Genomic DNA, 258,218 nt, shown 5'->3' on the forward strand with positions numbered 1-258,218 from the left:
CTTGGCCAAGCAGGGCTCCCCCCGCGGCCCGGCCCGGGCTGCGCCCCCTTGCGCTCTCCCCAACTTGCCTTTGTTATTCCAGCTCCCTTCCTCGTCTCGCCTCCGACACCGCGGCGGGCTGCAAAACGCGGAGAGCGGAGTCGCCGCCACACCTGGAACCCGCCCCGAGAGCGGGGCTGAAGCCTCCCCGGCTGGTGTGGGGAGGGAAGCGTGTGCGGGCGCTCGAGTGTCTGTGTCTGTGTCCAACCCGTGCTGCTCGAGCGGCGGTTATGATGTGGGACGGAGGCACCATGGGTGGTGGGCTTGAGGAAGGGGTGTGGAAGAGGAAGGGAGGAGGAGGTGTGTTTGTATGTGTACGTGAACGTGAGGATTTAGTGCACAGGGCGATGTTTTGTTTTTTGAGTGTATGTGTGGTTGCACACCGATGTGTGTGTGTGTGTGTGTGCATGTGAAATCGCGTGCGTCTGTGAGTGTGCTTGCTATGGCCGTGTACACGCATATTTGTGAGGGTATGTGTGCGTGTTTGCGTGTGTATGCGCGAGGAAGCGTGTTTGCAATACTGAGTGTGGGCGCCAATGCGTGTGCCATTTGTGTAGGAGTTTCCGTGCGAGTGGCAGTGGACGTGAGCCAAGGTGGGCGCCCACTTAGATGCTCTCAGGGGTGGGTCTGCGAGGGCAATGCCGCGAGTGGGAGCACCAAACTGCGCCGTGTGAGTGCCCACGCTCTCCGCAGACCCCGAAGCGGTGTCCCGCTCGAGACGCGGGGCTGGGCCCGGGTCCGGACGCCTCCACCCCGCCCGCGAGTGTTGGGCCCCAGGCACTCCCTGGGGCCTTCAGGGAATCTACACGCCTCCGGATGCGATGGGTGCCCGAGACAGACCACGCGCACCTCTCCTTCCCAGCCGTCGGAGTGCTGCGCTCCAGCCTCCCCAACATCGCCCTTGGAGGTGGTGGTGATGTGTCTTCTGCTCGCCCCACCCACCTGTCCCCGGGCTTTGGGAAGAATCCCCCCTGCAGAGGAAGGCGTTGACGACCTTGTTAGCAACTCGCTCACTCCCAATTCGGGGAACTGACTGCGTTTGCAGCCGGGTGTGCATTCCAGTCGGGGGCGTGCGGCCGAAGGGGGTCACTCCAGTGAACCCGGTGATTTTAGCCCCCTTCCCAGTGTGGTCCCTTCCAAGCTCAGCATTTCTCTCCGACTCCAAAGTTGCTGGGGTAGGAGTGGGGCGGTCAGGGAGTAGTGGTGGGAGGAGGAGAGAAAAGGGAGGTGGGTGGCTGGGGTGGGGGGTGTTACCCGAAGTCCATCAGAGCCAGAGAGGGGGGAAGCTTGAAGAGGGCTCAGGCCGAGGAGCGGGTAAGAAAGAAAGCAAAAGAAGGGAAAGGAAAGGAGGGAAAGAAAGAGGAGAAAAGGAAAGGGAAAGAGAGCGGAGAGGAGAGAGCGCGCGAGCGGAGGAGAGCCGAGCGCCGGCGGCAGCGGCGACTCGGCGCTCCGCTCCGTCTAAGACTCCGCGCCGGCTTTTGCGGGCGGCCGGCGGCGCGGGGCCCTTTGGAAATAGAATAGCCAATGTAATCTGACACTTCAACTTGCTCGGCTCCGGGCGAGTTGATTCACTTACTCACCCCCTAACGCCGAGTTCCTTTTCACTGTCTGTGGACATTAAACTGCGAGCGGCGGCGGCGACCGGGAGCGAGCGGCCGGGCGGCGGGCGGGCGAGCGGCGGATCAGGCAGCCGAGCTAGTGAGCAGCGCCGGCGCAGCGCGGCGACCCCAGCCCCGGTCCGCGCGGAACAGGAGCCGGAGCGGAGCCGATCTCGGCGCCCTCGCAGCGCGCCTCCCGGCCCGAGCCGGCCCTGCACGGCGGCGGCGGCGGCGCGTCCTCCGGAGGCGGCAGCGGCGCTCGCAGTGCCTGGTAAGTTTGAAGCCAGACCAGGGCGCCCGCTGGCCCCGGGCCTTCCTCCCGCTCGCCGTGGACTCTTGGGGTGCGAGCGTGGGGCGCCTGATGCTTGGAGCTTTTCCGTCGAAGGGTCCACTGGGGCTCGGAGAGCGAGGCGGGCGAGCGGCCGGCCACCGGGCTCCGCTGCGCTCCCTGTGGCGGCCGGGGGCCGAGGCCCAGGCGGCCGGCGAATGCCTGGCTGTGCGGAGCCGGCTCGGGCTGCTCGCGGGGGCCGGGCTCCTCGGCTGTGCGGGACTGGTACGGCTGTGAGCGCGCGGACCAGGTGCCCGCCTCCTGCCGGTGCGCCTCCACCTTCGTCCTACACCCCCGGGGCCGGGCAGGACCGGGATTTGGGGCAGGAGGGAGGGAGCGAAGGATGGGGCTGGGAACACCTCCGTCTCCCTCGCCTCCTTTGCGAGGACGCGAAGTTGTGAGCCTGTGTGTTCGAGAACCGCCAGGGACCGCGGCGGATTTCGGGGTGGTAGGGGTGGCGGTGTTAAGTTGTGCATCTGAATTTCCAGGGAAAACGCACACTTTTGTAAATGGGAGGTGGGGGCGCGGTGAAGTTGTTTGTGTGTGAATCGCCCGGGGAGACGCGGTGCGCAGCGCCGGCGTTCCCCGCCGAGGGGGGTGTGCAGGGGCTTCCTGTGGGTCTTCACCCTCCGGAGGGGCATTCAAGGCAGCGCGGGGATGGGGCTGCCCCGGCCGGGAGGGGAGCCCCGCGGGGAGATCGGCGTGTGTGTGCGCGCGCGTCGCCAATACGAAAGTAATTTCCCCGGGTTCTTTCTTCCTCTTCGTCTCCGGCGGCGGCGGCGGCGGCCCCTGGGGAGTGGGAGGCCAGCCGGGGCGGAGGTTGGGGGGCCGGGCCAGGGCTGGAGCTGGGGTGGGGGGCGGGCTCTGGGAGCTTGTTTCACATTCCTGGCGTCTCGGCTGGGGAGAAAACAGTGGGGAGCGCGGCCTCGGCGTCTGGGGCGCGGGCAGTGGGCGCGCGTCGCCCCCTCGCCGGGGACATCTGTCCAGGAAGCCAGCCGGGCGGGGAGAGGGCCCGGTGCGGAGGGCAGGCTCCCCGCCCCGGAGCAGCGGGGGCGCGGGCGAGGGGCGGCCGCCTTCCCGGCCATTGTGCGCCAGCAGATTTTCACGGGAGACTGCCCCGAGCCTCCGGAGCAGGCCGGGAGCCGGCCTGGGCCCCGGGTTTAAAAGACACTCCAGGAATGTAAACAACCCGGGCGGGAGCGCGCCGGGGCCGCCAGCCCGCGCCCCCCAATCCTCCCCTAGGGGCTGCCCCAAGGTGGGGCCGCCCGACCCTCCCCCTCTACCTGCCCCAAACTTTTCTGCCTCTGCTTCCCTTAGCACCTCTACGCTCCCGTGGGGCACAGAGCGAGGGCCACTCCCCAGGCGCGGGCCTGGGGCCTCTGGCACCTGGTGGCCAGGCCCCTGCTTGGGTGTCCAGAGTTGCGGCCGCGCCTCCCTAGGAGCCGCCAGCTTCCAGAGCCGGCAGTGCCTGAGTAACTGGGGCTCCGAGAGCTTTCTCGCCTGCCTGCTTCCCTCCCTTCCTCCCTCCCTCCCGCTGCTCCTTCCCCCGCGCCCCCCCCCCCCTTCTCCTCTCCCCTGACTGCTTTTCCAATGCCCTGACATGAGGGAGGAAGATTTAACTTGGCAGCCCAAACAAATGTTCTCTCAGAGGTCCTCCAAGAAGCTGGCGGCTGGGCTGGCAGGGCGAGGGCACTGCTCCGCCAGCCTTCTCCTCCTCCCTGTTCTGCCATGGCCAGTCGGAGACCCCTGGGTAGATGCCCAGGGCATGGGAGAGGGAGACCCACCACCACAGATTTACTAGCAAAAGGGTAGTGGGAAGCCTCCTACGGAAGCCGCTGGCTTGGTGCTGGGTAGGAGCCACCGGAGCTGCCTGGTGCTGCCAAGGGTTTTCTGGAGGACTTTCTTGAGCAACAGTTTGTCTCTGCTGCAACCCGGGGACAGGGCCTGGTGGACCAGAGGGCTAACCAGGGCTGTCTCCTCCTCCCTGTGGGTGTGAGCACAGGCTGGTTGCACAGGTCAGGGCAGGAGGCCAGAGGCTGTTCCCAGAGGAGCCTGGCTTTGCTTATTTTTGTTTTTTTGAAGGTGGAGATAAAGAGGCAGGCGCTCTGGCTGCAGAATGGGCAGCTTGGCTGGTGATGAACTCCAACTTGCCTTGCCTGGTGTTTGTATGGTTCTGGGAGTTTAAAAGTGGCTTGTAAGCTATCTGGGAAGTTTAGAAGAGGGATCAAGCCCCTAATTTTGTCCTGGCTGCTTTTGGGGGTGGGGGTCCAGCGTGGGGGGAATTCCTGGCCCTGGCCTGCTCACTTGCCTGGCCCTGGCAGTGTGGTTTGTGAATGCCCCAAGCCTCTGCTGACCTTTCTTTCTTCAAGTTGAGGATGTTGAAACACCAGCATCAAACAAAAGACACATTGAAAACTGTATCTGCCACAGAGCACGTGTGACTTCGGGGCCAAGGGAATGATTTGGAGGGAGATGGTGTTTTCTTCTGAGTTTTATGATTTCGGTTGGGTTTTGTTTTTCCCAAAAGGACAGAACCATCTCCTTGTCCCAAGTCACGAGGTTATGAAATGCTGTTTTCACATGCAAATCTCCAAACTTTCGACTTCTGAGAGTTGGTGGCAGTGACCTGGGGCAGGAGACTAGGGCAATTTCAAAAGTTTTAAATGGTTTTGGATTGAGTTTTGAGGCACTCAGCGTATGGCTCACAGAGAAGAGTTGGGAATAAGAAATTACTGGACTTATGGGAAATTTTGATAACTAGCCCTGTCTATGCAGAAAAGGATTGCTGGCTTCTTTGTGGGGACAAAATGTCCCCTTTTCCTCCTAAGGAAAGAGGGAAGGCCCTTCCTCCTCTTCACAGCCAGGAGCAAAGTCAGGAAAGGCTCAGAGACGGTGGGGTTTGGCCACAGAGCCATGGTGTGTCGGTCTCTCTCCCTCTCCCTCTCTCTCTCTCTCTCTCTCTCTCACACACACACACACTCACTTCCCTAGCGAAAGTCACACAACATTATCTCCATTCCTGGTCCCCAGAGATGGGCCTCCACTGGACAGGTGTCCATTGTCAACTGACCCTGGAAAATTGCAGAGGGAAGGATGCAACTCAGAAGAGCTGCAGACTTCACTTTTTCCCTGATTGACAGAGATGGGAGGTGGAAAGGAAGGCAGACACTCTGAGGCCTGCTGTGTCCTAAGAGTTTTGTCCCAAGAGTACCCGTGTGTGAAGCCACTGATGCTAGGTTCTCTGGCCTTGGCAGGAGTCCAGTAGACGCTGTGACCCCAGGCCCAGGGAGAGACGTTGCTGTAAGAAATTCAGGAACCAACAAGTTAATTTCCGGAAGCTTCTTTGGGCACTCTGTCACGGAACCAGGAAGCAGGGCCTGCCAGGCCATGACTGGGTCCCATACGTTTTCATTCATAACTTTGCTCCCGAGGGCTCTTGCCTGGCTTCTATCACTGCCTCATCTTTATGAGGTTCCTTAGGTTTTGTATGGACAACAAAGGCCGGGCTGCTGTAATTACCCTGGACACCGCTGTAGTCTTGCCTAGTGACAACTCTGGCCTCTCAGCAGGACCCTGTGGCCTCAGCCCACGCCTTTGGGAAGTGGGGGGGGGGGGGGGGGGGCGCTCTTTGTCCCTAGAGCCCCCGAGGATGAAGGGAGGCAGAGCCTGGTCAGGGCTGTAAGCTCCAGGGAGGATTCTAAGGTATGAGGTTGGGCCCTGCCCTCAGGGAGGATAAAGGGAGGCTGAAAAAAACAGGCACAGGTTTTGGGAAAAGAGTCCAGAAATCCATGTGATTATGTGGGTCTTCCCGTTACCTGAGGAGATGGGGGAGAAGTGTCAGGAGGCTGTAGCTGGCTGGCTCCTTTGGGCCAGTAGCATCACTCTGCCAGGACCTCAGTTTCCTCATCTGTAAAATGGATCCAAAGGCAGAACCCTTCTCACCCACTTGGTTGCTGTGAGGATGAGACAGATGTCACACAAGAGTCCTGGGAGTGTATCCCCCAAAGTCCTGGCAGGCTCTGGGCACAGAATGGATGGAGCACAAAGGGGTAGGATTGGGGTGCTAGAAGCATTTTCAGGTGCTGTTCTCCCACCCAAGCCTACCTCCCTGACAGCTTATTGTCTAGCCTTGGCTTGCATGCCCCCCATGACAAGGCACTCACCACCTATAGGCAGCTTCTGCCTTCAATGGACAGCTCTGGCTGTTAGCATGCTCTACTGCATGGCATACCTTCTGGAAATCAACACCTCCTGACCTCACTCTGCTCCTGCAGATCCCAGCTTTGTTCTTTCCTGAATGACCAGAGTCGAGCCCCTGAGGATGAGCAGGCAGAGGCTGACCGGGCTGTAAGCTCCAGGTATAGTCTGAGGTTGGACCCTGCCCAAGCAAGCCACACAGCTGCGGGATGGGGGACATCCTTCAAGTGGCTGCTTCCAGCCTTATGGAGTGTGACCTGGGGGGAGTGGGGAAGGGTCTGCCCAGGGGCTCACCGGCCTCTGTCTTTGTGTGCTGGGTTTGCCTCTTGGCACTTTCTCTCATTGGATCCGGGATGAGGAGAAGGAAGGGGATACATAAAGGGGTGGGGTTTGGTCAGGGCCCCGGCATTGTTGCCATAGATATTTCCTGAGAGTCCACCGTGTGAGGACTGGCCAGTGAGACCCAGAAATGTGTAAGTCGGTTCCTGTTGCTTCGGAGTTTACAGCCCAGTCAGGGCAGGAAGATCAGTCTAAATAAATAATTAACCACTACCAGCTGGCGGCCTGCCACGGGCGCGCGATGCAGCAATAACCGCGGCCCTTGCCTTTGTGTGGCACTGGGCGGATTTGGAAGCACTCTCCAACTTTGATTAACCCCGAGGATAACAGTGCAGCCAGCTACTATTTGGAATTACCCCCATTTAACAGAAGAAAACCAAGATTCACAGTTTCCATACAAAACCTGACACAGCTGTGACTAAGCCAGGACTCAACGTCAGGCCTTACAGATGCCACCGCTCTTGTGCTGCCACCTTCCCAGCCCACCGACCAGACAGGATCTGGATGCAGAGGCTGGCGGGGACCCCGAGAATAGGGGTGGGGCCTTAGGTAAGCAGGAGGAGCTGTGCCCAGGAAGGGTCACAGGTGGGCTCACTGGTCCCTGCTCCCACTTTTGGCAGCACACAGCCCACCCCACCCCACCTGCAGCTGTGCCCCTGAGCTTGCTCTGCACCCCAAATCCTTCCATGACTTCCTGGGTGCACATGTTTGTGCATGGGCCTTCACCACCATCCCTGGCCCTGGATCAGGAAGCAGAAATGTTTTTAGGCCCCAGGTTCCTGTGCAGCCCAAGGCTCTTCCCTGGGCTGCGATGGTTTCTATAGATACAGACGTTGACTCAGCCTGCCCCTCCTCTGGCTGAGTCAGTGCCCAGGCCCTGTGGGGTAGCGGCCCTGTGGGAGCTCTTGGGTTCCTTCTGCATTGCCTGCCTGCTGCCCAGGACCTGTGCCTGGTTTTCTGAAGCTCATCTGAGTGCCACCCCAGGACAGGGCTGCATCGGGTGGGGTCCAGAGCAGGGAGCAGCTGGGCAGGCTGGGCTGGCACCTCCCCGGGAAGCCTGGCCCGGTTTGGCACACCTGCACAGGTAATGATTGTAGCCTGGGAGGGCCCCGGGCCCCACCTGTCAGGCCCAGCTGCTGGGGTTACTGCAGGATCATGCTGGGGGAGGCCGGGGTGTCTGAGCTAATTAGATTTCTTAGATTTCAATGCGCCCCTAATCCTGTTAGCCCGGCTGTAATTGTAACCACTTGAAGGTTTCAGCTGTGGCAGGCTGTTGAGGACAGACGGTGTGGGGACTCCACTCTGCCCCAGCCCCAGCTTAGACAGCCGGCTGGGGACTGGGGACTCCTTCCCAGGTCTCTGGGGTGGGGCCTGAGTGGTGGTAGGTGGTGTCGAGTCTTAGCATCACCCACTGTCAGAGCAGGCATGGCCGCTACACATCGCCGACTTCAACCCTTCACTGGACACCTGGGGACACTGAGCCAGGCTGGCTCAGGGCCTTGATGGCCGGAAGTGGCAGCGTATCAGGGACTTGGCGTTGGTCTGACCTTGTGATCTTTGTCCCTGGAAAATTCAGGGCAGGTCTGGAATGGCCCAGGGGCTAGCGGACCCTCCAGATGTGTTTTCCCCAGCAATAGGGGCTGGGGGCTTCATTGGCATGACTGATCCTCTTTCCGCTCCCCGTTGGCATTACCTATTCCCCTCCTGCCCAACACACACACACACACACACACACACACACACGTGAATTCTGGGCCCACAGGATTGCAGCCTCTGCTGGCCCCGGTGTCTGCAGAGAACCACTGCCTGCCTCTCCCAGGCTCCCAGACATGGGGACTCCCCCGCTCCCCCCCCCCCCCTCAAGTCTTTCCCAGATTTTTGGTCTCTTGGAGGGTCCAATTCAATGCAGATAATTGCTTTGCCAAAAAAATGGCAAAGCTATTCTGATGGGGGCGGGGGGGCGCCGTGAGGGGTGGTTGTTAAAATATAATCTCTTCCAAACTTGTTTTTTTTGGTGTCTGGCTTTAATGGGAACTGCACCCATTCCCATCTTTTTTCCTGCCCTACCCCGGTTCTCATTTCCCAACAACTCCAGCCATCCACCCACAGAGGTTGGCACTTGTGGTGGTGGTGGTGGTGGAGGCTTTGCCACCTCAGAACCCCTGCCCTGGAGGGTCCCCCCAGAAGTTGCATCATGTCCTCCTCTTCGCCTTGGAGCACTGGGGAGAGAAGTGCGAAACCTCCGTCCACTCCGGAACCTCCCTGGCTCTGGGACTTCCCCCAGTTACCTAGTCTGACCTTTACTTTTCTAGCCCAGGACACCCAACTATGGAAACAACTGGCCATATCCAAGGACAGCAGCGAATTAGTGGCAGGGCCAGGCCTGGAACCCCGTCTCTTCAGCCCATTAGTTCAGTAAGCATTTAGTGAGCATGTACTGGCGGCCTGGCGCAGCCCTGTTAGCCCCCCTCCAGAGCTCAGACTCACTGCTGCTCCTCTTTTTTTTAAAAAAAATATATATATATTTTTATTGATTTCAGAGAGGAAGGGAGAGGGAGAGAGAGATAGAAACATCATTGATGAGAGAGAATCATTGATCGGTGCCTCCCTGCATGCGCCTCACTGGGGATCGAGCCCACAACCTGGGCATCTGCCCTGACTGGGCATCGAACCATGATCTCCTGGTTCATAGGTCGACGCTCAACCACTGAGCCACGCCAGCCGGGCTGCTCCTCTTTGACTTGGGAAGGACCAGCCGAACCTGGGAGGACAGGGCTCATCTCTGAACTCAGGGTAAGAAATAAGGGACGTCTTCAGCAGTAGTCCAGTCCTACACAGCACCTCAGTATATATTTGAAAGGTAGTAGTCGGTTGGTTGCATTGCAGATTTGAAGGAAGTAAGACTTAAACCCTCTAGGGAGGGTACAGGGTGTCTCATCGGCCCAGGCCTGTTTTTTCCAAGAAGATGGGTGGCTTCCACCTGCCCCCTCCATGTGCTGTCTTTGTCCTTTGCAGGGCTAATGGCCCTGCTGCCTGGTTCCTGCTCTCACTTCCTCCCTGGGAGTCACCCTCCTCAGGCCCAGGTGACAGGATGTGAGGAAGGAAGAGCCAGTGGGCTCAGGACGAGGGAGGGGATGCTGGTACCTGGCCTTTCGCAGTCTTCTGGCTCTCCCCAAACTCCCACCCAACCTGGGGTGAGGTGGACCGAAGCTGGTGAGTTGGACTGAAGCTGGGGAACAGGGCAGACATCTCGGACCAGCCAGCACCCTGGCTGAGGGACAAAGGGGGCACAGAGACCTGGGGCTGGGGGGAAAGATCCTGAAACCCTTACTTGGCATTTGCGAGTGGGGAGGGCCCTTGGAGGATCTATGTCCAACCTCTTGTTTTGCAGGTGGGGAAACCCAAAGCCCAGAGAGATGAAGGGACTGGCGCAGGTCCCACAGTGAGGTAGCTCCCTGCACCCCGGTGTCTCACCAGGGAGGGGCTGCGAGGTCTGGGTGGGGAGGGGTAGAAGTTTCTAATGATGTGCTTTGGGGCTCCGGCTGTTGTTTCCATCTTCAAAACAACTTGCCACAGTCTCCCATCCGTATCACAATAGCCAGCATTTCTTGGGCAACTATTTTGTTTTTGGCTCTTCTTAGATGGCCTGGGTTCCGCTCTCAGCTTCGTCCCTGGTGATCTCTGTGACTATGGGCAAGTTAGGGTTACCTTCTCCAACTTTGGGCTTCACATCTGCAAAACAGGCTTGTTCATAGCATAAACAGACAGTGCCTGGCACACAGTAGGTACTCAAGAAATGGTAGCCTCAGTCATTGTCATGACCATTGCTCCCACCACACCTGGTGCAGCCGTTAGCATTGCATTACCTCCAACTTACAGATGAGGAGACTCAGTCAGGTGGATCGCCCAAGGCCACCAGGTATCTCAGAACCAACCGAAGCTGGCCTGGGATCCAGGCTTCCCCCAGCCCTGCCATTATCCATAGTTTCCCTTTTAGCAGAAAGGGCTGCTGGCAGGTTATCTCCGAGAGCTTGGAGATCTGCAGACCTGCGTGCCTGCCTCAGCACCTTGCTTTCCCCCCTGTAAGTTAAGGCCGGTGATGGTACCTCCCTCTCAGTCCGTTCCTTTGTGGGGCAGAGCAGAGCACGGAGGGACTGAGACTTGTCAACCAGAATGGCTGTGAACTGGAACTAACAAGGGGACCTTCGGCCTGTCACGGATCCCTCCTGAGCCTGTTTCCTCATCTGAAAATCGTGAGCTGAGACCACATGAAGGTTTCCCAGAGTGGGTTCTCAGGAACCCTAGCCCACAAAAGGGAGGAAAGCGGGTCACACTCTCCCTCTCCTGGGAAATTGTGAACCCGTTGGCTCACCCAGTGTTTCCCAAACTACAGGACACTCCTCCCACCTCCCTTTTTAATAGATATATATATATTATTGATGTCAGAGAGGAAGGGAGAGGGAAAGACAGATAGAAACGTCAACGATGAGAGAGAATCATCGATCGGCTGCCTCCTGCATGCTGCACACTGGGGATCGAGCCCACAACCCGGGCATGTGCCCTGACTGGAAATGAAACCTCGATCCTGGTTCATAGGTCGACGTTCAACCACTGAGCCATGCCGGCCGGGCCCGCCTCCCTTGTTTATATAGTGGTACATCTTGGGAAATGCCAAGCCAGATGGTCCCTTCCAACTCTGGCATGGGTGGTGTCCAGAAGATGGTTTCCCTATACCTTCCCCCCTCAATGCTGCAAGTTCTCTGTCACTTTCTCTAGCCCCCGTTTCTTTTACTGTTAGCGGACCACGAGTCTGTTTGTGATTGGGCAGTCCCAAAAGCAAGGCCCCCTTGGCAGAGGGGTGGCAGCTCTGCCGTGTCCCTAGAGATGGGCCTCAAAGATTTGCCAGCTGTCAGCAGGAAGAGCCTTGAACCCAGCCTGCAGGGCCCTGAACCCCTAAACCCGCGGGCACATCTTTGAGAACGTGTATTTTTCTGCTGAGATGGTCCACGGCTTATGCAGATCCCTCAATCAATTTGGATGCCTGAGAACAGTGCACGAACATGGGCCTTCATCCGAGGGGCTAGAATTACCCTGGCCCTTGGGTGGAACTGTTGTGTTGTCTCTCCCCTCCTCCTGCCCACAAACCCTTTCATTCCAAGTCATTTGTGTCACCTCCCTAGCCACGGAGGTGTTGTGTGTATGACTGCTGCTTCCCATCCAGCTGGGCGTGTACTAGTGAGGAAACTGAGGCCGAGGGAGGGGAAGGGGCCTAACCGAGGTCACTAACGGGCACACAGACCTGGCAATGGAGCAGATGGCCCAGTGCTGGCTGGCCTCACTGCTGAAACTGTCCAGTCTTGTCCACCATGAGATGTGCCAGTGTCAGGCGAAAACACCCCCTAAGGGGTAGGTGGGGATCAGGGTGAGGGGAGGAAGGCCGCCCCTCCCTCTAGGAAGGCTAGGCAGCCAGTTTACTAGTAGGGCTGACCTCCTGTGTCAGGAGGCTAATTTCAACCCTGCTGGCTGCTCTGCCTGTTTATCCCGCTCCGGTTAATGTTTCCTCCTCATGGGCCGTGGGCCCACTGACATTTACACAGAGAAGCACTCGGCAGGGTGTACCAGCCACTTGTGAGCCCTCAGTGGGGGGGTGTGGTGCTGCTGTTAGTAGGAGAGGCAGCTGGGCCCTGGGGAGAGCTCTGGCCCCAGCTGGGTCCCTGAGCCGGCAGGAACACTGTGTGACCAGGATGAGTCCATCCCCCCTCGCCCCCCCCCCCCACCCCCGACTCCCAGTCCTCGGGTCCCTGACTTTCTGGGACCCTGAGGAGGGGGCTTTGTGGCTGGCAGGGAGCGGGTCAGGGGCTGCTTGGCCATCAGCCTCCCTGCTTTGCGCAGACCCCTGCGCTCCAGGGCCTCCTTGTGCATCTGATCCTGGAAAAAGGGAGGAAACCTCCGGTGCTGTTTCTTGTCTGGTGTTGGGGACGGGCTGTGATTGTGAAAGGAGTTTCCTGGAGGCTGTGAGTGCAGACTTGACTTACCTTCTGCGGAAGTGCCGGTTCCTCCCTCCCCAGCCTGTGACACCTCCAGTTTCCCTTGTGCTCTGTCTGAGGGTCGCTCCCTGGCAGGAGTGCAGCTGCTTGGGAGGGTGGAATCTGTGGGCCCCGGAGTTCTCAGGGCTTTCTGCCTTGTGGGTGGCTGCCCTCCTAGGCCGCTCCTAGAGGTGTCTGGGCCAGCATGAGACCAACTCCTCCTGCCCTTCCCTCCCCACAAGAGTTCCAGATACTTCTTTCCCCGGTATTCACAGGACCTATGATTTGCAAGACCACAGGGGAGCTTGGTGGCCACCTCATCTGATGCCTGTTACACAGCATCCCGACAGAGCACCTTCGGTGTGGGTTTGCACACCACCAGGGACAGGCTGCTCCCTGCCTCCCAGCGGCCCCTCCGCCTAGGAAATTCCACCTGTTACGGGGCCGGGAAGGATGCCTTCTCTACTTCTCATCTCAGGACCATGCAAACTGTGGTGAACTTGGGTCTCAGGAACTCCCTTCCATACTCAGCATCAGAGATATATTCCCAGAGGCTTCTCCTCTCTACGCTGAGTGCAAGGCTGGAATCAGCAGAGCGGGCTACCTGGAGGAGGTGGCCTTCCTCTATCCCCTTATTATCTCTGCCTCTGGTGAGAGCCCAGGCAGCTTGGAGACCTTGGGCCCGACCTGGAAACAATCTAACCCAGGTCGTGAAACGTGGAAGTAGGCTCGGGAGGTCCCAGCAGTGGCTCATTGGGGTCCCAGGGAACGAATGTGGCCCGGCATCTGCTCCTCCAGCAGAGCCAGACATGCTAAATGGTTCCAGAGGCTGGCATCTTCCTGGCTCCTTCCAGCATACTCACCTGCCCCCTGGCACTGGGGCCCCTTGCTGGGAGGCGACCAAGGAGCTGTGAGTAGGGCTTCCCCTGTGCCTGCCTCCACTCTCCTCCTCACCGAGCCCCTCTCTGCCCGGCTCTGCTCCCTGCCACTCTGTCAGGGAGCACCCTACCTAAGTGTCCTGAGGCCCCAGAGACCTGGGGTGTCTGCACAGAGCACTGGATTTGGAGTCTGAACGGCCTCCTACTGACATCTCCCGGGGGCTGTTGTGGAGTCGGGGAGGACTAGCACTTTGCATGCTGTGCCGTGTCCGAGCAGCGGCGGGGATGTAATGTTTTATTACCTTGTGCAGTGATGATAATGTCAGCACAGAAAGGCGTTGGAGATCATCCAGGCCAACCCTCTCATTTAGCTGCTGAGTCTGACCCCAGAGAGGACAGAGGCCATCCCAAGGTCACCGCAAGTCCGCGGCAGAGCTGGAGCTAAACCCCAGGCATCCTGACCATCAGCCATGCCCAGCCCCTGCCTTGTCATTTGACAGAAACCTTTTGCTGGACCGAGACATAGGGAAGTGCCCCCATGGGTGTGGCACTGGCGCCTGGCTGGCCTGGGACTTACTACCCACATCTCGCAAAGCTTCCGGACCTTACCCCTATGGCTGGGCTAACCAGAAGTGCTGAGCCTGGGGGCAGGCAGGTATTCCCTGGGGTCCACATGAGACAGCCAGCTCCCCCAGCCTGGGGCCCCTGCCCTGTGACAGGGCACTCCCCTTCACCTCCTGGTTCAGACTGGGTTGCCTTGCACTCTGCCACCTGTCACCTAAAATGGAAACAGGATTTCCAGGAGCCCACCTGAGACCCCTCGCCCAAGTGTCTGGCCCAGCTGGCTGCAGGGTGTTTGTTACCCTGGCCTGGGACCATGGCCCTAGTTTCAATTGGTGTGATCCCTCCCAGGGCTCTGAAGACCAGCTTTTCTCAGCTCATCCCCATTTCCCAGATTAGGAAACTGAGGTCCAGAGAGAGAAGGAAGCTGGCTGTAAAGCCAGCAGGATACCAGCTCCTCCAACCCTAGCCAGCCTGGCCTCCTTCTGACTCCTGCTCCCTGAAGTTGATTCTTGGGCTGCCCAGGCCTAGTGAATAAGGAATCGGGGACACGGGGCAGGGGAGGCCTTGCTTCCCTTTTCAGTCTGGGGCCAGTGCCCTGGGAGGTCAGCACATATTTCCTGTGGATGGGTCCTCATGCCACCCTGAGAACAAGGTTTCCTGTCTGCACCTACTGTGTGCCAGGCACTGTTCCAGGCCCTGGAGATACAGTGGTGAACTTGTGTGGGGGATACCGAGGCTCTGCTTATATTCTCATAAGTGAGACAGATAGTCAATAAGTCTACGACTTAATGTATATTTTAAAGAAAAATAAATTAGGATAAGGTGCTATAGGGAGGTGGGTGGCAGATTGAGCTTCTTAAATGGAGATTAGGGAGGCTTCTCTGAAGATGCTGCATTTGAGCAGGCACGAGCCTCAGGGAGGTAAGGGGGTACACCCATGAATCTTTGGGAGAAGAACACTCCAGGCAGCGGGCACAGCATATGCAAAGGCCCAGTGGCAGGGTCATGCCTGACATGCTCTAAGAAAGGCCGGGAGGCTGGAGTGGCTGGGTGGAGGGGGAAAGAGAAGAAGATTGAGAGGAAGTGAGGAAGGTGATCAGGGACCAGGTCACAGAGGGCCTTATGCAGCACTGACTTCATGCTCAGTGATTTGGAAGCCACTGGAGGATTTTTATTAAAGGACCGAGACTGTCTGATGTGCCCTCTATGAAGGTCCCTCTGGCTAGTGAGCTGAGAATAGATTGTAGGGACAAGGGTGGAAGCAATGAACCAACCCGGCAGCTTTTGCAATAATCCAGATGGGGATGTTGGTGGTCAGATCCTGGATGTATTTTGAAGGTTGACCAAGGTTATGCCCATAAGCCCACTGGAAGTGCCTGTCTACCTCCACAACGCAGGGTGAGCAGTTAGGGTGGGAGAGCTGGCCCAGGTCTCCACGTCCTGTGGGTCCAAGCACTTTTCCTTGTATGCCTGTCACCTCCCAGGTAGCCATAAGCTACTCTGTCATAAGATGCCCATTTAACAGTTGGGAAAACAGAGGCATGGTGAAGTGTTCCTTGTACACTTGTAATTCTGCCATGCTGCATGCGGCCTCCGTCATGAGCCTTCCATTCATCTCCAACACTTTCATTTCCCCTTCTTCATGCGCTGGTGTTTTCCCACATGCTGGCACTCTCAAGCCCTGGGGCCTTCGCCTGTGTCAGCTTCTTCACCCCACAGTTTTATCTGGTTAACTCCGATGCACCCCCTAAGGGCCCAGCTCAAAAGCTGCCAGCTCTGAACTCTCCCCTGCCTCTTTCAGACACTGGGGATTGCTTCCTCCAGGACAGTTCCTGGGTTTCTCTCCCTCTTGCCCTCCACTGCCTGGGATCCACCGGAACTGAGGCTTGGTCTGTGCCTCCCTGCACACCCCCTCCTTCTTTCCTCTCTGTGTCCCCACAGCCTGGCCCAGGGCCAGCACAGAGGAGGGAGCAAAAACATTTAGTGTATTCCTGGAGCAGTCGCTGGTTACTATGGAAACAAGGAAGTGTTGCAATTTCCCTAACTTTGGAGATTGGGGTCACAGAGGGCAGCTCTATGTTGGCCCCATAGGATCAACCAGGATGACCATCCTAGGGTTCTTACTGATTCAGAGTTATCTTAAGCAGGTCAATGGGCCTCAGTTTACCCGTTAGTAACATGGCAGGGGGGCACTGGGACTGCTTGGTCATTTCCAGCTGTAACATCCCCTATCCCTGTGTCTCTAACCCTCCCACAGGCAGGCCCCCTGACCTCTCTGTGCCTCCATTTCCCCATTTTGTTCATCTCTCCCTTCCAAGAAGACACCTGCCTGATCAGGCAACTCCAGAATCGCCGTGTCCACAGCCAGGCGGCCCTCGATAACTAAGCTGGCATTCTGTGACTTGCAGAGGCACACAGAGCGAGCCCTGCTTCCCAGGGTGGCAGCAGGGGAGCAGGAAGGTGGGCTGGGGGAGAAGCCAGGCCAGCTCGCTCTGGTCTGAACCTGCACAGGCTCTCCTTCCCTCACCTTGATGGTGGCAGAGTCAGTGCTCGTAAGGTGAGCCCTGTCTCAGCTGGACGCTGCCTGCTCAGCCCCGAAGGCCGCCTGAGGCAGGCAGTGGCGCTGAGTGGGTAGGCAGTGATGCTGAGTGGGTGGGCAGTGCGCTGAGTGGGTGGGCAGTGATGCTGAGTGGGTGGGCAGTGTGCTGAGTGGGTGGGCAGTGGCACTGAGTGGGTGGGCAGTGTGCTGAGTGGGTGGGCAGTGGCACTGAGTGGGTGGGCAGTGATGCTGAGTGGGTGAGCAGTGTGCTGAGTGGGTGGGCAGTGGCACTGAGTGGGCGGGCAGTGATGCTGAGTGGGTGGGCAGTGGCGCTGAGTGGGTGAGCAGTGGCGCTGAGTGGGTGGGCAGTGATGCTGAGTGGGTGGGCAGTGGCGCTGAGTGGGTGGGCAGTGGCGCTGAGTGGGTGGGCAGTGATGCTGAGTGGGTGAGCAGTGGCGCTGAGTGGGTGGGCAGTGGCACTGAGTGGGCGGGCAGTGATGCTGAGTGGGTGGGCAGTGGCGCTGAGTGGGTGGGCAGTGATGCTGAGTGGGTGGGCAGTGGCGCTGAGTGGGTGGGCAGTGATGCTGAGTGGGCGGGCAGTGTGCTGAGTGGGTGGGCAGTGTGCTGAGTGGGTGGGCAGTGGCGCTGAGTGGGTGGGCAGTGGCGCTGAGTGGGTGGGCAGTGATGCTGAGTGGGTGGGCAGTGGCGCTGAGTGGGTGGGCAGTGATGCTGAGTGGGTGGGCAGTGATGCTGAGTGGGTGGGCAGTGGCGCTGAGTGGGTGGGCAGTGATGCTGAGTGGGCGGGCAGTGGCGCTGAGTGGGTGGGCAGTGGCGCTGAGTGGGCGGGCAGTGGCGCTGAGTGGGCGGGCAGTGATGCTGAGTGGGTGGGCAGTGGCGCTGAGTGGGCGGGCAGTGGCGCTGAGTGGGCGGGCAGTGGCGCTGAGTGGGCGGGCAGTGTGCTGAGTGGGTGGGCAGTGTGCTGAGTGGGTGGGCAGTGTGCTGAGTGGGTGGGCAGTGATGCTGAGTGGGTGGGCAGTGATGCTGAGTGGGCGGGCAGTGTGCTGAGTGGGTGGGCAGTGTGCTGAGTGGGTGGGCAGTGATGCTGAGTGGGTGGGCAGTGATGCTGAGTGGGCGGGCAGTGGCGCTGAGTGGGCGGGCAGTGTGCTGAGTGGGTGGGCAGTGTGCTGAGTGGGCGGGCAGTGTGCTGAGTGGGTGGGCAGTGTGCTGAGTGGATGGGCAGTGGCGCTGAGTGGGTGGGCAGTGATGCTGAGTGGGCGGGCAGTGTGCTGAGTGGGTGGGCAGTGTGCTGAGTGGGTGGGCAGTGCCTCCTGCCATGTCTCTTCTCTCTCCACTTCGGTGCTCAGAAGCCAAGAGTTAGCCGAGCGCAAAACCGCAGCCTGGCTGCCAGCACCCTCCAGAGCCCTGCAGCGCGGCAGGGCAGTTCTGGGGACTCCACACCAGCCTGCAGGGTTCAGACTGGGGAGCCCAAGGGTCCCAGGTGCCCAGCATGGGGCCAGGCCCTGAGCCAGGTTCCCACCTGCCGTTTGTACCTGCCATTGAGCTCAGTGGGCAGAGGCCTCAGCCTGGTGCAACCCCACCTGAGTGCTGCTCAGGAGTGACTGGCCTCCTCCATCGGGCCGGAAAGAGAGTGACTTGGGATGAGAGCCTGTGGGGCTCTCAGGGGCCTGCTTGCTCATCTGTAAAATGGGTGAAGAGTGCCCCCTTCCCCGGGCTGCTGGGAGTGGAGGCCGAGGAAGGCAGTGTGTGCCTAACACAAACGCCGGTTAGGGCTGCCAGAGGGCGGCAAGCAAGACCTCGGCCAGAGATCCCTGTGAGCATCTTTTTCGAGAAACGAAAGCCTGAAACTGCAAGAATGAGAATCAGGCTGTGTGGGAAGTACCGCCCCTCTGTTTGTAAGCAGTTCCCAGGGACCTGGCCGGCCATCGGCCATCGGGTGTGCCTCCCCTTCCTGTCCCCGCTCCCTGGGCGGCCCTGGGCACTTGTACAACACGGATCAGCTTCCTGACCTCGTCAAGCCCCTGGTGCTCTCTGCCCTCAGTTTCCCCATCTGTGCACTGAGGCCCCTTCTAGCTAGGATTCTCATGGAAGCCTGTTTGAGCAATTTCACCTCCAGGCTAGGCGAGGCTTCTACTCCTGCCTCCCCCGAAACCGAATGTTGTCTACTTCATCTTTGCTCACAAAGGTCTCACTTTTGTTACAAAAGGGCCTGCCAGCTGTCACCAGGGCCTTAGCCTTCAGGTGGACGGTGGCCTGAGTCCCCCGGCTCCTCTTGATTGGCGTGCCTCAGTTCTGTCATTGCCTCCTCCTGGGAGCTCTCAGGTGGCCCCCTCTGTACTCCCCAGGCCTCCATGTGCTCCCCGCTGGGCTGTCTCCTCTATAAAGGTCCCAGCTCCATCTCATGCCTGTGTCAGACCCGGAGCAGAGAAGGTATTCGTTAAACTCCGGGAGCTGGATGATGGGGCGGAAACCCTCAGCTGGCCAGACAGTTCAATTTTCTCAGCACATGGGCTCCACTCCGCTGTGTTCACTTGCTGGGGTTTTGCTCAGTATATAGGATTTTTTTAAAATCAATTTTTTCGTGAGCTCTAAAGCCAGAACTGGTTTTCTATACTTTTGATCAATCCCCCTCTTGCCAAGCAGATGCTTTCTGACTTGCGTTTTTGCATTTCCTTTGTTTACCTAGTGTGAGCAGCAACTTTTTTTCCGTTTTGGATTCCATATAGTAAATAATGCCACCTCTCGTTTGATTCAGATTTCACATACCCAAGAGGCAGCGAGGTTAGTAAACATTCTGCGCTGCTGCTTCTCTGCTTTGTTGTGTTTTTAGTTTGTGTATTAGATTTTATCTGCCTTTTCTTCCTGCCTGAACCCCGGTGCTCCATCTTCCCAGGGCTTGCTCAGAGGCACTGTGTCTGCTGGAACTGCCAAGTGGGATAGTGTAGGTTGCAACTTGGGGGCACTGACATGGTAGTCCCCATACTTTGTACGTACAGGTTTCTAGTGGATGGTGGCAAAGTGTTTTGAGGAAGGCGAGCCTTGTTCTAATTCTTACAGAGCCACTGTAAGGACTAGGAGCAGGACTGCCATGGGCTCACTGCCCCAACTGAAACTTGAGAGTCACCCTTGACTTCTCCCCAGAACTGCAGGCTGTGACATTGGGTGTCCATGTCCCCACTGTCCTGCCCAGAGCCTGGCCTGTGGGAGCATGTCATCAGGGAACTGATGCTTTTGGACTCCACCTTCCGAATGTTTTCGGAGCCACCCCTTCTCTCCACCCCTTGCTCTGGCCTCCCCTCTCCTGTCCTCCCTCTACTTGGCCACCAGTGTGACCTTAATGAAAAGCAGCTCTGATCCTGTTACCGCCTCTCTCTACTTACAACGCCTTCGTGGCTTCCTACCACCTACAGCCTGGCGCTCGGGGCCCTTCGTTCTCTGGCCCCAGCTGAACTTTCACTTTGAGCTTTGCACATTCTGTACTCTGCCCTGTCTGCCTGGAGAACTCCTAGGCATCCTGCAAAGCCCTGCTCAAGCCTTGGCTTACCCTTATGCACCAGTCAGATCAAGCGGAGCTTCCTGCCTTTGCCCCTGCATCACCAGCACTGTTTTCTGACCACTGTCAAAGCCCTCATCTGGCAGGATCGCAGCTACCTTCAGGGCACCCCAGCCACCACATTTGGCATCTAGCAAACATTCCGAAATGCTTGCTCAATAGGTGGGTGAATAAAAGACAGCTACACTTTACATAGAGCTGATAAGTTTTGTGATTTGGGAATCTATCTATCTATCTATCATCTATCTATCTATCTATCTATCTATCTATCTATCTATCTATCAATCTATCATCTTTGCACTCTCGGTGGGTGCCTTGGAAGTGACTGGCACCCTTTGTTTGAGAAAGAATTGAATAACTCGGCCCTAGACTCACAGCTGCTTGTGTACACGATCTGAGCCCTTGGCCCCTTCGTTTGCCCTCCCCCTTCCAATTAGAGCCAGAGGGGTGTTTGGGCCAGGCCTGGTTCCCAGGAGCACCTCCTAGCCTGGGTTGTTTGCCCAAAGCTGCCAAAGTCTGAGGCCACCTGGGCGTCCCCTGTGCCCATGTTGCTGCCCTCCTCAGGTTGGCTTCCTGGGAGAATTGGCTCAGCAGCAAGAGCCTAGCCAGGGTGCAGCACCTCTTGGGCAAGACTCCCTGGGCAGGGCCGGGGCTGGATCCTCTGTACGCACGGCCTACGCACCAGGCGAGTCTGCGGGCAAATGGGCTCCAGCTTGCCATGATACTGGGGGCGGGGGGTGGGGAGGGAGGGCCACCCGGAGGGAGGGCCACCCTCTGTTGGGTAAACATGGGTGTTCAGACCTGCCTAGGCACATCCCTCTGCAGTGTCGGTTAGAGGAGCAGGGTGGCATTTCACTGAGCTGGAGTTGCCAGGTGTCAGCCAGAGGGTGACAAGGAGGAACGCTTGAGCATCCATAGACCTTGCCTGGGGCTCGGCCCCTCCAGTCTTTGCTAGAAATAGAGCAGAACAGAGATGAACGAAGTGGGGAAATGGAGGCACAGAGAGGGCAGAGGGCCTGACTGCTGTCCCACCCACCCCTGATGATCTTGTCTCCACCTCAACATTGGCAGCTGCCTAGGACCTGGGGAGAGTGGGCGGCCAGGGGGAGGTGACTGTGCTAAGCCATGACTGAGGTCAGAGCTTCTGGCCTGGCTGTCCTCACTGCACATGCCTTTCAGTCCTCGTCATCGAGGCAGAGCTGCCATCCTTGGGAACACCCAGTGTGCACCAGGCAGGGCTCTCTGGTGTGTCGGTGGGGGGAGGGGGGGGGTGGGGGGGGAGGGGTCACAAAGCCCTCAGAAGCAGGTGTGTTACCCACTTTAACCCGGAGGAAGCTGGAGCTGAGGAGTGACGTGCTTCAGGCCCCACAGCTGCCCTGGGGAATCTGGCCTCTTTCTCCATGTGACCCCCTTCTCGATTTTTCTTTTTAAATGCATGCCCGTTGGTACAAATGAGTAACCCTATGGGCATCGTTATCAGCCCTGCTTCTGACTGGAAAGCTGGGGCAGGTGCCCAGGCCAGTGCTGCCCTGGAGGTGGTGACAGCGGCCGTGGCGTTTACTGCGCTGAGGAGAGCCTCTCTGGTCCAGGCTAGGATATGGGCGTGTTGCATCGTTTCCCCACACCGCTGGAGCCCAGGGGCCTGCTTCAGTGGAGGGCAGTGTCCCTGGGCACAGTGTAAGCAGAATGAAGGGCACCACAGACTGAGGACTGGAGATGCCACCCGGGATTCCCGCATCGAGGGCAGGAGCATCGCTCACTTTCTTTCCCTGCGATGAACTTGCCCGAGGGTTTCTTTCTTCTGGGAGTTCCTCTCGGCTGGCCTCGGCCCAGTGCTGTTGGAGGCCCTGCCTCACTCAAGGGGAAGCAGTGCACCCCTCTCCCTGGGCCCTGAAAACCTGTGTCTGCGGTGTTGGATCAGACGGGAGTCAAGTAGAAATGGGGGTGCTAAGCCCCATAAGCACTTGGGGTGCCTGCTGTGTGCTTCCCTAAGGTGACATCCCATGCAGGGCATGTCAGCCAGATGTGTTCTTCGTTTGTAAATGGGATTAACCCCTGGCTCGGGGCAGCTGGAGCATCACTTCCACAGGCTGCACCTGGAATGGGAACCAACTGGTCATTCCCAGCACAGGGCCCAGCTCTCCCTTTTCTCCACGTTTGTCCCTCTCCCACTCCCCTAACCCCACCCCGGCCACCTGCTCCCTTGTGCCGACGTGAACATGTCCATATGTGCACATGTGGGTTCCTGGTTTTTGGAAGGGAGTGGGGACAGGTTGTAGAGAGACAGAGCCCAGGTGTAATTTTATTTCTGTGGTTCTCCTTTCAAGCTGCCACAGTGAATCTATTTTACGTGTCACTTTGTAAATCATTATGCAGGATTAAGCCTTTTACCAGCTTTTAAGCCTCGTGCAGCCATCGACAGCCCCCCTGCTTTCCCCATCTGCCTTCCGCGCGCCCCCGCTGCTCTGCACACTGGCCTCAGGGCTGTTCCTTCGGGCCGGGTCGGTTAGCATGAGAGTGGGGACCTGGGAGACAACTCACCCATCACGCACCCATTTCCCATTTTTCTGATGGAGAAAGGAGCTCAGGAGGGCAGGGACTCCCTGGCCTCATGTGCAAGATGCTCGATTGTTTTCTGAGGCCCCTGACGCAGTGGGGAGGGAGGCTGCTGGCAGTAACCTGGGCACTGCAGTTGGAGGGTTTTCCTTGCCACCCCTTGGAGCCTGGACACCTCTCCCCACTCCGTGGCTGTGGCCAGATCACTCAAGAACCAAAGAGAATTCCAGCTCAGGAGAGATTTTTGAGGGTCAGGGTCAGGGTGGGCAGCCCAGATGTGTTTGTAGCCAGTGAAGGGCCTTCTGCCCCCTCCCGGGGTGCAGGGCCAAGGACACAAGCTGGGGTGCAGGGAGCTGGAGGTGGGGGTATGGTCAGAGGCTGCGCTGGCATGTGGGATCTCATTATTTATTTCTTAGAAACCCTTGCCCTTCTCCAGAGAAGGATTGAGGATACAGAACAATGACACCATTCGCTGAGATGTTCGGAGTTTGAGACGGCGGCCCCTCCTGCCAGGCCAAGAGCCAGCGGGGTGCACTGTGCATTTCCCAGCACCAGCCCGCAGGGCTCCAGGGGCACCTGAATGGCCAGGCTTGGATGCCCTCCCCTCCCTCAGCCCTATTTCTCACTGCCTTTTCCATCAGGGTGGACCGGCCTCCTCCCAGGCCGGAGGATTCCAGCACTTGCTCCTGCCTTCGACTTGCTGGTAAAGGCCCTGGCCTTAGCTTTGGAGGCTGACACTTGCCCAGGCTGCCTCCACCACTGCCGCTCTCAGACCTCCTTTGTCTTGAGACCTGACAGATTGATCACTTGCCTGCCGATTCAGTCCACCAGGAGACCGACTGGGGTGGCTCCTTGGGGCGGGGCCCTGTACTTGGCACTCGAGGGCTCCCGATGGAGAACAAGAACCTGACTGGGCAACATTCCCGTAGCTCCTGCTTTCTCTGTTGCAGCCCTTACCGTGCCGGATGGCAACTACCTGTTTATTTTCCCATTTCTAGACTTGAGCTTCTTCTAGAAGGCCAGACCTTGCCTCGCGTATCCCCTAGCATGTTGGTGAGGGCATGGGGGCACAGGCTAAGCCAGAATTTCTTGGTGGAAGGATGGCTAAACAAATATCCTGAGACCTTGGCTTCAAGGAGTTTCACAGCATATTTGGAAATTAAGCCTTGGCTACTTGGCAAATCAGGAGCTACATATACTGAAGGCGCCAGATAAATCAGCTAAAGAGTTCCAAGGAGAGCTTGGAACAAGTGAGAGATGAGAATGGACTAGAGTGGTCAGGGAGGGCCTCCTGGAGGAAGAGGCTTTAGCAAGGAGGAGGTGGAGGAAAGGCACTTCTGGGAAAGGCCTGAACAAAGAAAAGGAAGTGTGCCCACCTGAGGGTCTGGGGGAGCTCATATCTTCAAGAAGTAATCTGGACCCAGTTTCTGGGGATAGCTGGGACCCCAGAGGAAAGGCACAGTTAGGAGGGGACCCTATACTAGACACAGGAAGGACAGTGTAGTAGGAGATTAATCAGGTATCAGGGGGCTACCTGAGTGGAGCCCCGCAGGTGTACTTCAGCACCCACCAACCTGTGCTGGGTGGGAGGACCGGTGAGGGTGGTGCTAGGGGGCTGACTGCTCCTGCAACCTGGCCCCGCCCTCCATGCTGAGAGGGTGAGGAGGAGGAGGTGCAAGCAGCAGCAGGTTCTGAAGGCCTGGGTGCAGGCTTGGCCTGGCTACTCCCTTACAGGGCGATGTGGCCCTGAGCCTCTGCTCTTAACCTGCAAACCCTCACCAAGCCTTCTGCCGGCTGCTATGAGGAGTAAGCTATGCTCAGGGAAGGGAAGGGCTCTGTGAGCTACCGTGGTCAGGTCCCTCATCCAGTTCCTGGGAAATTGGGGGCCACAGTAGCATGGCCATTTCACGGCCGCTGGCCTCCCCAGTTCTCCAGGTGGAGGGAGCCTGGGGACCTGAGTGTCATTACCAACAAATCCTCTGCCAGTCACTTCCCTCCTTCAGGCCTCAGCTTCCTGTAACGGGGTCCATGCTGGTCACCCCTGCCTCCGTGGGTGCTGCGTTGTGGCGACAGTGTGCCGTGTGCACCGTCGCCAGTGTCCCTGCTAGGAGACCGAGGCTGGGCCGTGCTTCTGTGGGCAAGTCCGGTTGTCACGACAGCACCTCGATCCTCCTGTAAGCCTTGGTCCCTCCACCCACAGCTTCCATGCACGTCTCTTGGTCTCTGGCGACTCCTAGGTCCATTTTGCATTTCCTTGCCCTCCTGCCCACTCTCCAGACTCCCCGTATTAGCCAAGTGGGCAATGAACTTTTATTGGATGCCTCCACCCCCACCCCTCGAGCCCCGCACAGGGCTCGTGGCTGTTAACAAACCCCAACACCCACAGGCAGAGGGGCGGTCAGGTAGCTCGCTTTCCTACAAGACAGGTGGCTTTTTTTTTTTTCAGAGCAGATCTTGTTCTTCTGATAAAAGAGCCCTTGAGAGAATGAAGAGACAGGGTGTAGGAAACAGCACCCCCAAAGCTGTTTGAATAAGATGCAGGCAGTTGAGGGACTGATCTACCAGCCAGTAGGACAAAGGCTCCTGGGAGCTTTACAGCGGGGGAGGGTGAGGCTCAGAGAGTGAAAGGGACCATGCTAAAGCCACTGAGCGAGGGCGACTTTCTAGGGTTTCAGCGCTGTGCCATGATCTCATTTAATTATCCATGTGCATTATCTCATTTAATTCTCCAAAGAAGCCTCCGGAGGAAGAGATGACTTTTATCCTCATTTAACATACGTGCACGAGTGGAGGGGGGCTCCGAGAGATTAAGGCCACAAAGCTAGACCATGTCGGAACAGGATTTGAACGCAAGTCTCAGATTCTAGACCATTCCCCCGCATAGGGATGCCTCGAGGAGGGCCTCTCCCTGGGCCAGCAAACCGCCCCCCACCCCACCCCGGTGATGTGCTGTGAGGACGGCTTCCTCTTTCTAGGATGTGTGGGTGCAGAGGGCTTTCTGTATTGGGGAGATAAAAGAGCCCGTTTGGGATGATTTTATCAGCTTAGCAAGCCGGTTTGACTTACAGGAAGAAGCCAATTTGCATTTTGGGAAAGAGTTGAGTGTAAAGGCCGCGGTGAGCGCTGGGTGGATTTATAAATAAACAGTTGGCCAAGGGCATTGTGTGTCCCCAGTTGTACAATGCTGGGCTCATATTGACACCACAGACCCGTTCCGCACGTCACAGCTGCCCTTTGGACAGAAAGGGCCCAATTGAGTAAGAGCACGCCGCCAGAAATGCCAGGGAGCCGTCCTCTGAGCTGGCTCCCGGGCACAGGCAGGCCGGGTGAGTCCGGCTGCGACCGGGTCTGTGTACTGTGGCTGCTGGCACCGGGGGCAGGTGAGAACCCACCGGTGATGCCACGTGAGGACAAAGAAGGCTGTGAGCGCTGGGGCCGGGCAGCCTCCGCTCTTCCCACAGCTGAAACAGAGGCACCTGAGCCAGGCTCCAGAAGTCTGGGCTGCCTGCACACTGGTCACCACACAGCCTCCAGGACGGGGTCCAACCCCCGCTCTGCCACCAGCAGTCCTCGTGTCTTCTGTAGGACTTACTTCCAGGTTATTTTGAATATTAAGTGAGGTGGAGTCAACAGGAGACTTACCAGTCGTCCTTGCCCTGCCCTGCGGTAATGGGGTGAAGTGGGGCACGTCGAATGCCTCCCTGGGCCTCACGTTACTCTTGGAAAAGCAATGGGGCTGCACGCTGGCGGGGGGCCTGGGACCCTCAGGCCAGAGGGCGCTGCTCTGGCTCCAGTTCCTACCTGGATCAGCTGGAGTCAAAGCCTGCATCTTCCACCTGCGGCACCTCCAGCGTTCCACTTCCCTTCCCCTCGCCTCGGTCTTCCTGGGTGTAAAGTGAGGATAATGGAGCATATTAGGAGGACGGGATAGAACAATGTATGGTCGGTGCTTAGCATCGAGCCAGGCACTTGCTAAATGCTCATTAATAAATTGTAGATGAAATACCTATTTCAGGGGGGAAAATCCGTTTTCAAATCAGAACACTAGCAAGTCAAATATTCTGATTTGATTCCAGATGATAAAAATAACAGCCATAATACTGTAGTTAGAAGACTGCCCCCACAAGGCCCATCTCTTCACCTGCCTGCTTCCAGAACTTCCGAGGGAACCCTTGTGCACTGCCGCTCCCACTCGCCGAACGTCACTGGTTCTCCTGTGGTGTTTTAGCTTTTCTGGGGTCCAGCTCACCTCTTCGCTCAAATAAGGATCATCGCACCTTTCTTAGCTGACTGCTATGAGGGCAGATGTGTGGCTCCCCCAGCCTCCCCTTGCACCTGTCTGTTTCCTTGGTAATGGAATGCACCTAACAAATTGCACGGCATGAACCAGGGCCCTTGGGACCTGTCCACCCAGAGACACCCCCAGCACCCCTAGGCGCCCAGTTATTCTACAGGGTGTTGTGGGTCTCTTCTCCTTAAAGCCCAGTCTTTCACATTCTGAATCTTTTGGAGATCCACGTCTCCTGGCCATTTGAGATTCTGCACTTCAGTCCTCATGGTCAGTTTATTTTTTAATTTTTTTAAAAACATATTTTTATTGATTTCAGAGAGGAAGGAAGAGGGAGAGAGAGATAGAAACATCAATGATGAGAGAGAATCATTGACTGGCTGTCTCCTGCATGCTCCCCACTGGGGATTGAGCCCCCAACCTGGGCATGTGCCCTTGACCGGAATCGAACCTGGGACCCTTTAGTCCGCAGGTTGACGCTCTATCCATTGAGCCAAACCGGCTAGGGCCTCATGGTCAGATTAAACGCCGCAGACGGCAGCGCTAAAGGCACCGGAGGCTTGTGCTGTGTGTGGCCGCTTAGGGAGACAACTACTTTGGTTGCTGAAACTGCCATCTCCTGAGATCCCTTTGAGATGGGAGGCTTCTCGTCCATTTCAGAGGGAGGTAATTGGGCGGAACTTGGTGCAGTGAATTACATCTCTGCTTCAATGGCAAGGTGGGGATTTGAATCCAGCTCCTGACCTGACCTCAAGCCCTCCACTTCCCACTGGCCCTGCTGCAGAGAGTTCCTGGAAGAAGCTGAGGGTGAAGGTGGGAAAAGGAGAGGAAGGAAATGAGTCCTGTTGGACAAATGTTTGTACAAGGAGCTAGAAGGAAAAGGGCTTCACTGAACCTCTTGTGTGGAGGTCAGAGGTGGGAAGAGGAAAACCGCCCTGAGACAACAGGCCATGTTCGGCGAGAACTTGACCTAAGTGAGCAACACACGCTGCCTTCAGGCCTTGACAGAAACTGGCTCCTCAGTCCCTGCCTACTGTCAGGCCCATGCACTCATCCACAGGGGGTGTGGGGCTGCAGGGGCAGCACCCTGAGAGGCTCTGGGGCCATGGGGCGACCAGAACCAATAAGCTCCCTGTCTGCAGGGGCCCAAAGGGGGGAAATGGGTCAACAGGGCGACCAGTGCCCCCTTGTATAAATTATGATAAGTGTTAAGAAAAACACAAGTAGGGTACTGGATGGGGAATACCAGGGGTGGACGTGGGGCCTTTAGGCAGGAAGGCTTTCTGAGGAGGGCCATGAGGTGATGGGTAGAGGGGAGAGAAGCTGCAGCAGAAGTAACCTGTGCAGAGGCAGGCCCTGGCCCTGGAGACAGCTTGAGCCTGACATGTCCTGGAAATGGAAAGGAATCTCATGTGGCTGGAAGATAGTGGGTAAGAGGCCCAGTGGCCTGAGACGAGGTGGGCACCATTCATATCTTCCAGTTGCCCCCGATAGCAAGCTGGGCTGCCAGGCTTGTGTGAGCACGGGCTCATATCTGCTTTCCTCTGACCCTTGACCCTCCGGTAGAAATGACCCCTTGACTACTCCCCATGCCCTAGGCTTCCATCAAAGCCCCTAGAACTGATGAGGGCAGGGCCCAGTGGCGTCCTGGACCCAGCATAGACTCAATAAATGCTCGTGGAGTAGCTGAGTGACCCATGGGGTCAGCTCCCTGCCCCAGCCAAGGGGCAGGTGACAGATGACATCAATGGCTATTTCTGCCTCTTGCCAGCCACCTCCATCTTTGCAGCATGAATGGGAGGCCTGGCCTGAGCTCCTGTTTGTCCCCGGCTCGTCTCTCCACGGGGATTCCATGGTTGGCACTCACCCAGGGGCCCAGGACAAACCCCGGTCTCCCACCTGAGGTCAGCCCTGGCCCCACAACCTTTATTTACTTTGGTCCTTGCTCAAAAACTCCGGTAGCAAGCTGCCTGGAATGAAACGTGGAGAACTCAAGATAATAATAAAATCAATTGGACTGTTTCCTCAGTAATTCTAGAGACTGATGCATCATTAATGTTGGTAATACAGTGCCTGTCAGATCACAAACTTCTCAATAAATGTGCAGCTGGCAAGCCCTGATAGAAATTGGAGGCAAGCAGAGAATGAGATTTGGGGCCTTTGATATATGGGGTGTCAGCAGTGCGGTGAAGTTTTTATCAATTTCTGTCACTTTGGGCTTTTGTGCTCACTACATATGTGGTCTTCATGGCACCTCTCTGCAGGCTCCCTGGTTGCTAACTGCACCCCAGGAGTGTGGGGAAGACATGCTGCTGGAGGGACCTCCATACTCGGCCTGGGACCTTGTGTGGGGCCTCGCTACTGAGAACTGCCCAGGCAACATGGTTGGGAGGACGGGCAAAGCCAGAGGCTTTTTGGACCTGACCCCATGGGTCACTCAGCTACTCCGCGAGCACTTATTGAGTCTATGCTGGGTCCAGGATGCCCCAGGCCCTGCCCTTGTCAGTTCTAGGGGCTTTGATGGAAGCCTAGGGCGTGGGGAGTAGTCAAAAGGTCATTTCTACCTGAGGGTCAAGGGTCAGAGGAAGGTAGGAGTTCCGGAGCTAATGTAGCGGTCAGTGTCTGCCAGGTAGACCAGGGAGGAGCGCCTGTTAGTCAGGGGCACTCAGGCCCAGAAGCATGGGGCCCTGGGGTTTAGGGGGAGTGCGGCTTGTCAGGGTTAGGCCCCAATGGCATTGGAGAGAAGGTAGAAGCCCCTGGAGGCAGCAGGGCATGTGGTCAGTGCGTGGGCTCTGGAGCCAGACCGCTGGGGTCAAATCCAAGCTCCCATGCTCACCAGCTGGGCAACCTCAGAGAAGTAACTCAGCTACTCTGTGCCTCAGTTTCTCCATCTGTGAAATGGGGATTTAGTAGCAGAAACACCTACCTGCGGGGGATCTTAGGAGCATGAGTGAATGAATGCTGGTACTGGGCTTAGAACAGGATCTGGTCCACTGCGAGCACCTGGCCAATACTGGCACTACTTTTGCACAGTTATTTCAGTTAGCCCTCCAGTGACCTGAGAGCCAGCCATACAGATGGGGTTCAGAGGGGTGAAGGGGGCGTCCAAACTTATGCAGCCTGTAGGAAGCAGAGCTGGGATTTGAGCCCAACTGCTGCTGGGCCGGGGCTCTGTGCAGTGGGCCTCAGGTGCCGGGGAGAGGAGGTGGCATGTGGACGGGCCTACTCCGACACCCTGCAGAGGACTGGAACTGTGCGGTCAAGTCGTTAGCAGGGAGGTTAATTAGCAGGGTGGGCGGTAGGTGGGCTTAAGTTTTGTTGGTAACTTCTGGGGGCTGGAGACATCTGAGACTTGGCAGGAGAAGGTGGGCACCATGTGGCAGATGAGCCAGATAGGAACCACTCTGTTAGCAAGTCCCAGCAGCCGGCTGGGGTTCAAATGTTCCCCCTGCCCCCTGCCAGGGAGCAGGCCCTGAGAGCCAGCGAGGCCTGCAGCCTGCTTGACACCCACCCCAGAGCCATGGCCTTGGGAACACAGTGAGTGAGAGGACCCCTGGGCCGTTTGGAGGACGGGTGGGGGTGCATTCTGATGCAGCCGTGGCTGCGTGGACTTGCTGGGGCCCATCCCGAGGGCCTGGGAGTTGGGTGTCCCCATGCTGGGAGGCCAGTGCTCCTTGGGGTCTCCTGGGCACAGGGTCCCCCACCCCACTGGACAGGGGTTCTCCCCCATCTGCCTTTAATGTGTTCCTCCCTTGTCTTCATGGGAACCCCAGGATTTACTGCTGGCTCTTTATCTGTGTTTGCTTTGAAAGGAAGGCAGGGTTGCCAGGTCCCCTGGGGCTTCAGGAAAGAGGAAGCAACCTTGTTAGACTGAGGTGTGGAAAAGACAGAGGGACTGTGCTTGGAGCCAGGAGAAGTGGTGTCTGGGTCCAGGTCTGCCCCAGGCTCTCTCTGCACCCCTTCAGGCCTCCGTGATCCCTCCCTTCGAGATCCAGGTGCTGAGCTTGGGACGCTGTTACTTGTTCTAGGTTGGGGAGGGCCTGCATTTCACAGGTGACTTCCCCCAGAGGCATCTCTTTCCATAACCCTTCCGCCCACCGTGGGTGGGGCTTGGAGGAAGTGTCCCCTCCCACCCAGTAACTCGCCCCCGTGGCAGTGGGCGCTGGGGTCTTTCCACTAGCTGGAGGCAGGAGGCAGGTAGGAACACGGGTGCCGTGCCGGCTGATTCCATCCTGAGTGGGTCCCACCACCTCTGTATAGGACCTGAACAGATCCTCAGCCCCTCTGAACATCACTTTCCGTGTCACCACAGTGGGGGTACCCACCTGATTCAGGTCTTGTAGGCCGTGCCTGGTGAGGCTCAGAACATGGGCTGTTGAGTGCCAGCCGGGGACCAGGCTCTGAGTGAGTGATCCTGGTTTGCCCCAAGAGCTCAAAGCCTTGCTAGGGAATAAGACAGGCCAGCAACTTCCTACAGCAGGAAGCTTAGTGGCCATGGTGAGAACTGTGCCCTGTGGAGCAGCACAGGCCAGCCTGCTGGGAGGGCATTCAGGGAGCACTTCCCAGAGAGGTGACCTTCAAGCTCCCCCCCAAAGGATGAGTCAGGGAAGGCTCAGCACAAAGGGGACAGCAGACGGCATGGGCCGGATAGGTAGGAGGCAAGGCCAGGGAACTCAGCGTGGGCCTGATCATGTCTTAAAGGGCTTTAAATGCCATCATGCCTTAAAGTGTATCCTTGACACGGGTTCCACAAAAAAGATCTGGGGGTGAGGAGTGACGTAGCCGGATCAGATCTGTGGAATGATCACTGTGGTGGCCACTTGGCGGTGGTTCTCACAGAGGCCCTGAGGAATCCTGCCACTGTCCAGGAGAAAGGGCATGAGCTGCCCTCCCAGTAGGGCCTGGGCACGGGAGCCAGGGGTGCAGCAGGGGTGGGGTGGTCTGCAGGGCCATGGGGTACTGTGATTTCCTAGGGAAGTAGGTTCCAAGTGCGTTGGGGTGCCCTGGACCCTTGGGGCTTCTGCACACAGAACCCCCCGAGCTCCTGTTTAGCCGAGCAGATGCCGGGCCTCTCCCCACATACCTGAGCAGGTGTATTTAGGAACCTGGGCTCGCGGTGCAGGCCTGATGAGACATAGAGGCCGGGGCGCAGAGGCTCCCGAGCGGACAGACGCCTCTGGAGGGAAATGGTGGAGCTGATTACAGGTTGCAGAATCGCAGAATTGTGGGGCGATGCCCGGGGGCACTGTAGAGGGTGGACTTCATCACACGGAGGAGAGAAGACCGAGTGAAGTCAGCAGACAGTTCCCGAGCCCCTTCCTTTTCGGGCTCTACCGGGGATCAGGGGGAGCTACTGGCTGTCTAATGACAGGGCACAGGGCACGGTCAGCGCTGAGCTCACTCCGCTGGGAGGAGTGGGAAATCCCCAGGCCAAGGAGTGAGGGAAAGGCATCTGAGGCAGAGGGAACAGCACCTACGAAGGCTCATAGTACCAGAGGACTGCTGTCAGAGGGCACAGCCCTAAGTCAGGCCATAGGCATGGACTTTGTTCCCATCTGGCCTCTCCAGTGGGAGAAGAAAAGCCAGGGGTTGCTGGATCCTGGGGAGCCGGAGCTCCTCACCATGGTGGCCATGTGGGGTGAGGGGGCCGGCGGTGCTTGCCAGGCGCTGCCTGCCCAAGGAGGGTGGCTGACCGACATGCCGCCCTCTGGCAGCCTGCGTGTTTCTTGGCATGGCCACATTGACGGGAGCCATGGGGTGGAGAAGGGCCTGTTTGCCCAGGAGGAGGGGCTGTCGCTAGCCGGCGACTGGCACCTGCCCCTCTGGTGTCAAAGTCCATCTGGGTGAACCAGGGCAGGCGGGAGGAGGGTGGCCAGGTGACGGCCATCCTGGCAGGTGTGCCTGTCTCCCAAAGACGAGCCACAGGTCCCAGGGGCCTGCTCTGTCTCTGGCACTGCCTGCCCCCCCCCCCCCCCCCCCCCAAATACACACACACACTGAGAATGGACCGTCAGCCCTCCACACTCAGGGGACATGATGTCAGGAACAAGGTGTCAGTTATTTACCACCAGTTGCCACAACACAGAGAGGTAAGTGAGGACCAGAGAGGGGAAGTGGCCTGCCCCGGGTTACATACACAGGGAGGACCCGCGGCCGCTCCCAGGCTTCCCATGGCACAGTGGCCCCCAAGACTTTGGGATGAGCTGGCTGGGCCCCTCGTGGCGCAGGATCTGGCCACCTCCGCTGTTGCTTCTGCCCCTGCCGTCCTGCATCTCTGATCTCCGGGAGGAGGAGCTGTCTGCCAGCAGTGAGCAGTCTCCTGGAATCGCAGCGTGGGCAGCTTTCCTCACCTCCCTCCACCTACAACCGCCCAAGGAAACAAACCCCAAAGCCTGGTCCCCACCGGCCCAGTAGAAGGTGTGCGGTGGGGACGTGGGCATAGTGAAGTCTCAAGCCCTCCTGACAGGGCGGCAGAAACCCAGCTCTGGAAGTGTGTAAACAGGGTTATTTTTAGCCCTCGGAGGGCTGTGGGCGCAGCAGCGTGACCCGCATTTGGCTCAGCCCTTTCCTTCTACCCCACCCTGAGAGGAGGCCTCCTTTGCCCCCCCGCCAACCCCCACCCCGGCCGCCCCCATCATCTTGAGGCTGGGCCAGTGAACTCCAGGACCCTCTCAGAGGGGAGGCCTCGGCGAAGCTGCCCGTAGCTGGGAGCTGAGGCCAAGACTGGCTCAAAGGGGCAGGATGTGGTTTTCAGAGAAGCGACATTTCAAGCTGCAAGAGAAATATTGGAGCCACACAATTTCATGCGTTTTCCATTGGGCTTTTATCCTCTTAATCCTCGTGCCTTCCCTGGTCTAGGCGTTAGGAGGCCTGGTCCCGAACCAGGGTGCTGCCACTTTCACCATCGTGGCTCCCAGGTGTGTAGGGTGCCTCATGCAAGCCCTCACCCGTGAAGTGGGATAATTCCCACCCTGGCTGGTGGGGGCAGGGGGGCTAATGAGATCCTGGATGTTCACTCACTTGCTCATTCAACAAACACTTATGACCATCGATTTTGTGCCAGACGCTGTTCTAACCACTGGATATAACCCAGGGAGCCAGCCTGACAAGGAGCTGGGCCTCACATCGTCAGGGTGGGGGCGAGAGACACATAATAAGTCAGTACCTACAGAAGCAATCATCATCTTGCAGTACCTGCCATCCAGGGACAATGTGGAGTGGTGTGTTATGGAGTGACTGCATTTTAGACAAGGACAAGCTGAAAGGGCCCATTGAGAGACTTAAATAAAATAGAGCCGCCATGGTGGGGGGAGGAGACGGTAAGATGCAAAGGCCCTGGGGCAGGGAAACCAATGGGGCAGGCGGGCAGCGATGGTGGTGGTCAAGCACTTACTGGGTGAGGTGAGCAGGGCCCAGATGGGCCGTGGGGGAATGCCTTGGGGAAGCCATAAACAGGAAAAGATGTACTTGACAGCTATGAAGAAGAGCAAGGGGGAAGTGAGAGTGGGAGGCCAGTGAGCGGCTGTTGCCTTTGCCCAGGCAAAGGGGCTGACAAGAGGTGGGCAGATGAGAACACAGGAAGGGTGAACACATCCAGTATACAGGTGATGTAGTATGAATTGCACACCTAAAATCTATATAATTTTATTAACCAATGTCACCCCAACAAATAAAATAAAAAAAGAAAAGAGAGAGCACAGGAAGGGTGAGCCAACCGTGGAAAGGGCAGATGGCTTGGCTAAGAGGCAGCATCAGAATCAAGGAGGCTCCTTGACTTTTGGATTTGATGCCTGGGTTGGGGGATGCGGAGAGCAATTGATTCCAAAGAGGCCGGGCACTGGAAGGGTGGGGGGAGACCAGGATCTGGGGGGACAGAGCTAACTGGACACATGCGTTTGCAAAGTCTGTCAAAATGCGAGTGGAGAGGACTGCTCGGGGGAGTGGTGACATGGGGAGCGCCTCCGCGGGGGGCTCTCTGCCAGCCTCAAGCCAGGCTGTGTAGGTGGGTGCTCCCTCTGGGTCTGGCCTGGGGTTTGTCCCAATGCATCTGGTTCCCTAGCTGGTGGGAGGGTGTGGTGGGCTTTGCCTGCAGCCTCAGTGGGAGGGAGTGGGAGGCTCTGTCTGAAAGGCTGGGCTGGCTGGACTCGAGACGTCCAGCTGGGAACACGAGCACCATGAGCTTGAGCCGTTGGTGGGCCCGAGCCCTAGATCTCGCTACCAAGCCTCCTTCTGAGCTGCATTGACTTCTTATTATGAAGCAGCAAGGATGGCTCCGCGTGTGGCTGGAACACAGCGCCAAGGACAGAGGGAGTAGCAACATGTTTGGGATTTTTAACAACAAACCGGATTACCTTTATTTTGTCAACAGCCAGCTTTGTGACCCCGAACATATCCCCTCCTCTCCGCTCCCTGGGCCTTGGGGTTCCCCCCTGAGTCACCAGGATGGAGCAAAAGGCCCTCAGAGTCCTACAGTGACTCTGCCTCCCTCTTCAGACTCTGCATTCTGGGGGCCAAGGTTTGGTGTTGAGGGTCAGGGTGTGAGAAAAGGCTTGGAGCCCAGAATGTGGAGGTGCCTGGCAGGGTCCTGGGGAGCAGATGGCATAGGGGCCACTCAAAGGATGGTCACGGGAAATGAGGTAGGAATTCCCGGCTGCCTGGGGGAGTCAAAGGGACCAGCTTACCATATAAGCAGTTGTGCCCTGGGGAAAATCTCTTGGCTTGTTAAAGCCTCAGTTTTGCCATCTGCAAAATGGGAGTAATGAACGTCACTGGCCTCAGAAGGATGAATAACTGCTGAGGTAGCATGAGGAGAGCAACTGGCTCAGCTCCAGCTCGTAGACCGTCTTCAATTTCTGGAGGCTGCCCTCTCCCTGTCCCTCTCCAGGGCTCTTCTGCCATTGGGGCTTCTGGTGAGAGCCATAATCCCGGGCCTGGGAGTCCGGCCAAACCCGACTCAGGCAGTGAACCGCACCATGGCCTTGGGGGCTGGCCCATTGCTGTGGCTTTCTGAGCACGAGCACAGGTACGGCTAGAGGAGGCAGTGATGCGCTCTCTGAAATCACACCGGTTTTGTGCTTTATTTCCCCAGAAGAGCCGGCTTTGCCTTCCTATCAGCATTGATGTGGTTGCTGTTGTTGTGTTGTTGTTGTTGTTGTGTGTTTTAACTGCTCTGGGCTTTAGAGCTGTGGTGGAAAGTGAGGAAAATAGCAGATGCTGTATCCATTTGCCACCAAACTGTCTGGAAATGCTATAAATATTTTCTATAAAGACAAGCTTCCCTAGCCGATGTGTTAGTTACCTCCTCCCTGAGAAAGTGATTTCCGAAAATTAAGACAAATAACCTCTTAAATCACAGTTGTTAACCTCAGGTGTAAAAACCGTTCGCACGCCAGCCGTGGGCCAGAGAGACTCCGCGCTAAGTGACTGCGTGTGGCATTGAGAGGCGGCGGCAGCCACAAGGAAAGAACCTTGTGCGTCATCAGAAGGCCTGAGCCAGAGGCTGGCTGCTGTGCGACCTGGGGCTGGTGGCTCACCTCTCCGAGCTGTGCTTGTTCCTCAAAGCACACAAAGGTGACTCTGAGGTCTGTGCCTGCATTAATCACGGCTGAGCACAGCCCTCTGCCCAGGCCCCTTCGCCCTCTGGCTGTGTCGAGGACAGCGCCCAGTGCCTGGGCCCGGGATGCTTGCTGGTCTCCTTTTCAACAGAGGGACCTTGGAGCCTCCAGCAGGCAGGCAGCAGAGAAACGCGTTTACTTTCCAGCACTTGTTTTCACATTTAACTTCTGTTCGTGGTGAGCGAGGCTAATTTTATATTTAAGGTAACAGGACAAAGTTTTTTGTAAATAAGTACATTTTGGCAAAAACTATAAATTGATTTCAAGAAAAAATATTAAATAAATGGCAGCCTAGATGGCAGGAGGAAATGACAAAACCAAGAAATTGGTTAGGGGATGTGAGGGGCTCAGCAAACTGTCCGATCACCCTTTTCTCTCCCATTCACCTCCGTGGGTTTTTATCTCCTTCACCTTTTATCTCCTTGTAGAGGAGTGGACAGGAAGGGGCTACTGGTAGGACATTTTGATCAGTTGTCTTCCAACAACACAATACTCAGAGGTGACCACTACCCCCCATAACATGGGACTGAGGGACTCCCTCTGTCAGGGTCCAGACTCCACCCCTGCCCAGCATGGTTGACCCCTGCTGGAGTGTAGTAGTTGCTCCACTAATAGGGATGTCAAATGCTACAGGTTTTGGAGTGACAGCCTAGAGTGCTATTCAGAAAAGTCATTCCAAGGTCACGTTGGAACTCTGCAAGAGTGTATGGGGATCGATTGGTAATGTCTGCCACAGGTATGGGAAGGGCACTGCGTGACATCTCTGCCTTTCTGTCGCTTGGGTGCCACCCAAGCCTGCGGCTGAATGCTGTCTGCTTTGCACCCCCAGTGCCAGGCATGGTGGTCAGCCAATGACGGAGGTGGTGCTCCTGGAGCAGCTCTGGCCCATTATGCAGGGGGCATCCCCCAACCAAGTCACAGGCCCCAGAGGGCCGCACCTGGCCCTGTGCTCATGAAGCCCATGCACTTCCTGTGTCCCCTCCCCACCATGGCCAGCCCAGGCTGCACACGGGGCAGCTGCCCAGGAAGGGTGCTGATCAGACCCCGAACAATGGATGTGCTGCCAAGGTTTCCGACCCCTCGTCCGTTGTTCCGGGGATCCCCGCTGGAGCGGGCGTACAGGCGCTTGGTTTGGAAGTCCTGGCTGCCACATGTACACACATCATGATCACGCTCTGTTCTGCCGTCGTCCTCAGAGTGCTCACTCTACACTGTCTTCATAGCTGACCTGCAGACCAGGCAGCCGGACTTGCCCCTATTTTACAGGTGAAGAAACTGAGTCCCACGGTTGACCAGTGACTTGCTTGAGGTCACACAGTCAGTTAATGCAAAGACCCTGCCTGAACCCATGACATTCATCTCTTGGCCACTTTTCCTTCCACTTACGAAAATAGCTCAAAGGACTTTATGCATCCTGGTGTTTAAACTTCATTCATTCGTTCATTCGGAATCTTTGTAGCCTCGTGGGGAAGAGCTCTGGAGCCAATGGCCTGCTTTGCATTTCAGCCACTTCCTGGCCACATGACTGTTGGCAAGTTCTCCTCTCTCTTTGAGCCTCAGTTTCCCCATCTATGAAATGGGCATAAATACCACATGGGGCTGTTGTGACGAGTAACATGTGCCTGGCTCAGGGTGAGCGTTGAATTCAGCCGGGGCCCCTCCCGTGTAGGCACTGAGGAATTGTGGAAGTGAGCTGGCAAGAGCAGCTCATGGTCTGGTGACTGGGAGATGAGAGTGGATGTGCACACCAAGAGGGCATTTTAGGCAGACAGGCGAGGTCAACAGCGTGCTGGCCACCATGGGGCGGTGGGAGGAGGGATGGGGCCTTGAGAAAGGCTTACCCCTCAGAGGGAGGCCATCAGAACAGGGCTTGCGGAGGGCAGGCAGGCCTGCCAGGCAGAGGAACCTGAGTGCACAAGGACACAGGGGCAGGAATGGGGGTGGCCTGGGTTCCAGTCCTAGGGTGCTGTTGTGTGTTGGGGGGGGGGGCCTGGCCTGGCCATGGCAGGTAACAGTATCTAGGACTTCTGGACAGAGGATAGCTCCCATCCCTACTCCCTTTCACCCCTGGAGCCGAGGCCTCTAGGGTGGGGTGAGGGCTGAGGAGAAGCAGAAAGGCCAGGTACTGGTGTGTCCCAGTGGGAGGCAGTGAGAATCTTGCCCGAGCGCTTTGGCACTGGTAATTGTCTATTGTTCATCGGGTGATGAGCCAGCTCCCTGCCATCTGTCTGTCTGCCTGCCTGCCTGTCTGTCTCTCCTCTCCTGCGTCTGTCTGTGCAGTGCAGTACAAACAGCCCCTCCTTAACACACAGCCCCCACAGATCTGCTTGCAGGCCCGGAGCTAACCCCCAGCACACCCGAGACCCACTTATTCTGCGGGGGCCTGGGCCCACTTGAAACCCTCCTCGCTCCACCACAGGATACAGATGGCTGTATTATTAATAGTCATGATTAATCGGCACCCGTGTAGGAGCTTTCCCCTGGGCAGCACAGCCCCAGGACCAGCAGCTCCGGGAGGTCCCTCTCTAGTCCCCACTTGTAGGGGGCGGGGAGGCCAGACCAGAGGTGACTCACAGGAGATGCAGCTGGGAGTGGCCCAGGCCTGGATCCCAGTCTGGTGGCAGCACCCCATTGTTCTGCCCAGAAGTGGAATCTTCCCCACACCCATCTTCAGCCCCAGCACAGCTCAGTCCTGGGGTGCTGGTTGCTAGGAGAAGCCCTCAGCACTGGGGGTAGGAGGGCAGCGCTCAGCTTGTGGGTGAACCCAGGCATCTCGGGTGAGAGCAGAGGACAGAGGTAGAATGGGAAGGTCGGGGGGAAGCAGGGCCTCGTGAGGGAGCAGGAGAGGGAGCTCACAGGGGCTGCGGACAGGGAGGTAGCCTGGGGTGGAGCGGGTGCTAACTAACAGGGCCCCTCCACCCCCACCCAGACGGTGGACCTAGACCAGATGCCGGCTCCTTCTCTGTTCTAAGCACTGCATCCTAGGGACGATTTAATGCCTGCAGCAGGCGGCTTCCTGATTGATGGGCTGTGCTTGACAGGCCTGACTCCATGAGCACAGCGGCAGCGCGGGGCCCGAGCACAGTTCCGCAGATGGCTGCTTGCCCACCTGCTGCCCTCACCCCTCTCCTGGGCCCTGTGTGTGTGCATCAGAGCTGTCCACATCCCTGCTCGGTGGTCCCCCGGTGCCTGAATGCAGGTGTGTGCTGTTCTGGGTGTGAGCATGTGTGCAGACAAGCACATGTGTGCCCGACAAACACGTGTGCCTGCATACATGAGTGAGGGGAGTGCATACCTGCGTGTGTCTGTGTCATGGTGACAGGTACACACAGGCGGTCACCAGCTCATCTTTTTTTCCTCAGATGGGCGCGGTCCACATTCACACACCCACACACTCATACACACCTGGTGACCTGTGTGGCTGGCCGAGACATCGCAGCCTGATCAGTAAGCTCATCAGTAAGAGTTTGCCATGATAACTGAGCGCCGGGTGCCCTGGCCTGGGAGTCCTGCAGGGAGGTGAGGAGGTGGGTTCATCCTCAGAGCATCTCTGGCCCATCCCCATGGGTGGGGCGCGGGTGCTGGTGGGGAGGGATGCAGCCCCTGGCCCGGCCCTGTGCTGGGCTCCTGAGCCACCTCTCCCCACCACGCCCACAGCCTGCACTTACTGTGCCGGCCTTGGGGACAGCCTGTGCCTGGAGAAGCCCCACCGGGAGTCCAGCAGATCAGGCACAAGCCCAGGCTCTGTCACCAGGGTGGCAGCTCCCTCTGCCTCTCGCATTCTCAGCCTTTTCCATCTGCACCATGCTGTTACCAGCAGCCACCTGTGGGGTTGTGGTGAGGAATAAACAGGTATATAAGCTGCCACATAGTCAAGGCTCGTTCCCAGCAGGCCTGTTTCCCCATCTGTAAAATGGTAATAATGACGCTCCCTGGCCATCTTACGGGGCTATTTTGGGGATCAGATGAGAAAGGGGCTCTGTGAAGGCTGTGGGGCGGTGCCCACCATACTTGTTTGAGCTCTAAGAACACGAGACAAGGACTCTGGGCACGTGGGGGTGGGTGGCGTGTGGGACCCAGGTCAGACCCCTTCATCTGAATCCCCGGCTGCCACACTCCAGCCTGGGACATGGGTGGGTCACCCCTCTGCATCTCTGGAACCGTGGGTTCCTCATTTCCAGGGCATGTTAATAGTATGTCCCTCGTGGTGTGGTGGAAGGGCACATGGGTCGTGTGCTTTGCGTTTAGCACAGCACTGACACGGACAGCCAGCCGAGTCAGCAGTGTTCGTTTGTGTTTTGCCCACCTGATTGCCATACAGGTGGACACTATGTTTGGAGCCCAGGTGGACGCACAGTGCGCGCTGTATTACCATCATGTTACTATCGTACCTGCTTCCAGCCCTCGGTTCCATCAGTCCCCACCGAGAAGAACCTTCAGCGCAGCTCCGAGGGGCTGTGGTGAAGTCGCACTCCTGCCTGCAGGATGGCGCCCTGGGGAGGGAGGGGGTCCGTGCTGACCTCTCCTCCCTCCTGGGAACCAGGGTGCCATGCCCCACCACAGCCACCTGGCTCTCCAGTAGGAAGCTGGCAGTCACCTCTGCCCCTACCTCAACTGCATCCCCGCTGACCTGAGGCCTGAAAGGAGGCCCAGAGGGGAATGTGACGTGTCACCTGAGAAGGTGGGACTGCAGACCCCACGCCGAGGTGCTTCCTCCTGCTGGCTGCAGACTGACCCCAGGAACAACCTCATCACGTTGGGCTCTTTGGTCAGTGCCCCACTTTGTGCCAGCTGCTGGGGTCCAGGAGGCGTGCCAAGTCTCCCTCGCGGCAGGTGCTTCACTGAAGAAATGAGCCCCTGGTACCCAGGCCAGGGCAGGCAGATGCAGCCAGAGGTGTGGGGGCCACTGTGGGCCCAGATGGGCAGGGAAGAGAGGCCGCCAGGCTGCAAGGACAGGGGATTTAGCTTGCTGGAAGGGACAGCATTCCAGAAGGACAGAAGTGTGTGGGCAACGGTTTGGAGTCGTTCCTGGGAAAAGGCATGCCCTCTCCCGTAAGACATCTGGGCTGTTCTGGCCCAGGCAGCCTCAGCTCTCCATGCCCAGTGGCCATGGGGTGCAGCAGATGGCTGGCGGGGGGCGGGGCCACCTCCGCCCGAGCCAAGTGAGGCCAAGTGGCCCACACAGGCCAGAGCCGGAGACCTTGGCACCAGCCACTCGGAGCTCTCGACTCGAGAGTTAATGATTCATTTGTGGCCAATTTCTGCTGGCCTTTGCCTGGCAATTTCCAAGCCTGCCCCTTCCCTCGGCTCCAGGAGTCCAAGAGCACGGCTCACTTTCACTTGGCCGAGAACATCGCACCCACTCTCCAGGGAATGGTTTTTAAAATTATAGCAGGAGCGATGCAGGTCAGCCATTAAGAAGAACTAACTCTGGGCTGCAGGCCGGGGCTGGGGTGGTTGGTTTGACTGTACCAAGTGCTGAAGGAAGGAGCCCTGTTGCTGTTCGAGGTGCCCCCCTTCCCCCCATTTAGTTCAGAGCAGATGCGAACAGAATCCAGTTTATTATAATGCGAAAAGTGTTGCAACAGTTACAAAGGGGTAAGTAGAGCTTGATGCAGAGCAGGACTTGGCTGGTTAGAGAAAGTGGTAACACATGCAAAGGCCCTGGGGCAGGAAAGTCCAGAGGAGGTTGTTCAGGAAGGTTGAGGAGTTGTGCTACGGCTGGAGTCTAGAGGGTGTGAGAGACTTCTAGAAGTACAGGCACAACTGACAGATGGTTTGACAGTGGAAGATGCTGGCAGCGAGGAGTCAGGGCTGGTACCTCAGCAGGGACAGGTGTGTTTGATTTGGGTTTTGGGGTCACTTGTGTCTTGTTTCTGTGGGTCAGCACACCTTCCCTGGCAGCCTGCTCTGTGCCAGCTCAGGCCCTAGCCCTGCACAGGTCCCTGTGCCTGTGTGGAGGGAGCCTGGAGGGAAGGGGTCCTGTGCAGCAACCAAGGTGACAGGTAACAGGGACTCAGCGGAGCCCAGTGCCCTTGGTGTGAGCGCGGGGCTGTACAGCCTAGGGCGGCTGATGACTTTCAGGCTCACCCAGGCCGGTCACCCCAAGCCCCTGAGTGACTGGCAGGGGTGTTGGGCAGCCTTAGGCACCATGATCCCCATAGACTGTGGGCAGACCCTGGGAGGTTACCCCTGTCCTGTAAGATCAGCCTGGTCTTACTGAGTCCATATGATGTGAAGACGTGGGCCCCCATCTCCCAGGCCTGGCTGGGGGCACACATATCCCCCTACCCCCTGCACATTTGAGAACATTTCCTCCAACCAGGCAAAATAGAACAGCCTGATTCTCTAGGTCACAATGTCCAGGGGCTTGGGGCGGGGCTTCCATGCTATCTTTTCCACTTTGCAAATTTAATTCCTTCTGATTATTTCTTGACAGTCCCAAGCGTTGGTGGTAAACAACCGCTCTCCCCAGAATGTTTCCCTGTGACAGCAGCTTTCTCTGGCGAGGGTGCTATCAACACTTGGCAGGGCCTCTTCCCAGCTCCCTGCTCCTGCGAAGCTAGGGCTTCTGAAAGACGTTCAAGAATGTGGCGCTATCCCTGTATGTGGGGGAAGGGGCTGGGGCAGGCATAGGCTTAGCCTCTTTGTTCCCCTCAGCAGCCAGCAGCTCAGCCTGGCCTCAGCCTGGCCTGGGAGCCTCAGATGGCCCCTGGTGGTAGATGGTCCCCAAGCAGAGGGCAGAGTGGGATCGGGTGTCCTCTGGCTCCCACAGCCCTGGGTTTTGGGTCCTTGGCACGGCTCAGGGCAGGAGGGAGCCCGACTCCCCAGGGCAGCTCTGCCAGGCCTGTCTGTGGCCAGGAGACCAGTGGTGTCCCAGCCCTGCAGCCTCCACGCTCTGCGTCACGCTGGCTTAGGTGTCCTGAGTCAGAGCCAGGAAATGGATCTGCTGTGCGGGGGTGGAGGTGCGGCTGCCCTGGCAGCTGGGGTGAACCCCAACCTCTTGCTTGTCCCCATTGCGGGGGCAGGAGGGGGGGGCTGGCTTTGTGTATCCCTCCCCTGGCCTGGCCTGGCCTGGATTGGACTGGTGCTTGGAGGAGAGGCTGAGGTGACAGCTCCCTGCTCCATTTACTGTGCCCAAGCCCCTCACCCCACAGTCAGTGACTGACATTGGCAGGAGGGAGGCTGGGACACAGGCACAGCTAGGCTACTGTGCCTTTGCTGGGGCTGGACCTGCACCCCTTTCCTGGAATGCCTTCCAGGTGTGGCCTCTGGGCAAGAATTTACCCACGAATTGCCTCTTTGGTGAAACCTTCCTGGGCAGCCCCTCCTCCAGCGCAGCTGTCCCTTTTCCTCCAGCCACCCCCTGTGGACTCCCATCAGGGCTCCTGTCACAATGTTCCTGTTACAATGCGTGTAATCACCTTTTCCTGCAGGGCCCCAGGGTTACCTGTGTGAGTGCTTAGGGTATGGTGTCTCTGTGTATCCCGCATGCCTGATACATAGTAGACACTCAGTAAAAGGCGGCTGGATTTAATTACGGGGGTTCCCTGAAGGCAGTGTTGGAGTATCATTTGCTAGTGTTCTGGTGAAGAGGGGAGGCCCACCTCCCTGCGCCACAGCCCCGCCAGAGCCCCTCCGCAGCCTTAGCGGCCTGGGTAGTCCTGGGGGCTGCAGCGGCCCCCCCTTTCCATCCAGCCAGTGCCTTCCTTGCCGCGGGATCCAGCTCCCCGGGTTGCCCGTGTGATCACTCTCCAGAAAACACCCCAGTGGAAACTGCATGAATGATTGATAAGAGCTGAGAGCTGTTTAATTTTTTCCCCCTGTTTAATGGCTATCAATAATTTAATACGCTCTCTGTATGTTTTTAAGAAATAGCACCCATTTTGCCGTCTCCGGTTTAGCGGGCTAAATGATTTAAGTGTTGGAAATGTGCTTGAGGATGGAAGTTGAGTGAGTCAGAGGAATCTGGAGGCCGGGTGGGGGAGGCGGGTGCAGAGCCAGCCAGTATCTTGGCCTGGATGGGCGTGTGTGTGTGTGTGTGTGTGTGTGTGTGTGTGAAGGTGGGCGGGAGGGAGGTGGGAGGGGGTGGGTAAAAGCCAGTGCCTTTCTGCTAAGAGCAAGATAATTGCTTTTCCGGGTCTCACTGAGCAGCAGCTGAACAGCTGTCAGCTCACTCCCCCCACCCCCAATGCTGAGCTTTTCTGGATGATTCTGGGGGGCCAGGGTGAGGGCTAAGAAGGAGCTGCTGCTGGTACCACCATGGGCTGGGAACCCTCCTCCCCCTGACATCTTTGCCCTGTCTAAAGCGTTCAAATCATTTTTAATGATGCAGTTCGTTTGCTGCCTGTGTGTCTTCCAGATGGGGTGGGGGTAGTGTGGAGTGGGGTCTCAGAATCACTAATCTTGGGCCCCAGAGGGGCTCGGAAGGTCATCTGCCAGTGCCCCCCCCCCAAACTTTCCAGATGCAAAGGATCACCTGGGAGGACTTATTAAAAATTTAAATTTCTGGGCTGTATTCCAGACCCACAGACTTCCATTCTCAGGGGAGAGGCCTGGGAAGCTGTAGGTTTAACAGGCAGCCCAGGTGATTCTTATCATCAGAGGACTTGGGGAAATACAGAGGCCAGCTCCAGTTCTGGTGCCTGTAGCACCCACAGCGCCACATGGCTGATCCCCTTGGCTTGCATGCCTCTGGGGATGGGGAGCTCATTACCTGAGACAGCATACCCACCTGTGGAAGGCTGGACCCAGCCAGCTGCCCTCCTGTGCATGGAGTTACCTCCTCTACAGGGGAGACGGCCTCTCCTGGGTTATCTGTGCCTCCTTGTTGGGCAAGGAGGTTTCTTTCTTAGCAAAGGCTTGGAGTACCAGGGAAAATGCCCCAGGGTGAGCCCAGGCCTGGGGGTGGGAGGCACTCCCCTTCCTCTCCAGGCTGGCTGCTGTGGCCTCCCCTAGCGGACGGCAGTGGGCACACGAGCTTCCTGCTGGCAGGCAGCACAGCGGCAGTGAGGACCCCGAGGGAGGCAGAAAGGCTGCTGGGCCTCAGAGCTGTCTTGGACCATGGGGCAGTCCTCCCACAGGATAGAGAGCCGTGTCTCATCTGAGACTGTTGATGAGGCAACATCTCTCAGATGGAGTGGGAGAACTGAGGCCACAGGGGGTTCCCCCAAGGTCACACATCCATCGAGGACCGAGCTGGAACTGAGCAGGTGGGACAGGGGCCCTGAGAGGGGCATCCAGGACCGAGGCCCTGGTGCTGGGGGTCAGTTGAGATCCCACCCCAGTCGTATGAGAGCTGCCGGGGTGGGGTGGGGGGAGGCCTCTCACCTTCTGGATGGGCGCTGATGGAGACGGAAGGGCTTCAGACAGCGATGCCCATCTGCCTGCCTGGCATCTCAGCTCTCCTTTGCTTGGCCTGGCCGCTTGCTTTGTGTCGGCAGCACTGACTGCACGTCAAGCTTGCTGTTTGATTTGAGTAGACAATGACGAGGAAAGGAGTGGTCCGAATCTCACAGGTGTCGTTGTCCACTGTACAACAGAGGCCCCCGAAGTCCGCCCCCACTCTGGAGGTCCTCTTTGGAACCCCAAATTCATTCCCGCCCCCTATCTATTTGGGAGAAGCCCAGGTCCAGGAAAGTGCTGGCCTACAAATGAGACTTGTAATGGCCAGACCCCTCCCCCTCACAGTACCCCAAGTCTGCTCTGATCATCACAGCATCACTGGAGGGGGTTTCAACCCCAGGGGAAGAAGAAGCGGGGTGCCTATCCCTGACAGGACCCCTGTTTGGAGAGCTGCAAGAGCTGGGGAGACAGAAGGGAAAGACTTAACTCCATGCTAGGGAAGACTCAGGCCAGGAAGAGAGAGAGCCGTGTGAGTATGGACACCTGGGCAAGGCCTGAGGAGCTCAGGGAAGGCTGCCAGGAGGAGGTGCCACCTGCCCTCAGGCTTTGAAGCACATGGGAAGGGGAAGGGCACCCCAGTGCAGAGGTGTGAGGCAGCGCTGTGAGTGTGCAGAGAGGAGAGGTGGCAGGCAGGCCAGGGCGGGCTGGATCTGGTACACTGGGCGGGCAGAGAGCCCCAGAGGTTGGTTGGTTTTTAGCTTCTATTGAATTATTCCATCCGTTCAGAAAAGTGTGCATGTCCTAAAGGTAGCTTGACAAATTGTCATGAAATGAGCACACTCGTGTCTGCCACACTTCGAGAAATAGCATTCCAGACCCCCGCGGCCCCCTTATGTGCTCCCCTCCAGTCACTGCTGTCCCCCCAAGGATGAGGACTGTCCTCTCCTCACTCCCACCACTGCTGTCCGTTATCTGCTGCTGCCCACACCACCCGGAGCTCGGTGAAATGGAGAACTACCACTGACCAGGTCTCAGGAGCTGTGGTTTGCCTGGGCGTCCTCTGCTGCTTTCCCTTGTGCTCGTGTCACTCCCGTCACCTGAAGGGCTGGCTGGACCGGAAGGTGGAAGGAGGCCTTAGTCACGTCTGGCAGTTGGTGCCGGCTGTTGGCTGGGCGGCCTCAGTTCTCCTTGGCCCCCACAGTAAGGCGGACTGGACTGGCTTCCTGCCAGGGCCAGGCCGGGTTCCCAGAGGGTCGAGGCCAGAAACAGCAGGATCTCATGAGGCCTAGTTTCCCTGAGCCACAAAATGCCACTTTCATCAAATCCTACTGGTCAAAACGCGTCTGGAGGCCAGCCCCGATTCAGGGCGACAAACATACTCCACCTCCGGGTAAGAGGCACTGCAAAGGGTCCGGGGCCGCACTGGGTCCACCTCACGCACAGGGGAGTCCTTGTGCCTCTCTGTGGCCTTTTTCTAAATGGACCCCTTAAACGTGTTCTCCACTCTGCCTGGGTTTTCCGGTCAACATTGGGTTCATAAGATTGATCACTCTTGTTGGATGGAGTTGTAGGTCGCTCATTGCTGTGTGGTGTTCCGTCCCCTGCATCGTCAGTGTATCTGTTCCATAGCTGACAGTTATCTGGGAAGTTCTCATTTTGGGGCCATTATGAAGACTCTGCTCTGAACATACCAGCACACGTGTTTTGGTGACCACGTGCCCACGTTTCTGTGGAAGTGGGAATGCTGAGCCACTGATAGACCACAGGCTAGGAGATAGGCTCCAACTGCTATCTGCGGTGGTGAGCTGTGTGTGCCCCACCAGCAGCATTTGGAAGGTCTGCGAGGGCCTTGTGGAGGGGAGTGAGGAGGCTGGGGGAGGGGTTAGAAAAGCCCCCAAGCTGAGGATGGGTGGAGGGATATCTCTGACCCTGGTGCTCCCTGTCAGGTCTGCTCTCGGCCCTCCCCTAGCCTCGGGCCTCCACGCTGGGGGCAGTAGGGCCCTCAGACCAGATGGCACTTTTCTGGGTGTGGCCTCACCTACTGTACTTTTTCCCACCCCAGGGTGCTCCCAGGCCCTCTCTCTTTTACTCAGAAGCCGCCTTCCATGGCTGGCTTCGAGAAATAGCACAACCAACCAGTAGGGGGCAGTAGGGCCCTCAGACCAGATGGCACTGGTTCAGGAGATGGGCCTTCATTGGGGTGTTGGGGAGCAGCATCCAGTTTCTAGGGTGGCTGCACTTCTGTGGCCAGCTCAGCCTTCCAGGAGATGTCCAGAGGGGTCTGGGCAGGCGAGACCTAGAGGTCGCTGAAGTGGGGAGAGGGGGTGTGAGCCGCCCCCATGGTAAGACTTGGAGCTCACTGTGCCCTCTTCTGCCTCCGCAGGATTCAGCTGTGCTCGGCCAGGTTGGACTGCTGGACCCCTGCCTCCTTACCCCCACCTCCTTTTCCTGACATTCTCAGCAGCCTCAAGTGCTGATCGTGAGCAGAGGCCTTAGCAGGTAAGCAGCATGGGCTGGCCCTTCATACTGTGTCTGCTGGTGGGGCCTTGCTGAGAAGCTGGTGCTATTCAGGAAATCCAGGAGCGAGGCTGTCACCACTGAGGAAATAGGGAAGGGACTTACTTCTGAGTATGGGAATATGGAATCCAGGAAGGCTTCTTGGAGGAGGTGGAGCAGGTTGTGGTCCAGAATGTCTCTGAGAGGGCTGAGATTTTCATGAGGAAGAAGGTGATTTGGGTGGCCTCGTTACACATGGGCCTGATGCTGTCATCTAGAAGTACAGATACACATACAAGTCCCAAGGATACTTATGCACTCAGACACATGTGTACTTGTAAAGCTGTCCATGCATGCTAAGGGTAGACAGGTGTGCATGCGCACACATACAAGAATGGTTGTGTGTGCACAAAGACGTACTCCCTCATGTGCATATATACACAGACATCATCCAGACATGCTACAGACATTTTCATGTGCACACAGACGGACTCACATGCACATACATGCTCACAGACACATGGTCATAAACTTCTGTGTTGACGCTCCACACAGGCACAGGTTCTCACAACACATGGCATTTCCCACACAGGGACATGCTCACAGCCACTCACAGGCAGAGATGTGTTCCAAGGAGAAGGGGCTGTTCAGGGTTTGCTGGCTTCTCGCCTGCAAAAGCTTCCAGCAGCCCCTGCAGTCGCTGGACAGCTCTGGGCCCAGGCTGAGCCGTGGCCTCTGTAGGTATGTCAGGGAGGGTGCCTGAGGGACAGCGTGTGACCATGGACAAGCTCTTGCCCTCTGTGGCCTCGGCTTCCTCATCTGGAACCAGGAGCAGTCACTGTCTTCCCCCACCTCCTGGACAGGGTGTGGGTGAGGATTAGGGACCACCAGTGCCCAGTGCCGAGACAGTCCCTGGACTCCAGGCAGGGCTCCAGCAGGTTGGAACTGTTACTTTTATGAGAAGGAAGCGGGTGGGGAATTTGTGTGTGTTGCCAGGGGATGTTCATGGGTCCCTGTGCCTCATCCCCTGGGGACTCCATCCTAGCTCCCTGGAGCCTGGGTGCCCTCTGAGTCTGGGGCACAGCCAGCTGGCAGGTCTGTGTCATCCATGTGCACGTGCCCTGTGGTTCCTGAGGAGTTGGGGTCTGTGGCACCAGTTTCATTATCTCAACTGCCCTAGAGTCCCTGTGGGGAGCCCAGCACATTACCTGCATGAGCTCCCTAAATCTCCCCAAGAATCCTGAGAGGGAGGCCTCACCAGCTTCCAGATGAGGAAACTGAGGCACAGGGCAGGTTGGTGAGGTCCTCAGGGTCACCTGCTCACTCGTGTGGGAGCTGAGCTCCTGTCCCAGTCACTGGAGGCCAGGATTTGTGCTCTTTTCTCCACGGTGCTCCCTTCAGGGGTAGGTCATTTCATGATGAGGAAACAGATGAGGAAACTGAGGCTCTAGTGGTTGGGCCTTAAAGCCAGGAAGTGGCAGCTACACCCCAGATTCAAGATTTCCTTTTCCCTTCCTTCTCTTGTCCCAGTAGGCCCTTCCAAGTTACCTGGCTTTTAGCCTGTCCCAGAATGCCACAGGCAAAAGTGTCAATTTTTTTGCAAAAAAATGATGGGTTGTTCTCTGGGATCCACTATCTGGGCAAAATCTTGTAACTTCCTCTTTGAAACCCCTTTGCAAATGTCCTTAGTGTGGTCCTCAGAAACCTGGCCAGCAGGAACCTCTAGGGTGCCCAGTGTTGATTAGAGCTCTGTGGGCGGGACCTAAGGTGGCCTCCAGCCCCTGGTTTGTGGCTTCAAGCTGCCAGCATGTGCCATCAGCTGTCAGTCAGCAGACTTTCAGGGTTACAGGGGTGCAGGGCAGGTTCGGGCTGGCTGCAAAGCCCTTGAATGTCAAACCCAGCTCACAGCAGGCCTGGCTATGCAGAGCTGAGTTCCCAGGGTCCCCATGTGGCATGCCTGTCAGTCTTTGGCACCAGCTGAGAATGCATCCCTCCCCCACCCCCGCCTGGAATCTGTTGCCTAAAGTCCAGGCCCCTCCACCCCCAGCCTCTGCAGCCTGCCCTGACCCTGCAACCCCTCTCCCAGCCTGGGGCTGAATATAGTCTACAGCCCACTGGTCATTCCTGCTTGAGGTAGAACACTCCCTGGGTGAGCAGGATGGGGCTGCTGTCCTGGCAGACCGTCTGAGCACGTCTTTCAGGCCTCAGTCCTGCTGCAGGCCTGTCTTGTGATCTTGGACAAGTCACTGCCTCTCTCTGAGCAGTTGTTCATTGAACTGTAAAACCAGAGGGCTGGGACCGGGTAGGGGTCACAAACTACAGTGATCTCAACAACTCAGTGAAGCTTGGGAGCCTCCCACCATGCAGATGAGGAAGCTCAAAGCACAGAGAGGTTAAGAAACGTATACAGGATCACAGAGCTGTTGGTGCAGCTGGGATTCAGCCCAACTTCACCTGACACCATTATACAGTTTTCCCCCCACTACATCAAACTGGTACCTACCCAAGTTTGCTGGGTGATCCATTCACTTCATCAGCCAGAGCAGTGGTTCTCAACCTGTGGGTCGCGAACAATGAAAATACATCCTGCATATCAGATATTTACATTACAGTTCATACCAGTAGCAAAATTACAGTTATGAAGTAGCAACGAAAATAATTTTATGGTTAGGGGGTCACCACAACATGAGGAACTGTATTAAAGGGTTGCAGCATTAAGAAGGTTGAGAACCACTGAGCCAGAGTGTGTTATGCTAGACACTGGCATCCAAAAGTAAACCTGCATTTGAGGAACTGGGGGAACACAGCCCCAGGCTCAGGCAAAGGTCAGAGTCTCCAGGGTAGAGCCTGTTAGGTGGATGCCATCAGTGGATGAAGGCAGTAGGAGCTGAGAGGATCAGCTCTTCCCTGATGCTGGAGGAGGCAAGCAGGGGAGACTGCCTGGAGGAGGGGGCTGGATCCCTACACAGTAGAGTGGAGGTGAAGGGTCTTCCTGAGGTCTCTGCACAAAAGGAGGCTATAGAGCAACGGAAGCTCCTCTGTGAAGGCTGGGAGGAGAGAGCTGGACTCTGCCCAAGATCTGGGGCTCATAGCTCACCCAGAGACTGTGGAGGAGCAGGGCTGGGGGCTTGTCTACTCTAGCTGGCCGAGGCCATTTCCAGCACCCTGCCTCTTCTGGGGTCTCTCCGGGACCAGAGGCTGGAGCTTTTTATCAGAGGAAAAGCCAGTCTTCTAAAATGCTGAAATATGAAGCTGCCAGGGTAGAGCCCAGGTGCCACCCTCTATTGCCACTGTCTGTGCCCCTGTCTGATATCGGCCTGACCTCAGACTAGGGCTGTGGTTGGAAGGGAGACATGGATGAATCTGTTCAGTGACATAATGGGGACAGAGAGGCCCAGAAACCAGCTCAGGATCATACAGCATCATCACGGCAGGTGCAGGAGGCGAGCAGGCCAAGCAGGAGGCATCCTTCCCAGGGCTGAGAATCCCTCCCCTGGCTCCCACAGAGTCCAAGGGGCTCCTTGTGGATTGTATGTGTTCACCTGTGTAGGTGTGCGTGGCTGCATGTGCATTCAAGGGACCCCTTACCTTGGCCGCCCAAGGGGCTTTACAAGGACAAGTTGGATTGGGAGGGTTGGCAAACTACACCTTGAAGGGTTCCTTTGGTGTTACTCACGGCGGCCGATGCTTCCCTCCCACTGGTGTTTGCTCACCAGACTCAACTGAGCTCTGGAGTTTGAGGACAGCCACGCCCCTGCCCTGGGTCCCAGGTCCAAAGCCTCTGTGACCTTGCAGGGAGGGATCAGACACTGGGTGGGGCTGCAAGGGCGGCATCTTTATTTGAATCATCGCATCCTGGCCGCCTTCGGGAGTCTCTAGAAATTATCTGGCCCAACCCCTCTGAGCCTCAGATGGGGAAACTGAGGTTCAGAGATAGGAGGGTGCACCCCAGTGCCTCCCAGCATGGTGCTCCCAGGCTTTCAGCTGACCTCACTGCTCCAATGCAGGGGATGCATGGCCACTGCAGTGGAAGTGACCTAGCCTTGGGGCACCCGTTTGCAGAAAGGCAGGACTGACCCCAAAGGGACAGGGACCTGGGAGAGCAGGCCTGAGAGCCAAGCAAGGCCCTCAGGCCTGGCTCTGTTTGTCCTGGTTTGTATTCCACCTCCTGTAATCACCACCTCCTGCTGAGCCTGCCACCATTAGGGCTTCTCCTCCCATCTGTTTACCCTGGGAGCCCAAGAGACCTGGAGGTTGCCAGCCTGAGGCCACAGCAGAGAGAATGCTCTGGAGTCAGGGTCCATTTGAAAGCTGACAAGATGCAAGGGGGTGAGGAAGAAAAGTGGACTTGGGGAAGAGGGCCATCCGCATTCCTGGTCAGTCCCTTCACCGTGCCCAGCGGCTGCCCCGCGGCCTGAGCCTGGGAGGCTGCTGATCTTTGGTAGCAGGGACTAGTGTCCAGGTGCTTTGAGTGACTAGAGGGCAGGGAGGGCTTTCTGGAGTAGGTGGGCCTTCAGCTGGGCCCTGAAGAATGAATGTGACTGTAAACTGAAAACATTCCACACAAAGGGACCATCTGGGCATACTTGGGGCAAATCAGTGGGGCAGAGACTGGGCCGTGGAGGAATGAGGCTGGAGATGCCCCCTAGAGGCCAGATGGCAGAAGGAGGAGGAAGTATTTTGTACTTTGCTTCTGACTTGCTAAATGTCCCTGAGCTGATCACTGACCCACTTCTGTGCCTCAGTTTCCCTTGGATCTCCCTGGGGCTTCAGGCACCTGGGAGCCACAGTGAGGCAGTGCTTCGGTGGAAGGTCAGCCTTCGGGGAGGGCTTGAGCGGGCACCAGGATCCTGGGCTTTTGTCCTCCCGCCAGAGCTGGACAGCTGGCCCAGGACACTGCTGCTAGACCCAGGGCATCTCTGGCTGTGAGAGTTGACCTCAAACTTGGGAGGTCTGCCAGGAGTCTCCCCAGTAAAGATACAGGGAATATCAGCCCCCTGGGGCAGACCCACCTATGGGCTAAGAAACTTAGCGCTGAGAGGTAGGCTTCCCCTCTCCTTCCTGCTTCTGGGGAAGAGAGGGAGTAGGTGGCCCTCCCCAAGGCCGATCTGCTGTGGGCCTAAGGTGCCTGGCGCCCCTCTGGGTGCGGGCCCTCCCATGGCTCTGGGCTCAGCCCAGGTTGTATTTGCAGCAGCCTCTCTGTCACCCTCTCCTGTCAGGAGAGTGGCAGCCACAGGCTCTTGGATTCCCAGTGCCCGGGATTGCGCAAATCCTCCCAGCAGTCAGCTCAGGCCCATCCCTTGGGGACCGGCCCGGGTCCCACTTGGGAAGCCCGGACCTCTTTTCTGGAATAACACTGCAACCTCACCACAGCAGGGAGGGCAAGCCGCCCTCAGGCTGAGCCTCTTCGTGACCCCAGCTCCTGTCATGACCCTCGTAATATCCGGTGGGCTTAGCAGGGGCCCATTTTCCAGAGGAGGAAAGTAGAGTCCAAGAAGACACATGGGACTTGCCCAGAGACACACATCAAGCTAGGACTCATGCCCAGGACTCCAGGCCGTGGGTCCAGCTCCTTCTGAGACCGAGCCAGTATGTCTTGCTCAGGCCCCCAGACCGGGGGGTCGGGGGGGGGGGCAGCTGGCAAGAGGAGGTGGAGGAAGAGCTTTAGGGGGTTGAGGAGCTGGAGGCAGAGGGCCAAGTCACTGTCTCTGCCCCTCGGCTCCAGCCACTTTAATTAGCTGGGTCTGCCAGTGGCACTGACATTTACCTGGGGGGGGGGGGGGGGGGGGAGGGCCTCCTCCCTCTTGACTCTAGATGCTAAAAATAACTGGGCCCAGCTTCCTGGGGCCCCTGCCCAGCCAGCTCCTGCTGGCCCCGGCCACCTTTTTCCTGGGTGCTGGAAGCAGGTTGCTTTTGAGCATGTCGTTCCTGTGCTGGGGACTTCCTAGGAGTTGGGACAACAATGGCATTGCATGCTCAACTCCTAAGACTGAAGAGGGGTCCGTGCAAGGCCCACCTGCTCCCCGGGGCTCCTGCCTGAACGCTGGCACCCATCCTCTTTTCTCCCTGGGTGGCAGTACCCTGCCAGGCTGTTCACCCCACCCCAGGGTGCTTGACACCCCCTTCCTTGAGCTGCTGGAATTTTTCCTGGGTTACGGAGACTCTAAGGGGAGGGGAGACTGTGGCTCGCCCCCTCAGCGTTATCTAGCACTCACCTTGAGTCCTGTACGTGCCCCACACAGGTGTATAGTTGTGGCCCCTGTCCTCGCGCTGGGTGTCATCCTGTCACACAAGCTGTGCGGAGGAGCCCGGGTTTGGGGGCTGGATACATTTAAATCCCGCTGTTCGACCTTAGCCTCCGTATTCTCATCTCTGAGGAGAGCAGCTTGACCTTGGAGTGTTATTGCAGGAGTGAAATGAGGTCATGTGCAGAAACGGCCAGATCCAAGCGCTGGGCCCACGGGGCAGTAGGAGGCCCAGCACCTCTGGGGCTTGCCTTTCTTTTGCTGGGTGAATAGGCCTGAAAACCTAATGCATTTGATTGATGTGTTTGAACCAGGAGGGGAAGGCCTGCCCATTCCCTGCACCTCCAGAGTGGCCTGCGATCCCCACCGCCTGTGTTTGTCCAGTTCTTGCCCTGGGTCAGTGTGACCTGAACTTTGTTGACATTGGCCTACCTGCCCTTGGCTGTGGGGTTAGCCCAGAAGAAATGGAGATAGTTTTCTGAACTCGCCCACTCTGAGAACTGGGGCCAGCAGGTCAGCCCCTCCACACCCTTCCACACCCCGTCTGAAAGTTTCCCATCTGAAAGTGGGGTAATTAGTGGCCCCTACCCCATAAGCATTGTGAGAGTAAATTAGGAACGTACATACTGTGCTTGGAAGGAGGTCTCCCACGGGGTGAGCACTTGGGGTGAGTTAGCTGGTCCTGCAGCAGCAGCAGTAGTAGACGGTGGCAGGAACAGTGGCCACCTACCATTTGTTGACTGTGTTAGTGTCAGATGCTAAGCCCTTTACATACATTATTTAATCTTCATGGCAACCGTATGAAAGGCCCTCCTATAAGCTCTGTGTTCCAGATGAGGGAACTGAGGCACAGAGAAGGCACCCAGTCTGAAAGTGGTACAACTGAAAACCTATCTCAGAGCCCCGCCAGGTGACCAGCCGTCTGGGTTTGCCTGGGACCATCCGGTCTTAGAGCTGAAAGTTCCACATCCTGGAGACCTCTCTGTTCCAGGCCCACCAGAGGGCCTAAGCCCGCTGAACCTGGCCCCATCCTTGGCTACAGGGCTGGCTGCTGCATTCTGGGCTGGGCCCCCTCCCACACCTCCTAGATTCCTCCTCCAGCTCCATCATCCTCGCCAGCTGGAGGGCATGGGTCATGCCCAGTGCGTCCTGGGCTGCGCTCACCAGTCCTCAGTCTTGCCATGTGCACCGAGAGCTTTGGCACCTCTGCTCACTGCCTTCTAGAGATGCTGGACAGCCCTTAAAGGAGAGAAGGCAGACTGAGCCCCGCCCCCAGCCCGGCTGGGCAGCCTGAAGAGGTTGCACTGGCCCTTCCGGTGCATTGATGGAGAGCGCTGCTGACTAAGGAGAAAGGTCAGCAGGGGGACAGAGCGGACTTGGTGGCGGCCTGCTAGCCAGCAGTGCCCTCCCCCACCCAGGGGTAGGGCTTCCTGGGGGAGGGGCCCAGTGCTCCTTGAGGCCCTGGCCAATCCATATTGACTCACACAGGTTCGGGGTCAGGGAAGAGTCTGGGGAGATGCCTGGGTCGCCCTTGACACCTCTGTCTCCCTCACCCCCGCACCTGACAGTTGGTTTGACACCTTAACCATCTCTGGCTCTGTGTGCCACTTAGCGCCCGTATCCTCTCCTGGCATTCAGGTCTCACCATCTTCTTGCCTCTCAATGACAACCCTTCCCAGCCCTCCACTGCCCCCCATGACTTTCCTCTCATCAGGAATAAAGTACAGACTCGGAGGCTGGCATTAAGGCCCTCTTAGCTCAGTGAGGCACCCCAAAGCTGCCAGTCCTTCCTCAGGCTGCAGTCTGCCGCCGCCGCCCTCAGACGAGGTCTGAGCCTTCCTGGCCCTCTCTCTGTGCCTGGGCGCCTTCTCTCCAGACCTGCCTTTCCAGGGCCTAGCCCATAGCTTTTCTCCCCAGGGGCAGAGGGGGCAGATGGAAGAGGTCACGTGTGAGGTTGCAGTGTATGTACCCTGGGTGCCCACCCAGCTTGTCCCGTGTGCCAGCCTCACCTAGGCTGCAGCGCTGAGCCCACTGTGACCAGGAGATCAGCCTGATGCATGGACCACTCCATGCTGTTCCTCAGACTTCGCCTTGAACTGTCCGGTGCATCTCATGCCCCAGCTCCTGGAGGGGAGGGCAGGAGCCATCTGTCTCCCCAACTCACAGGAGGCCAAGTCCCCATCAGGGCAGGATATGCAGTGGTTAGTGCACAGGCGCCGGGGTCTCATCTCAGCTTCATCCCTTACTAGCTGTGTGACCGCAGGCAGTCACTGAACTTCTCTGAGCCTCAGTGGTGACTTGTGAAATGTGGGTAACAATAGTCCGTCCGCCACAGGATGCTGAGATTCCATGAAATGACACCTGTTAAGTGTTCCCAGGGTCCTGGGACATTTGAGGATTAATAAAGTCAGCTCTCATCATCATCATCATCATCATCATTATCAGCGCAGGCAGGTCCCATATCCAAGAAGTGAGGGCCCTCCTGCAAGTGGGTGTCTCCTGGATATTGGGACCCTCCACTTCTGTCCCCCACTGTCCCTCTTTGTCCTTCGTCCTGTCCCAGCACTTGTTCCCCACATTTCCTAAAACCCCAGGAAGACCAGCCCTCCTGGCCTCCTGTTGTCACCCGCCTTATCCCTCGGCCCCACGGAATGCCTTTGGGTCTGGGGCCAGGATTCGCTATCTGTTTCTCCGGCCTCTCACAAATGCCTAGAGAACAGTCGAACAGCAGGTGCCTAAGGAGAGTTGGGTTGAATCGATGTTCACCGAGCCCAAGTCACTTCCGAGAACAACACAGCAGTGACTAGCCGGGCCTGCGGGCTCATCTGAAGGCCGTTGGGGGGCATTTCTGAAGCCAGGCCTGAGCCACCTTGCACCAGGTCACAGCACGTGTCCACTCTGGCCTCCTGGATTCAGGGGTTTGGGGTGGGGGGCGGGGGCAGCGCTGGGGTTGGGCCTCTCTGGAGGAAGGTGTTTCAAGGCTGCTTCCTCTCAGGGCCTCTGAGCTGTCGCTCCTCGTTTTGTTTGACCCGGCCCTTTCCCCACCCCCACAGTTCTCTGTTAAATTGTGTTATTATATTTAAACAAATCAATTCCATTGCAGAGTTTTTCCTGTCCTAATGATGAGTTTGCAGCACAAATGCCATTGATTTCTCACAGCCCTGAAAACCAGTTGATGAATAGCACCGGGCTTGTCTTTGGAGAGGCACTTAGAGCGGTTCTGCAGGGCCCCTCACCCACCCACCCGTGCACTGTCCCTGTCACCACCCACCCCCACCCCACCCCACGGCACCACTGCTTGCAGGGGGCGAGGCTGTGTGACAGAGGGGGGCTGCAGCGGTGGAATGTCATCGCAAGGGCCTGCCCTTGTGCTGGTGAAACAGTCACAGTGGAGATTTTTATTGATTTTGGCCGAAGGCAGGAGCACAACTTACAGGGCAGAGAAGTGGTGCCGTGTGATCTTTGTCCTCCTTACAAGTTCAGAGCTGGTCCTGAGAGTGACAGCAGCTCTCATTCCAGACCTTGACAGGCTGCCCGTCACTGCTCTTTAAAGGGGCGGTTCCGGAGGTGAGAGAACTGTCTGTACTGGGGAGCGGGAACTTCCCTCTGTGAAATCCTTGGGAACCTCTGCCATCAAAGTCAAGGCGAAACCGCTAGGCAGGGCTTTGCCTCTCAGATCACTGCCAGGAGTCAGGACCTGTTTGAGCTTTTTAATGACCCCAGAGCTTGGGTGGGCAGGTGTTTTGGTTCCCAATTTAGAGGCAGGCAGCCTGAGTCAAGGGCAGCCACTGGATTGGGAAAGGGCTGCTGGTGCTGAGACCAGCGCTGGGGGCTGGGGGCCTGAGTGCTGCCTTTGTGCTCCCATCTGTCCCACAGGGAAGCTCCTCTTACTACCAGACTTTCTCCCACCCCTTCCCCACCCCTGAGCTTTCTGTCTGCTGAGCCCAGATTGCCATGTGGGTCCTTGTGCAGGGGTCTCAGCTCCGTGCCTGCAGCCTGCCACGCAGCCTGTGAGCTGGGCTGGGCAAGGCAGGAGGGCTTGGCAGGGACTGGCACACTGGAGAGTGCCCGCCTCACCTAAACCCGTAAAAGTCACAGGGTGTTAAGAAACTGTACGGCAGTGGTTCTCAACCTTCCTAATGCTGCGACCCTTTAATACAGTTCCTCATGTTGAGGTGACCCCCAATTTCATTGTTACAAATTGAACATAATTAAAGCATAATGATTAATCACAACAACAATATGTAATTATATATGTTTTCCGATGGTCTTAGGCGACCCCTATGAAAGGGTCATTCGACCCCCAAAGGGGTCGCGACCCACAGGTTGAGAACCGCTGCTGTATGGGCTAGGACTGTGGGTTGAATTTGCCACTGCCTCTCAGAAATTCTAATTCAGGCCTTTGTTTTAGAGACAGGAATGTGTGGCCTGGAGTTGGGAGTGGCTCTTCAAGGTCACACCACTTGGCAATGGTGGAGCAGGGGTTTAAGCCACAAGGGGGCTGGCGGATCTCAGGGAATGCTGCTCCCCTCCCCCAGCAGTCAGGGTTGGGGGCAGGGCAGGGCTGGGGCTCTGCTCAAGGGGAGATAGGCCCCTCACTCAGGAGACCCAGTGGGCAAGCATACCTCCCTTTCCTTTGCCCCCCCCCCCCCCCCCGCAGTTACCCTCCCCCACAGACAAACTCCTGTCCCTCCTAATCAGGTTAGCCTCCTGCTCCATGCCTGCTCTGCTGAGTTGTACCAGCTGCCTCTAATGGCCTGCGACCTGGCCCCTGCGCGTGGGGGAGGGAAAGCTAGGAAAGAGCTGTGTGCGGGAAGGCTGCTCCATTCCCTCCGTTCAGACTTTTCCACGCCTTCTAGGATCCAGTCCAAATCCTTAGCTTGGCATCCAGGACCCCTCACAATGAGACCCTGCTTATTCAGCCTCCACACCCCTGGTGCTCTTTGCTACAGTCTCAGGATGCTAGTTGCTACCTCCCCGCCTTTGGCTACCTCCCACCTCAGAAAACTTCTACACATCCTTCCAAACCCAACTCTTGGGCTGCCTCCTCTCAGGACTCCTGCCCATATACTCCCAGTGGGTGCTCCACTGGTCTGGAACTTAACCATCAATAGCACTGTTGGGTGCATTGCTCCTAGACCTGGGTCCCCTTGAGTTCCTGGAGGAAAGGGAGAACATTCTAGAAGAATATGCATCAGAGTACAGCAAAGAGAAGTGCTCAGTGAAGAAATAGGGCCAGCAAAGAAGAGAGGAATGGGGACCAGGGGGAGGGAAAGAGAAAGACAGGAGTGCATGGAACAGCTGCTCCCAGCTCCTCCACACCACTCCAGCCGACTTCCTGCCAGGGAGGTCATTCTCAGTGACACGTGTGGGGCCTGAAATAGACACACGTGGGGGCCTTGGTGGGCACAGTCTCAGGCCAACGTTAAGCAGCCCAGCCCCCCATTCCTTGGGCACTGACGCTCCCTCTCCTCCCAGGGCCCTGCCCCCAGCAGTGCCCAGGCCTCTTCCCTCCGTTCCTGCTAACTTTGTTTTATAAATAAACTATATAAATAGGCTCCTCTGATTCCTCAGGAGCATGCAGCCGCAACGTGTAAGGACTGGGGCACTGCTGTAGGCATAATTGTACTACCGCATCCATCAGCTGCCTAATTACCATTCATTTTGCATTTATTTCTGCTAATTAAAAAGAGAGAAACTCCTAACAACTTTTACGTAAATACTGTATTTGTTCTATGTTAAGACGGGATGCTAATTTGCTGGTAATTAGCTGATTATCTAATCTTATAGCTATCACACAGGACGGCCCTGTCTCCCCTTCTCACCCCAGACAACCCTCGAGGCCTCCGATCAGGTGTTAGAGGAGAGGGTCAGGGAGGTCCCCCAGGGTTGTTAGAGGGCCTGTCTGAGACTCGGGGATCACCAGAACCAGGCGTGTTGGCCGGGTTCGGGGGGGCACGGTCTGACTGATAGAGTGGGAGGGACCTTCAGTTCACGCACTGTTTCTGTACAGATGGAGACACTGAGGCTCAGGCAGGCCCAGCACCCCCCAGAAAGGCAGTGGTGGAGACAGACCCCTGGCCACGTGTTTGGGCCACCCGTCCAGCGCTCACCCCACTGTATGGGGCGCTGTCAGGAGGAATTTGCAGGGCGGTGGCTGTATCTGCAGCTAGAGACATATCTGGGCCAAACTCCAGCCCAAGTGAGGAGAAGAGGCAGCCTGGTCAAAGCCCATGGCGCACACCAAACCTCTCTGAAGGAAAGGGAGAACATTCATACCCTTCTGGAAACCTCCGCTTCCTCCCACTTTCCCGTCCAGCTGAGGGCTCTGCTTCCACAGCTCCCTTTCCAAGCCTCACTCCCCCAGCCGCACCAGCCCAGGCCTGGGCACGGTGGACATCAGCACGTATGCAAGGCTCTGGATTTCAGATCTTAACACTATGTATTTTCATGTGAATTAGAAAAAAAAACATAATTAATACATCAAACCCATAATTGTACAGACTATATTGCATTGGTCTGCCATTGGTCTAAAAAGAAAGTGGTTGGTTCGCCATGATTTAAATAATAGTATGTAAATAATTGAGGTGGAACACAGGATGTGGCTGACAGGATCTAGTAACTGAAGTTGGAGGGTCTGAGAGCATCAGGAGAAGAGCACTCAGTGCAGCTGGTGGTGAGACCGATGACCCGCCCAGGGCCCCCCTCGGCCACCCACCCGCCCGCCGCCACTGTGTCTGTGCGAGGTGACCCCACTGCCGCCAGAGATCTCCCGCTCATCTGCCCTTTTATCGCCCTGCACACAATCAGGGGAAGCTGGGAAGGCCACGGGGGCTGGGCAGATGGAAAACAAAGAGAGAAAACAAAGGCACTGCTCCGAGGAGGCCAAAAGGCAGGCTGCCTCCTCCCTCTGCTGCCTGGCCAGCCTGGCCCACCAGTGCCTGGCCTTGGCCACCCCCAGGCTGCCGGCGACCTGCCCCACCCCCGTGGAGACTAGCCTCAGACCTCACATGGTGCCACCACTCGCTGGGTGACCCCTTGACCAGTCACTTCTCCAAGCCACCCTTTTCTTATTGGTAAAATAAGAGAGGTGGACCGCATGCTGCAGGGCCTTCAGCAAACCCGCACCCTGCCCCCGGGCGGCGGTCCTGTTGAGGCTGTTCAACCCATCTCTAGGACACCCCCCAGCCTCAGAACGTCGAGGTGGTGCCCACTTCTGCCCCTAGAGAGGACCCCAGCATGCCCTTTGCGGAGCAAGGCCAGCAGGAGGCCTTATACTATCAAGATCTCGGCACAGGGTCTGTAAGCATTTGTGTGGACGGAGGAAAGGTTTAATCAGAGGGGGCTTAACCCACTTAGGCCCTTGGTGGCTGCTGCTGGTGGAGCCTTGAGAGACAGACACTCTCCCGGGATCTCCAGAGCAGCAGTGAGCAGTGGTCAGGGGTTCCTAACAGCACGGAGGCCAGGCTATCTGGGCCATATCCTAGCTGTGTGACCTTGGGCTGCTTTCTTAACCTTTCTGTGTCTGTATTCTCATCTGTTAAAATGGGTATAGTACCTACCTCTTAGGTTGTGGTTAGATTAAGTGAGTTAATTCACATAAGTATGTCAAACACTACCAGATAAAGGTCTATGATGTTAGGTGCCGCGCTTGTCATCAGTTTCAGCACTCTCACTGGTTAGGGGTGGACATACCCGGTCACCATGGAGTCTCAGCCTCCAAGCCCCTCCCCTGCACTGTGTGACCAGGGTGGGCGTTTTCCTGGCAGCTGCGGAGGGTCCTGGTGGGAGGGCAGGTTGCTGGGAGGTGTTTCTGGGTAAGCATTTCTGGTAGCGGTTGAAAGGGGCCAGGATTCCCAAGGCTCTGGGAATTTGCTGTCATTTACTTTCTCATTCTAAATATTTAGTTGTGATTTTATGTATATTTCTAAAGAGGGCCTCCGGAATAGTACAGGCTTCAGGTCCTGCCCACCTGGACCTGCTTATTTCTGCTACCATTATTGTATTTTCAGGGCTGGCGCTGGTCTGCCCGCTTTCGGCCCCGGCAGGAGGAGGGCCTGGGCCTCGGAGCTGGAGGGACCCAGCCTCTCTCCCTGTAGACAGCCTGTCTCCGAGCACCCCAGATGCAGCCCGCAGCCCAGGCTGAGGAAGCCTGAGGAGGGCAGGCGAAGAGAATGGGACCTCAGGGAAGGTCTCCTGGAGGAGACCCCAGATGTGCAGGGGTCCCTGCCCTTGCGCTGTAGGCGGGGGGCCTTGTCCTCTCCCTCCTCCCTGCTACCCATCTTGTGTGTGCCCCGTGGGCAGGCGCAGGGGCCGTTGGGGCCATTGGGAGCAGGTTGCTGAGTTGCCCCTGAGGCTGCCACCAGGGTGGCTGGCTGTGTGCTGAGCCCCTGGTTTAGTGCCTGGTGGAGGCCCAGGATGGCCCCTGCCCTCAGAGCTCTTACTGTAGCTGGAGGGGCGAGGAGTGGGCAGGGGGGTGCGGTATTAGGCCCCTTCGCCTTGCATCTCAGAGAGAGGAACCAAGAGAGCCCAGAGTCCGAGGGCTGGGCCCTTGGGGAGGGCCTCCAGGAGGGTGGGCCCTTGGCTGGGAGGCCCCCGGAGGAGTGGTGCCGTGGGCCCTGGCGCCTCCACTGGCAGCAGGGCCTCTTGTCCCCGGGCTCTGACAGGGACATTTATAACTCACAGCTGTGCCGTCCTGGGCCCAACTGACTGTGGTAAACCGATCTGGCTTCAGGAAGTCTCGTCCCGAGGCCACTCCCCACCCCGACCCCACACTCTCTTTCACCTCCTGATACCACATCCTGTTCTCCGCAGAGGGGCCCAGCCGGGGTCTTCAGCCGTGGGCAGAGCCGGAGGAGTCAGAGAAGTTCAGCGAGGCCTGAGACTCCCGAGTGGGGCCTCTGGGGTCACTAGGATCTACCCCTGCAGGCCCACCCAGGGGGCCCAGGCACATAGGGAGCCAGAGATCACCCCAGGGGCTGAGGGCAGGACTGCGTTCTGTGCTTCCAAATCGAACCAGAGAGGGGATTAGACTTCCAGCCCTGCTGACCAACTCTGGCCGGCGGGGGGGGGGAGGGCGGGGGGAGTTGGAAGGAAAGGGGCGAGGGGAGCCAGAGGCCTCGGAGGACCTGGGAGAGACGCACCTCGGACCCTCGGCAGCCCTGCATGGCCTGGCGTCCTGCGCTGGGTCGTCCCCTCCTGGGTCCAAATTACTCACAAGGCCTGGTGCCCAATCGCCTAGGTTCTCACGTTGGGTAAATGGTCTCGCCCAGCAGTGGGAAGAAAGGACAGTGTTAAACACTGCATGCTCGCTGGCTCGGCCCCCTCCCCTCCCGTGGCCTTATTTGCTCACTAATTCTGGGGTCCTGTCAACCAAGCACCCCTCCCATTCCTCTCTCCTTCCGCACAGAAGAGGGTCGATAAACAATAGTGAGTCTGCCCGAGCTTGGCCTTCGGAATTCCGGTAACCTGTGAAAAGTTTCTAGAATTAATGCCCGAAAGAGTGTATATTTTTTGTTTCCTTACTTAACTATTTATTAACGTGTATTAGAAATATATACCTAGCCTATCAAACCAGCTATTTCACAGATATGATTGCTTTGGACAAGACCAGATTGGAGCTTAAAAAAAAAAAGTGAGTTGAAGTAAAGATAAATATTAAGTCATCGTTCAGATAGGACTCAGCGAGGACCTGAAGTTCGGGGAACGCAAAATGAATAATGGCCAGGGCTCTTCTCTGTTTTAAACTCTGGTTCTGAGCTTCCTGTCAGCTGTAAGCAGACCGCCTGGCCCTGCACGCGGGGGAGACGGACCGCGAGCCGGTTCTGCGGGGAGGTGCGCGCACATAAATGGCTCCGAGTGTTGGTCAGAGGTCTGGTGAGCAATTCATAATGAGGAAGGAATTCAGGCAGGGGTCACAGAGCGGCTTTGGAAGTGGCTGCCGGCCGTGTGAGATAATTCCCCGGAGCCAGGCAGGCCCAGCGAGGGGAACACTGCAGGGCTCTTAGGCCGCTAAAAATACCCGCCACTTCTGTCCCCCCGCCCAGGCGCACAGGGGGGCCGCAGCTCTCTGCTTTTCTCACCAGGAAGAAAGAGACAGCACAAAGCCCCTGAGCCCCAGAAGAAGCAAAACAGATACATTTAACATATTTTTAAGACGCCTACTAGGAGGCGTTGGCTTGTTGGCGTGTGCAGGCTGGGGAGCGACCTGAGTGGCCCAAGAGGCACCCAGAGTAGCCCAGTGGTGGGAGCAGAGGTGGGAGGCCGTGGACGGCTGTCTTTGTCCCTGGCCGCTCACACGTGTCCGTCTCTCTTGTGTCCCCAGGACGAGGAGGAGGCCGTTGGCGTCAGACCAATGCTGCGAGGGGTGTGAAAAGAGCCGAGGTCCGTCAATCCGCTGCCAGACCTAGAAAGGTAACACCAGATCCCCGGTGCCCTGGTGCCCAGGCCACTGCCACCTTCTCCTGAGATCTGGCCAGGGGCGGGGGTGGCCAGTCCTTCCCCCCAGCCTTTCCTGACCCAGGCTGCAGGCTTCTTGCAACTCCTTGTGTGTCCAGAACAAAATGGGCTTCAGTTTGTCCATCTCTAGAATGGGTCCCCTAATTCTTGAGAACTCTGAATCAGGGGTCCTGGCTCTGTGGGGGTAGCATTGAGGCCATGAGGTCAGCAGGCCACTCAGGGCTTGAGAAGAGGGTTCCCAATGCAGACTTGGCTGAGAGGCGTCTCACTGGAGCTGTGGCTGTGGTAGTATTTAAGCTCCAAAGGGATTTCTCTACGTAAGAATTGTTATCTATATTTTTAGACCACAAGACCAAGGCACAGGGAAGTTAATGTGCTTGCCAAGGGTCCGCAGCCAGCTCTGGCCACATCGGAGCAGCTCTGCTGTATCCCATTTGCCATATCAGCTTCTACACTTTCCCTGCACTCCACTGGTCTGGCCTGTCCTCCCCAGAGAAGTCCAGCTATCGATCCCACGCAACCGCCAGTCTTACCGGTGTGCCTGTGGTGGACCTGTCCATCCACCCATCGCTTATCCACTCACCTAGCCATCTAGCTATCTCTCCATCCTCCCATCCAACCATCCTTCCATGTACTCCTTCATCTGTCCATCTGCTCATCTACCCATCCACCCACTCTTCTGACCATCCGTTTACTCATTCACTCACTCACTGCTCTCACACCAGGCCTGGCCCATGCTAAGGGCCGGCTTTTGAAGATGATCAGACCCAGCCCTGCCCTGAAAAAGTGAATCAGCGATGGAGGGGGACACCTGATCCCAGAGCCGGACCCACCGCCATAAGCTCCGTGCGCAAGGCCTGCGTAGGGTCTGCCCGCACGGGAGGGGCCCTGTGCCGGCTCTGCAGGCAGGCAGTCGGGGAAGGCTTACCAGGGGAAGTGGGCTGTTCACTTATTTATGCCCCAAATGTTTCCTGGGAAAGTCTCATGCTGAGAACTGCTTGATGTTTTGGAGACAGCAGGGAATAAAACGGACAAAATTCCCTTTCCTCATGGCGCTTCCATTCTCATGAGCAGAAATGGACCATAAATACTCCGAACGTGATACATAACATGTCCGGTGATGCTAAGTTTTAAGGGAAGTTAACTGAGTAAAGTAACCGAGTTTGCAGGTGGAGTAAAGTGATCTTTGACAAAGGATGGTCAAGGGAGACCTCTGACCGGGTGCATTGGAACAGAGACCTGAACCCAAGGAGGTAGGGACTGGGGTGCATTTGGGGTGTTCAAGGAAGTGGCGGAGAAGTCACGAGGCTGGAGTGAAGTGGGGGTAGAAGAAGAAGGCAGAGAGATCCTGGGGGACCCACTCATGTAGACGGGCAAGAGGGGGATGATGGCTGGGGGGCTGCAGGCCACATCCAGGCAGGGGTGGCGGCGGTAGGGGGAGAGGTGGGTGGGAAGCCATTGAAGTCTGAATATACTTTAAGATCTTGCGGCGGTGGATTCGAGGTAGAGGATGAGAGAAGAGGGGGAGAGCGGAGGAAGGCTCTTGGGTGTGAGACTGGAGCCCTGGCAGAGCAGAGACGGTCGGTTACTCAGCCAGGGCTGCCGGCAGGGAAGGCTGAAGGAAGCGAGGAGCTGTGTTTAGACAAGTTGCGTGTGCGATGGCTTTGAGACTTCCAAGTGGAAAGGTTGAGCAGGCAGTTGGATGGATGAGTCTGGGAGACAGCGTGCGTCCCGACTGGAGATACATATGTGGTAGCTGTCGTGTATGCGTGCTGTTGCGGGAGGGAGTGGAGCTAGAGCAGACCACAGCCTGAGTCTGTGTCACTGTCACCGGGCACCCAGCCCCTAGAGCATCGGTTCTCAACCTGTGGGTCGCCACCCCTTTGGCGGTCGAACGACCCTTTCAGAGGGGTCACCTAAGACCATCCTGCATATCAGATATTTACATTATGATTCATAACAGTAGCAACATTACAGTTATGAAGTAGCAACGAAAATAATTTTATGGTTGGGTCACAACATGAGGAACTGTATTTAAAGAGCCAGAAGGTTGAGAACCACTGCCCTAGAGGGAGGGAAGGGCGTGCGGGGCAGTAAGCAGATGGAGAAGGTGTAGCCAGGGCGGGAGGAGGACTGAGACAGCGGGCTCTTCATGGATGGGGAAGATTTTGCTGGCAAATAGGGAAAGGACGCCTCAGGCAGAGGGAACAGCATTAACAAAGGCTCAGAGGCCTCAGTAAAATGCTCCATGTGTGGAGAGAGGTGGTAGAGAGGGAGAAGGGACCAGAGCAGCTTCCCCCTCCACACCTGGCCACACAGGGGCCCAGGCCCATGGGTGTCTGGCTGGGCTGTGGGTTTGGCCATGTGCGGGACCCTCCCGGTCACTCCCCCGGGCATTCCTTGGGCTTAGCCGAACCTCTTGCCCTGATGTCTGCATACTTTGCACTTTCTTTTAAGAAGCTTCCCCTCCCTCTCCTGACCTCCTCCCTCCCCTCTGGGCCTCTTGGGCCCCTGAGGTCTCCCCTTGCCTGGAGTCTGAAAACACTGGCTCTAGAGGTGGCTGCCTGTAGGGGAAGGGCACCCAGCACCTCCCTATTGGACCCTAAGCACCGTCTGGATCCTTTATCTTAAAAGAAACGGTAGAAACTTCCTGCACTGTGAGTGCCCGTCAGAGCTGTTGCTGACGCTCAGCAGTTGGAGCAGCCGAGCGCTCTGCCTTTGGCGGGCAGGTGTGTGCGTTTGGGGGTGGGGGGAAGGCGTCCACCTTGTGCGTCTGCTGTGTTTCTCACCTAGCACTCAGTGGAGAGAGGGGCCCGGCTCGTTCAGGGAGGCTGCGGAGAGATCCCTGTCCCTGAACCAGCCTTGAGGATAGGATGGGCGAGTGCTCAGCCTGGAGCTCCAGGTGGGATGAGGGTGGGGAGGAGCACACCACACCACCGGGGGTTTGCAGGGGCACGGACCAGCCCAACTGCCAGAGGCTGATGGGACTGGGTGTGGGGGAGGCTCGGGAGACTTCTCTACATCGAGACTAGGAGGGAGCCCAGCAGGGACTTTGTGACCCCTGAGTCCCTCAGGGACAGCTGCCTCTGGCTGCTTCGGGGACTGGGGGCGCTGAGGGAAGCTGCTCGGATGATGCGTGCTCCATGGCAGGCTGCCCTGTAATCTCATTAGTGTGCCCCGCGGATGGGACAAGTAATCCTCACTTTTCTTTAAGCCTGCCCCAGCCTCCCTAAGTCCTCCCCCTGCCTGTGAGACGTTGGGCAGGAGTGGACTTATCCCCACTGAACAGATGGGTAAATCAGGTCCAGAGAGGAAGAAGCTTGCATGACACCAGGGCTAATTAGTGGGGGGGTGGAGCTGTGAACTGGGTCCATCTGAATCCTAAGCACTCTTGCCCGCTGCCCTCTGCCCTCTCCCGGGCTCTTCTGCAGTATCCGGCCTTGCGGGCACCTTCACGTAAAGCAGCTCTCCAGCTTCCTCATTTGCAGATGAGGAAACAGAGGGCCAGAGAAGGTCAGGCACTTGGCCATGGCCACACAGCAAGTCAAGGGCAGAACCTCCACCAGAATCGGGTCTGGCTTACTGTGTCCACCCACCCCCACCCACCTGGACCCCGCCCGCTTCCTCTTGGGGCACCCACTGCCTTCTGTTCCCCCTTGGCCTTTGGCATTCGCTCAGATTGAAGGCACGGAGTTACTCCTCTGAAGGCTCCATTGTGCCTATTGTTTAAATATAGATTACTAATGAAATGCCTTTTCATTGCCTTCCCCGTGAATACTTTCCATGTAAAGTTAATTTGCAGTGTTATGTAAATTCTGTTTAACTTCAATCAAGTTTCTAATTATGTTTTTACCGCAGTAATTCCCATTTGATTTGTCATCTCCTGTTAGGTATTTAATGTTCGGTGGGCGGCTGTGCTTTCTCTCTGTCTCTCCCGGTACCAAGGCCCTCTCCTGCCCTGACCTCCCTCTGCCTGTCTGTCTGTCTTTCTCCTTTGCTCCTGCTTGCTTCATCCTCTGGCCCTTCCCTGTGGGTCACCTCCCTCCTCCCCTCCTTCCTTCCTTCCCTTCTTCCTCTCGCCCAGCTGCCCCTTCTTCCCTTTTGTTCGCCTCTGTTCTCTCTGGCTTTGTTTTCCCTGCCCCTCTCCTTCCTCCCTCTTTCTCAGTGTTGTTTCTCCCGTCTTCTCTCCCCATTTCTCTGTCACTCCTTCTCTCTCTCACTCTTACTTCGATTTTCCTCCACTATCTCCCACTGCACCCTGGCTCTCTCTTTCTCTATCTGCCCTTGTTTGTACCCCCGAGGTCTCCCCTTCCCCGAATTTTCTTCTCCTTTATGTCTCCACCTCTTCCTCTTCCATCCTAGAGCCCTTCACAAAGCCACGTGCCAGGGCTGCTCCGAGTGGTGGGACAGACGGAGGAGGAGGTGGGGCTGGCTGGTGTGCGTCCCTGGAGAGTGAGGGCCTGGCCCTGGGTACCTGCTTAGAGCTCTGTGCCCAGCCCTGGCCAGGTGCCGGCCTCCGGTACGCTGGGAACTGGCAGGAACATGGATGCCAGGGCTGGACGCTCTGGGTGTAGCTCCTGATCCAACCCTTACCAACCGTGGCTGTCAGGTTGCTGATCCCCCGTCTGTAAATGGGGTGATGACATGACCACCTTGTAGGGCTGTGGTGAGAGAGCATAGAAGAGGGGCTTGCTTCTTATTTGAGAACTCTGGCTGTGTCCCTCACTTCCTCCTGCCCTGCCTCTGCAGCGCTGCTGCTAGGGTCAGGATGGAAGCCACTCAGAGCTGGTGCATGGTCCACCTGGAACAGGTCTCAGCCCTGCCTGCCAGGAGAGGTGAGTTCCTTCTCCTTTCGGGGGCTCGCCTCAGGGCTGTGATGACAACTGCCAGTCTGTGGGGGCATCTGAGACATAGACCCCCCAAAGCGAGAGCAGCCCTCAGACCCTGGTCTAGGAAACCTTAGCCAGTCACATGGCAGACGTTTCCCAAACAGCAGACCGAAGGCAGGCGAGCTCCTGCCAGGTTGGACTAAGCTCCCTTTTCCACCTTCCTCGTTCCCTGGACGCCCTGGGGCTGGGCCATGGAGTTCAGCTGCCAAACCGCTGCTCCGGGTACAAGGCCTTGACAGGCCTATCTCTGTCCCCCTCGGAGATAAACCTCGGCTCCCCTCCTGCCCCACATCCGAGTTCTGGGCTCTGGATTCTCCCTGCGTGAGAGCGGAGAGCCGCTGGGCTGCCACAGTTTCCCAGCAGGCATCTGCCCTCTGGGTGGGGAGGGCGGAAGGAAAACACCAGACCGAGGGCCGGGAGGCGTGTGTCCTTCCCTCCACCCGCCCCCCTTCTCCCCGCACTCCCCGCTATTCCCACCCAGCACGTCCCTGGCGCGTCCAGGAAGCAGAAAAAACAAGTGTTTGGAGAAGGCATTCTTTTGGGTGAGGAAAGGCAGGCTGATCACTTGTCCTTCAGAGACAAGAAACCTGAGCCGGCCCAGTCCCTGCCCTGCTGGGCCACACAGCCACCTGACCTGCAGCGAGTGTGCGAGTGTGTGCGTGTGCGTGTGCGTGTGCGTGTGTGTGTGTGTGTGTCCCTGGTCTAGGAAACCTTAGCCAGTCACGTGGCCACTTTCCCTGTTTGTTTAAGTAAGCAGTTCAGGCTGGCTGTAGCCAGGCAGCTAAGACATGGAGCCAGGGGAGGGGGCCACACTGGTGTGGGTGGCGACATGAAGATCGCGGGGACAGAGGGCAGCCCTGAGCCGGGCATGCAGTTCTTGGGCCTCTGGATTCGGTGTGAGGAGGCCTGGCCTGGGCCTGGCCCTGCTCTGATCCCCTGCTCTCCCTGGCCCTCCCCACCTCCACCTGTCAAGAAAAGGTATTGGCCTTGCTGACTACAGAGAACCCTCCCAGCCCTGAAACAGAGAGGGCAGGCACTGTCTGTCCAAGGGGAGCTGGAAGAGGCAGAGCCCTGGCCAGAGAGAGGGTTATGTGTGGACATGGCCACTGTCTGTCGTGTCCCCCGGAGTGGCTGCTGAGCCCTGACCCCTTGGCAGGAAAGCCCACGTCAAGCCTTCCCTCAAATGTCCAGCAAGCCTCTGCTCAAGTCAACAGATGGAGCACCTAGTGTGTGCCAGGACCTGTGCTGGGCAGGGGCATAGGGTTGTCAGAATCCCATACCTCTGACATGCTTTCCTCCTGTCGGAGGGGCAGGACCATTTTTCATAGAGCAAAGACCCTGGTCCTAAGGCAGATCGGCCTTACCACATACCCCCAGAGCTGGGTAGGGGATGGCAGGCAAGGGGGAGAGATGTCACTGAGTCCCTTGTAGGCTGAGCAGCTGGGGCTCGGGTCCCAGGGTCCCCTTCCTCCAGAGCGGTGGGAGCTGGAGCCAGGCTTCCACAACAGACAGCTGCAGAGCCCAGAGACTTCTGGGGCCTTCCCCAAGCCCCTCTGGGCAGCAGAGCCTCAGGAGAAGTGGCAGGTGTCCTTCTGCCTTCCTCCAGGTTTGCCTGGCCTGTAGGGCGTGGCTTAGCTGTAGAGGGCACAGTGCCCCTCGGGCCTGGTGGAGGAGGGGGCTGTAGTGGCCTTTGGGTCCCTGCTTCTGAGGACCCATCATGTGTCTGTGCGTCCCCCTCTCCTTCTTTGACAAACCATTCCTGGCAGCCAAGTCTGTGCCGGGCCTGTGCTCAGTGAGTCACATGTGCCTTGCCAAGCCCACATCAAGCAGCGTCCCCAGGGTGGCGGGTCCAGGCTAAGGTGAGGCCCAGGAGAGGAGCCATCATGGGGTGGGGGTCAGGGTTCAGCAGACCCCACAGGCTGCCCTGGGTTCTTGGGAAGCTTGGGCATACTTTTCCCCAGATAGGCTGGTGTCTGAGCACACCAGGTACCCAGGATGAGGGGCTCAGAGAGCTGGCATCAGGGCACATAGAGCACGGAAAGACCTGGTCTCGCTTGTGATAGATTTGAGGGTATTCTCCCTGGCTTGGCTCCTGAGCTCAAGGCTGTTCCAGCTGCGAAGCTCCCATACAGAAAAGGGATGGAGCTGGTGGCCAGTGGCTGAGCTGGTGGCAAAGGCCAGCCATCCTGCCACCCATGACGAAATGTGGATTCTGGCCTGGGGTGGCTATAAGCTACTGGGCTAGCCTTCCAGAAGGCTGCCTAGGCCTGTGTGTCCTGGCCTGGCCTTGCATGCCCCCAGGGTCGAGAGGCTCAATACTGCACATGGCTATCTTAGAAACTCTTCCTGGTAACGTGTGCCCTGGCCGCCCAGCAGGGCTGAAGTCTGGCTCATGGTCCACCCTGCTCACTTCAGGCCTTCAGCCTCCTGACCGAGCCCCTCTCAAGAGTTGCTCCCTCCAGGCAGAAGCTCAGTGGAGTCCGCAGGCAGCCCAGGCCTGTTTGATTGGAGTAGTGTGGTCAGGTCCTGCGCTGGGCAGCCCCGCCTTCCCAGCATGGCCCCGGGGACTGCTGTGAGTTTGGCTGTCAGCCTTCATGGGAGGTCCTTGAGGAGCCCATGGTACAGGCGGGAGCTCTGAACCCCAGCTCTGCCCCGGTCCCTGGGGTGCTCTCAGACAAGACCAGCCCATTCAGCCCCAAACCATCTCCCATCTGCACTCATCCCCCAAACTGAGCCACGAGAGGCTTTTGTCCGTGGTGGGCCCCCAGGCAGCTGGAAGGGTCCTGCTCTCCTGGGCAGTTGCTTTCTGAGGCACCTGTTTCCAGAGTAGCCCTGAGAGAGACCTGAGCTGCCACGACCTCCTATAGCCTGTGCCCTAGGAAAGCAGGGGAGGGCCTCTCCCTCTCACTGGGCCGGGCCCCCAACCGCTTCACTCCCGGCATCTCCCCACTGGAGGACAGGTGAGCCCCAGCTCCTGAGGCGCAGACCATGGTGGCCCCACAGCACCCTGGGCCGAGCTTCTGTCTCACCCAGACTGCTGGCACTTTAAGGACCCAGGCATGCGAAGCTGGGGCTCGGGTGGGGATGAAGGGGTCTTGCTCTGAGGGTTTGATGTCACCTTGTCTCTAGGGTGGGGCTGTGCTGCCCGGTTGGGATGCACCCCTCTGCAGGACCTGCCACACAGCCGCTCTCCTCTGGCCACTAGAAGTCCTGCCTGGGAAGCCTGAAATGGGTCCCGCTTCAGCTTCTCCCCTTGTCCTGGTCCCTTCGGCACGGCTCAGAAATGACCCTACCCCTCTGCCCAGAGCTGGGGGAGCAGTGATCCGAATGCTTGGGGCAGGCTGGGGGCTGATCCTGCTCAGCTGTGTCTGAAGTTGTGAGCTACTAGGAAAACACCCCAGTGGTACTTCTGCCAAGGCTTCCTGCTAGAAAACAGCACTGGAGGTCGAGATCAGAGGTCAGAGGCCACCGAGCAGGCCAGGGCGGCCTGCCCACTCCTGCTCCAGAAAACTTTGGCACTTCTGAGGAGGCTCCACGGGGCCCTCCCTGCCTCCCGGGCTGGGTGGGACCTATGGGACAGGAAGCCAGGGCGGGCCTGGAGGATGGGACTCAGGGTGAACTGGGTCTGAGCCAGGGATGAGGCGAAACCCAATGCTGGCCTGGCCCCAGGGCCACAGCCACTCAGGTCACTGGGCCTCAGCAAGTAGCCACCACCCCCACAACAGGAAACCCTGCCCACGCACCCCGTCCCACCCCATGTTCCCAAGGGTGGCGCTTCTACTATTTCCCGTGGGAGCCGCTGCCAGGAATCATGCCCTCTTGAGAGAGGAAGCGGGACCTCAGCTCTGGGCTGCCCTGCCCCTGACCTGTGCTGACCCCCTCCTGCTGGTGGAAGCTCTGGGCCCACACCCATTCCTCACCCCACACATGCTGATGACTTATCTTCTCCCAGACAGCCAGGCACCTTTATGGGCCTGGAGAGAGAAGCTCTTAGTGGGGCTGGGCCTGGGAGCCCAGAGAACAAGGTTTGGGGTCTAGGACAGTGATGGCGAAACTTTTGAGCTCGGCGTGTCAGCATTTTGAAAAACCCTAACTTAACTCTGGTGCTGTGTCACATATAGAAATTTTTTGATATTTGCAACCATAGTAAAACAAAGATTTATATTTTTTATATTTATTTTATATATTTAAATGCCATTTAACAAAGAAAAATCAACCAAAAAAATGAGTTCGCGTGTCACCTCTGACACGTGTGTCATAGGTTCGCCATCACTGGTCTAGGATCTATCACCAGCTTGCTGGTCCCTTGAGCAAGTCACTCAACCCCTCTGGCCTCATCTGTAGAAAGAAAGGTCAGAGAAAGCAGCTCTGCGCAGCTGCGAGCATCCCATGGATAAAGGGGTGGGGTGGGCGAGTTTTGTATCCTATAAGGACAACCAGGTTTGGAATTAACTGCCCAGACAGACCCCTGTCACGCATCCCAGCCAAGGGCGCTTTGTCTATGATGACCCCCGAGCAGGGAGAGAGACATGGGTGCCTGCCGGAATGTCTGTGGCAGACAGGGTGATGCTGGCATGGCCCCTCTCTGGGTCATTCCATCATTGACAACACGGGCAAAGCTGGGTACCTCTGCCCAGGAAGGAGCCTTCCTTTCTCCCTCCTCTGGAGTTGGAGGTGGGGCGTCAGAGAGCCCTCTGCTGCCATTAGGCACGTGGGACAGGTTAGCAGGCCTGTGGCTGGGGCTGGAGGGAGCAGTGCTAAGGGGCAGGGTCTGCATTTTCCTTGGGTTGTGGTGTTGAGCCTAAGGTGCAGGGAGGACGTGGGTAGTAATACTTCATGCTCCAACTAATACTTAATACTCCAAACGCTAGGACAGCACCTCATGGACAGGCTGCTCTCATACTTCCCTTACAGAAGTTCATGGTCATCGCAGCAACCCCGGGAGGTCACTCCTCCTGTTGCCCACAGAGTAGGAAACTGAGACACAGAGAGGTGAATCGACCTGCCCAGGATGGTTACACTGGGCTTTGCACTGGGCAGCTGGCCCCCACAACTGTGCAGCATGTCTGATCCATGACACCTCCCCCTAGGCAGCCCCAGCCCAAACCCAGCTTAGTGTCAGCCGGGACTGAAGCCCAGGATCAGCTGTTTTCCCAAAGGGGCCGAAGGGAGAGTCAGGACACCAAGGTGAGTAGACCCAAGTCGCCATGACTTTGGATGGTTAACACAGACTCAGCGCCACCCTGAGCTCCTGGGCCAGCCGAAAGCTTATCAGCCACAGGGAGGCCATAGGTCCCAGCACCCAAGTTCCTCCCTGTGGGCGGTGACAGCTCAGCCTCAGTCTGCATCTGCCTTTCAGAGCCAGCGTCATAAGGATGTGAGGAGCCCTGGAGACCCTGGGAACAGGGTCTGAACCCCTGTGGCCCCTGGTGATTTAATTTCTTTCCCAGTGTGTCAGGCCATTCCAGGCACCAGGTACACAGAGGTTGAGACACAGACGTGTAGGGGAAGGTTATAGGTCGAAGTCAGACAGGGGCCTTGAATATGAGGCTGAAGAGTTAGAACTGAACCTTGTAGACAGCGGGAGCCATTGAAGGTTCTTGGACGGAGGAGTAGTGCATTCTCAGGGAGAGGAACTGGTTGACAGCCTGGCATGCTCATCCACGTGTGGGGGGGGGGGGGGGTCACATGGCTGAGGAAGTTGGCCCAGGTGGGTGTCAGTGTCAGCTGGGCTCGGCAGGCCTCAGTTTTCCTCCTGTAGACGCGTGGTCCACAGGGCGGGGGCTAGCGCAGGCTGGGAGCATGCGGTACTGCAGGGAGGGGCAGGGGTCAGCATCAGTGCGGCTTCCTCTGCTGTCCCAGAGCTGTCCTGCCCCCCGCCCCCAGCTCGGGGTAGTCTGGGTTTCCCACCCAGCCCTGGGTGGGGCCCCACTGCTTCTTCCTCCCTCTGTGGCTTTCTGGTCCGAAATGGGAGGTGACGGTGGTGGCTGCAGTGGGCTGTGGGGTAGAAGCCAGGGTGGGGACATTGGCGGTGGGTGGAGTCACAGGATGGGTGGCCGTGAGTCAGGAATGGCCGGGCCTGTGTGTCATCTGGCTGCGGACTGTTCTAGCTTCCCTGCGCCTGTCTGCCTCACTCTCCCGCCCACATCTGCACCGTGGGCAGCTGGCTGCAGGGACGGAGCACTAAGCCCACGATGCAGAAGTCAGGGGACTGGACTTCAGATCACAGGCCCCCCCTCCCACAACGTGCAGGGAGACCCCATTGCAGAGTGAGGGTGGGGCTGGCCAGGGGTTCTCAGCCCCTGCCCAGGTGGGAGCCAGAGCAGCTTAGAAAGACAGCCCACCCCACCAATTAAATCGGACTCTGGGGGCGGGGCCTGCAGCCCTGGGGGAAACCTCTGTCTGCAGCCTTTGAGGGGCTGCTCTCCAGGATACTGTGGGCAGCCTGTGGATCCTGGAGCCCAGGGCCTGCCTCACTCAGCTCTGCCACTTTCTAACACTGGGCAGGCGACTTCAGTCTCTGAGGCTCTGTTTCCTCATCTGTGAAATGGGAATGACATTACTTTATAGAACTGCTGTGGAGACTAAATGGGTTTGCTATATAAATAGTGTCTGTAGAGCCGGACCCGGTACGGACGTGGTAAGCACCATGCAAGTGTTAACCTCTGTGTTCTCTGATCTACATCTGTTTTCACACCACACTTGCCATCACTGCTCATTCGTTCATTCAGTAAACATTCTGGGGGCTCATACCTGCAAGCCCTGTGCTGGGTGCTATGGGCAACAGGCAGAAATCCATCATGGGGCTGGCCTTGGCCCCTCCTCTTAGACCATCAGGGGCCCAGCCCTAGCCAACAGGCTGTCAATCCCCAGGAGTGATGGACAGGTGTGTGGGGAGATCCCCTGAGAATCTCACTGAGTTGCTGGGCTGAGGGACCCCCTCTTTCTGAGAGAAGGCAGGGGAAATCCAGACTCAAGGGAGAAGAAAGGGGCACCCTCTGCTGGTCCTGCAGGCCTTGGCTGGGAAGCACTGGGGGTCCCTAGTGCCTCCTGGTGGGAGCGCTGGGACATGCTCTGAGTGTGTGATGCTGTGACCGGGCTGGGCCTGGGGCTGCCTGGGAAGGTAAGAGTAGCCAAGGCCGGCAGTGTGTGGAACAGAACAGGGAACCTCCTCAAAGCCCGTCGCCGGGGCGGGCCACATCCTCCATCTCCTAGAGTCCTTTCAGCAACCCCGGGATTAAGCAGGCATTATTCCTCCCACTCTGCAGACTGAGTGATGGAGGCTTCGGGGCGTAGGGAGCTCTCTCCCAGGTCAGGGAGGGTGAGGGCACAGGCCGGACTGGGACCTTCCTCGGTGTGAGCAGGATCCCGTGGCGCTAGTTGAGCTTCCCTGGGTGACTACGTTGGTGGAGCACCTTGGGACAGGTGGCGAAGTGCAGTATGAGGATTAACACACCCTACAGTCCCCGGCCTTCCCACCGGCTCCCCTGCAGCCAGCCCTGGGCTGCCCCTGGGGGGAGAGCTGGCTTTCCTACAAACCGGAAGAGCTCCCGTGGCCTGGCTCCTGCACGGCCAGAGGTTGGCCCCGCACTTGCCCCAGTTAGACCTTCTCCCTCCCCGCTGCACCATTGAGTAAACTGAGGAAGGGGAGGCGCAGGGACTTGGCTAAGGCCACATGGCTTGCAAGCGGCAGAACCAGGATTTTGCTCAGGCCTGGGTGGCGTTAGTGCTGTGCTCAGACCCCCCACTTCCTGCTAGCAAGAACAGGACCTTCCTTTGTCCAGCGTTTGTAAACCTGGCCCTTGGCCATCACTGCAGACTGGCCTGGCCCACGTGTGGCCAGAATCCCAGAGGGATGCCTGTGTGGAGAGGGTGGCCGCCAGGGGACTGGCCCTAGCCCAGGAATGGGGTCATTGGGACACTTGGTGATAGGCGGTTTGCATGGGCATTGGGAGCGCCTGTGCCCTTCAGCCTCTCGATGGTCCCGCCTGCCTCCTCAAGTGGAGGGAGCACACGGCCTGGGTCCAGGCTGCCCCATGGAGCTGATGACGAGGGTGCTGCCCAGCCCTGTACCAATCATGGGTGTGACATCAGCTCAGCTAATCCTCCAGCCTGTGTAGCCCCAGATGAGGAAACAGACCTGGAGGGACAGTCCGGCCTCCAACACCAAGCTAACATGGGCCTATCCCTGTCCTTCTGCAGATTCACATCCCCTCTGTAAGGGGGCTGCTGACAGATAATTCAGTTTTGATCATTGTCATTGGGAGTGGCAAATGCCCAGGTGGGTGCCAGAGGGCACTGGTTTGGCCAACTCCAGCTAGGTGCCCCTCCAGGCAAGACCCTGACTCTGGCTCTGCCCACCCATGGGGCCTGATGAGATGGAGGGTGTGGAAGGGAGCACCTGGCACAGAGCTTGCACCTGGAGGCCTTTCTGTGGGAAGGGGCTGGGGCCCTCTTCTGGGAGCAGGTGACCCTCATGAAGCCCGTCTCCAGGAAGCAGATCCACTGGGACTGCTCCTGAGTTGGCTCCAGAGTCCTGGGCCTTCTCCATATCTGTGACAAGGGGTCCAGTGCCTCCACACGGTGCAACCCCAAGTTTGCACTTGGCAGCAAACCTAAGCCAGGGACAATGACAGTCCTTATTTATTGAGCATTTCCTGTGCAAGTGCAGTATGGGAATAATGTTAAGGCCTTACATTTCTGTGAGTGTAGTGATTCTTGTTATCCCATTTTACAGATGAGGAAACTGAGGCCCAGAGAGGCTAAGTTTATTGCCCAACATTACATACCTCAATAAGTGACAGAGCTGAACCCGAACTCTGGTGTATAAGAACCTAAAGCCACACTATGCACCATCAATCTGTGTGGAATCCTCACCCTTGATTAGAGAAGAAATTGTTCATTTGATGACTTGAGGACAGAAGAGACCCTTTCCTCTTCCTCAAGCCAGAGCCCAGGGCTTCTGGGTGGTAGGAGGTGTGGACTAGGGCAGTCAGGGAGGCTTCCGGGTGAGAATGTGATGCAGATTTGCAGCAAAGGAGAGCCAGTCCCTGACTGGGGCCTGATTGCTCTGTGAGCTTGGGTAGGATCCTTCCTCTCTCTAGTGTCATTTGCCCCTTGGTACAGGCCCAATACCAAGGGGCTGAGTGGGGGCAAGGCACGCGAGTGTGTATCATGAGCCGGAGCACCGGAGAGGCAGGCTGGGCGGACATCACTCCTTGGGCCTGGGCGGTGCCCACTGAGTAAATGAGGACTTGCGGGCCCAACAGGGTCTCTAGAGCAGGTGCCACTCCAACATGGCCGTGAAGACACAGCAGATCAGGACTGGGCAGGGGGTGAAGCCCTGGAAGGGACCCCGGGGATGTGTCTGCCTGTGCCCAGGGAAGCTGGTGCCCTGCCCCGTGAATGCAGTGTTCCCTGCTCACTGGTACCACCTATAATTATTCAGCCCAAAGCCTTTCTCCTGCCAAGCCTTGGGCCTTTGCCTAGGAGGGTGCCCTCCTGCGTGAGAGACTCTGCCCAAGGGGGTGATGCCCCTGACCCCCCGTTTTGCTGCCAGGCTGAGCCAGGCACCCCTTCCAGCACTTTGTCCTAGAATTGCCCACCTTCTTTTGGGTCTCACCACTTTGCCGTACCAGTGGTTCTCAACCTTCCTAATGCCGCGACCCTTTAATACAGTTCCTCATGTTGTGGTGACCCCCAACCATAAAATTATTTTCGTTGCTACTTCATAACTGTAATTTTGCTACTGTTATGAATCGTAATGTAAATATCTGATATGCTATATGTGTTTTCCGATGGTCGCGACCCACAGGTTGAGAACCGCTGCATAGACAATGCCCCAACACCCTTGGGAAGCACACAGGCTGGGCAAGTGTACCGGTTGGCCTTGGGCCCTGCCTTCATTCTCCACACCCACCCATCCCCAATTCTTTCTTCTCCTCCTTTTCCTCCTCTGGCAGCATGTCAGCCGAACCCTGCTGGTCTGCCTCTCCTAAGAGGACAGAGGAGAGAGGCAGGTGGAAAGCCCCGGGGTGGTAGCAGGGGCCCGGGCACACTGGGCGTCCTTGGGCCTGGGAGTGGGCAGGCTGTCGGGGCAGCTCAAAATCATCTCAGAGGAAGTGAAGACAGACAGGGGGATTGGCCAAGGGCACCTCCTGGTTCTCAGGCAGCCCTGCCCAGGAGGCCCCTCCACCCCAAACAGCCAACTCACTGGGGCTTTCTTACCTGTTCCCGAGGCTGCCTGCAGCCACTCCTGTTCTTTCGTGGGAAGACTTGGGGTTTCAGCTCTCTCTGAGCACCAGGGGCCACCCGAGCCCCGGGGCCCCCCTTTGCTATGCCTGCAGTGGGTATGACAGGCTCTCCCAGCAGGAGAGATGACCAGGCCCCCAATTTTGATTATGCGAGGAGAGTGAAAGGAACCCATCAAATATTCTGGGAGTTCAGAAAAGGGAAAAGTCACTGGGATGGGGCCTATCGGGAAGGCAGCCTGGAGGAAGTGGTGCTTTGGGCACGGAAGGATGGGCAGGGTTCTGATGGTGTCACCCGCTGGGGAAAGTTTGGGGCGAGGCAGCGCATGCCCTCCCTCATGCATCTCTGTGACCTCTGGCCTTTGCTGGGCAGTTTCTTCATCTGTGAAGTCGGACTCTACAGCTCCCCGATGACAGGGCTGAGCTGAGGAGGACTGAGGCCACGAGAGCTGCTGGGGCTGAGGAGGAAGAGCCCTGGCAAGCGGGAGAGTTGCCGTGTGTGTGGCAGGCTGAGTGGCTCCCTCCATGGACATGGGCATGTGTGTGTGCACATGTGTGTTTGTGTGTGTGCGTGTGAGAGAGAGAGAAGCAGTAGGTGTGAGGAGCTGCCTAAAGGAGGCCCAGAGGTGGCATCCGTGTAGCCCCTTCCCCACCATACCACACTGGCTCCCACCAGGCCCAGGGCACTCCTCGGCCTGGCGCTAACCCAGGCTGTCTGGATGCCTCCCCCAACCCCCTAGCATGGTGAGGTCAGGGAACATGTATTCCAGGAATGCGGGAGGCGGGGCGGCCGGCACGTCTGGATAACCATCGGGGTAAATATTTGCCTTGCTCCTGGAGCCAGCACTGGCCGCCAGGGAAGGACAGGGCCTGCTCCAGGGTCACGCAAGGGGAGGCCTCCCCGGTGGGTCTCAGGTGCGGGAGCCCGTGTCACCCCAGAGAGCCTGGGAGCTGGGTCAGAGGCCACCCTTCCTGTGGGGGGCCAGGGGCAGAGCCCCTGGCTGTTTGACCCCTGACCAGCAGCTGCTTGGCCATCTGTAAAATGGGCATAGAGACAGCTGTGATCCAGCGAGGCGAGGCAGGTCAGAGTGGCCAGAGCTGGTTCGGGTCAGGTCAGCCAGTGGAGCAGCAGGTTAGGGCTGGTTTGGGTGCTCACCTGACCAGTTTCTGGCAAATAGTTGGCCACTTAAGACCTTGAGCAGTTACCCTCCCCCAAACTTTAACAGTCACCATTCGCTGACCTGTCCCTTACTCCGTGGCACCCGTATCTATACACCCAATGTCTCATTAAGCTCTCACAGCCACCAGGGCACGAGGGGCACGTATGTGTCATTTAGCAGCAGGTGACAGGAGCCCTGAACTCTGACTGACTGATGCCATCAGTGTACCCCCTGCCGTATAGACCACACTGGGGCAGTCCCACTCCTTCCCCCAGTTGCCTACAGGGCACCCTGGAGCCTCCCTTGGTGGGTGAGTAGCTGGAGGAGCAATTAATCCTTGTTTAGAGCAAAGATGGGGGCTCAGAGATGCCCAAAACTTGCTCAAGGTCACCCAGAAATAAAGGGCAAGCAGGGAATCGAACCCGGCTCTACCCACCTTTTCCCTTGACCTCCCCACTGAAGACAGGGCCAGGGCTCCAGCTCGAATGTGGGCTCCCACCCCGTGGCAGCTGTAGAGAAAAACTGGACACTTAGCTGCAGGCTAGAGCCACAAGCACCAGCCTTCCTGGTGCCCCACATCCTGGACACCCTGAGCCACAGGCACCTCTATCCTGCAGGGATCTGGGACCAGCCTGCATCGCTCTGGGCCAGCCCCAGCTCCAGCCACAGCCAGCCTGGCTTGGTGCCTCCCCGAAGCCCACACCCTGCTCTTCCCAGGGGATCCCAGGAGCCAGAGGGGATGGGAAGGTGGGTGTGGACGCATCTGGGTCCTGGGACAGTCGCCAATCCAAGTGACCTCTGCCATGTTCCAGTCCCCATCTTACTCTTACAGGGTGGACACTGTTACTGCCTTGCCCTGCCCTGGGAGCTCCTGGCATGCAGTGAGAGTGAGAGCACGGTTCAGTCTGCGGTCTGCACACTGCCCTTCCTGTCTTCACAGTCACTAGGGCCTCACCCCTCCACCCACCCCCAGAGTGAGAGTCCTGCACTGAGGAGCCCACAAGAGTCCTCTGAACGGGGATGGGTCGGGGGGGGGGGGGGGGCATCCCAAAGGGAGCCCGGTTGGGCCCCACCCCCGCTAGGCCCTGAGGCTCAGGCTACACCCACTCTTTGGCTCCAGTGCCTTTTGAGCAGAGAACACCCCCCTGCAGGGGACCCACATGTTTATGGCTGTGGTCGGTCAGGCTGTGAGCAGGACACCGGTTCATACCACTGTCTCTCCTTGGTCTCACCAGATGGCCAAGCCCACACCAGGTGTGAGCCACACCTGAGGTCACTGAGCGAGGGGATGGACGATATTGCTGCTGTTCATAGCCTGATCCAAGCCTGAGCCCCCACCTGACTGGGCACCCAGTGGGAGGGGGTGCCTGCACCGTGGCAGGGAAGCCTGCGTGCCCGGCCCTGGTTCTGAGCTCCCTGCTGGTTGCCTGGTAGTGGGCAGAGTATGAGTGGGGACAGACCACCTGCTCATGTCATAGCTCTGTTCTTATCATGTTCTAGCTCCTTGTTACCTATGTGTGACCTTAGGAAGTTAGGGGACCTCTCTGGGCCCGAGTGTCATTGGGGGATGCTAGCTCAGTTTCTGCCTCATAGCTTTTCACTGATGGTCAAAGAAGCATCCCAGGCAGAGCCCACTATACAACTCAGCCAAGGCGAACGTCCCACCCCTCTGTCTCCCCAGGTGGGGGGCCAATGCAGGCCCGTGAGGAAGGGGGTCAGACCCCCACCAGCGCCCGAGCTCTTATCCTGGTGCCCCTGTGTGGTGCCCTCATTATGTGACCTTGGCCACATCTGTTTGTCCCTTTGCCCGAGCCCACACCAAAGAACTGGCGCTGGGGGCAGTGCGGTGCACGTGTGCACCGTGAGCCGGGTCACCTCGGAGGCAGGATGGTTGGCATCATTCCCTGAGGCCTGGATGATGCCCACGGAGCGAGCGAGCACTTTCCGGCTCAGGCTTCTGTCTCAGCTGCGAAAATAACTATTTCCTCTTTGTCAGCGGGTCCGCGGGCCAGCTGGCCTTTAAGAAAGGCCCAAACTAGGAGCTGATTCCACTTCTGCCCCAGCCTCTGACTTGCTTCATGACAGTGGGATGGGGCAATTGCTACTCCTCTCCAGGCCTCAGTTTTCTTCTCTGTGAAATGGGAGCAGGAGTCAGTGAACCCAAGGGCCATCTGTGTTCCCATGGTGCAAAGTATGGGGCTGCCAGGGCCCAAGGGTCAGGACACGGAGACATCCTTCCATTCTGGGGTGCGGATGGCAGCTCTGAGGGCTTGGGGCTCAGACCCAGTGCACCATGGAGCCCCGAGCCAGCCGCTGCCAGGTACCGTAATTCATGCTTCAGCTGACAGGCCTGGACAGCTGCTTGCGTGTCCACAGTCATGAGCCTAATACAGTCCTTACAGCCCCGAGGGAGGTCTCCTATCATCCCCACACCCTTCCCACAGATGAGGAAGCTGAGGCACAGAGGTTTAAGGAACTTTCCCAAAGCCACCCGCTTCCTAAGAGGATGAACCCAGGACTTGAACCAGATCGTTCTTATTACTGAGCCCACACCTCCAACGCCAGGCTGTGTGGTGCCTCTTATAGGGGCGCATCCACTTCTCTCCCTGGGAGCCCTGCCTGCTGCCCAGGGAGGTGTGGCCTGGGTCTGAGGCCTCTCCATCCCCCGGCACAGGTGGGAGCCCACGTTTAGCATGGTGTGTGCACTCCCTCTCCCACTGTTGGCCACGGGCCTCCTCCCGGGCTGCGCTCATGCCTGCATGCAGGTGTAGGGAACATGGTGACTGCAGGAGCCACCCACGGGGCGCCTTCACAGCTGGGACTCAGACGGACTCTGCAGCTCCCACCACAGCAGGCCTGTGGGGTCCTCCTCCTGGAGCGCTGGGGGGCAGTGAGGGGCGGGGAGTACTGGTGGCCCATTGAGAAGAGGGGCCAGCTGGACCCGTGTACCAGATAATCATCTCCCTTCAGCCCACTGCTGCCTTGAAGCCCAAGCCACTGATGTGAAGGGGGTGTCCGTGTCTCTTCCCTCCCTCTCACACCCCATACCCAGCACCCGCAGGTCCACTTCTGTCTTCTGCGCCCTCTGCTCTGAGCACCTGTCTCTGGCCTAGGCCGCCCCACTGGTTTCCCTGCCTCCTGCTGTCCCTCCCAAGGCCTTCCTCCCCAGCAGCGTGGAGAGCCTCTCAAACCAGAACTCAGAACTCGGGTCATATCCCTCAGACCCTCCTGTGCTCCTGTCTACTTTCTCAACAGCTGGCCCTGCCTCCTCCCCTCCCCCTCCCTGACTGCACCCACCACACCACCCACTCTCAAGTCTTCCGCTGGGCCAGGCTTTCCCCCATCGAGGAGTCTCCACATATACTGTTCGCTCTGTGAGAAATGCTGTTCCCTGCATCTTGGCCTGCCTCTCTCGGGCTCATCCTTCAACTTCACTTCCCCAGAGAGGGCCCCTGAGCCCCGAGTCTATGCTGCACAGTCCCTGGACTCATTCTTTCTGGCAGACACCACTTTTATTACGTATTTGCTCATTATCAGAATGTTACGAGGGCAGGTCCACTATCCTGTTCACGGCTCTGGTGTGTGAAGTATTTGAGTGAATGAATGAATGCCAAGTGATCTGTCACAATATATCCTTAGATCCTCTCTGAGCCCCCGGGATCCTGATATCTGAGGTATCTCGATCCTGTTTGACAGGTGGAAACGGAAACACAGAGCGGCCAGGAGCCTATTCACAGTTCATAGCTGGTAGCTGACCGATGTGGGTGCCAGGGGCCTGTTTGCGTCACGATGCCCCTTTTCCTCTCGGTCCTTCAGAGTCCCGGGGGGGTGGGGGGTGATTCAGCTTTGCCGGCAGTAAACGTTTCAGCGGGTGGGCGGCTGGGCCGTGGCAGCATGCTCAGTTCCCACTGCGCCGGGCGTGGACCTGCTGACCATCCTTCTCGTTGCCACAGGATGGACATGGAGTGAGGCGGAGGCGCCGCGAACTGCTGACTTACCAGAACGTGGGACGCTGGTGATTCTTGGGTCGCTGAGGTAGGTGTGTAGCTGGGCCTGGCCTGCTGCTTGGGAAGGGACAGTGGTGCCCAGCACACTGAGCCTTTCACTGGGGCCGCAGTGGCAGGGGGTACAGCCACCCTGCTGAGGCCTTGTCAGACCCTGAGAGGGCCCCCAGGGGCCTCCTAGGCCTAATCTCTCTGGAGAGGCTGCGAGGGCAGGGGTGGTGGGATGCGCCCAGGAAAGGGGCAGCTTGGGTGTCCCCAGCCTTGGCACAGCAGCCGTCTGTACCACTCTGCGCCCCGTGTCATGTGGGCCTCGGGCACTGGGCACCATGGTAGCCACACAGGAAGAGGCCTGGGTGAGCGGAGGCCGGTTACTAGCCTGGGTGCTGTGGCTGCCCACCCTCCTCTCCCACAAACACTGAGGTGGGCACATGAGCGCTCGCACGTCTCTGGGGGCTGGGGTCGGAGTGCCTGCCTCAAATCCTAGCTCTGCCACTTGTCCACCATGAGCTTGTGCAGTTCCTCTATGCCTCAGTTTACCTGTCTATGAAAGAAGGATGGGGATCGCAGCACCTGCCCCCCCATGGGGAGGGGATAGGGGACAGGCACACCTAAATAAGTAAATGCTCAGGGTATGTCAGCGTTTTCCTCGCGGATGCTGGGGCCCTTGCTTCTTCCCACGTGCCTCAGTTTCCACCACTCCCTCCTCCCTGAGGACCCACAAATGCCAGGATGGACACAAACTGGTCCTCCAGCCTAGGAGGGGGCTGGGCCCTCAGAGAGCTTGCAGGCCTCGGGCCTGAACAGCAGCGTGTTTTATCACCAAGTGGCATTTCTGGGTTGATCGCACTTGGCCTTGTGCTTGAGGGCGACCTGGGTGATCCCTCCGGTAGCTCCTGACCCAGGGATGAGAAGCCTCACAAAGATGCTCACGTGGGCCAGGGCCCTTTGTCCCAAGGCTCTGGGGCCCAGCATGGGGAGCCGTAGCCTTCGCCCTGGCATGAGGCCGTGCCAATTCATCTCCCTGCTGCCCTCGGCTTCTCTCCTCGGGCGCCACTGCTCCCAGGTGCTGAGAGGCTGGGCCAGGGGAGCCCCAGGGATTCTCCTTGCTTCACTCCGGCTCCGGAACCAGGGAGCAGTACTTGGCCCTTCTTCCTGCTGCCAGCTGTGTGACCTTGGGTTAGTCCTTTTCCTTCTAGGACAGTCAGTTCTCATCTGAAAATGAAGATAAATTATACCAACGTTGCTGAGAGGGCTGGTGTGAGGAGGCTTAGGAGCTGGTGTATTTTAAATGTTGTAGCTGGTGAGATTGTACGTGTACCAGGCACTCGGTGCCTTAGATATATGTTTCTTCCCCCAGTTCCCCCGAGGAGGTGTGTTTAGTGCCTCCCTCACCAGAGGCCCAAAGTGGTTAAGAACCCGTGGAGTTGTAAGTGGTGGAGTGGGGATTTGAACTGCGGTCCCTTGGAATTAAGCATCACGTGATGCCTTAGAGGCGGGGCAGAGCCATGGGGAAGACTCACGGTAGGTGCGGTAGGTGCTCAGGAAACCATCTCTGTTACTGCCTTGCAGCCTTTGCCCAGGCCTCCGCGCCCGGCTGACCTCAGAGCCAGAGGGTGGCCCCGAAGGCTGGCAGCCTGCCCCTCCCCGAGGGCCTGCCCGCAATGCAATAAGGCCTCGGGAACCCACTGCTAATTGTGAGGTAACCTTTGAAATTCTCCTTCACGGTGGGTTCTCTTTTCGGATGTTTTTCAAGGTAATTCATTCCCTTTCCAGAAATTGCCAGTGGCGGAGCATTAGGCAGCTGGTAATTAATCATAGGAGCGGCTTGGAGTGTATTCTTAAAAAAAAAAAAAAAGGAGAAACAGAAAGCCTTGGTGGAAAAAGAAAAGAAATCCACTCCAGGGCGAGGTGGTAATCAATACCTCTGTGTCCTAGAAATGCTGGGGACAGGAATGGCAGGTGGGCGGCTTCTCCCTTTCTTCCCGGGGCGGGCAGGTAGCTCCCTGCAGCAGCACGCGAGAGGCTCTGCCCAGGACCACCGGCTCCCTGTGTGACTTTGAGCAGGTCGCTGCCTTTCCTGGACTCAGCATTGCCTCCTGTGAAATGGGTGAAAGGCCGGTGTCCGACTAGAACAGAGTATTAAATGATTATACTTGCTCACTACACATCCTAGTGCCTGGCACATGGCAGTGCTCAGTTGACACTTTATTAATTGAATGAAAGGTTATCTTGGGTCCTAGCGAGCTATCCTAAGTCAAGGATGGAGGACATCTTTTCTCTAGATCTATTATAATTCGGAGTGACAGCCAAGGTGATGGGCCAATTCTGTCACTTTCCAAACTAATGATGAAAGGACAGTCTGGCTAACAGCTCAAGCCCCTTGGTGGCAGCCATGCTGCCTCCCTCACATCCTCTAGTTTAACTTCCCAAGGGTCTGAGCTCCCTGGAGTTTTTTGAAAGCTGCTTTCTGGGTAGTGAGTTCCTCATCACTAAAATGTATGCAAACAGGCTGGGGCTGCACAGGGCACTGGGGCAGCAGATTTTAAGGGCTCAGAGCATTCCTGAGTCTGGGCGACCCATGCGATTCTCTGGGTTGGACACTGGGAGGCTGGACTGGCCGAGGGGAGCCCCTCCCCCCTGGAGCCCCTTCCTTAAGGCTGGAGGAGGCAGCTGAGAAGCGGGGTTGCCCGTGCAGGACTCAGATGCTTTGTGCCCATTTCCCTGGAGAGAAGGAGGTGTGCAGGGGTGTGTAGTGTGTGTGTGTGTGTGTGTACTGGTGTGCATCATGAATGAGTGTGAGGAGGTGTGTGAATATGTGAGCGTGTGCCCACCCATGTGTGAGAGCCACCCCCATCCCATGTGCAGCTCCTGTTGAAACCCAGGTGCCTCAGACCTCACATTCGGACTGGCCAGTGCAGTCCTGTCACCCCACTGAACACACAGAGTGGACTGTGGTGGGACAAGGGACCTGAGGGACCCGGGGGGAAGCATGCCAGGTCAAGCACACCGACCTCCGCCCCCCTGCTGGCTCTCCTGGCAGCTCCCCGCGGTCATGGGAGGAGACAGCTCTTGGAGGTCCATGCCTCCTGCTCCGGACTCCCAAGCCCGGAGCACCTGGTCTGAAGTGTTGGGGTGGGCCCAGTGCCCCTGGCAGGGCAGGCCGACTATTTGGGGAGCCCTCTGAGCAGCCTGGCACACTTGGTGCTAGTTGTTTCTTTACTTCTCTCCTTGGCCTCCAACCCCTGCTCAGGGGTGGTGTGTGTGTGTGTGTGTGTGTGTGTGTGTGTCCGTCCATGGACTCTCTGTCTCTTTCTGTTTGGTTCTTTCTGTGCGGACACCTCTCTCCTTCCCGCCTCCCTCCTCTCAGCAGCCCCACTGCCACCTCTTAGCTCAGCCGCTCTCTCCCTGTCCTTTCACATCTGAGACCCCTCTCTCCCCGTCTGGATTGTCTTCCTCAGTCCCGGACCTCCTCACCTCCTCTCCTTTCCCTTGGAGTCACTCCCTGCCCGGCGTGCAGGCAGCACCTCTGCTCTGTCATCACCCCCGTCGCCGCCCGGACTCAGCAGAACTGAGACCCCTGGGCGCCGGGCCTGCCACCTTCGCCTTGTTTACCCAGCTCTGGCCAACACACAGCCCTGCCCCTCCAGCTCTTTGGAGGTGTTTGAGGCAGTGCCCTGCACTTTCAGCTGCTTGGAGGCTGTGTACTGTGTGTGGCCAAGTGCTGGGTGCGGGGGGCGGGGGGGCACCATCCCATCCCCATGGACCCGCCACACCGACCGCTCAGGATGGAGCCCAGTCTTGGGGTGCAGAGAATCTGCTCAGTAGCCGCGCTGTGCTGTCCTGGGCCAGGGCCACCGCCATGGGCTAGAGCAGGGGAGCCTGCGGGGCCACTGCAAACCCGGTTTCCCTCCAGCACCAGTGGAATCCCCGCTATAATTAGAAGCGAGGTGTGCAGAAGCAGGCTGCCTGTGAGGGCGGGAATATGCTCATGAATAAACCAGCTGCCCTCCCCAGGGGACAACGAGCTGTGGCTGGGCTCCTGGAGGGTGCAGGCCTGAGGTCTGATCTGTGAGCTGGGCCGTGGGCCCTGGCGCCATACACCCTCCCCTCCCCTCCCCTGCATGCTGTTGGGGAGCTCCCTGGGTCCCAGCCCCTGGCCGGCCAGCCTTTCTGGGGTGCCTGCTGTGTACCCGCTGACAGCCTGGCGTTCGAAGCCCCACCATCTGGCCCGGCCTCCTTTCCCAGCCAGATCACACACTAGCGTCTGTCGTGCCCCCAACCCCCACCTTTATCCCCTTCGCTCCTAAACTTCCTCCGCCTCCGAAGTCCTTTGCAGAGCAAGTATGCTCTTTGTAGGTCTTGTCACCCACCACCTAGCCTACCGCCCAACCCACCACCCACACCCACCTACGGCTTGAGCCTCCCTCCAGCCACGCCTCCTCCTCAAGGTCAGGCATGGCCCCATCAGCTTGGGGCCCCTCAGACTCCCCCTGTCAGGGACCCTGGTTGATTCCTCCCCGGGTCTCCTAAACCCGAAACCCTGCCCTTCACGCCCTTCACAGTGCCCATCAGCCTGCTGCGTCGTCTTGTACCTTGTATTATGTATTGGGGTGATAATACTGGCTATTTTACATTCTTTCCTCCTACTGAGTCTTTGGAACTGGTGTGTGTTTAACATACTCACCACATTGCAGATGCTGGTTTCAGTCCCGTGTGGCTCCTGGCTGCTGTCCTGGACCACACAGCCTGGGAGGCCCCCGTCTTCTCCTCTGCAGGCAGGGAAACTGAGGCCGGGAGGCAGTCTTGCAGATGAGAGTTTGCAGAGCAAGTATGCTCTTTGTAGGCCAGGCCGCTTCTGTTCCGCTGCCCAGAATAAGGAACGGCCCTGCCGCCGTGGCTCAGTGGTTGAGCGTCGACCTATGAACCAGGAGGTCATGGTTCCATTCCCAGTCAGGGCACATGCCCGGGTTTTGGGCTCGATCCCCAACGTGGGGCATGCAGAAGGCAGCCGATCGATGATTCTCTCACATCATTGATGTTTCTATCTTTGTCTCCCTCTCCCTTCCTCTCTGAAGTCAATAAAAATATATTTTAAAAAAATAAGGAATGGAGGCCCACTGGTCAAAAAGGTAAATCGAGGCAAGCAGGACTGTAGCTAGTACCCAAGCAACCAAAGCTCAATAGGAACAGAGGGACGATGATCTCAAGGTTCCTTCCATTCCCCCCACAGTGGGTTCCAGGCTCCAGGCTTCTCCACGGAATAACCACGCAGCCCTGAACAAGGTGGGCTCATTCCCACCCCGGGCACTTCCAGCTGCCTAACAGCAAGCACACAGCCTAGAATGCAGAGGCTCTGGAGGGGGGTGGGGGGGTGATACCAGCTCCTCAAATGAAGGGAGGGCCTCCCTGGCTCCACACCCCCTCACATCATCCCGACTGGTCTGAACTGCAGAGGTGCCCAGATCATGTCCCTGGGATCCCAGAGGTTCCCCACAGGGGGGCGGCCGCCAGGGCAGGGGGGATTGTCTGCTCGTACCCAGCCCTGCCCATGCCAGCCTGAAGGGTTCTCCAGAGGCAAGGTGTTTCCCAGGAGCCAGGCCAGCAGTGGAGCAGACAGCCCGACCCAGAGCCCATTGTCCCCTTTGCTCCTCTGCTGCCCTTGGCTGCCTCTCTGTCAACAGTCGGACCCATTTGCCTCTCTGCTCAGGCGGGGTGGTGGGAAGTCACAGAAGGCGCTGGTGCTGGGCTTGTCTTGCTCCATGAGTGCCCCACCATAGGCAGGGCTGGGACTACAACCCCTCTAAGGGGCTGCCTCCTGCCCGCCTCTGGGGGCTGCAGAGCTTGTGTGCGCTGAGCTGGCCCAGTGGACACTGCCATCCCCTCCTTCAGCCTTTCCTTGTCTCTGTCCTCCAGGCTGGCTGCCTGCTGTCTCCCTGGTAGGCTGTAAGCATCTTGAAGGCTCAGGCAAGCTCCACACCGTGTCCTCAGCACAGAGCCTGGCATGTTGGTGCCGAGTGGCAGCAGGAAGCCAGCAGGAACCCAGCCATGTGCCCTCAGCTTCCTCTGAGGATGGCCAGGCTTTCCTCGGTATGCCAGTTCTTAATGTGCTGGGTGGGCCGTGTTAAGAAGGATGCTGAGGCCGTTCACCGGCTCTGTGAGAAAGTGTCATGCACTGCGGGGCATAGTTTGCCCTCTCCGCCCTCACTCCCCAGGCATCAGCTCTTTTCAGGTGCTTCAGTTCCGGGTTATGGACAGTGCAGGCTAGGGAGGAGGCAGTGACCTCAGTGTGGTCTCACAGGGGCCAATACATCCTGACTGTTGGGCAAACTGTGCCCCAGAGAACCCTCTAGAGCGCTGGGTTATGAGGACTGCAGGTGCACTGCCCCAACCCCACTCTCAGCCCCAGTTGGTTTCTGGAGTCTGTGGCAGCTTTCCCCTCACATCTGTCTTTCCTGGTAAGTGCTTTGCGCCCTTCTTCAGTTCCGGTTTGGGAAGCAGCACATCTTGCCTCCCAGCTGTTTGGGACCCTCCACTGCTTCCCTGAGGCATCGTTGGGGACCTCTTTTGGAGCCTGTGGGAGCATCTCTGCTTCACAGCCTTCGTAGAATGCTCTCATGGTGCCCTGTCCATCTGGCCCATACTCCAGTGGGACAGTCTAACTAACATGTGACAGCTCTCACTGGGTGGCCTGCTGAGCTCTCAGCCCCACCCCCACCTAGACTCCCCACCACAGCTCCTTTCCCCACCCACCTCCCAGGCCCTGTAGCTGCCTGGGGAGCCAGCCCCTTGAACCGCTGCCCTCCCAGCCGAGGCACCCAGCCATCTCCTGGCCCACAACTCCAGGGTGGCCACGGATGGAGCCAGGAGGTCTGTGATGAACTGGAACCTGTAAACAATCTGGAACATTTTTCTCTGTGTGTGGAGGAAACACAAAGAACACCCTTGCATCCTTTAACCAGCCCAGCCCGTCCTCAGTCACAGCGCCAGGAGGGCTGACCAAGGTCACCTCGGGCCTGCTACTTGCACACCTCCACTGCTGAGAGCTCACCACAGGCTCATGCGTGTGCATTTCAGTGTGGTAAAGGATGCAAGTGACATGTGGTTGAAGCAAACGTTTTAGGGACAGGCAGTTTGGGGTTCAAATCCCTGCTCTGCCATCTATCACCTTGGCCAGTCTGGACATGCGACTTTATCTCTGATACCCTCAGTTTCCTCATCTGTAAAGTGGAAAGAAGCCCGCCTACCAGCAAGGGGTACATGGGTGCATTGGGGATGGAATGCAACACTAGCTACGCCAGTCTTCTCTCTTAACAGTAGACTGATGCTCTCAGGGAGCCGTGTGCTATCTCAGCACAGGGGCCTCTGCTTGAGGTTGGCATCCTTAGCTCTGGTACCCACATACTTCCCTCCCCAGGGATCCTGGCCTCCCAGACCCTCTCTGCAGCTCCCGAGTGGGAACTTTCAGGACGACACTTTAAGATAGAGACACAACAGACACAGGCCACGTGGGCACTTGTTTACATGCAGATTCTCAGGCCCCTCTCCTGGAGTCTGATTCTCTGGGTCTGGAGTTGGGCCCAGGGCTCTGAATATTTAAACACGATCCATATAATACCTGTGACTGGGCCATCCTGGCACACTGATGCCTGCAACGGGGAACTGGCCTAGAGCTAGGACCCTGGACCAGGTCACGGCCTCACTGGGTGAATTTGGCAAAGCCTGTTCCTCTCTGTGGCTCACTTTCCTTACCAGTAAACCAGGAGTTTAGATGATCTGCTCCTAAAACACCATGATATTTATCTTCGTTCCCATGGGGTTCAGTTAATGTTATAATAATAATAGAAAATGAAAGTAATAAAATCGTTTTTACAGTGAATATCAGAAGGATGTTCCCTGGTGTCCCCTCTGCCAGGCTCCCGGAGGCAGCTCTGGGGGTTTCAGCCCCATCCCTCTGGCCACAGAGTGTTCGGGTCAACAGCCCCCTGCCAGGCCGAGAGCCCCAGAGACAGAAAAGCTGTTCCTGGGGTGTGACTCGACTTTCAGAGGAGGGTCCCCTGGGCCTTCCAGAGGCGAGATCCGCAGCCGTCTGCCAGGTGCACTCAGACCGCTCCTGCAAGAGGAGCTGGACCACTAACCTGGAGCCAGCGAGGGAGGCAGCGTGCAGTGGGGGCACCTGACTCCTCTGAGGGCCTCGGAGCCTTATTAGTTAACATACTGGGAAGCCTGGAGTGTGAGAACTGGAGGGTGGCCCTGTGGAGCCTCTTCCTTTATAGATTGGGAAACTGAGGCCCAGGGTAGAACATGCCTCGCCAGGTCATTCATGGGGACAGTGGAGAACAGGCCCCTGGGCATACGGTCCGACCTCTGGGCTATGCCACTCCTCTCTGTGGGCAGTGCATCTGGGATGGGCAGCCCATCAGACCTGACTGAGCCTTACGCCAGCCTCTGCAGCCCCTGGGAAGAGAGGGGGCCATCTCAGGACAGGGACCAAGGGGCCACCTGCGCCCGAACACTGGGGCCTTTTGACCCAAACTGTCAGCCTAAATCAACAGACCGCACTCGGCTCCCAGGTCCTCCTGCCCCAGCCAGGTCAGCTCCGTGGAAGTTTTCCAGGAATATCCACGCAGAGGGCGACGCGCTCCCAAAATGAAAAGGCTCTCTCTGGCTGGCTCCCTCCCATTTTCCGCTCACTGGTGCTCAAGGGAGTTAATACGCAGAGGTGAAGAGGCGGCCCTGTCCTAATAAGACCTCGCTTGAGGAGACTAGGCCCTGGCAGGTGTCAGGGAGGAATTATTCACTCCCAGCCTGGGATGACTCTCAGGGCCTGGGGCTCGGGATCTGGGCTGCACAGCCACAAGGGACAGAGCTCCTCTGGCCACGGGCATCCTTCTTGCACAGCAAGCCTGTCTTCTCCCTGGGCTGGGAGCCCAGCTGAGTCCTCTGTTCATCCCCGGCACCTGGTACATGGCCTAGGCCTTTGCATAAGCCTGTCCTTCCTCCCCACACTGTCTGCAGTCAGTAAAGCCGTGGTACATAGTAAGCACCTACTGTGTGTGTGGGTCTGGGCTCAGCTCTTGAGGAAACAAGGAAGCAGCAGATTCTATGCCAGCCTTCAGATAGCGCACAGTCTAGGCCAAGGCTCCCATGCAGGGAACAGAATTAGGGGTCCCCAGTGCCCCTGGGGCCAGGGAGGTGTTGAGATCCATGAGGAGCCCTTGGGGAATGAGGTTATGGGAAGCTCATTGTGGAGGAGGCTGGGAGTGGGTCCAGGGGTGAGATAGGAAAAGCCACAACCTTAAGGCAGGATATGACCCAAACCAGGACCCTGGATGCATGCCTGTGTTAATGCATCATCTCATTTCATCTTCATAGAGCCTATTTTGCAAGTAAGTGAACTGTGGAACAGAGAAGTTAAGTAGCAGGTCCATAGTCACACAGCTGCTGGGAGGTGGGGCCAAAATTTGCACCCAGCTTCATCCGATTTTCGGGGCTTAGCCCTCAGCCAGACCCACGGCACAGAGCACCCACTTCTGTTGCGGGGGGAGCCTCCTGCCAACCAGGGAGACCAGAGGAGGCTTCCTAGAGGTAGTGGGTTTTGTCTGCAAACAGACCTGAACTGTAATCTCCAGGCGCTGAGCTGGGTGAGACCAGGTCACCTGACTTCTCAGGGGCTCTTCCTCTTTATCCTAAAATGAAGAGAATAGGGCTCCTCACTGGGGCCTGGGAGGATCAGATAGTAGGCACCTGCCCTGGAGTCAGCTGGTGCTGCTGGAGTGGCCCTCGTAGCCAGGGGTCAGGCCTGCCCACATCAGGATGTGCCCAGAGCTGTTCCCAGCATGGACGGTTCTCACAGACAGGTGGGCTCGACTGCAGGGCCTCCTGGGACACAGCTCCCACTGGGAGGGCCAGGGAAAGCCCGAGATAAAGTGGATAGAACAGCGTAAGAGAAGACAGGGCCCTGCCAATCCCCAACCACCCAGCTGTTGACTCCAGAGAGTGGGTAGGAGGCGGGGCTGTGATGAGGCCTTGGGGGATTGCACCTCTAGCTGGAACCACTGAAGGTTTCGATCTATAGACTCAGCCACTTCATCTCTCATGGGCTTTCACTGAGATCAGAATGTCTGAGAAGACACTGAATGTGGGCAGGGATGGGGTCCCTCCCCTGGGTGCTGGCAGGGGAGGGGGTGTTCATCTTGGAGAGTCCCTTTGTAGCCGAGATGGCCTTTTATAAGTCTGGGCTTTCAAATGCAAGTCCAATGAGCTTGGAGTTTGGAAGAGTTCAAAGAGCTCATTCAGAAATAGGGGTGGAGGGGAGGTGGGGGAGTGGGGTATAGGAGGATAAACGTGATGAACGGAGAGTTGACTTGGGGTGATGAGCGCACAGTACAGTGTACGGTGATGTGTTATGGAATTGTGCATCTGAAACCTGTATAGTTTTGTTAACTGGTGTCACCCCAATACATGCAATAAAAAGGAAACAAGGAAATGGGGGCGAGGCGGAGCTAAGGGCAACAGCTTCCTCCTCTGGATGGAGTAAACTGAGGCCCAGAGACGGAGGGCTGGTCCAAAGGGGCCTGCTCCGCCTGCTGCCCCTCCAGGGCCTCTCCCTGAGCTCCGCCTATGTATGTGTCCTTCCTCCCATCTCCTGCATGTACGCGCACACACAACACACACACACACACACACACACACACACACACACACACACACAGTCCCTGCCCCTCTGCGGACTAGACAGGTCACAGGTTTCTCCCAATTCTAAGGGCACAGCTTGGCTCCCTGCAGGCCGGCCGGCAGGAGTGCAGCCTGGAGCTGGAGCCCTGAGCGCCCGCCGTGGCAGCCTGGTATTCCCCATGCTGAGAAGGCTCTGTGTCCGCATCTCCTGGGCCACCCTGCCCAGCTCCCAGGACTCCAGGGAGCCAGTGTGAGCCTGGCCATCACACCTAGAAAGTGGCTCCGTTTGGGAACAGCAATGCCCTAGACAGGAAGAAGCAGGGAGGGGACAGTTCATGGGAAAACAAACAAGCAAGGGATTATGATCCCCCAAATGCGCCCTTTGTTTAGTGCTGGAACTCAGCGAGTCCAGAAAGTGAGCAGCGGGGCATGGGGCCTGGGCTGGAAGCGAGAAGGGCCGCCTTTTCCCCCTAGAAACGTTGTAAATCCGTAGCTAACGGGTCTCTTCAAACCCACAGTGTGAAGAGAGCCCCCCTCTCCCACCCAGTCACACTCCTCAGTCATCCCACAGGTGTTTATTTAGCACGTACTATCTACCTGCATGTCTTTGTGTTTGGAATACCTCAGTGAGCAAGAGACCAGGTCCCTGCCCTCACGGAGCTGACACTCCAGCCGTGGGAAAGAGGCGCATGGGTCATTAGCCCTGCAAGGCCTTGCCGTGTGCGGCAGGGAGGTGGGGTGGCCGCCCGAGGCTCTCCTGTGTGCACAGCCTCCTGCCCATCAGCACAGCCCTAAGCCTTCAGTGCCCACTGGCTGAATGGTCCTGCTGCTGGCATCACTCAGCTCATTGGGGATTCCCAGAAGCATTCAAAGGTGGGAGTTGCTGGCAGGGCCTGCATGGTAGTGAGGTTTCTGCCAGCCTGGACAAGGCAGCACCAGGAAACCAGGACGGGGTGGAGAGGGGCAGCTCTGCGGTGCAGTCCAGGACTCCCAGCCGCATGAGCCTAGAGAGTTTCTTAAACCTCTGGGCCTCAGTTTCCAATCACTCTAAGACGAAGGTCAGACAGCTTGGGCTTTCTCTATGGCCTAAAACAAGGATGGTGCCTGGCCATGGTGTGTGATGGAGGCCAGCTGTCATCATCATGGGGAAAGCAGGACAGTCCACTTTGCTAGGGAGCCCAGTTGGGGATCTGCCCATCTGGGTTGAGGTTCTTCTTTCTTCACTCATAATCTGGTGGCATTGGAAGCCTCTTTTCTCTGTGGCCTCAGTTTCCCTTTTGTCCCACGAAGGAGTTAGTAGGGCTTGCTGTTGAGGGAGCCAGGAGACCGGGGATTGGAGTTTGTAGTGAGGAGTCACCAGGCACATCAGCTGCTGCAAAGCCCTATCGACTGCGCCAGGCACCATTGGCCAGAGCTGCCCCGGAGCGAGGCTCCCCCAGGCCTGCGGTATGTTCCCAGCCACCGCGGGGCCTGGAATGGCTCTCCCTGCACAGCTAGGCTGGTGGAGCGCGGGCAGCTCGCTGCACCTGGCAGGGACCCGTAAATTGAAAACATGGTGTTTCCTGTCGGAGGCCAGCGCAGGGCTGGACTCGGTGTGGCCTTGGAAAGCTGGCCTCGCTCTCAGGAAGCCCTGCTCCCCACAGCACTGCCACAAAAACAGTGGAAAAGTGAAACCTTTTCAAGTCTGTGTTTCCACTGTAAACAGGGGATGAAAGCTGGCCCCTCGCCTCCTGGCTGCTCAGCCGCTCCCCCGCCTGGCCCCAGCTTGCCTGGTCTTTGGAGGCACCTCAGCTGCCCCCTCTGTCCATACGGTGCCCCTCCAATCAGAGAAGCGCTGTGCCCTGATTCATCTAGTCTTCCAAGTTCAGCTGAAGTTTGCCCGAGCCCGTGAGTCCTCAGCACCCAACCTGGGAGGGGAGCACACCTATGCACAGTGAGGTGTGGACTCACCCACGGTCACAGGTCACAGGGCACAGGGCAGTCAGGGCAGCCCTGGCCCCTCCTTCCTGCCTGCAGTGACCCCAGAGTCTTCGGGCCATGACCGAGGTTCTTATGGGGGCATTGGTGCCCGCTGACCAGCAGGAGTCGGTCCTGTGGGTGGAGAATCTCACACAAGTGGCATTTAGTGGGAGTGACTTATTTATGTTAAACCTGATTGCACCCTTTTCCTCATTGCACAAGTAATGCATGCTTACTGCAGGAAGTCTGCAAGTCTCAGGCAAGTGGAAAAGGAAAAATGAAATCTACCCAGAATCCTCCCACCTAGAGGTCACACTGGTCAACATTCTAGAGTATTTCTTTCTGCTCACTTTATACTTTCTTTCCTTCCTTTGGGACTTGGGGTTATAGGCAGGTTTCTGAGGCATTCAATGTTCGTAGGAAACGTGATTGCTAACGGCCCACTGAGGGGCCCGGAGGAGGGCCAGGCCCGTTCGCAGTCGGCATGACCCTGCCTGGGCTGTTGTGATGTGGCACTGCCAGGGACGTGGTGGGGAGAGTGCCCAGCCTTGCAGTTCACAGGGGAGGTGGCCTGGCCTGGACCCCTGGCTGGAGAACCCAGCGGCTCTGACTTGCCCATGACTTTGGGCCTGTCTGGCCTGTCTTCCTTTGTGGGAAATGGTCGAGTGGGTGAACGGGCTCTCTGAGTCCTTGCGTCTAGTCAGCCTGCTGCAAAGGTCCTGCTCACTGGCGCCTGCAGATGCAGCGATGCATTCCTTCTTCTGTCCATCCGACATTGAGCGCCTACTGTGTGCAAGTGGTAGTGAACCTCTGGACGAGAGGCCCCTGTTCACAGTGCTGATCTCCCCCTAGTTGCATCTCCCACAGCCCTTTCCCTTTTAACCCACAAGCCCTCCGGCCCCTCCTCTCCTACCCCGCAGCAGGCAGGGACTGGAGCCCAGCCGGGCAGGGTTGGTGGGGGTCCCAGGAGGAGCCATCTCCGGCCTCCTCCGCCTGCCAACGTCCTTGGTGGCCCTTAGACAGCTTTATGGAGGACGAATTGAGGCTATCTCCCTCCTGGCAGGTTTATTTCTTCATTTTTCAAGCCCTGCTCTGATTTTTCCATGTCGGCCTTCCTGGTCTCCCACTCCTCCCCCCGGCATGTCTCCCCTTCTTCCCCCCCTCATCTGTCAGCCCAGCCAGGAGAGAGGGCCACTGGCCTCCAAGGTGATTGAATTATTGGGGGGGAGACAGGCCAGGGTTTTCTGCGTGAGTGCTTTTGGCTTCCTGCCCTTCGAGGAGGTTGGGGGAGGGGGTATGATGGAGGCGACTGTGGGCTGTGGTTTTCCAAGACAGCCCTGCTCTCCCTGGTCTGGGCCTAGGATGATCCCTGCCACAGATAGGATGGCCGAGGGACACTGCTCTTCACCCACGCTCTGCCCAGCCCAGCCCAGCCCTGCTCAGGCCTCAGTTTCACCTTCAGCCAAATGGGCAGGTCTCTAACCAGAGGAGGAAGGACAGACTTTAGGGCAGTTGTGACTTCTGGCTCACACACGAGAACTTCTGACACATCTGCTCTCTCTGTGCTGCAGGCCAGACACCCAGGATGAAGGAAAAAAGGGAGGCTAGCACTGATAAAGCACCTACTGTGTGCGCCAGGCACGTTCACATGCATGCCTTCATATAAACCTTTTAGTATTAACTCAAAGACAGGCAGCAACAGGTAAGAGTTACTGGCCTCCTTTTTATAGCTGAGACGTGTACCCAGTGCAAGCTGCTGCTTCTGATAACCTGTGGGCTTGTGGAAAACAGGGCTCTGTCTGGGTCTCCTCTGGATCTAGGAGGGCAGAAGGCCAAACACTCAGAAGGGACCCAATAAATACTTGGTGAACTTGGTTGTGCTGATATAAGACCAGAGAGGTGAAGCCACTAACCCAAGGTCACACAGCTAGAAATGAAGTCCCACTTTGCCCGGCTGCAAGCCACCTCTCCTGGTCTGGGTGTGGGCCTTTCCAGCCAGCATTGTTCACTGACATGACTGCTGTGGCAGGCCAAAAGCTTGGTGGCTCCAGGTCTCACCCCTTTTCCGCTGGTGTGTGTGGCTCCGCCGGCCAGACCCCATACCTTCTCTTTCCAGCCTGCCTCTTCCCCCAGAGGAGGGGCTGAAAAGGGAAAGCTCCTCTCCCGCTCGGCTCGCACTCCAGCTCATGGAAATGAAAAACACATTGGCTTCATTATCTCGGACTGAATGAGCAGGGTTGCCATGGCGACAGCCATCTCTGGCCCGTGAGGGGGCAGGGAAGGGGCTGGTGAGGCCATGGCAAGTGGGGACCGGGCAGCGGGTGAGCAGGCACGCTGAGCAGACAAGCCACTGGAACAATTGCCACTCATGCCACCTGCCCTGGCCCTGGGCCCCCAGCTTCACATCCCCATCCTTGGGCAGACAGATGCAGGCAAGCCCTGCTTCCACTATAGCTCCTTGCCCACCTGTCCATCGCCAGTCCATCTGCCTCCTTCCCGAGGGACACCGAGGGTGCAGGTGGACCCGTGCCTCTCACCATCCTGGAGGTCAGAGGGAAGGTGAAGAGGGAGGTGGGGCACTGGGAGGGGCAGTGGCCTGTTCCCAGCAGAGACCAGCCCTGGGCCTTCACTGGCATAGATAGAGGAAATGCCCAGGGGTGCCAGGCTGTGCACACCCCAGCACTCACCCCAGCACTCCTGCGTGACCAGGGTCATCCTGGTGACCCTGTCCTCAAGCTGAACCCTCTTAAAAGAGGTTGAGTCCTCGGATTTCAAACAGAACAACAGGTGTGCCAGTGGCTGTGGTGATGTCAGCATGAGTCCTGGCCCAGCGAGGCCTGTGCCTGGGAAGACCCAGGCAGTGCCCTTGGCTCCAAACCAGAGCTGAGTCATCCCCATGGCCCTCACCTGGGCCAAAGCCAATGCCCTGATGCCCAAACGGGCCCTCCCTTAGGTCCCTGCCCCATCGCCTGTCACCCAGGTCTTGAGTCTCAGAGCAGCCTATGCTCAGGCTGGTCCGAGGGAGGCTGGCTGCACCTTCGCCTCCAGCCTCCCTGGTGGGGTGGAGCCACGCTGGCCCTCCGAATGGCCCCATGCAGACACTGCTGCCTCCCTCTGAGTGGTCCCTCCTGCGGTCCAGAGACACTGAGGCAGCTGCCCACAGACTCTCCTTTCAGGCAGTGCCTGTCAGATAAACCCCATGCTGTCCCCAACTACACTTTCAACCTTGACCCTAACCCTAACTCCAGACCCAGCCTCCACCCCAGCCTCCTGACACAGCCCACCTGGGCGCATGTGCACTGCTCTCTCACCCAGCTTTCCTGAAGCCGTTCCTCCACCCTGAACGCTCCTCCCTCCCGGCTGCCCAGCCCCACAGGCGTCTCCTCTCATTTCCTGTTGCAGATGAAGAACCCAGGCCAGAGAGTGCAAGTGACTTGTCTCAGGCCAAGGAGAGCCAGGGCAGCAGGGCCGGGGGCGGGATGTCCCTTTGCCAGGAGGCCAAGCCTTTGGTTCCCACCGACATGGGCCAAGGGTACGCGTGGCCCTGGATGGAGCCCAGCAAGTTTGGGGCCGGGTTTGAGCCTCCTGTTGGCTGTTGTCGGGGAGGGCCCAGGAGGCGTGCTCCCTGCGAACCCAGCTGGCTGGCTGGGCCTTAGTAAACAGGGACACTCCTGCAGCCCCACCCACCAACGGGCATGTGCCTCTGAGGGGACAAGTGTTGAGCAGCCAAGCTTAGCAGATGTGGTCAGAGTGCCCATGGCACTGCCCATGGCCTGGCCCTCCTGCCACATGGAGGCGGGTGCCGAGGGGACGGCAGCACAGGCAGGAGGAACCCCAGCACCTTCCTGGGACAGAGGAAGTCCAGGGTTCCCAAGCAGCTCATTCTAAAATGCAGAGCCCCAGGCCCTGCCCTGGTCTCCCTGCAACCAGTGTTTGCAGCTTCTCAAACCCAAACTGGGGGCACTGCTGGCCTTGCTTCTTCCAAGGGCCAAGTCAGCCTGCCTCAGTGTCTCAGGCCCGTGCTTCTGGTTCCAGGGTCATGACCCCTTGCTGACCCTCTCTGGGCCTTATCCTGTGGAGGGTCAGCCTCAGACCAGCCCTGGGCCTTGTGCCTCCCCCTCCCCCTCTTCCCTCTCATTCATCATCTGCCCACCCCAAAGCCCACAGTCCCCATGGCATCGTCCCCGCCATTGACCTCCCCTGACTCGGCAGCTCTGTGTCCCAGGCCTGCCTTCCAGCCACCACCATGGCTGCCGCCTGACTCCCTGCCCACCAGCTGAGGGTGGCTGCTGGGCGAGGCTGTCATTTCCCTGCCGGTGATTATAGGTTTGGGGCTGAGGGAGTCTGAGCTGAAGGAGGAGGAGGAGGAGCCAGGCCTCTCACCCTGATGCCAGGCCCCAGAGACACCCCCAGAAGGGCAGCCTGGTTCAAGGTGCTCTTTGGGCCGTGACAGGGATTCCTGTAACCCGATGCCACCAGCTGTGTGTGCATGTGTGCGTGTGAGTGTGAACATGTGTGCATGCCTGTGTACACATCTCCAAAGGGTGGAGGGATCCCTTGTGCTGATTTAAATTAATCCTCTCATAAGCCTGTAGGTAAGCCCAGTCTATTTTCCAGGAAAAAAAGACAAAACTCAGGAAGGGCAGTGGACTGGTCTGGGTCACACAGCAGGTTAGGGCAGAGCCAAAACAGGGGCCTACCGCGGCCCTTGTCGCCACCCAGCTTGTCAGCCTCCTTCTTGCCCTGCCCTCGCCCACCCTGAAGGATGGGGCAGCAGGGAATTGACTGGGCTGTCACAGCCTCCGAGGGGCTGAGTGCTGGGTGCCACCTTCAGAGGGTAGTGCCATCACCATGCCCCCCAGGGCCAGGTTTGGCCAGGACAGTGTGAACGGGAACTCTGGTTCCAGGTCTGAGGAAGCCGGGAACGCCACCCATGTTCCCAGCTGTGGAAATTGGGATCGGCCACCACAGATGAGGTGGTCCCAACCAGACCCAAACCTGGGCCCTCCCATTGTCCCCTCTGGGGGACAGGGAGGTAGTGTGAGTGTCAGGGACAGGGCTGAAAGGCCCTTCGCAGGGTTTGAGGATTTGAGGGGAGAGTGGTTCTCAGCCCAGGCTCTAGAATCAGGCCGCCCGTGTTCAGATCCAGGGCCCAAGCCACAGAACCTCTCTGAGCCTTGGCGTGCTGATCACACGAGACGAGGGGAAACAATGAGTGAAGCCGAGGTCACCATACGTGTTGCCAGTGTCCTCGTGCTCAGTCTATAGGTACCAACGGCCCTGCCCTGAGCAGTGAGGAAAGTGTGAGGGCAGGCGGCGTGTGGGACCCAGCCGGAAGGGACGGTCACCTGTGCCACATGGGGCTTCCCCAGGGCCTGGCCACACAGGAGCCAGCGTTTCTGAGGAACAGGACTGGGCCTTCTAGGTCGGCGGCCACTCCCAGGGCCCAGCTGGCCAGACTGCTGGCTACCAGCGGACCCCAGGGGAGCCATGGGTGGCCTGGTCCCCAGGGCTCAGTCCTGGAGCGGGGAGCTCGAGGGAACCAAGGCTGGTGGAGGGCTGCCTGTGCCTGGCAATTCACAGCATGTCTGCCTGTCACAGTACCTCGATAGGGAAGATTTGTGGGTGAGATTTGCAATTCTGTTTTCTGTACGGGTTATAAATCAGCTGCACGCACACTCTGGATGCAGCACAGGCCTGAGGCGTGCGCACTGGCGCTCACACACCCCCCCAGAGATGCGGTCTGGCCCCTGCCTGATGTGTCCAGGCAGGGGAAGGAGCTCTCTAGGGCTCTTCCTGGCTCAAGGGACCCCAGAACCACCCACAATCAAGGACTCAAGGCTGGGAGGCAGGGTGTTCCAGTGGTTAGAGAAACAGCCATCACACAGGTTATAAGTATGAGCTCAGCTGCCTGCCTGGCTGGGTCCAAATCCTGGCCTATGGTTTACCAGCCGTGTGCCCTTGGCCATGTTGCCTACAGAGCTCCCTGCCTCCATTTCCCCATCCGCAAAATGAAGCTAAGTATAGTGTGCACTGCAGAGCATGGTGGAGAGAATAAAATGAGTTAATACACATGGAGTGCTTGAAACGGTACGAGCGCCTGGAGGAGCTCAGGAGGGTTGGCTGCCATCATCATCATCATCATCATCATCACACCATCATTATTTAAGACCCCGCCTAGATTTCAACATAAGGTCAGGGCCTGAACTCAGCTCTGCGTTTTGCTAGCTGTGTGAATTTGGACACGCTATTGAGCCCCCACCGTTCGTCTATAAAATGGACTATCACTACCTACTTTGTGGGGCTGTTCTGGGCTTTCATGGAGATAAAGCTCACAAAAGATGCAGCATCAGGACACATCAGCCTCAAGGTGGGCCACCGGGGAAGGCCTGGCTTCCTGGGGAATGTTTGGATAGGGGAGGGCTCCGTGTGTGGGGGTTGGGGGGATTCTGGGAACCTCTGTCCCCCTTCTGCCACCAGGGAAGTAAACCGCTTTCTATCCAAGCCCTCCTCTTCCCACTGCCACTCCTTCTACCCCTCTCCTGAGAAGAGGGCTCTGAGACTGGCAGGTGTGAGCCACGGCTCTGCCACTCGCTGACGGGGTGGCCTTGGGCAGGCATTCCCCGCCTCAGTTTCCTCCAGCAAGGGCTAATCGCACCTGCTGCAGCCGGCCGCTGGCGAGCAAGTTAAATGAGATATGGAGCACTCAGCGCAGTGCCCAGCGGCCAGGTGAGCGCTCCGCAAATGCCGTCACTGGCCCCTCTTTGCCTCCCCTGCTCTCCTGCTCCCGTTTCCTCCCACATCCGATGCCCAAAAAGCATCTTCCCAGGCCAGACGTTTAAATATTTCTCTCTAAAAAGATGGGCTCTAAGATCCACGAGGCGCCTCTGGAGCGAGTCTGGATGGAGGGAGATGATTCAGAAATTCAGACCTGCTCTCATCTGATAGTTCCCTGTGCAGCCACCTAGGGCCAAAGCCTGTGGGACAGGAGGCCCGGCCTCGCTCATCCATCGGCCACCCACCTCCGAGCCTGTCCCACGCCCTCCGGGTCCTGGGTGTGGGCAAACACAGGCTTGCTTCCTAGCTGTTCCCTGGCATTTTTACCTGCTTAGCCATGAAGCCCTGGAAAGCGGCGATCTGGGGATGAGCCGCTGCTTGCACAAGTGGGGGCGGTACACCAGTGCCCACCGTTTTGCAGAGCTGACACTTTTGCACCTCTCCTGCTCAGCTGACCGCCCCTGCAGCAGCATGGCGAAGCCTTGGCCGCCGGGTAATTGCTGGGAGCATCCCAGGCCAGGCCTTAGTCTTTGAGCAGAACTTTGGAGGCTGGACTTCTCTGTTGCCAGGGAAACCAAAGGGTTCCCTGGAAAGGAAACCACAGCAGCGCTTGGGCTGTTAAGAAGCACCCCCTCCCTCCCCCCAGAATGCGTTCCCTCCAAAAGTGATTCCCCCAAAACTGTCGAGTCGGCAGCATCCTGCCTCCTCCCTGAGCCTGCTGAAATGATAGAAAATGAAAGCTGCCCCTGACCTTGTGCTTTTCGCCTTTCTTAAACATTCCACTGCAACACAAGGACATGTTTTGTTTTTTCTTATTTGTCTCCCTCCCATGCCAGCTGGGGCTCTGAGACCTCTCTCCTCTTGTTGACTAGAGCCAGAAGGGAAAGGACTTCCACTTTTTTTTTCATTCAGCTGTCAGTAGAAATAAACAAGCAGGTTTATATTTGGAAAGCAGAGGAGGGTCTCAGCCGCCAGGCCAGGCCACTGTGTCCGGGGTAGGTCACAGCCTTTGTAACCCCTCGTGCAACAAAGGCTTGAAATTTGATCCGAAGATTTGCAGAGTGCGGGGTGACTGCAGCAAGCCTGCTTGGTGCACGTTGACTTTTAAATGCCATTGGAGGAGCGTGGGGATTCTTCAGTGGCTGGCAACACAGAGCCTGGGAAGAGATGGTTCTAGAAAAGAATCCCCTGAGCAGTGGAGGTGCAGGCAGGGTCCGGAGTGCCCACGTTTCCTTCCCATCCATCATCCGAGGCTGTGCAAGGAGGCAGGGAGCTTTCACCCCGATTCACAGGCCGGGCAGCTGAGCCTCGGTGGGGTTTTGAGATTCTCTCAGGAGTGAAGTGAGGACACCCCGCGGTTATTTTGTTAGGAGACAAAACACAACAGGAAAGAAGGGAGAGAGAAGCATGGCCAGCCTTCACTTTCAGATCCCTGGATGCTTTGGGGGACTCAGTAGAAAAGGAAAAGAGACTTTGATCCAAATCCCAGACAAGACCCCCGACCCCGACCCCCACCCTGGACCTGGGTCTCCCTGTCTGAACAACTGCTTCCTGGAGGCCCCTCCGGGTCTGCCCCACAGCCAGTGTTCCCACGGCCACTGTAGTGATCTAGTGATCCAAGCTGTTATTTTTCACCTAGAACTGACTCTGTGTTCCGTAAGTAATTTTAAACAAATTCTGTTCCTGTCCCTGCACTTCCGTGGGGAGAAAATAAGATCCAGCTGGGTTTTCCACTGTCCTCAGCAGACCAGGGTTTGCAGTCCACGCGGGTCCGGCCCCCGACAGCACAAAGACCGGGCCTCAGGTCCAGCCGCTGGTCCGAGGAGGCGTATTGATGGGGGCTCGAGTGCTTCTCAGCCTCATTCGGGATTGTCAGTGGAAATTTTTGGTGATTCCTGAAACCCTCTGTCAGATCTTGTTATTAGCACGAGGCTCTCAGAGTGTAGAGTAAACTAATGAATTACAGCATGATTACACAGCACATAATTAACTTTGTAATTAATATGCAACTGCCACTTAAGCTAAAACACTGCTTATAGAGACGTACGGCAGTAGTAAATCACAGGTCAGAAACAGCACTTTGGAATTTTCAAAAGAATGAGCGTAAGCAGGGAATCACTTAAGGCAGCAGGGTGAGTTAATTAAAAAACAGATGAGTTGTGAGCATTCTGCTTCATTTCAATGCCTTCTCCTTTAAGAAAGACCCTCATGCCACCCTGCCAGGCTGACCAGCCAGGCCTGGTCAGAAGGGCACTGGGCATGTGGTTTTATTTCCGAAATAAGACTGGCCTTCCCTGCCGCATCCCAGCCTGTTCCCAAGTCTTGGCCCTCTGCCCAGCCACACTGTCCCTGGGGACCAAACCTCCTGGCCCTCTGGGCCTCACTCCATTTTGCCTCCTGCAGAAAGACCATGGGGATGCCCCCCGCCCGGCCCTGGTCTAGCCCCCGTGGTAGGGACGGCCAGCAGGTGGGGTGGAACAGCTTGTCACCTGGACTTTAGGCTTCTGGAAGGCAGGGTTGTCGTCTTACTTTTTTTGTTTACTCCTCTCTTCCCCAGCCTCCTGCCAGAGCATGAGAGCTAGAAAATGCCTTAGGAATCATCTCACCCCATTTCACAAGGCCAGAGAGTCAGGAGGCCTACTGTGTGTCCACAGCAGTGCACGTGTGTTGGCATGCTTGGGGACACCCCCCTGTGGGATCTGGAGCCCGCTAAGGACGGACGCCTCTTATCTGTGTCCCACTCAGCTGGGCACAGCCAGTGTGCAGAGCTGGCACACAGTGTGCCGGGCGAATGGCTGAGCTGAAGGGCCTCCTTCAGGACAGCCTGGAGGCCAGCCGTCCGTGGCACCATGTTCATTGGAAGGTAGCATGGTTTGGCAGGTGGATGCTGAGTCTGACACATGGATTCGAAGCACACTTTGCCATTTTCTGATCTTGGGCAAGTTCCTTAACCACTTCGGTCTTAATTTTCCCATTTTGGGACAGTGCTAATCACTCTACTTTCAGGTACAGTATATTGTTATAAAGATAATTCACATAAAATGCCAAAGGTGCTCCCAGACACTCAGTAGATACTAAGATACCTGGATTGTTCTCATTGTTAATTCAAATCAGGAACTGAGATTTCTGAGGCTGCCCACTCCGCAGCCTCAGGGAGAGACCTCTGGCTGTCTGGGCCACCTCGGTCTGGGCCACCCTGGCCTGTGACCTGTGATTCCTGTGGCCGGGGTGTCCTCTCTTTAGAGTTCATGGCTTGGGTGGTGCAGAGAAGGGGCCAGTCTCCCCAGCCAACCTAGCCTGTGCCTCAGGCAGCTCATTGGACCTTCCAGCTCTGGTCTTTGCCCTCACAGCAAGTGGCCTGGGGCACAGAGCCCAGGGGGCCCTCGGGCAGGCAGGCTCCTGGCTGGTTAGGTCTATGGAGGTGGTGGTGGCTGCATGAAGCTGGCCATGATATTGGATTCAGAATCTGGTGCCCCAGTCCTGAGGGGAAGGATTTCAGTCGTTAGCGAGGGTGTCCTGTGGTTTCTCTTCCGGCAGATACTTCCATTTCTGGCCCCTGCCCCCCAGCCTGCCTGCTGCCCGCCATACCCCGCCTTCTCTCTCCTGCTGCCCAGCCTCTGCACCCTGCAGTCACTCTCCTTAGGTCTGAATTTCTCAGTGAGTTCTGGGAAAACGAGTCCTATGGGATTTTAAAATGTGTTTAGTGGAAAAAGTGGTTTCCACCCAATAACTTTGGGAAGCCAGATTCTAAGGCCTTCACAGGGGAGGGGTTCAGTAACCTCCCGGGGAGAATCTGAGCTGGCCCCCTTTTGCCCAGAGGAGACTGGTTCCTCCCTGGTCTCCCTGCCTTTGTCAGTGACACTGCCCGCCCTGCCCGTCCGGACAGACATCACTAGGCGTCCAGGCCGCTGCACTGGAGGAGCAGTGCTCTGCTCACGTATCCAACCCTATCCCTCCTTCCTTCTGGAACTTTCCACGACTGGCCTTTGCCACCAGGACACCTCCCTCCAGAGCCCCTGCCTCAGCCACCCACGACCTCTGAGGCCTGGCACTGAGCCTGTAAGGTGGTTCCCAAAGACCCTGTGTTAGGGTGAGTGAAGCGGGCAGCCTCACTCCCACCCCTCCATCCAGAGCATGGCCCCTTCCATTGTTGCATAAATGGATCTTCTGCCTAAGATGTTGCAATCTTTAAAAAAAATAAGTTTTTAGAATAGGATTTTTTTGAAGGTTGAAGATCTTAGTGTCTGGTGGTCACTTTCAACACCCTTGCTGTCCCCTCAGCGGCACCAGCTCCTCTCGGCCAGGTCCCGCTGCCTCTGCTGGAGATGATCCTGGGTCCTGTGCCGACCCAGCGAGTGCTCCCCACGCCCTGGCTTGCCACCGAGCACAGCAGCCTGGACAGCACGCACCACGGCTCCTGCTCCTGGTTTCAGACGCGGAGCCTGAGGCACGCAGAGGGCAGCAGCATTTTGTCCTACGTCACAGGAGCTAGCAAGTCAAGTGGCAGAGTCAGAATCTGAACCCAAACAGCCTGGTGTCCTTAACCACTGAGCAACACTTCCCATGTAAATGGGGCACTAAAGGGTCAAATGGGGCTCTGACCCGAGTGCCTTGTAAACTGCAGAGTACCTGCACAGTTAGAGCAGCGAGTCAACGTGTGGCCGTGGGGCACCGGGTGTGAGTGTTTGTCTTGTGGACTTCAGGAAGCATCTTCAGGTGGCCTGTGGGGTGCCTAGCTTGTCCCTGGAGGGTTCCATGAATGAGACCCCCACTCCCAGCCTGGGATGGGGAGGCCCAGTCCCCAAGTAGCCTCATACCCAGACACTTCTCGAGTATAGACCAGAGGACAGGGTGGGTGATGGGCACCAGACCCAGCTCAACCCCAACCCCACCCCAGCCAGAGGGCCTCCTGGAGAGATGGGGCGAGGGGGGCTTGTGGGGTCTGTGCCAGCCTCAGCCCAGCTGAGATGGTGAAAAATCTCTGCACAGATCCACCGGGTCCTCTTCTGCCAGGGAAACCGCAGTTTCTGAGTGGGAGGCCTGGCCTGGACAGGCATCTGCAAGGGGGTGCCTCGACCAAATTAGGGCCAGAGAGAGCCGAGAAGTTCAGGGAACTGGGGTGTGAGCCCTGACCTCCCACTTCTGACCCACAATGGGGCTTCAAGTCTCTGCTCTCGCTCCACCCGACCCTTGCCCCAGGCCTGTTTCCTCATATGTAGATAGGCCTGAGCAGGTCCCCAGATCCCCTCCAGACCTAAGCCATGAGGACTTTTTTTTCCCCACTGTTAGCTCAAGTAACTGTCTGCTTTCTGATTTGTTTCTCTAAGATTTTATTTTATGAGAATTAAAAAAATCTGACAGTTCATAACAGTTAACTAAAGGAGAAGGCATGTCCAGTTAGTGAAAGTAAAAGCCCAGACGTGGGAGGAGCAGCTGCTGTCCTAGGGCAGCCATGCTTCCTGTGTGATGGGAGAAAGCACGCGTCTACTCTGAGCCTCAGTTTTCTCATCTGCAGAAGGGGGTGGTACTTGTCTGCAAGCTGCTGTGAGGCTGTGACACAGGTCGTTGCAGCGTGGCTGGCTCACCTGAGTGGGCCATATATGGGCTCTCAACTCCAGAGGAACCTGGCTCTGAGTCACAGTTCAGGGGAAAGGGCACAAAGTCAGAAATCAGACAGTCTGCATGCGGCTGTGCTCACGCCTGACGGGCTGCTGACCTCAGGCAAAGCCCTCCCCTTCCAAAGATGGGCTGATTCAGGTGATTCAGGATGGCTGGGCGGAGGGTGTGTGGAGGATGGGCAAGACATGGCGGGACTCAACCGGAGGAGTGGTGATTGATTCGCCATGCCTGCCTGGGGTATGACGTGGAGGTGGTGTGCCGTCCCCCACCGTCCTGCCATCCCTGTGCCAGGTGATCCTTAAGGGCTCATCTAACTCTGGCTCTCCCTGCCATGCCATTGGCCCCGTGCCTGTCTGTGCCTCCCCGAGAATGCCAGGTGGGTAGATTTGGAGCCTCGAGGAGCTGGGCTTAGGGAGGGGCAGTAGGGAACACCTTTGTCCCTAGAGCTGTAAGAGAGTCTGCAGGGTATTTACAACCTTCTAGAGCAGTGATGGCGAACCTATGACACGCGAACTCATTTTTTTTGGTTGATTTTTCTTTGTTAAATGGCATTTAAATATATAAAATAAATATCAAAAATATAAGTCTTTGTTTTACTATGGTTGCAAATATCAAAAAATTTCTATATGTGACACGGCACCAGAGTTAAGTTAGGATTTTTCAAAATGTTGACACGCTGAGCTCACAAGGTTCACCATCACTGTTCTAGAGGCCACAGCTGGTGGTTAGGGGGCCTGGCTCCATCTCCAGCCTCATTCCACCCCATATCCCCCAAGGGCCCTCAGGGAACTCCCACCCTCCCTCTTCCCCACTTCATGGCATCCCAGCCTTAGAATCACAGACAAGAGCCTCTAGTCTAGACCAGTGGTTCTCAACCTTGTCTGCACATTAGAATCACCTGGAAATCTTGTTGAAATCCTGATTTCTGGGCCTCATCCTCCGGAAATTCTGTTTCTTTGTTACCAATGATGAGGCCCAGAAATCAGGATTTTAACAAAATACCCAGGTGATTCTAATGTGCAGCCAAGGTTGAGAACCACTGCTCTAGACGAAGGCAGGTCAGGGCCACTGCATGGGCCCTGCTATCCTGAAGGCTCGTGGCTGCTCAGCACCCGCAGCAACAGGCAGGACACTGTCCTCAGGTGCCGACAGTGGGGCCAGCGAAGGCCTGCCACACTCCCAAGGAGAGTATGACACGGGAAAACGTCGTGGGCTTTGTAGCCAGATGGGAGCTCAAGTCCAAGGTCACTCATGTGACCTTGAGCAAGTCATTGGACCTCTCTGAACCTGTTTGGTAATAGTAGTTGGGACATCGCAGGAGAAGTCTGAGGCTCACAGCGAGGTGAGCTGAGTCACCTCATGGCTGACATGTAGCGTAGTTGTTCCGTGTCCCCTCCCACTCTGGGAAACAGAAGGCAGGGCCCTAGCGGTGGGGATGGCTGTACATCCTGCGTCTGTTGACCTTGCCCAGGCTGCCATGGGTACGGGACCTTGTCCAGGGCTGCATCTGGCCCTCCTTCACCCTTTGGGGAGAGGAGCTGCCAAAGGAAGTTCGCCCCGAGGTCAGGGACTCTGAGTGCCGCAGAGGATGGCAGGAGGGTTTGGCCTCAAGGGCACGGCCTGCCTGCGCCAGCTGAGGCCTCGCAAGCTGGGGCTAAGGCTCCCCCGAAGAACGCAGCTGGGACTCCCAGCCCCGCGTGGCTCTGACCAGTGGGCTGGCCCCTCTGTCAGGGCAGCATCGACACGTGTTCCCCAAGTAAGTCTCCTCCTTCTGGGTTAACGGTGGCGTCCCAGAGCAGGTTGGCAGAGGTGGCAGTGTGGGGCCGGCCCTCAGGAGCCCCCACTCTGAAACACAAGGGTTCACTGTGTTAGCCCACAGACCACCATTGACAGAGGTGTTTCTGTAGACAAGGGTGGGTGCTGGGAGATTGGGTTATGGGGAGAAGGGGATCCACCCTTCCAGGAACCCCAAGTGCAAGCCTGTGTCCAAACTCCAGGCAGGAGGTAGGGAGCCCTGTTAGGCCTCGGCATGGGCATCCCCGAGTGGAGGGAGCAGCTGGGTTTGGAAGAGCTGGTGTCCAAGTGAGAGTTTCCCTTTTCAGACCACTGTCTGCGAAGTGACTGCATGTAGTCGGCTCCTCAGGCCAGTGGGGCCATGAGGGGCACTTCCTGTCTGACAGTGGAGGACACAGACCCAGGGCAATAAAGCAGCCGCTCACCACCCCAGAGAACAGGAAGGTTGGACTCAGGGCCACCCCTCCCCGGGAGCCTCGCTCTGCTCCAGGACTCAAGCTGGCCCACGACCTGCTCCAGCCGCCCGACCTGCTCCAGCTGCCCGGCCAAGAGTAGGAGCAGCTGGTCCTGGGCAGCTGCCCGGAGCTGCCTCTCGCCTCCCTCTGTCCTCAGCTCCTGTCCCTCTGCCCTTCCCTGACTTCCCTGGGACAGGGCACAAAGCCACTTTCTTCTGCCTGTCTCTGCTTCACCTCCACCCTCCTCCGGCGCCAGGCAGCGTGCAGTCTCCCGAGGATGGGGAGGGGAGAGTCATAAACGTGTGAGCACAGGCAGTCCCTGCAGCTCTCTGAGCTTCTGCTCCTTCGCTGTGAAGACGAGGAGGGCATTGGGCTGGATCAGTCCTTCCCTAACCTCAGTCGCTTTCATTCCCTTTATGCTGTTTAAGGTGGTTCCTTAACCCACTCAGGTCTGCCATCCATCACTCCCTAATTTATCCTTATCCTATATAATAAAAGGCTAATATGAAAATTGTCCCCTCGACTGCGAGTTTGGCCAGGAGTTCGACCAGGGGCCAGGACTGCCTGCAGCTTCTCCCTCCAGCTGTCCCCTCCTTCCTCCCCCACCCTGATCGGGGGCAGGGCCGGCCCTCCAACCTCCAATGTCCCCTTCCCCCGGCCAGCCTGGCCCAATCAGCCCGGATCGGGGTGGGCTGGCCAGACCCTACCTGTGCAAGAATTCGTGCACCGGGCCTCTAGTTCTCAATAATAGCAACAAACTCAGCAGTGATCATTGTTCTAGTCCAAATACATCACTAGGAATATCGACGAGGTTTCTGTGGACCACCTAAAATCATTCTTCCTCCGCTGCTGGTACATGCGTCGCTCTTTGGGAACCCTGGACTTGGTCACTGGAGTCTCTCCCAGTCCCAAGACCCTCTGATTAGGCTGGGCCATTGGGTATTCAGCTCTTGCCTCTCTACAACGGCTGTCCATCCACCCATTTGTCCGTCCATCTAATGAGCATTGCTGAGCACCTGCTGGGTACCAGACCCTGGGCTAGGCTCTGGGAATTCATAACCGGATGACATCCCAGCTGATGGGGGAGATGGATGCAGAGGTACACCACTGTCTAGTACCGCCTAGATGGGGTGCGGGGCAAAGACACGGGGGATGTACGAGTGAGTAGCTCTGCTGGGGGAAACCAACAAGAGGGTGGCGGTTGAAGCAGGCCTAGATGGGTGAAGGGGCCAGGCGCTTGGGGCTGAGGGGCAGAGGCAGACAGGGAGGTGTGATGATCAGAGCATAGTCCAGGAGATGGAGCAGCTCCATGTGGAGGACACAGGGTGCGGCTGGAAGTGGCAGAAAGTGGAGATCAAGCGAGAAGGCCCTGGACTGTCACATGCAGGGGTGGCAGGTCCCTGCTGAACACAGGGCCCATGCTCTCTGCCCTCTTGGAGTCTGAGAGCTGGTAAAGGGGCTGGCAGGGACAGGTCCCCGGGACCCCCAGGACCTCCCACCAGGCTGAGCTGTGGGCGGGCCCCAAGCTCGCTGGCCCTGGCGCTATCTTGGAATGCAGCCTCTGTTCTGCAAGCTGTGGACACAGGCCCTCCACCCCCACCGCCAGCTCCGCTCGCCCGGGGACCTGCGCTGCAGATGCAGGGTGATTGAGTCATTTCTGCACACCACTGCTCGCACGGCTCCCCGGGGACCCGCGCTCGCCTGTGCAAGCTGTCATGAGCCGTGTGTGCTCAAGTGCATCTGTGCATCACTCAGTGTGTGCATGTACTTAGTCTCAAGTATGCAAAGGAGTACATATGTGTGTAAGCATGCACACACATAAGCAAACCTCTGCCCAGATGCATGCGTGTTAGGAGGACTGGTTAACTTGTTTGGCCTCCAAAGTGAAAAATAAAACACACTGGTGTTAGCACAGCTCATGTTGGCCCAGCATCCTAGGGAGCTGCCTCCAGGGCTCCATCCACATTTCTATGGGGCAGCTAAGAGCACCCCACTTCCCATGTGCTGGGAGGAGCCCACCGAGGCCATGTGCCTTCCCCAGCCTTTCAGACCAGGAGACATGCTTTCAGAGATAACCTGGGCCCAACCTAGAACAGCCAGGTGGGCTTCAGTCCCACTCGGCCATTGTCTCCTTCTGTGACCTTCCCCTCTTCCAGCCCCTACCTCCAATCCAGCCTCATGGGGGCACAGGACCAGGTGGTCCCCAGGCGTCCTTTCAGCTCCCAGCATTCTCTCTCTGAGCAGCCCTGTGTGCATAATAGCAGCTAACTTTTCTGGAGCACGTCCCGGTGCTGGGCACCACTAAGGTAAACTTGGCCAGCGCTGTGCCAGGTGCTAAGAAGTGTAATACGGAAGCTTGGCCCTCCAAGAGTTCAACTAGGCGCTGGGAAAACTAGCCCACCCAGATGTCACCATCACTCAGAAAACATACCTACGAACTGTGACGCCAAGCTGAGCGCAGGTGCAAGGACAGTGTGAGCTGAGAAAGACAGCGCAGCGGCCTCAGACTCCCCTGGCATGGCGGCTCCCTCCCTGGGGCTGCCTTGGGATGGGCTTGCTTTGCTGTTTGGAGCCAAGCTTCTACATTTGTCGAGATGGAGCATTCAAACAGCTGAAGCTCCTGCCAGAACTCCTAAGATGTTGGAGTCTGAAGGGCTGCCAAGGGCTGCTAGCCTTCCTGTTACAGAAGGGGAAACTGAGGCCTGGCGGCCGTGGCAGAGCAGGGTCTTCTCCAGGCCCCCAGGCTGACTAGCTCTGCATCTCCTACAGGCTCTTGTCTGCTTGGACCAGGAGAGAAGCCAGGGGCCAGAGGCGATGGGGGCTTGGCTGCTTGAGCCCACTCTCCATTCAGAGGCAGACGGCGGTAGAAGGGCTGGGGCCATGGGTGCACCCGGGGCCAGACCCACACAGTCTCCAGTTGGGAGGGAATGCCACGGTGGACACTGGAGCTGCAGCCTCGGAGGATTTGTAGCGACTTGTAAAGGCTCATAGGAATCCAGGCTCTGAGGAGGGAGGCAGCTGTGGCCAGCAACGCTCCCATGGTGGAGGGCGACCTCTGCTGGCCGCTGAACACCGGTCACTTCTCCAGACAGCCAGTGTGCAGGGAGCCCAGGGGCCTTGGAAGCAAGTGGGTGGATTTGGACAGTTTGGGTGGAACCAAAGGGATATCTCTTTGGGCGCAGTCACAGCCCGGGGGGCGGGGGGGGGGGGGGGGGGACTTCCAGGAGGTTCATTCTTGGTGGAGTGGAAGAAACAACATATAAATAGTTAGAAAGACAGAGCATTTGGATCTCAGCGAGCTGTGCCACCTCTCTGAGCCTTTTAGGACTAAATAAATTAGCAACGCACAGGACCAGGACCGGTGCCTGCACGTAGCAGGTGCAGAACTAATGGGGATTCCCGACCACCCCTCAGTGAGCGCCCTCTCCGGTGCCTCCTTTAGCCCACCCCTCTCTCCAGGCCTGGGGCCCTTGGCCTTCAGGTCCTGACCCCTCTTCTGCAGGGGCTGGAGCTGCCAGCCGCGTCTGTTCCTGATGTTAATAACCCTGATTTTCCATTGATCTCAGTTTAAAAATGTCACCTCACCTGTGAGGGCCTGCATAACCAGCCAGGCATTCTGTTCCTTTATTATAGATGACACACAGTTGTGACCTGTGACGTCTTCCCTGCTAGCTGCCACCCGGTCACTGGGTCTCACAGATATCCCCGGCCCATCTGTCCATTTCTTGGCTCCTCTAGTCAGGAGCCCTCGCCTGGAAGGAGAGTGCCCGGGACCTGGACCCAGCCCCCTGTGCTGTGTGGCTTTGGACAAACTCCTGCAGGCCTCGGGCTCCCCCACATAAAACCAGCTGAGCTGTTAGGCTAGTGGGAGACGTTAAAGGACCTTTGGGTATTGATATTCGGGGAATCTTGGACTCTAGAAGCCAACTGCGACCAGCCACTGACTTCCAGGCAGGATGGCCACGAGCTCCCCGGAGCCCGGCCTGAACTTGGACAGTTCCCTTCCCTCCCGCCTTTTCCGTTTGCTTCCTAACATGAGAAGTGTGGCCCCACTGCCTCTGGGCCCAAAGGTGACTGCCTGGGGGCTCTGGACTCCCCATGCCTGCTGGGGGCTTCCCTGGGTGGCCCAAGCGCCCCAGGCTCCAGAAATGATCTGTCAGTCATTTGGCAGGTGCCTTATCAAAGCCCTACTAGGTCTCTCACCCTAGACCAGATGCTGTGCCCATCCTGGACAGAGCTCCTCTTAGAGATGGAGCTTCATGAGGCCATCTGATCCCTCACCCTCACCATCCTCCTCTACAAATGGGGAATCGAAGGCCTAGATGCCAGAGAAGCCTGCTCCAAGCCACTCTGGGCGCATAGGCTCATCAACAGTGCCCCCTGCTGGCCGCTTGGGTCACCGCAGGCCCTTTGTCCTGGTTGGCTGCGGCCTGAGGACAGGATTGAGGCCTGCAGAGACCTGGGCTTTCTTGCACGCCCCGTGGAGCTGGCCTGGGACAATAATGTTGCCCTTTGGCTGGCTGTGGAGACCACTCCTTGACGGGGACCCTGGCAGCCAATGTGCCCGTGCCCACATGCTTTGTCTCTGGCCCCAGAGCACTTGCCACGTGAGTCTGGCTGAGGCTCTGTGCATGTAAACTCAGCCCCTGCTTCAGGGACACCCTCGCCTCTTCCTTCTCCCCCAGCACCCATGTTTACAGCATCAGAGAAGCCTCCTGCAGGGGCCTCCCTGTTCCTGTACAATTTAGGCTGTGACAGGAAAGCCAGGATTCTGGAGCTAGTTTCCACTATAACCTCTGAGCCTCAGTTTCTTCGTCTGTAAAGTGGGAGGGGGTAGAGTAACAGTGCCTGCAACACCTGACTGATAGAAGGAGCTCAACAAATAGTCACCTGGAAGGTGACCTGCATGCCCCGTGACCTAGCATAGGACCGGCACAGGACTGGTGCGGGAGAGCACTCGCTGGGAGACTTGGAAGCAGCCATGGATGGGCAAGTGGGCACGAAGATGTGTGCACGGGTGGGTGGGTGGACAGGCATGTAGCTGGATCAATGATGGATGGAGAAGTCGGACATCTGGGTGTATAAATGTGTGCTAAGTGGGGGGAGTGGTTGGTGGGTGGGGTGAGGGTAGAAGAAATAAATACAGGACACGCCCTCATTGTGGTCTGTCTGCTGGAGGGCTTCAAGATGGAGTGAACCCAGAAAGCACGTATCAGCAGGACAAGGCCCATGTGAGGCAGCAGCTCTGCTTTTCCGAGCGTGTTCTCCAGGTTAACCCACACGGGGATGGTGTGGCCAGGACACAGGTGACCTGCACCACTGTGTGCAGTAATGACATGTGGAGACGGCTTCGGCTTTATCACTCCAAGCAGGAGGGAGGCCTGGACTAGGGCCGCACACCTTAGAACAGCACCTGGTGGGGGCAGGCGATTCGTCCGTACCTTGGAATTTTGTGCAGCCATTAAAAATGGAAAGGCTCTTTATGTCTTGAGTGGAATAAACTCTGATATATCATTAAGGGGGGGGGGGGGTCAAGGTTTGGCTAGTGTGTGTACAATGCTTTCGTTTTCTGGTTTTTAAGGGGTGGCAGGGAGAAGACACGTAGATATTTGCTTCTCTAAGATGAGCGCCCCCCACCCACCCCCGCCAGGAGACTGGTGACTGATCCTCCCAGGAAGGGCGCTGGGCCTGGGAAATGGCCAGCACTTCACTGGATCCCCTTGTGGACTTTCTCAGTCGTGACCCAGGCAAATAAGTTGTCTTGTCAAGCACAGACTGAGCGGTGTGGAGTACATAGCAGAGCTCCTTGGAGGAGGAGCAACCTTGGTCCCCGGGCTGGCACTCACGCTGGGGCCAGAGCCCAGGCATGGAAGCAGACAGGCATATGGGCCCAGTCCAAACACCTAGTCGCCGTGGGGACTTGGCAGGTCTCCGGACCTCAGTTTCCTCATCTGTGAAATGGAGATAATTGTAGTCTTAGAGAGTGAGCATGAGAAGTAAAGTGAGACACAGAAAGTGCCTAGGAAGTGGGGCCAGAGAGGAGGAACCTTCGGGGGGCAGTGTCTCAGAGTAGCAGAGAGGCCTGGGGCCATAGCCTCTGCTCAGTGCCCCGAGTCTGACCATGTGTCTGAAATGCCCACTGAGTTGTGGGAGGGCAGACCCACCCAGCACTGGGCAGACTTCTGCTTTGGCCAAAGACCTGGATCTCTGAGCAGTGGGGACGCCAGAGCTGAACACTCTGCCTGTCCATCTCCTTCTCCACCTTTATCAGCGTGGCCCCCCACAGAGGCCTGGGTCTCCAGGGTCTTTGGAGCTGAGGGGCCTCTCCCGTGTGTCTTTGCCTCCTGGGAGGAGTGGCACTCACCTTAGTGCTCCCACCGGCCATTCAGGAAGAGTGAGCCCAGTGGCCAGGACATTCATGTACCCAAGACCACTCAGCCAGGGGCTAGCACTGTGCCACCGAGAGCTCCCTTCCTCTCTGCGAGCCTCAGTTTCCTGATCTAGAAAGTGAGATGGTCGTAATGGCCTCCCTCCTTTCCCAGGAGGGCACAGGGGGAAATGGAGGTGGAGTGGTTTGTAAAGTGTGAAGACTCTAAAGTGTGGGGGTTTGAGGAGGCACCCAACACTCACAACAGGGTCACTGTACTTACACCAAGTGCAGTGGAGGTCGTCACATGGGAAGATCCCGCCACACACACACGTGCTCATACACACACATGCTCTCTCACACACACATGTTCACACACACACATGCTCACACACACATAGCCACATCGAGTAGGCTAAGCCCTGAACTGGAATCTGAAATGAAGTTGCCATCCCACCACCACCACCTAACACACGCGTGTGCATAGAAATGCATGTCTGAGTGTGCGTTGCACGTCCCATGGTGGACACGCCTGCCGAGTGCTCACATCAGTCACCACAGAGAACACCCGGGAGCACCTCCCGTCCTCAGTCCGGATGGGGCTCCCAGGGCCACGCTTGGGGAAGGACAGGCTGGGCAGCTGGGGCCACGGTTCCCTCTCCAGCGCAGGGCTGCCTGGGGCAGAGGCTGCCATGGCTCACAAAGGGCCCAGGAACCTGCTGGGAGCCTCCAGGGCCAGCACGGCAGCGTTGGGGTTGGAGGGTGGCTGTAAGGCTGGTGGACCTGGCCCAACCCCAGTGACGCCCACGCTCCTCTCTCTCCACAGGCTGGACAACGTTCATGGCTCTCGGGTAGAACCCAGCGAAACGGCCAGAATGAATTCTATGGACAGGCATATCCAGCAGACCAATGACCGCCTGCAGTGCATCAAGCAGGTGGGTGTGCGGCCGGAGCTCACTCCTCTGCAGGGACAGGCAGTAGGGGTGCTGGCCTGGCCTGTAGATGCACATCTGGGGCCAGGATGGAGATGATGCCTGGGGCTGCCTGACCACCCATCTTGGGAGAGCATTGCTGGCATGGACCATCCTCACTGGAATCACACACACTAGGTTCAAATGCCGGCTCTGCCTCGTCCCTGCCCCTCTTCCCAGCTGTGTCATGCCCTCTCTGGGCTCTGCTGTGCACTGTGAGGATGCAGTAAGGGCCAAACTCCTTCCCAGACCTCAGCTCCCATTCCTCTGATCCAGTGACTTCTCTATAAAGAAACAGAGAAGAAAAGGTCCTGGGAAACTTGATCATGTTACAGAAAAAGAAACCGAGGCACCGAGAGGGGAAGGGAGTAGCCTGAAGTCACAGCCCAGCCCCACCTGCCAATGCTCACACCCAGCTCAAGAGGCGATTTGCCTGCCAGCAACCCTTCTGGATTGTTCAGAAGTGGGGAACGCTCACAGTGAGCTCAGAGACCCCCACTTTGAGAAGCCTGGTTGAGGCAGCCCCCCACACCCCCTCCAGTGGTGGCCGGGTGGGTTGTGCCCACCCTCTGAGCTTAGCCTCCCTGCAGCTCCGAGTGGCAGCATCTCTGCAGACTGCAGAATGCTATTTTACTCCAGGGAGGAGCAGATACGGGGAAGGGGTGTGGCTTTGATAGTACACAGACCTGGGCCCAATCCTCACAGCTCCATGTACCCACCGTGTGCTGTCCTTTTGTTTTTCGGCCTCTCCGTTTCTCCATCTGTCAGCTGGGGCCGATAAGGCCCACCTGGTAGGAGGCTGTGAGGATATTGTGGGTGAAGCACAGGCCCAGCCCTGGCGCGTGGCAGGTGACAGCTAATGGTGGCAAGGCTGTTGTCCTCCGTGTCTCAGCGACAGGGAGGGCAGTGCTGGGGCACGTCCCCTGGCTTCAGCGGGTTTGGCAGGGAGCTCAGGTAACCAGCGTGGGCCACTGGCCTAGCACCCCAGCTTGCAGCCCCACCCCCACCCCACCACCCCCAGCAGGTCCTCCCTGGGCTCCGGGGCCGGTGGAGCTGAGGCTGGTCCCGGGAATGAGGGATGTGTCCTCCCATTAGCATCAAGCAGGGCAATCTCGGAAGCCTGTGCGCAGGCTGAGGAGAGGAAATTGAAGAGGACTTGTTACAGATTGAACTCAGCCCGAGCAGCTCTCCCAAATGCCAATTACGCCTCTGTTCACGGTCACAGAATAGAAACCAGACGTGCGCTCCCTCCTCCCCTGCTCCCTCCTCCTCCTCTGCAGGGCTCTGCCTTTGACCCAGTTTCTCCAGCCCATGAGGGTTCGCTGTGAGTGGCCTCCACCCCCCAACGATACAGTCATGCCCCCTGTGCGTGAGACTGTGTGCCAGGCACGCAGCTGCTCCTGAGGCCTGCTCAGCACTTGCCCTTCCTACCCCCGCCTGGCTCTGCGTCACCAGGAATCAGGGTGCCCTTTACTCTCGGGGTCCAGCCCTCTCGAAGTGGGGTGCCCAGAGCTCAGACTTACTAGCAAACCTGAGTCCTGCCCTCACTAGCTACCTGACCTTGGTTACGTTGCCGCTTTTATCTCGCTTTGCCTGCGGAGTGGGCATGGTAACGCATGCCAGCCATAGAGTGCGGAAGGCCAGGGATCACCGCAGCTGCTCTTCCCAACCTGCCCACACACTGTGTGCACACACCCACGGAGCTCTGCGTTAGGGCCAGACGGTGGCATGTCTGTGAGGGTGAGCAAGCTGTCCAGATGCCCTCCTCACCATTCAGAGCTTCCCTGCACCCTCCACACCCGCTCCCACACCTCGGGTCAGACGCTCCCCAGCTGCCCCAGAGGGTGGCCGCAGCTGGCTGAGGACTGTTGATTCTCAGACGTCCTGTACCCTAATCAGAAGAGAAAGGCGGGCAGGTCTGCATGCTGAGGATGATGGATGTGGCGGCTATGCCTACCTCTCTCTGGGAGGGCTCCAGGCAGGGGCCTTCAGCCTGCAGCCTCCGACTCTCCCCTGTCCGCTCTGCCCCTCTTCTACAGCAGAGTCCTCCCTCCCCCACCGCCCGCCCTGTTCTAGCCATCGCTGCACTCACCATCCCCCACACCCTGCTGCCCATCTTTCCTCTAGGCCTCTGGCTCAGCTGCCTTTTCCCCTTCTCAGCCTCAGGTACCAGAAGAATCAGTGCCCTCTACAATGTGCCCCACTCAGAGGTCACAGGCACATCTGGGCTTTACCTGCAAAGCCATGCAAATCAGCTCCTTTCTGCACAGCAGCCTCCGCAAACCCCCGGTGCCCATCTCTGAATTCTAGTGCTTCCTGGGCACGCAGCTGCCTCACCCCTCCTGTTCTTTCTGCCTTGGGCTATAGGCCCTGCAGGGCATATATCAGGCCCCTCACCAGGCTAAATTCCTCGGGAGCAGAGGATGTGCCATATCCATCTCTAAGTCTAGCTTAGTGCCCAGACCAGGGTGAGGCCCAAGTATGCTGGGGAAAGGGGGCAGGGGTGGACTGATAAGTGGGTAGCGAAGGGAATGAATACATGGGTGGGTGGGTGGACATGTGAATGGGCAGTGAGGTGATTGCATGGTGGGTATATTTAGATGATGGATGGATAAATGGGTGAGTGAGTGGATGAGTTGGTGGTTGGATAAATTCTGGATGGATAGGTAGATAGGTAGGTAGATGAGTGGATGGATGAGTGATGGATAAAGTAGTGAATGGCTGAATGGGTGGGTGGGTAAGTGGATGGATGGTTATGAACTGATTCATATTTGTGTGGATGGATGGATGGATGGATCATTTGATTTACAGGCTGATTGACAGGAAAAGGCATTCATCACTTGGTCTGGGTAGCCAAGTCCTGGTCTGGGCACTGATGTCCGCTACTCCTGCCCCAACAGACTCAGTGGCCAGTGGATAGAGCCCAGATCTCCTGAGGAATTGAGGAGATGGGCAGGCTTCCTGATGGGTGACGGGGGATTAGTGTGCTCCCTGCCACAGCCAGGGAGGCCTGTGCCTGTGATTCAGATCTGTGCTCCCGTGCCCAGCCCATCCAAGGCTGGCCAGCCTCACCCACCAGCCTTTCCATGTGCCACTGGGACCTGTTCTGAAGTGGTCAGCTTGCTGGCCTGCACCATAGAGGCACCCTCCTTTGGACAGTTAGCTGCTCACCGACCACTTCTGTGCAGGCCTGGCCTTGTGCCATCTCCAGGTCCAGAGGCGGACAGAGCGTTGTTTCTATGCTCAAGACACTTGTAGAAGAAACAAGAGACAGTGCAGCAAAGATCTCAGCATGCAGAGCAGCAGTCACCGTCCCCTGGCCCTCCTCTGTGGGAGGGGATGTCTTCAGGGGTATCGTTTCTATCCCTTGCAGCAGCCCTGCGAGCTGTCATCACCCCCCTTTACAGATGAGGGATCTGCAGCTCGGAACCCACCCGGGGCTGCGTGGCTCAGTGGCTGGTGGGGTGTGGTCCAGGTCTGTCCCGCTCACTTCACTGCATCACTCAGTCTCTCCATGCCCGCCAGTCACCTCAGAGTGGAAACAGGCGACCAGAGCACAGAGAAGCGAGGGGCTTGGCCGGAGCCGCGGAGCCACTGAGCAACAGCCGCTGAAGGGGATGCCTGACATTCTTTCGACCAATGAGTTGTGCCCACAGGTGACCACTCAGAGCCCAAGCTGATGGCCCCTGAGCCTGCCCTCATAGGCCACTTGTGAGCCCAGAGCCCCAAAAGAAGAGGGTGCTGTGGGCAGGCAGCTCAGAGAGCAGCCTGTGGCTGCTGCTGACCCTACTAATTGGGTGTGACATCATGTAAATAAACGTAATAACTCAGTTAGCGAAAGGAGGCTGCCGGGCAGGGAACCGGCCAGTTTGCCTGGCTTTCCTCGTGCAGCCCAGGTGCCGCCCGTGGCCTCGGAGGGGACCAGTCACCTCTGCGCACAAGGACAGAGGTGAGGGCCTCTGTGCCCTCCCAAAGGGCGTGTTTCTATATGTGGAAGTTCCTCCCATGCGCTGCAAATGAAGCGCAGAGTTCGGCCTTTGCAGAGAGAGTGCTGGGTGGAGCCAGGGCTTCAAGCTGCGAGCTCAGCTGTGCTTCCCGGACAGCCTTGGGGAGGCGGACACGGCCAAGGGCAGCCCCACGCGGGCACACACCCATGCCAGGTGCTTTGCCAGGGCTGTGTGAGCCTCCTCCTATTGAGTCCCCACCCGGCCCGGTGACAGAGCTGTGTGGCTGCACGCTTGCCCTCTTCCTTTCCTTCATCTCCCTTTCTCCTGGTACCTTCATGGAAGGAGGATATTCTCATTCATTCCACTTTCTTCCACCTATTTTTAAATCTTGCCTTGCACAAGCCACGGTGTATAGAACAATGGTCATAAAACCCTAAGTGAAAGAAACAAGCATTTCCACCACCATCCGGTGACCTGCCAGGCCCTAGCTCAGCAGCTAGTAAGAGGTGAAGGCAGAGTGTGACTCCCAGAGGCCCTGCCCCAGAGGCTCACACAGCACATTCCGCTCCCTTCCCACTGCTGGCACCTGCAGCCCTAAGACCCCTCCCCGCCTTGGCACTGAGGCTGACTCGTGCTGCAGGAAGGGAGGCTGCAGTCCCCGGGGGCAGCTACTGTTCCCTGTGTCTCCCAGCACCAAGGCCACAGGGAGCTCAGAGGCCTTGCAGCTGCTTACACTCCGACCTTTGTGCACATCCACAAGATGTCCCGCCGGAGAACCCACACTTAGTCACCCCCAACGCGGGACTCCCAGCTTCTCCCCACCTGCTCCATGATGCCGGGCTCAGCGCCTCTCCCAGCGGGGCCTGGGAAGACACGGATATGTGTTAAGTCAGGGAGGGAAGGCCTGAGTCCGAGGCCGGGCCTAGAGACCTTGGCGCCAGAATCGCTTCTGTTGATTAGACCTCTGACTGGGAGGGGCCTGGGTTCGGCTGGGACCCCTCCCAATGATGCCGACAGCCCCGAGCCAAGCCAGACTGGGCCCAGAAGACCAGGGGTCAAAAAGCCATGTCCACCAGGCCCTGGTGTGACCACCTGGTTTTAGTCCACCTTCCCAGCCCCCTGCTCCTGTGTGACTTAACTGTGGTAGCGTTTGCTCTGAAGCCATGGGTGGAGGGGGTGGGAGGGGGCTTGTCAAGAAAGAATCTCCAGGACCAGACTGTCTCGGCTCAGGAAAAGCTAACCCCCAATTTTGGGAGCCAGATGGCACCCTCCTGAACCATGCAGGGCCCACCTCCCGCACTGCCAGGATCCAGAAATCACTTTAATACCTACTTATTGTCTTTCTCTAGACCAGCAGTTCTCAACCTGTGGGTTGCGACCCCTTTGGCGGTCGAACGACCCTTTCACAGGGGTCGCCTAAGACCATCCTGCATATCAGATATTTACATTACGATTCATAACAGGAGCAACATTACAGTTATGAAGTAGCAACGAAAATAATTTTATGGTTGGTTCACAACATGAGGAAATGTATTTAAAGGGCCAGAAGGTTGAGAACCACTGCTCTAGACCTTGGTTTTCCTGCCTTTACAATGGGGCTGCTAATCCCCATCCTGCCAGGGACTGGGCTGGGGAGGGAGATGCAAAGGGAAGCTGTATGAGGAGAAGTTGAAGAAAACGCGTTAATCGGGCCTTTGAGTCTCCTCTCCGTAAGGCCTGGGGTCTTCCCTGCTGCCACGCTGTCTGCATCTCTGGGACCTCATGCTGTCTCCTTTCCCTCCCCCAGCACTTACAGAACCCTGCCAACTTCCACAATGCCGCCACCGAGCTGCTGGACTGGTGTGGAGACCCACGGGCCTTCCAGCGGCCCTTCGAGCAGAGCCTGATGGGCTGTTTGACGGTGAGTCCGCACCCTCCCCACCTGCACATGCGCAGAGAAGATGGCCGGGACCAGCATGCCTGGCCAGGGGCAGGGGAGGCCACAGGTGATGGGGGATGAGAGACGGGAAGACATCCTTGATGGAGGGGATGGCCCTCTGTGCTCACCCCTGACATACATGCACCAGAGGAAACTGGTCTGATGGGGAGACACAGTCCCCATGATTTTGTGGGTTCCCCACACTTGGTGAGAAAGACCCAGCCTACTTTGGCGAGTTATAAGTCTGATGGTATAAATGTTCCATCATAAGCAAAGCAGGGAGACTCTTGAAGGGTTTGCCCATCTACCCAGTCATTTGTTCATTGACTTAGGTAAACATCTGTTGAGCTATTTTTATGGTCATCCATCCACTTAGCTATTCACATAAGCATTTATTGAGCTCCTATTACATCCATCCGCCTATCTAAATGAATACTGATTGATCCCTCGTTTATCATGCACAATCCCCTGTGAACCCAATGATGAATAAGACTCTGCCGATTTCCTCTTCAGAAGAGGAGACAGACATGGAAAGAGATGGCTGAGAAAATTGTGCACAAGGTGGAGGAAACAGAGAAGAGAAAGGGGGCTTTAACTGGGAGACGGGGCGGCGGGTCACAGAACACTGAGAAAAGGAGCCACGTGACCACCTGCAGGAGTGTGGGCCCCCTGCACAAGCCGCTGAGCGTAGCCAGAGTATCCCAGGCACAGGGGCACGTGCAAGGCCCAGGCGGGCATGAGAACCCGAGAACTGAAACGAACTCAGCTTGGTCAGGATCGAGGAGATGAGCTCAGCAGAGGCCAGACCCAGAGCTGGTGGTGTGGTTGGCCAAGCCTAAGAGCTTGCCGGCTGACAGCCACAGGGAAGGAGCCCGACGCTCGTGAATGTCCCCAGCCATGTGACCTGTATCAGTCAGTGTGAGGGCGGCCGCTCAGTGGGCCTGAGTCAGCTTTGAAGAGAATGTGGGGAAACAGATTGCTGGGGAGCCCTGCCACCCCAAGGCTTGGGCAGGAGAGACTAAGATGGCTGCCTGGCCAGGGGAAACAGTGGGTAAAGCCTGAGGGCATCACACTTCCTGGGAAGCTGCAGCCAGGAGGGAGGCGAAAGTGAGAGGAATAAAGGACCACAATGACCATACGTGGGCCATCATTACCAAGCACCTCTTCTCTGCCTGACACCGAGCTGGCCCACTGGACACGCCTTCTCACTGAATCCTCACACCCACTCTGTGCGGCTGGTCCTGCCACCTTCCCCAATTTATAGAGGAGGAAACGGAGGCTTGTGACTGACCTCCCAAGGTTCCACAGCCCGTGAGCAGCAGACCCGGGATTCAAGCTGAGACCCATCTGCCTCCACAGCGCAGCTCCTGGCCATGAGGCAGGCCAGGCAGGGATGCCGCCAGGACCCTCCCAGGCGCCTCTATTTGTCCAAAGCCAACACCATCTGGCCCCCATTGGGAACACCAGGCCAACTCGGGCTGCCACCGGCATTGCCCAGCAGCCCTCCTCAACCTTCAGCCGCTGGGCTCTCCCTCCCTTCCTGCCCAGCTCCCTTAATCCTCTTTGTGGGGATCCTGGTTCAGGCTAAGCCCTGTGGGCAGGCACAGATGTTACAGAGGCCCTCACTCCCGCCCCAGCTGCAGGCAGCCAGAGTGAAGGAGGTGGGCATCACCCATAACACGTGGCCAGACAGGCTGCCACGTTCCCCAGCACCCGCCCCGAGCCTGGCCCTGCCTAGGACATGGAGCTTGCAGCTGAATCAGACAATGGCCCTGGCTGGGCTGGACTGGCAGGTGGGCATGAGATGGCCAGTAACTGGCTCTGCCCTGGCCTTGTCATTCATCCATTCATTCAGTAAATACTCATCAAGTCCCTGCAGGGGGCCAGGCCCTGTGCTGGGCACAGAGGGAGTGCGGTGAGTGCCACAGACAGACCTTTCCCGCAGCTAACTCCGGTGGGAGGCTGACACTAGGACATGCACCTGCGAGAAGGGCAGGGCGGTAGTCAGGAAAAGCCTCCTGAGGGGTGACCTCCAGCTGAGACCTGATGGCAAGGAGTCAGCTTTGATTGGAGGGAAGGGTCCGCAGGCAGAGGGAGCTGCTAGTGCAAAGGCCCTGAGGCTTGATCTGTTCAAGGTACAGAGCACGCGAAAGGGGGAGGGGTACCAGATGAGGTTGAAGAGGAAGCAGAGAGCAGCTAACACAGGGCCAGCAGGCCAAGGGAGAAGAGTTTGCATATTTGAAGGGCGGGTGGCGAGCCCTTGAAAGGTCTTCAGCAGATGAGTGATGGGATACTATTTGTATGAGGATAGGAACTCTGAAGAGGAGCATCCTTAGAGGGTAGGACGGAGGGATTGTGGAGGGCTTCCTGGAGGAGGAAGTCCAGGGAGGCCCCTTAGGACAGGGGAGAGGCTGTGCTTCCCAGGCAGGGAACACTGGACAAAGGCATAGCGCTGCTCTGCTGGGCCTCTCCTCATTGCACCCCTGCTTAAGGCATATACTTGGTTGAACAGCCATCTTTGCCCCCACTCCCCCCACCTGCTGCTTAATCAGAAAGGGGTCCTTGCCCCACCAGCCACAGCTGCAGAGAGCTGAGTCTGACTCTTCTTGGCGCTCAGTAGAACCAGTGGGAGAGAAAGGTGAGGTGGAGGATCACAAAAGACACCCTCAGTGCCCGAGGCACTTTCCTGGGCACTGCCCCCTTGCATCCTTATGCAGACTCTCCAAGGTGGGCAGAGAAGGTATCATCACCCCTGTTTTACAAACAAGGCAACTGAGAGAGGGGGAGCAGCTGGCTATAGTCTCAGCTGGTAACGCTGACCACCCCCCAGGTGCCCCAGGGCCATTCTGCCAGTCCTCCCTTCCCCCGGGCACCCTTAGTCTAAGCCCTGCCCACGGAGAGGGATGGGTTGGGGAGGTCAGAGACCCCAAGGGCCCTAGCCGGTAAGGCTGTCCAGGCCCCAAACACATGAACCCCACCCCATCCAGGTGGCAGCCTGCACTTCCCAGGTTGCCACAATCCCCTGGGTGACTTCTGGGAGCAAATTCCTCTGGATCCGGCTTACTTAGAGGATATCAATTAAACACCACTTAGCCGCAGGCAGAAAATGGACACATGTGTGCCATGCTGCTTCCAAGCAGCTCAGGCACAATTCAAGTGACTGGCTCTGGGCCCATTGGGCCCCTGGCAGGCCTCTGCCCAACCTCCCCTTCATGCCCTCTGACCCCAGGATTCAGAAGTGCAGGAGCTGGAGCACCTCCCCACCCTCAGCACCAGGTTTTTCCTGATGGTGCTGACTGCTCACTCCCTGGCCCCCCATCTTAGTGACAGAGCCAGGATTTTCCTCTGGGTGTCCCCCTCACAGTCACGCCTCCCTGGACTTGCTCCCTCTTCCTCCTGTTAGAAGGGTCAGGGGAGGTGAGGCAGGTAGAAGGTGGAAGAAGGAAACCGAGACCAGTTAGCACAGCAGCAGGGGCCTCATCTCTCCTGTGAGTAAGTCCCCGCAGCCTCAAAGCCCTCACTGCCAACGCCCTGGGCGGACGTTCACACACAGCGTTCGTTGAACTCTGCTGGCTGTCACCCTTGCAAGGAGGGCATTTTGTACCCATTTCACATATGAGGACACTGAGGCCCAGAGAGATTAAGTCACTCGAGTGACGTAGAACAGCTAATAAGTGGCAGAACCAGAACCCAGTCTCATGCCTTGATCCAAAGCAGCAGCACAAAGACCAGACCAGCCCTGCGCTGAGACTGGTAGCGAAGTGCCCTGAGGGGTTAGGGTACAGCCACGAGACTGAACATGGCTGTGGAAATGGAGGTCATCCTCAAACCTTCATAGGAGAGGAACCTGAGGTTCAGGAAAGTTGTGTGACTGAGCCGTAGGTTGCACAGGATTGGGTGGAGCAGGATGAGCACACAGGCCCTGCATGCCTCCAGTTCCCTGACTGTCGGAGTCAGAAGGGGCTGGCTGTGTGTCCGGCCCCCCAGGGGAGCAGAAACCCTTCTCTAACCTCTCCCAGGCAGCCTGTCCTGTTTCCCGGCCAGAAGGCTCGCCACTTTTCAAAGCAACACACTCCCTTCGTGGGAGTTACGTATTTGCCACATGACCTGGAGCACACCCCCTCTCTCGAGTCTGGGCTTCCGTTTCTCTCTGTGGCCTGAGTGGTTGGATTTTCTGACCTGGCATGAGGTCGGGGTCTCAGCCAGCCAGCCTGAGGAGCACCCCCCACACACCCTCCCGCGGGCTGGGATGAGCCGGGTGGGCTCCGCAGCCAGCAGAGGGCAGCAGCACAAGGCTGCTCGCCACAGCCTTTGTGGAAGAGGGGCCTTCCTCCCAGGGGACCCTCACGGAGGGTGCTGCCCATTTCGGGGGGAGCAGGCCTCTGAAACAGGACAGGTCTGCTCGGCTGGGTCCACCTCTTGGACTTTCCCAGGGTCCTCAGGCTGGGCCCAGAAGCCGGGGGCACATGCGCACTTTGGGGTCACAGGGTCCAGCTGAGCACGCTCGGCCACACCTGTGTTGTGTGACCTTCATCAAGATTCTGCCTTCTCCAGGCTTCAGCCTCCTTGTCAGTGACTCTTCTACAGGCGGGCGCTGGGGGGACTTGGTGACGTACTCCTGCTCCTCTGAAGGGTAGGCCCAGCCTGCAGGACAGCCCTTGTACCAGCCCCAGGCCCCTCTTGCTCAATTTAGCTAGTTTTTCTTTTTTTTAAACCAGAGCAACAGGATTAGCCAGTATTGGCCAAGCAGTGGGACCTTTACTTCCTGCCCTCAAACTAGGGCCTGAGGGTGCCCCAGGCCAGGCCGGTTGGAAGCTGTGGCCTTAACCCTTTGTGGGCTGAAAAAGAGGCCCTCTCCTGGCAAGAGCTGACCGTGCACGCGGCCTGGCTGCCTCGGGTCACATTCTGGCCTTGGGCTGTTATTTTACCCTCGGTTTCCTCATCTGTAAAACAGAGATGATAACACCCCCTCGTGAGCCCTTGTAAGAATTTGGCGCATCTCTGCTTACAAAACGTTTACTCAGCCCTCAGTGCCCGGAGCCAACTCTCCCACTATACCGTTCGCCCGTGTTGACATTTCCCATAAACAGCAGCCTCATTGATGCTCCAGTCCAAACGGACTCCCTGTGCAAACTGCTCTCCTCCCTGGGAGGGCTCTGCAGTGTCTGTCTGCAGACCTGTCTGTCTGCCATAAAGAGTTAGGGGCCTTGTTTTCCTGCTTGAACATTGAGACTCACCGTGAGGACAGCCCCGCTCCGGGGTGGCCCAGAGATTCTGGAACATGGTGTGTGGGGGGGCGGGGGGGAAGGGGGGGAAAAGGGGGGGATGAGGGCCACAGTACAGGAGAGAATAGAGCCTGTGGGAAAGAGGCCCCGGAGTGGGGGATGCGGGGGGTCGGGAGGATGGAGACCTCGGCATCAGGGGCTTCTGTTTGAGGCTGGGAAGCTGAGCAAACATTCTAACCTGAGAAAGTCGTGTTTCCTCCTTACAGGGGGTTCCCAGGAGATGGGGTGGGGAGGCCGGGCGCCGTTCCAGGAGGCTCCGGTGGTCCTGGGAAGGGGATCCCCGCTCCTCCCTGGTTCACCAGGGATATTCTCCAGGGTCTGCATTATTTAAATGAAAGGGTCGGCATAGATTAGTGGTGTTCCCACCCTCTTTAGCCCTAGAGCCCTTGTAAGGACCCCTAAATAGAGAGCACATGATGGGGAACTGTTCTAATGGCCACAGGGGCCAGGCCCAACCCCATGGCACTTCCGCGTGCCTCGGGAACAGGTGGTCTCTAGGGCCTGACGGTGAGTCTGCCTCTCTCAAGAGAGAGCCCCACCTCTGGACTCCTTTCCCAGTCAGCCAGGGCCGCCCAGCTGCTTCCTGAAGCGACTCCATTTTCCAAGGTCCTTTCTTCTTAATAAGGAACCTAATTTGCCTGCTGTTAATGAGGAAGGCGGGCAGGAGGGAGCAGAGCTGGCAGGCGCAGGACACCTGGGAGCGGGCGGGGAGGGAGTGGTGCCTGTGGACCACTCGCAGGGCCCCCGGAGCACCCTGGCCCACACTGCTCCCTGGGATGGCCAGCCCTCCCGGGCCCTCCCTGCTCCCTCCTGCTGGGCCGTACTTCTAGGTTCATGAGAGGTGGTGGGACCTCCAGGCTCCGGATACGCAGCTATGGGCGATGCCCTTATGGAAGCCGCCTGTGTGCGAGCAGTGCTTGGCCCTGGAGACTGACCCAGGCCCCGCAGGAGAGTGTACAGTTTCTGGGCTGAGGTCCGAGGCTGCAAGGGGCTTGGCCCAGTGCTGAGCCGCGAGGAGTGTAGGAGTGTCTCTCTGGGCGACTCCAAGCTGAGGCTCCACGGGAGCCCAGTGTCCTAAGTCAGTGTTTCTCCTTCTGGGCAGATTCGGACTCAAGGGGCGGGGGGTGTCAGTGCTCTGGGAGGGGACCTTGCTTGGAGGATGAGGGTAGCAAGGCCCCAAGACGGTGGGTACAGGACATCTATGATGATGGCGGGGAGGAGGTGGGCATGGGCCTCCTGGAGTCCGGGAAGCCCGGCGTGGGAGATGTGCTTGTCCACGTTTGCTGAGTGACTGACGAGACCTCAGCCTGCCCGCCTCGCCCATAAAATGGGCACATCTGCTCCTTGGGCGCAGAGGCCTGGGGTAGGCAGTGACTCACCCCTGCCCTTCCTTCCCCTCTTGCTGGCAGGTGGTCAGTCGGGTGGCAGCTCAGCAAGGGTTCGACCTGGACCTCGGCTACAGACTGCTGGCTGTGTGTGCCGCGAACCGAGACAAGTTCACTCCGAAGTCTGCCGGTAGGTGACCACTGGGGGCTCCACGGACACCATCGGGACGTGGGAGGGGAACTGGGCTCTAACCCAGGGCTGTTCGCCACCCCCATTGGCTGGTGCCTAGGTTTACCCAGATGTGGTGTGAGCCTCCAGGAGCAGCCGGGCTCAGAGCCCCTGGGCGGGACTTGTTCCTTGTCTCGGGAAGTATTCTTACCTTTGGGGGGCACTTCAGGGCCAGCAGGTGGTCCAAGGCACACCACACCCAACAGCAGGCTAAAGGGAGCTGTGCATTGTCTCATTTCATCACCACAGTGACCCCTGGGCATGAGCACTGTGATCATTCCCATTTTGTAGATGAAGAAACTGAGGCCTAGAGAAGCTGAAGAGATTTCCCCAGGTCACTCAGCTGAAAAGTGGCCGAGCTGGGATTTAAGCCCAGGTCTGTACTCCAGAGTCATCATTCTTAACCCTGACACTCCACTGGAGTCATTCAAAAAAAATTGCTAAATAAAAATAAATCAGCACATCCAGGCTTCTCACAGGGACCTCATGGCCCCGTCTTAAATAGAGGCCCTGAAGGAGGCAGGCGGCATTCTGTCTGTGAGGGCTCCACGCCCACCAGGCAGATACGGCTGCACACTCCCCGCCATCCTCATCGCTGAGGCAGGGGTGCAGTGTAAGCTTTAACCCTCCAAGGGCCTGTTACTACCCAGCCCGGCCCCTGCTGAGCGTGTGGTCTCTGAGCCTCAGCTCCTCTCCCCAGGAAGGCAGGAATGACCATGTGACCTACCTTGCAATGATCACTGTAAGTTCTAGAAGTTTGTACAGCACCAAGCATAGTGTCTAGCTGTTGTTAACATTCTTACCAAGTCAGAACAACTTATTGAAAAAGAAAAAAAATCAATGATTTCTCCGTATAAGGATAAAACGGACGTTTTCTCTGAGTTCGTTGATAGGTCTTTGGAGTAGATGTAGAAAGAGCCTTAATGAAAACATGTAAAGGGCGTCTCCTGATGTGTTTTCCTCAGTCCTAACCTCTTGAATGAGGGTGGGGCTCCCTCTCAGGTCTGTGGCAGTCGTGCACAGGGTCGTGGGCACCTCTGAACCGTGGGGCAGGGTCTCCTTGGCCAGTCGCTGCTGTGGGATCCTTGGTGCGCCGGCCTGGGCTGAGAAGTCGCTGTTGTATTGAACTGCTTGCCAGAAATGCGCTTGGAATCTCTTAAGTGATGTCTGTTCCTGATGGAATCTGCAGTTTTCGTAATAACTTAAGTCAGTACAATTTTGACAAGGTAAAAATGGCTACTTATGCAAGAAACACATGCATCCATGTCTCTGTTAAGCACCTGCTCTGCACAGGCACCTGGCCAGGGCTGGGCTACATGAGAAATAAAACAGACTCGGCCCCACCTTGGCAAACTTGCAGTCTGGAGCAGGGCTTGGCGAACTTTTTCTGTAAAGGGCCTGATAGTCAATAGTTTAGGCCTCACAGCCCATACGAAAGCAACCAAAGGCGATATGAATGAGTGTGGCTAGTTCCAATAAAGGCTTTTTCACGAAAGCAGGTATAGGCCATGGTTTCCTGGCCCCTGGTCTAGAGAGAGAGAGAGAAACATTGATCAAATAATCACAGGTGTATGTGCATGTGCATTTGTGTATGTGTATATATGCATGTGTGTAAATTTAAGCTGTGGTAAGTGCCATGAAGGAAAATTCAGGGATGCCATGAGACCACTCGGGGGTGGCGGAAGGCTGAGTAAGAGTAGAATAGATGAAGGAGGAAGAGCTTCTTCCCAGGTAAAGGGAACAACCGTCTATGCAAAGGCCCTGAGGTAGAAGGAAGCATGGCTTTTGGCAGAACTAATGGCAGTAGTTCCAGAGCCCAGAAGCAGAAGTCAGCAGCAGTGAGAACCCATGGGGCCTGTCTTGAGGATTATGTCTTTGTTCTAAAAGTAATGAGAACATGGCTAAATTCTCATTTTGCAAAGATTGTTCCAGCTAGAAAAGAACAGGTTGCAGGGGTGGGGTGGGGGCCAGGAGGGGAACTGGTTAACAGATTGCTGGGGACATTAGGACAAGGATGCTGGTGCTGGACCAGGAAGGCTCCACTTGTGCAGTTGGGTGGAGACAAGGGGATGAAACTAGAACAGGGCTGGGGAACATCTGGCACTCGGCCATATAAGGCCCTCGAATTTTGGTCTGGCCCTGCCAAAGCATTAGGGTTGAGTTAATTAAATGTTTGACCACATATAGCAGGCTAATTTTTAAGTTGATAATTTTGCCTGGCCCTCAGATGATGTTATAAATATCCAAATAGCCCTTGGCAGAAAAATGGTTCCCCACCCCCTACCTAAAGAATAGGTCAAAGGCAAACCCAAGGCAGGAAAGCGTGTCAAAGGGTCAGGGGTAAGCAGGAAAGTGGGCTCCCCCAGAAGCCCCAGGTTTTCCCTGTCTCAGGGAGAGGTCAGGCCCTGTGCAGCCCTCCCTCATGGGTCTCTTACGGCCCTGCAGATGCGTGCTGGGTGCTCCCCGATCTTGCTGCAGCCCCAGCTTTGTGAGGCAGAGTAATACCTACACCTATGAAGGATGGAGCTGAAACTCAGAGAGGCCTTGTGACTTGCTTGTTGTGACACAACTCTCCTCTGCTTCTTCCCTGAGGCTCTGTGGGTGCATGACCTGTGTAACCCACCTCTGGTACAGCTGTGGGGGTCCTGTGGCCACCCTGCCCACAGCTGGGCCTGACCAGGCCCCTCCCAGCCAGGCCTCTGCAGCTCTAGAATGTTCTCTGTCCTCAGAGCCCTTGCAGCCAGCGTGTGCTGCCTCTCTGCCCTTCAGTCTTTCAGTCTCCGTCTGGGCTCCCACCATTTCTGATTGGCTTGTACAATTTTCACCCTCCCGGTCTCTCCCCTCCTTTCTCTCTGGGGGTCTCTGATGTTGTCTGTCTGTCTCTGTCCGTCCTTCCCTTCCCTCCACCTCTCAGACTTTCTCCTTGGTGTTTGTGTGTGCACACATGTCTGTGTGTGTGAGATGGTGAGTGTGTCTCGGGGGGATACATTAGGGTGTGTGTGTGTGTGTGTGTGTGTGTGTGTATCAGGGGAGCTGTATCTTTGTGTGTCTGTGTGTGTCTCCCCTTCTCTCCCTGCCTGCCTCCCCCACCCCTTCTCCCGCTCCCTCTCCCTGTCTGTCTCTCTTGTCAGGAGGCCAAGCTGGGGCCAGATGAGGGCTGGTGGGATGAGATCATGCAGTAAGGAGCGGTGCTTTGTCAGGAGGGATGGCGCTGGGCTGGGCTGGCTGTGCTCGCCAGCATTGGTGGGCTCTGGAGCTGGAGCTCCGGCCTGGGGGCAGTGCTCTTCGTGTGTGAGTGTGTGTGTGAGAGAGAGAGCGAGAGCGAGAGAGAGAGAGAGAGAGAGAGAGAGAGAGCAGACACTGCAGCAAACCGCCAAGTCAGGCGTCTCCACGTGGGCCCCTCAGATACCCAGCCCCCAGCTCTTTGTTCTGGTGCAGCCTTTAGCCTGACGCTCGCACACAGGAGCAGGCGCACACGCGGCGGGCAGGAGCCTCCTCCCTGGCAAGGTCCTTGGGGGCCAAGCTGCTCCCTCCTCTGCCTTAGTATGGAAGGTCACCTGGCCTGTCCCCCAGGACTGCAGCATGCCCACCGCCCCCACTGCCACTGTGTGCCAGCCCGCAGCAACTTGGCAGGCAGCACAGAAATGTCAGCCTCCTCGGCACTTGAGCGGGCCCATGCCTGCTGGCTCCGTGGGCGCCAAGCACCAAGCAGTCACCACCTCTGAGGTCCCCAGGAGCCCTCTGCGTGCCTCAGCTACTGTCCACGCTTGAATGCCTGTGTCCCCTCAGCTGACCTCTGTAACAGCCCAGCAGCATGTTAAAATAATAGGAATGCCAGAAGCCAAAGGATGGGAGCCCGGGTCCAGAGAAGGGGGACTGCCCCTGGTCACAGCAAGGCAGACAGAGCCTGGACGAGAGGCTAGGGTGCAGGGGCGTGTCCTCGTGCCCTGCCTGTCTCCCTGGGACAGGTCAGTGATGACTGGGCTCTCACCTGAGAGATGCGAGGCACCGGCTGGTGGCCGAGTGGAAAGTGTGGAGAGAGCAGCAGGTAGGGGCTGCCAGGGTGTCCGGGCAGCATCCTGGGAGAGGCAGCCTGTACGTGCCTGGAGAAGGAAGGACAAGGGAGCAGAGAACTCAGGAGAGTGGGGGGGTTAAAGAGGCAGCCCCTGAAACCCAAGGAGAGGAGCTCAACCTTCCTTAGTGAGCAGTGGAGAGGGTGGCTGTCAACCACCCGCCGTGAGCTGGAGGTGGCCCACCGACATCTGAGGTCCTACCGCAGGTGAGCTGCCTACGTTGGCTCTTCACTGTCCAGTCACATGCCTGCTTTTCAGTGGGGACCTTGAACCCACGACTCACTGGTGGTGGCTGACCCGCCGCAGGAGTGCCATGCTCCCCCATTGTCACCCACTGAGCATTTCCCACAGTTGGACACACCCAGGCCCTGTGGGCATGTGCGTTTCCCACCTCTATTCCAAGCACACCCTCACCTCCCAACACAGCCTGAGCCCTGGACCAGGAGGGAAGCCCCACAAAGTGGGTCACTTGCTTGTGTTGACCAGTATCTGCTTGCTCCGGTTTCTCTGATGTGTTGACAGCGCCCAGGGGAGTGGCAGCAGACCCTGGGAAGGCGACCGAGACACGCCCTAGGCCCTAGCCAGCCAGGGAGGTGAAGAATCAGGATGTGGTGGGCCCTGCCTTGCTCCTCCTGGCCTGGGAACCACGCAGGAGGGGCCCACACAGGTCTCTGTCCGACCTGGAGCCCTCAGCCCCAGGGGCTTCCACAGCAGTCCCAGGGCTCAGAGATAGACCCTGACCCCGGGCCCTTGGTGAGAGTCCCGCCTCCTTCAGATGGTTGGGGTGGACCAGGGCACAGGCATTAGGGGCCAGCCAGGTCAGTTCACCACCTCTCCCCAGGCTCCTTAAGCAGGAGAAGGTGGGTTACAAACCCTCTATCTTTGAAAACAACCCTTGCTCCCACCTGGCTGAATGAGGTGGCCTATCTCCCCCTTCACACATCCCCCATGGCCTCCCTATCCGCCCCCCCACCTCTTGTCCACCCCAGAGCACACAGCCAGCCGCCTTCCCGTCACCATCACCAGGGAGGACAAATGGCCTCATTCAGGAACACCCTGCCAGATCTGTCTCTCTAAGACAAAGCTGTGCGCAGCTCTGCGTGAAAAACGGCTTGCGGCTGCCCGGCAAGCAGGCGGGATTGGTGGGTGCAAATTGCAGGGGATTTGTTAACGCCTGCGGCTCTCCCAGAGACAGTGGGCAGGCAGGCCCTCCCTTGCCCTTGAAATGCCAGGCCGCCTGGTTGGGCGCCTTGTCAAGGCCAGGGACAGACTTCCTCCTGCACATCAGCCCCCACCCCTCCTCATGTGAGCTCCGCAGAGCTGGGATGTGGGGGAGGGACCTGCCTGCCTTCCTCCTGCCCTGGCCCCTGCACTGCAGGCAGGTCCTGCTCAGGAAAGGACTCTGGACTTTATCACCGGGCCCCTGGGAACGGACTTGCAATCAGCCCTGTTTAATGGACCAAACCTTTCACGCGCTCACCCCCTGCCAGTTCAGTTGGAGAGGCCACTGGGGCTCTGAACAGCACACCCATTTTATAGAGGAGGAAACTGAGGCTCCAACAGGGAAAAGACAGACCCAGGTCACATGGCTTCCCAGGTCTGGAAGCAGGACTTGGACCTCTGAGTGACCTTGAGCAAGCAGGTGGGGTAGGTTGTCCTGAGCCAGTAGCCCCTGGCTCTCCTCCCCTCCCCCAGCTCCCTGAGGGCTGAGGCCTGGGATCCAGTGGCCTTTTGGAGAAAAAGAACAGTGGGAGGAGCCCATGTGACGGAGGGTTTGTGGACACATGGTTCCCAGGCTAAGGAATTGGGGGGGAGGGGTGGCTGTGATGGTCCCTGGGGTGTCCGGCGTGAATAGCCAGGAGGGCGCAGTGCCATGGAAGGATGAGAGGAGGCATATTTAGAAAGAGCTTAAGTCCCCAGAAAAGGGAGCTGAGTATTTCGGTGGCCACTCCACAGCCATTGCAAACGAGCTCTCCCAAGAATCATTGCCATGTGGAAATGCTTATGACGTTCGTTTTTTCAGAAGGGAACAAAAGGGGATGTTCTGTATGACCTCAACCAGGTACGAATACATAGAAGACATATATTTATGTAGGCACAGGAAACAGAAAACGGAGGGAATATACCCAGACGTCTACCTACAAATATTGAATCTCTCAGGTCGGGTGGGGGTGACTCGATTCCGCACATTTTCTCAGGGAGCACGGGTTCTGTTTTTAAGCAGAAGCAGCGAAGGTCATTGTGGGTTCTTCCTGAGTTTGGCTGGAGTTGGCAAGGGCGGGGGAGACAAGAGCGCCCTTGTCTGCGGGCCGGCTCAGCAGTTTTCCCAGTGCCGGCCTCTCTGGTTCCCCAGAGCCCGGGGCAGGCCTCTGCTCGCGGGGAGGCTGCTCTTCCTGTCTCCACGTCTGCTGCAGGATTAGCTCATCGCTGGCTCCCCCACGGAGCCGGGCTGTGCAGGGGCAGTGCTGCCGAGGCCCAGCTGCTGCATGTCTGCTGTCCAGACCCGTCCTAAGTGAGGATGGGTGGCCGAGTTAGACATCCGCCCCTGGCGGGGGTGCCTGGGGGCCAGGACCCTGACAGGCGGTGCAAAAGCCTCTCGACATGGGGCTGCCTCTCTTACCTGCACTCGGGGATCCTCGCCCTGGCCCCAGGATTGGAACAGGGGTCTTCGAGGGACCTGAGGGATCGATGAGGCACATGGTAGGGAAAGGCAAGGTTGCTGGAGGAGCCCCAATGAAATGATGTGTCTGAGTTTAGGTTCCACCAGATGCAGACCCTGCGACGAGACTTATTCAGGGGGGTCCCAGAAAACACTGGTAGAGAAGCAGGGAAAAGAGTTGGGGGGGGGGGGGGGCTGGTGAAATGTGTGGCTAAACAAGTACCTGCTGTGGGGCCTGCAAGGAGCTCTGGGAGACTGAGTAGGACGTGGCCTCCTCAGTCTGAGAGGCAGGGATGAGGAGGCGTTGATCCAGCGTCGGGCGTCCACTGTGGGCTGAGGGCTGCGTGGGGTTGGGGCGTGGAAGCGCCGGCTGAGTCACGCGCACCGTGAGCAGCGGGCGTGAGGAGGCCCCTGGGCTCCAGCAGCAGAGGCCCTCCCAGCACCAGTCACTGCATCCCAGCCTCCTCCCCGCCGCTGCCCAGTCCCACTCGTATTAGGGTCGTATTCTCATATTGTTTCTCGCTCGTTTTGACCTCAAGATGGGCATTTTTAAAGGAAACTCTCTATCTTACATCACTACCACAACTGGCAGACCAGGGTCCCTTGCCCCAGACACTGTCAAATTAACGACAACAGAGACCGCCCTGTGTTGGGTGTAGCTACAGGTTTCGGTTCCGCAGCTAGAGCCTGGGCCAGCTTTCTGCCCGTTAAAAGCATGACGGGGCTTTAGGAATGAGGCTCCCCTCCTTGAAATAGCAGCATCCCGGGCACGGGAGGAGAGCTGGCGTGGTGGTGGTTTCCTCACTGGGTCCCACGGCCACCCACGCCGTCTCGGGGGCCACATCCCCTAGGCCACACCTGAAGGTGCCTCACTCAGAGGACAGAAGTGATGAAGCCATGGCGGTCTGGGGGACACTCTACCTCCGTCTCCCCTGGGTGGCGGTGCCCTGTAACATCAGTTTCTTCCAGTCTAATGCATCTACACCAGTTCTCCACCTTCTCAGCAACAGGAAGTGTGATGAGGTCACAGACATGAGAATGCCTCTCAAAATAAAAAAAATATTAAAAGGGAGTTGTCTCTACATCCTCACCAACACTTGTTCGTTGGTCTATTGGTGGCAGCCATTCCGACAGGTGTGGCTTTGATTTGCATCTCTCTGAGGATGAGTCACGATGAGCATCCTTTCATCTGTCTGTCGGCCGTCTGTATGTCCTCTTTGGAGAAGTGTCTGTTCAGGTCCTTCCCCCATTTCTTAATTGGAGTTATTTGGTTTTTTGGTGTCGAGTTTTATAAGTTCCTTATAAACTTTAGATATTAAGCCCTTATCAGGTGTATCAGCCAATATGTTCTCCCACTTGGGGTTGTAAACACACACTACAATATACAGATGATGTAGAATTGTATACCTGAAGCCTGCATGATTTTATTAACCAATGTCCACCCCAATAAACTCAATTAAAAATAATTTTTTGAAAGAAGGAATTTTTAGGAAAAGGAACGATTAGCGTCTTGTGCCAGGCCCACTCTGCACTGAGCACAGGGGCTACAAATGCGTATAAAGGCACCACACACAGTCTCTATTCTCAGGGCTTGAAATCAACGAATGCCCCATTCTGTAGGGGAGAAATGACAGTCATCCTGCACCCAGCACAGCCTTTGACACGGCCTTCCTTGTCCAGTTCCATGAGAACCCCAAGACAGGCTGATTCCCACTGAAAGATAAGGAGACGGAGGCTCTGAGGGATGGGGAGGTGGCCCGGGCAGGGGCAGAAGTGGGACCAGAACTCTGGCTCTCCTGCTTCTCTGCAGGTGTCCCCCGAGGCTGACAGCCTCTGGGGAGATGCAGGGCCACAGGGTTATCACCCTACAGGCACCCAGGTTGCCACCTGCAGCCACCGTGCTGCCTTCGGCTGCCTAGGCCAAAGGGGCGTTGGGACAGAGGTCCAGCCAAAGCAGTCCCCTCCGACCCTGGCTGCCCTGCAGGTGCCATGGCTGCCCCTACGAAGTGAATAAAGCCATTGGCAGCAATTAATTCCACAGAGCAAAGAGCCAGGTAAGAGGATTAAGGGAGCCAGAGCCTTGGTTTTAAGATGGAGCTTAGCATTCTCACCCCAGAGGAGGGATTTCGTGGGATTCGAGGGTGTGAGAGTGAAATGGAGCAGGGACTTGGCAGAAAGTGGGTGTGGTGGTTCTGGAACTTTTTAAGCAAGCACTGCAAGCCACAGCCTTGTAAATACTTTCTGGGTGAGACAGGCAGGCAGGAATTAACGATGGGCAGGTGTCATCAGTCTTGCCTGTTTAGCCTTCCAGGGCCAGGGCATTTGGATTAGGAAAGAAATCTGATGGTGACAGTAAATGTTTGATCAGCATTTTTCGAGAACCAGGCACCATGTGGAGCATCCATGAACTCACTTATCCCACATGATCCCAGACCCATGACTCCTCTTTTTCCAGAGGAGGAAATGGGCTTTAGGAAGAGTGGGTAATTTAACCAAGGCCACTTGGCTGCAAAGAGCAGGAATTGTGATTCAAACAAGACTATCTGACCCTGAGGCCATAAGCTGCCCTTTACTGAGCAAGTTGACATGAAATCCTGGAAAAGGATGGTAATGGCTCAGGCCAGCTTGTCATGATTACCTGAAATGCTGTCAGGGGGAGTTTGTGTTTTGTTTTGTTTTTTAAATCTACTTCAGAGAGGAAGGGAGAGGGAGCAAGAGATAGAAACATCAATGATGAGAGAGAATCATTGATCGGCTGCCTCCTGCAAGCCCCCTACTGGGGATCGATCCTGCAACCCTCGGCATGTGCCCTGATGGGGAATCGAACCGTGACCTCCTGGTTCATAGGTTGACGCTCTCAACCACTGGGCCACACTGGCCAGGCAAGTTTTTTGGTGTGTTTTTTTTTTTTTGCGAGAGAGATAGGAAGGGGAAGAAAGAGGGAGAGAGAGAGAGATAAGGACATCAATTTGTTGTTCCATTTATTTATGCATTCATTGGTTGATTCGTGTATGTGTTCTGACCGGGGATCGAACCTGCAAACTTGGTGTATCAGGATGACACTCTAACCAACTGAGCTACGCAGCCAGGGCCGGAGGTGGAAGCATTAAGTACAGTATTTGATGAGATTTGTCCTTGTTGGTGGGTTAAGCACCCACCCATCTTTGAGCTCATTCAGTATTCACGGCCCCAAGTGGTGAGTGGCAGAGCCCTGCACAAAGTGAACATGCAGTACATGTCAGCTCTTACTGCCGCATTTCCTGGTCGGCCCCAGTTTCAAATCTATTTTCCAGAAACCCTTCATCTGTTTCACAGAGAGGAGCAGTAATTAAAAGCCCGGAGTCCCACCCAGCCCTTCACCTGTCAGCCGTGTGACCTCGGAAAAGTCACTTAACTTCTCTCCACGGTCACCTCATTTGATAAAAGGTGATAATAATAATGCCTGCATCATAGTTAACGTATATACAGGCTTAGAATAAGGCCTGGTGTCTAGTAAGTGCTGTGTACATGTTAGCCATCTTATTCCCACATGTTGGCACTCAGACTTCCTCAGGATGCCCGTCCTACCTGGAGGCAGCTGAAAACCCTGTGCCTGATGCTGTGCCGTGGTGTGAGGTTTGGAAAATATGGAACTTGTGTGGGTAGGTAGGGCCAACGTAAATACCAACCACATTCATCTCCAAGTGAGTAGAGGAGTGGGTCCTATTAACTCGGGCAGGGCACAGCCCCTTCCTGAGGCTCCAGGCCAGAGCCCAAGGCTGTCTCCAGGACAACAGAGGCTCAGTGGGGGTAAGAGCACCTCCTTTCTCCCAAGCAGAGGAGGGAGGAGAGGAGAGGAGAGGAGAGGAGAGGAGAGGAGAGGAGAGGAGAGGAGAGGAGAGGAGAGGAGAGCTTTAGGAGGCTGCACAGGGCAAGCAGCACCTGTCTCTGCCTTGGGCTGGGGAGATTTGAGGGCCTGTGTCTCATCAAGTCTCCCAGCAACCCTTCCCAAGATTCCTTCAAGAGAGAAAGTCACGTTTAAAGTGCTGTCTATTGAGCTCCTTCTTCATGCCAAGCACTGGCTGGATATGTTACGAACATCAGCGCTGATACAATGGCCCAACCCATTTTATAGATTGGAAAACTGGCACACAGAGAGACTTCCTAACTTTCTAAAGCAACTCAAATCCTTTGTGTAAGAGGGCAAGGAATGAATGAGTAGATGGCTCTGAATGGGTGGCTTTATGTGTGGCCGACTGAAGAGGAGGCAAGAAGCAAGAGAATGAGGACGGAAGGGTGTGGACCGGATGGAAGGGCCTGCCCCAACTCCAAATACTTGCTCCGTCTTCTGGAAACTGTGGGTCTCAGCCTGTGGGCCCCAGCTTGGCTGACCTCCACACTTCCGGTGGCCCTCTTGCAGTCTACTAGGATGGGGCTGGTCTCAGGACATGCACAACCTGGGGGCAGCATGGGACAGGGGTCCAAGCTCAGGTTTCAGGATCAGGCTGACTGGTCGTGGCTTAGCTCCATCACTTCCATGCCACGTGTGACCGCGGCCAAGCCTCCCAGCCTCTCGCAAAAGAATGGGTACAAAGTACTTAGCACCAGCTGCCATCGCAAAAGGGCTTCGTGCATAATTGTTCTGATTCTTAAATCCTGCCTTGCCATACAGGCTCTTAGATCTATACTTGCTGTGTGGCTTTATGCAAATCACTTCACTTCTCTAAGCTTGGGGTCCAGCCCATCTAAAATCCCAGTCTCCTGGCTGGAGAGGCAGGGATTCTGTTTCCGTGGCAACCCATCTGCCTCTCAAGGGACCATCTGGATCACATCACCCTGGCAAGGTGCTGCCCAGGCAACCAGGTGTTTGTGTTTTGCAGTGGAAGCCCTGCACGGTGGTAATTCTCCTCGCTGGAGACAGGGTGGTGGCCAGGCAGGTGGCTGGAAGGAAGCATGGCCACCTAGGCCAAGTCTGCCCTTGCTATTCCTGGGCCCAGAGAGGAGCAGACCCCAGAGCTCGGGGCCTCTGGCCAATGGCTTTCCTTGAGGAGCTATCTGTTATCAGTGGCTTCCTTATATTCCTAGGCGCATTTCCTGGCTTGTTGAGGCTGGCCAGGTGGGAACCGGTGCCTGGGGCTGGGCTTCTGTAGATCATTCCAAAGGACCCAGTTTCACCTGTTTGGGATGAAGAGCACCATTGTCTATAGCAGGAAACAGGAATTACTGGGGGCGGGGGGCAGGGGATTAGGAGTCTGCCTTTGAAACAGGCACATAATTATAACGCCAGCGAAACTCGGTGCAAAGGATAAAGGACTTCACCCTTCCACAGTGCGGCCCGGGCACTCGTTTATATGCCGACGTGGTGATTGGCACTTAGGGAACCCTCCAGGAGCTCACAGACCTGGGTGTGCTTAGGGAAGGCATAAAGTCAGCAGACCCACATGAGCAAAGGGGGGCTGAAGAAGAGGGGAACCTCCTGGGCCAGCCACTCCCAGCAGGAAGCTCCCAGCCCCGAAGGTCGTAGGTCGCTGAGGGTCAGGGCAGGGATAGCCCGATCCACCATCACCTCACGTAGGAGAGCCCCTGACTCCCCCACCGGGAGAGCTCTGGCCCCTTTTCCAGACACGGAAACGGGAGTTCAGAAAGTGACGGCCATGCCCGGGGGCTCAGCAGGGCCAGGACAGGGTCCCTCTGCCTCCTGGTGGGTTGGCTGTCCGGCAGCTCCATGTCCTGGAAGCCCGAGGCCTCTGTAAGCTGAGCAAAATAGTCCTCTGCCTCTGCCCTGCCCTCTCTTCCCCTCCAGCTCCTTGTTCCCCTCCTCCCTCCCCTCTCTCCCTCTCTCCCTCTCCTGCCCCTTTCTTCTCCCCCTCTATCCCTCCCTCTCTTTCCTTCTCTTGCCTTCATTGCCTTTGTCTTCCCTTTCCTCTGGGGACTGCAGCTCAGCTCTGCCTGGAGTCCCCTGCATCCTCTGCCCCGGGGCCCAGGCTCACTGTCCACAGATGCCCCCGATCTGCCCCAGCCCAGGCCTGGACGGTGCCCCCGAAATGCCTGCTGCCGGTTGGTGCTGCCCCCTCCTGAGCACCCTCAGCTGAGGAAGTGACATAATTGCCTGTATTGCCATTTCCTCCAGGCTCCGTGTGGTCTTGAGCCCACTCGCAGATGTGTACCCCAGATGTTTAGAATCACTTCCTCCCAATTAAGCGTCTGCCTGGAGGCCTGGAGGCAGGGGGCCCTGTGTGTGAAGGGCTCACGTCTGTGAGATGGAGCTTGGGAGAGAGAAGATGGGAGCGTGCCCTCCCCGTGCAGGCAGCAGGCAGGAAATGGGTGTGCTGTGGTGCTCCGTGGGGACGCCGAGTGCAGGGAAGTGTGGCCAGATCGCCGGCTGCTTGGCTGTGAGCCGCTGTGGAAGTGAGGCTCTTGGGTGGTCTCCTGGGGAAGACTGGTGTGCCACCCCCCCCGGGGGACAGGGCTTCTGCATCTGGTTCTTCTCCTCCCACCCCAAATGGAGAGAGAACTGTGAGAGAGAAAAAACAAGAAGAGAGGAGGACAAGCACTGCCCCTCTAGAGAGAGGACAGGGGGTGTGGAGGTGGCCTTGCAGGGGAGGGTCTGTTTCCTCCAAGGCACTCTTGTCCTGGCCCATCAATGCTGGGCTCTGGGGTCTGGGGGTCTCCCCTTGTGCAGAAAAGGCTGCCTCAGCTCAGTGTCACAGACCCCCACGTGCTCACAGCCAGGAGCTGACACAGGAGCGGTGGCATCCAGGAGGAAGGCCCTGGCTGGCTCTGGGGGATCCAGCGCCCCCAGCAGGGCAGCCTCTGTGCAGGGGATCACCTGAGACCACACAAGACACATGCCCAGAACTAGCAGGGTTTCCAGTTCGGCAAGAAAACTCCAGAGGTTTTTTACATCACTGACCACCTCTTGTTTGAGACCCAGCGCTGACCAGTCCAGCTGTGACTGCCGCTGGCTCTCAGGTGGCCGTGGAAGCAGGGACTTCAGTCTTGAGGACCAAGGCAGAGACGGGTGGGCCGTGCTGATGGGAGGAGGAAGGGTCCGTCTGTAGAGTCCATGGGACTATGTCATCTTCCTTGAATACACAGAGACCTCATGTCCTCTCGGCAGGGGAGGACTGGGGCTGAGGAGCACCTGAGTGGGGCTGGGGGGTGGGGAGGGCAGGACCCGTTCAGGTGTAGTAAGCACCTGCATGGCAAGTATCCAGCCATGGAGGTAGGCCACACTGGGCTTGCATGCTGCTCCCCTGCTTTCATGCTGTGTGGCTGTAGGTCACGGACACCACCTCTCTGAGCTTTAGCTGTGGCAGGAAATGGGGCTAACCATACCTCCCTCCTAGGGTTGTTGGTGTTGAGGATTACATGGGATGATGTGGGGGGAGCTGTGCCCTCCATGGTGTGAAAACTCAGTATCCAGTTGCCACATCCAGTCGCTGAGGTGAAACCATTAGGTAGAGAATACATCCCACCGAAAAAATCAGCTGTGAGAGGAAAGAAGGCTGGGTTGGGGAGGAGGGTGCTCTGTGCTGGAGAGGAAGGGGAAGCAGGACAGTGCCTTTGGGAGAACACAGGGCCTATGATAAGCATAAATAATTAGTATCGATAGTGGTATTATTTTTATTGCAACTATTACTCTCTGGCGTGGAGGTCAGAGTGCAGGGGGCTTTTCAGGATCACTGGGCCCAACCCCCTACTTTTATCTGAGAGGAGCTTGGCACAGAGAGAGAGAGCCGTCATCCCAGGGTCCCTCATTGTACCGGGATGGGGCTGGCATGATAAAACACCACGAATACTCTTCCCAATACTACCAGTACTGGTACTCCCAGGGCCGCTACGGTTACTCTGATGCTACCGTTATTAATACTGCCATGCTAAACTTCTAATACTCCCATTATTCTACTACTACACCTAATCAGTTAAGGAGTTAACTTGGATTGAGTCCTTAACCTGGCCCATCTTTACAAAGATATTAAGAAAAAACTGATACTCAGAGAGGTTAATTACTTGCTTAAGGCCACACAGCCAGCAAATGGCAGGGCTAGAATTAGACCCAGGCAGTCCTGCTCCAGACCCACACACTTGGGTGCCAGGTCAGACCACCTCTCAAAAGGAGGCAGGAGGCCAGAGGCTTGACAAGCCCGAGTCCTGGATGAATGGAGGCCTAATGCATTCTGGGAGCAGAGCTGCCTTGTGAATTAGCCCAGTGGGCAACTGCCTCTGTCCTGCCTTATCTCATGAGCCCTGAAATCCCACCGTTCACATGGTTTTCTTTGGATGAAAGTACTTGACCTTCTGTAAGTTAGCCTTGTTCATTCGCTCACGGCTCAGTGAGGCACAGTGAGGCCAGGTCCCAGATTTGGCCAGGCCTGGCTTCCAGCTCTGGCTCTTGGCAAGCTGAGTGACCCTGGGCCTGTCCCTTTACCCCCCAACAGTGGGATCTTGTATCTGCAGCCCCAGCTCAGGGCCTCAGAGTGGACCTCCTGCCCATCCACTCTGGGGGCCGGTTGTCCGGAGGGTGCGTCTGCCCTGCAGCATCACTCTAGCTCCCCTGACAACTGAGGGACTCCTGGCAGAGCCCCAGGTGCAGTACTTCTTGTAGATGAGACCCTCACCCCCAAGACTCAGGCCAGAGGTGGCAGAAAACCAATTGACTGTGTCTGGAAAAGGGAAAAGGCCCAGAAGGCACAGGTTATGCAGCCGCTCATTCAGCAAACAGGTGTGAGCACCACGGAGCCCTGGGCCTGTGCTGAATGCTGGGCAGTGTGCGCGAGGAGGCTGTAGCCCTTGTCCTCCGGGAGCTCCAGACTTGGAACAAGTGCCCTTCGCCCATGATGTAATCCTTGATGGGTTCTGCAAAGGCAGGTGGCGGGGACCAGGAGCCCGGGAGCTCACTCAGCACTGTCGGGGGGGGGGGGGGGGGGGGGGGGAGTGCACCGGGTGGTGACGGATTCCTGATGATGTAATCATTGATGGCTTCTACAAAGACAGGTAGGGGGGCGGGGGCATGAGCCTGGGAGCTTAGAGAAGGCTTTCTTGAGAAAATGACCTTAGCAGGAAGGCTGCAAGGAGAAAATATGCCCAGAGAGGAGGCTGGAGAAAGGCATTCCAGGCAGAGGGAACAGCATGTGCAAAGGCCCCAGGTGCAGAAGGAATGTGGGTTCATATTTCCTCTCTACATCTCTGACTTGGTGTCCCTTGTGCAATATGCTTCCCTCTGAACCTCAGTTTCCTCACCTTTAGAATGGGAACAGTGACACCAGGGTTCCAAGCCACCTGGGGGTTAAGGGACATGAAAGTGCTAGTTCCTGGCACTGCTTCCCTGAATGCCTACCTAGGCAATCTGGGGACTGCCTCTTGGCTCCTGCTTCCCACCACTCGAGGTCTCTGTCAGTCCTGGTTGTTCCTCAGTGCAATTAGGTAATTAGGCCAAATTCAATTACACACCGCACTCCCGGGTCTGTCTGGGGCCCGAGGGGGGCATGGGCTCCCCTTGCTGAGGGGGACCAGTGTTCCCAGGGCTGCAGCTTTCTACCATGCATCCCAGAATACTACCTGCATCCCAAATGGGGAAACTGAGGCAGTGAAGAGGCAGTACTGCTTGGCCCCAACCATAGCATCCTAAGGGCTGAGATCCCAGGGCTGATTTTTTTTCCTTCTTAAGAGCCCCAGTCCACGATGCTGCCCATGGCTTGCCCTGCCTTTCAATTCATCAAGGGTATCTGGCTCCTCATCCCCTTGGAAAGGCCCCCAGATTGAGGGCGAGGGGGGAGGAGTGGCGGGGGGGAAGCTTCCCTGCCACCCTGGGATTTGTGGCAGTTTCCCTTCCCAGCTGCATGCTGGCACCCAGACACTGTTCAACTATGATTGGCAATAGGTTTTGAGGGAGAGCCTGCCTCCAGTGAAGGTGAGCAAACGAGGGATTATAAATGCCTGTAAGGAACTTGTTGGAGGCACCCAGACAGGAGCAACCCAGGTTGAGGGTTGCAAAAGGTCCCTTCCAGAAACTATGCATGAGACTTCCAGGGCCTTGAATGCCTAAGGAACTCAAACTTGAATTTGAAACTTGATTCTGAGAGTACTCGGGAGCCATGGATGGTTTTAGACAAGGGAGTGACATGATCAGATTTGTCTTTTAGAAAGGCTCAGCAGGTAGAGGAGGAACCTAGGGGTCAGAGGCCAGGAAAACCGTTTGGAGGCTATTTCAGGGGTCCAGACAAGAGACTGCTGGGATGGAATTGTGCCATGTGGAGAGGGAAAGGATGCCAGTTGCCCATGTCATGCTCAGGCCACCCACAGGCTAGGCCTTGAAGAACACTTGGTTACGCAGAGTCATTCTATGCTTGACTCTCGAGTTATTGCTTCTGAAGATGGTGCACAGCACCTTTTTTGGGGGGAAAGTCTTAACTTTGCATTCACTTAACTCGAAAATGAAAGTGGTTTCATGGGGTGTTTATTTCTAATCACAAAAATAATACATACTCCTTGTAAACAATTAAGAAAATTATAAAGAAAGTAAAGAATAGCTGAAATAATAGGATAACTTGGTGAATAACCATTATTCAACAAATATTTGTTGAGTACCTCCTATGTGCTGGGTACAGATCACTGATATAGCAGTGATCAAAACAGACAAAATCCCTGCCACTTATGGAATTCATAGGGCACCAAAAATGATACGCCTACAGATGCCAGTAAATGGACAAGAATGGGAGCATAATGGGCCCTCTACTTTGGAACTGGCTTCTTTGCCTTAAGAGGACTACATGTGTTGTAGGCATCTTGTCTGGCCTGCTCTGGTCTCTATAGGAAATCAGTGGTGGTTAGCTCAGTAGTGAAACTTCTTGGGGCTTTCTCAGCCGGACTTGGAGAGACCAGTGCCCTCAGCAGCAATTTTGATCCAGCACCTGCACTAGATGTCGTCACTGGGGGTGGGGGGTAGCTATGGCCCAGAGAGAGACAGTGACCTGCTCTTGGTCACACAGCAAGCCCCCAAGTCTCTCTCCCAGGCAGAGTCTATCTCAGTTGGGCATTTGGCGTCAGGCAGAGGAGTGTGCTGTTCCCACCTGCCAAGTTCAGCGCTGCAGATCCTGATTGCAACATCAGGCCTCCCACTCCTTGCCCTGCCCTGGCGGCCACTTTGGATTTTCCCCAGACAGACATTCCTACATGGCCTGTCTGCTCAAGTCCAAAGCCCCAGGGAGTGGGGGACACCTGGGACCACACTGGGGAGTAAAGGAAGCCACTGGATCCCTGGGCTGCCAGGGGCTGGGAGCGAGCAGGCATCTCACTGTCAAGAGAGGAGGGAGGGGAGTGCCCCTGGTGATGTCGGGTTCCTGATGAGCTGTAATGGGCTTAGGACGTTTGTACGGCTTCTCTCTACTGCTGCCCAGAACATACTGAGGTGCTTCGGCATACTTTTCAACCACCCTTCCTCTGCTCGTACCAACCGTAGCACCCCAAAGCAAGTAGAGGCTCTGTAGGGGAAAGTGCTGGACACAACAGGCCCTGCCAAGATTGGGGGCACAGTGGGGTCAGATGCTGGGCTCCAGCAACCACTCGACCCCAGTGTGGCCCCGAGCCTGCACTCAGCTCTGGGTCAGACTGTGTGTGTGGCCTTAAATCCTCCCTCCCTCCATCCCCCCGCTCCCTGCTGAGCCCCGTTTCTCCCTCTGCAAAGTGGACGGCCTCCTCCTGGGCCTGCACGAGCCTTTGTCTGGGGAGAATCAGGAGTGGAATTGTGCTGCCCCAGCCCAGACGGGAGGTGTGCTGCACAGCCAGGCAGTGAGACAGACAGACAGACAGACAGACAGCTTCAACAGGAAAGGAAATTGCCTTTCCAACTGCAGGGAGCTTATGTCAGTCCAACCCCGGGGCCATCCGGAAGCCCCTGTCAAAGCTGAGTCCTGGGAGAAGCAATAAAACCCCAGGACTGCTGAGGCATGGACATTCGAGCTGCCTTGCTATCCCTGGCCTTCAAAGGCGACTCCAGAAATCAATGGGGAAAGATTCATTAGAGGCCTGGGTGTTGCGCTCCCACCACCTCCGGCAGCCCCTTTGTTAGCCGGCCCGAGCTTCCTGTCTGAGCAGGCTGCCTCCACTGAGAAACAGCCATGTTCTTCCACACAGCAGGCTGGGGACCTGGGCTCTGGGTGGGCGGGCAGGGGAGGCAGGGCTCACAGACCCTGCTGCTCACTCATTCGTTCCTGACCCCCTCACTCATTCAGGCAGCAAATAGCACACATCTGCCTGGCACATTCCAGGTGCTGTCGAAATAATCTGTACAGAAGGGACAAAAGTCACTGTCGACAGGGAGCTTGCCTTCTGGAAGGAAGACAGAGGGAACGAGAGGAGTAATTCACGTACACCAGTCATAAGTGTGAAGGGAGAGCCAAGTCAGGGACGAGTTGCAGCAGGGTGGGCCAGTCTGGCTGAGGAGGGCTTCCCCAAGAAGGGGTCACCTAGCGAAAGCCTGCAGGAGGCAGGAGGAGCCTGGGACCTGGAGAAGAGCTGCCCGGCAAACCCCTGAGGGTGCATCTGGGGCAGCGGCAGCCAGAGGGGCAGCAAGGCGGGAGCAGAGTAACCGGGGGAGGAAACGAGGTCAGGGGGGTTGAGGGCCAGGTCACCAGGGTCTTGTGGGCCATAAGTACTCGGGTTTTGCACTGAGCAAGCCGGAGCCGCTGGAGGAAGGGATAGGAGCCGAGGATAATGTGCTGCAACTTCCATGTCACAGCGTCACCGTGGGTATTAATTGCTGGGGCTGCCGTGACAAAGACTCACAGACCTTAAACCACAGAAACATACATCTCACAGTTCTGGGGGCCAGACGTCCAAGATCAAGGTGTGGTATTGGCCCGGCCATGCTCCCTCTGATGACTGTAGGAAGGGTCTGTTCCAGGCCCCTTTTCTAGCTTCTGGTGTCCCTGACATGTGGCTCTTCACGTGACATTCTCCCTGTGTGCATGTCTCTCTCTCTCTCTCTCTCTCTCTCTCTCTCTCTCTGTCCAAGTTTCTGCTTTTTATAAGTCCACCAGTCATATGGGATCAAGGGCCACCCCAACGGCCTCATCCTATTTCCAAATAATGTCACAGTCACAGGACTTCAACATCTTTGGGGGACACAGTTCCACCCACAACAGCACACTCCCAACCGCTGGAGAATCATCACTGTTACCTCCTTTCGTCCTCTCTAGGACCTGGTGTTAGGTGTCCTCACTCCCATGTTACAGACGAGGAGGCGGAGCCCCAGGAAGCCTGAGTGACTTGTCCAGGGCACCAGCTAGTCAGCACTTGTCTCCTGAGTCTCGGCCTCCAAACCCAGGCCCCTCCCTTCCCTCCACAGCTCGTTCATAGGGGACATGGACAGTTCCTTCCTGATCCACTCTAGCCCGTTTGCTGGCTTCTCTGCCCACATGACATCCCGGTGGCTGAGGGGCTGCGGGCACCCCAGTGGCACGGGCAGACAGCCTTGGGGGTGGCCACCTTCCCAGCTGAGCACGTAGAGAGGCGGCAGCTCTTGGAGAGTGAAGCCACCTCTGGCCATTTTGTACCTGGTTCCTGGGTTCCCTCCCCCGTCCTCTCTCCTTCAGCCTGGCAGGAGGCTTTCCTGGGCCCCCACTCACCTCGCAATTGTAGGGCTTCTCGGAGGTGCGGAAAGGAGGTGTGGGGCAGGGATGAGTTCTGTTTTCTTAGTGAAATGATAAGATTTGGGCAGAAGCCAAATGCAGACTTCTGGGAATGCAGGCTGAGCTGAGGAGGAGGGCCCGGTCAATCCAGGACAGGGGAGGGGTGCAGTGGCGAGGCGGACCCAGGAGGGTCTCCTCTACCATGTCCCCCAGCCCACCTCAGGTGCGTCCCAGCCAACCCCAAATGCCAGGTGGTTACTAAACACAAAAGAAGCACAAGGAAAGGAATTATTTCAGGACACGCGATGTGTGCTGGAAAGGATGTAAAAGGAGTCAGGGGCATCACTGTCAGCACAGCCCTCTCGGTGTGGCTGTGTCGGCCTCTCTGCTCTGGGCCACAGAGCCCACCTTGGAAATGGCGTGCGATGGTTACCGGTGCACTTGCAGTCCGATTGCTGGGTAGCGTAAATCCTGCGGCGGGTGGTCTAAACCTCTCTCTGCCTCGATGTTGTTGTCTCTAGAGCAGAAACAATAATCACACCTTATCAGAGAAGCTTGTTGGTGAGGACGGCGTGTTGATACTTGGAAAGTGCCTGGACCCGAGCCTGGCAACCAGCAAGCACTCTGTCCCCTTGGGTTCTGTTACTCCGGACCCAGCAGGGGCCTGGATCCAGCTTCGGGCCCAGCTCTGTGTCCCAAGTAGGAGTGTGCCCTCCTGCTGTCCCGGTGTGTGGGCAGGGTTCTGAGGCCTGGGGGGACACCTGCCTTGGCCAGGAGCTGAACCTCAACTGTGCCTGGACAGGCAGAATTGAGGCGGTTGACCAGGGCAGTGGAAGGAAAAGGGCAGAGGGAACAGCATTATCAAAAGACACAGGCGTTTGTGCCCGGTCCCCTCAGAGGTGAGAGGACAGAAGCCCCAGAAAAAGGTCCCTGGAAGCGGCGACCCTGAGGCAGCACCCAGGGCCGCTGCCTGAGCTGTCGGGGAGACGTACTCCGGGGCCTGTGTGTGTGCTTTTATCCACTCCTGCCCTGTGCTCCCTGCCATGCATTTTGAAAAGGACCAGTTGTCTGAAGGTGGATGGCCTAGGACCTGAGCTCATGCCTGTCACACTCACCCACAGACCTGCCCAAGGCCTTCTTGTCTACCTCCCTCTCCCTGTGAGTGCTTGAGCCTGCACTGCATGGGTGACATCTCTGAGTCCTTGGGTTCCTTATTGAGACCTACTGAATGAGCAAGGCCTGAACCAGGAAGACGGAGTGCCTCAAGAGCCACCTCTTGGTCTGCAGTCTCAGGGGAGGGAGCTTGGCTTTTGTGTGCCCCTAGGCCTCCCACCACGCAAAGCTCTGTACTGGGGCGACCCAGCCCTGAGCCACTTTCCACCCCAGGGTGACCTACATCCTCGGTGGCTTTACCCTTTTTCTCCGTACTGGCCCGCACAGCTGGTTCAGGGTCTGGGAGCCCCATCCCTCTGTAGGTGAGCTGGCATCCTAGAGGGGGCTTCTCCCACACCCCAGACCCAACCGAAGCAGTCCCCTCCCTCCAGGGCCTGGTGGGTCCTGTCGAGGTGGGTTCCACGTGACAGGCTAATCTAGCTGGGGCAGCATCCTCCCTCTACCCTCCTCCCTTCCTGGCTGCAGAGCTGTGATTTATTGGCTGCCCCTCCTCAACAGGGCTCACAGCAGGAGGAGTTCAAACACGCGCAAGAAAAGCCACCCGCTATTGATCCCCGAGTCAGGCTTCGCGAGCGCTCTGGGGCATTCATCAAGGAGCCAGGGCCCCGGGGCGCAGCTCTCCCTTTTTTCTTCCTTTCTTCTGCCTCCCAAGTCATTCCCCGGGCTGGGCCCCCCTCGCTGAGGTCACTCGGAGAGCTCACAGAGCGACTGAGCGCTGAGGTGGAGCTCCTTTGTCTGTGCCCCTTTCCTGTAGATCCTTATCAAGGCCGGCGCCCAGGGGGTGGGACGGCCCACTGTGGGCCCCAGGCTTTTGAGCAAACCTTTGGAAGTTAGAAAAGTGGAGTTGGAATGTGAAGTTAGTAGGGAGAAGCCTTTCTGAAGCAGGAACTGGTGGGAGTACCCGGATTTCCTTAGGCTGGGAAGTGTGGTATTGAGGAGAGCTTGCTACCAATTGGGCAGGAGAGGTGCCTGAGTGGGGCCCTGAGCCGACCTGGAAATTAGCATGTGAAAACCCTAGCTTTGGCTGGTGAATGCAAGCTTGAAAATATTTTGTTTTCCTAATTACTTGGGGGAGGGGGGTTCTTACCTGGAGAAAGTACAAAACTGTAGGTCCCAGGCCAGAGAAGCTTAAATGTTAGCATATCGATGCCCTTCTACACCACCCTGGGGCTTTTCCCTGAGGGGGTCCCTGGAAGGTGGGGGAGGGGGACTGGTGGGGCCATCTGTTTCCCAGGCAGTGCCTCCAGGTGTGTCCCTCTGGTATAAACCTCTGCTCAATTCCAGGAACCAATTGTAGCTCAACCTATAGGAGCAGTTTTCTGAACTAAGTGCCTGGGGCTGGCCACATAGCACCGACACATACTGGGTATTTGAAGGATGACCCTGCGAGTTCTAAACCTCGGGTCCTTGGTGGCTCAGAACTATCATTGCACAGAACTTCTAGGGAGGGAGGTTCCAGGCGGAAAGTGACCTACTTGCTTGAGGTCTTGGCTGTTTGGATTCTGTATGCAACCCGGACTTGAGGTTGAAACCAAATGTTAGAAACTGGGACCGAGACACCCATCTCAGTGTTTCTTCTGAAAGGCGGGCCACATTGTCGTGCCCGTCTGTTTCTGGGTGTCTCGGCTGAGCACTGGGCTTTGGAGTATGTTGGCCCAATTGGCACTGGGCCAACCAAAGAAAGAGGAGAGTTCTCGCTGCCCACAGGGCTTTTCCCTCTGGGACCCCAAACCCCGGTGGGGCTGCTTGGGATGGGCAGAACCCTAATGAATGTCTCAGCAAATAAAGGATTGTCCTCAAGGAAGCCTTTAGAGGAGGTGAGATGAGCAAAGGTGGGATCTGTGCTGGGCAGAGAAGTTAGTCTTTTTCCCCTGGAGGCCCTGAGCTTGGCCCCCAGGAAGGGGACGCCAATTAATCTCTCCTGTAGGGAGCTAGTTCTTGTCCAAAAGGCAGCGTGTTATAAAGTCTGAATTAGTCCATTTAACCATCTCCTCTCTGGGGAAACCCCCAGGACAAATGCCAATCCCAAAAGAGGTATTTCAAGCATCAGTGGGTGGGATTAGAGCCTGCTAACCGTTTATGTCAAACGAGGAGCAAGAAATAATTTTTGGGTAAGTGATTTGTCTCCTCCGCTTTCAGGGTGGGCAGTGGGACCCACCGGAAGGTTTAGGGGGCAGCCAGAGGTTCCGACTGAAAAGGGGTGCAGGGGGTAATCCGGAACGAAGTCGGAGAAGCAATGGCAAAGGCTGGTGAGCCTGATCAATTTCCTGAGATGGCGGGGGAGAGCAGTGCAGGGCACTCCAACAGAGATTTTAAGGACGGCTCTGGCTACCTTTACTTAGAGATGAATGATGGCGTCCCGCTTACCTTCCTAATTGTTTGGGGCAGTTAGGTCACCATTCAAGAAACTTTCACTGGCGGGTGGGCGGGGCCGGGGGAGAGGGCTATAAAATTGCTTCTCCCCGGGGCCTAGGGGATGATAGTGCTGGGAAGTGCCCACCAAAGAGGGAGGGGCGAAGAGCCCTTTGGGGTAGGGCAGCGGGTGGGCTTCCAGGGGTGTCTGCGGTGCGGAGGGGTACACCTGGGCTAAGCTCGGCTCAGTGCCAGGAGCTTCTGCGACAGACAGGCTGGAAGGAAGAGGCCACGGCCACCACAGGATGCAAAGTCAGGAAGGCAGTAGCTCCCGGGGAAGGGCGGGGCCTCAGGCAGCTGCGGCCCCCGGCTTCCCTATCGCCGCTGGCTGCAGGGCACAGGAACTCCCCGAAGTCGAGGAACTCGAGTGTACGTGCGCCCGCTCACCCAGCCCCGGGCTCCACACTCGGGGAACCCCAGGGTGGCAGGGGCCCCTGTGCCTGGGACGATGCCATGCTGTCTGCCTCCTCCTCCCCAACCCGTCCCGAAAATCCTTTAAATCGACGTCGCAATCCGGATCGCCCAGTCGTCCCGCCTCCTCCCCTCCCCCGGGCCGCGGCCGCCTCTAGGCCAACTCCCTCCTCCGCCTTCACCACGCGGGGTACCCTCATTAGCATGACCACTTGGGATGACTCGCTGCGGGGGGGGTGGAGAGGCGGGAGACACCTGAAGTCATCCCCCACCAGCGCCCTACCAGTGGCCCCCTCGGGGCGACAGCGCTCCGGGAGCCCCACTTGCTCTAGCGTCGCTTCCAATTAATTGCCTAGGCGGAGGGGGGGGGGGGGTGGGCGGGGAGGGACCTGGCCGCCGCCCCCGCCCGGAGGCAGGAGCGCCGCTGGCCGGGCGGTGCGTTTGCTCCGCGGCGGCGTGCACCAGCACCACCCCTGCGTGCAAGTTTGAAATGTGAGCTGCCTCCGATTCATACTCGCTCGTGCTCCCTCGCAGCAAAGTGGCTGGGCTGGCCGTCTGCGCGCGAGTGAGTGCGGGCCGCGGGCTGGGGGCGGGGGTGTGGGCGGCGAGGCTCGCGGGGCGGGTAAGGCGCGCGCGAGCCGAGGTTCCCTGGAGACACCGAGACAGGTCTGCTAGCCTTTCATCTTCCTCCCGCGCTCCTCCTCCCTCCCCTCCCCCCTCCCCCGCCGCGGCGCGTACGACCTCCCCCCTAGTCCTCCAGCCCCACGCGGGCGCACGCAGGGTGGGTGGTCGCGCCGGCGGGGTCCGGGCGCAGGGCGCAGGCCGTGGGAAGTTTCGCTGGCGCGCCCCGTTCGCCCCCGCCTCCCGCGCGCCCCCGGCCCATCCCCGTCCCCGGAGGGCTGTCGCTTGCGCCCGGGCGCGCGGCTGGCTGCCTCCTCGGCGGCGGCGGCCCCATTAGCGGAGCCTCCGCCTGTGATTGGCTTCGCCCGGGAAGCTGGAGACGGGCGATGAATAATTGATGTGTGCGGTGCGGTAGCCGGACGGCGGCGGCGGTGGCGGGCAGCAGCGAGCGGGAGCGCGGGAGCCGGAGCGCCCTCGGAGCGGGCTGCGCCGAGCAAGCGGGCGCCGCAGCTGCCGGGGCCCCCGCGTCGCCGCCGCCGCCGCCCGGGCGCGGAGCGGGGATGCAGGCGGCGCCCGCTGCCTGCGTGCAGCCTTTGTTCGGCGCCGGCTGAAACCTGCCCAGAGTCGCTCGCTGCGGCCGGGGGCGGCGGGGCCCCAGCCCACCGCGGGCGCCAGGGCGGGACCGCGGCCGGTGCAACTTCCAGGTAAGTGTATGGCTGAAGGGGTCGGCGCCGGGTCGCCCGCGGGCCGGGCCCGGGCTCCCTCCGGGGGCCGGGGTGAGTGTGCGTGCCTGTGTGTGACAGAGAGGGCCGGTGCATTGTGGGTAGCGCCGTGTGCTGCATGGTGTCAGCCCGAGGCTTGGCCGCGAGAGTGGCACCGGCGTGTACCCGGCCGTTTTGTGCGCCCACAGGAGGGGTCCTCATTTCTCCCCGGGGCCAGGTGCTTCCCCGAACCCGCTCCCCGAAGGTGAAGTGTTGGCTCTCCAGCAGACATTTTACAAGGCTCAGTCCTCAATAGGCTCCTATTGCAAAAAGAAGAATGGCCAGGAAGCCTTCAGCGGAGGCAGCGGCCAAGGGTCCTTAACTTCAAGCTGCTCCTTTGTCAGGGTGCTGCCCTAATGCTGAAAGCCTCCAGAGCCCCCCCACCGTGGCTAGTGATGCCACCGTTTCCGCAGGGCTCTCTTGGGGTGCGGGGTGGGGGGTGGAGGTAGGTGCAAACCAGACTTCTGACAAGTGTTTGCTAGGGAGGTCGGCTGGAGGAGGCGAGAGACAGGTTTGCACTGGAGAGCAGGAAGGGGCCTTTCTGGGGTGCCTGACACTAGCTTGTAAAGATCTTTAAGACCTCAGAGTAGGTTTCTCAGATCACTGCCCTGGGGCTAAAAGGAGGTTTGAGCCAGTGGTTTTGGTGTTGGGATCTTATAAGTCTTGTTACCCATGGCGCTAGTTAGGTCCCAGTTCCTGGATCCAACTGGAAACCAGGTTGGGTGAGACCAGAAGAGGGCAGGGATCTGACTTTCCCTGCCCTAACCCTTTGCACCAGTGCAGGTAGATGCACTCCACTCCTTAGATGGGCTTCAGGAGACTTTCATTCTCAGGGTGGGGGCCTGGGTCCCCTGCCCTTGACTATTAGGCCAAACTGCCAGATGGGCACTGGGCATGGCTGTGCCTTCTTCAGCAGGAAGGTTTTGTGGGGCAGCTGGTAAGCAGTTGGTGCCAGAGTGCTTCTTAAATACCCATCCTTGAGAGTGGGCTACAGTGGGCCAGAAATCTGGCTGGGAAGTGCTGGAGAGGGCAAGGTGGTACTACCCTGAAATCAGGGTGACCCCAGGTGGTGTATGGGGACTTAGGCCCCCCTCCAGTTCTGGGGCCTCTGCATATGAAACCCTTCTCCCACCCAATACAGGGCCAAAGGCCCTGTCCCACTGTGTGTTGGGGGCTTTGGGCGGGGGGGGGGGGGGGGGGGGGGGGGGACAGTGAGTCTTGAGATCCATGTGGCTAATACACCTCTTCCCTTTTCTTATTTAGTAGCCAGGCAGTGACTACCCCCGAACTAGTTGGATTCAAGTCCCCTCCTGAGCTATTTTTACCCTGAACTTCCTTAGTGAGAAACCACCAAACAGCAATGCTTTGGTGAGAATCTGGGTCTCTACCGGAAGCAGCAGCCGGCACTGAGTTTGAGACTTGCTTCCTAATGCTACCCTGCTCAGCCTTCTACCCACCAGAGCCCCTTCACCTATCTCTTCTTGCCTCTTAGTTCTCACCACAGTCTGTGCACTTAGGACTTGCCTCCTCCCCCCACCCATCCCCGTTTCAAATGGGAAACTGATGGGTCTGAGGTCAACCACCCAGTAGGGGATGGAGGAAGCCAGTTATCACTGGGACTGGAGCAAGGCCTTGACTGTGAGCTCCATGAAGGCAGGGGCCATGTGTTACTCATCACTGTCTCCCCCAGTGCCAATCACAGTGCCCGGCAAGGGGTAGATGCTCGATGACTGCTGAGTGACGGAATGAGGGGACAGCTGGTCCAGGGCTGTTTTCCCTATTGGAGTGGGAGGCGCTGGAGGGATTGAAAGAGCACTTCTGGATTGAAGTCGGTGTTGGCTGAGAACTAAGAGCCGGGCCATGCTTAGTCCCTGGGCTCTCTGAGATGAGCCCCCAGTCTGGTGTCGGCCAGTCAGGCTGAGAGGCGCTCCCACAGATGTTCAGCCCGAGTCCCGCCTGGGAGCTTCCTGGTGGCTCTTCCTGGGTCACGCCTCAGAGTAAGGATGAGGGAGCTGCACCTGGAACTCTGCAGCCAGGATGGTAGTCACTCGCCACATCTCAGATGTTCAGCAGCCACACGTGGCTCAGATTAGAGCATGTTCCACTGTGGCAGAAAGTTCCTCTGGACCGCTTTGGCCTAGAAGGTCGGAGATTTAGGACAGAAGTGAGCTGAGGACACTAGTCCAAGAGCCCACAGGTGTGGCCGTGCAGGGTGAGTCCGTTTGATAGAGGCACCTTCCATTTTCTTAGCACTTTATTTTGACAGCCTCCCAGTGAGGGGATATAGATAAGCCAGCTGCTCCCATTTAGCTCAGGAGAAAGCTGAGGCTCTGTTTTGCCCAAGGTCACCCAGGAAGTGGCATGAGCTCCAGCTCTCCGACTCCTCTGCCAGGGCTCCGCCACCCAGCTGAGGTCAGCCAGGGGGCAAGGGTAGGCAGCTGTCCCAGGAGCAGCCACAGACCTCCCTCAGGACTGTCGTGGTGCCTGGTAGGCGTCAGGCTTTGTGAACTCACCCATCGATCGGGCGGGAGAGCCAGCTCAGCTCCAGGTCCGGGAACAGAGAGTTCTGAGCTGGCAGAGCTGGAAGGAGAGGGAGAGAGGCTCCGGGCGAGGGAGGTGTTTACCTGATCAACACGGTCCTGAGGGAGAGACTGGCTCTTCCCCACGGGGAAGGACTGACAGTGGGCCTGTGGCCAGGTTCGCTAGCACCACCCCCGAGAAGGTGCACGGGCCCCAGCCCTGGGGTAGGAGAATTTGGGGACATTTGCTCCCACCCTGCCAGGGCGTGCTGCCCCTCATGCCATGGGCCGTGGCTGTGCTACGCTCCCCAGAAGCCGCAGCTGCGGGAGCAAAATCTCCGGGGCCGGCAGAGAAGCAGCAGCCCACGAGGGAGCCTGCTCAGGGAAAAACAAGGCCCCTTCCCCAATTCACTTCCAGCTCCCCAGGGAGCACCTGGCCACTCACCGCAGCCAGGGAAGGACGGGCAGCCACTGCCTGGGTGGGCGAAGGGCCTTCCTGCCCAAGGTCACACGCAGCGCAGTGTGCATGAAGCTAAGGCCCTCAAGGTGCACTGTAAATCCCACTTTCCAGTCTGCCATTTTGAACTTGAGACTTAGATAAGGTTTCATTGTGCTTTGCTTCAGTTTCCTGCTCCGACCCTCAGGTGAGGTCACTTGCTCTGGCCTTGTCCTTGTGTCCTGAGGTGCCCACCTCTGCCCGGCATCAGGCTCACTGCAGCTTCTAGCTCTCCATGCCCCTGAGCTGACTGGAGGGGAGGTCTGACTGGGGGTGGCTCCTGGCCAGGGGTCCCAGCACACCGGAAAGTGGGTCTTCAAGGCCCATCCAGTGGAGCTTGAGGGATGAGAGGACCTTTGGGAACACTCCCAGCTTTCCAGGCTCGAGTGTGGTAGGGGGAGTGTTCAAGGCTCCTGCTCACTGTGCTTTTCCCTGGAGTCAGGATCCCCTGCCCCCCCTGCTGGGGATGCCCACAGCACTCTTGTTCCCCAGAGTCTGTCTGATTTGTCCTGTGTGCCTTTCAAAACTGACTGACCTCTGCCGCCCAGAGCATTGGGCTGGGCCTGCCGGACAATCTGCTATCCTCCTGCCTGAGCAGGTTCAGGAAGTAGGCCCTTACCTTCCTCTCAATAGCCCCAGCCATGGCACCCACTCGAGCTTGGAGCTGGCTGCAGGGGCCTCTCTAAGCCCCCACAACTCTGCTGGGTTCTCCCACTGCCCCCACCCACCGTGGGGCCAGGCCAGGCCTTCTGAGTGCCCAGCCTGGGGCAGTAGTGGGTACTTAGTGCATGTGTGTTGAATTAGGGGCTTTAGCCATGACACCCACATCCCAGGAGGCCAAGGCTCCCAGTCACATTGGCGGATTGGTAGTTCCGGGGTAAGGCTTTGGGCTTTGGTTTTACAAAGTTTGCCCAGATAATTCCCACATTCTTCGTGGAAACATGGCTGTTGGAGCCTAGCCCTCAAGTGATCATGTCTATGATCTGGTGTCAAATTAGTGTGTGACCTTTGGCAAGTCACTTCCCCTTTGGGGGCCTCTGTTCTCATCTCTGTACTGAGAACGTTGCTGTGTTCTCATCTGTAAAAGGGAAGACTGCACTCCAGAGTCCAACTACTCATCTTATGCTAGAGTGTGTGTGTGTGTGTGTGTGTGTGTGTGCTTGGAGGTTCGGGGCGGGGGGGGGGGACAAAAGGCAGGAACCGAGTCTGAGGACTCAGTGGGAACATTGGTGCAGCAGGGCAAGGAGAACTGAATGAGCAGAGGCCCACGTTCCACACCCTAAGAGCTGTAGAAAGAAGAGGGGGCAGTGGTGACCTTGGGGCTGGATTGGCCTACTCTTCCCAGGCCTCAGAGGGAGCTGCACCTGGAACTCTGCAGTCAGGATGGTAGTCACTCGCCATATCTCAAATGTTCAGCAGCCACATGTGGCTGGTGGCTGTCAGACTGGGCAGCTCAGATTAGAGCATGTTTCCACTGTGGCAGAAAGTTCCTCTGGACAACTTTGGCCTTGAAGGACGGAGATTTAGGACAGAAGTGAGCTGAGGACGGGAGTCCAAGAGCCCACAGGTGGAACTTGGTTTTGGAAATGGGTAGGATTGGGGTGGGAGGACCTGCAGGTGCAAAGGCGGGGAACCAGGAGAGGTGTGGCACTTCAGGAGAAGGGAGGATGTCCCTCCAGAGGACTTGGTGGAGGTGAGTGGGGGAAGTGGAGCCAGTGCTGAAAGCCCGCTGGGGAGCACAGATCTTGTCTCGGGGCTGTGGGAGCCACAGAGGACGTCCAGGAGTAGCTGCTGCCGAGCTGTAGGCCGGAGTCCGTGCAGGGAAGTGGGGGAGCATGCGAGGTCGGGGCTCTGCTGCGGGAATGCCCCTGCCTCTGCTGACGCAATGGAAAGCCTGCCCTGTCACAGGGTTCCTGTTTTGTGGTCGCCCATGGTGGGGGGCAAGGGCAGCCAGCTCTTCTGAGGAGCTCTGGGAGCTTGGTGGAACTTGGCCAGACCTCCCCTTGGCGCCCTCTGCTCTCTCCTGGAAAAAGAGGCCGTGTTTGTGGAGCCTGTCCCAGTCCCTCCGGGGTGACCGCTAGGCCTGGGAGGTTTCAACTCAATGTGGGCCATTCAGCTCTCCGGGGCTGGGACTGCAGGGGCAGGTGACGGGGCAGCCTCTGGGCTGCTAGAGTCAGGCCTGGGGCAGTAGGAGACTTATGGGCACCCTCTCCGCCTCCTAAGGGTGTAACCTGGTTGGTGATTGACAGATTTAACAGGTTCTGTTTCAGCCCCTACGTATAGAGGGAGGGCTGTGAAAATGGGCGGGGGGGGGGGGGGGGGGGGCGTTTCAGAGGGGAAGGAAAAAGGACCCAAGGTGCCCTTCTTTTTGTCTCCTCCATCCACCTGCTTCCAGGCCCTGCTCAAATGTCGCCACCAGGGAGCCTTCCCTGGTCCCCTGCCCCAGACACCCACACAGACCTGGACCCTTGTCTCCTGCGTTCCTTCCACTCATTTGCACGCCCAGGACCCGCACTGTTTATGGGGTCACTTGTGCACCGGGTGTCGGCCCCACTATATTGTGAGTGGCAGGATGGGACACCCATGACGTGTCTTAGTGCTGGGTGCTCAACAACCGTCTCTTAAATGACCACCCTGGGCATCGGTGGGTCACAGCAAAGGCAGTCCCCTGGGAAGAAAGGAGGAGGCCCGAGTTCTTGGCCAGCTGTGGTTTTCCAAGTGGACCATGTGACGTGGGGGAGCCCTCGTCGGGCCCCCAACTATAGGGAGAAGCACTGGATTACTGTGCTGTCCTGTGCAGCCCCTAGCCACATGTGGCCATTTAAACATCTATTAAATTAAATTAAAACCTCAGCTCGGTATCACACTGGCCACATTTCAGTTTTCAGTGGCCCCATCAGCACAGGAAGTTGTGTGGGACGGTGCTGCGCCTGGGGGTCTGTGTAAAGGCCCTTGGAGCTGTGTCATCGCCGTCCCACAAGGAGCAGGGCCCAGGGCCTGAAAGATGGGGACTGCCTGCCTCCTGTCAGCAGCTCCAGTCGCTGCTCCTACCCCAACCTCCCTGCACAGGGCTTGGGCCTCCTGCCCTTTCTGAAGCACAGGGCCCTGCAGGACCTCCCTGCCTAACCCCTGAGGCTCTTAAAATGGGGCCACCCAGTGTCTTTCCCAAGACAGTGCCGGGAGCAATTATGAAACCCACATCTGTCGTTTGCTGGGTGACTTTGGGTAAGTCACTTGACTTCTCTAACCCTCTTTCTTCTAATCAATAAGATGTGCCTGCCTCTGCCTGGCCCCCTTGTAACGGAGCATCACGAGATGGGCTGAGAGGGCTCAGCTCAGTGTCTGGCACATCGTAACTGCTCGCTGCGTGGCAGCTCTCATCACTAACCAGGTTGACGTGAGTCTGCACAGCAGACATTTAGCTCCCAAACCAGCTGGGCTTTTGGTCTCTTGAGTTCCTGAGCCCGAGAGACTGGGTGCTTCCTTGTCCCAGCGCCATCTCCAGCCTCAGTTTCCTTTTCTGTAAGATGTTCTTGGAGGTGTTGTGAGCAGACATGTCTTGCTGTGTAGTGTGGAGGGCGGGCCGCCCCGGGGTTGCTCCCCCTCCGGCATGACGATGGCTGCTGCAGACAGCCTGAAGAAGCCAGTGGGGGAGAGGGGGTGCGAATGTCCCTTGTTCTGTCCCGATGAGAAGCGGCAGGTCTGTCCCCAGTGGCTGCGCCTGGGAGGCCCAGTGTGTGTCCCAGGCCTGAAGGAAGCACGCATGGCCGGCACACACCCACTTTCATTTCCCTCTGGAGGAAGTCTGCACCTTGGGCCTCTGAGCCCTCTGGTGACGCACAAGGACGTGTCTCCTCCCCTCTGAGGGCCATGGAGAGTCTGTTGGGGTCTAGGAGCCCCCACATTGTGCAGGGTGCGTTTTCTGGGTAGAGGGTCCATGAGCTGTGCCATGCTGAGGTGGTTCTGGGGTCAGGCCCGGGGCCAAGCCTGGCTTCCAGCTGTGCAGAGGGCTCCAGGAAAGGAACAAGGGACAGCAAATTCTAGGAATTGCGGAGAGGTTGCAGGAGCCAGTGCGCTGCTTCCTCTCTCACCCCAGGCCTTGACGGCACTGCCCTGTGCTTGGCGCTGGTCTGGGGGCTGGGCGCTGGGCTCCAGAGGCTGAGCAGCACTCAGCCCGGGCCTGGGGGACCAGACTGCACACAGGGAGAGTGCTGGGGCAGCTGTGTGGGGGCCTGAGGGGTTCCAGTGGGAGGACATGACCCTCCTGTGCCCCCCCCACCCCATTAGGGCTGGAGGCCCTCACCCCTTAGAGCAGTGGTTCTCAACCTTCCTAATGCCGCGACTCTTTAATACAGTTCCTCATGTTGTGGTGACCCTCAACCATAAAATCATTTTCGTTGCTACTTCATAACTGTAATTTTGCTACTGTTATGAATCGTAATGTAAATATCTGATATGCAGGATGTATTTTTATTGTTACAAATTGAACATAAATTAAAGCATAGTGATTAATCACAAAAACAATATGTAATTATATATGTGTTTTCCGATGGTCTTAGGCGACCCCTGTGAAAGGGTCGTTCGACCCCCAAAGGGGTCGCGACCCACAGGTTGAGAACCGCTGCCTTAGAGGCTTCTCCTCCGGAGCCTTGCTCACCATTATCTCCCCTCCCTCTACTGTCCACACACTGGGACCTCTGTCTAACCCTCTCCAGGCCTCAGTTTCCTCATCTGTAAAATGGAATGGTACCTAGCTCACAGGGTTGTGGAGCGTTAGAGTATATTCCAGCTGTAGCCTTGAACACAGTGCTAGGACCTGGTCAGCCCTGAGGAAACAGCAGCTGTCCTTGCTGCTCGGCCGTGGGTCTCCCTGCATGTGTGCAAGGCCTGTTACACTGGGGAATGTCCTCCTACTTCCCTACCTTGTGATCCTCTATCACAGCCAGAACTTGTCGGAACGCCCTGCACCCCCACCCGCCCACCAGCCTGTGTGGGGGCCTTTACTCCGGTACAACACGAGGAATGCTCTGCTCTCTCCCCTGCACCCCTGCCTGGCGTCTGGGGCCCCAGGCCTCTTGGCCGAGGCTCAGGACTGCCTCAGTGTTTGCTAAGAGAAACTGTGGCTGCTCTGCAGGCATGAGGACAACTGGTATAACCCTCAGTTGGGTCTGCTTCTCATTTGCTCACAAAAGGCCCTGAAAGCTCCAGGGCCCAGCATAGCCCTGGATGGAGGGCGCACTTGCTGTCCTGGGATCTCAGGGCGGCAGCACCCAAAGCCGAGAACACCCCACACACACCTTACCAGACTCAGGGCAACCTCACCCACTGGGTCTGAGTAACTTCTGGGGTCCCCGCCCCACCTCAGGTGGCAGCCCAGCCCAGGGAGGGGGCTGCCGAGAGCTTCCCTCTGAGAGCACAGGCTCTGGCTTCTGCCCAGGCCACTCTGACCTGAAACAGGGGTGGGTCCTCCACCCTCTGTGCCCTGCCCGAAGGCACAGTGAGCAGCAGGCACCCTGGTGGTCAGGCTCCTGCCACAGGTGAGGGGCATCACTGCCCAGCCACCCTCTAGCCCAGCACCCCCACCCCTCCGCGGAATTAAGCCTCCCCAGGACGGGACCGGCAGGCGGATAGGCCTCTCAGGGCTCTGAACTTTCCTGAGAAATACATTTTGTCTCCGCGATGGAGATTTCTTCCCAGGCGGGGCTTCCGGATGCCCGTCCCCTCTCACAGGAGTGTGCAGGACACCTCCCTGGTCTTAGGCACTTGGTACCCCCGGCCTTGCTGGCACCCCACCCAGACGACCTAGAGTTTGATACTTGAGTTACCTCCTGTGTAAATGGGGGCGCCCTCACCTAGTAGGCCTGTTGTAACAACGGGAGGGGCTGAGTGTCCTGCTGGGCACTGCATCACACACCCTCCGTGCTGCGTGCGCACTAATGTCCATGCCTGCGCCCCTCGCGGTTCACGGGGCAGTAATTACAGCGCTCAGTCCAGCCCTGGGTTGTGCAGGAACATTGTATTCAAGTTCATGGCTACAGCTCATTCAAGTTTGGATGTGCTGCATTCAGATGGGCTATAGTACACTAATATGTTTTGAGCGAATGAATAAACAATGGAGAGCTGGCTCTGGGTGGGATCGGTGGGAATGTGAAAAACACAGGGTCCCTGCCCTCGGGGAGCTTAAGGTCCCCAGGTGAAGATGTTGGGGATGGAGGAAAGGCAGTGGGTGTGCAGGGCTGTGCGTGTGCCTGGGAGTGAAGTGGGGTGAGCCCATTGCGGGGGGAGGTGGGACTGGAGAATAGGAGTATAAGATGGAACGTTTTGGAAATGTGATGTGCAGTTTGCATCTGCACACGTGTATCATGTACCCATGCAACTGAACATGCATGTGTCCTATTGGACCCGTGCAGGGCACTTACATGTTGGATGACTGTAGGCTGAGTGTATATGGAGGTGTTCTCACGGGTTTGTGCAGATTTGCTAGCACTCGGTGTTGGTGGGTGTCTGTGGCGTGGGAGCTGGGTGGTGTGTGAGGTGAACACGTCGCAATTCCTCTGGGCATGCCGGTGCCCACGTCATCTCTCCCACCTTGTAAGGGCGAGGCAGGGCCAGTCTGTGTGGCCTCAGGCAGGTCTGCGATGCCTCGGCCTCCACACCCAGAACCTGGGATGATAATAGCAGTGGCCACGAGACTGCTGTGAGGACCACCGAGTCCACGTGCCTGGCACAAAGGATGCATTTCACGTTAGCTGCTGTCGTCATGCTGAGGTAGAAGGGGCGTCCCATGACTGGCCTGGCCTCTGCCTTCCCCTGTGCAGGCGGGCCTTTAGCCCACTCCAACCAGGGGGCAGACCTGGGGCTCTGAGAGGGGCTCACTCTGAGGCCTGGACACTTCTGGGCGCGTTCCCCTCTGCCCAGCATCTGGCACAGCGGCATTGCTCACGGCACGGCTCCCGGGGCTGGGGGAGGCCTGGGAAGGCCCACTGGTGCGGACCCAGAAGGCCTGTCCCATCTTTGGGAAGATGACTGGACCTAGACCTCCAGGGAAGGGCGTTCCGTGGCTTTCCCGGGAAATCGGCCCTGGCTGGCCACAGCTTCCTCTCTGCCTGTCTCGGGGATGGCAGAAGAATTGTGTGAATATTCTCAGAGCACCCTGCAGACAGAGACTCTCGGACTGTTGCTGTATGGAGGCCTGCAGAGTCAGAGGGCCTCGTGCGTTCCACTCCTCGCCTCTCAGGGCCTCTACTTTCCCCATCTGAAAAATGGGGTTGTTGATTCCTACCCTACTTAGCACCAGGATTAAAGGACCTGGGGTAGGCTGGGCCTCTGAGCCCTCACAGCCTTGTTTCCTGGGCGCAGCCACTTGGACAGGAACAGGTCCCCCTTATCCTGCTGGCAGCCCTGCAAACTCACCTGGGCTGCTCTTCCCCTCTGGGGGAGGACGGTGCAGGGAGGGCGAACACCCTGGCCAGGGGCCTTCCCCTAAACTGCTCACCCCAGGACCAGACTTCAGGGTGCTAAGTCAGCAGGAGTCAGGGTTACAGGTTGGAGCAGGAAGTAAAAATAGCGATGTTTCTAGAGCTCTTCAGCCTCCTGAGAGGGGAGCTGCTGTCATTATCAACACTGAGCAGAGGGAACTGCGGGCGGGGGTGGGAATGTCAGGGTGAAGTTCACGCTCCACCTCTGGCCTTCACCTTCAGAGTGTGTCTTTAGTGCCCACCAGGAGACCTCCCCCTGACTCCCCGACAAGCCTGAGCCAGTGTGGTGGTCAGACCGCAGGATCTGGGGTGTGGTTAGGGATCCCTGAGCAGAGCAAGGATGAGGCTGTGACCCCATAAAAGATCCCTCATGCCCTGTGTGGTCACCCAGGCCACGCACACAAACACACGCACACATGTGCTCTCCACCCTGGCGTGTCCCTCTCGGTTGAGGCAACTCCAGTGTAATGGAAACCCTCACTGTGGCCGCTCTGTTGTGAATGTTGAAGACCATCACTTGTTTGTGTACACTCTCCAGAAGCCGATTCCCCGGGGAAAGTCATGTTTTCTTAGGCTGAATCCTGGAAGTAGAATTGGAGCGATTGTTCCCCTTCTAAAGTTTTCCACGGCTGCCTGGAATGCCCTGCGGGACCCCAGTTAGGCAGCTGGGGCACCTTAGTTCAGGGGCCAGCCTCACTCTAGCCGTTGGGAGGTCACCGTGCTAGGGGATAGCCTGCCAGTCCCCGGTGACTGTTGAAGCAAGCTGCCGAAGTCACTGAGCCGGTCCTGTGGGCCGTTGAAGTCCTGCATCGCCGTCAGCCTGACGTTCGGTCCCCCGGGCCCGGGAGAGGAAGGTCCAGTTGGATGGGAAAGGCTCTGTGGAGAGGAGGCAGAACCATGGAATCTGGAGGGCGATTTAGACAGAGAGGGGCAGCAACACAAGGAGAGCTGGCAGAGGCGAAGGGCGGCGGCCTGCAGGCGTTGGAAACCAGACACCTGGTGTTTTTCGCCACAGTCGTGATTTTCAGTGCTTGCGTGCGTGGTCTCCCTGCACTTTTGCTGGGGAAGAAGGGTGTGTAGCTGAAAAAGCATATGCCTCGTAGCCAAGCTCAGCCTGCAACCGGGAGGTTTGTCTGAGCTGCGCGTAACAGCTGGTGCCTACTCACTCCATACAGGGCCTTGGCCTCCAGCCTGGACTGGCTTAGTCCTGTGGTGCCATGGAGTGCCCGTGACTGCCCTGGGAGCCGTGGCCCCTCACCCAGCCCAAGCCTGTTCCCTGCAGCCTCTGGGAGGTTCGGGTTTCTGCCCGCCAGGTGGGCAGCTCTCCATTCCCCACAGCAGCAGCTCAGCCCACAACACTGCCCTACTCCTGCCACCTGAGCCCCCAGGTGCCATCTGCCACCCTATTTTCAGGCGGTCTTGGGTAAGGGCAAGGAGAAGGCAGGCAGATCCCAGATGGGGCAGGTAGGGCACCCCAGCTCTGATGGGCAGGTAGTGTCTGGCCTGCCACCTGGCACCTGGTTGTCCCCACCTCTCCAGGAGTGGTGAGGGCAGGTCTGGTCACGTGTGGGCGTGTGTCAAAGGGATCTCCTAGTATCTCTCGTGGCGTCTCTGCATTGTGAGCAGTGGGGTCTGTCGGGGTGTCCTGTGTGGGTCTGACCATCTCTGTCCCAAGCCTGGCCATTCCTTGGGCCTTCCTGCCTGCCTCCCCATGTCTCTACCCATGAGTGCCTCTGCCTCTCCACCTGGCCCTTCCTGTCGCTCTCACTGTCTGTGTCCCTCCCTCTGTCTCAGTTCTGAGCCAATGAGAGTGCCTTTACCACCACCACCACCACCCCCCACATTGGATTGCTCTCCTTAATTTCATTTTCTCAGGGCTCCCAACTCACAAAAATAAACCCTCCCTCCCCACCCCTGCACTTTTTTGATTTAACAAGCCTGCTGGAAAACAATAGTGATTTCCGCATCGATCATAAACAGAAGTGATTACCATACAATTACAGCCTGAACCATCAGCCTGGATGCAATCACTGAGCCGCATTGTAAATCGGAAGACAATTGCCTGCAGAATTACCCCCAAATTGGTTTAAGTGGCAACAAAAGAGTGTTGGCATTTTGGGGAGGGGTGAGGGAATGCTGGTGATCCCAGCAGCAGGGTCTCCATTGGGGAGATCTCGGAGTCTTGCCTTTGAGGAAGTGGCTGGCTAGGGAGAGCTGCCTGCCGTCTTCCCCCACCCCATTCTTTTCCCTTCAATTACTTGCGCGTCTTGGCACAGTTTGTTGTGAACTCATTTATACTAATGTGTGAGTGGCTAAGTATACCTTCAACTGAGATGGTGGAGAAGGGTGCATCTCGGGGGAGGTGTTCCAGGGAGGCCTCCTCAGCTCCCCGGTATACTCTCCCCAAATCCCATCTCACCTCTGGCTCATCCAGGCACCTTGTCCCAGAAGGCTCTTCTCCTGTCTGGCTCGCACCCTGCTGCCTTCCCTCCCCCATCTCCCAGCCTGGTGGTGATTTCCTGCCAGGAACCTCCTACATTCCATCCAGGGCAGCCTACTCCTCCTGCAGCTGGACCAGCTGCAGGCCACAGTGCCCAGCCCCGTGGGCCAGGTCAACCCACTCCTGGGAGCTTGCCAGGCACGGCTACATCAAGCTCCGAGGGGGCCCACCAGGCATGCTTCCGGTGACCTGCCTGCCTCTGCCCGGCCTCTGGTCCTGTGGGAAGTCCGCTGCCAGCGGGACATCTCTCAAGTGTCGGAAGACCGGACTCCTAATCGCCTGCTGTTTCTGCGGGGCTTGTCTTCCCTTGGGGAGCCTATTTCTCTGCAGGTCAGGCCGCTCTGAAGTTACTGGGAAGCCTGCCCACTGGCACACTTAGATTCTAGCAGATTTGTTCACATCTAGGATCTAAGTGCTTTTGCATGTCTCCTCTGATCCTCACTGAAGGGTTTGCACACGCTTGTGACTTTATGCTTGTTTTTGATAAAGGAGACCCCAACGGTGACGGGGTGACGCAGCCATGGCAGGTCACACAGTCAATCCTTGAGGAATGAAGTCTCAGGCCCCTGCTGGAGTGCCGCCCTCGCCAGCCTTCCCAGGCCCGCAGGACGCAGGCTGGGCTGGGGCCGGGGCCGGGGCTGGGTGGGGGTCATCTCCCCTGACCTTGGACCTGCCCTGAGACCTCCGACAATACCAATCATGTGAACAGGCTCTGTGGGGTGCTGCGTTCTGTTCACACATTCATTAGCACCTCTCGACCCGGCTTGCCCAGAGCTCTCAGATTCATTCCTGGGCCCAGAAGCTGGTTTGGACCCCTGTCTGCCAGCCTTCGAGTCCAGCCTGTGCTCACTGGCATCCTGTAAAGCAGGAGGCAGCCTGGTGTCCCTGAGCTCTCACTGGTCCAAGTGCCCCTGAAGCTCACTGTCTGGTTGCCCTGGTCACTGCTAAAGCCTCAGGCCCGGCCCATCTAGAGTTGGTATATTTAGAACCAAAAATTCTGTGAGTTACTCCGGCTCTGCCCTGTGCTGGGAGGGGCCTCAGTGCTGCCCTGGGGCTTGGACTGACGGACTGGGGCATGCTGGGAAGGGCCTGGCTTAGAGGTGACTCTGGGGTACCCCTGTGCCTGGCACCCCCCTCCTCGGTGCTGGCTTTGAGAGGAGGATACCAGTCTAGGGAAGCTGGGCAATGCAGTGCCAGGGAGAGGTTGCCACCCCCTCCTGCCCAGCAGACCTGTCCTCACTTGCCCCACCCTGAACCTTGCTCCTGCTGTGCGTCTCCTAGGTCACCAGGTGTCCAGTGGGCAGGCAGAGCCACAAAGACTTGAGTCCTGTCTCTGCCACTGTGTGGTTTGTGCCATCTTTACCCAGGTGCCTCAGTGCTTTTCCTTAAAACGGGGCCTGCTGACCTGCTGGACTGTGAGATGGCAAAGGTGACCACGTTGTCAGTTCAGGGTTTTCAGAGAGTAGCTGCTGTTGTCCTCGGCCTCAGAGTGCAGCCCTCCCTTCCAGGAGAGCAGGCCCAGCCTATGGAGAGCATTGGTCACGTGCAGGCATTGCAAGCTGCCTCGTTGACCCTTCGAGACAACCCCAGAAAGGCAGCGACCACTGTATCCTCCGTGTCTGACGGCGGAGCCAGGGCCCCACGTGGCCGTTTACACTTAAATGTAATGAAGTCAAGTTAAATAGAATGTAAAACTCAGCTCCTCAGCCACACTAGCCACTTTTCAAGGGCTCACTAGTCACACGGGCTGGTGGCTCCCGGGCAGAACAGCACAGACAGGAAGTTTCCATCCTGCAAAGCTCTGTTGGACAGCGCTGCTCCGTTGTCCCATTTCACGGTGTGCGGTGTGCGGGTGAGGATAAGGGCCTCACTTGTGGAGCAGACGAAGGGAGGAGCGGCTGAGTGAGCCCCGCCTGCTGGAACTGAGGGCACTCCCCTCCCCTCCTGCAGGAGGAGGCACAGGGCCAGCTGTGAGGAGTGATGGATGGCCCTGTGCCTGAGATAAATGTGGCAGTCAAGGTAATCGGATTGGGTGAGACGGTCTAATTTGTAGGCGAGGGTAGGAAGCGCCCAGCCATGCCTCGTCCCCGCCACCCATATTAGTTTAATCAAATGTCCAGTATCTAAATGGCTGGGCCAAGTGATGGATGGTATGAGCTTTGTTAACTGCTCTTGCCCTGTCAAGCCAAACTTGCCAAGGCCGCCAGGCTCCTGGGCTCTTGAATTTGCTTTTTCTTGCTTGGTTGTCTCTGCGTGGGGCAGGAAGGGGGCTGGGGCTCCTGTCTGTCTTAAGCCTCTGATTTCTCAGGGAGGAGGCAGAAGAGGCAAGATCTGGGAGACGAGTGAGACGGAGTCAACCTCCACCTCTTTCGAGCAGCCTTCCCAGGTGGCTGCAGACCATCTTGAGGAGCTGACTCCCTAGAGCCCTGGACCTGGGCCTCACCATGGCTTCCGTCTCTCTCGGACTCCCCCGGCACCCTGGGCTAGCCTTTTCATTCTCTTAATGGAGTATTTTGATATGCCAGAAGTTGTTGGCTTTAATGTTGGAAAATTTGTCATCTTTTCCTGATTAGTGCTTGCTGTGGCTCCTTTGAGAATCTTCCCCAATCCCAAGGTCATGGAGATAATCTCCTATATCATCTTCTAGACAATGTATTGTATTGCCTTTTATTTATTTATTTATTTATTTATTTATTTATTTATTTTGGTCTGTGGTGTGAGGTAGGGGTCAGGTCTCCAGCCAGTCATTCTGACCATGTGCTGTGTGCCTCAGACCAGGCTGGGTCCTTGGAGAGGCAAGGAGAAACAGGCATTCTCCCACAGGAGGCTGAGAGCAGCATGTATGACACGCCACCCTTTGTGTCAGGGTGGGATCTGCCCATCCGTGCCAGGCCCATGCTCAGCCATCCATTGGTGTTGACTCTTGCCCATGTGTCAGGCACTGTTCCAGGCCGCGAGGATGTGGCAGTGACCACAGCATGTGGAAACCCTGCACCGGAACAAAAGCTCTCCCAGTGCAGGGAGTGGGCTGTCCGGGAGTAAATACGAGAGGAAGTAGAAGATGCCCAATGCTCTGGAGGAGGAATAGCAGGCGAGCGCTGGGGAGGGAGTCGGTGCAGGGGGAGGTGTTGCAGTTTATCAGCTGGAAAGGTCAGGGAAGCCCTCGCCAGGAAAGAGTAAGGACGCGCAGGAAGGGTGAACCACATGGGTGTCCAGGGCCAGGACCTGGCAGGCAGGCTTTGCAAAGGCTGTGCTGCATGTAAACAACAGAATAGCTCTGGATGGAAACCCCAAAGCTGCGGGCGTGGTTCCCCGGTGAGAGGAGCCGGCAGCGAGCCTGGGGTGGGGAGACTAGTTTTCAGTGTGCATCCTTTTTCTACTTCTGTGTATTTTTAATCGCACTCACACATAACTTCTCCAAAATAACAGTTAAAAGTTAAGGGAGGGTGGCACAAGATACGGTGAGGTGGAACCATCAGATCTAATGGGAAAAGTGGGCCTAATCCCTCTTCTGGAATCTACCTGCAATGTTAGTTTTCTATGGAGAATGGATTTTTGTGTGACTTAAATAAATAAAAAGTGCTTTGATTAGGTAAAATAATTAGTGCCCACTTGCCTGTTGTGGTTGCTGTCCCTCTCTGAGCGCCAGCTCCCTCCTGTGAGATGGGGTGGTGATCCCCACTCCAGGGGAGTGTCAGGAAAAGAAACTCAGAAGAGGAGGCATGTGTGGTGTTCCTGCCTGGCCTGCAGCTGCCCCTCGTGGGGACATGTCCCGCACATGGCCTGTCTCTCTTCGGGGAGAAGCAGAGAATGGATTCCTGGCCTCAGATGCTCCAAGGGCCCAGGAGGGCCCGGGCTCTGTGTTCCCGCTCCCTGGGAGGCAGTCACATTTGCTCTGGGGCCCTGCCAGGTGGTCAGTGGTGTCAGGACCCGGGCGGCTGGTCTCCCCCTCCCTGCCTGGTGTTGCCTTCTCTCTGGGTGCCGTGTTCATTTTTCACTGCCTCCATTAGAGGCAGAAGGCACGGAGTGTTTCCTGCAGGGACAGAGCAGGCGCTGGAGGGGGGAGAGGGTGGGAGAGCTGGGTGGTGATTAAACACTGCAGAGACCTAAACAAATGATGCTCCCTCCCCCAGCCGCTCTGCAGGAGAAGTGGGGAGCTAGCCTGAACTGCAGATGGCCCAGGCTGCTGTCTGTCCCCCGCCTGTGATGACAGCTGCCCGGGCTGCTTCCTGAGAGCCTCAGCGTGCTGAGTGAGCTTGCTGAGCGAGTCTGTGGGGCCTAACGCAGCCCTTCAGCACCAGGAGGCAGGCCCAGAGGGAGGGTGCAGGGCCACACAGCTGACACCAGCAAGTGGTGGGGCTGAGAAATTCCATGGGGAGACAATACTAGTGACCTCATAGGAGAGAGTCTTGAATGAGCCGATGCATGTAAAGTGCTCAGAACAGAGCCTAGCCTGAAGCAAGTTCTCCATCCGTATGGGCCACTGTCAAGATGGCCCCGGGACACCTTTCGAGCAACTCGGTGAGAGAGGTACATGCAGGTGAAGAAGCACAGGTGCACATGCCTGCCAGGCTCTGCCCCAGACCACACAGTTCAGAGTGGGTAGGTAACAGCCAGGCGGGCGCACCCTCTTCTGACTCCCCACCCCGTGTTCTTCCTTTTGTACCAAAACCAGGAAGAGAGTCCAGGTCAGAACCCCAGGGCCTTGAATGCGGAGATCAGGGAGGTCAGCAGCGATGTCGGAGACCATCTGCCAAGCACATGGCTCTCCTGGTCTGAGAGCTTGTGTGCGTTCTGAACTTAGAGGGCCGAGGGAAGAGTGGTTCCTTCCTCTCCCCCACCCCACCCCCTGTTCATGCAGCAAATGACCACTGAGCTCACCCACCATTCTAGACCGTGCTTCTCAAAGCGGGGTCCCCGGACCCGCAGCACAAGCATCACCTGGGAACTGGTTAGAAATGTAACGCCTTAGGCTCCACCCCAGACCCACTGAACCACACAGCCCCCTGGGTGTGAGGCACAGCAGTCTGTATTTTAACAAGCTTCCAGATCATTCCAATGCGCAGATTAAGTTGGGAACCCCCGGGCGAGACCTCTGTGGTTCAGTCCTGCCCTGGGACCTCACCATCCAGGACGTACATTCACCCAGACGTCACCCAGGTGTGCTACACCCTGAGTCACAGGTGCAGCCAGGAAGCACTAGATGTAAATGGAACCCTTACAAATGATTCTTATTTTCTTTGCAACAAGGCAGCTAGATATTTAAAGAAACCTCACAGAGAATCATCTCGTCACGTAAAGGCGCTTCTGCAGGGGGAAAGCTCTGCTCTCGTTTTCTGCCCCATCCCCCCCCACCCCCCACCCCGTGTTCTATAAATTCAGTCTTTCTGTCAGGTTTTCTTGGCATGGTGTCCACCTTTGCGTAGCTAAAACAAGTAGATGGCATGCTAAGGAATGACAAGTAAAATAAAGAAATACATTAAATAAAATAAAGAATGACAAGTAGTCTGGAAAATGCACAGGTGCCCCTGCCGTGGAGGAGAGCTCTGTGGGATTAGTGGAGGCCAGGCTGGTGTTAGGGCAGCTGGGACAGCCCCTGCCAACCCCTGCTGGGCACGAGGAGAGGTAACAGCCGGACATGGGTGGGTTCCAGGGCTCCTTCAAACATTCGCACTCGGGGTTTCCTGGAAAAGGGGTGGCGTGACCAACTAGGAAGCCAGTACTTGGAAACGTGAAATGTTCAGGCAGGCCATCCACTGCTCTTGCTGGATAGATGGACGAGAGGGGAAACCCTGCCCGTGGTTTTGGGTGGAGAACCCACAGTGCAGGGTCAAGAAGGAGCATCTGAACCTGCCACTGAACGCCCGTGGGGCCGGCTCACGTGTCCCTGAGCTGAAACACCTGCCTGGTGAGCAGAGTGACTGCAGCTAGAGGAGTCCCTCTGCCCCTAAGGCAGCCGGCTGGCTCGGGCCTCAGCTCACAGGCCTGCAGTGGGAGGAGAAGCACTCACGGTGTTTCTTGCACCAGGAACCCGAGACTCTGGAGATAACCAGGTACCTCAGCCAGGGGAAGGAGGAGTGTAAGGTGCAAATGGTGGGAGGCAGGAGAGCTGGGGGTCCCGTCAGCAGGTTTTCCTGAATCTGCTTTCTCAAAGAGCAGTGACCTGAACCCAACTCTCAGTGATCAAGGGTCACCTGACAAGGTGATGCCCGCCCCAGCTGCTGTCCCACCCCGTCACCGCAGCACACACCCTGTCACTGCTCAGGGCTGAGAGGTTTATCAGGCGGCTCCTCTATAGACACAAAGGCGCCTGGGTAGTCTCAGCTCCAGGACCCAGGACGGCCTCTATGCTGCTTCACTCGCAGGCTGGCAGGGGAGGTGCGGGGGGAGGAAACTTCCATTTGAGAGCTATGGGGTTGGACATGGGCTCCAGAGAGGATGGAGGGAGTGCACAGCTAGGCCTCCCAGCACACATGAAGGCTGTGGTGTTTAGACTCTGGGTCTCCGTGACCTTGGGAAGGAACTGGCCTCACTCCGATCTCTCCTTATGCTGGGAGCGGGAGGACACAGCCAAACTGCACGCACCCAGCTGGGAAGCCGTAGAAAAGTCAATTACCAGGGAAGAAGCGGGTTCCTGCAACCCCTCCTTACCCCCTGGCTCCCTGAGAGCAAGTATGGGCCGTGGTGTTTAGCCCCCGGGAGAAACTACACGTACAGAATAGAAAATGGGTTCTTCAGGTGGCGCCTGCTGGAATGAGGGGCACGGCTCCAGGCTGCAGAGGCAGGGCAGGTGTGGCTCGGGTCTTGTCTTGCAACATACGGGGCGAGTTGCAAGATATAGGGAGAGCATCCTCGCTGCGCTGGGCCTCTGGCCTCCTCCATTCTGCTCAGGTGCTGCTGCGGAATGAGTTGGAAGTGGGGAGACTGGTGACTCTCAGCACCACCACCCCCGCCCCCTATGGGTAGTCTGGTCAGTCCTGGGGTAGCCAAAGGGACTTGTCCTGTTGGAACCCACGTCCTCTCAGAATATGGGGGGTAGGCACAGAGGTCTCCTGGCCTCAGTCTCTTGTGGGGTGGCTCAGGGCCCCAGCCCTCTCCACACCTGCTTTGCTATTAATGCTGTATAGTTTTCAGCGGAGGTGGTCTAGATCCCACCCTTGTCCTGCTGCAGGCTCAGGTGTTCCCTGAGCCAGGTTACCCTCTTCTCTGTGTCACCCCTCATGTCTAAAATGGGGCCTGTGGTACCCCTACCACCCGGTGGCTTGTGAGAGTCCAGGGGCCAGGGTGTGTGACCCAGCCCCCTTGAGGGGACACGGTGCTCAGTGGCAGCTCCCTGCCAGCTGGTCTCCCCGGACAGCAACGCTGACCGACGCCCCTGCCCGAGCCCCTCCCTCCAGCTGGAGGACGGAGGCGCACCTACAGGAGGAGGGTAGCATTCTCTTTCCGACGAAACTGCCCACCTTGAGCTTCTCCGGGGTGTTTTTTCGTTGGACCTGCGTTATCCAGGAAGGTTCAGATGGTGGTGGGAGGTGGGAGGTGGGCGGGGAGTTTTCCAGGCTGGGATTTTCCCAAAGCCTCAGCCCGGACAGGCTCAGCCTGGCTGACTTCTCTGAGGCTGAGTCGCCTGCTCAGCAGGCCCAGCCTCCCCTGGGTGAGGGATGGACAGCCAAACCGGTTTGGGAATCAGCCCTGCCAGCTCTGAGGTCCCCAGAGTTCAGTTCCCAGGGTGAGTTCACACGCCTTGAGACTCCCAGCTCCTGCCAACCCGGGCATCCCTTGGGGAGGGGGGTGGGAACGGACGAGTGTTCCTGGAGGGAGGGAATGGCCCAGAGTCCCTCTCGGGCTGGGCTGGACCTCAGGACCTGAGATGGCAGGACCTGCCAACCACTGGGAAGCAGGTGGGGCCCAGTGGGGCGGGGCAGGGTGGGGTGGGCCATGAGCCTCCAGATGCATCCTGGGCCGGCCACACATCACCCGCTCGGTCTCCCTGCATGTGGGGCAGCCAGGCGGCCAGGCAGGAAAGGGGCAGGGTTGTTTTGGCTTTCTTGCCCACACCATGATGGGAGATGGCAGAGCAGGGAGCAGAGTGTGGGAATGATCTAGAAAAACCAGAAGTAGCTGGAACTCAGGACAGCGTGCGGCTGGGTGCTGTGATACGGCCGTTTTGCAGGAAAGCAAGATGTCCCCAAGGAAAACCTCTCTGGTTTTATGTCCCAAGGGTCAGCTACTGTCCCCACAGTCCAACCTACAACCCTCCAGAAAAGACATTTCCTCTAACCAGGGGGAAGCCTTCCCCCTCACGTCCTCCCCTCCCAGCTCCCGTCACCCCTGGTCCTGCACACACCGCCGTCAGGCCTCAGCAGATACTCCCCACTCTGGGCCTCTGCCTCAGGAAACCGGGCACCTGGGCAAGGTGAGCTCTCTGGAGCCCCTCCCATCTACAGCCCCCACCTGGTTGGGGGGAGTGCCCAGTCCAGGTGTGAGGATGGGCCGCTCATCCCACAGCACCCGCAGGATTGAGAAGGGGTCGAGGCTGACCTCAGCTGGAGAGATGTGGCCCCACTGTGAGGCCAGGGCTGAGTCCCGGGCCACCTGACTTCAGAGAGCCCAGCACCTAGTCTTTCACATACGGCCCGGAGAGAGGAAGTTGCCCGAGGCCCCGCAGGAAGTTGGTAGCAAACTGGGACAAGAAGCTGGGAGGTTGCCTAATCGTGGGAAGGTGGGCGGGAGCACAGAACTGTTGTCTTGGGGCTGTGCCTGCTCCCAGATGCGTGACATCACAGGTTTGTGGGCCGGCAGCAGAATCCGTCCTGCAGTGTGACTAGGGGTGAATCACTCCCCTTGGGCTGCGATTTCTGCTTCGTAAACAGACAGGAAGCGTCTTCGGCCTGCCCCTCGCGGCGTGCATGTTGTGGGCTTCAATGAAGCAGAGGGCGCCAGGCTGTAGGGAAAATGAAAGGCTGTCTGTGCGCCCTCCTGACCCCGTTAGGTCCCCACTGTCCACAGTGGGGAGTGCCACTCCATTTCACAGACATGCCCACGTGGCCCCGGCTGCCCCGCTGGGTTCGTGGTCATGATGGCACAGGCACCTGGCTTCCTGAGGCCCAGCAGCCACTGCCCCGGCACCCGCCCCTCTGGTCATGTGCATCCTGTGCTGTTTCCTCCTGGGAGGAGATGACCCGAGAGAAATGGCAGGGAGGGGCTCTTTTTCCGTTTCTGGGGGCGCCCAGCGGAGGCGGGCCCACAGAGCACAGCTAAGGAGAGCTGTGTGCGGGGGTGGGGGAGGCTCGGGTCACCGGTTCCTGCTGGAAGCATGGGGGTGGGAGCAGCTCTGCCCTTGGCTCAGTCCCAGTCCCACCTTCTGCTGGACACATGGGGGATGCGGGCTAGGAGGGGCCAGGCCTCAGTGACCTGCCCCTTGTTGGTGCCATTCCGCAGGCCCCGTATGGGGAGGACTGCTGCAAGGTCCACCCCAGCGCCACGCCCGGGGCTCCCAGGAGGACTGGCCCAGACTGGCCGCCTGCACTGCATGGCAGGGGAGCAGCTCCCAGGGCCCGGGCTCCCCTCAGTGCCGAGTGCCTGGCAGGGAGAACCCTGGGCCCAGCAGTGCTGGCAGCAGCACTGCCCGCCCCATATGCAGGAGCCGGTGCAGGCTGGGCCCCAGGCATGTGAGCACTGCGGTCCTCTTGGAGATGGGTGAAGGGAATTGTATTTTATCTGGGCAGCAGCACAGTAGATGGGAGACAGACGCGTCTTAATCCTAAAGGGATATGTGCTCAATATCAACAACAAAATAACAGTTTGTTCTTATATAATCCTTCCTCTGTGTCAGGCGTTGTACTAGCACATCATGTGTATTCGCTTGTTTAATCCTCATGACAGTCGAGGAGCTGGTAATGCTTATCATCCCCATTTTACAGAAGGGAAAACCAGAGTGCGGAAAGGTTAAGTAATGCACCCCAGGTCACACAGCTGCTAAGGGGTTGAGCTGGGGTTTGAGCAGCCTGGGTTCAAGTTACCCTGATAGTCCGGGTCTCAGGCACAGTGAGCACAGTGGTTGGCCACGCTGCCTTCTGGAGGCAGCAGGTAGCCGGCCTTTTATAGCTCCCAGGTTTCCAGTTGAGACTCTCTGGCAGGAAGCTAGCCATTTCTCACATGTGCTTTAAAACTCGGGCCTTCCCTTCATTTTGGGGCTCCTCGCACCAGGCCTGAGAGCAGAGGGTCCTCCTGTTGTCGCCTCACGTTACAGCTGAGACAGGCTCTCCCAGGCCGTTGTCATCTCCAACCCCGTGTCCTCCCCCTTCGCCCTCCCCTCTGGGGCCTCACCTCTCCTCTGCACGGGTCTGGAGTCTGGAACCCTGGTCCCCAGGTGCAGGCAGGAGTTCCCACCATCCTGACCCCCAAGCTTTCCTGGGCAGCGGTCCCAGGTCTCCGTGTTCGGGAGATGAAAGAGGAAGATCAGAGGGTAGGAGGGTGTGGCCTGGGCTGGGGAGGCAGGAAGAGAAGCAGCAGCGTCCCCCGGGAGCCCTGGTGCGAGGCTGTGGGAAGGCCACGTGGGCAGACACCATTAGCATGAAGACCGGGGCCAGCCCCTGAGCAGAGGGGACCCAGGGCTGCAGCCGGCCTCCCAAGTTAAACGACCTTGTTGTTTCTGTCAACTGCTTACCTTCAGTCCCCATTTTGGCGGCTCACCAATGGCTCTGCAGGTCACAAAACGGGTCACCTGACTTGGTTGCAGATTGTGTTTGATGAAGCACTAGCCTCTGTACACATCCGTGAAGGGATTTCTCTCAGGGCTTATGCCCCTGAGGATAGGGCCCTGCCCTGGAGGAAGGGGGGGCTGCCGGCAGGTTTTAAGGTCACGGCGGCAGGTCGCAGGTGTTGCCCTAGGGGTCTGGGTCTCAGGCACAGCGTGCCCAGTGTCTGTCCCGCTCGCCCGTCCTTTGCATTTTGGGTTATCCAGCTGTGATTCATTTCAGTCCCTCAGTCGTGTGTTTGCATAGCCTGTGCCAGGTGTTGCTCTGGGTGCTGGGGTGGCAGAAGTGAACCCCTCGGATCCCATTGTGGCCTCGGGGCTCCTGTTCCCCCTGTAGAACACCACAGCTTTCCCCAGGTAACCGCTGAGCCCCGCTGTCCACCTGTACCGCCTCTGAGGGTGTGATCAGAAAGGTCCTTGGAGTGTGGGTTGCTGGGAGGCGGGGCTGGAGGCTGAGAGAAAGGTTGGGACACACTTGTCATAATTCAGGGGAGAACAGACACAGCGGCAGCAGGTGATGGGGACAGAAAAGAAGCCGAAGGGACAGACTGCAGAGACGCAGGCCATGATGATCTGAGGGTGTTTGCAGGAGAGGGCACTGGAGGGGCATCGCCTGGGCTGGCTGAGGTGCTCCTGGGAATCCAGTGGCCATGGCACAGGCTCCTGGGTCAGGGAGGCAGGGGGAGAGGGAGGAGTCCAGCGTGGATGCCTGGTTCTTCATCCTGACTCCCCGGTGAGGCCCCCCAGCTGCCAGGCCAGACTTCCCCCTGGGAATGGGACCCCCGTGCTCTGCTGCCATTTGTACGGATTCAGTTAAGTGGATGGGGAGGAAGCATTTGAAAAAGTGCCATTCGTGCTTTTCATTGGCAGTGAACCCGGCTGCATGCTCCCGGGACCTCCTTCCACCCCTCTCTGCCCCACTCCCCTCCCCCCTCCACCAGGGCACGGCTTGAGAGGGCCATGCCTGGCAGGTCGCCTCCTGGGCACCCAAGCCCTGTCCATCCTGGGTCTTGGAAGCCCCTCCCTCTCTCGCTCACACACACTGCTCCTCTGTCCCGCAGCAGCCTGTTAGCAGCTGGGAGGCTCTTTGATACAGCACGCTTTTGTTTCATTTGCGCGAGGCGTCCCCAGGCGGCAGCACCTTTGCTAATCCTCCTGGATGGCCCACTGCCACTCCACCCCTTCCTGATGCCCAGACCTGACTGGGAATGAGCATCCAGGCCAGCTAGCCTCCCCCTGCTCGCCTCCACGGGAGGAGCTGCCTTGTTTTTCCTGTGGCCACGATGGCTGCCTCTGGTTTTGGCCCCTTTCCAAGCCTGAGTGCAGCCTGGAAGGGACAGCCTCTCACACGTACCCAGTGAGCTTGTCTTCCTCTTTGATGCTCTGGCTTTCAGACCCCAGCCTCTGTCTCCCCTCCACCCCCAGCTGCTCCCTGTCCCCTGGCTAAGAGCTGCTCTAGAAAACACAGCTCCACCTCCCTACCTGGAGCCCCGCAGTTCCCACGTCGGGAATGCAGGCTCCTCCATCCGCTGCCTCACAGAGAAAATGTGGCCCTGGCCCTGGTCCATCTGGTCAGCCCAGCCTGGGCGGCTGCTCTCCCGGAAGCTGCAGATACAGAGGCAAATGCAAGGCTGGTCACTGTCCCCAAGGGGGGCACACCTGGGCCCGGCCAGGGCTAAGCCTCCCCGGGGCTCCACTGCAGACCTGCCCTCACTCTTACATCTGTTGGTTGTTGTTGTTTCTGGTCCCTAAAGGACACTGTAGTCACTGCGGGCTGCCAGGGGGGGTGGCCAGGAAAATCTTGGGGCTCTCCCCTGGTGCCTTCCCTCAGACATGCGTCCTGCACCCCTCTGACTCTCGGGCCCAGCATCACTTTCATTTCTTGTCCAGAGGAGCTCATGGTGCCTTAGCGTGGTGTCCTCTGGTGCAGGGCCCCTAGACCCGTCTCCCGGAGCCCAGGAATAGAAGGCGCGCCGCCCCTGGTCTCACGCACCACTGTTTCCTGTCCCCCTGGTGCAGACCACACAGGGCACAGCATCTGCCGTGAGGCACGTGCTGCTGGCAGGTGCCCGGCGTTGTTGACGTCCGGGGCAGGTCTGGAGTGGACCCCTGGGTCACTTGGGGTTTCCTCGACAGGCTGGAGAGATGTGTCGGCAGTGGGAGCATCAGAGATCAGCCGTCGTGTCTTCTCCCGCCCTGGAGTCCCCTCTCCCTTCCACTGACCCCTCGGGACTCCTGCTTCCCCTGTGGATGTGGCCTTCTAGAATTTGGCTGCTAAAGGCCAGGGCTCAAGATGGGGCCAAATGAAACCTGGGCCAGGGTTGCGGCTGTTCTGGACGCTAAGGAGCCTGCCCTGCTCGCCCCATTCACAGTGCTGCGGGGGGTCCTCGTCGTCTGCCGGGGCCTCCCACACACTGAGGCCCCCCACACACACACCTGTGACTTTCAGAGCTCACGCCACCCAGTTCATGTGTCTCTGTGCTCTGCCGTGTGGTCAGAGTGCACAGAGGTGCCAAGGCCCCGTCTGTCCTGGTGGCCACTCGGCTGCCAGCCAAGGTCGATACCACTAATGCCTTTGGAACAAGCCCGCATGTAGCGCCGACTGTGTTGCCTGGTGCTGCTCCTGCGCTTCTCCCTAGTGACTTGGCTCCTCCTTACAGCTATGCGTGGGAGTGGAGTTACCACCACCCACTTTAGAGACGAAGAAACTGAGGCACAGGACGGTCAGATGAGTTGCCGAAGGGGCCATGTGGGTGGCAGAGACAGAGCTGGGATCAGGTCTTGCAGATTCGTCCTGGAGGTGGTGCCTCCCAGCTTGCCTGGTGTTATGTGGTGCGGCGGTGGGTGTTGGATTGAGGGGCTGCTGTTGCTGTGGTCTCTGCCCACCCTCCCTCCCGTTCTTGGACACCCCTGCGGTTGGTTGACAGCAGTCATTACGGCTCAGGTGCACTCGCTGAGGCGGGCAGCTTCTGTTCAGCCCATTTCACAGATGGGAAATCGCAGCGCCACATGGTGAAGCCGCTTGAGTGGCGGGACACAGCTTCCAAGTCCCGTCTGTGGGACTCCAGAGCCTGGGCTCTTAGCCCTGCTGCCCACGGCCTGCCCTCTGTGCTCCCCTCCCCTCCCCTCCTTCTCCTGGGTGCTGTGGCACTGGTGTCCCTCGGGGCTTCTTTGACACCTTCTGGAGGGGCCTGGGATGGCTTCCTCTCAGTCACAGGCACCTCGCTGCCTGCGGAGAACAGCACATACGCACATGTGCCCTCTGCTCTCCCGAGACCTCGCGCAGCGCTTGCGAGGACTGTGCTCACCACGCACCAGACACGGTTTTAACCACGTGATGCGTGTTAGTGTCCTTCAGACGGCAGAATAACCTTAAGGCAGTGGTTCTCAACCTTCTGGCCCTTTAAATACAGTTCCTCATGTTGTGACCCAACCATAAAATGATTTTCGTTGCTACTTCATAACTGTCATGTTGCTACTGTTACGAATCGTCATGTAAATATCTGATATGCAGGATGGTCTTAGGCGACCCCTGTGAAAGGGTCGTTTGACCCCCAAAGGGGTCGCGACCCACAGGTTGAGAACCGCTGCCTTAAGGAGTGTGCGTGCGTGTTGTGCCCATTTAACAGATCAAAACACTGAAGCCCAGAGCGCTTCTGTAAGTTGCCCGAGGGCATGTAGTTCTCAGTGGTGGCGCTCACAGGATGAGGGAAGGGTGGCTCCCCGCGCAGTCGGAGAGACACTCCTGACCCTGCCTGCACGGCCAGTGTCTCCCTGAAATTCTTCCCGTGACGGGTGTGCTCTGTGCACACCACACCAGGCCTGCCCACCGCCCTCCCCACCCCGGGACTCCTCGTGCCTGGGACTCCTCCCCAGTCCAGCGCGTGCCCAGAGCAGAGACACGCAGGACAGCCAGATCCCGGGCACATGCAGACACACTCCCGGAGCCCTGGACACCCACCCCGCTGGGCTGTCTTCCTGTGTGTGTCATCTCTACCTGCCTCTGTCTGCCGGTCCTGCTGGTTCTGACAGCGCCCAGACTCCCTGTCTGGCTGCAGATTCCCACACGCTGTCATTCACTAGCATTTGCCTCAGAACAGCCTGTGTTGGTTTAAGCCGTGATGACAGCATGCACTGGGTCTGTCTGCCGCGCCTCTCCCACCCGGATGCGTCTCCCCGCCGTGTGTCTGCCCGGGGGGCCTCTGTGCTCAGGCCCAGGGGTGAGGGCGCTGCTTCCTCGCTCCCCATCTTGTCCCTCTTAGTTGCAGGAGCGTGGCTGCCCTGGCATTTGTGTTGTGCACTGGCTGCCTGATGCACACACCCCATCTGTCACAGCATCTAAGCCCGACCACGCCACCCGCCTCCCTGCATTTTCTCCTCTTTAAGGAAAACACTCCATTAGCGATAGGAAGATGAGGGCGGTCCTTGACCAAGCGGGAGGGTGGCCTGTGTCATTGGAGGAAAGCTCTGAATGCCTCCTGCACGGCTCCAGCTCGGTGGCCCCCACGAGGAGCGAGGGCTGGGAGGGGTGGGAGGGCAGGGCGGGCAGCGGGCGCACCATCTGTGCCGTCCTTTGTGCTGGCAGCCGAGCAGTCCCTGCATCGCTGTGATCCAGCGCCTCGTGCTTGGCGTGCAAATGAGTTTCCAGATGCCCAGTGCCCCCCGCACAAAGAAGCAGTAACTAGGGGCCTGGGAGAAGAATGGCGCAATCTAGAAATTCATTTCTGTTTGTGAATAGCTGCTCTCCCCCAGCTGCGGCAGCCGTGTGCTGGGCGCCCACTCGGTTTCTGAGCAGACACAGGCCAGGGTGGGGGCTTTTCTCCAGTGCCCTCCTCCCTGTGCAGTGGTGGCAAGGCAAGCCCCGCAGGAAGGGGCAGGACACAGCTTTTAAGACATAGCTGGCCCATTGGCACCCCGGCCTGGAGCGAGACACGGTTTCTCTACTGGGAGAGGGCACATGCTGGGTTGTGGCCCCCGCGGGCATCTTTGTGCCCCACACAGCTGAGAAGGTGGGATGCTCACCTTTCTGCCCCATTCCCTGTAAGAACCACTGCCCTTCCCTTGACCTTGGGCCCTAGCCTGCCCATGGGAACGTGGGCACCTCTCTCCCTGGCAGCTCACAGCAGGACTGGATGGGCGGAGTGCTTCTGCTGGTCCAAAAACCGCCTCCTGGACCCTGCCCACTCAGTGAGGGGCAGGAAAGGACCCGCTGCTCCCCAAATGCTGGGCCCCGTTTGCTCCCCACTCCTGATAGAGCTTTCCTGGGCCACAGGCAGGGCCAGAGCCTGGCAGGGTCTCAGATGGTTCCCAGCCCTGTTGATGGGGGACCCTATTCAGGTTCTGAGCGGTTTGAAGTGGCAGCTGCCCGGTCACTCCAGCATCTTTCCCCAGTGCCGGCTGAACATGGAAAGGGTGGACTCAGCCGAGGCCCGCGATGCCGTCCGAGGGGCTGGAGGCCATGCTGCTTGGTGTTTGCCTTTTGAAGGGTTTCCTCTCCTCCCCACATTCTGGCCCCATGTTGACTCTTCACTGGGGCAGGGGCACCAACTGTGTGTCTGGCCCTCACTGGTTGCTGGAGCAAGTGACTTTGCCTGCCTGAGCCTCAGTCGTCTCGTCTGTAGAATGGGGATAGTAGCTGACATCCTGGATCATGCGGGACATTCGAGGGAAGGCCACAGAAGCATGTTGCACAGCGTTCGGATGGGAGACCCTGGAAATGAGGGAGTGGACTCTGTCCAGCCAAGTGGCTGAAGCAGTCCTGGGTTCCAAAGGTCCCTGGCCACCTGGCCTGGTTGACTATTTCCAGAGCTATCAGATCAGTCTGAGTGACGTGCCCGTGGCAGGAGTGGGGCATGGCCAGGGTGCGGTCCCCCCAACCCTCCCGTTGGCTTCTGCACAGTCTCAGCAGTTCCCACATCTGTTCCTCACCACAGCCCTGGGAGGAAATCAGGGCAAGAGTCATCACTCCTCTCCCCTGCAAGCAAACTGAGGCCCAGAGAGGGTCTGCCAGCTCCTTCAGGTCACACAGCAAACTGATGACCGCCGAGCCCTCCTGACTCCTCACTCCCTCCCCAAACCTCGGCTCACTCTTGCACTTCGGAAAGACTGACCAGACATGCTGACCTTGAGGGTGCTTTTGGCCCTGGTGGCCACACTGGGACAGTGACGGATGAAAGAAAATGGGCACCTTCCTACCCTGTTAATTAGAGCTGCTTTGCTCTTGGTTTTCAAGGCGTCTCTAAGGCTGGATGTGGAGGGTTCCCAGGCGTTCCTGCCTCTGGTGCCCCTGGGAGACTCTGGCTTAGCTCCCACCCCACCCCACCCCTGGGCAGCCCTCTGGCCTGGGAGTCCTCTGTCGTCTCCAGCTTTGTGCCAGCAGTGCAGGGCCGGTCTCAGCTGTGACCGAAGCTGTGCGCACACCTGCTCCGGGGAGTCCATGGTCGGGAGGGGTTCCGTGGAGAATGGTGCAGGCACTCCTGGGCTTGTCCACAGGCTCCGGGAAGCTCTGGGCTTTGTCTCAGCCTTGTGGTTTGGGCTCCCACTCCCCCCCCCCCCCCAACCCGGGGAGAAGCCTCGTCGAGCTGCCTGTCCAGAGTCTGGGGGTGGGCTTCACTGAGACGCCTGGGGGCAGCTGGCCGTGCTGTTTGGCTCCCCCTGGTCTCCTCTTGGCATTGTCTCTGCCATCCCCTCCACCATCTTGCCTCTCGTCTTTGCCATTGAAATCGGCCCCCCTGTGAGCTGCTCCTACAGCCACAGAAGCTTTTCGGGGAGGTGTTAGTCCCACTTTACAGGTGAGAACACTGAGGCCTCCTGTGCAGTCTTAGTGACCCTCCTGGTGTCACACAGAAGTGGGGAGCCTTGCTAACACTGGGAGAGTGAGGTGGGGCAGGCACGTCACGGTGGTGGCCGAGGTGACACTAATCGTCCTCTCTGTCCTTGCAGCCCTGCTGTCCTCCTGGTGCGAGGAGCTCGGCCGCCTGCTGCTGCTGCGACATCAGAAGAGCCGCCAGAGCGACCCCCCCGGGAAACTCCCCATGCAGCCCCCCCTCAACTCCATGAGCTCCATGAAACCCACTCTGTCGCACAGGTGAGAGGGCAGTGTCCCCAGGGCTGGGCCAGGGGCTGCTTGGGTGGTAGGCACGCTTGGCCTCGAGGTTCAGGAGGAGGAAGGTGGCCAGGCTGACTGTCGGGAGGCTGCTCAGGGGCAGCCTGCATGACGCGGGCTTGGACTGCGCAGGTCGGTTGAAAAATCCCTGTCAGTGGACCCGCGCAGTCCAAACCCACGCTGTTCAGGGTGACCTGCACTTTCACGGGGAAGATCAGCGCCGGTTCTGACCATCCTCCTCCACACCTGTACCGAGTGGCGTGGAGGAACAAGCTCCTTTTGCCTTTTCATAAGGAGACGGTGGGCCGGGTGAGCGTGGGGACCTGGGATGTTCAGGATTTGGTGCTAGCAGGTGCCTGGCTGTTTGAAGATTCAGGTCCTGCTTGAGGGCTCTCAGGACAAGCAGACAGGAGAGGGTGAGGAAACCCTGGAAGCTTGGATGCCCAGGCTGTTTTGGGGACTCTGTGACTTGGGTTTCTGTAGCTCAGGTCATGCAGTCACGCTCGTTACAGGCCACAGAGGGCAGAGGTGGGCGCCACAGCACCAGGCTGTGGTTGGGGCCAGTGCCTCCAGGTGAGGCCCCCCCCTGAGGAGGTGTCAGGAAAGGTCAGGTCACTGCGGCCCCGAGGCGGCCCTGAGGGTACCAGTGGCCAGGAAGAACCTGGAGTACCCACAGGCTTGGGTAGAGCTTTAGGGTTTGGGAAGCAGCGTTTGGACTCGCTCCCTGTTTGGTCCTGACCACGGAGCTGTAGGAGGTGCAGAGCCCTGCCCAGGAGAAGGGAAGCCTGGAGAGGCCAGCCCAGGGCAGGAAGGGGCTCCGGCCTGCGACCAGGCAGCAGGACCCCTCCCAGCCCCTGCACTGTGACCCGGACTTGACGCCAGCAAGCATTTCTGCCTTTTGCTCCCAGATTTTTAATGAGTGGTTAAAAACGCCATTTGTGATTGACACATTGTTCGTATGCAAATCAGTGCTGCAAAGGTAATTAAAAGCCTAATAAATCTTGTTTACATTCTTAATTTGATTACAATCAAAGCCTGAAATTGCTGGGGAAGACTCTGAGGCTGAAGGATGAGGGGTGTGCGACCCCCACAGGAGAGGGCAGGGCACTGGCGCTCCCCTTGAACCTGGCAGGGTGCTGGTGCTCCCTTGAACCTGGGCAGGGTGCTGGTGCTTCCCTTGAACCTGGGCGGGACACTGGTGCTCCCCTTGAACCTGGGCGGGACACTGGTGCTCCCCTGGACCTGGGCAGTGTGTTGGTGCTCCCCTTGTACCTGGGCAGGGCACTGGTGCTCCCCTGGACCTGGGCGGGGTGCTGGTGCTCCCCACTGCAGCAGGTTGGGGCATAGGCCCAGGAGCCAGGCTGACGGGCGTCAACTTTCAGCTCTGCCATCTTCTAGCTGGGTGACTTTGGAGCAGTTCCATAACCTCTCTGTGCCTCAGTTTCCTCATCTGTAGAAGTGAAAAAGCAGCAGCACAAGACCTACATGCTCGTCACCAGGCCTGCACCCAGGGAGCCCACTGGACTAGTTGTTATTCTCCCAACCCCAGCCTGGTGACATCTGACTCTAATGTGGTCATTCGTGGTCAGCTAACAAAGAAGGGGTCTAATTCCCTTGGTCATATCACACCACCTTCACCACTTTTATTTTTAGCTGTTTGCACACCTACCTAAAAGCTCAGTTTGTAATGAACCCTTCTTCTTGCCCCAAGAAATTTTTTTTAAAAAAGAAACAGTAAGTGAAAGCGAGATTGAAGGACTCATAAATCCTGCTCCATCAGTTCCAGGTTGCCAAAATGCACGGATCTTTTCCTTTCCTCCTTCCTATTCAAAAAAATTTAAGGCCCTCCAATATGCAGTTAGCTGCACAAGTTCCTCTCAGCTTCACCGCGGGGAGGAAAGAAGCCCCAGTAATTGTGATGATGGAGAGCGCTGTTAATGGCTCCCCTAAATTAAAGCGGGTGGGGGCTTTGGCTCCTCACTGCCTTGTGTTTCATTAGTGATAACACTACAGCCTCGCACAGAGACGGGGCCAGTAGAGCTGGATCGGGGAAATTCATTAGGGTCTGACAATGCCCTTAATCGGAATTCGTTATTTCTCCCAAATAAAGTGGCTGTTAGAAGTGCAGGGGAAGAAATAACTCAGCCCTCCTCCTCTTCCCTCCTGCAGACACTGCCACGGGAGGTTACCCATCCCTCCCTCTTCCTGGGCTTGACTCATTTCCCACATTTAGCAAACACCAGTCACTGCCCATGGAGCTGGCAAACACACCTATGAGCCATCTACTCTCACTGCAGTGTGAAGAGCTCTTTATAATATATATGAAAAAGGTGCTGAGGGAACCAGGAAAATTCCCTTGGTCCTGTTTAGGAGAGTCACAGAAGGGAGTATCCAGGCTGGGCTTTGAAGTAGAGGTAGGAGTTCACTAGATAGAAAAGGGAAGATGGAGGAACACGAAGGAAAGCCTCAGAGGCGTGGAAGATATGTCCAACAGTCAGGAATGATAATAACGCCTCCTCCCATGGATAGCATATTTGCCAAACTTCCAAGCACCTTCAGTGTATCATCAAGTGATTGCTCTACAGGGCAGTCAGGCTGGAGAAAGGGAGAGAAAAATGTAAGTACAGTTGAACAGGGGCTGTCCGCCAGGTACTGTGCTAAACTTTACCTGTATTTGTATGATTCATCCTGGGAGAGTGTTAGTCCCATTTTACAGATGAGAAAGTTGAAACTGACTTAAGTAACATGCCCCAGATCATAGAAATCACCAGTACCAAAGCCAAAACTCCCCAAAAAGTTAAGTTCAGAGCCCAGATGGGTAAGCACTGTCCTGCAAGGCCTCCCTGTGCCATTTGAATGTTAACCTCAAAAATGTTAAGTCAGAGCCCTTGAACGTTGGCCTGTAAACTGAGTTCAGGCCCAAGCTAGTGATGTGATGTAGAAAGTGTTGTTTTCCTGGGACACTGTTTGGGTTTTCTCTGCAGCCTGTCTTTGAGGCCAAACTTTACATATCCTCTGTCCCTTCATGCAGGGGGGCTTCCCAAAGATGACACCCCGGGAAGCCCCCCGAAGCTGTCCCGTTCTCGGTCATCCTCGCTGCGCATGCCTCCTTGCATTGTAGCCATCTTTGTAGGGGCAGCTCTGCCTACTGGATCCTAAGCCCCCTCAGATGGAGGGATGGTCGGGCCCACGGCGCCCTGGCCCTTGAGCTCTGGGACCCAGTGACCCTCAGCTCCTAAGAGAGGCTTCCGTTGAGCTCACTTAAAGGAATGAAACAAGTTCTAAGTGAAAGTCACTTCACATTGTCTCTGCGTGTAGAAGCCACTACATACATCATAACAAGAGCAACAATAACCGCAGCCAACGGTTTTGGGGTGCCGAGATGTGCTGGAGTCAGTCATTTTGCCTTACACATGTGGGCTCTCTTAATCCCCATGACAACCTCTGGAGGGAGGGGCAGTACCGTCCCCATTTTACAGGTGACACTGAGGCACAGAGAGTAGTGGCTTCGTTCACCTCCCTCTGTCCCTCTTTCTGGAGGGCAGGACCGCCCACTTCCTGGGTGCAGGCGCCTCTGGCCACAAGCACGTGTAGGTGGTCGGCAGTCAGACTTAATGCACGGACGCTTTCGTTCATTCCCCGCTGCCCTCGGAGGATGAACACGGTCGGCGCTGTTTCTCCCTGGCACTTTGATTAGCAAGGGCTCCTCAGTCCTGTGTGGGTGGGCAGGCATCTTGCCAGGAACAGGGAGCCCGAGAACGGGCTCCTGGGCAGGGGGGCTCGTGCAGACCCCAAAAGCAGGAGGAGTGAGTGGACATGGCCAGGGCTTCCTGAAGAAAGTGGCCTTTGGAGGAGGAGGAGGAGGAGTGGCATTTCTCAGGGTGGGGACAAAGCATCCAGCTGGGAAGAGGTACAGAGGTGGGAAAGCAGCTAGCTGCCCCCTGTGTTAGAAGGCGCTTGGCAGGAGAACACCGCTGAGATTGCACGCGGCTCCTGGCACAGGTGCCTCTGCAGGAGGAATGGGATTTGAGGCAGTTCCGGCTGCAGGGCTGTGGCTGGGGCAGCTCAGACATGAGGCCGGGTCTGATGTGCAGACCTGGGCAGGATTACTAGGCATGGGGTTCTCGGATCCTGGGGGCTCGGGCCTCCCTCTGCCCAGTGGGCAGCGGGGAAATGCCAAGGACCTCTGGCCTGGGCTGAGCATGTCTGCTGGTGAAATAGGACTTGCCAGGGGGAGGAGAGGAGCCTCGGGACACCCCTACACACACACACACACACGTCTTGTCTTTGTCACTCTGGGCCCCCTCTCATCCTGTAGGGCCCAGGAGCCTGTCTTGTCCCTGATCCTTGGGCACAGGGACTGGGCAAGCCCCAGTGGTGATGTCTGGGCAGTGGCATCGGCAGGGCTGAGTGCCGCGCCTGTGGGGGCGAGAGTCTTCGCTGTGACAGCAGGAGCTGTCTGCCCAGGAGATGAGTCACAGCCGTGTTGGTGCGGCTGCCACTTCTGCTTCTGCAGCAGGTGCAAGTGGAGGCGAACGAGTCCCCGAGACCACCCCTGTGTGTGCCCGTCTCCTCCCCCGGTGTGCACAGCAGCCTGCCAGCGGGGCTCGTGCGTATGCACACATACGTGTCCCTCATACACATGCTTGCCCACTGGTGTGCGCCTGGGCTCTGGGGGAGCCTACCAGCCAGACGGCGGAATGCCCAGTTTGGGAACATGGGCTAAGTTTGCTTCTCACCGAGTTTGGGGTAGAGGGGGCGAAACAGGAAGGAGCCGGTTTCCGCCCACAAGGCCCACCCACGGAGCGGCAGTCAGGCAGTCGGAGCTGTTTGTGGGCCTGTGAAGGATCCTGGCGAGCGGGGGCCTCCCCGCTGAGGTGGTGAGGCGGCAGCTGCTGGCCTCTGGGGCTCGCCCGGCTTCACTTCCTCAACCTGCAGGTGCCATGGCGGACGTCAGCCTGCCCGCGGGTAGAGTCTGTGGGGCAGGAGACCTGGAGGGAGAGAGGACAGACCCGGCTTGTGCTCTGGGCAGTGGCTGGGGGTCCTGAGTTCCATCCAACCACACCCAGGATGGAGGCCCCGCATGAGAGGGGGTCCAGCGGCTTCCTCGTTGTCGTGGGCAGGATTACCAAGAGTGGGGCTCTCAGATCCCAGGCGCTCTGGCCGCCCTCTGAATGGCAGCCAGATATGGACAGAGGAGGGAAGTACTTCCCAGCAGGCAGCCGCAAAGGCCAGGGACCTCGGCCTGGAGAGCAGAGGTTCTTCCGGCCCGGCCGCACTGAGGAGCGGGCACCTTGCTCACTTTCCTGTGCTTCTCCTCCCGCCCGGGTTCTCTGGGTCCCCAGTCGGCACCCCCAGGTGTGTGTACTGTGAGCTGTCTGTCCCCTTTGGCCTGTGCCTTTGGGCCTTGGCCCCTCTCCGAGGATCCCTATAGTGGGTGTCAGGCCAGCAGGGAGCAGGCAGGAGGGCTGGTCCCTGAGAGCAGCTCCTCTCCCCGTTCTCGACCCGCTGTTTTCCCCGGGAGTCATGGGTACGCCTGAGTGTGGGTCACTTTCCAGCTCAGAAAGCCTCCGTCTGCATTCTCCTCTGACTCACCTCGGGCGCACTGCCAAGGCCTGCGCTGTTCGAGCCTACCTGACCCACAGTGAACGTGCACATTACACCGTGACCCAGGGCGCATCTATACTGACTGAAATCAAGACATAAGGTCAAGGACAGCATTCAGGCTTACCAAGTGATCTCGCTCGATTGCTTTGTGTTGGTCCCACCTTTTCCCCAGCCCCGTTTGATGTCATGACCCGCTCGTGTTTCATGACCAGCATCTGGAAAACACTGAGTGGGTGGCGGCGGGGGTGGGGGTGGGGTGGGGGAGGGCGCCATTCTCAGGCCCACTTTTACAGATGAGGATGCTGAATGCATCGGGCTCGGAAACGTGCACCAGGTCCCTGAGCCAGGAAGGGTCAGGACCAGCACTTGGACCCAGGCTACCAAAAGGCAGGGCAAGAGGAGAGGGGATGGAGTGGGGTTGCTCTCACACCAGGAGGTCGGGACAGGTCCGCCAGGGAATGACTGGTGAGCAGAGACAAGAAGGAAGCCCGAGCCAGGCAAGGGAAGAGCAAGCATGGGCACACAGTGACACAGGCCTGTCCTTCAGCCTGAGCACCTCTGCAGGGTGCCCACCCGACTCCACCCACACCGCCAAGGGCTCCACCTGGCAAGGAGCAGGTGCAAGACCCCCAGCAGCCCTCCGTGCCGGTGGCACAGGACAGCATCCCTCCTGGAAGTCCTGACCTCCGGGTGTGAGTGAAGGTCTTTGTCTGCTGACTTTCTGAAGACACAAGCCAGACGGAGGCATGAGATGCCTTCTGCCATGCCACCCTCCTCCAGAGCTGCTCCCCCCAAGTACCCAGTAGTGCCGCCTTGCAGTCCTCATTCCTGCCGGAATGCCGTGGGCCGAGGTGGGACCGCAATTGAGTGCTCTGCCTTTTGTCCTTCCCGGGGCCGTGCATCTTGTGTGCAAGGTGCCAGAGAGTCGGTGCAGGAGTCGCTGAGAGACGAGGCAGCCCAGCCTGGCACCCCCGGGGCTGGGACCCTGCCAGTCCTCTCTCTGGGGTTGTGCCCGGATCCTCTCTCCTCTGGCTCTGCTGGGCCTCACTCTCCGCCTGCCCCACGGCCGCTAATAAAAGGAAGCCACTATTGAGCACTTACTGTGTGTAGGGCAGGGCCTGAGGTTAGGCCCTGGCTTCTGGTGTTTGGGGGTTCCTCGAGAGATGTCACCAAACAAGGTGGGTCCTGCTGGGCCTAGCGAGGTGACTGGGAAGACGTGGGAACAGCGGGGGGGCGGGGGGTTCCGGGATGGAGGGAGCCAAGGCAGGAAGCCCGGTGGGACGTGGTCAGGGTAGGTCATTTCGCAGTGTCCGTTTGGACTTTGCCTGGTAACATGAGGGCAATTGAAAACCTCTGACTGTGCCCAGGTCTCAGGTGCCGGAGCGCTTAGCGTGGCAGGTGTGCACAGAGGCGGTGGGAGAGGTGGCCGAGACCTGTGGTCTGGAGTGGGAAGAAAGTGACAGAGGAGCGCCTTCCAACAGCCACATGGGCCGGGCTGGGCAGGCAGCCCCCCACGAGGGCTCGGAGGAAGGGGAAGAGCCAGCACTCAGGCTGGGGCCTTCTGACCTTTTCTGAGAAGGGCCCGGGAAGTTCCGAGGGGAAGCTGGTGCGGGGGAGCGAGAGATGGTTCTAGACAGCCCCTGAGAGTCCGAGCGTGGCTGCAGGAGGCGCTGAGAGTCAGCCTGCGGGTCTCTCTCTTCCTCCTCCGTGGTGTGGCCTGTGGACTTCAGGCTCGGGTGAGACAGACAGCCTGGGGGCGGCACCTCGAGAGGTGGCCACCCTGGCAGTCTGTCACCATCTGAGATGCACCTGTCCTGCACCGGCCTCCGTGCAGGCCTTGGGGATGCAGAACTGCCAGGCTTGGCTGGGAGCCGCAGAGCACGGCGGGTGGTGGGCACACCCTGGCCTGCTCAGTGTCCGCAGCCCCTGAGAACCCCTCTGTCTCCCTTTGCAGTGATGGGTCATTCCCCTACGACCCTGTCCCCTGGCAGCAGAACACCAACCAGCCTCCCGGCTCCCTCTCCGTGGTCACCACGGTGTGGGGAGTGACCAACACATCCCAGAGCCAGGTAAGAGCCTGTCCTGCCCCCATCATAGCCCCTCCAGGTGGGACCATCCCTCGAATCCTGGGGCCCTCGGGTCACAGGCCAGCCCTCCTTGCTATCCCAGGCTCTGCCCAGCTGGAAGACCAGTGTGCGGGGCACAACCAGCCGTGGGCACGCCTCCACCCAGGATGGGCTCACACCTGCCTCTAGAGGGCAGCATCTGGCCCTGGGCACTGCCCCCTCCTAGGGCCTTTCTGGGGGAGTAGCTTTCATCTCAGGGACGGACAGCAGGGCTTCTTCCCCGGCCCGCAGTTCCTTGGTTGGTTAAACAGAAGGACTTCCTGAGTGTTAATGGCATCAGGGCTCCAACATCTGGGGCCTTTGACCCTGGAGGACCTGCTTAGATTTCAGCAAAACGTGAAGCCTAAACTTGTGACAAATCCCTAGTCAACCCTGCCTCCCACTCTCATGCCTTCCTCTTTTCTCCACTCCTTCCTCTCTGCCCGCCCAGCCCCGGTCCCTACCATGGCCATGAGGCCGGCTCAGGGCTAGTGCTGCCCTGGAGGGAATCTCCTGTAGTCTCGGGCCACAGGGCCCCTCAGCCAGGATCCTGCTGCCCTCCCTTGCTGGCAAGTTGGGCTTCTCTTTGCCGTCACATGGCAGCCACCAGGGCCTCTGCGTGGCCACCCTCTGGGCGTCCAGGCCCCTTTGCTTCCCCACCTGCCCGATGCAGGCCCAGCTCCTCACTTCCCCACTGGCCGAGGTTCTCTCTGCTGCCTGCTGGCTGGGTTCCTCTGATCATCGTGCACTCTGGGCGCAGTAAATGCCCGCCCCCTCCCCCCGCCTTATTCTCCTTTTCCTCTCTTGCCCTCCCTCTGCTTCATTTTCTCCACTGCCCTTCCCCCGTTTCTTCTTTTTTCTCTCCATGTCACCTGGGGCTACTCCCTCGGGTGACAGCCACCCTTTCTGCCCACAGGTCCTCGGGAACCCTATGGCCAATGCCAACAACCCCATGAATCCAGGCGGCAACCCCATGGCGTCGGGCATGACCACCAGCAACCCCGGCCTCAACTCCCCCCAGTTTGCTGGGCAGCAGCAGCAGTTCTCGGCCAAGGCGGGTCCCGCACAGCCCTACATCCAGCAGGGCATGTACGGCCGGCCCAACTACCCTGGCAGCGGGGGCTTCGGGGCCAGGTGAGCCTCAGCGCCGGGCACCCTGCTCTTCCCCTCATCCAGGCAGAGTCCGATTTCAGTCCCAGTGGCATGCTCCCTGGCCTGCAGGGCGGGTGAGCCCAGGCACCTCTGCCCCCAGCCGTCCCATCAGATGAAGGGACATCGTTGTCCCTCATTCTCGGGCCGCTGATCCCTGGCCCACAGCAGCTGGGTGGCATGTGACAGCCACCAGGCCCATGGGGATAGAAGGACCCCATTCCTCAGAATGTGCCTCCTCCTCACGCCTGTGTAAGTTGGAAGACACTGAAAGCTGGCTCAGGGGAGTTCAAGGGCAGCTGCAGACGGGGCGTGGGAGCTCAGCCCTGCCTGCTGCTTACAGAGGCCGAGCTGTGCAGAGGCTGAGAGTCCCCTGTTCACTGGAAGGGGGGGGAGGGCAAGGAGCCCCCCGGAAGGTGCTCTGGGACATGGGTGGGGTGGAGGTGTCCCATTTCTTTTCTTGCTGCCCTACTCTATCCAAGACCAACTTCCTGACCTCACCCCTCCCCAGCTCCCAGGGCTGACCATAGCCCTGCCGAGTACCAGCGCAGCAGGTGGTTAAACGCAGGTGCCATACACACCTGAAGCTGCATCGCCAGCCCATCCACCTCTGGAGGGCTCTGGGCGTGTTGCTCGGGTTCTCTCAGATTCCACATCCTCCTCCAGGGCTGAGCAGCAGGGCGGGCAAGGTGCAGTGATTTAATGCACATGACAGTGAGCATCAGCCACATCGAGCCAGGGCTCCAGGAACACAGCAGGTCGGTGGTCGCCAAGTGGCATGAATGGCTGCCGACCCCCAAGAGGCCCCTGTCCCCTCTGGGCTCTGAGTCTAGACACCTCCCTCTCCATGAGCAGAGGGCAGGAGGGCCTGGAACGGCCCCATCCTCTCCCTCCCAGCCCAGGCATGTCTAATTCTTCCCTTCTCTCCCTCGCAGTTACCCCGGGGGTCCTAACGCCCCTGCAAGCATGGGCATCCCTCCGCACACCAGGCCGCCTGCTGACTTCAGTCAGCCGGCCGCCGCTGCCGCCGCAGCTGCAGTGGCAGCAGCCGCAGCCACGGCCACAGCCACGGCCACTGCCACTGTGGCAGCCTTGCAGGAGACGCAGAATAAGGATATAAACCAATATGGACCGGTAAGGGCCCCTCTAGTCCTGGTCCAGTCTTACCCAGCCAGCCCGGCAGAGAGCCCCCGGGTGTCAGAATTGGGGTGTTGGTGCCAGTGGGGCTGTGTATGCTGAGGGAGCTGATGGTGTCGGGGTACATTGGGTTTTCGTGGGAGCACATGGAGATTGTGTTAGGGTGTGGATGTGTCTGGTTGGGTGTAGTGTGTGTCTGCATGTGGGCAGAAGTTCCATATTGCTCTCTGGGCCCCTCCTCACCAAAGAGGGCTCGGTGTCTAGCACAGCCTTGTCACCAGCTTGTCCCTGGGTGCCTCTGAGGGCCATTGCTCTCCTAGTCAGCATCTGTGAGTCCCGCCCAGGTCCTAGCTCTGCCCTCCTGACCTTCAGAAGGACCAGGTGGGGTTTGAGGAGGGGCCATCCCCCACAGGAATGCAGGACAGGTGCAGGGGTGAGACAGCAGGGCTGGTGGGCTGAGGTAGGAACTGGGCCACATCTGGATGGAGGGTGTATCTCCATTGGCCAAGGACCAAGGGTGGGGCCAGGGCTTCCAGGAAAGGGGCTCCTGCCTCCATCCTCATCCGCCTCCATCCTCCCACGTCCTGCCCGCCCTGCACCCTCTTACCCATTTCCTGCCTGCCTCCCTGGAAATGCTGCCTGTGCATTGGAGTGACCATGCCCCACCCCCTAACCCCTCGGGCTGCATCTTTCCTGTGCGGTCTGCAGAGGGCAGCAGTGAGCCCAGGAGGCTGGCTGCTCCTAGGGGCCTGGTCCCCAGTGGCAACCACACAGGAAAGTGCCCCCCATCCCAAGCCCCCCACCTCCCTACCCTTCCCTCCCTGCACTTTCAATGCATGTGGCATTTTATTCTTTTTTTTTCTTCTTCTCCCGTTGAAGGTCTGTTCCTCTTTCCAGATGGGTCCCACCCAGGCGTATAACAGCCAATTCATGAACCAGCCCGGGCCACGGGGGCCTGCCTCCATGGGGGGCAGCATGAACCCTGCAAGCATGGCGGCTGGCATGACACCCTCCGGGATGAGCGGCCCTCCCATGGGCATGAACCAGCCCCGGCCGCCCGGCATCAGCCCCTTTGGCACACACGGGCAGCGGATGCCCCAGCAGACCTACCCGGGCCCCCGGCCCCAGTCCCTTCCCATTCAGAGCATAAAGAGGCCATACCCAGGAGAGGTGAGTGTGACCACAGGCAGGTGGTGGGCAGGGCTGGAGGAGGGAGGGTCCTGGGGCTTGAAGTTGTGGGAAGTACCTTGGAAAGGGATTGACCCCCTTAGAAAACCTGGCCCAAAAGCTAGAGCCCGAGGAGTCAGGGGCTCCTGGGTTTCAGCCCCGCTCTGCCATTTCCCCGCTGGGAGACCTTGAGCAAGTCCTCCCTGAGGCTCAGCCTCGTCACCTGGAAAAGGCGGTGGCGCTCCAGCCTCCCTCCGAGGGCTGCTTGTGGGACTTGAGTGAGGAGACGAGGAGCTTCGCCCTGGGCTGGCGTGGGAGGGCCCGGCGAGCCGTGGCCTCTGTCAGCGTTCGCGTTTGTCTCGTGTGGACGGTAGCGGGGACACTTTGGAAGGAACTACACTTCCGTAGGCCCACAGCCTCCCGCCTGCACCAGGGCTTCCCCACTTCCCTCCAAGCATTAGAGGGGAGACAGCAGCCTGTAAGCATTAAAGACTGGCCACATCGGAGAGGAGGTTGGAAGGCAGGCAGCGTGTTTCTGTCCGTAGTCAGCTCCTCTACGGGTCAGATCCACACCTCCTGCCTCTGGGATCCGAGGCTTCAGAATGAAAGATAGGTCTGAGCAGGGACCCACATGGGGCTCCAAGTGAGGTCAGGGAAGGAAGGCCTTCTGGGGGGTGTCCCCAGGCCTGCAGGGAGCACTCAGACCAGGAGCTGGTAGCAAGTGGCCTGTCTGGTCAGCTGCAGAAGACACGGGGCCCCCAGAACCATGGGCTGGCACACAGCCCTCAGGAAGCCTGCCTTGATGCCTCCCCTGGACAGAGCCCTGCCCAAGCATCTCCCCAGCACTCGGCTTGTGTGCCCATTCCCAGGTCAGCTTCACCCCTTTGTCTCAGAACTCTGGCCTTCAGCCGGGGCTCACAGTGAGTTCAAAGCCCTAAGGCCATAAGTCCCTTCAAGGTCTGTGGGGTTCCTCGGCGTCCACCTTAGCTTGGGCTAGCAGGTGGCTGGGCCACTGGTGAGCTGTCCTGAGTCCTCGGGGAGAGGTCAGGGATCTCCAAAAACACCCAGGAGCCTAGGCCAGGCCCTGACATGCCTTCAGGTTGGCACCAGTTCAGGAAGGGGCCAGAGGAGGCAGTTGGCCCCCAAGATCCTGGCTGTTCTCAGGGGACCTCGCGCTGTTGACTTCACTCCCGTGCTCAGCCCTCTCTGTGCTCAAATTCCTGTCGTCCCCGCTGCCTGGGCCACAGGGGCCTCCGTAGCCTGGCCAGCAGGGCTGCTAGCACCCAAGGAGCTGTCCCTGGAAAAGGCTGGGGCTTCCTGGTCGTCAGCCTGACATCGGCCCAGCACCTGCCCCAGTGCCCCGCTCCCTGCTGTCCTGCCGCAGCAGGGCCCACCAGAGGATCTTGATTCTTTTTACTAGATCATCATCCTCTCCCTAGAACACTGGGGCGACCCGGTGCGAAGTACCTGACCCTGGGCTGTGGCACTGGGTGGCACAGGCTGGCCCTGTCCAGGAAGCTGGCATCAGCTTGACTGGCACCCCCCAGAGTCTGTGAACTGCTGGGCTCCTGGGGTGGGGCTGAGTCAGGGCCCCTGTCCCGTACAGGATCCCTTCTCCAGCCTGGGGGGCAGGCCGCAGCCTCCAGGGATGTGGTGGGGACCTTGCCGTCGCAGAGCCACGTTCGCAGCACGGAGTTAGAGTTCCTCAGCACGACAGATGCCTCCCACCTCTGTGCTTTATCCGGTCCTACCTTCGGTCCTTGAGCGAGTGTTATTGAGGGCCTGTTTTGTGCCAGGCCCTGGGACAGAGCGTCAGCGAGACCTCTGAGGCCAGAGGGCAAGAGAGACAATGAATGGACAAGGGGTTTCAACACCTAGGGGAGGAGAAAGCACTGGCTCTGCAGGACAATAATGGCTGGGCCACTTGATCTCACTGATCGGGAAGGTGACTGGAGGGTGGAGGCCAGCATGAGCAGAAGTGGCATGTGCCACCTCATAGCTCTCCTAGGACAGTGCCCCTGCCTGTCCCTCCCCCTCTCTGGAGCTGTCTCCTCTCCCCTCTCCTCTCCTCTCCTCTCCTCTCCTCTCCCCTCCTCTCCCCTTCCAAGTGCCTCCCTGAGAGGGTTTTCTTAGCCCTTCGCCACCCTGGTCTCCTGACTTCTGCACAGATGGCCCAGAACTGAACAGTGTGTTCCACACGGTGTGGGGTGTGGGGTGTGGGGACATTGCCCTCCAGACAGCCTCAGATGCAGGGTGGGGTCACCTTCCGGAGGCGCAGCCTGTGGTCTGTGTGCCCGTCACATACCAAGCACCAGGAGAGAGACACACCAAGGGGGCTATAGAATCAAGCCCCCGCACAGTGGTGTTAACGAGAGGCTTTAGCGGTACCCCCAGAGTTCAGAGGGCACGGTGCTTCGAAAAAGACGGCTCAGGGCCAGATGGACAGAATGTAATGTCCCCGCGTGTCCAGGCAAGAAGCGCCCCAAGCTCATCGGCTCCACCTCCCTTTCCAGGTGGGGAGGGATTCCGAGGGTGGGAAAGGGCAGGGACAGCGGAGCAGAGAGGTGGGCGGTCCTGGCAGCCCAGCCAGCGGCTCAGCTCCCAGACACTGACGAGTCCCCGCTTTCTCTGCTGCCACAGCCCAACTATGGAAACCAGCAATACGGACCAAACAGCCAGTTCCCCACACAGCCAGGCCAGTACCCCACCCCCAACCCCCCGCGGCCGCTCACCTCACCCAACTACCCCGGGCAAAGGATGCCCAGCCAGCCGAGCACCGGGCAGTACCCGCCCCCCACGGTCAACATGGGGCAGTATTACAAGGTGAGTCCCCCCCACACCCCTACCCCACCGTGTCTTCGAGGTGTGGGTGTCCCCTGCAGTCGCCAGGACGTGCCCTTGCCCGGAGCTCTGCATGTAGTGACCAAAGGCCAGGCTGGCTTCTCTTGGTTCCTCTCCTCACGGGCTCAGAGGATGGTTTTCCTTCTCCTTTGACTACTTGCAGCACACCCAAGATATAACAATAAAGGAAATGCATCTTTTAAGGGAAAAGCACCCTGAATTCATTAACATTTCATCAAACCTTGTTTCTCCACGTGCATGTCCAACATGGTGTAGAGTTGTTGTGTCTGTGATTTTTTTTTTTTTTAATCCTCACCCGAGGATATTTTTCCATTGATTTTTAGAGAGAGTGAAAGGGAGAGGAAGAGACAGAAACACTGATGTGAGAGAGACACATCAGTTGGTTGCCTCCCGTATGCCCTCGACCAGGGCCAAGAGACTGCAAGCAAAGTGTGTGCCCTTGACCGGAATGGAACCCGGGACCCTTCTGTCCTCAGGCCGATGCTCTATCCACCGAGCCAAACCGGGCAGGGCGTGGTGCAATGTTTTAACCTCTGACACGAGATCATGAGCATGCCACTTGTTGCCTCGGCGTCTCGTGGTTCCACTTGCGCTGGCCACCTCACATTCCCCGGAGGGAGCTGCCGTATTTATCCGTCCTTTCTGGTGGACATTGGGTTTTTCTGACTTTTCGCTTTTGAAATGATACTACAATGAATGTCTTCAGGCACGTAGTGTCTTCCTTCTTTGGGATTAGAAGACTCTGGAAATAGCTTACATGTATTTGCCAAGGAATTATGTCAACGGACGTGGCCACCTGCCGTGTGGCATTACTATTTTTGCTCCAACTTCGGCACAATCGTGTTTGCGTTTTTGTAAGCTCTTTTGCTAAGTTAGTAACTGTGGACAGAGAGAAGGGGGACGCTGCCCCCAGGGGGTGAGCTGCTCTACCCCTTCTGCTCCCCACCCAGCACGGGGGGCCTCTTCAGCACCCCCATACTCCCGGCAGATTTCATTGAGGAGGGAGAACTGCTTTCTCTCCACTCATGTGCTCTTGATCTTGCTTTCACAGCCGGAGCAGTTTAATGGACAGAATAACACCTTCTCGGGAAGCAGCTACAGTAACTACAGCCAAGGGAACGTCAATAGGGTGCGTAGTTTTTGTCTTAGGAACTATGCCCCGAGTGCCTCTGAATGTGAGGGGGTCCTGGCGATGGGGTGCGCTCTCGGGTCATCTGCTCTGGGGCACGCGTGCCTGGCCAGAGAATCCGCAGCTTCGGGTGACGGGTGACTGCGGGGGCGGGGGGGGTGGGGGGACGGGTGGCCCTGGCTGGTCCTGGAAGAAAGCAAGGTGGGGACTAAGAGAGAAAGGGAGAGGGGCTCCTGGGGAGCCACTGCCCTATGGTGCTGCAGACCCCAGTGGGCTGGCCCAGAGTCCTGATGTGGGAGCAGGAACCCTGGGCTTGACCCAGCTCTTTCCTCCCAGGGTTACATCAGACAAGTCCCCATCACCCAGGGCCTCGGTCCCCACTGGTCAAATGGGCTGGGGGACCCTGCACCTCCTACCTGTTTTCTGATGGGGTCAGAAGCCTGGGTGCAGCCAGGAAGGAGGGAGTAGTTTTTCCAGGGGCTCTCCTTCCTCAGGGGAGCAGAGCCCATAGCCTAGGAGCTGGGTTGGGTGGGGTGTATGTCCACAGCCATGGATCCTTCTCTCTCTCTGACCCCATAACCTATGTGTGGCTTCTCTTTCCTTCCAGCCTCCCAGGCCAGTTCCTGTGGCAAATTACCCCCACTCGCCTGTTCCAGGGAATCCCACACCCCCCATGACCCCTGGGAGCAGCATCCCCCCGTACCTGTCCCCCAGCCAAGATGTTAAGCCACCCTTCCCGCCTGACATCAAGCCAAATATGAGTGCTCTGCCACCACCCCCAGGTGAGCGCCCCACTCTCCCTGCCTGTGTCCGGCCAGGAGCCAGGGGCTTGGAGGTTGCCCTGCCTTTGGGGGCTGGGCATGTAGAAAGCGCAGGAGGAGGCTGGGGGAGAAGCAGCTGGGAAGGGGCTGGGAGAGGAAGCCAGGGCTCCCAGAGCAGGGAGCCTGTGGGGGGAGGAGGAGACAGGGATGGTCGGGATGGGGCCTGGTAGACTGGGAGAAGTGATGGGCTCACTGGTGTGTACTAGAGCACATAGCCCAGCTTCTGTGGCCCTGTTTGCACCCACACCTGTGTGTTCCTCTGAGCATGCAGCCAAGGGTGCGTGTGATGGGGGTGAATGAGCCCCTCCACGCCCCGGAGCCCACACTTCTGTGCGCCCATGGCGGCCAGAGGCCTGTGGCTCATCGGCTTCTCCCCCACCCAGCCACCCACAATGACGAGCTGCGGCTCACGTTCCCCGTGCGGGATGGCGTGGTGCTGGAGCCCTTCCGCCTTGAGCACAACCTGGCCGTCAGCAACCATGTCTTTCACCTGCGGCCCACAGTCCACCAGACGCTGATGTGGAGGTGAGTTCAGGGCAGGGGCACGGGCCCAGGCCGGGTGGGGAAGCCCTGGGGGTGACATCAGCCTGCCACCTTCACCTGTTCAGCAACATTGACTGGGCCCTCTGTGCACAAGGCCCTGGGGATGTCATGGGGAACCTGCAGGTACAGGAGAGACAGACAAGCAACCTTCCCATGTGACCTGAGGGAAGAGAGCTGTCACTCACCCCAGTCCCAAGAGAGTGGTCAGGGACGGCTTCCCAGACCTAAAGGCTGAGCACAGGGTGTTACAGGGCAGAGGCCCTGAGCTGGCAAGAGGAACTTGAGAGCAGCTCCTTGTGGTCAGAGCAGGAATGTGGAGAGAGAAGCTAGAGTGAGAGCAGGGCTGGGTGGGGCAGAACGGACAGGCCTTGCAGACTGCGGGGGCTGCCACCTGGCGGGGCTGCTGCTCAGACACCAGGATAGGCCACTGAGCGGCTGGAGGTCCCTGCTGGGCCAGGCCCTGTGTTCCCTGCCTTCCATGCCTGATCTTTGACTTTTTGAGTAGGCAGTGCTTACCCGGTTAACAATGAGGAAATGGAGGCCAGAGAAGCTGATTAGCTTGGGGGATTCTCACAGCTGGCAAGGGGCGGAGCTGGGACATGGGCCTGGGTCTCTTGGATGCCAGAACCTGGTGGTGTCTGCACCCTCAGTCCTTCCTCCTCAGGCAGGACTCAATTCCATGCCATGCCTGTGACCAGGGCCACTCAGCTGCCCAGTGAGCACTTCCGAGGCAGGAGATGCGTCTGAGATGGTGCATGCACACACCTGCCCACACACCTGCCACCTCGAGCAGGCTGCAGTGAGGGCCAGAGACAGCTGGGTGGCCGTGAGGGCATGCGGCTCAGGTGCTCAGCAGGAAGGTGGAGAGACCCTGGTGCAGGGGCCCTGCTCACCCACCCCTCCTTACCCATGAGTGCCCTTGTCTACGAGGTTTCCTGTAGCCCTGCTGGGTTTCATGCATATGTGGTCACTGCTGGTTTCGTGGGGATGCCCTTCAGGGCCCCCTCAGGGGGCCTGAGCCAGACCCTACCCTGGCCTGGGTGCTTCTCCCACGCAACAGGAGCCTTGCAATGGCCATAATCAGCCTCTTGGTGGTCTTGTCAAATTAGTGTCTTTTTGTTCCTCTGTCCCTGTCTGGGGGGGATGGGGGAGGGGACGGGAACAGGCATGGCCCTTATAGAGTAGGGGCTGGAGACCATGGCTGGGGTGGGGGGGTGGCTGGAGTGAATGGGTATGTGGAGTTATGGGGGGAACTGGATTGTTGGGGTGGGTTTTGATTGGAGGTGGGGCAGCGGGAATATCCAGGGTGAGAGGAGAGCTTGGGGAGGCTGGGGGAGCAGTTGAGGCCAAGGATACGGTCTGCATGACACATGGGGCTGCATTGAGTTCGGGAGGCGTGGCCTGGCGAGGTGTCGTGGAGGCCACGGGCAGCCCCCTGGCAGAGCCGACCTGAGCCCCGCGTCACCCCGCCCCACCCCCAGGTCTGACCTGGAGCTGCAGTTCAAGTGCTACCACCACGAGGACCGGCAGATGAACACCAACTGGCCGGCCTCGGTGCAGGTCAGCGTGAACGCCACGCCCCTCACCATCGAGCGCGGCGACAACAAGACCTCCCACAAGCCCCTGCACCTCAAGCACGTGTGCCAGCCGGGCCGCAACACCATCCAGATCACCGTCACGGCCTGCTGCTGTGTGAGTGTGGGGGGGCGCTGGGCACAGCGCAGGGAGCCAAGGTCCTCGACCCCCTTCTCAGCCTTGTCCTGGGGTCTTCGTGCCCTATCCCCACAGCCACTGAAGTGGTCTTTGAGGAGCACACCCCAGGAAAGTACAGGGACACTCTCGGGCAGAAAGGGTGGAGGATGCAGGACGGGGGGGGGAGGGTGGGGGGTGGGGGGGGTGGTCGGTGGTGGGCAGGGCTGGGAAGTGAGGCAGGCTCCACTCCAAATGCCCAGTGTCCCCCAACCCATCCCAGGGCGTTTCCGTGTCTGCCATAGCCTTGTTGGCTTAGAGCAGAGGCAGCTGCTCCCAGGTAGTGACCCCAGCCTGGGTCCCTTGACTCCCAGGTCCAAGGACACGTCCTGGTCCTGGAGGGCTTTCTCCCCCAGGTCCCGGGGCACCTGCTCCTGAAGTGTGTCACGGTGGACATGGCCTCCTAGGGGCCTCGGGTACAGGGGCAGCCGAAGAGGCTATAGGTGGGTGGTCCATGGGGGCCGTGGGACAGGACCAAGCATCACTCTTCCTCGCAGTCCCACCTCTTCGTGCTGCAACTGGTCCACCGGCCATCCGTGCGCTCCGTGCTACAAGGCCTCCTCAAGAAGCGCCTCCTGCCCGCTGAGCACTGCATCACCAAAAGTGAGTGCGCGCCAGACCCCAGCCTCCCAGGCACAGCCCATCGGGGACCTTTGGTTCCATGTGCGACACCCGGGGCCCTGAGTGCTCCTTGACACCACACCCCAGCCCTGGCTCCTGCCCTCCTCTGGGGCCATGGCGATGATCCAATGAGCAGGGAACTGTAGGACTCGGTGGGAAAGCTGACCCACCGGGTACACATCACAGGATATGAGGCTGATTAACACAAGCCTGTCCTGTGGTGCAGACAGGCCAGGTGGGCTTCCTAGAGGAGGTGAGCACCTAGAAGGATGGGAAGACCTGGAGAAGGGAGGCATCTTCACTGGGAGGGAGGCCCCACAGTTCACGCCTAACTGTAGACAAAACGACTTGTCTCAGAGTCCGTCCCTTTGGAGGAGTCCCCAGGTGACCGTTCTGGGGGCGCCACGTGGGGAGGTGCCCTGCTGCTCCTCCTTGTGATTATGCTGCACGTTACCGCCTGCTCCTGAGAACCCCGCCAGGCAGTCCGTTGTCCATTCTCGTTTCCACACTCGCAGAATTAAGTGCAGAAGCGCCTGAGGAGGCTCCGCTGACCCAGAAAATCAGTGGAGAAGTGCCAGACGGGGTTTCTGCAAGTGTTGCAGAAAGTCCCCTTCTTAGGAAGGCGGGGCTTGTTCTGCGGAGCCTGGGGCACTGACGCGGTCCCCTCCAGGTGCACGCACACTCCACACGTGTCGTACGTGGGGCTGCCGTGGCAGAGTGCAGGGCGCCTGAGGTACCTGGCAGGCTGAGCTCCCTTGGCTAGTTAGTTATTCACAGAACCTCCCAGTGTCAGGGGGAGGGCAGAGAACCAGTGTTTCAGCTGCTTGAGGAAGTGGGGAGGGGCGTGTGGAGCAGGGCCTGCCCTCCTCACCCACCTGTGCCTCCCACCCACAGTCAAGCGGAACTTCAGCAGCGTGGCAGCCTCATCAGGCAACACAACCCTCAATGGGGAAGACGGCGTGGAGCAGACGGCCATCAAAGTGTCTCTGAAGTGCCCCATCACATTCCGGCGCATCCAGCTGCCTGCTCGAGGTCACGACTGCAAGCACGTCCAGGTGAGCCTCCCGCAGAGCCGCTGGTGTCTGGCTGGGGTGGTGAGGGGGAGGCATGGGGCCGCAGGGCCTGCCCCTGACCGCTGAAGGACACAGTAGCCACCAGCAGTGATTCCACCACGTCAGCCATCATTTACTCTTTGAGCATCTGCGTGCTCAGGGCTGGGGCCAGGAGGCTGCTGAACTGGATTTAGGCTGTTCCTGCCCCGGCAGATGGCAGGTGCCAGCTGGAAATCCCACCCATACAGCCACGGCTGGTTCAGGACCTGAGACAGGGACGCCTCTGCCCGGTCACTGCTGTGTTCCAGGGCCTTGCCCGAGCAGGTGCTCAGGAAATGAGTGACCGTCACAGTCCAGGTGGCTACAGCAGACACTGCAGATGCGGGCAGCCCGGGGTGGCGGGGTTCACTGTGCTGGGGCTGCTCAGGGAAGGAATCCCAGAAACGGGGTGTGGGAAGCCATCCGGGAGGAGCTGGGTGTGGCCTGCGGGGTGGGCAGGAAGAGAATAGGCTTCGGGCCAGGCCAGCTGCCCTCTCAGCCCCACCCTCCCACTCACCCTCCCAGGGCATCCTATGGGAGAACGATGTGGGCAAGATGGACACCTGGTCACTTATTTGACACACACTGGACCACGTGTGTCCTCAGTACCTGGGCTGGGCGGGTGGGAGACTGGAGTCCATGCTGCCCCCAGCCTCAGCAAGAGGGGCAGTTAAGGGCACGACCAGTGAGGGGCAGCTGCGGGGGAACCAGGAAGGATGTAGGCACAGGGTGGTGTGAGAGGGCCTGGGCAGAGGCATGCGGAGACAGAAAAGTCACCCCACCCACCAGCCAGCCCTGCGTCTCCACCATGTCTCCCTCCCTGGTGGGAAGCCTTCTAGGGTCTCGGGAGCAGTAGCGTTGCATCAAAGCAGTTTCTGAGAGTCCTGACCTCTTCTGTCTGTCTGTCTGTCTGTCTGTCGGCCTCTGCAGTGCTTTGACCTGGAATCATACCTGCAGCTGAATTGTGAGAGAGGGACCTGGCGGTGTCCTGTGTGCAAGTGAGTGACACCCACCCCAGCGGAGCTCCTCGGGCCTCCCCCCGGCCCTGCTCTTTGGGGTCCAGCACCTCCGCCGGCCCTAAAAGCCAGCGAGAACCCACATACTGCAGAGGGCTCGGATGACAGGAGCTGTACATAGTCATACTCCCCTTGTGTCAAGCGGTCACAGGGCCGCCTCCTGGCAGTGCCTGCAGCATAACCAGCAGCGGGGACGGGGTGTGGTTGACACAGTGGGCGGGATGGGCTGTGCCCCCACCCCTTAGGGTCCAGGGGCACGGCCAAGCCTTTTCTCTCCTTTTCCAGTAAAACTGCTCTGCTGGAGGGCCTGGAGGTGGATCAGTACATGTGGGGCATCCTGAATGCCATCCAACAGTAAGTGGCTCCCAGCGAGGGGCGCGGGGGCAGGGGGCGGGGATGGCAGCCTGGATTGGGTGGGTGAGCATGTCAACATCCCTGACACCCTTACCCCATCTCTCACCTTCCTCTGACTTTACCTCTGTGGCTCCTGTACCTGGGGGCAAATGCACTTTCCAGAAAGGACCAAACTCAGCCAGGGTAGGAAGCTGACAGTGCCCCCAGCAGCCACTTCCTGGGTGGGGCCAGCTGCCCAGTGCCCGGCCACTTACTTTTCCTAGCCTCCGTCTCCCTCTCTCTCACATGCTGTAAAAACCCCATACCTCTGTCATAGGCCTGGGGCGGGGGACCTGGGCAAGGACACCTCCAGTCTCAGCTCAGCCCCCTGCAGCCTCAGCTCTGCCCCCTCCTCCCCCAGCTCCGAGTTCGAAGAGGTCACCATCGACCCCACGTGCAGCTGGCGGCCAGTGCCCATCAAGTCGGACCTGCACATTAAGGATGACCCTGACGGCATCCCCTCCAAGCGGTTCAAGACCATGAGTCCCAGCCAGATGATCATGCCCAACGTCATGGAGATGATCGCAGCCCTGGGCCCTGGCCCGTCCCCCTACCCACTCCCGCCGCCGCCTGGGGCCAACAACTCCAACGACTACAGCAACCAAGGTGGGTGATGCCAGACAAGGAGGGCAGCACCGGGGTCCCAGCGGGGGCAAAGGACCTCTTTGCTGATGGTGGCAGGTGGGGCCGGGGGTGGGGGTTGTGAAGAGGCAGAGGTGGCATACGCCCCCCAGGACAATCCCACATCACTGGACTTGGGGGTACGGCGGCCCATGCACCTCCCACCTTAGTCCAGCTGCCTGTTCCATCCAGCCCTGTAGTTGGCGCTCAGTTGGGAAGCCTGAGTGAAGAGCTGCCCCAGGAGCCAGCCTCCTGCCTCTCCCACCCACCCTGCCTGGCCTGCTCCTGACTCCAGGCAGGCAGGTGCCAAGCCCAGGGGCTCCCGAGCCGGCTTTGCTGGGGGCACACTGCCACCCTTTCCCCAGCCTCAGTGCTCACTGGGACCAGCAGAATACTCTCACGTGGAGTTCTCTGCCCCCGCCCCCCATCTCTGTGACATCTATATTGTCCCTGTCTCTGCAATGCTGCCACCTTGGCAGGGGCAGAGTCCCAGGGTTTGGAGCTCCAGCCTTGGGCTACCAAGGTCACCATCACTGACCTCTTGCTCTCTGCTGCCCAGACCAAGCTTCACCGTATGGCCATTTCTAGGAAGTACCCGCCCCCTCGAACACGGAGCAGCAGCTCCCTCCTAGGACCCTGCTCTTAGGTCCACAGAGCTCCTGGAGGATGCAGGCCCGGAAGGCTAGCCCACCCAGCAGTGCCCCACAGCACATGTCCGCAGCAGGCCAAGGGCCCAGCTTCCCGGGTGCTGATCTGACCTCGCCAAGGCCACATGCTGGGGCACAGCAGCCGGGAGGCCAGACGGCTGGCTTCTAATGGTGTCATCTGGATTCTGACGCAGTTTTCTTTGTGAACTTGGCAGATCTGAGCCGCTCTGGGATGTCGTCCCAGCCATGAGGTGCAGCCCTGTGGCGGCCGTGGGGGAAGCAGGTCCAGGGGCTAGCTCGGCATATCCTGCGGAGGCTGAGACCTGGGCCTCACTCCATGTCCCCTGCCCACAGGGACCAGGCCCCCCTTTCTCCCACTCCACCCCTCCTAGCCGTAGAGCAGCACAGGCCCTGGGGCTGAGGCCCACTGGACGAGGTCGCATGGCTGTCCATGGCACAGCCCGGATGCTGAGGCTGCAGGAGCCAGCTCGGGCCTCAGAAGGACAGGACTCGGTTCTTAATTTACACGCCGCCTGCAACCCAGGGGTGCTGTCTTCCCTCCAGTGACCCCGTCCGTTGTTACCCCCAGGCAACAACTACCAGGGCCACGGCAACTTTGACTTCCCCCATGGGAACCCTGGTGGGACGTCCATGAACGACTTCATGCATGGCCCCCCCCAGCTCTCCCACCCGCCAGACATGCCCAACAACATGGCTGCCCTGGAGAAGCCCCTCAGCCACCCCATGCAGGAAACTGTGAGTACCGCTTCCTCATCCCACCTCCCAGCCCCCACCTCCGCGGAGGCTGACCGGCAGACGGCTCCCTCAGCACCTTCTAGTGTTTGCTCGTTCCTCCCAGGCCAAGGGGAGGACTGAGAATTGGGTTTGAGGCTCAGGAAGGAGTGAGAGACTATCTGGGGCTGGGTCATAGCCCATCGGCACCCTTGGACCTGTTTCACCCAGGACACAGGCTCAGGAGATGAACGCTTCAGGCTCCTCCCTGCACACACACATGCACACCCCCATGTACAGCCTCACACACATGCACATCCCATGTACAGCCTCACACACATGCACACCCCCATGTACAGCCTCACACACATGCACGCCCCCATGTACAGCCTCACACACATGCACACCCCCATGTACAGCCTCACACACATGCACACCCCATGTACAGCCTCACACACATGCACACCCCCATGTACAGCCTCACACACATGCACACCCCATGTACAGCCTCACACACATGCACACCCCCATGTACAGCCTCACACACGTGCACACCCCCATGTACAGCCTCACACACATGCACACCCCATATACAACTTCATACACATGCACACCCCATGTACAGCCTCACACACATGCACACCCCCATGTACAGCCTCACACACATGCACACCCCCATGTACAGCCTCACACACATATGCACACCCCCATGTACAGCCTCACACACATATGCACACCCCCATGTACAGCCTCACACACACATGCACACCCCCATGTACAGCCTCACACACATGCACACCCCATCTACAACCTCACACAAACACTGTACACATTCCCACATGCCACTCCCTCCCTCTCTCCCCCACTTACACACACTCTTACATTATCTTACTGTAGCCCCGGCCATGTAGAATTCTGTCCCAGACCCAGGCACTTACTCCCCAGGGGTCTGAATCCTTGGGGTATCACCACCTCCTGCAAAAAGCAATGCCGGGACGTTTGCTTCTCCGAGCGCATTCCCTCCTGTCCCGTTTTACCTCTTACACATCCCCTGCACTGCTGAGAAAGCCCTTGCGGGCAAGGTGTCCATTGCCACCCAGAGGCCTCCCGCCCCGTGGCCCTGGCGGCAGAGTTGGGAGGCCAGTGAGCAAGTGAGCACTGGATGCTTCCACTCAATTTAACAGGCGTTTCCTTAGCCTGGGCCCAGGCTGGGCCTTGTACCTGAGGGAAGCAGGACAGACGAGGGCCTTGCACTAATGGAGCCAAGCTCTGGCAGGGCCTGAATGGAGCAAGAACAGTCAGGGTTTGGGGGAAGCCCGAGGACTGAAGGCTAAGGCTTCAGTAATTCTGGCTGCTCCTGAGAGGGGAGGATTGGGAGGAGGCTGGTGAGGCCCAGCAGGGGGTCCTGGGCCACAGGGCAGGAGGGAAGGGCCAGGGCTCCCACGGAGGGGTCCTGCTTGGCAGCAGGTTGGGTCGGCCTACGCCGGAAGGCACCATTCAGGCCCTTCGTCACGTGGCCTGGAAGGAAGGGGCCTCTGGGCTGGGCTGTGTCCCACACACCTGACACGGAGGTGGCCCTGCCACCGAGAGCGGGCCGTCCTGGGGCCAGTGCCACCCGATTGTTAGTGCAGAGGCAGGACCAGGAATCTGGGTGAGGGGCGCCGTAGCAGCTTTCCCGCAGGACCCCCGAATGCCAGGTCAAGAATGGCTGCTTTCTCGGGGCTTCGGCGAGGTACTTTCTGCCCTGTGGGGCTCCCTACTTCTGGGGACCTTTCCCAGCCCCGCCCCCCAGGACCTCAGCATTCCATGGCCAGCACCCCACACCCCCGACTCTCACAGGCTGCACATCGGGGCCTCACAATCCCTAGCGCTGGCAAATGGCAGCAGATGTCGTTCGCCTGTGTCCAACGGGGCTTTCTCTTGCCTTGTTAGCCCTGCGTCTGGTTCCTCAGGGATCTAAGCCTGTGAGTTGACTTCAGGATCCCCCAGGAGGCTCCCCAAATATGCACTGTCCTTCCCCGTTTCTGGGCTCTCTGTAGATGGCAACTGGACCCAGAAGTACAGCGGTGCAAGGTGGGGTGGGGTGGTGCAGTCACAGATGAACGCCCCCACACCTTCCCCGCCAGGGCAGCCTGCCCCAGCTGAGCACATGGCTGGGCAGGAGTCCCCTGTGCGCAGGGACTGCCGGGAGGGCTTCAGCCAGGCGCTGGTTCACTCGAGGCCCGTGCCAGGTGGCAGGTCGATGGGTATTGTCAGCAGGTCCAGAGAGCACCTGCCCCTGACTCCAGCAAAATGTCAGGGCCAAAGGGAACAGCTGTGTCAGCACATCTGGAGACTGTCCTGGACTGGGATGCCCCAGGAGTGTGGAGCCCCTCCCTGCCCCCCAGAATGTGCCCTGTGGGGCATCCACAGGCATGGGTGGGAGTCAGAAGCTGGTCCTATCCCTCTGGCTCCTCCTAGTCCTTCTCACCTTATGTGTACCCCATACTCGGTGCCCTGGGCCCTGATCTCAGGGCCCCGGCTGGCCGGGCACTGCTATGAGGGGCCACCTGGGCCAAGGGCAGAGGCCAGCCCACAGCAAGAGGGAACAGGAAGAGGAACTAGTCTAGAGAAGATCAGGGAAGGTGTGGCTGCCATTTTCAAACCCACAAAGGGAAAAAGGAATGCTTCATGTGACCCAGAAGGTGGGGAGGGGAGGACGTACCAAAGACCAAGGAGACATTTGCTCACCAGGCTGCCCTGGTGAGTCTGTGCGCTCCCCTCACTGGCAGTGTGTGTGGGCCGAGGGCCTGCGGGTATGCTGGGGGAGGGAGAGGGCTTGGACTCAGCCTTTCTCTTCAAGACCCAAGCTCTGAAGGAAGGGGGACAGCCAACAGACAAGCAGTAAAGTTTAAGTCCCACCCACCACCTCCCCTGCCCACCCACAGCCCCCCTGTCCATGGCGTATGCCCACGGGAGAAAGTGGGTCCTCTAGTTCACCTGTCAGAGAGGCACCACCCACCTCCACCTTAGCAAGACGGCCCCTGGGCGAGCCCTGGTGCCCTGGAGCCTGCCTTCCCTAGCGCCCCGGGGTACAGCCGGTAGGTGGGTGGCAAGAGGAAGAGTCTGGGAGGCCCCACTCGGCTCCTTTGACTGAGGCTCAGTTCTCCCTACCCCAGGGCAACAGGCAGGGCCAGTACCAAGGCTCCTGGAGGAAACCTGTGTGCCCACTTGGAGGGCACAGACCCATGAGCTGCACGCCTGCCCCATGCTGTCTGTCCGCGTCTGCTCTACTCCCCCGGCCCTTGGCGCCTGCACCATGCTGCCAGCAGCACCTCCCACCCCCGCCCTGGAAACATGCCCACTGTGCTTGTCCATCTGCCCGCGCTGTTGTTCATTGTGGTGGAGCCCAGGCTGGGAGGCGGCGGGCTCCCGGGGCCTGGCCCGCGCTGTCTGCTCGTCTCCGAGCCCCTGGCCACCTCCCTCCTGGACCCACAGACTCAGACGGCCCTTCCCCATTTTGCCCTCCACAACCTCCCCAACTGGCAGTTCTGGGGGAGGATTTTGTTTGTTTCTCTGCAAAAACAAAAACAAAAAAAAACAAGAGCAGCATTCAGCTTTGTAGGGTTGGCTCTGTTGTGGGGGTGTGTTGTTTTCCTGGTTTTGTTTGGTTCTCATTTCTCCAGGCATCCGTCGCTGTGCCTCGTCACCTCACCTCTCTTTTCTCCTGCTCTCTCCTCCTCCACAGATGCCACACGCTGGCAGTTCTGACCAGCCCCATCCCTCCATACAACAAGGTTTGCACGTCCCACACCCCAGCAGCCAGTCAGGGCCTCCATTACATCACAGTGGGGCTCCTCCTCCTCCTTCCCAGCCTCCCCGGCAACCGCCACAGGCCGCTCCCAGCAACCATCCACACAGCGACCTGACCTTTAACCCCTCCTCAGCCTTAGAGGGTCAGGCCGGAGCGCAGGGAGCATCCGACATGCCGGAGCCTTCGCTGGATGTAAGTTGGGGTCCCCACTTGCCTTGGCCTGGGGCTAGGCCTGGCGCCCGAGACCTGCCCAAAGAGCAGGGCTGGGTGTTGAGGCTCAAGGCCCGGGTGGAGGAGGTGTAGCTGTGAGGGGCTGGGTGGGTGGTGTGTGGGCCCAGGCAGCTTGTCTCCCCTGGCTTCAAACCAGGAACCCCCACCAGGGGGAAGCCTCACTGAGGGTCCGAGGGTCCCCTCCCCTTCCCTCCCAACCCCTGCCCCTCGCCCCCTGGCCATGGTCCTGCAGCCCAGCCTCACTCCACCTTCCCCAGGCCCCCACAGAGTCCCTCTGGGCCCGGTCCGGAGGCAGCGTAGGAGGCTCCTGCCCTTCTCCCCCTCCCCTCCTCCCCCCTCCGCCCACATTGAGTTTGCCATCTCCGTGTCTGCCACACTCTCTGGCCGGGGCAGGGGAGGGGCTGGAATGACGGCCCCTCTGTCTCACTGGTGTGTGTCTGTCTCCAGTTTCTTGTCCGTGTGTTATCCATGCCCTTGCTTCTGCTTGCTCCATCGCTCACTCTGACAGGCCCCTGGACGGGGTGCGAGGGGCCAGCCTCCGGTCACGGGGGCTGCTGAGGCGGACGTGGGAGGCTGAGACTCAGTCTCCCGCCTGAGAGCTGGGCGGCCTGAAAGATGGGAGGAGATGCTTGGAATGCTGGGGGCGGGCCAGGGCGAGACAGGAAACCTGCAGGACTTGCCCTCCCTCCCCAGCCCCAGCTCTAGCTTTCCAGGAAGGAGGCCTGCCCTCTCCTGCCCTGCAGTCCCAGCCCTGTCACCCGTGGCCCCGCAGTGTCAGTCTGGGGTGAATGGGTGCCCTCGCTGGGCAGTCACTGGGCACTGCCCAGCTCTCCTCCACCAAGCAGGCCAGGGGGTGCCTTAGATTCACGAGGCCCCTGTGACAGGAAGACTCCAAGGGCCTCAGGGTAGAGGGTAGGAACCCTGCAGCCTCTGCCCAGGGCCGTGCTGCCAGCCCGTCAGGGGCCTGCCTGCCAAGGAGCGGAGAGCTCCTGAGAGCGAGGGATCCGGGCAGCAAGAGCTGCAGGGGCCGCCTCCATGCACTTGGGTTCCGCTGGGAGGCCCACTGGCCCTGCAGGTCCTTGGGGCAGGTGCCGGGGCCAGAGGGTCTGCTGCGAGGAAGCCTCTGCCCCGCCAGGGCCTTCCCAGCTGGTGGGCTTGAAGCAAGCGTGGGTGCCCCGACCACACGTGGCCACAGGCGTTTGGGGACAGCTAGCACGGCTCGTTTCCCCTGTCGGGCCAGGGCCCTGGGAGGCAGGCAGGCAAGGGAACGGGCATGGGGATGCCCCGTGTCCCTCACCAGCCCCTCAGCCGGCACCTCATCTGGCTTCTGTATTTCTCCTCCAGCTCCTGCCAGAACTCACAAATCCTGATGAGCTCCTCTCGTACCTGGACCCCCCCGACCTGCCGAGCAATAGTAACGATGACCTCCTGTCTCTCTTTGAGAACAACTGAAGTCCGCCCTCCGCCGGGGCCATCCCTCCCCATTCCGCTCCCTCCTGTCGTCCCACACACTTTCCCGCTGGGAGCCGAGTCCTCAGTCCCTCCCCCTTGCCGTGGCCTCAGAGTGGAGGGGTGGAGGGTGCCCTGTGAAGGCTGTGGTCTGGAGCCGGTGCCCGGAGCCGGCCGAAGGTGACCCTCACGATGGGAGCGCGGTGAGAGGACACCCAGCAGCTTCCTGGTCCCTCCGTGTGCTGACCCCCCGAGACCTCCAGTGGCCGCCAGGTTCTTCCAGTTTCCAAACTGTAACCCTGCCTCCCTGCTTCCTGGCCCAGATCCTCCTTCTGTGACTGAGCCCAAAAGAAGCCCCCAGACCCAGGCGGCCGAGCCCTGGGGAGCAGTGACAGTCAGCTGCAGGGAGAACAGCCCGCCCACCACCGTCACCCACCACAGAAAAGCACAAGCCTCTGGGAAAGCCCACTCACGGAGGGGCCACGGTTGCCACTCGACCTCTGACCTCTAGCCAAGATACCCTGTAGACACTGTCTCAGCAAGCAGAGAAGGAGGACACGATCCTGTGTTTGAGAGAGGATGTGCCGTTCCTGCTTGGGGGCTGGTGGGGAGAGGGTCAGGGCCTCCTCAGAGCCAGGACAGCACAGCAGGTGGCTCCACGACCTTTGGGCTCGGGCCTGGGAGGGCAGAGAGCGAGTGCCCGGCGGAAATTATTGTGCCCTTAGTTGGGGGCGGGGGAATGCCGCCCGGTGGTCAGTAGGAACAGCAACTTAAAACTGCTCCAAGCCACTCCTGTTTTTGAACAACAGCCTCAAGCTACACAGTCATCTGGAGAAGAGAACATTGGACTCGTACAGCAAGCAAACCGATTCTCCCATGTGTGCTGTGTCCTCCCTCCTGCTCCTCTCCCACCTCTCCCAGACTGCTACGTGGGACACCCACTTCCCTCTCTGCTGATTCCCCTTTGTCCCCCGCAGACGGCAAGGTGGGATGGTGGAAAGGCATGGGAGATGCTGGCTCGGGAGTGTGCAGGCTTAGCAGCAGGAACCGGCATCGGTATCCCCAGCCCCCGCTGTCTGGCTGCCGATGTCCGAGGCTGCTGTGTGTGCTGGGGTGCGCCCACAAGCATCAAGGGTGTTTGCATGGCTGCCTCAGACACCGCGCTTGGCTGCCAGCCGCTCCCCTCTGTGTCCCTCTGCTGTCGAAAGCTCACCCCACACTCCTGCTGGTTCAGACAGAAGCAGCCTCTGGTTTTCCCTCCCACTCAGCCGACTGCTCTGAGTCTCCAGGTAGCTGTGTGTCCTCTGCTCCCTCCACCGCACGGCCTGGGACGCTGCTAGGCCGGCGGGTCACTTGTGTCACGTCTGTAAATTCGCTGCGCCCCTCCCTGCTGCTGCCTGGGGCCTCCTGCTCTCCTGTCCACCTGTGTTCTCAGTCTCCGGCTCCCTGGGGCGGGGCGGGTGGTCCCAGCACTCCTCTGCCTCTGACCGGGACAGGCCTAGCTGTCGATTTCCAGTCACTACCAGCGGCCAGCACGAGGTTTCCGGAAGGAAAGCTGCCATTGTTCGCTCCCACCTTGTTTCCTTTGTCCCGTTGTTGAGGTTTTTTCAAAAAGTGTGGTGTTCAGTATGCAAATCGATTATTTTAAGAATTGCTTTTGTAAATATCTTTGTGAATATTTTAGTATTGTCTTTGATAATCTTCAGCATTTTCATGACCTGGTTATAGCCTTTGCTGGTGTTTTTAAAATGCCTTGACTCAACGACAAAGACCGAGTCCTTTTTTTAAAAAAAAACCACAAAAACAAAAAAGCAACCAGGGCTATTTGTACCGATGAAGGGACGAAGCGCAGAGGTGGCTGTGCCGTGAGTTAGAGACCTGGCTGCCCACTGGGAGAGCCAGGCCCAGGCTGGCGGGACGAGACACACCAGGGAGCACGCGGCCGTCCTTGCCCAGTGCCCATAGCCCCGGCTGGTAGGCTGGTGGGTCGGGCGTGTGGGAATGTTCCGCCCCAGACGGACTTACAGACACCTTCCCTAGAAGTTCCTGCTTCCTGCCGTGTACTTTTCCCCAGAGAGGCCTGGGGTTCGTTCTGGTTCTTGTCGGGGTGTCCCTGCTCTGCTCAGCTGACCTGCCCACAGCTTCCTAGTGCAGGAGGTCACTGTTCCCACAGCCGGGCTCCAGGCACCTCCTCCGCCCTCTCTGGGGAAGCCCGGGCCCCCACCAGCAAGTTCAGCAAAGAGCCTTCCTGAACCGAGGTGCCGAAGCCCGCCCTCTGGGACGAACCCTTCCAGAGCGATTTGGGGGCCAGGTCAGGGAGCGAGGGAGGCATGAAGGCCCCCGGGGCTGGGAAAGCCCCAGCTGGTGGCAGGTTCCGGGGGCAGCCTCCCTCAGCAGGGCAATTCTGAGCTCAGGAGATGCTTCCCTGATCCTGTTTGGATGACCACTTGGAGCCATAAGTAACCTCAGCAAAAACGAGGCCTCAGCAAGCCCCTCTCCGCACCAGGCACACACCAGGCCACAGCTGCCACTCCACAGATGGACAGGGCGCCGGCGGCCGGCGGGGAGGCCCACGTGCAGGCAATCACCCCATCTCCTTGGTTTGAAGCTTTACCCATGTATCATGTTCCCTGTAACCATTTTATTTTTTGAGAAGCGTCTAATACTTTCTCCCTAATGGAAGTCCTACACCCCCAGAGAGCTACATGTCTGCTCCCTCCGCCTGACCCACCCGGGCAGGGTGATGTCAGCAGCAGCGACTCAAGCGACGTGTGTACATATGTAAATGAGAAATAGAGACATGTTAACAGATGCATTCATTTCCCTCGGAATGTGTATTGTTTTTATTTTACAAAACAAAAGGCTTGGAACTCCATCTTAACGTGAAAAACTAGATCCTGTTGTTAGCATTTGTGAGGTCTCTCTGCATCTGTCTCACTATGTAATATACTCTGACCCCGTGTGGAAAGGAATTTTCGTTCTGTTTTGTTTTTATTTTACCTACATGTACTATTTAGCTTCAGTGTACTAGTCCTGCCACCTGTGTATTTTTAGGGTGCTATGGAAATAATGAAAAGAAATGGGGATTTCAGAAGAAAATTGTAACCAAATTCATACTTTGTATAATTTTTGATATCATGATCACAGGTGATTCACACGTACACACACATATAGACACACCCACCGTGCAGCCCGAAGTAACTCCCACAGAAATCTCCATCGTCTTTGTACATCGTGTACAATGCAGTCATTTCATACTTTAAACTGCTCAGAAAAAGTAATTGTGGTTTCTAGTCTTGCAAAGCTGTATGTAGTTAGATGATGTGACAACTTCTAATATTTATCTAATAAATATGTATTCAGATGAAACCTGTATATTAGGTGTTCATGTGGTTATTTTGTATTTAAAGATCAAATTATTTGACTATTGCTAGACATTTCTATACTCTGTTGTAACACTGAGGTATCTCATTTGCCCATGTTAATTTTTTTCTAAATAAATTGACAAAAATGAAGGTTTGGCGAATTAGCTATTTTGTGAACATTCAGGAGTGGTTTGGGCATTTTTGTTTTTGCTTTTAAACCACCACCCTGCCCAATCACCCTGCAAAGGAAAAGGAAAGGAAGCAGGTGGCTTGGTGTTGAGTCGGAGGAGCCCCTGCCCTGGGTGCCCCTGGAAAAGGCCCTGAAACCCCGGGGCCAGGTGAGAGCCTTTGAGCCTGTGCCCTCGCCTTCTGGGCCCCTGTCTCAGCAGGCCCTGCCCCGGCAGTGGGACAGGCAGGTGGGGAGCGGGGCCTGAACAGGGCCAGGGGTGCTGGCTGGGCTCTGGTAGCCGACAACACTGGGTTTTCTGGGTTTAAGGAACAGGAGCCTGTTCCCCATGTTTGGCCCCAGAGGGCGCTGTCCAGAGCATTTGGGAATGAAAAACCAAGCCCAGGCCTCAAGCCCTGGGTGTTGACTTAGCCTCTAAGGGAACCTCGGCTTTTCTTTCCTGTGACTGCACTTTACTTGGGCTTCTCTTGCCCCAGCCCCGCCCCAGGCCAAGGTTCTAACTATCCTTACAGCCTCAGCACCCGACACAACTGACTGCCCTCCCTGTGCCCACCAAGTTCAGGGAAGGGTGTCTGATTCCAGAGCCCAGCAGCCAGTTGCTGTGCCTGCACTTAGCTCTGCTTCCAGCGGAAGCCACAAAATAACGGCTGCGGCCTTCCCTCTGCAGGGCCTGGTGAGGGTGGGTCCAAGGATGGCACCCCACAATGTGTCCCCTGGTGTGTGGGGGACTGCGTGTCAGGAGAGTGAGGTCTAACTGTGAGGAGGCGTGTGTGCAGCAGCGAGCCGGGGTGCAGGCTGTGGGATTGCATCAGCTACTAAACTGTGGAATTCCCCACCTCTGGGGCCTCTCCAAGGGCCAGTTTCTCTGGTGGGAGATGGAAGGTGAAGGACAGAAGGAGAAATGACATTAAAGTGGCATCCTGGGCCTGGCCAGTGTGGCTCAGTCGGTTGGGTGTTGTCCTGGGCACCAAAGGTCGCAGGTTCAATTTCCGGTCAGGGCACACACCCAGATTGTCGGTTCAGTCCCCAGTCGGGGTGCATCCAGGAGGCAACTGCTCAATGTTTCTCTTTCACGTGGATGTTTCTCCCCTTCCCCTCTTTCTAAAATCGATAAAACGCTTTTTTTTTTTAATGGAATCCTGGTCACTGCTGAACCTCAGGCACTGCCTCCTGCCTGCCTCACAGGGCAGGTGGGGCTTTCTCTGAGCACAGACACTCCTTGGAGAGGAGCAGTGAGGGCATAAGGGAGAGCTTCCAAAGGCCCACCCCGTCGACGTGAGAAATCTCCAAATCTGTCGAGAATTTTTATGAGTTTATTTGAACCAAACTGTCAGCAATTGCAGGGAAACAAAATCTCACCGGACTGAGAAAATGCTCTGGAAAATGGCAGTTTTGCTACGTATTTTGTGCGTCTGAATCAAAGGGGAAGACATGTGGGCTTACATGACATTCACTGGTGATAGATTAGGGAGGCGGGAGAAGGAGCGGGGAGAGCTCTGGGACCGGATAAAAGGTGAACCAGGCCCTGCCGGTTTGGCTCAGTGGATAGTGTTGGCCTGTAGACTGAGGGTTCCTGGGTTCAGTTCTGGTCAAGGGACTTGAGGCAACCAATCCGTGTGTCTCTCTTACATCGATGTTTCTCTCTCTGTCTTCCCCCCTCCTTTCCACTCTCTCTAAAAATCAATGGAAAAATATCCTCAGGTGAGGATTAGCAACAACAACAACAACAACAAAAAACACGGACAGACACATACTCCTTTTACGTTGGCAGGTGCAGGACAGTTAACAGTTACCGCTTAGAGATGGTATTTGAGTCACAGGAGAACAAAGAAGGCTGCTCTGGTGGTGGCTGTGCCCTGAGGGGTCTAGAAGAAGCTCACTCTGACATTCTAAAGGGATGCTATCTTAGATGCCATGACTTAGGAAGGTTCCATTTTACACCATCCTACGTGGTTGCTTTCGGTCTCTGAGTTTGTAAGACCGCCACGCAGGCCTCCCCTGAGCTTGTCAGGTTGAATAAGTGGTCCCCTGTTCGTCCACACCCTGCCCCCCATGGCCTGGGAGCAGTGCTTCTCCACCCATCGCTGACTGACCTGAAAGATCAGTTTGGCGGGTTGTGACCAGCACTTGTTAATGAAGTAATCGAGAACAGAAACATCAAGAGCACCCTAGAAAAGAAGGGTGAGGATTGCATCATGAAACTCGGTGCAGGTGTGTGTGTGTGTGTGTGCGTGTGCATGTGCGTGTATGTGTGCTGAATCATGACATAAAATTAACTTGTGGGTTGTGGTTAAAAACAAAAAGTTTGAATGTCATTGCCTTAAAGGCAGGAAGTAGGGGTGGGAAAAACAGAAACACAAGATGACCCATGGGCTGGAGGATGTGATGTGTGGCCCCAGGCTTGGGGGGAGGGCAGTAGGGGAAAGGGGGGAGTGGGAGGGGGAGGGAGCTGAACTCCAAGCACCCCGGAGCCAGAGCCAGGCCCTCTGCTGGGCTTTGCCCATGGACTTTTCTCCTTCCAGACCCCTGGGAGGAAGTAGCAGGTCTCAGTGGGCCGTTGGCATTGCTGGTTTCAGGTTCTGAAGCTAGAATGCAGGGGAGGTTTGTTCATCTGGAAGGTAAGGGGACACACTGCCCACCCTGCAAAGCTTCCGCCCTGAGCCTCACACTCTCCCTCCACATAAGGCCATAGGGTGCTGTTGGGGAGAGGCACTGGGCCCCGCAGGTGATTCCAGGACAAACCAGGGTCTCCAGCCTCACTGACCTCAAGGCATGGTCTGTGTGCCCACCCATCCTCCCCCCACCCCCGTCCTCTGCTCCAGCCTCCTGCTCAGCCATGCCCACCTCACGCTAAGCAGGTTACCCCATCACACAAACCCCACTAACTACCCCCCACCCACAAACCCGCCTGTATCCTCCCGCAGCCTTGTCTTCTTCTGCCCAGGCCCACAGGAAGTGGTATCCCTCCCCAGCCCCTGACACCAGCACTTCCTCTTCTGGAAGAACTTCGCTCCATCAGCCAGGCCCTCTCCTACACCCTCCCCTCCCCCTCCAGGTCCTAGCTGAGCTGTGGGCCCTGGCGTCCTGCGGTCTAACAGCCTGCATCCCACCTTTTGCTGCCCAGCCTCCCTGCTCCTTTTTACAAAGACTTCTCAACTGGCAAACTGCCCGGTTTACTGTCTCCCCTTGACCACCGTCGGCCATGCCCAGCGGCCTATGCTCTGAAGTTCCCTGACGCTTCTCTTGCAACAACACCAATGCTGCTTTTGGAGACTGGGCCTCACAGCTGCATTTGACTGCCGCCATTTCTTCCTTGAAACTCTCTTCTCAGAGGTTCCATGACAACCCCCTCTTTTGGGCCTTGGGTTCTGCTGAGTCCCTCTGGCCATGCCCTTGTTGCCATCGTCACGGGTTCCTGTGGTCACTGGGTACTGGGGAGGCCCCTCGAGCTCTCCTTTACTGGTTGGCACCCATCCCTCCAAGGCTAAGGGTGTTGGCTGCCAGCAGACAGGGAGGCACCCTTTCCAGGAGGCCCACAGCTAATGGCAGTCAAAGGTCAGCTCTTTGCTGCGGTGTGCTTAGTTCCAGAGTCTCCTCTGAGGATAAGATCAGGCTGAACTTCACCTGTGGCCACATGATTGCTCAACTGTTTCTCCTTCCTCTTCTGTCTCCTCCATCCCTAATCTCAGGTGTCTCCTGAGAGCTCTGCCAAATAAATCATGGGAATCTGAAGGCCTGTCTCAGACTCTTCTCCTGGGAACTGGACCAAGACCAGACCGTGGGTGCAGGGCCTGGGCCTGGAAGGCCTCGGGGATAGGATGCTGGAGGCGGGTCATTGACCAGGTGGGAGTGAGGGCCCGTCACGGGAGGTAGTCACGGGCACGGGGTTTCCGTGCATCTGCTATGACTTTTAACCTGCAGTGAACTGGGACGGCTCACCGGTGAGGGGGCTGTGCCAGCGGGTACAGTGTCTCTGGCATTTGGGAGAGAAAAGGAAAGGATAACCATTAAGACTACAGAAGGGAGTGGCTATTGCTAAGTGTCACTGATTCACTAAAGAAAGGAAATTGCAGTCCCAGATCTCAGTCGGTGATTTAAAACAAAGCATGAGGGTTTTGGAAAGCCTCTTGGCAGGAAGCACTGAAACACGTGTGTCTTGTGCAGCTGGAGGGTAGAGTGACAATCGGGGAGAACTTCCCGTAGGAGTGGCAGAACCTCAGAAAGGGCCAGGTGCTCTGTTCAGACAGGTTTCCCAGGCCATAATGGCCCCTGGTAGGGAAGGGAGGCCCTCAAGATCTGGGCGGGGCCAGTTACACCAACTCATCCCCCTTGGCAAGTATCTGTTGCCAAGTGGAGGGTTCAATGTAAGCAGCTGACAGAAGGAAGTACCTCTGTTCACAGCTGAGGCAACAGTGGAGGTGGGACAAGCCACAGGTGACCTGAGCCTGCACTGCAGCTGTGCTCCCAGTGGCCCTGAAACACTGTGGTCAGAGGGAATCCTTCCAACAGTAGAGATGTGGGCAGTGCCTCTGGTCACCTACTTGGCATGGAGGGAGAAGTGACCCGAGAAAAGCATATACACATACTCACGAGCAGTGGCAAACAGCTTCGCTGGTTGGTTGGAGGCCTGGAAAGAGCAAGATTAGACTGTCAGGGACAGGAGGACTCAGAAGGAGGCGTGTGGGTAGATTAGCCCTGGAATGCCACACTGGACTTCTGGGAGTTCCTGCCCACCCTCCCCCTACTTCCCTGGAGACTGCCACCTGCCTCTGCTGAAGGGTGGTCATGTCTGGCCCACATGGCCAAACTCCCCTTGCCCTCAGCCAACTAGACCAGGAGGGGCACATGCCCAAAGGCTTAGCTGACCAGTGACCAGTCATATTATATTTCTCACTCAAGAATTTGGCCTGAGCCCTAGCTGGTTTGGCTCAGTGGATAGAGTGTTGGCCTACAGACTGAAGGGTCCCAGGTTCTATTCCAGTCAAGGGCACATGCCCAGGTAGTGGGCTCGATCCCCAGTAGGGGGTGCAGGAGGCAGCCAATCAATGATTCTCTCTCATCATTGATGGTTTCTCTCTCTCTTCCCTCTTCTTTCCTCTCTGAAATCAATTATATGCACACACACACACACACACTCACACACACTCACACACACTCACACACACACACAGTGGGGCCTTGACGTACGAGTGTCCCAACTAACGAGTTTTTTGAGATACCAGCTGTCTCTCAGCCGATTTTTTGCATTGAGTTGATAGATTAATTTGAATTAATGAGCTCCTTAACGAGCTCCTTAATGAGCTCGGTCTCGGAACGAATTAAACTCGTAAGTCAAGGCCCCACTGTATATCAATCACACACACACACACACACACACACACACACACACACACACATCTATATATATAAAAAGCCAGCGACTGTAACACCATCACAACCGGAATGACCAGAAACCATAACACCACAGCCCCTTGTCCAGGCCGGCCCTGCCCTGAGTGGGGACCCCCACCCTGATTGGTGGCATGGTGGACCTGCAAACCACCTGTGGCCCCTTGCCCAGGCTGGCCCTGCCCCCAGCCGGGACCTCCACCCCGATCGGGGACATGGCCGGCCTGCAAACCACCTGCAGCCCCTCACCCAAGTCCGCCCTACCCCCCAGTGGGGACCCCCCACCCAGATCCAGGGTCCCATCAGGGCAGGCCAGCCGGTCCCCACCCGTGCACCAGGCCTCTATTCCTATATAATAAAAGGGTAATATGCAAATTGACCCTAAAGGCGAAACGACCAGAACAACTGCTGAACCAATCACTATGAGGCAATCTGAGCACCTCTTGGTCCCTTTCCCCATCCAGCATGCTCTGATTGCCTGATGGCAAATGGAGAACTGGGGGTGGGTGGCAGGGGATGCAGTTGGCAGAGGGTAACCCACGGTGGGGGCGGGGCCAGTGAGTGGGCAGAAACAGCCGACCTCTCAGTCCCTTCCCCTGGCTGTCAGGCACCGATCACCTGATGGTGAAAGAGAAACTGGGGGTGGGTGACGGTGGGGGGCGGGCCCAGCTGTGGGCAGCCAGGGAAGATGGCCCTAATCGCAGGCCAGGCCTACGAACCCCACCCACGCACAAATTTTGTGCGCTGGACCTCTAGTATATATATAAAGAATTTGGCTGGAGGTGCAAAGACTGGACCAGAAGCCTAGCTGCCTTTCTGAACTCTTCCTGAGCTGTTGTTAGCCTCCACATTTGCCTGGGACTCAGCCCCTCCCCTCCAGACTACATGTCTATTTGTTCTTTCTTATAAGTTTTCTGATATCAAAAGTTATCTTCTTAATGATATATCACCTCACAATTGTCAGAATGGCTGCCATCAACAAATCAACAAATGACCAGTGCTGGCGAGGATGTGGAGAAAAGGGAACCTTGTACACTCCTGCTGGGAATGCAGACTGGTGCAGCCATTATAGAAAACAGTATGGCATTTCCTCAAAAAAGTTAAATATGGGACTGCCATTTGACCCAGTGATCCTACTTCTAGGAATATATCCTAAGGAACCTGAAACACCAATCAGAAAGAATGTATGCACCCCTATGGTCATAGCAGCACAATTTACAATAGCTAAGATCTGGAAACAGCCCAAGTGCCCATCAGTGGATGAGTGGATTAAAAGGCTGGGTACATTTATACCATGGAAAACTATGCAGCAGGAAAAAAGAAGAATCTCTTATCCTTTGAGACAGCATGGAGGGACCTGGAGAGCATCATGCTAGTGAAGTAAGTCAGTCAGGGAAAGACAAGTATCACATGATCTCCCTCATATATGGAATCTAATTAACAAAATTAGATGAATGGAGTAGATCCACAGACATGGAAGCATGGAACAGAGTGCAGAATCTTGGAGGAAGGGCAGGGAGGGTGGGTGGGTGGGAGGTAATCAACCAAGAACCTTGTATGCATATATGCATAACCCATGGATGCAGTCAGTGGGGTGGTGAGGGCCTGGGGTAGGGGGTGCAGGTGGGGGCAGTTGGGGACATATATCATACCTTCAACCATAAAGGTTTTTTTAAAAAGTCAAGTCTTCTGACTCATCACTGACCTTAAGGTGACATCTTGCTTTGAACTAGAAAAATGCCTGTTACAATGGGAATACATGGAGGGAGAAAAAAATGGCGGAGGCTTAGATGGACGTGTTGGTGCTTTGTCCTGGAGCAGATAAGGGCGAGCAGCTGAAACGGGTAACATACAGCCCGAACAAGCAGAGGAGATTCAGCTGAGAGACAGTCTGCAGGCAGGAAAGACAGAGAACTCCTAGAAAATGGGGATGGTTAGAGATTGAGGCTGAAACCTCCCCCTGGGCGCCAGCTCAGCGGCGAGACCGTGCCATCTTGAGTAGCTGTTATCCGCATCCAGAGATCGGCTACTAACCCGGAGGCAACGACTCTCAAGCAGCGCGACTACATGAACTCAGAGGAGACCTGCTTCCCTCCACGGAAAGGTTAGACTTCCCCCAAAGGTGCGGTTTGCAATTCAGGTTGGAGCGAGGAACGTGCGCGTGTGCACAGGGGGGAAATCTGCGGCCCCCAAAATCCACGCCCATAGAGGCCAGCGTGACCCGCAAGTGGGGAGGGCTCCTGCAGGACTGCTGGCCGAAGGTAACATTATAAATAAGCCCATAGTTGGACTGGATGCAAAGAGGCAACCTCAGATTCTCCTAGGAGGCCGGCTACTTGGTGCCAGGGGCCAGAGCGTGCACAGAGACTCCGCGCAGTTCTGGAAGGTGGAGCCCTGCGAGTTCGCACAGCTTCCCAGGCTCTTGTTTACACACTTCCTCTTAAATCTGTGAGTTTGATTGTTGATCCCAGTGCATGTGATTGCCCAGTTGGGGTGGCTAGTGGAGCTTGTAGGGGAAGATTGTTTTTGGGGAGCCTGGGAAACAGAGCTGGGAGTGGCGCCTGGGGAGCCAGCTCTGGGCGGAGCTGGTTCAGGTACAATAGAGAACTCCTGGTCAGAGAGAACTTATAGCCTCGGGGGTCAATCCAGACACACTGCCACCCAGAGGCAGAGCCACGAATTGACTCTTCTGTAAATACAGACAAGGCAGTAAGGGGAACCAATATGGCCTGCCTTAAAATCAGGACTATGGCTTACAACACTGAGGAACAGTGTATCAGAGGGAAATTCAACATTCTCCTGAATTCCAGGCGTGCCAAAAAGAAGAGTAGAAGATCTGAAGCACCTGCATTACTGCACATTTTTATTTTTATTTTTTTAAATTACTTTTTCACCTTTTAACTAAGAAAACATTTTTTTTCTTTTCTTTTGTTTTTCTTTTTTCTTTTTTTTTTCCCCATCACCTGATTTTGCCCTTTCAACTACTACATTTTTATTTTTAACTAGTATTATTACCGCTACCATTTTACCATTTTTTAAAGTGTCATTTTATTTTGTCTTTATTTTATTTTGGGACTAATGTCCTCCATTCTATTTTCATTGCTCCTTTAGCACCATTTTTCTCTACCTCAATTTGCCTCTGTGCTAAACCCTCTTCCCCACTTTTTCCCTTTTGTTGTCCTGTTTCTCTTACCCTACTCCAGCTTTAGAATTTCCCTATTCTTTTTACCCCCTGTCAAAATTTCACCCTACTTACATATCCTATGTCCAATCCCCTGCTCTAAATCCTTATACACCTTTCCCTCATCTTCCTTCACTATCCAAATTCTTTTTTTCTTCTTCTTCTTTTCTCTCTCTATTGTTTTATTGTTGTTTGCTTGATTGACGAGTATATTGGGGTTTTTTTTAGGATTGTTTGTGAGGTTAGTCTGCTTATTCTTTTTATTTTCCTGCCCCTCCCCCCCCCCCCCCCCCCCCCCGGTTATTTCTGTGCTTCTGTTTTCCCTTGCGTTGCTTGATATTATTGGTTGTTTGTAGTTTGTATTCACCTCCAGGAATCTGTTGCTGTAATTTGTTGGTATTAGTGGCGGATCTATAGGAGTTTTCTCCTCATATAAATAGGCTCTTCCCCTTTTATACTTCATTCTCTTTTCTCTCTTACTTTTTTTTTCCTCTTCTTTTTTCCCCTCCCTTTTTCCAATTTCATTTTTGCACTCCTTTTTTTTTTCTTTTTTTCTTTCTTTCTTTTTTCTCTTCTACCTTTTTCTCTTCTTTCCTCCTTATCTCCTAACTCTCTTAGCTCAGGTGGCCACCTTTATTTGGGGTTAGTAATATCATAAATACATTCGTGTTCAGTGCCTGGTACGTTGTGCCTTGTTGTGTTGTATTTTGTGCCTTTAAATCAACGCAGCAGATTCAAGCAACAGCGGCCTCCTGATCACCACATGCTCTGTCTGGGGAACAGTTGCTGTGTGTAAAGCCTCCCTCCACCAGCCAGAAGAGCCACCACAGCTGTGAACAGCACCCACCAGAGGCCCTGCTATCAACGGAGGAGCCGCTGCTACCACAACCGCCCAAGGAGCAACCACAGCCCGAGGAGCCACTGCCACCCAGGGAGCAGCCACTGCCACCCAGGGAGCAGCCACTGAACGACTCAACAACTAGATATGTCAGTGAGCTCAAACATGGGTAGACAAAGAAATGCCCAAAGGAAATAAAAGGAGGACTAGCCAGAAAAGCAGCTAAGTGAGACAGAGATATGCAACATGACGGAAAAAGAATTCAGAATAAGGGTCCTAGAGTACATGCATTGGATGTGCAAGAAGCAAGAAGAAACAGATGAAAAAATCAACTACTTATGCAAGAAGCTAGAAGAAACAGATGAAGAAATCAACAACTTAAGTAAGTCCCAAGAAGAAATGAAGAGCGACATAGCTGCAATAAAAAACACCATTGGAAGTATCAACAGTAGACTGGGAGAAGCGGAGGACCGAATTAGTGAATTAGAAGACAAGGAAGCAAAACACACTCAAACTGTACTGCAATTGGAGAAAAAAATTAAAAGACAGGAGGAGAGCCTAAGGGAGCTTTGGGACAACATGAAACGAAACAACATGTGAATAATAGGGGTGCCAGAACAACAGAAAGATGAACATGGATTAGAAAACCTATTCGAAGAAATAATATCAGAAAACTTCCCTGAGGTGGGGAAGAAAAAAGTCACACAAGCCCAGAGAGTCCCAAACAAGGTGAACCCGAAAAGACCCACACCAAGACACATCATAATTACCATGGCAAATGTTCAGGACAAAGAGAGAATCTTAAAGGCTGCAAGAGAGAGACGGAAAGTAACATACAAGGGATCTCCCATTAGATTATCAAATGATTTCTCAACAGAAACACATCAGGCCAGAAAAGAATGGACAGAAATCTACAAAGTGCTGCAAAGCAAAGGACTGAATCCAAGAATACTCTACCCAGCAAGGCTATCATTCAAAATTGAAGGGGAAATAAGAAGCTTCACAGACAAAAAAAGGCTAAGGGAGTTTATCACCACCAAGCCAGCCATGCAAGAAATGCTAAAGGGACTCGTGTAAAAAGAAGAAATAACAAGCTCAGAAAGAAAACAGCCACACACACAAAAAAGAAATGGCTACAAACAAGTACCTTTCAATAATAACTTTAAATGTAAACGGACTAAATGCTCCAACCAAAAGACATCGAGTGGTTGAATGGATAAAAAAACATGACCCATACATCTGCTGTCTACAAGAGACCCACCTCATTAGAACGGACTCACACAGACTGAAAGTGAAGGGATGGAAAAATATCTTTCACGCAAATGGAAAGGAAAAGAAAGCTGGGGTAGCAATACTTATATCGGACAAAATACATCTCAAAGTGAAGGCCATAACAAAAGATAAGGAAGGCCACTTCATAATACTAAAGGGATCAATACAACAAGAAGATATAACCCTGGTAAACATATATGCACCCAATGCAGGAGCACCCAAATTCATAAAAAAAAACTCCTGGAAGATATCAAAGGAGAGATCGACAACAATATAATCATAGTAGGGGACTTTAATACACCACTGACCTCACTGGATAAGTCCGCTAGACAAACAATCAGCAAAGAAACAGCAATCCTAAATGACTCACTAGATCAGATGGACTTAATTGACATCTTCAGAACACTTCACCCCAAAGCCGTGGAATATACATTCCTCTCAGGTGCTCATGGGACATATTCAAAAATAGACCACATATTGGGTCACAAGCAAAGTCTCCACAAATTCAAGAAGATTGAAATCATAAAAAACTTCTTCTCAGACCACGATGGCATAATGTTAGAAATAAACTACAATAAAAACAACCCAAAATACTCAAACACTTGGAAGCTGAATAGCATGTTATTAAATATTGATTGGGTTACCAATGACATCAAAGAAGAAATTAAAAACATCCTGGACACTAATGACAATGAAAACACAACAATCCAAAACCTATGAGACACAATGAAAGCAGTCCTGAGAGGGAAGTTTATAGCTCTATAGGCCTACCTGAAAAAAAAAAAAGAAAAAAATGGTAGTAAATCATCTGACTCTACAACTCAAAGAATTAGAAAGAGAGCAACAAGAAAAGCCCAGAGTGAGCAGAAGGAAGGAGATAATAAAGATTAGAGCAGAAATAAATGACATAGAGACAAAAAAAAACAATACAGAAAATCAATGAAACCAAGAGCTGGTTCTTTGAAAGGATAAACAAGATTGACAAACCTCTAGCCAGGCTCACCAAGAAGCAAAGAGAGAGGTCCCAAATAAACCAAATCAGAAACGATAGAGGCGAAATAACAACAGACCCCACAGAAATACAAATAATTGTTAAACAATACTATGGACAACTCTACTCCAACAAACTAGACAACCTGGAGGAAATGGACAAATTCCTAGGAAAATACAACATTCCAAAACTCAATCAGGAAGAATCTAAAAATCTCAATAGGCCAATAACTATGGAAGAAATTGAAGCAGTCATCAAAAAGCTCCCAGCAAACAAAAGCCCAGGACCAGATGGCTTCTCAGGGGAGTTTTACCAAACTTTCAAGGAAGAACTAAAACCTATCCTCCTCAGACTGCTACAAAAAATTCAAGAGCAAGGAACACTTCCAAGCTCATTCTATGAAGCCAGCATCACCCTAATACCAAAACCAGGTAAAGACAACACAATGAAAGAGAATTACAAGCCAATATCCCTCATGAACATAGATGCCAAAATCCTCAACAAAATCTTAGCAAATCGGATCCAACAGTACATCAGAAGGATCATACACCATGACCAAGTAGGATTTATCCCAGGAATGCAAGGATGGTACAACATCCGTAAATCAATAAACGTAATACATCACATAAACAAATTGAAAGAAAAAAACCACATGGTCATATCAATTGATGCAGAAAAAGCATTCGACAAAATCCAACACCCATTTTTGATAAAAACTCTCAGCAAGGTGGGAATAGACGGATCATACCTCAACATAATAAAAGCCATATATGACAGGCCCACAGCCAACATCATACTAAATGGACAAAAACTAACACCATTTCCCCTAAGAACAGGAACAACACAGGGATGCCCACTCTCACCACTCCTGTTCAACATAGACCTGGAAGTATTAGCCATTGCAATTAGACAAGAAGAAGAAATAAAAGGCATCCAAATTGGAAAAGAGGAAGTAAAACTGTCCTTATTTGCAGATGACATGATATTATACATACAAAACCCTAGAGACTCCATCAAAAAACTACTAGACTTAATACATGAATTTGGCAATGTAGCAGGATACAAAATTAACCCCAAGAAATCTGAGGCATTTCTATACACCAATAGTGAACTTTCAGAAAGAGAGATTATAAAAACAATCCCATTTACCATCGCACCAAAAAAATTAAGCTACCTAGGAATAAGCTTAACTAAAGAGGTAAAAGACCTCTACTCAGAAAACTACAGGACGTTGAAAAAAGAGATAGAGGAAGACATAAAGAGATGGAAGAACATACCATGTTCTTGGATTGGTAGAATCAACATCATTAAAATGTCCATACTACCCAAAGCAATCTATAAATTCAATGCACTTCCCATTAAAATACCAATGGCCTACTTCAAAGATCTAGAACGAACTCTCCAAAAATTCATCTGGAATAAAAAAAGACCCCGAATAGCTGCGGCGATCCTGAGAAAGAACAAAGTAGGTGGGATCTCAATGCCAGATATCAAGCTGTATTACAAAGCCACTGTTCTCAAAACTGCCTGGGACTGGCACAAGAACAGACATATAGATCAGTGGAATAGAATAGAGAGTCCAGAAATTAGCCCGACCCAATATGCTCAATTAATATTTGACAAAGGAGGCAAGAACATACAATGGAGCCAAGATAGTCTCTTCAATAAATGGTGTTGGGAAAATTGGACAGATATATGCAAGAAAATGAAACTAGAGCACCAACTTACACCATACACAAGAATAAACTCAAAATGGATAAAGGACTTAAATGTACGACAGGAAACCATAAAAATTCTAGAAGAGTCCAAAGGCAACAAAATCTCAGACATATGCCAAAGCAATTTCTTCACTGATACAGCTCCTAGGGCAGTTGAAACTAAAGAGAAAATGAACAAATGGGACTACATCAAAATAAAAAGCTTCTGCACAGCAAAAGAAACCATCAACAAAACAACAAGAAAACCCACTGCATGGGAAAACATATTTGCTAACGTCATATCTGATAAGGGCCTAATCTCCAAAATTTATAGGGAACTCATACAACTTAACAAAAAGAAGATAAACAATCCAATCAAAAAATGGGCAAAGGATCTAAATAGACACCTTTCAAAAGAGGACATTCAGAAAGCCAAGAGACATATGAAAACATGCTCAAAGTCACTAATCATCCCAGAGATGCAAATCAAAACAACAATGAGGTACCATCTCACACCTGTCAGAATGGCTATCATCAGCAAATCAACAAACGACAAGTGCTGGAGAGGATGCGGAGAAAAAGGAACACTTGTGCACTGCTGGTGGGAATGCAGACTGGTGCAGCCACTATGGAAGACAGTATGGAGTTTCCTCAAAAAGCTGGAAATGGAACTCCCATTTGACCCTGTGATCTCACTTCTAGGAATATATCCCAAGAAACCAGAAACACCAGTCAGAAAGGATATGTGCACCCATATGTTCATAGCAGCACAATTCACCATAGCTAAGATCTGGAAACAGCCTAAATGCCCATCAGTAGATGAATGGATTAGAAAACTGTGGTACATCTACACGATGGAATACTATGCTGCTGTAAAAAAGAAGGAACTCTTACCATTTGCAACAGCATGGATGGAACTGGAGAGCATTATGCTAAGTGAAACAAGCCAGTCAATGAAGGAAAAATACCACATGATCTCACTCATTCATGGATAATAAAGACCATTACAAACTTTTGAACAATAATAGATACAGAGGCAGAGCTGCCTCAAACTGATTGTCAAACTGCAGTGGGAAGGCCAGAGAGGGTTGGGGGGCAGAAGGGAGGGGGGTAAGAGATCAACCGAAGGACTTGTATGCATGCATATAAGCATAACTAATGGACATAAGACACTGGGGGTAAGGGAGGGCAGGGGATTGTCAAAGGCGGGGGTTGGGGGAAGGACACATATGTAATACCCTTTGTAATACTTATTATAATATTTTTTTAAAAAGAATAAAAAAAATAAAATAAAATATAAAAAAAAAAACAATGGGAATACATGACAAGTAAAGATAAGGCCCCTGCTTCAGGGGGCTCAAGAGCCTCCAAGGTCCCACCAGTGGCCCTCTCTCTCCATTACTACTGCTCACTGTCCAGGGCCCAATGTCCTTCCCGAGGCAGGAGAGGCCACCCCAGCCAGAGCGCTGCTCGTGAGCTAACACGGACCCGCAGTTCCTGCCGTGGCAGCTCCCCAGACTCCGTCTTAGGGTCGCTTTAGTCGTCTGGCACTGGAGGTGGCTCCTGGCTCCTGGGGTGGATACTTGATGTCCTGCCTGCCCTGTGCCTCTCCCTTCTCCTGGGCACAGTACCACCTTCTTTTTGGGAATTACTCTGCTCCTCTTTCTGCCCCTCTCTGATATGTGAGCTGGGCTATGCTGCTGTAATAGATGAACTCTGGACTATCAGTGTCTTCATACAATGCACCTGTCAAGCTCAGAGTGGGTGTTCCCAGTTGGACACCATCTGTGTGGTCACTTATGAACCCCGGTTCTTCTCATCTTGTAGCTCTGCCCTCCTCTAGGTCCTAGCGTTCTCTGTATTAGGTTGGTAGATGGGGAAAGACAAAGGGAGTATGTTCATGGGTCAGGCCCACATTCTATTGACTGAAGCCCAATCACATGGCTACACCTAAGTGCAAAGCTAACAGGGAAGCGCCCTGACAGGTGTGGCTCCGTTGGTTGAGCATTGTCCCATGCACTAAAAGGTCACGTGTTCCATTCACGGTCAGGGCACATGCCGGGGTTGCAGGCTCCATCCCGGTAAGAGGCCACTGAAACATCTATGTTTTCTTCTCTCTCCTCCTCCTCCTTTCCTCTTTCTCTAAAAAATCAATAAAAGCGTTTTTTAAAAAATAAAGTTAACAGGGGAGGGGTTCGAAGAGGAGGGAAGTGTATTCTAGAAGAGAGATTCCTAGGGAAGGGTTCTGATCAGTCCAGATGGGTTCTGAGCCTGCTTCCTGGACGAGTCACTGTGGACTGGAAGGGAAGGCTGAATCAGTTCACATGGATCAGACCAACACTGAGCCAGTTAGCTTTTGCTGCGTGACAAACAGCTGTTTATTAATAACGGCTTAAAATGACTGTTTTGTTTTTGCCCGCAGTCTGTGGGTTGAGTGAGCAGTTCTGCTGATCTGAGTCAGGCTTATCCAATCTCAGTTGGCTCGCCATGTGTCTGCAGTCAGTGAGCAGGTTGGTTTAGGATGGCCTCGCTCATGTGTTTGGTAGTTGGCCCGTAGTCAACTGGGGTGATGGAGATAGAGAAATCTTTTCCTCTGGCCATGAAGCTGTGGGGATATGAGCTTGGAGGTAGTTGGTTGTCATGTCTCAGACCACATGGAGAAGGAGGCTACAGTTAGAGACCATGCAGCTCTCTTCTAGACTACACTTCCCTCCTCTCCGAACCCCTTCCCTGTTAACTTTATTTTTAAAAAAACGCTTTCATTGATTTTTTTAGAGAGAGAGGAAAGGAGAAGGAGGAGAGAGAATGAAACATCGATGTTTCAGCAGCCTCCTACACACCCCCTTACCGGGATGGAGCCTGCAACCCCGGCATGTGCCCTGACCGTGAATGGAATACGTGACCTTTAGTGCATGGGACAACGCTCAACCAACGGAGCCACACCTGTCAGGGCGCTTCCCTGTTAGCTTTGCACTTAGGTGTAGCCATGTGATTGGGCTTCAGTCAATAGAACGTGGGCCTGACCCAGGAACATACTCCCTTTGTCTTTCCCCATCTACCAACCTAATACAGAGAACGCTAGGACCTAGAGGAGGGCAGAGCTACAAGATGAGAAGAACCGGGGTTCATAAGTGACCACACAGATGGTGTCCAACTGGGAACACCCACTCTGAGCTTGACAGGTGCATTGTATGAAGACACTGATAGTCCAGAGTTCATCTATTACAGCAGCATAGCCCAGCTCACATATCAGAGAGGGGCAGAAAGAGGAGCAGAGTAGTTCCCAAAAAGAAGGTGGTACTGTGCCCAGGAGAAGGGAGAGGCACAGGGCAGGCAGGACATCAGGGCCATAGGTGTCCCATCACCCATCAGACTAGCCTGGGCTTCTTCAAATGGTGGTGGCAGGTTCTGAGAGATTAAAAAAAAATGCACAAGGCTTTGTAAAGCTCAGAATTGATACAATATCATGTTTACCTCATTCCATTTGTCCAAACAAGTCACAAGGCCAGCCCAGATTCCAGACATGCAAAAATAGACCTCACCTCTTGAATTGGAGACGTTTGACACTGCATTGCACAGAGATACGGAGGGAGGGAATTGCAGGGTAGACAGCTGCCGTCTACCACAGCCAGTTTCTGCCACATGGGTCCATGGAAGCTGACACAATCCTACTTTTCAGTCAACGGTGACTAGTTAGGGGCCAGCCCAGAACCCAGCTGGACCAATCAGAATGTTTCCCTAGGGTTTTTCATTCTGGTGCTAAGATGGAGAAATCTCTTCCTCTGGCCATGAAGCTGTGGGGATGTGAGCTTGGAGGTAGTTGGCTGCTATGTCTCAGACCACATGGAGAAGGAGGCCTCCAGTTAGAGACCGTGAGACTGCCATGCAAAGAGTATCATAGAAGAGTGACTGAGAGAAAGAGGCAAGTAGCATGGAGACCCTCGTCCTAGTATTTCCCAGTCACACTCATGTCTCCCTCAGTTATGTGAGCCAGTGATTCTTCTCTCTAAACAAATTTGAATGGGTCTCTGCCAGGCACTGTTCTAGCCCCTGGAGAAACAATCTGGCAAATGCTGCTCCTTCATTTTTGGTCGGCTTAAGCCCAAAGTGCTGCACTGATGGGGGCAGGACACATTCATGAAAGAGCCCTGAGAGAGATCTAACTTGGGTGGGGCTAGTGTCAGCCATCCCCTCTCTCACTTGTGCCATCCTCCACCCAAGAAGAAGGGTGAATTTCCTGGAGTCCACAGAAGAGGGAACTTGGGGCTTTGTAGACTTCAGGGTCCAATTGGGTAGAGTCTCTGGGCCTGGTACCACAGCAAACATCCCAGGGCTGAGGATCATGAGGTCCAGCATCCTGGGCTTGTTTTTTTTTTTTTTTTAGTTTCTAAACCCAGAGTGCATGCTCAGAAAATATCATCCTGGCTGCACAAAGTGACATAACTAGTGTATATGTCAGCCAGGGAGCTTTGGGTGCCAGCAACAGAAACCAGCTCTGATTACTGGAAAGAAAAAGGCATTTGTTGATAGGATGTGGGTGAGTTGAGAGGTTGAGAGGAAAGAGTAGAAAATGAGCTTATAACATATAGGAGCACTGCTCCAGCCTGGCTTGGGAGCAGAAACAGACATTTTATCAGGCACAGATTTAGGGGGAAAAAAGAATGAATTATTTTTCCGTCCCTGATATCACAGTCTTCTATTGAGCACCTGATTGGCCAAGCTGACGTCACAGACAAAACTGTCCTCCACCTCACCCCACACCCACACAGGCCTCTGAGGAAGAGTCGGGGGAAAGTACCTTAGGGGCCCCTTTGGTTTACATCAGGGGCCTGCAAATGACAAGTCCAGGACCAAATCCAACCAGGCTCCTGTTTTTAGAGCCTATAACTGAGAATAGTCTTCAGATTTTTAAGTGATAACATTTTAAATTATGTAAGTCCCTACATCATAGCCTCAATTTTGTCCCTTGGCTCACAAAACCTAAAAGTATTTATTTATTTTAATATATTTTCATTGATTTCAGAGAGGAAGGGAGAGGGAGACAGAAATAAAAACATCAATGATGAGGGAGAATCATAGATCAGATGCCTTTTGCATGCCCCACACTGAGGGGTTGAGCCTGCAACCCGGGCATGTGCCCTGACTGGGAATTGACTTGTGACCTCCAGGTTCATAGGTCAGTGCTCAACCACTGAGCCATGCCAGCCAGACCTAAAAGTATTTATTACCTGGCCCTTTAAGAAAAAGTTTGCAGACCCCTGGCTCAGGCATCTGGATACATTGATCAACAAAGACAGATGTAGAGGGAGAAAGACTTCTTCCGAAGGAAGTCTCCAGAGTGTTGTTAGGAAGAGGGATAATTGTGGACGGACAGACATGACAAAGATCTACATGTATGTGTGTGTGTGTGTGTCTGTCTGTCTGTCTTCAAATGGAGATGTCCCCCCACCAGCTCTGTGGACGTGGAAGAAACCCAGGTATTAAAGGGAAATGATTTGGACAGGCTGCCTTTCATTGCCGTTGTTAACAGGGCGGAATGGGAGCTCTCTAAACATCAAATAATTAAGGTGATTGTCAGGAAAAAGGTCAAGTTTATGTTAGATGCACAACAAGGATGTTCCTTACAGATCTGGGAGCCTTCAGCCACCATGTATGAAGTCTATCGATCTGAAGCCTCCACATGGGAAGGCCACATGGAAAGACCGCATAGAAAGTGAGAGCGGCCCTGGAGCCCCAGCTGCTCCAGCCCCATCTGTCTGAGTCTTTCAGCCAAAGTACTAAACCTAAACCTGGGAGGAAAGAAGCCTTCGAGATGACCCCACCCAGCTGCCATCTGGCTGAGCCAGGAGATTGCATAGCTGGGTCCAGTCAACCCCAGATCTGTGAGCAGAACCAGCGATTGTTATTGATTGAAACTGCTGTTCTGGGCGGGTGTGTCATGCACCACAGGTCACCAGGCCACCCAAGGGAAGGAATCATTTTGTCATGCAGGATGTGCCGTGTCTGTCACCATCTGAGAAGAACACAAGCTCAGGGATGGAGGGATAGGGTAGCCCTCACCATCTTCCCCACACCTCACCCCCAGGACCAATACAGATTGGACCTCTGGGCTCCATTATGGGTGGGGACTCAGCAGGGCCCGGGCTTCACTGTGGCTTTGGGGTAAGACAGGATGTCCCAGGAGAAGGAGAAAGAGCGTGAGAGGATGATGGAAGGATTGTGGAAAGATGGGGAAAGTGGTGGGAGGTGTATGCTGGCAGCTTTTCAGTGGCCTGGGGAGGGTCCCCCCAGGCAGGCAATCCCATCAGTCCCCAGGGGCATGATGCCAGGCAACCAAAGAGAAACAGGCTGGAGAGGCTGAGAACACAGGTCACAGGGAGGTCTCAGATACCCAACACCGCCTCCTGAAGGCCCAGCCTCGCCCCGCCCCTGCTGCTGCCAGAACAGACCGGAAGGAACACGTACAACCAGGAGCCAAGTGTTTGTGGGGCCCTGGAGACGTCACTGCAAACGGAGCTTTGAGCAACTGTCACCACCTGAGCATTAATCACACCTTCAGGAGGCTGCTTGCAGGTGCCTCTGCGGCTTCCCTGGCAAACTGCACACCCTGGGAGAGGAAGCCCCGGGGGGCACTGCACGCTCAGGTGTTTGTGCTCAGCTGAGCCAGGCTGAGGGTGAGGAAGGAGGCTCAGGAGACACTGCTGCTCCTTGACACTCCTGCCAGGTGCTGCCCCCAGCCTGGGTGACCCACAGCACCAGCCCCTGGGCCATGGTCCCTCCCAGTTCTGGAACCACTTCCTCGTGTGGGGACACCAATTCTGAGCCTTCAGAGCTGACCAGGCCGTAAGGAACCTGACCAGGGCAGAGAGAGAGAGAGGGAGAGAGAGAGAGAGAAACCAGCTGAGTGACCTCATGCCTCTCAGGGCCTCAGTTTCCCCATCTGGGCAGTGGGCAGCCTTCCTTCTCATCTCCTCTTCACAGCTCCTCACCTGCTGAAGGGAAGGTGAGCAGGCAGATGAGCCCAGGGCTGTGGAGGGTTCTACAGGCTGTGGAGGGTTGTGGAGGTGGAGTAGGCATCATCCTTGATCCAACATCCAGGAGGGCTAGTCCTAGGTCCGCACCCCATGGAGCCCCCAACTTCATGGGGGAGGCACACCCACCATCAACTTGTAAAAGTTTAAAGGGGTTAGTGTTGAAGCAGACCATAGAGAGCCTGGCAGGGCCAGGCAGGGACACGGGCTTCACTCTCATTAAGTGCTCAGTTAGATTTGTTCAGAGTCACAGACGTGCCACGGGGGCCATGCTGTGTGGGGGTTTTGTTTTTGTTGTTTTTGCTGCTGTATCTTCAGTTACTAGAATAGAACCTTGTGTAATAAATGCCTAATAATGACTTATTGAAGGAAGGAGGAAGGAAGGAAGAAGGGAAGGAGGAAGGGAGGAAGGAATGGAGGGAGGGAGGGGAGATGGGAGAGAGGGAAGAAAGAAAGAAGGGAGGGAAGCAGGGTAACAGAAGGCTGTCAGGTAAACCAGACCACAAAGAATGAGTCAGAATGTGGTAGAACAACAATTGGGAAGAGACACAGTGCGTGCACACACTCAGAGGCACACCAGCAGACAGCACATCTGGAAAGGGCAGAATTTCCGCTGTGCCTGCAGAAGAGGGAGATGACGTGGATGAATCTGGATCTGGAAATCTGGGTCTTTACCCTGAGGACTTCGAGGAGCTATGGGGCGTCACTGGCTAATTAAACATGCGGAGGGGGAAGGGGAAGGCGTGTTAAACAGCTGTATGGAGATGCAACTCACAGGCCATGCAAGTCACCCACTTAGTGTATTCACAGAGTTGTGAATCACCACAATCAATTTTAGAACATGTCATTACCTCAAAAAGAAATCCAGTGACCATTAGCTATCACTTAACCTGCCTGGCCGGTCAGCCCTAGGTAGTCACTAATATACTTTCTGTCCCTATATATTCGCCTATGCTGGACATTTTATAGAAATGGACTTATACAATACGTGGTCATTTGTTACTGGCCTGTTTTACTTAGCATACTGTGTTTAAGGTTCATCTGTGTTGTCCCATGTCTTGATAGTTATTTCTTTTTGTTGACGAATAATATCCCCTTGTATGGTTTTACTGCATTTTGTTTATCCATTCATCAATTGATGGGCATTAGTTGTTTAGATGTGTGTGTGTGTTTTTAATCCTCACCTGAGGATATGTTTTTATTGATTTCTAAAAAGAGACAGAGAGAAACAGAGAGAGAGAGATACATCTATCGGTTGCACCCCGTATGTGCCCTGACCAGGAATTGAACCCACAACCTTTTGGTGTAAGGGATGACACTCTAACCAACTGAGCCACCCAACCAGGACTAGATGTGTTTTTTTAAAAGATCCTTTTATGGCTAAAATAAACAAAACTGACAATATCAAATTGGCATGGATGTGGAGCAACCGGAACTCTCATATGTTACTGATGGGAGTTTGTAATGGTACAACCACTTTGGGAAAGTTTGGCAATTTCTTAAAAATATAACATATCTATTACATATGCTAGTAAGAGAAATAAAATTTGTGTAAAATATATTCACACAAACACTGGTAGCATGTTTTGTAATAGTAAAAACTGGAAACAGCCTACCTGTCCATCAAGAGGCGAATAAACAAATTGAGTTAAGTTCATAACATGGAATCTTAATTGATAAATCACAAAATATGGATGAGAGTGAAAAACATGTTGGTGGAAGAAACCAGACATAACGTATTATTGCTGTGAAGTCCCATTTTGTGTAATTAAGAACCTACAGAACTCATGTAGGGATAGAAGACAGAGCAGAGATGATTTTTGTGCAGAGTGGGTGACTGGAAGGGGGCACAAGGGAACTTTTCTGGGTCATGGGAATATTCTGGACCTTGACGGGGATGTACATTTGTCAAAACTCTTCAAACTCTACTCTTAAGATCTGTGCATTTTATTGAGTATAAATTATACTTGGAAGTCGGAGGGGGAACGGCGCCTGGAAGCACTGAGGAAGTTGGACTGAGGGGCCTCCTGCAATCTCTAAGGCGAGGGGCTGTGGTCTGGACCAAGGGCAGGGGCCACAGAATGGGGAGGGAGCGTGGGTGAGAGGGATGCTCAGGAGGTGGCAGGTCAGGATGGAGAGGGCACTCCTCATTGGCAGGAATGGGGCAGTGGGGAGAAGGAGGAGGCAAGTGCGATGCGTGGGTGCCTTTCTCAGCACCTGTCATGGGTCAGCTCTCAGCCTGCTTCCGCTCCATCCCGTGAGCTTCCTGCCAAGGCTGCTCCACTTCCGGTTGTGGGAGTGCCCTGTCCTGACTGAAGGCTTCGCCAGCTGTCACCTGTGTCAGCTTCTTGTGATGTTCCCTGATTCCTGGAAGAAGGAGCACAGATGACCAGCTCTGTGAGGTAAGCAGAGCATAGCCCTCAGGCTTTCCAGATGTGCTTGCTGCACTGTGAGGAGGAGGGTGTGGCAAGCCACCTCAGTTCACGGGGGGTTTGGGGCGTCCAGAGAACCAGCAGAACCTCCCATAAGAACCACCTGGGAAGTGTAGCCCAACCTCCCATGTCACAGAGGAAGGGCAGGAGAGTAGCTAAGGCCCTTTTTCTTTTACCTCCTCCCATGCACCTCTGATTTTAGCTGGGTGGGCAGCTGCTGATACAGCGGCCAAGACAGAGCCTTTTCTCCTGGATACCAGTGGGCAGGGAGCTCATGAGGAGTGTCCCTGCCCCTCAAAGAACAGCTCAGTATGGCCAGGAGGCACCTGATAAGCCAGCTCCCTCTGTGTGCCTCCGCAGGTGAGGTATGCAGTGGCCAGGGGCAGAGCTGGCAGGAAAGTCACAGTTGTATGTCACCTGTTGACATCCACCCCACTCTGTGGACTTCTCTCAGGAGCGTTCTCTCCTCTGACCCAGCCCCTCACCTCAGCAAGGACTCAGCCTCTTCTCAAACAATTCCTCTTAGATGTTTTGTCCCAAGAACTATGCCTCTTCGAGAGTGTTGGGGTGAAAAAATAATCCTCTCGCCTTCAAGGTTCTTCTGGCTGGTCTAGAGATCTAATTGACATGCGACAGATTAATAGCATGTATCTCCTGTGTACATGGGAAAGACCCAGGAAAACTAAGTAATCGCCAAAATGGCGGAAGCCATCATTGTAAATACCACCTTCAGCTGAAGACAAAAGATGTGTGCAGGGGGTGGCGAGCAGTTACAGGAAGTTACAAGGCTAGGATGTTAGGCAGACTTCAGTCCATGCCTTCTCCATTGCTGGAAGGCAGGCCCGGGTGCAGTGAGGGAAACACCTTACAGGCGGAGATGTCCCTTACAAAGTAAATGTCCTTTACAAAGGGTAACGTCTGCTTGTTTTTAGCGCTTCTCCCATATACGCTGTTTCTTAAGATTACTGAGCCTAAAATAATCAATGTCCCAAAGGGGTGTACTTTGGGGTGACAAACTCCGCCCCTCGTCAAGAGCCATGGCAGTGCTTCCTTTGGGCTCCTCCCTTCACCCCACTTCCATGCTGGGGTAAAGGAATTCTTCCAGAATAAACTAAACTTGGGTGTAGTTTTTAAATGCTTTATTGAGGTATGCCATCTATAATAATAAAAGCATGATATGCTAATTAGACCAGCCATCCTTCCGAATGACCTTCCGGACCAAGCTGGGGCTGCAGCTGCGGGATCCAGGCAGCCGCTGTGGCTGCAATGGAGGGATCGAGGCAGCTGCCACGGCTGCGAAGGCTTACTCTTGCACGAATAAGAGTAAGATTCGTGCATCAGGCCTCTAGTAAACATATAATGACCATACACATCTTCAATGCAGAGGCTAATGAATTTTACCCATGTCCACTACTCAGATCAAGATACAGAGTATTTCTAGAACTCCGGAAGGCTCCTTGTGTCCCCTTCTTACCAACCCCACCCCCAGATATAATCACTAGTCTGACTTCTCTCATCATAGATTAGCTTTATCTACTCTTGCACTTCCTATAGGTGGAATCATGCAGTACACACACTGACTTTTTTTGTTTGGTATAATGTCTGTGAGATTCACCCAAGTTGTGTCAGCAGTTTGTTCTTTTTTCATGGCTGAGTGGTATTCCAGTGTCTGTGTCTATTTCACTGTTAATGGGAACTGGGTTGCCTTCAGTTTGGGGTTCTATGGACAGCCATATAACGTATTTATGCAGACAGACATGTTCATTTCTCTGGGTCACAAGTAAGCATATTTTTATCTCTACTAGGTAACTGATAAACAGTTTTGAAAGTGCTTTTACCAATTTACACTCCTACTCACAACATATGAAAGCTACAGCTACTCCGCATCCTCACCAGCCATGCTATTGGCTGTATAACAGTATCTCACTGGGGCTTTACTTGGCTTTCCCCGGGTGACTAAGGATGCTGGGTGTCTTTTCACATGCCATGGTCTTTGGATACCTGCCCCCTTTTTGTGAAATGCCTGTTCAAGTCTTTTGACCACGTGCCAGGAGCCAGTCCATCCTTGCTGCTTGACACAGTCGCTGCAGGGAAGAAACATCTGCACAGCATATGTTTCAGGGAACCTGGCGTATATAGTATACTGTTCTTAATATGTTTGCTCCCCTTAGCGCTATGTGTTTTAACCAAGGTCACCTCTCCGAGAAAGATTGTTTCCCCAGGTAGGGATTTTTCCCTGAAGTTAGAGAGGGAATAAAACCCCTTAACTAAGTGCCAGGTGGGTAGTTAATCACTTTAACTAAGAACAATCACGCTTAAGCTACATAATATTTTTTTTTTCGCTTAAAGTATTACAAAGGGTATTACATAAGTGTCCTTTTGTCCCCCCCGCCCTTGACAAGCCCCTGCCCTCCCTTACCCCCCAGTGTCTTATGTCCATTAGTTATGGTTATATGGGTGATCTCTTACTCCCCTCCCTCCTGTCCCCCAACCCTCCCTGGCCTTCCCACTGCAGTCTGACAATCAGTTTGAGGCAGCTCTGCCACTGTATTTATTATTGTTCAAAAGTTTGTAATGGTCTTAATTATCCATGAAAGAGTGAGATCATGTGGTATTTTTCCTTCATTGACTGGCTTGTTTCACTTAGCATAATGCTCTCCAGTTCCATCCATGCTGTTGCAAATGGTAGGAGTTCCTTCTTTTTTACAGCAGCATAGTATTCCATCGTGTAGATGTACCACAGTTTTCTAATCCATTCATCTACTGATGGGCATTTAGGCTGTTTCCAGATCTTAGCTATGGTGAATTGTGCTGCTATGAACATTTGGGTACATATATCCTTTCTGATTGGTGTTTCTGGTTTCTTGGGATATATTCCTAGTACTGGGATCACAGGGTCAAATGGGAGTTCCATTTCCAATTTTTTGAGGAACCTCCATACTGCCTTCCATAGTGGCTGCACCAGTCTGCATTCCCACCAGCAGTGCACAAGTGTTCCTTTTTCTCCACATCCTCTCCAGCACTTGTCGTTTGTTGATTTGTTGATGATGGCCATTCTGACAGGTGTGAGATGGTACCTCATTGTTGTTTTGATTTGCATCTCTCGGATGATTAGTGACTTTGAGCATGTTTTCATATGTCTCTTGGCTTTCTGAATGTCCTCTTTTGAAAGGTGTCTATTTAGATCCTTTGCCCATTTTTTGATTGGATTGTTTATCTTCTTTTTGTTAAGTTGTATATGCAAGAAAATGAAACTAGACCACCAACTTACACCATACACAAGAATAAACTCAAAATGGATAAAGGACTTAAATGTACGACAGAAAACCATAAAAATTCTAGAAGAATACAAAGGCAACAAAATCTCAGACATATGCCAAAACAATTTCTTCACTGATACAGCTCCTAGGGCAGTTGAAACTAAAGAGAAACTGAACAAATGGGACTACATCAAAATAAAAAGCTTCTGCACAGCAAAAGAAACCATCAACAAAACAACAAGAAAATCCACCTCGTGGGAAAACATATTTGCCAACGTCATATCTGATAAGGGCTTAATCTCCAAAATTTATAGGGAACTCATACAAGCTACATAATCTTTACTCCCTGGAATGGAGATAAGAAATGCCCTAACCTTTGGAATAGAAATTGATAGGATAAAAATCAACTGGTATAAATACAGATGTAACAAGACAATAAAAGACAGAACCTAGAGACAGAACCTAGTGAGAGAACATGGCAAAAGATCCTGGACAGAACCTGGCTACAGAACTTGGCTGAAGAACCTAGACAGAACATGGCAGGAGAACCTGGCTAGAGAACCTGGATAGAACCTGGCTGGAGAACCTAGTGAGAGAACGTGGCTACAGAACTTGGCTGGAGAACCTAGACAGAACTTGGTTGAGGAACCTGGCTGTGATGATCGCCTGAACGCTGCCTCCGTGTCATTCCTTCTTCGCCGACTCCGTCAACACCTTGGAGAACCCCTGGACCTGCTGGGGCTGGACCCCAACAACCACGGTTTACCGAGCTGTTTGCCTTTCTGTGTTACTTATAGGAGTTCTTTACATGTACTGGGTATGAACTTTTGTCAGATGTGTGTACTGTGATATCTTCTCCTCGTTTGTAGCTTCATCTTTATTTCATTTTCATAATGGTGTCTTTTGATGAACAGAAGCTACTATGTTCGTGAAGTCTAAGTTATTCATTTTTTCTTTTATGTTTAGTGCCTTGTGCATGCTTTGTAAGAAATGTTTGAGAAGCAAGGCTTTGTGTGGGTAAGGGACATGCCAACTTCCATTCTGGCTGTTTTCCAGTGCAGAGTTCCACCAGTTATTTACCTGCCAGTCCTGTCTTCGAGGCCAGCTGTTTATCAGACTGCTCACCCACATATCCAGCCACCCACCCACTCACCCCATTCATCCTCTGCCACCACACTCATTCATCCATCTACCCATGGCTCTACCAGTATCCATTGCCCTCATCGTGAGCTGTGAGGACAGGTAGTAAGAAACTGAGATGGTGGCAAAATTCCTGAAACAAACATGACCCCCAAGGAGCTTAGGACCAGCGGGAAAAATACAACATACACAAAATCCTCAACAGATTTCTATCTACCCTCACGCTGTCCTAAAACCTGCAGCTTTCATTCATTACTCTCTGAAACTTCCATTCATCTGTCCTGGCGCTGTGACACTCCCAGGTCGTCTTGTTGCCACAAGTCTGAGTTGCAAATAGCAAAGGTGATTCTCACCTCCCTCATTTTAGGTACTTGGCCTTTATTGATGAAGCCTGAGATGGTGAGCAGCCCTGGCCCAACATTGGCTTAAATTCTGCTTGTAACCAGCCTGTACTCAGAGAAGTATTTCTTAATGGAGGGGAGGGGAAGGGGGGAAGGGTGCCCCCAGGGCTGATTGGCCATCTGAAGGCTAGGCCTGTGGGACCAGCAGATGGCCCAATCTTGAAACAGAGAGGTAGGCAGTGGGCCTGAGCAGGATTTTCAACAGTCCGGTAGCACTGCCAAGAGGGGACTAGAGCTGGGGGTGGGGGTGGAGGCACAAGCTGCCACGCAGAAGGGTGGTCTCCTTCCAGGCTAAAGGGGGGGATGCTAGCTCTCTGTTGCTGGTTTGGGGTCAAGCTGGGGTCTAAGACTTGAGGTGAGGCCTGGGGCTAGCAGAAGGGGAGGTACTGAGCCTGCACCCCTTCGGAGATCCCGAATCTAGCCTCCAGTCACTGACTTGGTGAATGTACCTCAGCTCCCAGGCTGAGCCTCTGCTTGTCCCTCCCCTGACCTCTTCCTGGGGACACTGGCTCAGAACCAACACAAGCCAATGGAGAGCCCATTGGCTGGGTCTACCTCCTCTCTGTGATCTGACCGCCGAGCCCCTGGCAGGCCTGGCTGCACAGCTCCTGCCCTCCCGAGGACACTGGCCCTTTGTTGGAAGACGGCTTGTGGGGACAGCCCTGAGGAGGGGCTCCCCTGAGCAGGCCAGGCTGGCGCCAGGCGGGACCAGAGGCCTCTGCAAACAAGGCCTCCTACTCAGAGGCCTCCAGGGCGGGGGCGGGCCGGGCACTGAGCAGTAGTCCCACTGCAGCGCCCGCTCCCCACCTCCCTGCCCGAGTTTCGCCCCTCACACGGTGACCCTGCCAGCTCTGGACCAGGGCACCACATCTCCTCCTGCCAGGATGACTGGACCTGCCTCTCTGGTCCCTCCACGGGCAGAGACAGCCCCAGAGCTGCCCCTCTCCTCGTTCTTCTCCCAGAGCTTAGGAGTGACAGAGACCCCTGACCCGAAGCCAGCCCCTCATGGCCCTGTGGCTGTGCCGACTGAGAGGTGGGTCTGGGCTGAGAACATTCCCACCCCTTCTGTGGCGGACACAGTGTAAGTGCTCTACCTGCACCATAACCTTCGGAGGGGGGACGGACAAGTGCAATGTAAAGTAGCCCCCAAGGCCGCCCAGGTAGTCAGCAGGCCCAGGTGTGAGTCCAGCTGTTGACTCAGAGCCCGTGTCCCCGTGTGGCCGGTGCAGCGGAGGAGGGTGACAGGTGGGAGGTGGAGGCCTTGATGGTCAACTCAGGCCTCCTCATCCCGTAGGAGGCGGGAATTGTCAGTGGATGTCACAGGGGAGGGGTGTGCATTTTAGAATGATCGTCCAGATGCAGTTTGGGCAGAGGGACCAGAGAGGAGCAGGCTTGATAATCCAGGTGGCAGCATGGGGGCACCCCAGGCTCTCCGTTCAGGAAAGAATCTGTGTTTGGGGGGAGTGAGCCTGGAGGCCACGTCCTCCGACAGCCCCTGTGACTGCGTGCAGTGGGGATGGGGAGGCCTGGCCATTTCAGCCCCGAGGGGCTGCTGGTCGGGCGCTCCCGCTGAGGGGGCCCAGGCCGGGGCAGATCTGCGTGGAAGTCTGGACTGTCCCTGTCCCGCTTCCCTCCTGTCTCTCACAGGCACACCTTCCCCGGGAAACCCTGGTCTCAGCCTCTGCTTCCCGAGCACCCTGGGACCGCAGCATCAGTGGAAGGGAGGACAGGGGTGGGCAGGGCGGAACTGCATCGCAGTGCTTCTGCTTACCAAGGCACAACCAGGGACCCCACCAGCCTGTGGGAGCCCTGTTTCCTCATCTGAACATGGAGTTAATTATATCGGGAACTAACAATCTCTCTCTTGTTATAGGGATTCAATGATTGAATGAAGGTGAAGCCCTCAGCACTGTGCTTAGGTTAAGTAATGCGCACAGCTATTAAGATTTTAGCATTTGATCTGCTTGGAGTGAGTAATTTGCTTTACTGTAAGCTCTGAAAGCAGGGACCAGGTTAATCTCGCTCTCCAGCAAATCTAGCTCGAAGCCTGACACAGAGTGGGTGGTCCACAGAGGTGTGTTAGTGAATGGGAGCCAGTTAGATGAGACAGGTCAAGGATGGGGAAAAATCAAAGGTGACACCGAGTTTGCAGCCGGGGTGCCTGGGTGGACGATGGTGCTGGTATTTGACATCTGGGAGGAGGAGGAGGGGAGGGGTGAGAGGGATAATGGTTCTCAGTGGACCATGGTCTGAAAATCCTGTAGACCCACCAGGAAGGCGCCCGATGAGGGCTCCTGTCAGCCCCTCAGGTGTCCACCACATCCCCCCACAGGCTGCATAACTAACCATCCAAAGCTAGTGGTGTGCAACAATAGCTATCACTTATTAGCATCATCTCTGTGATTCTCAGGGCTGTCTCAGCTAGACGGTTCTTACTCAAGGTTCTGAGGTGGTTGCATGTGGGGCCGGAGTGAGTCCTCTCAGAGGCTTCCTCAAGCACCGGCCTGGCAGTCAGGACCTCGCAGGGCTGTTAGCTGAAGCGCTTCCCTGTGGCCTCTCCATGTGGCCTGGGCTTCCTCACAACATGGCAGCTGGGCATCACCAGCAAGAGTCAGGGGAACCCAAAAGGTGGCCGATTTGATTCCTGGTCAGGGCACATGCGTGGGTTGGGGGCTTACTCCCCAGTGGGGAGCATGCAGAAAGCAGCCGATAGATGTTTCTCCCTCTCCCTTCCCTTTCCTCTCTCTAAAATCAATAAAAGCATATTTTAAAAAAAGAGTCAGTGGAAGCCATGTTGCCTTTGTGGCCTAGCTGGGGAAGACACGTCTTCCTTCTGCCGCATTCTACTCAGAGGCCTCCAGGGTGGCCCGGAATCACTGGCAGCTCAACCCATAGACTCCAGGATGAGTCCTCTTTCTAAGGAGGGCTTTTTGGAAGCTCAAGTGACACTTGGCCTGGCCGAAGAGCTTAGCATCTGTGTCAGGTAACTGAGTTGTAATAGTAGCTGCTTAATAAAGAAGAGTGAATGCAAGACTAAAGGGGAGAAGGAGGGAGAGTGACCCAGGGCCTGAGCAGCCTGGGACCCAGCCTGCTGACCTTGCACTCAGCTCTCACATCCAGACCATGCCAGACGTGAGAGCTGAGTTGGGGACTGGGACCAGCTTGGACCCGTAAGAAACCTGTCATCAGAGAAGGACAACTCTGGATTCATTCTGGTACCTGTAAAGTGCCCCAGCCTTCGTGTGTCCTAACTCCGTGACCTAACTGTGCTGGGCCATTTAGGCTGCTCAACTGGAGACCGGCCTCACTTTCCCTGGAATTTGGCCCTGGCCCCAGGCTTGGGATCCTGGACGCCCATCACCTGCCACTGGAGACTCCAATCAAGTCTTCTACCAGACCCTACCGCAGGTCGGTCAGGACCTCCACCCCTGCAGGCCTTCTCAGAGGCCAGCGGATGATTTAGATCAGCCGTGGGCAAACTACGGCCCGCGGGCAGGATCCGGCCCTTTTGAAATGAATAAAACTAAAAAAAAAAAAAAAAAAAAAAGACCGTACCCTTTTATGTAATGATGTTTACTTTGAATTTATATTAGTTCACACAAACACTCCATCCATGCTTTTGTTCCGGCCCTCCGGTACAGTTTAAGAACCCATTGTGGCCCTCGAGTCAAAAAGTTTGCCCACCCCTGGTTTAGGCTCTCACATATCTGCCCATCCAGGGATGTTCAGCCTCGCTGATTTCCTCCATCGCAGCTCCATCCGAAGGCTGGTCCCTGACAACCCCTCATGTGCCTGGGAGAGTTGGGAGTTCTAAGTTTAAGAAGTTGAAAAGTTGAGAAATTGAGAGGAAGAGTTCAGAAGTCCCGGGAATGGGTGAGAGTACAGACAGAGAAGAGACAGGGCAAAAGCTAGAAGAGCCCTTGGAGATCCACACCAAAGGGTAGAGGACTGAGAAGACAGTGGGAAGGGGTGGTTGGAGACGTCTGTAATAAGCTTGGGCAGCCCCGCATACAAGGGAGCAGCTCTGGAGAGGCTGTTTGGAAGTGGGCCAGTGGCTGCAAGGATGGCGTGAGGAGCCCGTCAAGGAGGAGTGTGGGTGGGGAGGGTGAAAGCCAGAGGGCAGTGAGCTCAGGGATGAGTGAGTGGAGGTGAGGATGTGGAGGAGGTGTGTGCTAATAACGCAGTTGCCATCTTAGAACCTTGCAGCCTGGAAACCTTGAACTTTCAAAGGCAAAGCCCCCAGAAAGTTTCACCAGTTGGTGAGGTCATAGCCCAGAACTCTCTGTTGATCCCTCTAAGTCTGATGCCCTGGGTTCTCCAGTCAGAGAGAGGTGCAAGGGCTCCAAGCCCTGGGAGGCCCCTTCATGTGCCCCTCATCACTCAGCGGGGCCCTGGATGCTCTGAGAGCTTCCAGACTACAAGTCTTTGGTTTATGTGGGTGAGCACGCACGTGTGCCATGCACAACAGGGGCAGAGAAGCAAAGGAGACATGGAACCTATTCCTGAGGCAATCACCCAATAACAGTCCTGGAAACAGGATGTTATAACTGCTCTGCATTGAGTGTGTAGTGTGCCAAGCAAAGTGCCTTCAGATGACATCTCGTAACAGCTCCTGAGGTTGGAAGCAGCGTCTACGTGCATGCCACATCTGGGTCTACGTGTATAAAACAAGTCTATGAACTGGGTCCCCAACTGGAATCCACATGTGACTTGCCCACTTCTGGGGCTGTCTGGTGAACTGGCAGCCCTGGCCTACCGAAGGGCTCCTTGCAGGAGACTGGGGAACCTCTTGGTTGCGGACTGGGACCAGCTTGGCCCAGTAAGAAACCTGTCATCAGAGAGAAGGACATCTCTGGATTCATTCTGGCACCTGTAAAGTCCCCTAGTCCTGCCTCTACCCGGCGAATGGCTGAGTTTTGGGAGGCATCAAGTACAAAAGGAATGAGAGGAAACAGCTATTTCACTAAAACCTTTGTAAGACATTGAGGCCCAAGTTACCCTGCCGTAGGGCTGTTATGGGTTGAATTGTATCCCCTCAGAATTCGTCCATTGACATCAACCCCCAGTCCCTCAGAAGGTGGCTTTATTTTGAAATATGGTCATTGGCATTGTAATTCGTTGAAATGAGGTCATTGGGGTGGACCTTAGTCCAATATGACCGGAGTCCTTATAAAAGGGGGATTTGGACACACAGACAGGCACAGAGGGAAGACAGCGCAGAGACTCAGAGAGAAGGCAGCCAGGTGTTAGCAGAGGGGAGAGGCCCGGATCGGCTCCTTCCCTCATGGCCTCCGGAGGAAGCGACCCTACGACACCTGGGTTCTTCTGGCCTCGGAGCTGTGGGACACATTTCTGTTGTCGAAGCCCCGCAGTGTGTGGCACTTCGTAATGGCACTTATGGCAGTTCCAGCCAATAAATGCAGGACCCCAAACGAGTGGGAGGGAGGTCTTTCTGCCCGTCGATGGGCCACCTGTCAGAGCAGGGACAGCTCTCCGCAGGAGTAGATGGGCTTGGGGGTCATTGAGACCTCCCAGGGAGCTGGGGCAGGAGAGCTCTTATTTTAATTGGAATAAAAGACAAACAATGATAGGCAATATCGACGGGAAGGTAGGCACTGTTGATCAGAAAGGGATTTGTCCTAATGGACAAGGGAGAGGTGTCAATGTTGGGAAGTAGAGGTTAAGAGGGTGAAGCCAATAGGATATTACATGGGTCTACAGCAGAAACATCAACAAAGGGAAAAGACTGCAGAACAGCAGGCCGTTTGCCTCCGGGCAACACAGGTGGAGATCCCAGGCTCAGGCAAGGCCTGAAGCAGCACTGAGTCCTGGCAAAGGCTCAGCCCCACTCCTAGGCACCTGGCAGTGGGAGCCTCTCCTCAGGGTAAGGATGCCAGTCGGTTCTGGTAAACAGAGGTGGGGAGGGGGCATCACAAGGGCTCCCTGGGGCTGTGCTTGACCTCTTGGGACCTGCCCACCAGGCCCCTTTCCTGTTGACTCGGGGCAGGAACTGTGCAGATAAATTCAGTGTTTATGTGTTGCTAACCTGTCCTGGTGGTGCCATCCCTGCAGGGCTGGGAGCCAATGGCAGGTTCTCTAGGGCAAGAAGACCCAGCCGGGGGGACCGTGCAGATTTTAGTCAGCAGACCTGGGTTCAAATCCAGCTGAGCCACCTGGTGTCGTGGAGCCCTGGGCAAGTCACAGGTTCCCTCTGAGCTCCAGAGCTGTTGTCCGTCACATGGGGTCCCCAGCCTCTGCCTCAGAGTTGTCACAGGACTAGCAGGGATTGCAGATCTAAGTCACCACGCATGTGTCAGGCGAGCGGGAAACACGGCTGCATGGAGGGCGTGTGTCTGGCCTAATCCGCCTAAAGAGGCCCAGCTCGGAGCCCATCAGCTCCTGCAGGAAGACACAGCCAAGGGGGAACTGGGAAGAATTCAGTCTCCACTCGCACGGGAGTGACCCTGGGCAAGTCGCTTACCCTCTCTGGGCCTCCCTTCCCTCATCTGTAGGCAGGGTCCTCCTGGGGGTCCCGGCCATGTACACAAAGTGCTTAGTGCAGAGCTGGCACGGAGTCATAACCTGAGTTGCTGTCCCCCCCAGAGGCCACCGAGCTGCCACGGCCACCCCAGCTCGGGCTCCCTGGCTGAGCCCTTCCTCCTTCTCTCTCTCGGGCTCCCTGCATTCACCTTCGGAGGAACGAGACAAGGTAGCACATTCCACTCTTCACCGAGACAGGCATGCCTGTGTCTCAGGGCCGGTTTTCCCTGACTGCCCGGGAGGTCTTTGCCACCAGTGCTGGTGACACAGCCAGCTGGGGGGCAGGTAGGGAAGGCTGCGTGTGCAGCAGTGTGCAGAGGTGGCCTTTGAAGGGCCTGGCTGAGGGCAGGGTGTGCATGTCTTAGGTATCTAGTGCTTCGGAGCAAGTGACCCCAACACTGAGGGGTTTTAAACGACAAAAATTTATCACAGTTCCAGGGGCCCAGGTGTCAGGTGTGGCTTAGCTGGTGCCTCTGGCTCAGGTCTCTCTGCCCTGGCCAGTGCTGCTCGGTGGTTAGAGTGTCGGCCCATACACCAAAGGGTTAGGGGTTTGATTCCTGATCAAGGGCATGTACTTGGGTTGCAGGTTCGATCCCTAGCCGAGGTCAGGGCATAGGCAGGAGGCAACCAATCGATGTGTCTCTCTCACATAGATGTTTCTTTCTCTCTCTCTCTCTCTCTCTCCCCTACCTTCCCTCCCTTCTATTCTCTAAAAATAGAAAAAACATGCTTGGGTGAGGATTAACAACAACAAAAAAAGAAGTTGCAGTCGAGCCGTGGCCCAGGCAGCTATGGCCAAAGGCTCCTATGGACCTGCTGGCCCCACTTCCAAGCTCGCTCACATGCCGTGGGCAGGCTGCAGAAGAGCCACATCCAAACCACTCACAGGGCGGTGGCTGGACTTGGTGCTTCACCACGGGGTCTCCATCAGCTGCCTGGAGTCACTGTATGGCAGCCAGTGAGCGGGGAGGGAGAGAGAGAGAGAGAGAGAGAGAGAGAGAGAAGCCCAAGGCAGGGCTGGTCTCTGTAGCCTGCTCTTGGCAGTGGCACCATCACTTTTGCAGTAGTATGTTCATGAGGAGGGATTAGCACAGGGTGGAGGACCTAAATCATCAGTCCAGCCCATACCCGAGGGGAGGGACTGCACCAGGCCATGCCCACCAGGGCAGCATCGGGGGCATCTTGGAGACCGCCTGTCTCAGAGCGGGGAGTGGGAAAACGGTGCCATCATAACTTTGTTTATAGAGTGGAAAGAGCCCAAACCCAGTGTCCCCAGCTCTAATGCTGATGTCGTGTGTAGCCCGGGACTGCTGGTCACCTACCTGGTTAGAGTCCCAGCCTCCCCCTCTGTCAGAGGAGATAACAGGAGGGGGTGAGTCCTGCCCTGCTTTGCCCTGCTGTTGCCTCACTCAGGGGCCCACTCTGGGAGTTTCCCCAGACCTTCCCCTTTGGGGGCTCTGGTCACTGTGCCCACCACCACCCCAGGCCTTGAGGGAAATCCCTCCTGCCTGCCTCTCTCTGCCTCCCCCTCTGCTCTATTCAGAGCATGCTCTGGCCCAGCCCCATGTGGTTCCTGGAAGCCAGCAGAGAGAGGCAGATGCATTCACACTGACTTTGTGAACGCTGGGGTGCCATGGGGGACTCCCCAGAGAGTGCAGCAATCCAATGGCCTGTTAGCATCCTTTGACTGGATTTCTGCATTCTCACCAAGAACCCCTCTTCTGGGATCCTTGTCAACTGCCCATGACAGATATTCTCCTGGACCCCCACACCCCTCAAATGGAACCAAGAGAGATGAAGTCCAAGGCTCCTTCCACCTAAGGCACACAGTCCCAGTGACTGACACTGGCAATGACATTAATGAATACCCCATCCTGTGCCCACCCCCAACCCCTCCTGGAAGGTTCTCCAGGACACCGGAACGTCACAGCCCATGACAACCACAACATCTGCTCCTGCCGAGCACACGGGCACCTGGGAGAGGCTTGCTCAGCGACACCGATCACCATGCGGCACTGTAACTGCCCTTCCCTGCCTTTGTCCTTCTGTATCCCCAGGGCAAAGCTCAGCCTGGCGCACAGTAGGTGCTCTGAAAACATGTCTGCTGAGTGAATCTTGCAAGAGTGGAGAGGAATGTGACCGTAGTCCCAGTACTTCTGGTCAAGTGACCGTGGGCAAGGCCCCGCCCCTCAGCACTCTGGTTCTCTCCTGTGCACAGTGCAGATCAGAGCTTGCAAACTACTGGCCCAGAGGCCCCACCCAAGTTGTGGATAAGTTGTTTCTGGTTCATTCTGTGTTTAATTTCATGTAAAATTAGTTCCCAACATTTAAACATTGGCTCTGTGAGGTCTAAA

General features: G+C 56.9%; 1 protein-coding gene across 4 annotated transcripts; it reads left to right on the plus strand.

The window, feature by feature from the left end:
- The first annotated feature begins 1,598 nt into the window (after positions 1-1,598).
- ZMIZ1 (zinc finger MIZ-type containing 1) lies at positions 1,599-221,516 on the plus strand. 4 transcript variants are annotated; one of them, XM_070433063.1, is made up of 25 exons: positions 1,602-1,908; positions 48,266-48,381; positions 64,948-65,036; positions 85,334-85,419; positions 119,856-119,964; positions 125,734-125,847; positions 132,560-132,665; positions 189,116-189,260; positions 196,840-196,954; positions 197,907-198,124; positions 199,075-199,273; positions 200,156-200,446; positions 203,084-203,266; positions 204,357-204,434; positions 205,042-205,216; positions 205,639-205,780; positions 207,280-207,490; positions 208,045-208,150; positions 209,063-209,223; positions 210,190-210,257; positions 210,561-210,629; positions 211,030-211,274; positions 212,526-212,692; positions 216,396-216,653; positions 218,037-221,516. In XM_070433063.1, the coding sequence occupies exons 5-25, from the start codon at positions 119,905-119,907 to the stop codon at positions 218,142-218,144; spliced, it is 3,219 nt and encodes a 1,072-aa protein (XP_070289164.1). In that variant the 5' UTR covers positions 1,602-1,908; positions 48,266-48,381; positions 64,948-65,036; positions 85,334-85,419; positions 119,856-119,904; the 3' UTR covers positions 218,145-221,516. The 4 variants fall into 4 exon arrangements, with proteins under 4 accessions (XP_070289166.1, XP_070289164.1, XP_070289163.1 ...); XM_070433062.1 differs by having other exon boundaries at positions 85,334-85,415; XM_070433064.1 differs by having other exon boundaries at positions 1,603-1,908; positions 85,334-85,415; positions 200,174-200,446.
- Positions 221,517-258,218: the final 36,702 nt, after the last annotated feature.

The sequence above is a fragment of the Myotis yumanensis genome, unplaced genomic scaffold (genome assembly GCF_028538775.1).
Source record: "Myotis yumanensis isolate MYYU_CA2020_CCGP unplaced genomic scaffold, mMyoYum1.0.hap1 SCAF_13, whole genome shotgun sequence".
NCBI lineage: Eukaryota > Metazoa > Chordata > Mammalia > Chiroptera > Vespertilionidae > Myotis > Myotis yumanensis.

Excerpts from the sequence above, each read along its gene's own strand:
- ZMIZ1 (XM_070433063.1), top strand. The coding sequence starts at position 119,905 with ATGAATTCTATGGACAGGCATATCCAGCAGACCAATGACCGCCTGCAG. Across the intron at positions 204,435-205,041 it reads GCCAAGGGAACGTCAATAGG|CCTCCCAGGCCAGTTCCTGT; the intron begins GTGCGTAGTTTT and ends CTTTCCTTCCAG. Across the intron at positions 210,258-210,560 it reads TGGCGGTGTCCTGTGTGCAA|TAAAACTGCTCTGCTGGAGG; the intron begins GTGAGTGACACC and ends CTCCTTTTCCAG.